Here is a 231815-nt window from a genome sequence, read left to right as displayed (position 1 = left end):
TGCACCCTCAGCAAGTTTGCAGATGACACTAAACTGGGAGGAGAGGTAAATACGCTGGAGGGTAGGGATAGGATACAGAGAGACCTAGACAAATTGGAGGATTGGGCCAAAAGAAATCTGAAGAAGTTCAACAAGGACAAGTGCAGAGTCCTGCACTTAGGACGGAAGAATCCAATGCACCGCTACAGACTAGGGACCGAAAGGCTCGGCAGCAGTTCTGCAGCAAAGGACCTAGAGGTTACAGTGGACGAGAAGCTGGATATGAGTCAACAGTGTGCCCTGTTGCCAAGAAGGCCAATGGCATTTTGGGATGTATAAGTAGGGGCATTGCCAGCAGATCGAGGGAAGTGATTCGACACTGGTGAGGCCTCATCTGGAGTACTGTGTCCAGTTTTGGGCCCCACACTACAAGAAGGATGTGGAAAAATTGGAAAGAGTCCAGCGGAGGACAACAAAAATGATTAGGGGACTGGAACACATGAGTTATGAGGAGAGGCTGAGGGAACTGGGGATGTTTAGTCTACGGAAGAGAAGAATGAGGGGGGATACGATAGCTGCTTTCAACTACCTGAAAGGGGGTTCCAAAGAGGATGGCTCTAGACTGTTCTCAGTGGTAGCAGATGACAGAACATGGAGTAATGGTCTCAAGTTGCAGTGGGGGAGATTTAGGTTGGATATTAGGAAAAACTTTTTCACTAGGAGGGTGGTGAAACACTGAAATGCGTTACCTAGGGAGGTGGTGGAATCTCCTTCCTTAGAAGTTTTTAAGGTCAGGCTTGACAAAGCCCTGGCTGGGATGATTTAATTGGGGATCGGTCCTGCTTTGAGCAGGGGGTTGGACTAGATGACCTCCTGAGGTCCCTTCCAACCCTGATATTCTATGATTAATAATTATAACTGTACTCATACTCACAGCCTCAATGATATTCTAGGGTCCGATGGACCTCTCAATAGTCAATCATCACTAGAGGGATGGTTCCTGCTGGGATTTCCTGTGGGGTCATCCCTTGGGTTTTCCCACTTTTACCAAACCATGGAACCCTCTTTTATATTGACCACACCTAACACCTAATGTATATGCATGAAAGTGTCAACCCTCTTTTCCTTATTTGTATTTCCACACCCCATGAATATTGGTTGCCCTATTTTTCATAGGTTGTTTGTACAGTCGTTCCTCTTATTCTCATTAGCATTTATGCCTGACATGTATCCTGTAGTCAAGACAGACATTCAAAGATGTTACAATCAAGTGTCTCATGGTCTTGGGAAATACACTGCAGTCTATCGCAATCACTTATTGGCACATCTTTACAGTCACCTTCTGACCTTATGGGCATAGGGTTATTCCTAGGTCACTCATTCATGTTAAGTATTCTTAAGCCTATGGCCTAGTATCACTAAGCTAAAATCTTACAGCTCTCAGGATGCAGACCATGCATTTCAGCCACGTTTTACTTGTATGCCTACTACACAGTCATCACTCCTAAATATTTATCAATTCTATACTTCTATAATCCTACAACTTAAATCGATTTAGCATACATTGATTATATATGAAATAGCATATAAATTGACCATAACTTCACGTAATACAATGATAGATGATAAAATGAACTAATTGGCTATGAGTCTGAGGATCTCAAAGCACATTACAAACTTAGGCCTCTGTCCTGCCAACATTTATTTACACATGTAACTTTATGAGTTCAGTGGGACTATGCACGTGAATAGAGTTACAGTTTTGTCCTTTGCTCTTAGCTCAACAAAAACAATATGAAGAAAACATACAGACACAGTTAACTTTCAGATAACGGTGTTTACTAAACAGCTGATTAGTTCTGCTAAAAAACTGGCAGCTTCTAAAACATAACACACACGAGTGCCAATAGAAGGCTCAAAAATTATTTAAAGGGATAGTGCACTCCTATAAACTAGTTACTCACATACATGCTTGTAAGATCAGGCCCTTAACTAGTCCCCACAACACTCCTATGAGACAAGTATTATTTTCCCTCCACTTTAGAGATAGGGAACAAACACAGAGGGTGAAATTCTGGCCCTAAGTCAGTTGGAGCTTTGCCATTGGCTTCAATAGAGCCTGGATTTCAAGTGACTTGTCCAAAGCCATGCTGCAAACCTGTGGCAGGGACAGTCAGGAAAGCTGGATTCTTTCCCTGGCTCTGCCACAGGTTTGCAGCATGGCTTCGGAGCCCTGGGCTCTACTCAATAGCCCATACTGCAGTGCCCCCTGCCTCTGGCTTGGTAGTAGGAACTTAACGATTTGTATGTGGCCAAACACAAGGTTGATCATTCGGAAAATGTTAATAAATGAACCAGCGAAACTCTCTGCACAGAATCCCTGCATCTTTCCCTGGAGGGCCACCTGGCAACCCTAAGAAGCTGTTAGAGGCTGAACATCAGAAATGCGGAGAGTGCCATCTAGCTGTGATAATGTACAACTACAACAGAAGAGGCAGAAACCTCTGGACCCTGAGGAGGGAAGGACGTCCACCGCAGCACTGACACAGGGCATTCTGCTCTGAGGAAAGTGCTCTTGAGTGACTTCCTCCAACCAGCCCAAATCTGGTGTTAAGAGGGGTCAGTAAATGTATCATAAACTAGGAGGCTGGGACTACTGGGGTTAATAAAGGAGAACAGTGGAAGGAGAGAAGGATTCCTACAACTTAAAGGGGTCCCTAAACTAGAATGTGCAAAGCAAAGGTTGTCTTTCCCTCCCCACACCTTCTGAGAGGGTCTCTTGGAAGACCCCTTGCTCTCCGCTATCTCCAGAAGATCACACCTAGCAATGAGATAATCTCTGAGGGGGGCTGGATGCAGCATCCCACAGAGGAGCTGAGCTGTGGTTGTGAGCTCCCATGCTCTGTGCCGTGACACAGCTGAGCTCCGGAGTCGGTCAGAAAATGGAAAAATAATTTCCTAAAATGTTTAATCTTTTGTTGACCTTTTGCAACCAGCTCTAGCGTGCCACTAGCCCACCCGGGGGGGAGGGGGGGGCTGAGGGACATTGGGTCATTTAATGATAGCGGTGCTCAGCTCTTTGTACCGTCCCTCATATACCTCACCAAGTTTCTGTCCACTCCACAGTTGTTTGGTGGGAGGGGAGGAGGAAAGGAGTTCCTGCACGGATCTCCTCTCAGAGGTCCTTTCACACTGTCATGTCAAGGGGAGTGGGTGGAGAGAAGTTTAACTCCAGCAAAAGATGGTCCAATGGCTGGAAGCTGAAGCTAGACAAATTCAGACTGGAAGGAAGGTGTCAATTTTTAACATGGAGAGTAATTCTCCACTGGAACAATTTACCCAGGGTTGTGCTGGATTCTCCATCACTGACCATTTTAAAATCAAGATTGGATGCTTTTCTAGATCTGCTCTAGGAATTATTTTGGGGAAGTTCTCTGGTCTGTGTCATACAGGAGGTCAGACTAGATCATCACAATGGCTCTTTCTGGCCTTGGAATCTGTGAATCTATAAAAAAAGGGCACAGGACCAATCCTCAAACCTAGGGACCCACGGGACACCAAGATCATCTGTGCAGAAACCCTTTGTCCCCACACTGTCTCTGCCCCTTGGAAAGTCTTCCTCCAGCTTCCTGATGGCAGTGCTCTATTGAAATCCCACTACACTGCACTTCCCCAGAGACTTCCCAGAGATTCAAGTGTAGGGGCCAAGGTAAGGAGCACTGGGAAGCACAGTCCCCAGAGCTCTGCTGAAGGCACAGGGAGAGCTCTCCCTCCTCTCCCTAGGTTGGGGGAGCTCACTTCCCAGAGCCAGTTCAACCCTCACTCTGGCCCATACAGGAGGACTCAGGCAGGAGAATCTGAAGTGGAAGCAGCAAGAAGAACTGCTGGCTCACTGGCTGTGTGTTTCTGGGGCTTCTAGAGTTTCTTGCCAATGGTCAGAGCAATCAGCAGCCTGACAGGTGCTGAGCCCTTCTGAAAATTCTGGTGAATAATTGATTTTTGTTTTGAAGGGGAACTGAAAAATAAAATTAAAAATGGGTCCATTTCAAATGGACTGATTTCCCCCCAGTTTTTCAATACAGAAATAAAAATATTTTGGGGGGGAGGGGGGTTGAACAAAATGTTTCAAATGACATTTTCAAAATGAACTGTCAATGTGAAACAAAATGTGGAAATGATTCCTTTCAAAATCATCTTGACATTTCCTAATTTTTTCCACCCACAACTATTCACCAAATTCAACCTGAATTTGAAAATAGTTTCAGTGCTTTAAAAAAATGCATTTTTCAACAAATTTACTATTTGCTGAAACAAATTGCTGAGATCTAGTGAGGATTAATTAATGTTTGTAAGGCTCACTGAAATTCTAACGCAACGCACCGAGAGAGCAGTCACGCGATAGTGGCTGGGCCACAGAACAAAAGACCTGCTGGCTAAAGCTCTAGGGTTTTGGAGCTGAGGGAGGAGGGTTTCTCCTCCAGCCTCTGCAGTACCAGGTGTGATTTATTTGATAGTGTGTCTGCCGCCCACAACTCATGGGTTTGCAATTTCAGGTGTGCTGAGCACCTGCAGCTCTCACTGATACCAGTGGATGTTTTTGGCTGGGAGCTAGCGCCTCTAAAAACTGAGACACTTCTATTTAGGTCCCTCGGTATGGATGTCGGTACCTAACTTCAGGCACTCACGTTTGAAAATGTTGGCCTTCCCTTCCCTTTGGTAAGGCAGAGAAACCCCAGTCCTGCTCTCTGTGGGTAATGATGTGTCAGGGGCAAGAGATTAAAAGCAAATAAATGAATCAGAAATGGGCCTGGAGACCACCAAGTTCAGACCCAGACAAGATTCCCAACTCCCTCCAATTGGGGGTGGGAGAGAAGGGCATTCAGTTTGAAGGGGTTTGGTTCCAGACCACAGTGAGCAGACAGGAACTGTGCACAGGATTGCAATATTACTGGGTTGGAGAGCTAAGTCAATACGCAGTTTTTTCAATCGTATGAGAGTAGCTGAGATCCCAAGCATTTTCCTGGAGAATTCCCCCAAAGGCTCAGTACAGCCCAGCTCACTAATATTTAATACACAGTTCTGCAACCGTTGAAAAAGGATACATTGTCCTGTACTTTACCAACCACAGAGACATACGACTTGTGGTTTTCTTCACGTCATTTTCTTTTCAATGCCTGGACCTTTTCCTATATTTATTAAACATAAGCCTAGACTCTCTTTCCTACATTAAACCAGAGGCATTTACACCAAAATGTGGAATCACTTGCTCCTGAGAGCAAACAGATTGGTGGATTCTCTGTAACGTGAAGTCTTTAAATCATGATTTGCAGACTTCAGTAACTCAGAGGTTATGGGCCTATTACAGGAGTGGGTGGGTGAGGTTCTGTGGCCTGCAATGTGCAGGAGGTCAGACTAGATGATCATGATGGTCCCTTCTGATCTTAAAGTCTATGAGTCCCTGTCCTGCTTTCATCTGAGCTATCCGTCTGCTTAACTGAAACAAAGCAAATGCTCCTGCACTTGTTACATTCACTCCAGAGCACCCCCGTATCACCACCAACACACACATATGTAAAACCTGTCTTGTCACTTAAATCAACTAACCTTCATGTCCATCCATAGCTCCCAGGCATTCCAAGTTATCTCCCTCTCTTTCAGTATTTTTCGGAACAGAATTAATTATCACAGTGTGTCTGTAATCACTCCAATCTATATTAGATTAGAGATTCCAACAGTGTGGTATTTCTGCTTCTTTATGAGGGTGGTGACTTTTTGTTTAAATAAACAAACATTAGATGATTTTAGCTTTTCTACCCATATGAAAAGCCTTGAGCTGTTGCGATCAGAGCTATAAGTACACAATACAATAACTTGTCTTTTAAAAGGAATAAATACTATGGCCAATGTCTTCCACCATTGCCAGTAACAATTCAGAATTTTATGAACAAGATCTCTCACCATATCCCCATGTATTATAAAGCTAGAGGCATGTTATCAATTCCTGGTTTGTTAATCAAAAAGACTGTTTCTTTCCTTGACATAAACCTCGATCAATCAGCTCTTTCATACTTGGGCATAGCAAAGAATAAATTCATGTAGAGTAGAGGTAGGTGAACCTTTTCAGCTGAAACTTTTTTTCAGAGAGAAATGCAGATTTGACAACACCCAAGCTATTCTGCTAATTCAAGCTGATTTTGCTGAATTGTTTGTTGTTAAAAAAATTCAGAAAAAAACTGAAATTTTGTTTTGAGATATTTTAAAAATGAAACATTTCAATTTTTGGTTTGAAATGATTTCAAAATTTCCTTTAGTTTTTTTTAAAGGTTTAAAATGGTTAGGATGAAAACAAAACATTTTGATTTTGTCTGAAGAAAATGTTTTCTTCAACCCCATCCCTTTTCAATTGACCAAAAATTCTAGAAAATTTTTGTTTTCAGTTCTAACCTCAAATAAAACTTTCCCCTGAATTTTCAGAATTGCAAAGGAACTACAAAATCTGTCATTTGCCCCACTCACATGTAGTTTCTCCCGCAGGGAAAGGAGCTACTGTGCTTTTACATATTCTCCCTCTAGTAACAAGATGAAAACAAACAAGAGAAATATCCCAAAAGTTAAAACAAGATTAAAGAACAAAATAAAATATCTAACTCAGAAGTCACAGAGCAGAGAATTAAAACCAAAATCTCAAGACTTAGACTAAAAATCAACTTAAAATATTATTTTCTGCTACTGGAAGGAGATGCTGGGAAAAGCCATAATTGTTTTTGCCTGCAAAACAGCCTTACTCTGACAGATGAGCTGTCTCTATCCCAAACTACGCGAGCCGTGGAAACGGACTAATTTCCCCCCCTGCCAGAGGCTCTACCTGCCGAAATTAACAAGGGATGGAAAATGTAATTTAGCAGGAAGTAGAACACCTTTCAGCGGACTCCCCAAACAGCCACCGAGCAGAACAAAAACATCATGTTAATAACTTCAGGGATTGACTCCATTGTACACGGCACAGGTTAAGTGCGACCTGGCCAGGAAAGTTAGGACCAAGTTATATTGATAATAATGGAGGGCCATAAGAGCTTGTAACGACTGAAACTTGAAACAAATATTGAAACCCAGTAGTAAACAACAATACAATGAATAGCAGGGCGGGAGATACAAATGTACGGCCCACCCCATGTCTAAGCAAGACTATGTCCTAAATGAAAAGGAGGACTTGTGGCACCTGAGAGACTAACCAATTTATTTGAGCATAAGCTTTGGTGAGCTACAGCCCCATAAGGCGCAGCAGGGACAGGCTCCCCTCCCGCGCTCTGCGCCGCAGCGCCAGTCGCTGTCTCTTTAAGGGGCGGGGCCATCGCGGCCCACGGAAGTCCGCGCGCTTGGAACGTGGTGTAGCCTGCTCGCTTGGCCCCCGTGCCGCGGCGTGGGGACAGGAGCGGATCGGCGCGCCCCGGGGGCTCTGCCGCGCCCACCAGCCCCCGCGTGGTTTGGCTCCGCGGCGGGGAATCGCCGCTGTTCGTCCCCCGGCTTTGCCCGTCGCTCCCCGGCGGGACGCTGAGTCTGAATGAACCGGGCGCTGGGGAGGCAGGGAAACCAGCCAGACGGGGAAGGTGAAGGGGCGAGCGGGCTGGCTGTGAAGGGGATGCAGAGGCTCGCCTCCAGCAGAGCCTGGCCGTGGCCCTCTGCCGCTGCTGCCGGGCCTGGCCTGGAGGAGGTTGCGCTCTGACGTAAGAACAGAGACTGTTGACCTGATTCTCGCGGGGGGGGACTCTGCTCACCCATGGAGGGGAGCAAGTCAGCCCAAACCCCAGCCTTTGGTCTCATGACAGCAGATTCTGGTGCTGACAGGTACAGACTCGCGGGTGTTTTTTTTTTTTTTTTGCACTTTGGTTTAACGAACAAAACCAAGCCTTGTAAATCCAGTTTTTGAGCATCACCCAGGGTGCTTTTTTTTTTCTCCCGTTTTTCACCAACACGGAAGCAAAACAAAAAATGACAAATGTTTGATTTAGCTGCTGCTGTTCTCCATTTGGGCTGAACTGTCCGCCAATAGGTACGCAACTTTCTCTGTCATTTTTGACCTCCAGGATTATGATTGCCTGGGGCTGCGCTGCTAGGATTTCCCTTTTCAGTTTAAGGCCCCTCAATGTAAGGAAAAACCTGGTTTGGATAAGATGGGGTAATAAATTTGGCAACTCCCCATCTAGTGATAAACACAGCTTGATCAAAACTCAAGCCTTGGCTAAGACCACCTTAGTGTGCTGGGGGATCACGAAGGTGTCTGTGGTGAGATGCCAGGAAGTATCAAACCAGTGTGCATCCTTATTCCCTGAACCTGCCAAAAATAAACCTTCAGCTGGATTCTTCTGGCATCTTGGCTTTGCCCTTCGCCTGGGACTCCGGGCTTGTGTTCTCTTGTTGAAGTTTGGCCCTTTGCTTCTGCTTTATCCCATGACCTACCTGTCTTCAGGTTTTTCAGCCCTCTGGCTCCATCTTCTGCTCAAGGCCACGGAGTCCTCGGGTCCCACTTATATCAAGCTGGGCCAGTGGGCGTGCACCAGGAGAGATCTCTTCTCTGAAGAGTTCTGTATTAAGTTTTCCAAGCTTCATGTCAAGGTGACCCCTCATCCCTGGGGTTACACCAAACACTTCCTCAGGAGAGCATTTGGGGAAGACTGGAAGAGAGTCCTCAAGTTTAAAAGCAAGGAACCCATTGGCTCGGGTTGTGTTGCCCAGGTATATAAAGCTTATGCTGATGCCACTACTATTGAGGACCCCCAGTTCGAGGAACGAGTGAAGAACTCTGAAACAGAATCTGCTTTTGAAGCCTGGGAGGTGTCTGGTCTTAGGGGCCTCTTCAGGTGGCCCTGGAAATGGAAGGCTGGAGAGATTTTGGAAGACGGCAGTGCAGACCATTCACTTCAGGAAGAACGTTCCAATGAAGGTATTAATAGAAATGCTGCCTCTGAGAAGCAGATGTCTGGATCTCAGCTAACTACAAACACATCATCTGTCGACGGTTTAGATGAGATGGACCATCTTATTCCTGTAGCCATTAAAGTAAGTAATATAGATTGTTGGCGGATGACTGGAATTAGAGATTGCTGAGTGAATCTGATGGAGAGTTTAGTTCTCATGAAAAATTAATAGATGTGGCGAGGACTAAATGCAGTGCAGGAGGGGTGCTGCTTAACCTTTCTGCCCCTGCAGTTTTTTCCCAGTATTCTTCAGTTGGAGCCTGTGGTACTGCTTGTCACAAAATGCCACTAATGATCCTCAAACCTGATCCTCAACAGCCCTTGCTGTTCCATGTCTGGGACTCTCCAAAATACAGACACTCCAGTCATGCCCTGTTGGCTGCCATGTGGGCACTAGACATGACCATTAAGGCCCCATTTATTTTAAAACTGTGTACTTAGCTAGACTTCACTTTTGGTCTTAAGTAAATTCTCCAGCTCTTCTCTGCTTCTTTTTAACCATGAAATAAATACCCTGTTCAGGCCCCCCCCCCCTCCTCCCCCCCGAATACCAATAGATAGTATGCTGCAGATGAAGGGAGGATGGGGAAAGCAGTTGTAAATTAGTTTTGGTGACATTGTAGGTTCTAAACTGAATAAATGTGAGCAGTTTAAAAAGTATTTTAAAGACTTCTTTTAGTCACATTTTGAAGCATGGATCCCTGGGAAATGTGCATTGTTGACAGAGCTAACAGCAGCTCCTTTTTAGTCGAAAGGGTATTTCCATTACAGCCTGGCGTGTGACTATTCAGGAGCTATCGTCTTAGCTTACTAAACTGAATGGACTGGCTTCCCTACAGTGTCGGCATCATGCCCATGGGAGATGATCTGCCTACTGTTGTTTCTCACACAGGTCCTGCATCCTGGACTAGTCCACCAGGTCCAGATAGATCTGCTTCTGATGAAGATGGGCAGCAAGATCATTGGGCTTTTCCCGGGGCTCAAGTGGCTCAGTCTGACTGAAATAGTGGAGGAGTTTGAGAAGCTCATGACTCAACAGGTGGGCATAATTCCATACTCTGCATATACTGAAGCACGGTTGCTTCCTCCCTTTGTCATACATCCACCTACCCATTATTACCAGAAATTAAGAAGAGAATCTGGCATCTTGTGCAGCATCACTGCATTCTGGTGCACAGTAGTGACATCAGTAATTACACTAGGGATGTCTTCAGCCCCAGGGTGTTTAGTACCTCCTTGGTCAGGCAGCCAGGCCTTTTGCCTAGGGTACAAACTGTGAGAAGAGTCAGGACAGGATCAGTATCTAAGAAGCCTGCCCTCGTTTCCTTTCATTTCTCTTTTAGGGGGATAATAATACTCACAGGATAGTCATCATTTCCAAATTATGGAGGGGCGGTCACCCTTCTGCTTCCTCAAACAGCCACTGAGAGCTAAGAAATATATTTTGGGGGTATGAAGGAGTGTGACTTAGAGAGGAAGCATGATCTTGTGCTTAAGGCACTGGATTGGAACTCCGGAATCCTGATTCGGTTCTGGACTCTGCTGCAGACTGCCTGGGTGACCTTGGGCAAGACACTTCTAATTTCTTCCTGCCTGAGTTCTCTGTCTGTAACATGAGGATAACACTTCCTTTCTCCCGCCCTTTGGCAGGTCTAGTTAGATTGTACACTCTTTTTGGGGCAAGGAATGTCGCTTATGTGTATGTACAGCACCTAACGCAATGGGTCCCCATCTTGGTTGTGACCCTGCACGACTGTAATACAGATAATAAATAGGAATATTTGTCACTTTTTTCTATCTAATTGAAGTAGTTCTAAGATGCCTACCCCTGGGGTGCCTCATTCTGTAATATTTCCACCAGGAAAGCTTAGCTAAGAAACACCATCTCTTTTTTTTTCTTTTTTTTTTTTCTTTTTTTCTTTTTTTTTCATTGAGGTTCTTGCTTTTTAACCAGTTTTCTGGTGGAGTTGGCTGAGCACCGTTGGGGTTGAATGTCAGGCAGTGCGGTGGTAGCTTAGGCAGGACCCTCCAGGCTTCCTGTTCTCCTAGTTCTGCACCCCTGTACCACTCAGTCTCCCCTTTCTCTTCATCCCTCTAGCTTGACCTACGCTATGAAGCCAGAAACCTGGAGCGCTTCCAGAAAAATTTCCTGGATGTGGATTTTGTTAAGTTCCCAACTCCACTTCATCCCTTTGTAACGAGAAATATCCTGGTGGAAACGTTTGAGGTAAGAGCTACAGCGGCCATGAGAAGAATGGTGGTGCTAGAGGTTTACACTCAATGGTTGATCTTAACCTCAACACAAAGCTCTTTCCTAGAGGTGGCCTAGGGAGGGAAAGATGAGTGGTAGGAGAGTGCGTCTCTCTGCTATTGGCTAAAATGTGTCTGGGTCCTTCCTTCACTCTTTCCTTTCTTGCTCTTCTTATTTCGGGGAAAGTGACCTTGAAAAGGGTGAGAAATGTAGTCTCAACTCTGCGTAGGAAAGGGCACAAGACCCTGGGTGCTAAAAGGAAACCAGAACTGTTCTCTAGCAATCTTGTGTTTCTATTTGTGTTTTCTGCCCATAAAACACACTCCAGTTCTCCTTTTCTGTGTTACGGTTGGGTGAATAGTTCAAGAATCTAACCTGATCTGGTCCAATAAAGGGATATAGTTGGGTTTGTTGGTTCATCTTCATCGTGGGCCAGCTTTGAATCCACTCCCAAAGCTGTTCTTTCAGCTCCACTCTGTGTGTCAATTCTACCTATATATTTTCTTTTGCCCCCAAAATCCCTCATAGCCTGTTTCACACCCACTTAGCCAATCACCTCCCAGTCCCAAACCTTTGCTTCTCTGGCTTAATCAGCCACAGCAAATTGAGCCTGTATTAACCTAGCCCCCTTTGCGGCATTTTAATTGTCCTGCCAAGGGCAGGAGAGACCATGACCCTGGAATGCGGATGGTGGGGGAGTAAGACATAGGGATCTATAGGATCTGTCTGACTCCCATTCTGTCCTTGTTTAAGGAGAGTCAGCCCATATCCCAGTATCTGCACATGGACATTTCCTCGGAGCTCAAGAAGAGACTAGCCAAGATGGGCATGGACATGCTCCTAAAGATGGTAAGAGTCTGGGCTGTGTTTAAGAGTTGAACTGAGGAGGAGGATGCCTTCCCATTGTTAAAATAATTCAATTAGCCTAATACGTGTGTGTGTGTACACACGCGCACACACACACACACACACACACACAGAGGTGTATTGCTTTGGGAAGCCATAGAACTGCATTTAATTTAATATTAAACACATAGCTTTGGAGACGTAAAGCACAATGTAAGTTTTAAGTATCATCTCAGCGGAGGCTACAGGACTTATAAAAGCCCCAGGGAAACAAGCTAACCTTCTAATTCCATTTGTCAAAGCATCTGCTGCTACCAATTTACAGGTAGGTGAAATATAATACTGAGCGTGGAACAAAGAAAATAAATCTGGCCAGCTCTTGTGAGCAATGCAACTTACCCTCATTTTTCTGTTGAGTTGAAGGTGGTTAGCCCAGCGCGGGCTTTGCAACCTGTAACTATTCAGTTACTCAGTCATGGCCAGAGTGAATGCTGGATTCTGAATGGGTACTGGCAATGAGAAGCCAGAGTTCTGTCCAGTTATGGCTATTTTGAGAGACTAATGCTGTTCCTGGTCTGTGATTCCCCAGAACTATCTTGGACTCATAGCAAATCTTCATTTTCGCTACATGCCAGGCCTTTGCCTGATTTTTGCCTACAGCGTCTCCTGCTGTTTCAGCATTGGGCCACTCCTGAGCAGAAGCTACTAACTGTATCCGTGTGTATTGGTTTTGTGATGTGGCAAAGAGATCATGGGGGGGCAGGACTGAAACCACCCCACTAATGCCATTTACCATCTACTCAGGTTTTGGATGCAGGTCTCACACCGTGGAAGATTTTATTCCAGTTACCTTTGTCCTTTTTATTATAAATATCACCCCCTCCAGGTGTTCGTTGATAATTTTGTCCACGCTGACCTGCACCCTGGGAACATCTTGGTCCAGGGCACCGCGCATTTCAGCGCTGGCCACAAGAATCAGACCGCCATTGTGGACATGTGTGACACGCTGATCGTGGAAGTGCAGCTGTCCCCCTGCCCGCTCCGTCTGATGCTGCTGGATGCAGGGATTGTGGCAGAGCTGCAGGGAGCTGACCTTCAGAACTTCAAGGCAGTCTTCACGGCTGTGGTACAGGGACAGGTGAGGCCTGCTCCAGATGGGTGCTGATGGCTCTGGATTTGGGGGAAGGGAGACATCTGGAATTCGTCAGTCATCTCAGTTGTCAGCAGTACATTATACAACCGTTCCCCAAGCGAGTGCCAGAACAGGTACAACCCACACATCAGCACTTCCACAACTCTCTTGCTGCATTTCATTCTTGAGCTGGAGGGTCCACCTCACTGCAAGAGGATGTAGTTTTATCTTCACACCCATTCAGTCCTTGGCCTCTCGTCTGAGACTGCCAGCATGCAGTAAATAGTTGTCTGTCAGGAACTGTTCTGAGACGAGACTCATCTCACACAGCCACTGAAGTGAAACTACTTCCAGTCTACTAGAAACACAAGCTGGCTTTGAACTAGCTCGGCTTACAGATGAATGGCTTTTACACGAGGTCCTGTCACTATTTCCATGGGCCAGCCAGCCCCCAGGGTATGTGTAGTAGGCTGCATCCCTGAGCTAGCATCTCCCAGCTGGCCCTCTAAATTAGTTCCTCCCACACTGGCTTGGAAGCCTCTCAAATAAACAAAACTTGAAAAACCCTTCACACCAAAATGTCCCTTTCTCGCCAGGCATCTCTGCTGGGGTGGGGATTCCCAGTGTTCCCTCCGTTTTTGGAGGCAGAGGGTTTTGTTTCAGTCACCCTGACATGGGAGCAGTTAGCTATCAGTGCTCTTCTTACCACTGTCTCCCCTATTATGAGGGAAGAGGCATATTATATGCAGCCCTCCTTCCCAGAACTTGTCCTGATTGGCTGAGAGAGCAGGGAGTTCTGCGCTGCCCAACACTAGAAGGCTTCTAGTCCCTGGCCCTAAAAGGAACAGGGGCTTTAGGTCTTCCCACATACTGACTGTCCACACAGCAGCACTTCCCCTCTCTCTGTCAGTCTCTGTCTGCCCTCAAACTCCTGAGGAGGGTAGGCTGGCCCCTGAGAGCTCCCCCTCTGGTCAAAAAGAAATTTAATTACTACAGGTGCCACTGGAAGCCTGAGAGTGAGGGTACTGTGCGCAGCTGCATTACAGATCTAGTGGTGTTACCATGGTCTGGGATTCTTATAAACACATCTCTTCCTACTTGTTTCACAGGGGGAGAGAGTGGCAGAATTGATCCTTCATCACGCCAGGGCTAACCAGTGCAAGGACATAGAGAGATTCAAAGTTGAAATGGCAGAGCTAGTGACCAAGGCCAGGACGAACACTGTAGCACTGGGAAAGGTGAGCAGACTAAATATGGTACCCAGCCCAGGACACTATCTCTTATTGAGTACACCCTGGCTTTTAAATGGGCCCAGATTGAAAGACCAGACGCTTACACATCAGCCATCTCTCGTCAGTGTTACCAATTCTTTACGATTCTTTATTCTCACAGCTGGAGAAAAACTCCATCAAGGCCCCTAACTCTTTTTTATTTCCTTCTAACTCAAAATAGTGTTGACTGTTTTTAATCCAAGGAGTTGTAGCCTGTATCCTTCTGGCTAAATCCTGCTGGGACTCTCTTTGAAACCAATAGTAGTGCTCCAGCAGTGAGGCTGCAGAGCAAAGCAGGGACCGATTGTTGTGTCTTCTCAACCCTCTTACCTCCTTCCTGGGCTGGAGGGTTGAGAGAGCCATAGATATTGGTGGAGTCTCAGCTGATGCCCTCTGAATATTTACCAACATCCTGATGGATAAGGCTGTCAATGGAGCATAGCAAATATTGTTGTCTGAGCAATATCTCTAATAATAAAATCTGACACTTAATATTCTTCGACTTTACATGGATCATACAATATGCCAATCGCTTACTCTGGTAAATCCCTCCCATTCCTGCTGGTAGTAGTATTCATGGTCTCCTGTTCAGCAGAGTTAACTTTTTTCTTTGTATCTTTACATCCCAGCTTCAAGTGGCGAATCTGCTCTCCAGTGTCTTTAAGTTACTGATGACGCACAAGGTGAGGTTCTCGGTGTTCATTTCATTCTCCTTAAAAGTTGTGCCAGGCTTTGCCATCTGAAAGATGGGTAGGGGGGAACCATTGGGATTGCATAGGTGAGGGAGAGTGTCTGAAATGTGCGGGGGGATCGTGCATGCCGTATTGCCTGCGATGCTTGGAAACGAGTGCCTTAAAGCCTTTGAGGCCAGTGGGGGTTTTTCCATCTATTTCAGGGGGCTTTGGATCTGGCCCTCAAGAACCTGCATTTCAGAACTGACGCCAGACCTTAAAAGGACAGTGTTGGTGTCTCCATTTATTTTTTCCTTGCTGTTACAAGTAAAATGAAAGCAATTTGGTTTTTTCCCTGCATGCATTGCTTACTTATTGTAGGGTTGCGTAGGTGCACTGGGCTCTACACGCTGGTTTGTGAGGGGGTTACCCAGGAGGTACTGGCGCTTACTTTAAAGCGGAAAAAAATCACTTTTGTTTAATTGAATTCAACTGAGCTATGACAATGCTTCTGTGAACTAGGGAGCATGCTCCATGGGGCTCCCTCCATGACAGTGTGGAGGGGGGGGGTGCACATTGCCCCTTTTCATGCGTGTGTACTTGCCAGGTCCATGGAAGCTCCTACAGCCGAGTTGGCACTGGGCAGCACTCCTAACTCCTGCTCCTCCATAGAGGGGAAAAATCCTCTCCTGTATGGAAGTGCAGAGTACTGTCTACTGGGCTGACTTAGGACGTCTCCTTTGACATGATCAGCTTCCCCTCCTCAGTTCTGCTGAATTGCAACGAGGCTGATTTGAAACTGAAGGGAAATGAGTGAGCTCCTGTGTCGCAGTCCAGCTGCCTACGCACACAGACGCCCTCCCAGCCCACACCCACCGCAGGCTGGCACCTCAGCGAAAGGGGCTTGGAAAGCACAAAGGCACCCAAGTCCATTACAACCTTTGCACTTATGCTTTCAGGTGAAGCTGGAGAGTAACTTTGCCTCAGTTGTCTTTGCCATCATGGTTTTGGAAGGGCTTGCCCGTTCGCTGGACCCCGAACTGGACATCTTGGAGGCAGCTAAACCACTTCTCATCAGAACCGCCGCTTCTCTCCTAGAGTAGCAGCAGCCACGGACATTTGTCTTGCATTGCTGGGCTCTTTGGCGAGGACTGTCTGTCTGTGCTCCTTGGCAGCCGATGGGGAAACAGCCTGAAGCTGGGGACAGGTCCTCACCTCTGAGAAGCAGTGGGCTATTCCCCATTAAACTGGGTATCAGCCATCACCACCCAGGCAGCATCCAGGTGCCAAAGACCTTTCCAGCTGACTTCATGGTCTCCCATCCTGCCTATGAGAGAGTGCTGTTCTACGACAATAAAGCCCTTTAATTTGTATCCAAGTTTGAGTAACACATATTGACGTTGAGCTATGGCTTGGTGAGACTTGTTAGGAATCAGGCCTCCTTATTGATTAGTCCTACTTTGCTGAAAGGCATTCAAACTGCAATGAGAAGGGGTCATACAAGTGGATAGATAGAAAAGCCTTGGAAATGCAATTGCAAACATCAGACATTTTGCAGCATGAAATGGTGGGTTCTGACTCCCTTCGAGAGAACTTCACTTTCAGCCTTATGGGCCTTTTAGAATTTTACACGTTCATACGATCTGGTGTTCTTTGTTAGTTGGGTTTGACAGGATGTTGGGTAGTCCTTCAGTCTGACTCAAGTGACACTGTCAAGTCATCTAGGTTCCCAAGATTGCTATAATCTAATGGGGGGAAGTAGTCTGGGTTTGAAACATCTTTTAAAAATGTTTAGATCTCACCGCTGTGATCAGGAGTTTAAAATTTTTTAAAAAAAAACACATCTCTCTTGTGGAACAAAACCATGTGTGAGTTCCCCCTGTAGGCTAGCTCCTAAGAGCTATAGTTGGATTGGGCTTTAAAGAGCCAGATCCATTTTAGTGTCATTTCAATCCCAGGGGAGGGGATCAGTCATAGTCAAATAGGGAAGGGGCGGGGGGGATATTATTTTCAGGCTTTGAAGAAATAGAAGCTATACATATTTTTTAAATAGTTGCTAAGCATCTCTTACTCTGGGGAGCTGGTGATCTCCATGTATTCTGTTGCTGGAAGAAGATTGCATCCTATTTAGTGTAGGGTTTGACACTGTGTATAAGCTCAGCATGGTTTTCCTCCAGCACCAGCAAATTAAAGATGGGTCTTAGCGTGCAAGGAGCAGAAATGTTTGCTGAAGTCTGAGGAGCAGGGGCTCAAGCCTGCCATTAACTTCAGTGGATGCAGGATCAGATCCTGTGCTGGTTAGTGTGAATAGCAGTGACACGAGAGTGCAGAGAAGACTGCTGTTAAGACTATTTGAACAGGCAATGGAGACCTGGTTCCACCTTCCTATATTGACAGCATTCATTTGTCTTTACACTACCCTTCCTAATGGCATTGGAATGTTACCCATAAGCCTTTCCACAGATTAAATGTTACAAAATGGATTTTGTTTTTGTTACTATTTTCTTGAAAGAGGAAGCACTCTGGGGAAAGATGTAATTTAAAACGCACCATTTATCAATCTCCTCTTGGCTGACACATTTTTGAGTTGTTGCTAGTGTAAGTACCTTTATAGGAAACATGATTTTACAAAAACTCTGTTGCTTATGAACGTCTGAGTGAAATAACTTCTGAATATCCACCTGTGAGAAGCTGATTTTTATAAGATTTAACCTGCTGAACAACTGCACCTAAGGACAAGATCAGACAGCTTGTTATAAATATAGTTTCAGAGGCCCGTGAGTCCATTTTTATATTGAAATGTTTGGGGTTTTTTTCCTTCTTCATTCTTTCCCCCTGTACATCAAAGTTACTAACTACATTAACTAAGTCATCATTTATACGAGGATATATATATCTGATTATTTTGCAGGAACAACAATATTCACTACATTGTTACTTTTCTGAGCCATCTGGCATGAGTGGTGATGCCTTGGTACTCAGTGTGACCACAGAGGCCTGGTGCCACCTACACAAGTGATTCAAAAGTTCTGGCTATTAAAATAATCTGAAAAAATCAAACATACTTTTCACTGTACTATGTTATCAATATCATTTCTATTTGTACTGCTGTACTGCCCTGAGATCCCAGTCAGGAGCAGGGTTCCTCTGTGGTGTTAAGTCATTTTAGACAAAATGGACTAGTCGGTTTTTTCACTCTCAGGTTCTCATGTGCTAGCCTAATGCTGTAGAAGTTTGGGTTATAAACAATAAAGGAGATTATTTGTTTTAAAGAAAAAGTTGGTTCCATAATTAAAATGCAATCACGGAAACATTTGTTAGTCATGGTTTGAGAGAGCTGTTCTACAAAACTCAAGTGAGGTATGCTGAGGTTAAAAACACCGTGACTACAAGGCACTTTAGACTCAGACTCAAAGGTCAGAAGGGACCATCATGGTCATCTAGTCTGAGCTACTTTTTCCGAGGTAAACGAGGCAAGGTCAGCCCCAGGCAGGTGTATAGTGCTGCGATTGCTTAGTTTGCCTTGTGGTAAACTAAGATGCCTGGTCTTCACTATGGTTTTACCTTGGCAGAGCTCATGCTAGGTACCAGGTGTGTAAAAAAAAAAAAAAAAAAAGCACCTTTTTAGCAGTCATGACAAGGCCCTTAGATTGCTTAGAAAGACTCTGGATCCATGACCTAGCTCTATGTAACTGGCATTCACTGAAAGATCTGAGGGCATGACCTTCAAGCCTTATCTATGGGAATATGTTCTAATGCTTGAAGAGCAGAAAGTGCAAGTGGTCAGCTACTCTGCATTAAAAAAAGTCATAAAAAGATCAGTGTCTATAAACAGCTGGTTCTGTGAAGACATGAATTGATATAATCCCTCATCGCTGTGGGTTTTGCATTGTACAATCAATGTTGTTCCAAGCAATTTGTTAGTTTCACAAAGTGCACAGAACATAATGTAGTAGTAGTTTTATCTATTTAATTAAATCTTGGTTCTGTTATATTATCATTTGAAACACAATATCTCAAGTGGGGATTATTCCTATCATACCATATAGGAAATCAGACCATTTAGAGTTGCAGTAAAAGGGATTCTTATCAAATGAAGTGTTCTAAATCTTGTGTCATTTGTGGTCAAAAGAGAGCACGTCATTAGTTGCATTTCTGGCTAATTAAAGCCAAGGCTAGGAGCTCTCTGCTGCTGAAGGAGAAGCTCAAAGTTGACACATACGGATACCTGATGATGCCAGGCAGTGGACTGGCATTCACAAAAGTGACAGTCATCACCCCTCACAGGAGTGGAAAGAAAAACACTTGGAAGTAGCAGTAGCCTGTATTAGTCTGGGTGTGATGCTTTAAAGATACTTGCGGTTTCCAAGCAAGGCTCTTGTGGCCTCCCATCCCCTTGCTGGGAAGGCTACATGCAGGGGAAAAATGTAGGAATGTACAGCAGAGCTGACAGCTTGTCTATGGCAGTGACCAGTGCTGAAAGCTTCTATATGGTATCACGGGCATCAGGAAGGAAATACTTCCTGTTCTCCAGCTGCTAATCTGTTTCTGCACGAAGCATGAGAAATGGCAGCTCTTGTAATTTCATCCTAGAGTTCCTGTTCCAACCCTCCCCTTCGGGGGGGGGGGGCGGTGGGGGTGGAGTAAGCTTTGCCTGGCCCTGCCCACTCAGGCTGAGAGAGTGGCTTTTTACCCCCTGGTTAGGAGGGAGGCCCCCCTGGCTCCCTACAGCTTCTTCATAGGAAAGTGGACATGTACTAGGCTTGGTAATCTGAGCTGAGACTTCCCAAGCACGTCCATCAAAACACACAGTTTTAGGTAAAATATAAAACAGATTTATTAACTACAGAAAGATAGATTTTAAGTGATTATAGGTGATAGGCATAAAGGTCAGAGAAAATAAAAATGCAAACATGCATTCAAAGTCCTGAACTTTTAGTCTAAGCAAGAGTTGAATCAAACAGCTTTTCTCACCCTAATAGATGGTCCAAGTATTTTACAGTTCCTCAGTACAGAGGCTGGGATTACCTTCCAACCTGGGACCAAACTTCCCCAGTTCAAAGTCTTTGTCCACCAGACATTCTTCCAGGTGTTGGGTTGGGTGGGAAGAAAGGCCAAGTGATGGTGATGTCACTGCCTCTCTTTTATGCTTTCTTCCAGCCTGCCGGAAAGATCTTTGCTGTGATGTGGGTTAGTCCACCCCCATGGTGTATGTGCCTTCTCCGAGAAGTCTCTGGGATAGTGACTTGTGTGTTGATGAGCTATTACTGCTGCCTGGCTATTGATGGCTTCTCCTTTGTTGTAACTGAAAGGCTGCTTGTGTGTGTGCGCCCAACCTCACAACATATAGCAATGCTGCATAACTTCCCATATAATGACAGCAAACACAATCCAACAGGAGATTAATGTTCAACAGATTAAAACTTTTAAAATGATACCTCACAAGGCATACTTTGTACGAAACACATCCTAATCATATCACAGTAGTGAATATGGGGGCTCCAGGGTGCTACTTTGAGGTACAGAGTGTCCAGTGCCAGTGCAAGGATGTTTCGCGCCCTAGGTGAAACTTCCACCTTGCGCCTGCCCCGTCGCCCTGAGGTGCCCCCCCTGCAGCAACTCCCCGCCGCCCCCTTTCTCCCTTCCTCCCCTCAGCCCAGGCAGCCGTGTGGCAGCTCCCTGCCGCCCCCTCCCTCAGCCCGGGGAGCCACGTGCAGCAATGCCCCACCCCAGCTCACCTCTGCTCCGCCTCCTCCCCAAGCATGCTGCCGCTTCTCCCACTCCCCAGGCTTGCGGCCCCAATCAGCTGTTTGGCACGCAAGCCTGGGAGGGAGAGAAGCAGAGCGGGGCGGTGCTCAGGGGAGGAGGCGGAGCAGAGGTGAACTGGGGCGGGGAGCAGTTCCCCTGTGCACCGCCCCCGCCATTACTTGCTGCAGGCGGCCCTCCCCACGCCCCCCTGCCCCAGCTCACCTCCGCTCCACGGCTGCGCCCAACCACTTCGTGCCCTAGGCAACTGCCTATTTCGCCTAGTGGTTGCACCGGCCCTGAGAGTGTCACACCTAGTCACATGGTTCACCCCCTTGCCAGTGCTGAATTGTTCACAACAATAGATTTGCTTTGGCTGTGCCCAAAGGCTAGTTTAAAATGGCTACAGGGATGGGGCTTCCACAATTCCTATGGGAAAGTAATCCACAGCTTAACAGACTGTGCTTTCAGGAAGCTTTTCCTGACATTCAAATGTTTCTTATTTTTATGTCCCTTCTCCTAAGCATACCTCTTGTAGAAGCCTAAATAATTATTCTCCTTCCTTGGTGTTTACAGCCTAATGTTCCTCTTCACTGGCTAAGTTATACAGTATTTTTATTTTGACTCTAATCATTATGATACTTCAGTCCTTCCAATTCAATGCCATCTTCCTTTCACTGAGGGGCTCAGAACTGAATGCAGTATTGCGGGGATGCTTTCATTGGAGTCCCACAGGCAGGGCCTCTCACCTTCTTGCTCCCTGGGATGCCTATGCCCGAAGCTCAACATTGCACTGTTTTTTTGTGGTAGCAAATCACACTGCAAATTCCTCTCTCGTTTGCTGTGCATTATCATCCCTAGCCCTGACCTGGGCTGTCTCCATCTGCTAGACTATCACACGTGTAGCACATAAGGCACAAGGAAGCCAGACAGCTGGGTCTCTTCACATTGGATAGATGGGTTAGACTCCCCAAAAAGAAAGGCATATAAGTGACAGATACCTGAAAAGGCCCTCTGGCTGTGATGAAGGGGAGCTATCAGATAGCTCTAATAATAATAATTCTGCTTGTTTCAATAGCATCATTTTCTAGGCCCCAGCACACAGACTCATACTTACAAGATTTACAATGCTCAGAGGCCTACTTGCCTACGCAAAAGGCTTTTTATGACAGCAGCGAGGCCCGGAGCATCAAAAGATTCTGCTCTCTGAGGTACTGCTGGAGGTGATGATGTTTTTGGCACTCCTTTTCCAGCTTCTGTTGGAAATGGTCCTGATTTTGGAATGCTCTCCATTTGGCATCCTCGCGCTTCCTCTGCTGGGTGTCTGGCTCCTGGATTTCTCGTTCTAGGGTCTCCTGCCGGGATTGCATTCTGCTCCTCAGCAAATCCTACAGCAAAGAGAGTGAAAGGATGTTTGAAATCCTATAACCAGCTCTCAGGCTCAGTCCCATCCAGTGCCTGTTACTGGTAGAAATAGGGAATGGGGTAGTTGTGAATTTGCCACAGCTCGCACCTTCTAAACAGTTCTCTACATGGACTCCTGCTACAGAAGGCTGGCATGCAGCATTTTGAAATAGTCCTTAGAGATATGGACATCTCCGTCTCTCCTTTCATCAGTTTGTATATGTTAAATTCACATTTCATATTTGTATCTCCAAATAATATCACTATTTTAGACAGTGCGTTGGTGCCAGTATAGGAGAAGGAAGAGTCCCAGAAAAGCAGTGAAATAGCCCTTACCTGCCTCTTTTTGTCTTGATCATAGTTCCTCTGGTTGTATTCTACCTGCAACTCCTCTCTCTGCAAGCGCTGTGCCTTTAAGAACTGCAGCCTTTGACTCTCCTTTCTCTTCTCCTCTTCCTGCAAGGAGGACTCCTTTCTGCTCCTCTCTGCCCTGGCAGTCTGGAGCTTTGCCATGTGCTGGCAGACCATGTTATTGTACTCCAGTTGCTTCTCCAAGCTTTGCAGTGTCCTCTGAAGAGACCGCTGTCTGTGTCCAAAACAGAATTTCCAGAAAGCTTGTCAGAAACCAAGAGAAACAAAGGGAAAATGTCAATGTCAATGAATAGGATGTAAACCAGAAGTCCTGACAATTTTTGGACATTGAAGCTACAATACCACTTTTTGCAAGGTTAAGGAGATTAACCCCAGTCTCCTGGACAAATTCCTGCTCAAATAATTACTAGAGATGGTGGGAAAATAGTAAAAAAATGTGAAATTTTGTTTTTGTCTAAAGTTTGCAACCATCGCTAGCTATTACATTCTGCATCCCTCTGTTCATCTTGCAATTTCAAGCCAACATGTATTTCTTTACTTCCTGTCTTATTGTGCCCAGTTTTGTTACTGTTAGAACAGGGGTGGCTAAACTGCAATTTGTTGCCAAATGCAAGCCTGCATTTACAGTCTACAATATAGCCCAAGACTATCTTAATCTTCAATAGAGATGCAGCCTGACTCCACAGGTCCCAACATACACTATTTTTTCTTCACCAGCATATGCTGAGATCAGATCAAGATGGGGCTTGTCTACACAGGAAAGTCAATTTGAATTAAGGTAGGGTGTGAATTCAGAGTGGAATATCTATTCCTGATTAATTTCCTGTGTAGATGCTGTTATTCCAGAGTAAGAGTGCCTTCTTCTGAATTAGCATAATCCACTTCTAAAGTGGATTACGCTAATTCAGAAGAAGGCACTCTTATTCCAGAATGAGAGCATCCATACAGGGAATTAATTAGGAATAACTCCTTGTGTAGGCAAGCCCAAAGATGAGGACAACTGTGGTCCTGCTCTATTGCATGCAATTAGGTGTTGCCCTCGCAGGAAAGTGACCAGTGCAGATTCCTCAGCTGGGCATAATTTTGACTCCTCTGACTCATAACAAAATATAAGAATGTTTTCATACTAAAAGATGTCTCTGATTTCATGAGTCATCACTGGAAATTCATCAGTTAATCAAACTGCAGGAAGAAGAGGGTAAACTCCAGCTGCTGGGGAGGGCAGAAGGAGTACATTTCATAACCATAACTAAACCAACTGTACTATTTAAGGGCCCAATCCTGCAAGGTGGTAAGTGCCCTCCCTTCCCTCAGAAGTGGATGGGAGTTGAGGGTGCTCAACCCCTCCAAGTCTTAGGCTCTAAATGGACAATTGTGACCACCATTCAGCCACTAGGGTGGGGGAACACTCTATAAACATTTAAAATAAATAGTACCAAAGGACTAGCTCAGGAAGCACGCACTACAGAATACCCGGTACTTATAAAGACATGGAGAACCCTCGGGAGTTGCTGAAATCTTTCTTCCACGCTCTGACCTGCCACCTGCACCCCACACCATTACCGCCTGCTGTCGCGCATCAACTGCCGTTTGAGGCCTTCTGCCTCTTGCTGTTGTTCCCTCTTCTGCTGTCTCTGCTCCGCTTGCTGCCTTCTGTGCTCAATCCTGGCTGTGTTGAAGTTCATCTTTCTCAGGCTCTCTTGAGTTGCACCTTTGGTGACTGATTTCTGAAAGAAAAAGTCCTTAATATCAGTAAAGGTTTGTTCCTAATGTAAACTGAAGTCCTGTATAATCAGTAAGGCTTAGTTTTCCAACGACATTCGTGAGCTCTGAGAGCAACTCTACGGACAGGTCAAGCATGGTCTATAACTAGCTGGGTGAAGGAAAATCCAGGTACTTCAAGAAATGGTATTCACAATTCAGTTGGCAGCACTGTTCCAGCTTAGTCAGCATTTACGCAATACACAGAACTGCCCTATGTTGTTGTTACAGCAACTTTTGGATTAGAACAGAGGTTCTGACCACTTGTGGTTATTAAAAATCCCACTTCGGATTTTACAAGAGTTTGGGGTATTAACCTACGTGTGCTAACAAATTCCAGTGGGGATAACTACATTCTGCCTACCTATGGCAAAGGAAATTTCTCCCTGTAGTTCTGAACAGATATTATATTTGTTACTTAGTGGGGTGTAATGTTGCTATCCAGAGGTGAGTAGTTGCCATGTTTAACATAAGAAGTGGCTGTATTTTAGTGCTGGAGAGTGTTTCTTATTTGCCGTTTGTAAAAGCATATCCTTAGGGATGAAAAGCACGAGCAATGAAGAATCCACTGAGTTTTTATCTCATTGTGCAGTGTTTACTTTGTCTCCTGAATATGCAGTGTACTCCTAACACAAGTGTACCTGAAGAGAGGCAAATCATCCTGTAATTAATCACTGAAGCTTCAGATCCAAGTTTTAATTTAAATAACAATAAGCTATAGTTCTGTTGCTTTAGGAACTTTAGGCTGCAATTGCCTTCCCTATTTTCCTGATTGTCCCTAGAAGGCTCATGTAGTGTTTCTGCTGTTTTTTAATTAAAAAGTCAGTGTCTGAAGCTGTAGGTATTTTTGCAAAATCTCTCAAGTGTTTTGCTATTCTTTGCTGTGTGGCATGTGTATTAATTTGCAAAACCTAGGCCCTGTAAGTGGTTCATGCTTAATGTGTTACAGTTGGAAAGATTTAAAACAAATAAAGTGAAACTTCAAAAAATTAAAAGGTGCTTTATAAATGGAAGATGAAAAAGCGGTGTTGTTCTAGTGCAGTGGCTCTCAACTTTTCCAGACTACTGTACCCCTTTCAGGAGTCTGATTTGTCTTGTGTACCCTCACATTTCACCTCACTTAAAAACTACTTGCTTACAAAATCAGACATAAAAATACAAAAGTGTCACAGTACACTATTATGAAAAAGTGCTTAGTTTCTTATTTTTACCACATAATTATAAAATAAATCAATATAATAAATATTGTACTTACATTTCAGTGTATAGTATATAGGGCAATATAAACAAGTCATTGTCTGGATGAAATTTTAGTTGGTACCAATTTCACTAGTGCTTTTTATGTAGCCTGTTGTAAAACTAGGCAAATAATTAGAGGAGTTAATGTACCCCCCTGGAAGACCACTGCATACCCCCAGGGGTACATGTACCCCTGATTGAGAACCACTGATCTAGTGGTTAGAACACAGTATTGAGGACTAATACACCCTCAATTTTCATCCCAGCTTTCACATGGACTCCCACTATGGCCTTGGGCTAGTCACTTAACTGCTCTGTTCCTTGGTTTCCTTATCTGTAAAAGAAGAATTATTCTCTATATCTTGCAAGGATGATTGAGAGGATTAGTCAGTATATGAAGACGAAAAGCTCCACAGAAGGGCTAAGTATTAATATCAGCATACAAGAAAATGTCCTGTTCCTGGACAATGACAGCATGTATTGATGGGGGTTTGATGTTTGTATGTATCTTCTGTTGCAGTACATGTCATCATAAAATGGACAAAAATGAGGCCATGCTAATTGATTTATACCATGCCATGTGAATAAATCCTGTGAACCTAATGGCCAGGAACTAATTGGGCCAGATTGGGCTAGCTGCTTTGAACCACATTCCCCACATAAGGCAGCCCTTAAAACTGCATAGTCTGCCCCGCAGGATTACACCATTGGAGGATTCCCCCACAATACGGTAGAGGTACCTACACCTCCAGCTGCCAACAAAGAGTGTGACTGGGGCATGGCCAGGTATCCCTGTCCTCTTGACAATCAACATAAATTAGAGCAGCCCTTAGGCTGTCTAATTTATGCTGGCACAGAGATGGCTAAGGATAATGGGAGTTGGCTGCACTGGAGAATTTGAGCCAGTGTCCAGTAGTCAACTCATTCTCCTGGCACTTAGCCAATCAGAGATCAGATTTCCTTACTTCTAATTAGGCTCTTATGGAAGTAACCTTTCAGGAAATTGACAAAAAGAACTTTGTGGCACAAGCCAATCATGAATCTGTTCAACTGATTTAAACAGACGTTGACCAGGCACTGGGTCAGCAATAACAAATATTGGCTTTATTTTTCCTAGAAAATCTTGTGCGCTCTTAACCTGTATACTCGGAGCGCTGTGGGGTCTCTGTATATGCAGAACTGATTCAATGGTCAAGCGGTCTTTTTTCAGTGATTGATCCACTCGGTCAAACAGAGCTTGGAGACTGGAAGTGCCGAAAGCATGTGCTTTCACGGGAGGGTTCCTTGGGTGATGCTGGGCTGGAGCTTCTGTCATGCTGGACTGAAAAAGAGCTTTCAGACAAATTAGAGATATAAAAGGTGATGGACACCTTACAAAATGGTGAACAGATAGACAGAAAAATGTGTTAAAGTAAAATGCATTTAAGCAAGACCTTTTTATTACCAGTAAGTACTAACATTTCTCCCCAAGGAAATGAGAGCTTTTTAGTGACCACAGGATGGTCACCACTTTCAAAAATAATCCTGCCAACATAGACAAGGAGGAGTTTTTACCCAGTAACTGGGATGAAGCATTGACTGCTCACATCTACTGAGCCTCTCTCAGTAGGAGTTACTGTAGGGAATGCTGTTGGAAATCCTGGCTGTGAGGAAATGTTCACCTCTGCTATACCAGCTTCAGCCTCTCCTCGTAGGAGGCAGGACAGGGAATGGAACAATGGCACTAAATAGGTGGTGTGGCTGGAGGAGGCTTTTGGCCTTTGGAATCCACTCCCAGTTGCCTGCACATCTCACAGATCTCTCTTAAGTGAGGAGGGCATTGGTTAAAGGGGACTTAATTAAAAGATATTTTAGACTATGAACCTTTTTTATAATACTAGAACAAGGGGTTACACAGTGCAATTAAAGAGCACTAATCTCTTCAATTAAAGTGGCAATTAAAAAGCAGAACAAAGAAGAGCATGTATTTCTTCACAAAGATTATAGTCAGCTTGTGAAATCCTTTGCCACAGGCAGTCCAGTCAAATACTACAGTCAGATTTTAAAAAGGGTAGGATAGCTTTAGGACTAATAAAATTTGTAGTGCATGCTAAAATGGGGCAATCAAAGCTCTTACTTCAGGGAAGGTGGCAGCTGCAGGAGCCGGAAAGGAACTGTTCAAGTCTCAGAGGAAGATAAGTAAATCACCATAGTGTACAACCACTAGCACCTAAGCATAGCAGAGCACGATTGACCAGATGCATTATGGTGTTTTTTCATCTTCCTTTAAGGCACCAGGAATGAAATACTGACAAAGACAAGAAACCAGACAGGAAGAACCAATGCTCTCATCTGATATGGCATGTCCTAGGCTTGTATGAAACAGCTAGTTGATACAATATCAATACCAGGTTCATTCTTCAGAAGAGACTCGGGATCAGCCCCATAGTGTTTGCTGTCTTCTTTGTCATTGTGCATTGACTCCATTAGGCAGGTGTTTGGGTGGATAGCAATATCAACCATGGCACGAGCATCTCCCATCAAACCTGTTGAAGCCATCTCCTTCTGAGGGCTCTGGAAACAACAGGAAACTATCAAAATGCTTAGCCAGTGGGGAATAGAATGTGTCAGTAACATGAATTTACAAAATAAGCTACCGTATGATCTTGTCATTACTGCACTAATCCCATGGTTAGTGTAAACTAACCCTGGCTGATACTACTTGAATGACTGGGGAGCCTTCAGCTGGAGAGAAATGTTGCTTGGAGAGGAGTCACCACTGCTGACACAGCGGTGACAAACTTTACTGTCATTTTGACATGGACACAAGCAAGCCAAACTTATTGAAACTGGGGTTTCAGAAGGAAAATAAAACTGGTTTCTTTACTCAAGGAATAACTGAAGTCTTTAAACATAGGTGTTTCTGCCCATTTCTTAGGTTTGTCTGTATCTAAAAGCTACCCCACAACTGGTAATGTTTCTGCATTAAAGGGATCCAAAATTGGAGTAGCAGGCCACGAATAAGGTGCATTGGCAGACACGCACTAGTAGGAGGTGAGGTAAGTCAGAATTGTGGTTCCCTGGAGAGCCACATGAAGAAGTTAATGCACAATACCTGCATGAACTAGGCCTCATTCTAGCTGATAGCCTGCCCTTCCATGAGCACTACATTAAACAGAAAAGGAAGAAATGCATTCATTATTAAATTGTAAAATCTCGGGGGGGATCCTCAGTTGTGTAAATTGTCATAACACCAGTGATTTCAAGTTACTGAGTGAGGTTCTCTGGCTTGTTTTATGAAGGAAGTTCAACTAGATGATCATAATGGTCCCTTCTGGACTTAAAATGTATTAATCTATGAATGGAACTCTGACAATTTATACTAACTGAGAATCGGCTTCTACCACTCAGCCCAAGGAATTATTTACATTACAAACAAAGCAAATAAAATGAAAACCCTGAATTCTGAAGGACTGTTTAGTATTACAAAGTGCTTGTGTATAAAAAAAAAATCTTCATTCTGCTTTTTGGTTTAAAAATCTTTGGTGGACCATATTTGTTAAAGCCAAAGAGACTGATTAGTGTGCACAAAAATGCCTATACTTGTACAAGCAATTACCATGATTTACACATGGGCAGTACGTATGCTGCCAGTTAATTGTACAGACATCTGATGCAATAAATGTTATCTTTGTATGTGCATTTAACACTGTATTATTTCATATATTAATGCAGAACAACAATAACCAAGCAATCAAATGTTAAGAGTGAAACATACAAGTTACCCTGGAACCAATAGTCAACATGTCCATGAAACAATAAACATACCAAAAACACCTGAGTGTGGAACCAATATAGTCTAGATCCTCACTCTTAGTCCTATCCCCTTTGTGTCATGGACGGAGCTGCCTTAACAGGGTGAGTAGGGATTCCTTCTGTAGGGGAATCACTGAGTGGTACAAAACCATCTTAGCAACAGCCTGTCCTGCCCATACCCACACTATAAAGGGGGCATGCCAAGGCAGGATGAGGTGTGGCTAGATTGTGTTGTGCTCCAGTGATCCTGAGCAGGTGGAGTAGCCACTAGGAGTCTATTCCAGCCAGTGCCAGAGAATGAATGAGAGCCCAGCTATTCCCTGGATCAAAGGCTCAGAAAGATGGTAGAAAGCCATCTATGATTTCCGCATCCTTAGCAAAGCTCAATTATACATGATAATCTAGTCCAGTATTTTTAATAAGTTTTTGCCACAGAAAACAGAATCACAGGATATTACTGCAACTATAGCAAAGGATGTTGTAATACCATAGTCAGTATGAAGCACTCTCTACCTTCTTAGGTTCTGTAACCTTGTTTCCCATCTTCACACAGGATCCTAAATCTTTAGGGGCATTTTCTTTCTTTAGTCTCTTCTTCTTTTCCTTTTTATCTTCCTCTCTGGAGACCCTTTCTGAAATGGGGACTCTCCCTTTAGACAGCTGCTCTTCTATCTTCCTGCTCAGCTCTTCTTTGGTCAGGCTTGTTCCTGGGATCAGGACATTTTCTGGTTGTGCTCTGTTCACTGTGGGCCTGATGGGCAACCAGGCTCTAAGGCAGCAATGGCAAAGTGAGGAACATCCAGAGCTGCAGTTAGGACATGACTGAACCTGTGTGGAACCCTGCCAGCAAACTAGATCCTGTCTGCAATGCCCTGAAGCTCTGTAACCAGGTGTCACAGTGTAGGGATAGTCTGAGCTTGAGTCCACCAACATTTGCCTGGCTACTAATGGCATCTGAAGTTCCAGGATGATGCGTTCACTCAGGGGCAGAGGAATCCGTACAGCTAAGTCAGAGGACACCTTCTTAGTCTGACCATTCCAGAAATTCACCAGCACTCTGCTGTTTCCACTGGCTGCAAATAGAAATAAATGACAAACAGCACTTTAGAAGCATGCCAAAAACATGCCTGACTGACCTCTTGGACACCTGGAGATGAAACACAATCTTGTACTATAGAAAGCAGGGAAAGATTTTGTAACCATTTAAAAGTGGCTTTGCTTTATATATTTAGGATTCACACTCCTCTCTTTCAAACTTACTGAGAAGACAATGGTAAAATCCTGTCTTCACTGAAGTCAATACAAAATTCCCACTGACTTCACTGATATTCACCCAATATGCATCTGGAGAGTAGCCTAAATCATCTGGGTATATGAGAGGCCCCAGAACCTTTTTTTTTCTCTTTATGTCAGAAGTGGTATCACCTGGCTCCACAACAGATTAAATGCTTTCAAAGTCCCCATTCACAAAGCAGCCCTACAGGTTGATTCATGAAGCAGCACAAAATTCTGGCATTGAACAGGAAAAGGTTACTTAGCAGCACTGAAAGGAAAAGAGAAGGAAAGAAGAGAGGAAGATATTACAGATTGTATGCTCCTTGTGGCAGACACTGTGCTTTTCTCTCTGTATAGTGTCTAGCACACTTCAAGGTGCTACTCCAATATAAATAATAATAGGAGAAAATGTACTGTACCTAACTGTGCTTCACAGCTCTCTGCAGCCTTTAGTACAGTGCCTGGGCCATATCGTTCACCTTTAGCCTCCCACGGTGCCAAGACTCTGTCTCCTGGAGCTAGTGGCTGTCGCCTGGCATCTTCATAGTGGATAATGTCATAGAGGGGTGTTTCTTGCATGCGAAACTGTACCTTGCCTTTCAGCAGCCGACTTCTCTCAAACTCGATTAAAAAACGTTCCCTGGAGCCCTGCAGGATTAAACCATGTGGTATGCAAGACAAACAGGTGCATCCCACAAATGGCCAAACACAGGGGCTAGGGGCTGCTAACACTAGGAAGAGGGAACTGGCAGAAATTCCAAAAAATAGCACATGGTCAGAGAACCCACTGAACCTAGAACACTACTTTTTTTTTACTCTGTTCTGTCCAAATCAGGCTTTAAGGGTAGTTAAAGAGCTTGAAGACCCCAGCGGATTACCAGGTAAAGCCCTCCCCTCCCTCCACTCTTGGATCTTGCCAGAATTGTGTTCACTGGGGATGAGCAGCACAACTGCCATGCTAAGGAAGACCTCTATCACCCCAGTCAGTTGAAAAAGGGTTGCCAAGACAGACTGCTTTTTGCTGCATGGTCATTTACATAGTAATAAAGGGGAAAATAAAATGGTAAAATGCTCCCAATGCCATAATTTTTACTGCTTTAATTTGAGCATCCACCCTAGGAGTGGGGAGTAATTCAGGCAATTCCTCTGCTCCACAACTGGCAAATTACTGGGAAAGCTCAGTGTTAAATTCTACAAGTGCCAAGAAGCCAACACCCTTTTCTTCTGTTTTTCCCAAAACAGTCTGCTTCCCTCCTGATTAAAACAACAGAGGGCATGGTCTTTTCCACTATTAGGGTAGGTCACAGAGTTAACAATGCTGATATAGAGCTGCTATTTCAGCCAGCCTGCCCCCTAGTATCCTCATCCTGAACTCAGTCACATCATCTTCCAAATGTTTGATGACCACTGGCCCAGATAAAATAACCTCTGAAAGGCTTTGATAGCATTTTCCTTTTCCCTCACAAAACAATGACTTATATGAACTGTATTGAGGATTTCATACGGGGAGTGACTCTGCACATTTGATAGTCACATTTGTTTAATTTAAGTGATCCTTAGCTCAAACCCTGGTTCTATACCCAGCTTTTCCTTGTATGGCTGTGAAATACTCAGTTGACCATAAAAGGTTGCTGATTGCACATTTCCAGTGAGAAGAAAGCAAAGGAGGCCTGAGATTATGTCATCTTAAAAACCAAACAGAATTCATACCAATGAAATTCTTCAGTGAGCACTCCCTTCTTCAGAAAACCGAAGTGGGTTTTAGCCCACGAAAGCTTATGCCCAAATAAATTTGTTAGTCTCTAAGGTGCCACAAGTACTCCTCGTTGTTTTTGCTGACACAGACTAACATGGCTACCACTCTGAAACCTGTCTTTAGTCGATAACTACAGAGATCGGCTCCAAAACAAAAGCATCTTTGTCCACTTGTTATACAAGGGCCATGCCCTCTGAACAAAGAGCACTGTACTGGCATATTCTGGCCCTTGTGGCACATTCCCCCAGAAAGGGAAGTCTTGGGGGCCAGGCCACCCGATGGCAGGAGTTCTGCTGCAGACAGAGACCCAGGGAACAACAGAGGCTGCCACTGGGAGAGGGGGGAGTCGAAAAAACCCACCCCAGCAGAGATGCCTGTAGAGAAAGGGATCCAGGAGAGGGGCATTTTAGTTTGTTCAATTTTTTTCCAAGCGTTGTTTAGCTGCTAGACTTTGCTTCCAGCTTGGGTGGAACTGGGTGAAGGCAATATAAAGAACTTGCTGGCTGTGACTGGCTCTGAGTGACAACTTACTGCATTCACCAAAAATGTGTCTCCTTCTGATTGCAGGACTCCTTGCTGTAAACAGCTAAGAGTCATTGAAAAGCAAAGAACAACATGATTATGAAACCCCAGATACCAGCTCATGCCAAGGACCTCAAGTCTCAGTGGAACACTGACAAATACACTGCTGGAACCATTCTGGCTCACCTGTGTGTAAACAGGCGTTAGAATTATAAAAATGTGCTTAGTGTTTAGACTTTATTGAATGCTTGTAAGATGCTGCATGTATTAATCTCACTTCTAACATCTGTATCCCATATTTTAAGGTAATATTTAAGCATTTGTATTATAAGTCTCTGTGACTGTGTAAGTCACCAGACAGGAGACATTAATTAGTGTAAAGTGCTGATCTCCAACAGAAGGTGTTATGTCCTGTCTCAAAAGAAAGGCCCAGGTGAACTATTGTGAAACATCAGAGAGGACAAAAGAGTTTGTTGATTGCTATCCTCCCCCTCATGAAAAGGAGTCATGCAAGTGATTTCCTTCCATCTGCTGAGTTTGCAGCTCAAAACACATGAAGGAGAAGCAAATAAAATCCCTAACAGGGAGGAACTGTATCTTTATGCTGCTTGGACTCTGAGTGGCAAGGATTACTAAGCATAAGCAAAAGATCCTCAGTGCTTAGCCTGGGTTATCCCTAAAGGACATATAGAGCTTGCTTATTATGGAAGCTTCTATTACTCTTTAAAGCATAAGATTGGAACTCATTTGAGTGTATATATGCTTACCTGCTTTAACCTTGTAAATAACTCTTGTTTCCTTTTCCTATATAATAAATCTTTAGATAGTTTGTTATAGGATTGACTGCAAATGTCGTCTTTGGTGTGAGATCTAAAGTGCAATTGGCCTAGGGTAAGTGACTGGTCCTTTGGGACTGAGAGTAACCTGAGGATTGCTGTGATCTTTGGTGTAAGGGACCATCAATCACAAAAATACGCTTACCTGGGTGGCAAGATACATCAGAGTACTCAAGGAGACTGTCTGCCTGAGGAGTTGACACTTGATAATTGATTAGTGACATCTACATATAGAAGTCACAACCAGTGTGGGGTTTGTGCCTTGTTTCCTAACAGTCTACCCTGAGGTTGATTCCCACAATTGTGAGCCACTGCAGGATAGCTTGATACCCATCCAGCAAGAGAGAGAGATATGGGATAGCCAAAGAAGACCCATCCTAGTGAAGCCCAAGGTGAGGGATAGGGAGAAACATCACATGTGACCCAAAGTGGAATCACTTACAACCATCATTTACATTAAAGACTTACCTTCACCTCTTGGGCAATGTGGCCCAGATAATAATATCCATCAGTCTCTCTTCTAGCAAGGACTTGGGCCCCCCTCAGCAAATGGGGAGACTCTAGGAACCAGTCCATTAAATCTTCCTTTGTCAAGGCTGTCAGAGGTATAGTAGGGGAATTTGCACAGACACATACAGGAAAGCTGTGGAAACAGAAAAGTGGTATGTTCTAAGAAGGGATTAAGATTCTCACAATAGATAATGCAGATTTCTGCAATTTATGAAAATTAAAGCCAAAGAAAACCCACCCAAACCTGGGGTGGTTTCCAAGTTGTTTCCTTCACTAGGTTATCAAATTGAGCTACTACTGTGATGGTTTTGGCAGTCCCATGCTCCACATTTTGAACTTACTATGCTTTGGGATGACTCATCAGCAGAGAACAAGAGGGGTATTTACTGATAGCATTGCAACAATGGATGCTTGAGGTGCACCCTGGGTTTACCTGGAAAACAGGAAGGAGAAGCAGAAAATTAAACTAATTTCTGAATGAAGCCATAAATCCTTAAACCAGTTATTTTATATTTAAAGCTTTAATTCATACTCAAACAAAATTCAGCAATCAATCTTGGTTCTTAACTACACCTCTCAATGTAGTATATGAGCTCTTATAAGTGTACTATAGTTGATTTCTCCCATTTCAAGCAATCTAAAGGTTTAAAAGGAAGAACATTAAGAGACTAGAATATAAATACAAAATAAATCAAAGATGTTAACATATGATAGCTAAATGATCGTCTGTTTCTTGTCAGTGTCCAAGTGCCCTGCATAACCCTTTTATTAAGATGTGATCCACACTGTGAAAAAAATCTGTGAACACCAATGCTAGACAAATGCCAAGTGTTATTAATATTTTGTTTACTAAATGCACTGCTTAACATTACTGTTATTTTTTTAGAAGGACAATATTCAATGTTACCTGCTGATGGTGACCCAAATACCAATGGATGTCTAAAAAGATATTTGGACCTACTGTAGCCAACACTGCTGCACAGACAGCTAGCATGGTAAATGTGAAATCAATTGGCAGGAGTAAGGTATACTTTCTTTGCAAGGGCTTTCTCCAGGATCTCCACCTCATTCCCCAACACTATAGTCTCTCTTTTCAAAAGCTGGAATCAGTTCATTTGAAAGCCTATCTGCACCACTTCACAGGCCAAATCCAGGTCTGGTGAAGTCAATGGGTTTGCACCTATATATATCTAAATTTGATCCCTAATACTGGTCTCAGGTATTGCTGTTCAAGAGCACTATGAGATGCTCCCCTCCCCCTGAGGTAGAGCATACTGCATGCACTACACTCCCAAATGTGAGTCTAAAGTTGTGAGCACTACAGAAAGGGAGAGAGTACTCATTAGAACAACTGTGTGTGTGGGCAATCTTGAAATTTCTGACATAATCTTTAACAGAAGAATAAATAACTGAATTTATTTCCTTTCTTCAGTCACAGGCAGCTCTGTTTGCAGGTAGCCAGACAAAATATGTAGTGGCCACCTTTCTAGAGAGAAATTTTCCTCTGCCCTAGCTCTGGTTTTGTGAAATTTTGTTTACGAGGACTGGGATTACCAAAAATTCATTTAATCTAAAACTGCTGTTATTGACTTACCTCTTCTGAAGTTCCAGGAGGGTGCGGGGTGATCACCTGAAAGGATCCTCCAGACTGTCTGGCTACTTTCTCCATTTCTTTTTGTGTGCTGCTTTCATAGTCACCTGCCTTTTCTACCAAGTACACAGTGTGCACTGGGCGTTCCTCTCCAGTCTCTGCAAGAAGGCTACAGATTTCCTCTGAAGCACTCTCAGAGAGTGCATCAGTGACCAAGTATACCACCTGGCAGGTGGGATCTTCAAATGCCATAGCCAAAGCACTCACAGCATCTGCACCATTCCCACACTGCAGAGCTCTAATCCAGGCGGTTGCTTCAATGATGTTACGGAGCGAACATTTGACCAAACTATTGCACCATTTTATCACCTGTACAAAAGCCAAAATTTTTAACCAAACACAATAAATATCTATTAAGCAAATATTTTATAACACATAATTGTTTTAAAACTCGTTAAAACTGAGAAATGAGTTAGCTAGTTGATATTTTGGTAAATGGTCTGACATATATGAGATCTGGGACTTGATTCTCAGCCTGCTCATCCTCTGGGGTGGAGAAGGGAGTTTCTTCCATCTTGCAATACAATTGCTCTAGTCAGCTAAGATCTGATGGGCTCTAAACTTTCTGGAGAAGAAACCAGGGTGCCATTCTATGGTCTTTAAGGGTGAGGGGAGTTTTGAGGCTCCCAACAGGGTTGTAGAGGATTTCCTTGGAGGAAGATGGAAGGAGAATAAGAGGAATTTACCACCCATCAAGGGCTGTGGTAGAAAGCCAGAAATTTCCCTGGTTAAAAATGAAAAGGAAATGTTAGTCTTATGATGGTGTCTTATGAGAGTCTCTGTGTAATCACAGATTCTAAAGGCCAGGTTCATTGCTATCTAACTCCACCTCATGTTTTTCTGTGTACCGTCTGTATAACTCAGTATGGTAACTGTGAGCTGACTGATTTTAGTCAATATGCTAGATTACTCTAACTTCCTCTGTTCTAGAGTTATTTCAGTCATGGACAGAGAGAAAAGACCAAATCTTAGTGAAGTTATGAAGGGAAAAACAGCAAGTTTTGGACATGTCCTGGATGTGTTGGGTTAGAGAGATGGAAGAGTCAAAGATAATATCACATTACGGGGCTGGAATGACAGGAAGGATGGTACCAGGGCTGGCTCCAGGCAACAGCTTTCCAAGCAGATGCTTGGGGCGGCATTCAGAATGGGGCTGCAGTCCGTGTCCCGTGGTGGCAATTCGGCGGCAGCTTGGCTGCTCTTCCCGCCGCGGCGGCTTTTGGGCGGCAGCTCTGCCACTCTTCTGGGAGTGGCGGCAATTCGGCGGCAGTTCCGCCACTGTTGTGGCAGTGGCAATTCAGCAGCAACTGCTTGGGGGCGGCAAAATTGGTAGAGCCGCCCCTGGATGGTACAGTTAACAATAGTGACAGGTAGTGGGAAGAAAGGTCAGAAGTTCAGTTTTGGCTATATTAAGCTTCAATTGTTGGTGAGACATACAAGAGAAGATGTCAGAGAGCTGGGTTCCATGTTCCCTCAACTAAAGGAAGATATGGTGATAGGGCAACAGGAAAGTCATCTTTCACTATTCTAGAAGAGGACCACATGGATGGGCAAAGTGCGAAAGGGATGATGAGAACCAGGCAATAAGGAAGCAAGTGTAAGGAAGCATGCATGAAAGATCCCAAGGCATCTACCAGCAAATCCCATCCCTTTCCATTTGTTCCCAGCGCTCAGAGGCCAACATTGCTACTGCATGAGAACGCTCTTCCAGATTTTGAAGTATTACCATGCAAATGAGTGGAACCACCATCACACTTGATGTTAGAATTCCGTTTTTTGACACTGCCACAACTGTCAGCTCTTAAACAGGAGCAGGATATTCCCAGGCCAGCTGTGGAACCAAGTACTCAGAACACAAGAAATTATACTATGAGGAATAATCCTATGCTGGCAGGGAGAGGGACAGGGTAATCCACTAGGCATTTTCCAACCCTATTTTATTATACTTATTTCACCCCACTAGGGACCATTAACTTGTTACAGCCACCTCACCTGGCAGAGATTACACTAGTTAATTACTATAATTCAAACACAGCAACAATTATAAGCATTGTTTCCATTGATGTCACCTTACTATGCTTTCTTATAAAACCTTAACCCTTTGCCCAGCAATGGCTGCATCGGCATTACCTTGCTGGCAAAGCTTATGATGTTGAATGTGGACTCTGTTGGACTGTTGGCCATCAAGAAGAGAGTCTTTATGAGATGCTCCTTCAGAAAATCCTGCTTGGAGGACATGCCTTCCAACATATTGACCACAAAGGTGACATTCCGGTCTTGGAGATCACCAACCAAAGGTAAGGTGGCACAGCAGGGATGAGAAAACACCGACATGGCCAAAGCACGAAGACAACCAGCTGCCAAAACAAACAGATCATTTATGAAAAGATCCTTAAAACTGACTTTCCAAAGGGCTTGGGGTACAAGGTGAATCCAATCTATTCCCAATACCTGTGCTAAATTAGCAGTCATATAACACTCAGTGTATTTACTTTCCCATAGTTCTCAACTGCTTTAAAAAAAACACACCCAAAGCATTCTCTGTACTACAGCATCTGATCACAGTAGCAGGATGCATCGTGTAGGCACTCAGATGAATGAGCTTGCATCAACTACAGCACCACCCTTAGAACTTGTAGGGAGTAATTTTCACACACTGTTAGCCAGCAGACATCAACTGTACCATCAATTTGTGTGTGCAAGCAATGTCATTTCCCATTAACTCAGGGACATTACAGTTAACTCATCACTCTCTCATGCAGATAAAGCCTCTTAAAAACAATTCCCATTGGTGCTATCACTAGTTTAGCTGCATGGGCTAGTAGAACCAGCAGGGAACTTAGTTTAGGGAAAGATATGCTGGTTTCCAGCATTTTGATACTTTGTTAATTGCAGAGTTGTTGCCAACTCTCATGATTTTATCATGAGTTTCACACTACCTGGTGTTTTTCTTAAAGTTCCAGTTCCTGGAATCATGTGATTCCAGGAGGCTCTCAGCTTTCATTTAAAAAATAAAACTAAGTTTCTAGCCCTCAGGTTCAAAATGTCACCTGAGTGTGACCTAGAGGTTCAAAAACCAAAAGGAAAATAAAAATGACCCAAAATGTATTATTTTTCTGTAAATCTCTTGATTTTTAAGTCAATCTCATGATTTTGGGGGGGCCTGAGTAATGATTTTTGAATACTTGGGGCTGGCAATCCAACCTTCTCCTCCATGCCTATGCTTGGTACTTTCGCCCCTAAAATTCCCTATCCCCCTCCGAGCCTTTTCTGTCTGGAAGGTGGCGGCCATCACTGCCCAGCCCTGCTTTGGGCTCCCTGACCAGCATGGACCCCGATGTATTTGTATTTGTGAGATGCAGAGAATGGAGGGCAGGGCACAGTGTTTGGGGAGGGGGGGGGATCTCTTCCCTCCGCCCCCAGGGCAGGGGCAGGTGTGTGTGTGGGTCTCTTCTGCCCCTCAGGGCAGGTGTCAGTGTGGGTGTGTATGCGTTTCCCTCTGGGCCCCCAGGGCAGGGCACAAATGTGTGGTGTGTGCCCCCCCCCCGGGCAGGGCAGTGTGTGGTGTGTGCCCCCGCCCCCCCGAGGCAGGGCAGTGTGTGGTGTGTGCCCCCCCCCCGAGGCAGGGCAGTGTGTGGTGCCCCGCCGAGCAGGGTAGGGGTGTCTGTGATGTGTCCCCCCCGGGGAAGGCCAGTGTGTGGTGTGTGCCCCCCCCCCCCCGGGCAGGGTAGGGGTGTCTGTGATGTGCCCCCCCCGGGCAGGGCAGTGTGTGGTGTGTGCCGCCGCCGCCCCCCCCCGGGCAGCGTGTGGTGTGATGTGGCCCCCCAAGGGCAGGGGTGTCTGGGGATGCTCCTCCCCCCGCCCCGGGCTCCCACTTACCCGGGCTCCCACTCGCTTGTCGGAATCTGCAGTTTAGGATCCCGTTGCCTGGTAACCAGGCGCCTTGGACGGAACCATCTCCGGAGCTGGGGGGGGAGCCTTTTTCTGCACGTCCGTTAATACAGACTAAGGTAAAAAACACACACACGCCTCTACGGGAGAACGCGCCGTGGATGGCTGTGGGGAGTTGCCATGTTTCTCTCGCTCCTCTTTATCCGCCTTAATGATGGGGTTCTGCTCACCGGATCCCCCTCCCGGGACTTGGTAGGGTCTGGATCTGTACCACTCCTGGAAAGGGGGGGGATAACAATTATTTACTTACCATAAGGATGGCGCTTCTCCGCATTACTGGGACCGGGAGGGCGTCACTTCGGGTAAGCGTCCCCGCCGCAGGGCCGAGGTGGTAGGGTTGTCCCTGTCTCTCTCTCTCTCTTCCCTCCCTCCGTGGTTACAGTTAGTATGTGCCCCCTGGGGCTCAGGCCAATCAGAGCGGCTCTTGTTGGGAGGCCACGTTCCCCCCCGCCCCCCAATACCGGAAGGTGACATTGGGGAACGGGCGGGCCGCTCGGCGGGTGGCGTCATGCTCGGGTCTCTGGGCCGCTCCGGGGGCGGCTTGGTCCGGATCCTCCGCGCCAGAGACGTGAGGGGAGCGGCCGGGCTGCGGCAGTGAGTAGGGACCGGGGGCCGGGCCGGGCCGGGCTGGGCTGGGGGAGCCTGGCGGGCGCTGACGGGCCCCTGTGTTTGCCTCCCTTGCAGCGCGGGGGGCGGGGTGCACATCGAGCCCCACTACCGGCAGTTCCCGCGGCTGACCCGCCGGCAGGTGATCCACGGCGAGCTCCTCAGCGGCTTCATGTGGTTCTGGATCCTGTGGCACTTCTGGCACAACCCGGAGGCGGTGCTGGTGAGAGGGGGCCGGGCCCGGTGGGGGAAGGGGCCCGTGAGCGGCGGGGGGGTTTCCAGTGCCGAGCGCTGCGGTGCCTAGAAAATCCTAGGAGCAGCCGGAGTTGAGCATCTCCGCCCCCAGTACAACGAGTGGGCGAGAGAAGGCACCTGTCTGCAAAAGTAACCGTGCTAGGTGCTGGGTTGTGTAAGTTAGCCAGTGGGAGATGGTGACTTGGGTGGGGGGTGGGGTATTAAGTCCTGTCTCTTTCTCAGGGGGACTGTGTTTGGTCTTGCTGCAGGGAGGCATCTATCCATGAATAGGAACCCCTCTTCTGGAGTCAAGGGGCTTAAGTGATTAAGCTGTTTCTTGTGAGCAGGATGCTCTTGAGGGAATTCTGTGCCACACAATTTAAAATTCTGCGCACCGTATTTTAAAATTCTGCATGTTTTATTTGTCCAAATAACACTATATAATTACACCAGTTTCAATTATTTTTGGTCATTTATTTCAAAATACCTGTCAGCAAGTATGTCTGGAACAATAGACAACAAAAAAGATTCAGGAAATGCTTTTTGACAAACCAATTCCTTACTAGGCATATTAACACGGAACTCTGAGTAATAATTCATTTAAACTACAGTACAGAACCGTATTTCCCACACCCCTGAGAAGCAGTGTAAAGGCTTTGGGGAGTCAGGGGGTAACAAAGGAGCTGAGCAAGAGGAAAGTAAATTCCTGGAAAGGAGCCTGGGTGTGAACTTGGAGGGTGTTGAGTATGGGTGGGAAAAGTATGGAACAGGTTTTTTGGTGGGGAGGTGATGGATTGTTAGGAAGCTTCCCCCTTGCCTCTCCCAATTAGTCAGGCACATCTGCTCCTGTCCACATGTGTCCCTCCACCCCCACTCAGGCACATCTCCCCCGTTCCCATGTGGCTCTGTACCCCCTGCCCCATCCCCATGTGTCTCTCTGCCGCCACCCAGCCATGGCCCTGTCCTCCCCCACTAGCCCTTCTGAGCCCCTGTCTGACCCCACCCCAGAATACCATGCTGTCTGTCTCCCCATAGCCTCTGTCTCCTGACCTGATCTGACAGGCGCTGCAAAGAAGGCAGGCTCTCTCTCTCCCCTCACTGGCTGGGAGCTGCTGCTGTGCTCTGTCGCTACAGTGTCCTCTGGTGGGCAAAAGGTGGAACTGCAGCAACATTTTGGCAGAAGCTTTTTTTTTTTTTTTTTCACAAAAAAATAAAAATATGCATGGCTCATTAATTATGCATGCACGCAGAAGCGCAGAATTCCCCCAGGAGTAGTATGAGTTAAGCATCTGCCTCACTCTACACAAGATGGCCTGAAGTAGGAGGTGGCAGCACTGGTAGTTGAGCCCAGTGGTTAGAGCACTCACTTGAGATGTGGAAGACCCAGTCTGAAGCTGTGCCACTGTGGATAAATGATGAGAGATTCATAGTCCTAGATTCCAAGGCCAGAAGGGACCACTGTGATCATCTAGTCTGACCTCCTGTATGACTTCCCTAGAATAATTCCTAGAGCAGATCTTTTAGAAAAACATCCAATCTTGATTTAAAAATGGTCAGTGATAAAGAATCCACCTTGACCCTTGATATTTTGTTCCCTTGGTTAAATATTTTTGACTGTTAAAAATTTAAGCCTTATTTCCAGTCATTGGAATAAGGGGGCTTGTCCTGCTGTCTCCCATTTCCCAGATGGGTGTCCTAACCACTGGACTGTAGAGTCATATTTACACTCTTGTTTTCTGGGCTACTGACTATTTAAATATTTATCTAAAGTGGAACCGTTACTGGGCCAGAGAGAATGACTGTAGTCCATTGGTTCTGACACTTGTCTGGGAGATGAGACCTCAGGCCCAGTCTTCCTGCTCCAGTCACTTTATTATTTCCCACAGTGATACAGCTTCAGCAGGAGCCATGGAGGGAGCCCCACATCAGAATATCCCTGAACTCAAATGGTTCAAGCACTCTCCTGAGAGGTGGGAGCCCCCCTGTTCAAATCCTTTCTCCCTGTCCAGGGGGGAGTGGGAGGAAGGAAGAATTGAACCTGGCTCGCCCACATCCTAGGCAACTGCTCTAACCTATAGTCTAAAAGTGGAGGTGTGCATCACCATCTTCAGCTCCTCCTCCAGCTGGAATTTGGCACCCTGTAGGGATCCCTACTAAATTGGGCCCCGCATGTCACTTAAGTGGCCAAATGCTTATCTTAACCCTGGTTTGCAAATTGCTTTGGGGATTAGGTGGGAGATAGGTATCCAGAGCCCTTGAGGGAGACAGCAGTGCACCTGCACAGAGGCAGAAACATAGAGGTTGTTTACCCAAAAACTTAGGTGCCAAGCAAGTTTAGGTGACCACAGGGTTTGGCAGCAGTTTTGTGGATCACAGTGAAGCCAAAACTGGGATTTAGGTGCCTAAGTACCATTCAAACCAACACCTTTGCCACACCAAACCACCCAGTGCAGGGGGAGATTGATGTTATAGCACCCAAATTTGTTGCATTTTTAGAAAGAATGTGCCTCTAGCATCCATTATAGTTATTAACCAAGTATTCAGGGTCTCTTCTTGTGGTAGTATATCAGAAGCTCCCAAACATTTTCCTTGCATGACCCCATTTTCTCGTATATTGCTTCCTGTGCTTTTCTCCTGAAATAGCCTCCTCCATGCAGCGTGACCTTGCACACATTGTACATGTAAGGTCATGCCATATGGATTTTGCTTTTCAAGATAGCGTCCTCCAGACAGCATGATCTGCACACACCGTGTGCGTGAGGTCACATTGGAGGGGTCACACCATTTTGTAGAGTAAAATTGCATCCTCCATGCAGCATGACCTTGCACTTGTGTGTAAAGGATGCCATTTAATGAAATGGTGTCATCCGTACACTCAGGATTGCCATGTCCCCTATAAGCTGATGGAGTGACCCCACTTGAAGTCATGACCACCCTCAGTTTGGGAACCTCTGTAGAAAATGAAATATTCACTAACTATTGTTTGAATGTTCTTCCTCTGCTACAAGGGTCACTTTCCTTACCCAGATGCTTCGAAATGGACAGATGAGGAATTGGGGATCCCTCCTGATGATGAAGAATAGATTTACAGCTCCAGCTACCAGTGTGTAGGTTGTCTTGAAACTTTCCCTTTTTCAGATGATCTTTAGAATGAGCTATACTTAAGGTCCAACCTCTGAGCCCCATAAATTGATGTAGATGTAGAGTGAACACTGAACAGGATTCTCCCATAGCACAGTTGATAGATGAGTCCTTAGGTGTTTATACTGTCCTATTTGTCATGCTCAGTGTATTCCTGAACATGAAGAGGGATATACTGGCAGACTTCAGGAGCCTTTTGCTTTCCTCTGTTAATGTACTGATTCACAGAATAGGGTGGTGGTTTTTTCTGAAATCTTTTCTTAGCTGTTTGCATTGTCCCCTATTGACTGGGACTTGCATGAGCTTAGAGTGCTTTGTGACTACGCTTATCTAGTTTTGAGGACATGCTACTTTGGCTGGGAATTTGAAGTGGTACTTCTGTCCAGTAAAGGAGTATTTTAACTTACCCTGCTACTAAGTCATTTAGTAATTTTGTGACACCCTTAATCTACTTCATGTAGTGGGATAAACCTTTTATCTTCTGCCACTGTTCAGCATGGTTTTTTATAAAAGTTCAAGAATAAACTAAAGCTTTTTTGCATCAAATTCTCCATGTCTATAACTGTTTCCTGATGCCATGACTTACTGTACCTAGTGAAGTAGAGTTGAAAGGCTTTAGATCCCATTCCTAATACTAGGTGTACAGAGGCCCCTAAAACTAGTTTTAATCCTAACAGGATTGTGCTTCAAAGTTTAGTTGTATTCCTTTTTAGGATTTGTCTGGGATGTAAACTGACGTCTGTTAAATCTTTGAGTGGGCGCTTGAGTTTCTACAAGCTAGTAGGAGGTACCATGCTCATCCAGCAACTGCCTTCTGCTGCCTCGACTAATGGTAGGAACTACTTACCCATTGAAGGAGGATGTTACTATCCCTTTTAAAAGTGTAATGGAGACATTGATTTAGTTCTTCCCACACACCCCTCCCCTCATTTGAAGCTCTCCAGTTAAAGGAATTGTCTTCCCTCCCTTCCCAAGTATCAAAAAGATGAAAGTATTTGCTGTCAAGCCCTTGTTTCCATCGAAGACTGGTTAAGACAAACTTTTTCCAATTGCAGTGGGAATTCAAACGACTGCATTTAAAGAGATCTTTAAAAACCATTGCCGCTGTTAATGTAGGTGTTTTTTGCACTAGAACATTATCCTGGGAAAACAAGTTCCTGCCAAAAAAGGCTTAAGTAGATGGTTTGGGTTTTATTGGCATATGTTTGTACTGATATGGGAGGGACTCTGACAACTTGAGTTTCTCAATTTTCTTCCCATTTGTCACTTGCAGGTCCTGTGGTGGGATCTCTGAAGAAGTTGAGGCTTTGGCTCTTGTACAACTGTGTTTCAGCAAATCCACACTGTAAATAAAAACTCAAGTTACAAGCTTGTGCTTTTTAAGATTCTTTTGTTGACTAAATCACTGTTCTATAGAAACTTTTTGCAAAAGAATCCTCTTTGTAGGGGGAGAGGAACGGGCAGTTGAATAAGTTCTCTTCTATATACTTTCCACGCTCCTGCCAAACATGTTCATGCAGTTGCTTCACAACTTTACTTTGAATTGGTCTGTGCTACACTAATGAGCTGTGGTGGTAGCTGAAGATGTGCTGAATAGTATTCAGCAGCAAGTGTAATCACAGACAAATCCAGGTTCAGAAAGTGACTTCATGTAGGGGAGGAAAAAGCTTTTAACTTACATTTTGTATAACTATTGCTATCTACTCATTTTGTTTAGGAAAGTTGCAAAGTGTGTGTGTGGGGCAAGAGGGGGGAATTGAAGTACAGAACAGCCTATTAAATGTCAATACTAACATTAATTCCTAACCTAAAAATAGCATCTAATGATATTTCAACACAGGAAGAACTTTCCACAATAAAGTGGGCTATTTTTAAAATAAAAACTGACAACTGCAGAAAAATGCAAAGAAGCCCATAGCAGCTTTCTGCTGCAGGCAGGAGGGGATACTGCTACCCCTCAGACACAAAGTATATGTCTAAATTCGAACTGGGCACTAGCCTAGGAAGTGTGAGACCCAGTTTCAATTTCCTGCTTCACTAGTGTTCCAGTGTGACTTTGATCAAATCATTTAGCCTCTGTGTGCCTCATTTCCCTAGCTTTAACATGTTAATACTTCACTACCCTGAGTGGTGGTGTGAGGATAAATTCATTAAAGATAGTAAAGCACTTTGCAAGCTATTGATGAAAAGTGAATATGTAAAAGCTAGCTAACTTGTTCTGAATCCTTGACATTACTTTCCTCAAAGGCAGTGTGGAAATTCTAATCCATTTCTTAAAGTGCAAATATCTACTCTAGCAGAGATCAACAAACAGACAAGAAAGACACAGCCCTTTAGCCCAAGATAAAGTTGGGTTCTGACTCCCACTCTTATGAGTTGATTATCAAACTTCAGAGCTGTCACAATAACAAAACTACTCTTGTTAAAATACATCTGGGACAATATCTTGTGGACCGGACCTTAAAAATAAATATCTCATCTCAGATGTTTCTCCATGCAGTCAATCTTTATTATAGCAGTAATCTCATATTCACATCAAGTACATAGAACTTTTTGCCTTTTATATAATACAGAGTTCTTTAAATAACTTTACACAGAAATAGTTTTCTTCAATCAATTTCAGCTATCAAATTTTTAATGTTTTCTTTAAGTCTCCATGCTCTCTAACCAAACTGGACAATATTTCCCATTGTACAAATTTACATGAGAAAAAACTTCAAAGTACAAATGAAGGGACTTGAGCAGGAAGGGGTAACAAAAGTAGAGGGGAAGGAAACAAGCAAGAAAAATAATTTTTATTAGCAATTACTGTGGACATTGGGAAGGGAAAGAAGGAGTTGCCATGGTCTGTGTAACAGAAAACTGAAAATATTTTCTTATGAATTAAAAAATAAATACAAGTTTTAAAACAATTACTCCACTGTAGTTTTTAAAAGCAGCTATAGAAATCTACTAACACAACTGTTTTCTTAAGTAACCAGATTGGACCTTCTACAGTGAAGACTCAGACCCTCACAAAACTTCTGGTGGTAAAAATACAGCTTAAAGGAATGTTGTTAGCACAGAGTTCAAACTGTGGGATGTACATTTCATTGCACTAAGTTAAAAAAAAAAATCAAATCTATATATTTCCCTTTCCTCTCCTTACTAGAGTATTCTGTTGCTCATAAACAAGGTATTATGAGGCAACATCTTTATAATATTTTTTAAAAAGCCATCCCCCTTGCTTTTCCCGAGTGCTATGCTTTCATGAACTTTTTAACGAAACATTGGTATTGAGTCCTTTGTGGAGAAAAGATCACCGCACCTTTCCTAACCTAGGGAGAGCGGCATGATCTTGAGCGAGGAAGGGACAGACTGTGCAACGACCGCACAAGTGATTAAAAATATGTATAACTATTCCTTCAAAACAAGGTGGAGTAATAGGAGAAAACAGGGGCCAGCCTGCATGCTTGTTTTGACAAAAGGAATATAGAGAACCCAAGCAGGAAGTTGCTTAGGAAAAAAAAACCTCTACCCAGCACTGGGGTCCATAGCCAGAGCAAGTGCCAGTCATATGCAGAGGAAGGAATCTTCCCACTCAGAGAGGCTACTCCAATGGCTGGAGTAGGTTCTGTATCCCTGTGAAGAGGAGCCACACAGCAGATCCTCAGGGCCCCCTGCCGGTGCTCCAGCCTCAAGGGCTGTTCACAGCCTGCCCTTTCAAGTGAAGCATAGCAGACTAGCACTAGTTCCAAAGGAGTCTCCAGCGGTGCAGAAGTAGGGGCAGGATTTGCCTTGTTAGTCCTACCACGAGGGATTCAGATTTTTTTTTTAATAGCATGATGTAGATAAGCACATATTAAATCACGATACTAGATAACACATGCAGGTTGGCCACTGCCAGGTTTCAGTCATTTGGGGGGGAAGGGAGGAAGAAACAAGGCTCAGGAAGGAATGATGTGCATGTCTTTTTTTAAACAGTTCACAGCTTTGAATAAAAAGCACATTTATTGCACTTACATTTTATTTTAGACAAAGTTATTTAAATTATGCCCACCCTCATAACCCCCACTATCCCCAAAATACCCACCATCCCAGTTTGGTCCATTTTACCCCTGTCTCCCCAACACAGATAGGGTTCATTGCTTGTCATGTCTTAACGTTTTACTGAACTCCCAAACACACAAAACAAACAAACTGAGTTCAAGCGGGGTGAGCACCCAAATGAAATGATATCTATCAAAACAAACTATTATTTAAAACTCAGACAACAGTTTTGGCTTTGTGTTTTACTAATTCAGAAGTAAATGTCATACAGGCTTATTCTAAACTACAATTGCTGCAGGTATGATAAGCCAGACAGAAAGACTGGATAGTACATATAGGCTGTTAGGGCATCTGGATGGGTTGAACATACTGTTGCTATGACACACTAAAACAAATGCTTAGGCAGTTTAAAAGTTCCCCAACATTACCACAAGCCCTCTCCCCTTCACAAAATAGGGAAATAGTTGTGTTTTTCATAGAAGTAGGGAGGATACTCTTTTCTTAAAGAGTATTTTCAGTGCATGGGTTGGAAGAGGAAGAAAAGTTCCAGATATTTCCTGGGCATTTAAGTAAAACATTTAAAAAACATTACACCCTGATTTATAAAAGGAACTAAAAAGGGGTTAATAGAAGTCTAATATTCTGTAATAATTGTGCATTTAATTGCACTGATTTACATAACACAGAATTATGTCCAAAGTCTTCCACCAACAACAAAGGCAGGGAAAGGACTTGAAAAAACATTAAGAACAAAGACCATTCTCTTTTCCTTATGGACATACAGATGAAATATGACACTAGTATTAAAGTACTGCTAGGAGCGAAGATAAGTTTGAAACATGAACATATCAAATCCAAACGTATATTTTGCCCCTCAACTGATAATATACTCATCATCTCCCAAGGTACACGTGATTACAGGATATACGATCATTTAAACAGTGGCTGGGGTTGTAGAGGTTTAGCAGTGTATCAATATGAGGCCTGAGGAAGATCTAAAGAAACCTGCCGATACTCCATTAAACAATGTAACCCCGGACCAGGAAATTAACGGTATACCATGATGTACATGGCTTATGGGTACTGACAGTCAACCGTCTATTCTAGAGCTCACTTTTCATACACTGCTCTGGATATTCTGACTTTCTCTCTCCTAAGAACTTTATATTACATTTCCCAAACAAGATGCTAGATTTTTGGAGGGGTCAAAAAGTCTTATTAATTTTTTAAAAAATGCAACTCATTTTATTTTCTGTAGAGTAGCTTCAAGTTGCAGATTTTCTCAGACATGTATATGTCTCATATAAACTTTATTTTGGATACAAACACCGGATATTTCTGTAAATTCTCCCCTCCCCATCTCCTCCATATATCTTTTGCTTACATTTACAAACTCAAAAACTGCTGACTTTTGTGAAAGGTCCATATTTGCATCTAAATATGAAGACACTGCATTGGAATTAAACCAAAGCCACTGCTCTAGTTACAAAGCACCTAATATATATGTATAGTTGTTTTAAGTCATGAAGGCACAAGATCATTTGGCAAATTGCAAAGGTAACTTTTGGGAAGCCTCATGTATACCATTTAAGAGAGTTTCTGGATATCTTTTCTATATAAATATTACTAGCTTTCACTTCCTCAGTTTGTTCACATCAGCATCCCCATCCTGCTATTTTTTAAAAACCGCCCCTTCATCCCACACACACACTGATGACTATTACTATTCACTGCTCTCATGGTGCTGACTAGCTTCTATATTAGCATCTTTAAAACCTAAAGACAAACAAGAAGTTTTTACTCCAACTGTCGCAACACCTGTTTTTGATGCATTGATTTACCAGATAAGAAATAATAAAGCAGCCAAGAAAGAGGTGTGTGAGTGTGAGTGTGTGTGAGATAAACTTGTATCTATAAAGAAAACGTGTGTATGTGAGATAAACTTGTATCTATAAAGAAAGTGTGTGATAAACTAGTCTCTATAAAGAAAATAAAAACCAAACCACTGAGACACAAAACACCCAGTATCTTCAAAGTGATGCCATGACAGTCCATTTATGCAACTGGCTTTCATCTGAATCTCGAAGGTACCTAAAAGGTTAGACTATCATATTACGTCCTCGTGACACTGTTTCAATGGACGGAAAGATACTTGTCTACAGTACTCTGAATAGTTTGTGCTACACATGCTGCACTCACAGTCAAGAAGGGAGTATATTCCATAAAAACCTGCCGGCTGGAAAGGTGTGAAATGTTTGCACGCTTCAGCTCTTAATTCGGCCCTCCACTACACAGATACCTTCAAGAACTACTGATGCCTCAACTGATATTAGATCATTGTGTCTTTGGGGCATGGACCTTGTCTTCAGAGTGTTCAGGAAAGCACCGTGTACATCGACAACACAATACAACTATAGAGGCAATTCTTCAGTATGTTTTTACCACTGGACATTTGCATAAAGATGTGATCTTTGTTAACAGTTCACACTTCTGTTTATTCACTTCATGTCATAGTAGGCCAAATGTTGTCCTCTAAAGAGCACATATAGCTCCAACTGACTTAAGTAGAAGCCACTAAAATATGATGGCAGAATTTGACCCAAAATAATCTGTATTATCAGTAATTGCCAAAGAACTCAATTATGAGAAAGGATGATTTCAGGTAAGGAATAAAGCAAGCAGGAACAGATTAACTCAGTGACATGCAAATGTTTTGTGAAAAATGAGAATAGCAGGACTCTGTCGAATATAGGGACATTCGGCATTTAACTGATGCTGATGCTTTAGAAGTAATTAGGCCCCTACATTCACTCCATTTGACTTCAATGCCACCACGATGCCCCAGACAATATACTGTAGGGAAGAATCCTGCATTGACAGGGAGATGGGACTAGATGATAAGAGCATGGAGTTGGACTACAGGTGCTCAAGTGGTGGTTTTGAAAAGGTTTATTAGCTGCTCAGATATGTTGGAGCTTAAAGCAGTATAAGTGCCTAGATAATTTTGTATCTCAACAGGCATAAAAATATTTAATAAAATTTCCAAACCCAGCATGTGGGTTTATGTCCTAGTGCACTGAGCTGGGGAATCACAGATGAGCTGAAGCTGTATTGTGTGAACAGAAAGCCTGAATGTATTTATTATTTTTTAAAAGAGTTAATTGTTTTCTTCACCCCATTATTATCTGGGGCTTTCAATACATGTCCCTGCTACTGTCTCACTGTTTACCAAACACCTGCAAGGCACCTTTAAAACTGATCCTATTTTCATGCAAAACGTCCTTAGTAATTTCTGAAGGAAAAGAAATGAAGAAAAACAATTATTTACAAATCAAATTTTCCCAAAGTTTTGCATGAGGATTAAGGTGGTCTTTGTACAGATACAAAGCTGGACACAAACAAAGCATTACAGCTACTTTAAGAGAAAAAACTTGGAAGGTAATAGAAATGAAACCTGAAAGACTTAACTAAACAGTCAAACAACATACATGTTTTTTGGAGGGCAGGGGAAATCAAAGACCATGTGTTACTTATAAAGTGCTTTGCATGGACAAGGATAGCAATTTTCCTTGTGCTTTTCCTGTGGGCTCAAGAAGCATATTGTAGACTAATAGGTAATGAAGCATTACAAAATAAATTCATTTAAAAAGAGGATAAAAATAATTCCTTACTGTTATATTTTAACAAATACTTCTCTGCCAGCATGAAAATATAGAAGGAAACTAGGATTTTTATCCAGTACGTTGAAATGATAATTCTTAACCCAACAACACATACTTAGACTATACCTTTCTTTAGGAGCATATGTAATTTTCAGTGTGCCCTACATTTACAAGCTATATCACAAGCCAAAAAAAAAAAAATGGCTGAGGGGAAAACTGATACAGTAATGACTTCACTCTCTTGGAGTTAATGTTGGTAAAAATTCTCAACTGTTGCTGACAACTTGGTTCCTAGCTTTCTCCACCTTGGTCTGTCAACTGCCTCAGATAGCACTGTATACTGCCATTACACTAACATGGCACATGGTGATTTCACCTGACTGTGCACTACTGCTCACTTTGCTTGCTTCTCCACACTGGAAAGTAGACACTGCTACTGATTATTTTAATTCCTGCCCATCTCGGGAAGGAAAAAACCTAATAGCATCTGAAGACCCACAGCAGAGAAGAAAAAAGTTGTGCTTGTTTGTTTGTTAAAATGCACCCTGTACACATAATCAATTCTATTCATGTAGCAACATGAATTGCTTCATCCTTGTAGTAACTTCACATCACTCTTTGTTGATGTCTGGCTAATGTTTGTGGAATTAACATGAATACACAGTATTTCAATTATATTTCTCACTTCAAATTAATCAGGACCCCTTAACCCCAGCAAATATTAATTGACAAACGTTAACAGGCTACCTATATCTCCAGGGGCACCCTTCTGTACACAGGAAAGGTCCCCACTCACCTAGTGAGGCAAAAGCCATGTGTTCAGCCAACGCCATGTGCATTTGTACAAATTTAACTCCTTTACATGTGTCTCATGATTTCATTCACCTAAGAAAAGCGCTGCCAATTAGAGGCGTCAATTCTCCTGCCTCATGTAGAATGGTATAGGGCAGATATTAACCAAACTCTGAAGACTTCCATGTGAGCTTGAATTTCTTTCTACTATGGTCTGACTTGCCTCTGTACAAATAATTTAAGTTTCATACCACACATCGGAGAATTCTGCAAACAGATCACATCACAAGATATTCTACTAGAGGTAAACAATGTGCTGAACTTTATGAATTTGTCTTCTGACTTGGTAACTTGTCAAAAAGCTACCAACCATTTGAGAACTGGGCTTGGAGGACAGGGAAACAAGGGAAACTAATTGGATACTGCCACCTTTATCCTAGTTTGCAAACTGTGGAAAAGGGAAAAATGGAGGGATGGAAACAAGAGAGTCAAACAGAGGGAACCAACAAGAGGAGAAAAGGTCAGCGTGGATCCAGCAAGTACCGTTTTTTGTAGTAGTAGTTTGTTTTTTTAATCTAACACCTTGCCACTGGGACAAGATGCTCCACATTTACACACACACTTATCAGAGAACACTGAGTTAACAGGATAAAAATCCTTTTAAAAAAGCTCTCTAAGTACCAAAACACAATTTGCAGAATGTCTAATTTGGGGGTAGGAGGGGGGGATTTTTTATATTTTTTTTTTTTCAGTTCAACCTGAGAACTATTTTTTCCTGTTTATGAAAACCTTATATATTGGTAAGGTACCTGGCATTAACCTGCACCCTCATTTAAAATAAAACTTTTAAAATAGGTACATACACCATTCCATAGTCTGTATTAGCAGTTTTACAGACTTCGGATGCCATTATCACATTTCTGAAAAATACACTGAATTAGATGATACAAAAAAATATTTTGAGAACTTGCTACATATATATATTTTTTTTTGGTTAACTTTAGTTTGTTGCTGGACCAACGAGAGGAGCTTCCCAACCCTTCTGAAAGATGCCCTGTCTGAGCACACCAGAAAGTATTAGAAACAAGAAAAGGGTAGGTTTTTTGGATAAGTGAAAAGTAAATTTGAATATGGTGCAGCATCCCCTTTTCCTCCAGATTAACTTCTCTCCAAGCCACCTCCCACCCCTCAAAGTATCAAATTTAACTAGGATAAAAGTCAATGATGTAGACTGATTGAAATGTTTGATATCTGCATTTAAATGAAAAGGGGATACTGCATTTTGACCCATAAATCAGTAAGCATGCCAGGAAAAAAATAAATCAGAACAGAAGATGATTCTTTTGATTAGCACTCTCATCAGACGTTCAGCCTCTGATGATTCGTTGTTAGAGGGAGAAAGCCAACTGGCAGACATCCAAAGCAAGTCTCCTAAGCTGCTGCAGCAGTTCCATCCCCTTATGCCTGAGCACCAAAGTCAAAACACGCGTGCCCTCTCCTCTCTCCTGGGAATGATGACAACGGTACAGGCAGCCACTGCGGTCTCTGAATACACGTGGTGTTTTGTGTTGAAGGAGAAACACTGGCAGCAGAGAATTCTGGTTCCTAAAAAGATTATTTCCCCCCCTTGTGTTGGACCAGCAGTTCCCTTCTGCTCTGCTCTAAGCTTACAGATATCTTTTCCTAAATTGCTTTAGGTTTTGAGGTGCAGAACAGAGTTTTGATGTTAAGAAACTGTAGGAACACAAGACTTAAATAATAGAGTGGGTGCTGCCATGGCGCTGTGGCTACTTGAACGCTGCAAATTCTCCTGTAGAGGGAGGACAAGAGGGAGGACAAGATCTTGGTTTAAAAAGGTGATCTCAATTATCAGCTGGACAGAGATTTCTGCAGTCTAGTTGAACACTAGGCTGAATATGTCAGATGTTAAAAAATGCAACAGTTAAAATTAAGGCACAGAAAGACCATACTTGTAGTGACAGAACATCAAGTGTACTCAGCATATTTTTTTGAAGTAAGATTTCTTAAAAGCAAGCCAGGCCCATTTTGCTCAGGGCAGAGGTCTGAACATTCACAGGAAGAAATCTTTTTCACCATGAGTTTTAAAATAAAATGCTAAATTAGAATTTCATTTTTAAGCTTCCTACTGTCAGATGTGTCCCACTTGCTGAAAAGTGACATTTGTAATAATGCAGTTTGTCAGCCTGTAAACCAGTTTTATCTTGCTTCAAAACTGGTTTAATCATCGAAAGAATTACTGTGCTTACACATGAATCTTTAAGTGTTACGCACTAAAGTCCTTTTGATTATTAAACCAATACTAAAGTACATTAGAAACTGGTTTATAGACCAATGCAGCAATCTAATGGGATGGGAACCTGAGATGTGAGCTCGTCCATTCACTCCTGGGCCAGAAAGCAGAGTGGTGGAAGTACATTCACTCACCAAGGACAGGAAGCACAAGGATAGGTGCCTAGCCTGGGTCTGAAACAACCCTAATGGCCATTTTAGAATTATTTAACAATAAATAATACTTCTATACAGTGCCTTCCCATACACATTTAATTAAGCCTCAACACCCTTTGCGGTCGATCCATATCCCCACGTCACAGAAATGAAGCCGTGGCACAGAGATTAAGATTGTTGCCCAAGGTCACACAAGAAGTCTGTAGCAAACCCTGGAATGAAACCAAAGCCTGTTGCCCCCAGATTCTGTACTTTAGATAAAAGACCTTTCTTTCCTCCCTATCAATAAATTGTACTTTGGCAGGCTTTTCATGGAGGATCTCTATATGTGCTTCACTAGAGGGGACTGAGTGTGAGGAAAAGAAACTGGCCTACAGTCTCCATTATTGGGTTCACGCACTGCTGGTAGAACAAGTTATGCCACTTTCCTGCAAGAGAATACCTGCCCATTCTGTACACTGTTACAATCAAACACTGCTCCCTATCTTGGTATCCACTGTTACAATCAAACAACTGCTCCCTACATTGGTATCCTTCCACCTTCTGAAAAACAGCCCAAATAGTCTAAAGAAAAATAAGTACAAGTATTGTCTTACATGTATAACCTGAATGGGGGGTGGGGGTGGAACGGACAGAAATATATTCACAAGTATTATTTAAAAAGAATTATGTTAGTTCAATTCAAAATGACACTCAGTTCCCCAAAACGTGTAGCACAGCCTGCTTTACAAAGGAAAGAACCAAGGAAAGTGAACAAGTCTCCATGTGAGGAGAACGTGTGCAGAGAGTACTCTTACGAATAACTCATACAGAAATGCATGCACTGAGGTACTCCCTAAAGGACACAGGAGCACATAAGGGAGTCAGAGTTGAGAAAATTAATCAAAGGTCTTGATTAGAAGGAGAGTGTCATGGGAAGTGAGTGAGGGGGTGCTTCCCAGATTTCTAAAAAAGGGGGACTGGGATAAAGAATGGGGCATATTGTAATCTATAGAACCATGTGTATCTTGTTTATTGGTGGGGTTATTTTTAAGTAGTAACAATGCAGAAAGCATTTCACAATGTTTAGCTTTTTCCAGACTACCCTTTTGCAAGTTCAAACATAATTCCTTCAGTAGCACTTTTGTCATCCTTCATTTGGCAAAAATTCAATATGACTTTTATTTGTTTATATCTTTCTGGGAATCAGCATTAAAGAGAACACCAGAATCGTGATAAGCTTGGAGGATGAAATTTATCCAGGAGCAGAAGGGCCAGCACAAGTTCAGTGCACTGCTTAAGCCACATTTTAAGCCTTATTTTGAAGGCTTAACTGGGATGTGAGCAATGCATAAGCCTTGCACTAGCCCTCTGCACAAGGATGAATTTCACCCTGAGAGCAGTAGTAGGGACATTATACCAAAGCAATGTTCATTTTCCTCACTTTAAATCTTCCAGCATCACGGTTGTTACTTTAAGGCATGGGGTGGAGGGAGCACAGGAAGAGAATTGTCAGGAGAACTTCTCACCATTTTAAAATTAGTCAAATTTGGGGCTTGAACAGGTTTAGCATCCTGTAATCTGTGGAAGTCACACACATGAAACTTGCAAGTAAAAATATGCCCTCTGACAGCTCCAGTACTCCATGAAGGCATGTAACTGAAAGATAATCCTGTTAAATGAAGTGTTTTTATCTATGGGCTCCGTTTACTGTGTTAATACTCTCTTAACCCTACCAAAAGACGAAACCCTTGCTCTCAAACACTCAATATACTTAATGTTATCCTCTCTCTGGCATATCTACAGCATCTTTTAGTAGAACTCATGGCCTCGTGTTTCAGTACTTTTTTTGAAAGGGAAAAAGGACAAAAGGTTACAATATTGCCTCTTTGAGGTTAACAGGCCAAACTGTCTAAACAGGTTCTATTTAATTTGCTTTTCAGTCTACTTTCCGAAACGGCTGATTAAAGATTAATTGATAAACAAGAGATTGCTCCCTCTTTACTCCTCTTGTGCCTGTTTCAGCTAATAGTTCAGTTTTTAGTTGTTGCTAAGAGACTTCAGAAGATGAAAGATGAACTACTAATATGAATGAGCTGGAGAACAGAGCGAGGGGGGTCAAAATATTTCATCTAGTGACTGACATAATGCATAGCAGATGCTAACAGGTCAATACTGTCAGTCATTTTTCAGTCTGTCTACATCTACATCTTAGTAAAGTGACATTTATAACAAGCTGATCTTAGTCTATACTTATTAACTTTCAGGTGCTAGCCTGATCTCAGATAACAAATCTTAACTGAATGGGTGACAAATTTAGTGCAGATAACATGCTGGCCCTGTAGTGGTAGATAATCAAGATAAATTTCTTCTAAAATCTGATAGACTCTCTCTCTCTCTCTAAAAAATCTACTTGCCAACAAAAGTTCTTGTTCTGCAAGTGCATTGGCTCCAAACAGCCACGCTGCAAGAGTCATGTATCCAGCCATGTGGCCACAGAACTCTGTTGAGCAGTAGTTGGCAGTTAAGAGCAAATTCCCTTATCCCAACATTTCATATAATGAGGATATAAAAACCTTGCCCCAGCTCCTCTTTACCCCTCACCTCACCCCAACCTCTATCTGTAGAAAGACTGACTTGACAAGCACAGACCTCTGGTTCTTGAAACCCACCAAACATGCTCATATGAAGTAACTTGAGATGTTCACTACCCGGCTGTTTTGCTGGGACAAGAGATCTTGTCTCTGAGGAAGACTGAATGGATGATCTTCAGACAGTGCCATGAGCTCTGAGAACAAGTCTGCTGTGCCCAGCCCAGCGTGAATAGGGTCACTCTGGTTCTGTCATGCCAAACCTTATGCAATGCTCTGGATGCGAGAGGAAACAAGAAAGAGCATTTTTCCCTCAGCATGTAAGAAAAATTTTTGATTGTGGATTTCTGCCTTCTCTCAATCAGAACATCTGACACTTGTTTTGACTTTCAGCAAACAACTCAATTTCCAAATGCCATAGATGATCTGAATGACCACTTATGATGGTCCCCGTTTGTCTCAAGTAGATGGCTAAGGCATTTTCATACTTGTTGGGTGCAGAGCAGATTTGTTTCAAATGCACAATTTCCAAAAACTACTGTAATAAGAGGAGACCAAGTTCTCCCATATATGTCCATATAATAAATCACATTCATATGGTCTGTACTAGCTGCCCCTCATCTCTGGGAGAAAGGATTTGTGATCCAACTCATGGATCTTCAGCTCTAGCAAATTTATGTGGACTCTTTTCCAAAGACTATTCACTGCTCCAAGATTCTCGATGTGCTCCTTAACCCAGATTTGATGCAACACTGTCTGAGAAGCAAGCTAAGAGAAGGGCATCCCCCGGCCTTTGAGATGCACACTGGCAGTATCCACAGCAGCAGTAAGTATCTGATCCACCGAGACGAAAATATTTCTACACCAGCTGCAGCTACCTCTACCTGGGTCATATTTGTATACTTACAAACGGGGCTGACACAAGTGCAGGTCTCCATCAGGCCTCACGCATGCAGATAAAATCTCACAGGACCATCTAGCATGGACATGGCTAGGCTCACTGTCTGGAACAGGTAAGCTAGAACTCTTGTAAAATTTAGGCTGGGCCTCTATGAAGATTAGAGCCTGCCCAGGGACCAAGTTTGATTTCACTTTGTTTACTCTCAGACCAAGAGATCTGAAGAAGGAGCATATCTCACCGGGAATAAACTATTTCACAGTAAGACTAGGCTCTAATGACCCAGTTACCCAGATCCAGATACGCCTGTAAATCTTGTCAACGCAGACAAGCTGTAGTCACTACTAGTTACTTGGTGAATACCCTGCAGGCTACTAAATTGTACAGGTTGTTTTCCCCCACAAACCTAAGGTAGTTTCGCCTTAAAAAGATACAGAAGTAGGCATCTTGAGAGGATAAGGACCCATAACCAAACCTGAGGATTGAGAATAGGGACTGGGTTTGCCCCAAAGAAACCATGCAAAATTAGATTTTAAAAAAGCTCCAGAAAGTCTGTCTCTCTTTGCATAGGTCCAGGATAGGTGATGGGAATCACACAAAGCCCTGATATTACTTGGAGGAGAGGAGGAAGCAGTTAAGATGGTCTCATCAGAGGATGAGGTAGACAGTTATACTTCTGAGGACTTGATGTCACATGAGGAAAATTAGTGAATTCAGGTGGAGACAGCAGAGGGATCCCTACTAAATCCTTCACCCGCTCAGGAGATTTTTTGGGAGAGTAGGAAATCATGGTATCTTGTTACCACTCTTCACTGAAGAGACCTCTGACACAGGTGGTGGAAGACCATAGGGTAAAAATCCCCGAAGAGTGTTCAGATGGAGGGAAGTCTGGGTAAGATTTAAACTTTGGAGCTTCCCAACCTGACACCTGAGGCTCCAAGGATGTTCCTGTGCCCAAACAGGGCTCCCCTTGAGTGGAGCTGCAGCAGAATGGCAAGTAACCCTTTTTTTTTTTTTTTTGGTTCCAAGAAGTCCAATGCACTCAGCTTAGATATAGCAGGAAAAGTGGGCCCCATATATCTGAGTATGACATTCGGTTTTTCCAGAACTGTGGTTCCCATGGCATCAAGGGCTCATCAGCACAGCACTGATGGGAAAATCTTGAACAGATCTGACAGACTGTAAGAGGGAGTAAGCTGGGGCTGGGCAGTGATGATGGCTCTGTGTTTTCTGACAGCCCCACCACTGGAGCCTTTAAAGGTTATTGGCTCCTGGTACTTAGATGACATGGAACGGTGCCCCGATGTGTATGACTGATCTAGCTGGCCCAGATCCAAACAAGTTCTACTCTTCTCCGAGATCCACGGAAGCAGACATAAATCTGACTGTGGGATCCTTGTCAGAACACCGTTTTTGTTTTTTTTTAAACCAAGATGCCTCTGGGTTCTGCTGGAGTCATAGCTGCTTACTCTGTACCCTTAGCCGAGGGAAACCATTCTGACAGTTCCTTGCAGGATGATTTTACAAGAGGAAGAGCCCTTTCTGCCTGGGATTCTACACCGTATCTTGTTTTGACAGCAAGGGAGGCATAGCAGCCATACTACTTGCACCTGAGGAGGCATCATAACCTTCAGCTGAGTGCCCTTCCCCAAAGCATAAGAGGCACTTTTCTTGACTATCTGAAGTAGGGAATTTCATGGGAAAGAGAAAAAAAACCTTTAAAACTCTGGTTTTAAGATAGGTCTGCCATGGTGAAATAAAAATACCCAAACATTGACAAAATGGTCAAAAATGTTAAAAAAAAAAATAAAAGCTTTTAATCCTAAACCTAACTCTAATAAAACCACAATTTACAATTGGAGTTCCTTATCTTACGAAATGGAAAAAGAAACAGGTTTGTTCTGTTACTATTCCAGCGGGTGGATAGAAAGGAAGTAGGGAAACTATTAGAAGGGCTAGGCGATTATTGTCAGCCTATGGAATGTAGGAATTGCTCACATCTCTCCAAGCCCTCAGCTACCAACTACTGCATTACAAGGATCTGTGACCACACGGCTAGGCACTCTACTCCTACAGCAGGGTCTGGTATGCAGGAAAGCTTTTTGCTGTTCACCCCCATCTAATGGTAAGACATCCTGGCAGCACCACTGCAAACTTATCTACAAATTATAAACCAGAAGCCATTAGGAAATATTTTCCTTGCCTTGAAGGCCCAACCACAATAGCAAAATCTTGTTTCTGGTGGAGAGAAACTGTTCACAGTAAATAGCTTAATATTTAAAAGAACTGTAAAATATTTAAGAACACAGTTCAAATAGGACAGGAATATGACAATGCGGACATTGAAAATGTTACTGTTTTAATGTCTGCCACCAGAGGTCAGTGTAACATGAAACAGATAGGACTACTCTGCCATTTACCTGTTCAAGTTGAATAATCCAAAAAAAAAGAAGAAAAATAGGGTGTGAGTTGACATTATGATCTTAGCAGGGTTTCTAGTTTGCTTTGCTAGGTACTTGCAGTCAACCCAATAACTTCTATACAAAAGCAAAACATTCTCCCCACAGAAAAGAGACTTCTTCAGCAACATTACTAACTAAAATAAAGTAGTGAAATAATAGCAAACCATTTTTTAAAACATAAAATTCATTGTACAATATTGATTTCCCACTGAAAACAACTTTTCAAGTTTACTGCTTTGTTTCTACAAAATAGGTTTTTCCTATTGTGGGTGTTAACATATTATTGGCTAGCAGACACACATTTGATTATGTTCTCAGAGTCGTCAAGTTTCTTAAAATAAGGCTCCTTCTAATTTGCAGGATACGGGGATGATTATTCATGATATGTGTGCTGTTCAGAAGCAACACCAGACATCTGAAGTTTGTTCTACATTGCAGAGATATTAGAGATTTGTAAAAGGTTTTAAAGTAGAACTGGTCAGACCATTTAGACAAAAAACAGATACCTTCTCTAGTAAAAGATATTTCCCAACCATAAATTTAAAAATAAAAGTCACACATTGCCAAAGCCTTCCTTTGCAATCTGTGTTGTGTTTGCTCACCTTTGCTGACTACACCCAGTTTTGGCTGTGCTCAGCCTTGCAGCTAAGGTCTTTTTGCCATCTTCACATATCACCAGCAACACAACTTATCTGAGAAGCTAAAACCTGTTGCTCATGGATACGGACAATTCAATTGAAAAAAATATATAGTTTGATTATTTAAACATAAAGACACCACCCACAGAGCAACTAACCCAACCATCAAAGTAAGGAAAGAAGGCATAGAAAGCAAAGGAAATGCAAGGTATGACCCAGAAACCAAAACAGGTTTTTTTGTTTTGTCTGAAGTGACTTTTCCCTTAGATGACCTTTTAATCCTTTTGTGCTGGCAATTCCCAGGGCATCCATATCTAGCAACAGTCTCCATGCCAGCAACATACAAAGCCCACACTCCTAACATGTAAGTGTTTACTCCCTCAGTGCACCTTTAAAGAGAACAGCATGTAGGAATTCAGAACATACGCACACTTGTGCATGCACACACGGGAACAGAACAGCACTCACACAGGCACATGCTTTCAACGCCTTTTCAGTGTACTGGAAACCCACCGTATCCCCCTGCCTGGATGGGTGTTTTTGGAGAAGCACAAGTATACAGACTAAAATCCTCCGTCTGGAAGCCAGCCCGGTTTAATGAGGGCTCAGATGCACTGCGGTGAATTTTTGGCAATGACCGAGCCAGAAGCTCAATGGAGGCAAGAATCTAAAACAAGCAGAAAACAAGAGAAGATCAAAACTGGTGCTGTAGAGTGGCAACAGCACCCACAAAGCCAAAGGCAGAACACTGAGTTACGAACAATGAGCGACTCTAGGTCAATTAAGCCATCACTTTTTAAACAGTTTAACATTTTGCACTCAAGTTTTTGTTCTACTTCCTGAGAAGGCTGAAAAAAACATCTATGGAGAAATTGCATCACTTTTTCCCTTAAGGAATACACTGCCTCGTCTTCAGTGAGTCTGATGAAGGTGACAATTTTTTTTGTTTACCTCCTTGTTCATGCATCAGTGATGTCACCAGGAACGAACATAGCTTTTGTTTGTTTCAAACCATTACTGTAAAGCCTGCAGAGGGAACTCATCTTTTTATATTTTTTAAGTGTTGAACTCATGTACTTAAAAAAAAAAATACAGCAAAAAATGTTTAGAATCCAAAGATATTTTCCCTGATAGAGGGATTGGCAGGTCAAGTTTTGCAACAAAACTACTTGACAATTCCCCTTTATAGTGTTTTGGGGGTATAAAAATTTCAGAGAATATATAGTAAGTACTCAAATGGAGAAGTTAATGCAGCGTCCCCTTGCTGTGTGAATGTGTCTTCTTTGTACTAAAAATGCACTTTGCTAACTACACACGCCATCTATGTGCTAAACTTTACAATCGTACTAAGTCCGGTCTTCAGCTGGAACTCAGGTCCCAGTTCAAAGGGAGAACCTTGAAACAGCCAATAAGTACATACCATAGCTGGTTTCTTAGACCAGGATTTCTTAACCCGTGAATTGTTACTCAAAACTGGGTTGCCAGAATGTATCAAAGGGTCATGTGGGAGGCCAGAGGGAAGGGAGGATGTTACAGAGCCCACCCCACACTCAACCCATAGCAGTGGCTCCTGTGGCTCTGGTCCTGTGGGGTGACTAGAGTTGGCTCCTCATTCTGGGCTTTGTGAGCTCGAGCACGGAGTCACAGTGATGATCAGGTTTAGCCCAGCCACCCTTCCAACATGACGACAGGGAAAGAGCCAGGCCAAATTTGAGTGAGTGGTTCTGCGTCCCTATGTATCAAGTCACAGTGCCACTCTCACAAATTCAGCCTGGCCAGACCCCCATCAGGGCTGCAACCCTGGAGATTGCAATGCCTGGAGCAGGGAGCCGTGCCCAATCAGCTTGTGAGACAGGAGTCATCACTACGGTATACCCAATGCATTTATTTAGCACTTAGGATGTTAATGTGTATGTTATATTACTCCTGTGGGATTCTGCGCCAAAAAATTAAAAATTCTGCACACAATATTTTAAAATTCTGTATATTTTATTTGTCAAAATAACACAATATAATCCCACCAGTTTCAATTATATTTGGTCATTTATTTCAAAATACCTGTCAGCAAGTATGTCTGTAATAATACAGACAACAAAAAAGATTCAGGAAATGTTTTTTGACAAACAGATTCCTTACTAGGCATATTAATACAGAACTCTGAGTAATAATTCATTTAATCTACAGTACAGAACCGTATTTCCCACACCCCTCAGAAGCAGTGCAAAGGCTTGGGGGAGTCAGGGGTAACAGAGGAGCTGAGGGAGAGAGAAGTAGTTGCTGGGAAGAAGTCTGGGTATGAACTTGAAGGGTTATTGGGTATGGGAGGGAAAAGTATGGAACAGGTTTTTTGTGGGGGCAGGGAGGGATTGTTAGGGAGCGTCCCCATACAGACCCTCGCTCAGGGGTCAGCAACCTTTCAAAGAAGAAGAGCCATTTTTTTGTTTTTGCCTTTGCCCAAAATATTTCGATAGCTGCATCACACGCAAGGCTACTTGTAGAGTTGGAATTTGTCAACTAATAATAACTGAACATATTAAAGTTACTACTACTCACCAATACTTTTAATGCGACTAGAATCTAGGTGCTTCAGCGAGGAATGTACCAGACTGCCCACAGCCTGGGTATGCAGCTGTGGTGTTAAACCATGCTGGGTCCATGCCATTGCATATTCACTTATATCTTTAGCCAGGGTGGCTAGATTAAAGCTAGCAGAGCTGCAATCACGCTTTTGATTGCAATGTAGGCACACCCCCTGCGTCTGTACAGCACCCCTAGAACAACGGGGACCTGATCTCAGTTGGGGCCTACTGATGTTATTGACATACAAATAAGTTTGGACCCATCTCTTCTGCAAATACTTGCATTTAGATTTGGGTTTGTTAAAACGCATTTGCTACAGGGCCTGCAGTGACGTGACAGTCCCTCAAGTGAGGCTCTGAATAAGGCCATTATCCTGGCAGGGGGTCACAGTAATGCGATGTCACTGTACAATATGTGTGCTCCCTGGGGGCTGAGTGGTCTCTGCCTTTCTGAATCACGGGGTGCCAGGAGCATTGCGTACCTGAGGTGATACAATAACTACACCTGTGCTGTGGTGGATTATGTGTTTATGAGAACCTCACGCTGGCTTTGTATCAGACTCCGAATCCCCTGCATACAAACCTCCCACCTCTTCTGCTGGATGCCAGTCTTCCTTGATAACAAAGCAGGGGGTTGGGGTGCAGTAGGAGGTGCAGGGTCTGGGAGGGAGTTTGGGTGCAGGAGGGGGTTCTGACCTGGGGCAGGGGTGTGGAAGGGGGTGCAAGGTGCAGGCTCTGGCCGGGTGGCGCTTACCACAGGCGGCTGGCTCCCAGCTGGCAGCGCAGCAGGGCTCAGCAGGCTGCCTGCCTGCCCTGGCCCCACACCACTCCTGGAAGCAGCTGGCACGTCTCTGCGCACCCCTGGCAGCGGTGGGGGGGGGGAGGGGGTCGGAGGCAGGGGGAAGGGAGCAGCTTCACATGCTGCCCCCGCCCCCAGCACTGTCCTCACAGCTCCCATTGGCCAGGAACCGGCCAATGGGAGCTGCAGGGGTGGTGCTAGCATGAGCGGGCAGCCCATAGAGACCTGCTGCCCCCTCCCCGCAAGGGGTACGCAGAGATGTGCCAGCGGCGTGGGGTCAGGACAGGCAGGCAGCCAGCTTGCTGAACCCTGCTGCACTGCTAGCCCGGAGCTGCCTGTGGTAAGTACCACCTGACCAGAGCCTGCACCTCGCCCCCCTCAAAAAACGGCTGCCAGCAAGGGGGCATCCAAAGAGCCTCATGTGGCTCCACAGCCGCAGGTTGCCGACCCCTGCCCTAGCCTCTCCCATACAGTCAGGCATATCTGCCCGTCCCCATGTGTCTCTGTCCCACCACCACTCAGACATACCCCTCACCCCCAGCTCTGCACCCCCTCCCCTCCTGCCCATGTGTCCTTGCACCCCTTCAGCCAGTCCCCTCCCCGCATCTCCATGTGTCCCTGCACCCCCTGTCCCCATGTGGCCCTGCACCTCCCTTCCTCCTGTGGCCCTGTGCCTCCACTCCCATTCAGCCCCTTCCCCAATCTGTCCTCCCCACACTAGCTCTGATGAGCACCTGTCTGTGACCCCCCCCAGCAACCCCACACTGTCTGTCATCCCATATCTCCTGTCTCCTGACCTGGCCTGACAGGCGCTGTGAAGAAGACAATGCAGGCTTTTTCTCTTCCCTATCATAGCTAGGGCTTGCCAAGAGCAGCTGCTGTGTTCTAGTGCCACAGCACCCTCTGGTGAGCAGAAGGCGGAACTGCATCAACTTTTCAGCAGAAGCTGTTTTTTGCACACACACACAAATGTGCATGGCACATGAAATATGCACACGCGCAATGGCGCAGAATTCCTTCAGGAGTAATATATTGTGAGTAAGAAATATTTCATAAGCCAAATGTTTTTAGCACTAATGCTATTTACTGGGTCACGGCAGGCCATCCAAGTTTACAAATGGGTCCTGAGCCCAATATGGATGAGAACCACTAGACTACTTTTTACCTCTCACCTCAATCCAAAATGGGGAAATTTTTTACCTGTGGAAAGAGGGGTCGCTCATCTCTTTTCTTCTTCAAGCACTCTGCCATTAGCCTCTTCATGGCTTTTGGACAGTTACTTCGCACTTTACTGAGATCTGGAGACAGGTATCCTCGTCCCACCATAAAAATGATCTTTTTAAAGAAAAAGGGAAAGGAAAAATTCATAAAACAAAACCATATAACAAATCAGAAAGAATTACGTATATTTAACTGTCAATATTCCAGCAGTAGTTCTCTACACATATGCAGAAGTATCTGGTATAGTACATTCCACACAATTTGAGATTAATGACTTTGCTGATATACTTCGTAAATCATTTCAGTAGAAAAGGAGTTATGCTCTTCTTTTCTTTCCCCCTTTAAAAAGGAACTAAGGGGGAATCATAAATGCTAGTAGACAATACTATTTGCAGGAATGTATATAAGGAACAATTCTTGAACACCAAAAGAGGTTATAATAAAAAGACTAAATGGCTCTGTTGCAGGACTAAAGGATAAATATTCTGTGCCATTTAATTATTTTGCGTGATTTTATCCAGAAGTCAGTGGCAAATTCACACCTTAGGACAATTAAAGAAACATATGGCACTGTACTTTTCCATCATAAATTCTCCTAATTCTCTTCTGACTAATTTTTCGTAACATATTGGGAAAGGAGAGATTGCCTCTCTTCTACAGAACCAGAATGCTATAGGTCTGCTTTGTTTGGAAATAGATCTTGCATTTTCAATACCAATATACTGAACAGGGAAGATCTGTATTTCAGAAAGGACTAAAACTGAAGCACACAACTCTAACTCAACAAATATCTAGTGAGAAGGCAAAGTAAACTGTGATGCATATTCTTTTAGAAATATGAAGCAGACACTATTCTGTCAAGTCAAGGTCAAATATTCTGTCAAGTCAAGGTCAAATATAAATATATAAGGAGCTTAAACATTGCGTTGATACTAAAAAAACCTCTTCAAACTAGTCAAAGATCTATTCATGCTGTAACAGACAATCACTACCTTCGCTGAATAACTATCCAGCTGGATCCAGCAGGCGTGTTGTGACTTTACATTTAAAGAAATGTAATTATTTTATGTCGTGTATGGGAGGCAAAACAGTTACACGTCAAGTTACATATGGAGGCTGCTTAAGTTAACATATTTTACTGCTCCTTATTTAAACTTTGGACCCAAAGAGCTTCTGCCCTCCCTTTAGGAGATAGCCTGAAGCTCCCCCACAACATCTTTAGAAACTTGCAAGCACCAACTATGTATCCTATGTAAAGACTTGTCTAGTCTACCCCTTGCTTCTGCTCCAAAGAGACAGACTTTTCGCCATCCAGGAGACAGCATTCTTTCGACTACAGTAAATATTTAACACTGAAATTATTGATAATTTCTTTTTGTTTGCTGATTTCAATATTACGGGTTTAATTAACATTAAGGACTTTTTTTTTTAAAACTTTACGAGTAGGGGAACAACACAAGAACAGTAGTCCTAATCTAAGGCCTGCATAATGTATAAACAGGCATTCTAGGGTTCAATTACATCACAGAGCCAATAAGCAGGAGTGACACAGATTTTGCCCACTGTCAAACTTGGACTTAACTTTTCATGGCATAGCTAAACTGTTTGTTTTCTTCGTGGCCTAGATCTGTCAAAACATACAGTGCCCTGTTTACTTCCTTTTCAGTCAATGTACCGAGGAAGATAAACTCAAGGCATTTCACTGCATTTTACACATCAGCTGCACCTGTGGTTTAAAATTTGTTTCATCTACCACCAAGTAGACAAAACTGATTCATGAGTCAGAGCTGTCAAAAAATTAAAATGAAACAGGGCCAAGTACAACTTGTAAGTGGTTACAGGCAGCTGGCTGGGAATGTGGGCATTTCCCCCTCCTTTAAAAGATGTAAAATGCAGAAACGAGAAAGCAAATGAGTCACTCAAGATCTGATGAACTGTGAAGCATTCTGACATATATGGAAGCAGCCTGTCACAGGGCACCTCTGTCACTACCTGGTGAACCTCACTACCTGGCCAGTTCAGCTGGTTTCTCAGTCACAAACACACACCGGGCTGTTTATCTTTCACCAAAGTGTGTATTCATTCCCCTCTTACATAACAAGAGCATGCAACACCGGCTTATAGCAAGGGTAGACTTCCCTGCAGCCCTCACTCCCCAGCCCAGGCTCACCCTCTGAGCCCCTCCCAGGCTGCCTCTTACTGTCTGTTTCCTCCCCTTATATTCTCCCCATTTACCTTGTTAACCCAGTGATTGTCACCCAGATGCTCACAGCCCCCCATCAGAAAGTGTGTAATTGCCCTCAGCTGGGCCTTCAGCCTTCTCCAGGCTGCAGCAATGTCAGTGATCAGGGTGCTGCTGATAGCACCCTGTCACACAGCCATATAAAATTAAGTTCTGTGGATGAACATTGCTATGGCTGCATTTCTCAAGTATTGACACTAGAAAAACAGGGATGGAGACACAAACAATGTAACAAATGGCATCACCCAGACCTTAGACAGTTTCCACTAAAGGCCATGACACACACACATACATCCAATTTCTACATTAAACTGGAAAATTATGAAGCAAGTAAGGCCTCTGAACATTGTTACATGGAGGCATATTATGTTCCCTCAACACTGTGCGACTTACTGATTACTTGTTTTCTTATCTTATTAGTTGTCTTATCTTCCAGGATATGCACACTTTAGAAAGCCATGTGTTTCACTAAGCAGACCCTGGGAGCGGCTTGAAATCCTGAATTTCAATTAACTAATGTATGTGCTTTTCGATGTATGAGATGAATATAGGACACAATCTGTTGGCCTCCTCAGTTCTTTTCCTGGACTATTTTTCAAAGCTATGTTAATTTGAAGTAATCAGGAAGGAGGAAGGTGGATAAACGTGAATATACGGAAGATCACCTGCTTTTTGCAGATCATTAAAACTAAATTAGATTACCACAAATAACAAGTTCTCTCTTTAAGCAGATTCCTGCCACATAGTTTTCAGAATCTGAAAACCCACACTTGTAGTAAGAAAAACAGAAAAGGATTAAAAGAGACGAAAGTGGATCTACACTGAGCAGAAGGGACAGCTGACAAACATTAGCTCATTCATTTCACTAGCCTAAATTATTCTACATTGCAGCTAACATCTACAACAGACAAGTGAGAAAGTACAATCAAAACCTCCCCAAACCCATACTCTCTTTACCTGGTCCCTGTTATTGATGTTCGAGTATGGTAACTGCCCAGTCATCAGCTCATAAAGAACAATCCCAAATGCATATACATCTGATTGAAAGCTATAAGGGTTTTTATCTTGCATCCTGATTACTTCTGGTGCCTGTAAAAGGAAAGAGAATTATTCTGCATTTTACCATGTCAGGCTGCCATCTCACACACCAAATATGAAACTTTTGCATTAAAAAAGAACAAACAAGCAGTGAAACAACACCAAGTGAGGTGCCATGCAAACGCAGTCTTTCAGTTTTAGGCTCCGACTGCTCAACAGGAAAACACACAGGCTTCCATGCATGCTCTCTCTCTCTCTCCTCAGTGCTGATTACCCAATTTCTCTCAGTTAGTTACTGTCCCAGAGGTATTTGTTAAAATCTTGTAACTTTGGAAACATGTAATTGGATTTGTTCAGGTCCACTGCTGGAAACAGATGTTCCAGAACCAGGGTCGTCCCTAAGGGGCTGCGGGGCTCGGGACAAATCAGCCTCAATGGCCCCCCCTTAACATTTTTTATACAGGTGAAATCTGGTGTGGGGAGGAGACACAAGTGCTGGGGGGTGAGAGAAGATGGAGAGTCACAGGGTGGCACCTGTGCTAGGGGCTCCCAGAAAAGGGAGGGGTCCAGGGCAGAAGGGCAGTGGATGGAGTCAGCCTGGCGCTGTCGTGTTCTGGCAGCCCTAGGATGCCGGCGGCCAGTGCAGCAGTGGGCAAGCAAGAAAAAGAAATACAACGCACGCTTCCCACCAGTGAGTGCAGGCCCAACCCCTGCTACCGGCAACAGGCCCCCCTGGTCCCCTAAACCTGTAACCCCAACCTCTGAGCTGGCCTGGAGCCCCAGGCACCCTTACCTCCCCCCCCCCCCACCCCCGACCCAGGCCAGCCTGGTGCCTTCCCCTGCCCTGCATGACACCCACACTGAAGCATGGGGCCCGGAGCGGTTGCCCTGATTCGCCATACCCAAGGGATGGCTCTGTCCAGAACTGCTGGGCCCACAGCATTAATGTGGTGGATCTGAACATGAATTTCTAAATCCACTGGCTATCAAACTGGGTGAGTTCATTACTGTACTATGAGAGGCAAACTGACATTTTACAGACTGAGAAGCAATTTTGAAACTGGAATTACAACAGTGCTAAAACAACCCGGACCACCATCAAAGTTTTAAGGTGGGGGGGAGGGTGGAGATGAAGCTGAGCTAAACAGAAGTCCTTAAATAAGTTTCTTCTGAAGAGGTAATCAATCTGGATAATCTTTATGACAGTTTCTTCACAACAGCTACACTTGAATATATCAAACTTAAAAGCAAATTATTTTTAAACAAACATGAGAACATTTCAGATTTTGCTGATTTTTTAAAAATGTATTTAAAGAAGAGTTACAAGTATTAATTTAGTTGATCTTGACCATGTCTTCTTAAGTCAGATTCTATATGTCTGCACGCTTGAGGGGTGGTGTTTAGAGACCTTTGGTCAAAATGGAAACCTTTTGAAAGAACAGGAGCTGACACTCCAAAGGCCATCTACAGTCAAATAATTTGAAAGGAATACACCATTCCCCTTTACTTACCATCCATAGAATGGACCCAGACAATTGTTCAAACTGATGGGACCCACTCCATCGTGATTTCACTGTGGCTAGACCAAAATCACCTATTTTTACAGTAAGGTCTTCATGAAGAAATATATCTATGGAGGAGATGTAAAGGAAAAGAAGCACTGACCCTACAGTTTCCTATCAAGCACGAACACATTAAATGACCCTCTACCTGCAGTGTTAGGTGTACCAGTTTGTAGCATCCATACACAGTATAATTTTCAAGTTATCAGTTCTTTCATAGGCCTAGATTCCAAATAGCCAGCACCTGTGAAGTTCTATCCTCTAAAGCAGGGGTTCCCAAACTTGGTTCGCGGCTTGTTCAGGGTAAGCCACTGGCGGGCCGCGAGACTCTTTGTTTACCTGAGCGTCCGCAGGTACGCCCGCTCGCAGCTCCCAGTGGCCATGGTTTGCCATTCCCGGCCAGTGGCAGTTGTGGGAAGCAGTGGCCCGGCCCGCACTACTTCCCACAGCTCCCATTGGCTGGGAACGGCGAACTAGGGCTGCTGGGAGCTGCAACCGGGCGCACCTGTGGACGCTCAGGTAAACAAAGCGTCTCGCGGCCTGCCAGAGGCTTACCCTGAACAAGCCACAAACCAAGTTTGGGAACCCCTGCTCTAAAGATAGCTATAATGGTTAGATTAGTACTAAGCAGACTATTGACCAGATGATCACACTACAATGTCAAATTCTTAAAGGGCTGCTGGAAACTGCAGATATAGTGGAAGTCTGTGAGTGAGTTGTCAGATCCTTCCCATGTTCATAAGATGAATGGTTATCTCAAGTGAATGCTGATATTTCAAGAAATCTTGTTTTCCCTTTGTGAACACATTATAAGGTGCAATGAGTATATCTTATTTTGCTCTTGGTACTATTACCCCATTCCCACCCAAATGTCAACTCTCCTCTAACATTTCTGAAAAGAGTCACTTGTGATCTGCTTTTTACTTTGGGAAGTTCATTTCTGGCAGAAGAAAGAGGCTTGATGTCATGTTCCGAGGTCACATCTGTAGGAAAGGATACTATTACTCTTGAGGTCTCTGTGGATGATTGACTTGGCGTGCAAGTAACTGAAAAGAAACAAAGAATGTTTTGGGATGGGTGGGCTAAGGGATGTTTCATTCATCAATTGCTCAATGTACACTCTCTAGTCTAGTGAAGCAACAAACAGTTTACATATTAAATATGCATAGAGTCAAAATAGTAAATCTTCAGTTACCCTTGATAGTCATATCAAACCAGGAGCAGTTTTGCAGAAAGTATTAGATTTCCAGTGTCAAATCTGGCATTGCTGAAGAACAACATAACCAGCCGCGTTGCAGAAACCTTGTTTTTTATTTGTTTTTTGAATGTTTAACTCAACATTCGAAGCCAGCATCGGGGAATTTCAACCAAAGCTTTTGAAATGACTTTCTGTGTTGAATGGCTCCAGCTTTCAGCCTTCTTTATGGTGACCCCCAAACACCAAGTCTTGACTGAAAATACCACTGTATTCAGCATAGCATCTTATCTACTGGTCCTATTAACTTTAGTTACTTTGATATTTTTTCAGTCAGAGGGTGAATCCTGACCTTACTAGTATTTTAATTTGTTGAAGTACAGAATATGGGTCCAATAAACACTTATTTACAAAAATAGTCCTATTGACTTCAGTGGGATTATTCATGTGAGTTAGGATTACTCACACAGTCCTTGCAGAATCAGGTCCTGAGCTCTTTAAGGTTGATATGAATAGCTGTATTATTAAAATACTGAATTATATTATTTAAATTAGAAACTCAAATATCTGTATCAGAATTGGAGGTTGACGTGTTTAAGTTAACTGTAAAGAAATTGATCCTGAATGCTAATGAGGTAATCTGCCTTCTCTGGTATATTGCAAAGTTCTGTCTCATTGCGCATTTGCAGTGATTGTTTTATTTCTATTTTATTTTTTACTGTAAGGTGCTAGATGCCCTGGGATGGGGATCCTACAATGTGTAAAATTGTATAAATTACTAGAAGGCAAGTAGAGTTTGCAAAATCCCACATTTACAACTGTTGTACATAATTCAACCCGAGTTTTTCACTGAATGCATGAAATATGATTGTATTCTAAACTACAAACAGCACACATATGAATTCTCAAAGTAATCAACAGATTACAGCCCCAAAGTTATTGTTTTACTGCTATTTTAGGATTTTTAGGTAAAATCTCAGTGTTAATAAGCCTCAGATTAAAGATCATGATGACTGCTGACTTGCTCCTTTGCTTTAAACCTAACACTATATCTCAGAGCTCACAATTAAACCTTGGCATCCCATCTTTTTGATAAATATTCTTCCTTCAGTCCTGAAACTCTATGTTTTATATTAGAATTGATCGTCCACTATAATAAAGTGTTGGCAATAGCTAAAGGGTTTGCAGGATTTGGTTTTTAATCAAATACTCTGGATACAGATTTTCAGATTTCTGCTCATTTACTGTTTCACTCTTCTTAGTACGAGAACTACAGGGGCTTTGATAAATAGACTGACTAGACTAAAGTTAGACATATTAGAAAGTTATCTAACTACCTTTCATTGTTGTTGTCAAGTACCTTTATTTCCTGCTGACATATTATTTCTTGGAACAATATTCCTTGTTGAGTAACATATCTCCATGCTTCTAACAATAGTACATTAGAAGGCCTATTTTACTCTTTTCCTCAGCAGCAATAACTCAGTACTGTAATAAACTGATGTGACACATCAAGATAGGACTCTGGCCATGGTACATAGATATTAACTTCATTTTGCACTTAAAGTGCAGAGCAAAAGAAAAAGAAGAATTCAATATTATCTCAAAGTTCATTTGCAAACAAGTGATGCAATACTTACTCCATGCCTTGTGCGGTCTGCCGTGCAATATCAATGAGTTTGATCATCTCAAATTTGGTCTCAATGATATGCAAATGGTGATACAAACTGGAGCCCTCACACCACTGTGTAACAATAGCCAACTGTGGCTTCGTTGAATAACCCATGAAAAGTAGGATATTCACATGTCGTGTTTTCCTGTATAAGAAAATTTTTACTGGAAATCAATTAAAGCACTAATAGAAATTTCACAATCCAGATGATGTGGCTGCCTTTAGACATAATAATATACAGATGCAGGTTTCATCAAGGAAATATCACAGCCTGGGTGTGTGCAATATTCTAAACTTCTTTCACTATATGGAAGGATTTAAACACTTCTGATGACAGTTCAAGAATTGCTCACTGTTCAAATTTATCTTTAGAAAGGAAAAACTAGGAATAGGTCCAAAATATTTCTGAAAAATTCTAGTTATTTTGCCTTCTGAATATTATGATAATGGGAATAAGTGCGGTGTTCTGAATAGAATACACAAGAGTTATGACTCCTGAAGCTATGTAAATGCATATTGATTATCTAATGCCATCAAAAAGATAATTTACACATTCTTACCTGAGCACTCCTACTTCATTTTTGAAGGCCTGTAATTGCTGAGGCGTGGGTGCTGTAACATTCAACATTTTCACGGCCACGTCACCTTAAAAATAGCCATTTAATAAAAAAAATTAAGATGTATATAGTATACACAGATGACTCAATGACGAAATGCAACATAGATCATAACACACATACACATACTTTTGGAAATCTTTATTCAATAAGAGACGGAACTTCAGGCTCATGAGTAATTAGGATTAATCTTTAGTGTGATCATTACTTTACTCACTAAAATTAGCAAGAGATCTGTTTCTTAACTTGTTGAAGTTCCAGTATCACACATTTGATCTAATGCTTTTTTTAAATGAAAAATTAAATAAAAAGCACCCAGACAACTTCCTCTATGAAGCTTGGTAACAGTACTTTGCCACAATGATTACATACCATGCCACTTTCCCTTGTAGACTGTTCCAAATGATCCAGATCCTATCCTCTGTCCGACTGTAATCTGCCCATCTGGTATCTCCCAATCATCACTTGAGTCCCGTCGACCAAGGGTTTTCTTTTAAAAGAAATGCAACTGTAGTAATCTTCATTAAAACAGGTTTCTTCACAGCTAAAGGCTACTTGGGTATCTTTCTAAACCTGCAGCCTTAATAGGTCATTTATCATCATGCAAAATTTATTTTCATTTGATTTCCAGAGTAAATACTTAGTAATATTTTATTTATAATTTAATCTTTACTCTTAAGTGGTTTTGATTTTTTTCAAGATGAGCACATACTGTACCTCTTTGTACTCTGGCACAGAGGTGCACTAAATAATTTCCTATCATGGAGGCATTCATCACTGAGTCAGATTTTTGGAAGTTATTACAAGTAAAATTGAGATATTAATAAACCAAAAAAACTCATGACTAGGTTGGAATTTGAAAGACAAATAATGGTTAAATTGCTAATTTTAAAAACCCAGTAACTTTCAGGGGATTAGGCTAAATCTAGAATCAGGAAGCTAACATTTGTGAGATGTAAGAAAATTTTAGAAGTTTTTCTCTCAGGGAGATCAGCACCACACTATGAAGCATATAGAATCTTTTGGATGCCACCTAGAAAATCTGTATATACTCAGTGATTTACAACTAATTCATACATCAGTCCAAGTAGCCTCGTGTTGTCCTGTTATCTTATTTATTGGCTTAATGTATATGATAGCAAATATCAGTTTCTCCAGAATAATTCTAGATGGCTTTGATGAAGGAATAAGGATGCCTAATACAAAAGCAGTAAAACATAGTTGATCTGCTCCTTACCATTCTATTCCTGTCTTCTGAGGATGAGGATGACTTCCTCTCTCGTTGTGGTCCAGGGGACTTCTGTAAAGCTTTCACACTGGTAAGGGACCCAGGCAAAGAGGCAGGTGGGGTGGCAGACAAACCGGTGGTTGAACCTAAATTGGAGATTAGATAAATGGAAGAATTTTTATGTAAACTTTTTTATAAAGATAGTTTATATATTAATCTATTGTAAAAAATATTAAGTGCAGGAATTGTGTTTAAGATGCAGTATCTCCAAACTCAAATGTAAATGTTAAGAGTACGGAAACGTGCACTTAGGAATACTGTATTAATATCTGATTAGTATTGAAGTCTTACTCAGAAAGCAGGAAAGACCAAAATTTAATCTACAGCAAACATTCCTGTATGCCAAAGAGTCTTCAATGTCTTATTACTGATTTATTAAAAGGACAGTCTCTTTGAACAACAAAAGCACCACTATACATTATTTTTGATATATCCAGATTCTTTGATAACAAAAATAAAAATGTAATACTTTAGTTAACAGAGCCAGCTTCCCAGACTTGTTGTTGCCAACTTTTTAGGGCCCTGACAATTGCAGGGATGCAACAAATTGGGATTAAAATGGATGGACTATAAAAGCTGGCGATGTTTTCCAGTTGAGTCCTCAAGTGCCATCTCAAAAACATTTGGCTGTTTCAAAGCTAGCTGCTAGCAGAGGGCACTTATTTCAAAGTAGCATACTAGAGTGCATTGGGGATTCAATAGAACAAGTACTTTAGTTAGCTACTTGAGTTTTATTCCATTAAATACAAAAAGAGCAGTCCATCTGCCTAGCATACAGTGTATGTAAATAAAGCTACACAGAAAAATGTCACTAGTAACAGGATTGCATTTCAGAGCTTCAATGCCTGTTTATACAGAACACTTCAAACTAGATACTAATTTCTAAAATATCCTATAATTATTAGTAGCAAGGTTAAAGTGACACTCCCAACACAAGGGACATAAAACAGGGCCACTTATTAGTTAAGTTTGTGCTGCTCTGCTAATCATTACAGGTCACCATGCAAAACCTCCAGTATTTCACAGATGTTTTCTATTACAGTGGTGCTTGAGGAACTGGTACTAGCCACTTATTTTTCCTTCCTCTGATTCATGCAGCCGCTCCATTCTTGTTAGAAAGGAGACTTCTACTGATGCAGTATTAAAATTCCAATTCATAACTGCTGAACTAGCTCAATGGTTCCTATTTTACAGGATATACCTGTCTGCTAGACTGAGACTTTGGCTGCTACTGCCCTTTCAATTAGGTTTGATCTCATTGCTCCAAAACCCAGCGTTGAAAAGAGGAGACAGACAAAAGGGATACACAGGCCATCATGAAAACTCATCATAAAGGTTGGGAAGGAGTAGCTAGAATATTATCACAAGGGTGTGAAGCACCAGTACTGATAAATGTGCCAGGTGTCTTACCTAAGCAGACATGTACCAATAGTTGGAAACCACTGATTTTGCAAGGGTGGGTTTTTTTTTTTTTAATTCTAATACTTTAATAGTTCCTCCTTTTTATACTAATATTGTAGTAGCTAGGCTTTGTGTGTTAATTTTCCCGAATTACAAATATTTCAATGCAACTATCTGACATTTAAAGTACAGATGCAATTTTTCTACCTTCTTATAGATTTTAGCTGTAATGTCAAAGTTCAAAGAGAATGGTTTCCTCCTTAGAGGTAGGTTCTTGTACTCAACTTTAAACACAAGATTCAGAGATAGCAACACAATACTCATCCTTCCATGAGAATATGATTACAGCACAAAGTTAGAACTGCTTTAGTTAATCTATTTGTAAGTAATCTAGAAGCCTTGTTTTTCCAGTAATTATAGTTTGACTACTTCAGCTTCTCTTGGACTGAAACTTGTACACCAAGCCATCAGCCTGCAATCTGAGGATATATTTTATGCACTATATTTAATTAATTCTGATTTGTTTAGTCACGTCTGTTAGACGAAAATCGAATTGCAAATGCCTCTCTTCTAAAAGATCATGGGAACAATGTTCCAAGAGTTTAGTCCATAAAGTGAATTGCTCTTAGTATTCTGAAACACAAATATTTGAAACAGCCAGGATAGTAGTATTTGAAAAACATATACAAGATGCACTGGACTATCCATTACTATCTATCTATATACACATATACATTAATATTGTAGGCTATTGTTTAATACTTGGTATCTTTAGTATATGAAATCTCACTGAGTACTCTGGGATTTTGTACAATACAACAACAAATCTATTGACAGCCTCATGCCTGAGAGATCCTTAGGCCTGATAAGAAGTCAAAATGATGGTCTTATTTAGTAATTTTAGTACACAAACAAGAATTGACTTTAATGGGACTATGCGGAGAACTGCAATAACTGCACTAGTGTCTGATCTGATCCAACTTATCTAGATCCCCAACTTGATGTCAGTGCTACTCTCTGAAAACATATGAATCATAGCAAGTTGACACTTACGTGATCTCCAAAAGCCTAAGACCTAACAAAATATCAAGGGAAATGTTTGCAATTTGCATTTCATTTCTTATAGTACTTTAAAAAAACAGAGAATGTTAAAATATAGAAAACTCTTAGAACGTTAAATTGACAGTCAAGAAAATTCAAAGTTAAGGATGTCACTATGTCCTTGGCCTCATTCCACTGCAATCTGAGATCCCTGCAATAAACAAGCTATATTAGGGACAGTATGGAAACCTTAACTCTGAAATTCCTTGCTTTAGAACCTTTAAGTCAGATTTAACATACAGTAGTTGCATATGTATAGAGGTTGAAGTGAGTATGTGTGAAAAGCACATTCAAAGCATTCCAGCCAGGCCAAGCAAAAAACTGATGTGTTTTGGTAAACTCACACACTTACATACACACGGTGTGAGGGTGAGGCACAAACAGCATCTGTGGTGTTACTTATTTTGTTTGGGGTGAAAACGAGAAAGAAGAGCCCAACTACCTCTGAACACTGGGCCAGGCTCAAAATCAAACACTATTTCACTGGGGACAGAATGTAGGAGGGGACTGGGAGTCCGGGATTGGTATTTCCGAAGACAGCGCATCAGCTGGTTCAAAGGGGCTGTTAGAGAGAAAGAGACGGGCAGGCAGAGACAGGAAGACAGACACACAGAAGAAATGAAAGAAGTCATGGGAAATAACTAGGAGGCTTTGACTCCTATTCATAGATTACTTCTGGATTTTGAGGGAAAAAAACATCTCCAATTATTAAAAACATGCTTTCAAGAATGGGAATAGCCAATTGTTCTCAGATGCCAAGCAGACAGCTTATGACCAAAGTTAAAACTGACATGATAGCATGACATTTAAATGCTAGACATAATGGGCAAAACTTGTTGAAAGCCACAGCTACCAAGACATACAAGATAGCTAAAATGGGCAACTTCTTTATCAGTAGGTTCACGGATTTAAGGAGGAAAAAAGGGGGCTGGTACTATAGCCAGTATAAGGAATCATAGCTCCTGAAAACACAAAGCAGTAGCCAGCTACCACCTTACTAGTTAACAGATACAGATGGCAAAACCAAAGTCAGCTGTAGCTTAAGGTGTAAGATCCTAGCCACTGAGCTAGAGAGATCAGGCTAACTCAAGACTTTGCTGAGGGGTGAAGCAAGTCACAGTTAATAGGAAATATCAGGCCTGTTCATTATTTGGAGCTGGGTGAGTGGTCACACGCATCTCCTCTTTATTATGAGTCACCTATGTCATCTCAAGTGACTAAGTACAGCAAAGGACATATTTTCACAAGACCTTGACAGCCAGTGCTTAGGGTTTTTCCTGGGGAAAACAGACTTCACAGTAGTGAGTGTGACACATGAAGAAAAATGATAATTGTGTCTTTTTTCACTAATTTTGCCTTCGCTAAGAGTTAAGGCTGTCTACAATAGTGCTGTTGAAAGGCACACAAGAGATCAGGCTTTAATAGTCATAATTATTTGTTTCCCAGGTTAACAAAGGCATGCAGTACAGCAAAGCAGCAGCTTCAGCTGGGGAGAGGGGAAGAAGGAGCTCAAGTATCTCATGCCATTTAGGAGACACACCAGTTTATATGGCCAGGTTCACAAAACATGTTGACAGACTTCAAAGGAAGTCCCTGATGACTCTTTAGGTGGAAGGGTAGTGGCTGGCATAAAGGGCTTTGAGAATGGGACTGGAGATTTAAGTATATGTTGGGGGGAATCCTCAAGGCTCCATCAGGAACAGAGGGGATTCCCCTTCTCTAGAAATAAAATTATTTTAAAATTAAAACACTGGCTAGCATTTCACAGCCTTTCCTCCTTCCCTCTCCCCCACTCCTAAAATGACTGGTGAATGACTGAAATCCTTATCAGACAGATGCTAAACATCATGGACAAACAAATGTAAATAAATTTCATTGCTCTCTTCACATTTCTCTCTGTGTCTGTGTTTGGAGGAATGAAGTACTACAAAGGGGAGGGGCTAAGGCAATCGCGTAATTACATTTAGTAAGAGAAAATAGTTCTAAGACTACTTACCTCCCTCTCCTCGTAACCCCTGGTCTCTAATCAAGTCCTACAAACAAAAGCACAAGTATATATATCTGGTTCATATATTATTATTTGTATCATTGTATTGCCTAAAAGCCCCCATCAGGATTGAAGTTCCATCACACTAAGAATTGTCCAAAGAGTAAAAGCCAGCCTCTGCCCTAAAGAGCTTACAATCTAATAATTACAGTAGCACACAAAATATATAGAATAATGTATGAAACTTTAAGAAATATCTTAATTTCAAATAGTGTAACCTAGTGTAATCTAGTTAAAATAGATGCATACTTGTAGGTATTGATTTAGGCCTGCAATTAGTCAACCAAATTGAACCAAATCAGGAATCATCTTTCCAGTTATGTTGTTTGAGACACAAAATGCTCTTGAATGTCACATTAGAAGCTGGGACACCAATTTCTTACGTGGACGATACCGATTCACAAAACTTTGCTTAATCTTTTCCTGTAACAAGGTACCTGATTTCTACACCAAATGCACTCAAGTTCTTTTCAAAGATGTTAATTAATTTTATCAGGTTCTTTTAGGTTGCGATGTAGTATGCACTGATTGCATTTGCTACAAAATATCCAGGGATCATAACAATAACTGAGCAATTTTACAAGTAGTAGTAAACAGCAATTTTTGAACAGAGAAAAGTTATGCAAATTCCCTTCGTGCACCACTTTTCATCAATGAGCCTTAAGTGTTTGAATCTGATGGCCTGGTGACCCAGTAGGTTAATGTACTAACCTTTTGCTCATACTTAGATAACAGGTTCAAGGAGTTTGTTCATCTTTATGTTTTGGTAGCTTTGCTGCTAAATCAAAACCACTCAACTGCTAACTCAGTGATTTTCAGAGGGCAGGCTAACGGACAGGTAAGGGTACTAAAAGCCAGGATTCAGGTTTCAGAACCCCAATCACATCGCCAAACTCAGCCATTTTATTCTCACCCATAACAATTTTACATTGAAGAACACTTTGTCCAAACCATGGGAATAACCATGGATACTGGGATGACTCCCAAACATGCCAACTTCTTCATGGGCCACCTTGAGGAAGGATTTCTGGACAAATGCACCATGAAACCAATGATATACCTGGGATACACTGATGATATTTTCATCCTCTGGACAGACAACATAAACTCCCTTACAGATTTCCTCCATAACTTCAATAACTACTACCCACCCATTAAACCTTCTCTAGAACACTCCCACACTAACATCAACTTCCTGGACACCACAATCAGCTTCAACAATGGAATCCTACAGACAACTATATACATAAACCCACAGATCACCATACCTACTTTCACAGATCCAGTAACCACCGCAAACACACCAAGAAATCTGTTGTCTACAGCCAGGCACTCAGATACCACAGAACATGTTTTGAGGAGAAATTCCAGGATATGCACCTTAACACACTTAAAACCTCCTTCACCAAACAAGGACACTCCACCAGAGAAGTAGATCACGTCATGGAATGGGTCACTCAGATACCCCGAGAAAACCTGCTTCACTATAGAAATAAAACCCCCTTCAACTGTACATCCCCAGTTGTCATCTATCACCCAACATTGGAACCCATATGGAGTATCATTAAACAGTTAAAACCCATACTCAATAGAGACCACATCCTGAAAGAAATCTTTCCTGAACCCTGTCTTATGGCCTTCAAACACAGCCCCAATCTCTCCAAGCTCATCATCAGAAGCAAGCTCCCCAGAGACCAGGATACACCAACTCAAAGCAGCACCAGACCCTGCCAGAACAGATACAAAACCAGTAGACATATCTCTCCATGATCAAAACTCTCCACAACACACCTTTCAAGATCCTACATATGCCTATCACAACGTGAAGTGTACCTCATCCTGTGCACTAAATGCCCCAATATCAACTACATAGGTGACATAAGACAATCACTACATTCTTGAATGAACTCACACAGAAAAATGCTAAAAGACAAAAATACCGTATCACATGTGGGTGAACACTTTTCACAAAAAGATCATTTTATATCTGACCTCTCAGTCCTCATCCTCAAAGGAAACCTGCACACCTTCAAAAGATGAGCCTGGGAGCTTAAATTCATGACTTTGCTAGAAACTAAAAAATCATGGACTGAATAGAGACATTGGGTTTATGGCTTCTTACAACAATCTATAATCCATTAAATCTCTCACCCTTTCCCTCCCCCTCCTCCCCCATCTTTCACCCCCTCCTTTGCCTCCTATGACTGGGGAGGTGTTAACAGGCCACTTCCCCAAATGGTCCCTTGAAAATGTGTGTTAACTACTTATGCTAAACAATCTGTTCCACCTTGTATCTAGCTGTGACACTCCTGAGTGCATTTCCCAGACCTGAAGAAGAGCTCTGTGTAAGCTCGAAAGCTTGTCTCTCTCATCAACAGAAGTTGATCCAATAAAAGATATTACCTTACTCACCTTGTCTCGCTAGGATACAGGTATGTGTTAGAAAAACTGGGAAGATATTGATGTTAGTAGTAGTTTGCATAGTGCTGGATAGCATTATGCCTAGTTCGAAACAATGTATTTGTCCTTCATTTTCATACATGTTAAAATTCAGCCTCCAAAATGTCAAAGGATACAGACAAAAAAATTCAAGACAATCATATTGTAGAAAATTATTGGAGGTTCAAGGAGAATAGTAAGGGTGTTACATGTGGAACAATAAACCATTTCTGAGATTCAAAGCAGCATCTGGTAATTTCAAATTCAAGTTTATTGCAAGAACCACATCCTCCAATGCCAGAAACATTATTCCCATTGTAAGTGATACAAGAAATCAAACATTTAAAACAACATTTCCAGTATTTGGGATGTCTTGCAAGAGTTGTTACTGGCTTTTCAGGATCATCACTGTGGGGTGTTGCTAGCAATAACAAGTTCAGGAATTTATCTTAAAACTAATTGTTTGTGGGAGTGTGCTTGTGTAGAGAAATGGAGATATGATTGTCAAGAGAGATTCAATATTATCTGTGAAGCGATTGCCTGATTTTTTCCCAGCTCTGACTGGTAAAAATTCTTCTCTTGTTAGTTAGGATTTACGAAGATTTAAGCAGTTGAACAAGGATTTATTTAGAACAATAACAGTTGTGAGTTTTACGAGCTCAGCAGCACGTATTAAGAAAGCTGATCAACTCCACTGTTACGGTTATTGATACTTACATCAATATTGACAGGCTCTATTGTATTGATGTGCACATTGGGTGCTGAAGACGAGCGGTCTCGTTGCCCAAATTGATTCCGATGGTCTTCATCTGCTGGTCGGAAGGGCTGTGGGATTGGAATGGATTTTGAAGGAGAAGGACTAGGGAGAATTGGTGGTCTGAGAAACAAAGTCAAGGAAAAAGAAGATTTAGGGGTACAAAGATCATTTCACTAGTAGGCCAGTATAAAGACCCAATCAGAACCAATTTATATTTAACTGTCTATACTCCCCTAGAATTAATTGTAACTAATCCCTGCTCTGTGAGCTCTCCCTAATTACAAAACGGTGAAACAGAATGTTCTGGGGTTAAAGCATAAACAATCTTTAGTGCATCTAGCTACCCATGTTAATCCCTTTATGCTGGGAATCCATGAGGCCAGATGCGCATTGCAGAGAATGGGCTGCTCCACAGCTTCTTATACTAAGGAGCAAATGTGGTTCCCCTTTCTGAACGGTAACCCAATGAGAATTAAAGGTGATGTACTCCATCAGTGTCCTGCGTTTGAATGATCTCGCAGAATAAAGTGTATATAAGAATAGGATTGCTGCGCAGTAGAGATGGACTGAAAACTATAAGTTAGCAAAGGTAACAATGTTACAGCTGTCATTGTAATTGGAATTATTAGTATCAAATTAAAAACAAAAATACTAACTTTTAACCTTTGTCTTCAGCAAATCACTTAGAACAATTAAATATTTTAAAACATTACTTATAAATATTACGATCACTGAATTGTAGAGTTTTGACCTGAAACCTACAGTTCAGAATATTTAGACCAGTTTTTGAGGAAAAGTAGCTGTTACAGGTCATTAAACTGTCACTAAAACCTTAACCTTTGATATGTGGAGTCCTGTGTCATTTACTTAACAGAGAAAGTATCCACATGTGCCTATCTTTTTATTAATAAAAAGGCAAGATGTCACTTATCTTGCTACTCTGGATAAGGGTAGTAAATCAATATTTGACTATTATTCAATTAAAGGTCAATCATTGCTGGGTCTGTTGGTAAGATTTAATAGATTTAGGCAAAAAGTCAATGACAAATGCTTGCTTTTCTTCTTCAAAGGTAACTTTACACTTACAGCACACTCGATAGCAGGTAACAGTCAATTTGAACTAATTGCAAATATATCTTCTCATAACAGCAGTCCTCTAGTCTGGAGACTGATAGATGAGTTAACCACATCCACAAAGGCTAGGATAGGGAAGGGCTTTAGAAGTGGAGGCAAAGGACAAAGCAGCATGCAGCACCAACAAGGTTCTATCACCGTCCCCTTTAAATAAATTCTTTCTAATCTTTTATTCACTGATCTTTAGGGGAAACATCACCTTCAACAGAGACAGGGTCTTTTTTTATTTTTAACCCAAGGAGGATATCTTGACGTCTACCTTATGGGCAGAGCCATATTTATCCCATTTTTCATTAGGGATTATATACAGTTTAGCATAGGCCCTAGAAATAGATGGCTTCTTTCAACTAAATTATTGCACTCACTACCCTTCTCCAAAAAGCTAAGCATCAGGGAAGCAAGATCTGTCCTGATTTTCTTTTCCTTCTGGGGAACATTCGCAAGGGAATAAGGGACCCTGAGTTTTCCCATCTAGGATAGCCTGCATCATTTACTTTAAGACAATGGTACTCAGACCGCAGTGGTTCAGGAGTCAAATTAGAAATCAACATTAGCCAAAAGAGCCACAGAGAGGGTGTGCTTGCGTCCCTGAGCTGCTGATTTAGAGAACTTTGGTAGCAGAGTCCATTCAGCCTGCACGTGCACTGTGACCCCCACTGTGCTCTGCCACGAGGCTAACCAGTGCTGCTTGGGCAAACCCCCCTTAGTTCCTTCTCTATTGCAGTCCCTGACAAGAACTCCGAAGTAGAGGGGAGGATGGTGGGTCATGGAACACCCGTAGGTACATGCATCTCAAAGAACACTTCGTTACTGCACAAGGTGAGTAACTTCCTCTTCTTCTTCAAGTAGTATCCCTATGGGTGCTCTACTGTGACTCATGAGCAGTATCCCAGTGGAGGGCTGGGGCTTTGGAAGTGCATCTATTATGGATGATAATACTGCAGTGCCAAAGTTGGCATTAGAAGCGGAGTCACCTGTAACTGCATAATGTTCTGCCAAGGTACGTACAAACACGCAGGTGGCTGCTCTGCAGATTTCCAAAATAGGGACATTCTTGAGGAAGGCAACTGAGGTGGAAATTGACCTGGTGGAATGTGTACAGATTTCAGATGGATGAATGATCTTGAAGATCTCATAACACTGTTTAATGCAGTTCGAGACCCGTTTTGATAGTCTCTGTATAGATATTGCTGTACCTTTTGATGAGTCTGCAATGGAAAGGAAGAGCTTAGGAGATTTCCTAAAGGTCTTTGTCCTGTCCAGGTAACAGGCCAGAGTCCTTCTAACCATGTGTAATACAGCCTCCCTGCTATCCCAGTGAGACTTAGGGTAAAAAGTTGGGAGACGAATCAGTTGATTCATGTGAAAAACCAAAGTCACCTTGGGAATGAACTTCGGGTGTGGTCTGAGAAAGAATACTGTATAAGGGGGGTGAGCCATCAGTGCAGATATCTCCCCTATTCTCCTCGCCAAGGTGATTGCCACCAGGAATGCTGTCTTCATTGACAGGTATGTGAGCAAACAAGTGGCCGTGGGTTCAAAGGGTGGCCTAATCAGGCTCTTAAGTACTCTAAGTTCTAGGTCCCACATTGGGGTGGGACGTCTGAGTTAGGGAAAAAGATTTACTATCCCCTTGAGGAATCATTTTGCAGTTGGATGCAAGAACACTGAGTATCCCTCTATTTGTTGATGAAAGGCCACAAGGTGTACTTTCAGTGAACTAAGAGAGAGCCCTGATTTCCGTCTGGAGAGCAGCAGATGTTGGGAAAATTTGCTTGGAATTATACCAAATCTGAAAGGCAGTCCACTTTTACAGGTACTTATGAGGAGTAGCTGATTTCCTACTGTGTAGTAACACTTTCTGTACCTTCTCAGAGCAGGATCTTTCTATGTGCTGAACTATGAAGGAGCCAGGCCTTGAGCCGGAGTATCCGCAGGTTGGGGTGGAGAGTGTGTCTTTCGTTCTGCAAGAGAAGGTATGGACTGCGTTGAAAAGGTGTTGGCAAACACATTGCCAGCTGTGACAGGTAAGGGTACCACAGCTGTCTCGGCCAGGTGGAAGCAATCAGTATGACATTTGCTCTCTCTCTTTATTTTTTAACAGGAATTTTAATAATAGAGGGATGTATGAAGGCCCTTATCCCACAAGAGAAGGAGAGTGTCCCCTGAGGAGTGTTGTCCAAGGCCTGCCCTGGAGCAGTAGCATGGACATTTCTTGTTCAGGTAAGTGGTGATTAAGTCTATAGTATGTGTCCCCCACTGTCTGAATATGTCGTGTAGTACTTCTGAGTTCATCTCCCATTTGTGCTCGTGTGGGAAGCCGTGGCTGAGACTGTCTGCTGTCGTGTTCTGCACTTCTGGAAGGTATGCCGCTGATATTGTGACACTGTGGGAAAGGCACCACGTTCCATAGCTTTAGTGGTTCTGTGCAAAGGGAGGGTAATCTGCTGCCCCCCTTGTTCATGTAATGTAGTACATGCACGCTACGTTGTCTGTCATGTGTACCTCTGACCAGCAGAAGGAAGTGAGTGCATCTGACCGCTCTGAGTTCAAAGTGGTTGATGTGAAGAGATGTCTCCATGGATAACCACTTGCCCTGTGTCATGAGGTTGTTGACATGTGCGCCCTACCCTATGAGGGATGCATCAGTGGTGAGTAGTAATGATGGGAAAGTCTGCGAGAAGGGGGATTCCTGTGCTGACATTTCTTGGGTCCTACCACTAGTCCAGGGAGTGTTTGACTTTGGATGACAGTGACAGAGGTTTGTCTAGCCTGTCTCTGTTCAGCCTGTAAACGGAGCAAAACCACACCTGGAGACACCTCATGTGAAGCCTGGCATGAGTTATCAGGGATCTGCCTGCAGCCAGATGCCCCAGAAGTTGAAGGCAGTGTCTAGCTGATATTTGAGCGCTGGTTTGCACTGAATCTATGAGTGTGGACAAGTTGTGGACCTGTGCTGTGGAAGGAGCGTCCTCGTCTGTGATGAGTTGAGATTGGCTCCTATAAATTCTAAGCACTGTACCAGGGCTAACATCGATTTTTGGACATTGATCTGTAAGGCCCAAATCCCTGAACAACTCCACAGTTGTTTGGGTGATCTGAAGAGGCTCGTCGAAGGAGATGATTCTGAGGAGACAATAGTCCAGGTAGGGGTAAATCATGATCCCCTCCCCACTATGGAGAGGATCTTGGAAAATACTCTCGGAACTGATGAGCAACCAAAGGGTAATACTCTGTACTGGTGATGATCCTGGTCCAGGGTAAATCTGAAGAATCATCTGTCAGAAGGTAAGATTGATATGTGGAAATAGGCATTCTGTAGGTTGAGGGCTGAGAACCAATCTCCCTGTTCCAAAGATGGAATAATCACTGCTAGTGTGACCATCTTGAATTTTTGAGCCTTGACAAACTTGTTCAGTGCTCTGAGGTCCAGTATGGGGTCTCCAACCTCCCTTCTTTTTGGTATCAGGAAATAAAAAGAGTAAAAACCTTTGCATCATAGGTGCTGAGACACAGCTCCTACGTGGCTCCTACGTGGAGGAGGTGATCTATTTCTTGTTGAAACAGACTCTCATGAGAAGGGTCCCTGAAGAGGGATGGGGAAGGGTGTTGGGGGAGGAGAGAGGAAGGTAAAATAGATTGTACACCCATTGTGGATGATTTCCAGAACCCATTTGTCAGATGTTATTTGTTCCCAGTTGTGGTACGGAGCATGGCGGCACCCAAATGAAAGCGACAGGTTGGCTAGCTGAAGTTGGTGTTGAGGAGAGTGGTCTCTCGGCGCCCTGATCAAGGCATCAAAACTGATGTTTTGAGGCGGATGGTTGTGAAGAGGAAGACTGAGGGTCTGACGGTTTGCATTTCGAAAATCTGGATTTTTTCCTTTGAGGCTCATAGTAGCACTGAGTTGGAAAGTGTGCTGTGCAGGATTTATGTTGAGGTTCTTTTTTGTCAGGTATATAAATCCCTAATGACCAAGGAGTAGCCCGGGAATCTTTGAGAGTATGGAGGGACACGTCAGTCTTCTCAGTAAAAAATCTGTTGCCCTCAAAGGGAAGCTGGACAAGTGCAACCGTGATGCTCGCCACATAACAACAGCTGTAGAAATGGACTGGGCTGCTGTCTCAGTTGCAGCAAGCACTGACTGCAGTGCTGTCTTGGCCACCAGTTGTCCTTTGTTAACAATGGCATGAAACTGTTCCTGGTGTGATCCCGGGAGTTGATCAATAAATGTGTTGAGCTTGGAGTAACTGATGAAATTGTATTTTGTTGTCAGGGCCTGATAATTTGCCATTTTAAATTACAGTGTGGTGGACAAATAGGCCTTTCTCCCAAATAGGTCGAGACGCTTCCTGTCACTGTCATAAGGGGTGGACTTAACCTGGTGTTGAGGACCTAGGGAGTTCACTGCATCCACAACAATCGAATTAGGGAGGGGATGGGAAAAAAGAAATTCCGTATCCTTAGCCACGACATAATATTCCTTATCGGCCCATTTGCAGGTATGCGTGACCAATGATGGAGTTTGCCATATAAGCTTGGATGGGTCCAGAAGGACCTTGTTAATGGGGAGGGTTATTCTGGAGGAAGAGGAGGAGTGCAAGATGACCAGCAATTTATGATGGGTGTCTTTAACCTCTTCAAAAGGTATCTGCAAAGCATCTGCCACCCGTTTTGCCACATCTTGAAATAGCCTGAAGTCGTCTGCTAGAAACCGCAGAGGAGGCATCACTACCATGGCTAGAGAGGAGGAAGATATGTAGTGTGACCTCCTCCTCAAATCTGACCTGCTCTTCTTTCATGATCCCTTCAGGAGGTTCAGAGGCTCTGGATACTGTGGCTGAGGGAGAGCGCCTCAAAGGTTCATGAAGTGTCACACTAGATGTTCTGGAGACATGGCGTTTGTATGCCGTCCAGGGACCCCATTAGGGCCACTAGGGCGGTGGAAAGGGTCGCGGTGGTTAGGCCCATGGTTTGCCATACCATAGGGGTTGAGGAGCAGATGAAGGGTATGAGTGAGGGGGCCAAGGTTGGTAACGGACACTATAAGGAGCGTGGTTCTCCTCGCTATCCGATTCTCCACTAGAGAATGAAAGTGCATGACATGGTACTGGTGGAGACTCCCATGTTCAAAGTAAACTCAGTACTGGGGCCCTGGTTACCAAGCAGGGGAGATTCTGGTACCTCAGATATCCGTGAGGTCCTCTAAGTGTCTGTACTCTTATGGTGCTGTGATTCTTGGTACCAACGGTGGTTGTCAGTGCTGGGTCCATGGCACGGAGGCAGTTGGCAATCTGGGCTCCGAGTGCTCCGAGGCTGGATGGCATGTCATTGACGGTGCCAATAGTAATGCCCATACCAGCAGCATTTTCCCGGAGGTGGTATGGTCACTGTCCTTACCTTTCCTTGTCACTATTGTTGCTTCGGTGCCTATGCCCCTCAGGTGCATCAACAGTATTTGCTGCACCAGACCCTCATGAGCTAGGAGTACCATGTTCAGATGGCCTCAGTGCAGTTGGTACCAATGATACCAAACGTGACAGAGATCATTTTCTGCTAACCCGAGACTCACTCTGGGTTCCCATAGCTCGCTTTTTTGAAACCTTACGTGAGGGGTCCATGGCTGTTTTCTTTTACTCAGAGTCCTTAGATGTCGAGGGCTGTGTGGAAGATTCACGCTATGTGGGTGAATCCTGGCACAGGTCTGCGGAAGGCTGGAGGGCTGCCTCCATGAGGAGTTTTAGTCTCAGTTCTCAGTCTTTCTGAGATTTGGACTTTAATTGTTGGCAGAGACCACACTTTTGGGAAATGTGTCTTTCCTCGAGGCAACGGAAATGTCTATCTGCTACTGGGATGGTCTCTTTGCACAAGAGGTGCCTCTTAAACCCCAGGGAATTGGGCATACCCTGAACTGGGGAAGTCTCCAGACAAAGGGAAAAAAGGTTTCTTTTCTTTTTTTAGAGAAAAAGAAAAAAAACTAGAAGAACTCTACAACTAAGAATGGGATTAATTATTTGAATTCTAATAGAGATAACGATCCAATGAACGGTCTGCCAATGGCTCCATCTCTAGCTGGGGCAGTTGAGAAGGAACGGAGGGGGGTTCACCCGTGCAGCGCTGGTTAGCCTTGTGGCAGAGCATAATGGGGAACAGCACATGTGTGGGCCTAATGCACACTGCTACCAAAGTTCTCTGATCAGTAGCGCAGGGATGAGATCACACCTACAGCGCAGCACCCATAGAGACACTACTTGAAGAAGAAGGGATAGTCCATTGTCCTTTGGGGTGTGACCTTATGTGTGTGTGGGGTTCAGCTGCAGCTCTAAACCCCAACCTACAATATGGGTACAGACTGCCGATAGGAAGGGGAGGAGAGAAGCAGCAGCAGGTGGGAGAGAGGGGAGAACTACTAACAAAATCCAAGGAGCAGTAGCCTAAATCAGAGAACAAATAAAAGGAAGTATTTCTTCACATAACGCACAGTCAACCTGTGGAACTCCTTACCAGAGGATGTTGTGAAGACCAAGACCATAACAGAGTACAAAAAAGAACTAGATAAATTCATGGAGGATAGGTCCATCAATGGCTATTAGCCAGGATGGGCAGGAATGGTGTCCCTATCCTCTGTTTGTCAGAAGCTGGGAATGAGAGACAGGGGATGGATCACTTGATGATTACCTGTTCTGTTCATTCCCTCTGGGGCACCTGGCACTGACCACTGTCAGAAGACAGGATACTGGGCTAGATGGACCTTTGATCTGACCCAGTAGGGCCATTCTTACGTTCTTATGAGAAGCGCTGTTTACAGTGGCACAGATGCAGCAAACTGGTGCTGTGATGCACTTCCAGGACTCATAAAAAATGGCAGTACTTTATGTGCCAAATTCTGGAAGTCTGCTGCTTCTCTGATGTTTGTGGCTGTGGTTAACTCCCAGTTTCCAGGCTATATGAGAAGAGAGTTCTTTCTGGGCATACTGGGAGGTTTGCCACATTATTCAGCACAGTGTCTTCCCAGGCCCATATACATATATTCCAGTCTTCCACTGTGGAGGCCTTTAAATCAGTCATACATAAAATATTAATGGCCTGCATGGCAAATGCCTGGCACCTCCTTACCCCCTAAAAGACATTACTGTAACTCCTATAAAAATAAAAACCAGGCACTGTATTTCTACAGTGTGTTTGTGCTAGAAGGGAGGATGAAGTCCTGTTTTGATTCCTATTTTACTGACATCAACTTGCAGGAATTTCTGTTAGAGAGAAAAGTAAGGTTCCATCTCCCAAGAAAGGAGAGCATGCCTAAGCTATTGCACTAGTGAGACAGTCTAAGATTTAATCTTTTGCCCACTGTCACAAATAGCAACATTCCCATTGACTTCAAGTGATGCAAGTTCGAGGCCACTGAGAATAGGAATGCAGCTTGGATATATGCCTGCAAATGACAATTGATATTTCACAGATATTACAGAACAACTCCCCCCCCTCCTCACACAATGTTCTCAAAAGATCTAGATGCTGGAAACATTTTAAAAAATATATAATTGTCTTTTAAAAGTCTATTCCCCTTACAAATACCAAAGGGATTCAAGTCTTAATATGAATTGTCTGTTTCCTTACACCCACCAGCGTGACTTCATGTGCTTAAGGCTTTGTCTATCCAGGAAAGCTTTTCTGACATAGTTTTTCCCTCACTATAGTTATACAGATATAATAAAAGTGAAAGAGTGTATCCAACATTGCTTTGTCTAAAGTGGCTTAGCCCACTTCGCCTGTGAGAAACAGCATCCACACAGAACTATGATTTTTCAAAATAACCACCGTTTTCTGGGCTGGTATCTCAGGGTACAATTTTCTGGTGTGAGGCTCAATGCATTGTAAGTTATTTGTCATGGTAGACTGTGAGACACCTACTGGAATTCTGGGACTTGGGTCCAACTCCCGTGATTCCTTTTACTGTATCTCATAATTTGCCTGTTTTTTTACAAGCCAGCACCATTTTTTCAAAGTTTCAAACAAATTTTCAAACTACAACCAGCCAGGATGCTGAGCACCTTGCTCCTGACCATTATTAGGGTTGCCAAGTGTCTGGTTTTCTGGTTGAAAAGGGGACCTGGCAGCATCTGGTCAAATGTACTGACCAGACTCCAAAAGTCCTGTTACTGTGGAGGGGGAGCTGGGCAGAGGCACCAGGTCATCAACCTGCTTGCCAGCCCCTGTCCAGCCGGGCCACCCCGTACCTGCATCTTGTGGGCAGGCAAGCAGCAGGCTCTGCATCAGGCTGAAATTCCCATCCAAGCCCTGGAACAGAGGGAGGTGGACAGGACCAAACAACGAGGAAGAAGGGGGAGGGGGGGGAGAATGGGGGCAGGGCCTCAGGGGCAGAGGAGGGGCCTCAGGGGGTCTGGTTTTTAGAAATAAGTTGGCAACCCTAATTAACACAAACAGGACACTCCAGATGTATTGGCAATTAAGCAGGTGGCTTTGAAGGAGATGGAAGATCGCCCCTGTGTTTTTCACAAATATGAAATAACACGAAATAAAACAAATAATATATGAAAGAAAAGAAAATGAAAAAACCCCATTCTAGGCACATGGTCGCATCACCCAGAGTAGGGAGCCAAGCTCAGACCCTGTAAGGCAAGAGCTGCTGCTGTGGGATGAGTGCAGGGCAGACTTGCCCAGGGCCTCCCACTGCTGAGGGCAAGACGCCCCCCTCCCCTTAAGCCAGACTTGACCCCTTCTCCCTCCACGTGGATAAAATGGATACCACAAACAATGGTGTGCGGATACTACTGGAGAATGAACAGCTACTTCTGCAGCTATTTCTTCATGACATTTTCTGGGACAGGCTTTACTCGGTGCAGCATTTCTTGTGGCCCCAGCCAGTCACTGGTGGGGTGGGACAGTGCTGCAAACTTTCAGGATGAAGAAGGGCACTTTCCTAGAAATCTGTGCAGAACTCAACCTGGAGTTGCAATGCTGGATCACAATGAGAGTCTCCCCTTAACATGGAGAAGTATGCAGCCACCGCCATATGGAAGGTCACCAACTCCAATTGTACCAGTCAGTAGCTAACCAGTTTGGTGTGGCTAAATTGGCAGTAGAGAGACTTTTGGAACATTATGAACAGCCGGAAAGGACACCTCAACCAAATGTTCCTGTGGTCCAGGGAACTAGGTCACAGGTGCAATGTGCTATTTGAGAACACGGTGCAAGTAAGGAAAATACATGTAATGTACTGAATGAAATGAATACAATGTAATGTATACAGTTTGTGAATTAATTTTATTAGGAATGCATATGGGTAGGAAGGGCTGGCTTAAAAATGTCATTGATACACGTGCAATGGTAAACAAAACTATTGATTTAACACATAACAAGAAAGAGCAAACTTAAAAAGCATTAAAATAGTACAGAAGTAACCAAGGTATAGAGTGAATATATGTTTATTAAGACAGGGACTCAAAAACGTGTAGGTGGGGATCGTAGGTGTTCTCTCCTTGTCTTGGGGGTTGAATGGTGAGGGAACTGTCTCTCTCTTGCAGTTGGGGAATGCAAGGGGGCTCCCAGTACACTGTGATCTTAATAGGCGGCAGCACAGGATTAGGTTAGAGAGTTACACATGAATACAGCGTAATATTGTTCTCCAGCAAACTTGTCTCCTTCTGCATCATGTCCAACATTCTTTCCTGCATGTCCCTTTCTCTGGTCAGTCAGTCCATGTGATCTCTTGACAGCTCCTCAGCATATGCCCTATTGTCCTTTCTCTCATTCCTGTCCTGCAGCACAAATCTTTCGCTCCGTTCCCGAGGGTTTTTTGCCCTCTGCTGGGACTCATTCACGAGGTCACCAAATATCTTCTTTGTCTTCTCTCTCTTCCCTCAGAGGATTGCCAGGAACTCAGCTACTGGTAACACCCCATTCGATGTGGGCTGTGCCATGCCACAGGCTAGGAGAACAGAGAAACCATACCAGTAGTTACTATACCAATAGAATAGCCACCATGCCGAAAATGACAAAATGTTACTTCTCTCCAAATTTTCTCAATTTTGGAATTCCATTTCCTTGAGTTCATCCCAACATGGGGTACGCTTGGATATAATACTTTTTTGAAGTTATTTTCCCTCTAGTGGGGTCCCCTGCAATATGGTGCAGCAGCACCCTTTAAATTAAAATTATCCTTACATTTTGTATATGTGTGTTTGCTTGTTTGGGGATAGGGGAATGGAAGGCATGTGTGTTCCCATGGGACAGGCTAATTGTTTTGTACAACCCTGCAGCCTGCCCTTAAGTTGATGAGTATTACTCTGAGCATGTTCAGAAAGCAAAGGACAACCAGGAAGATATATAGCATTGTTATTTGTTATTGGTCACTGAGCTGTTGCTGGAGTGAAGCATTACCTACATGAGTGTCTCTGGGCGGGCAGCAATGTCTTGTAGTGTGTGTGTCAAACTATCTCACTATCTTTGCTTAAAAGTCTTATTTCTAATTCTAAACCATCTGATCAGCATAAAGCACACTACAAAATAAAGAGAATTTTGCAGCTGTGATGCATGTCCTGTACTGGCTTTACCAATGCAATGTACTGCAATAAATGAGTGCTTTGTGAAAAGCTTACATGCCTTTTATAATGCCTACCACCACAAATGCCTTCAAGTCTATGTAATATGAAATGCCTAAAAGAACCTCTAGTGGCCAATTTATCTTGTTTACCTTCACATATATGAAAAAGCTCAAGGCCATGACTAAACTGTGGTCTTACATGAATTTTCTACTACTTCTTGCTTTTTCTTTCCCTACATTAAAACTGCCTTGGATGCAATTTGTTTTTACATTTTTCTCTCTGCCATCTAGCCACCACCTTGTGTGGTGCCACATGGGTGGTAGTGGATGGGGGCAGAGGTGGTTGAGGGATAGAGAAATTTAACATCAAGCAGCATGGGGAAGAGGTGGTGTGGTATGTTTTGGTCTATGGGAATAGGATTAAATATTTTGCCTGGGGAGAAAAGCTACTTTTAACTATTTGTATTTTCAGCTTGTATTTCCAGCTTCCATGCTGTTGGGGCCAGAAAAAAAACTGAGTAAGCCAAGGAGTAAGGGTGCTGCAAAGCGATGGACACGTCTGCCATCATTGTAGCAGCATCCACTAGACATGGCGTCGCACATCCAGCACCCAGAAGAAAGGTTTCCAAATCCCCCTAAGCAGGCACTAATGGGATGGATAATAGTAATACAGCACTTAATACTTACTGGATGAGATCCCCTCTGCAGCATTCTCACCCTAGCTCTCTGGCACGGCCCCTGGGGGTGTATCAAGCTGGGTCTCTGTTAAAGAGATCTTGGCTGCACAGGGGAAATTCCTCCTGGTCAGGTGTCCATCGTTGCCTGTGTAGTTTCCGAAGGTGTGTCTGTTTTATTACAGACCATGGCTCGGATGTCGACATATACCGGAGTTCTGTGGTGGCCTCTTTCAAAAGGCAAAAATTCAGTCCAGCTCTTCATAGCACACACATGTGATGGGAGCATTAAGGGAGGTCTTGTTTTTACCTTTAGCATTTTTAGTAATTCTGAATCAGCTGCTTGCTTTGGCACAGCACTGGCTAATGTCCCAGGAGTACCCCTTCTCCTGCATTTGCTGTGCTAGCTGCTGGTAGATCTTGGCATTCCGGTGACTACTGGACAGATGAAAGTAAACATATTCTTCTCTCCACAGGGCAAGGCAATACAGCATTCCCTGATGGGAACATGCAGAAGTACAGAGCGTGATGGCTTGAAAGGATTTGGTGTCTGTGAATTTATCACAACAGATGGCTATGGGTATATGCCAGTGTTTAAACAGAGGGGGGACATCCAGTCAAGAAGACCCCAAAACACCAGTAACCAGGCAGGCCAATGTAGATGTGTAGTAATGTGCAGGTAGGGATGGTAGTGGGAAGACTACCTGAAGCAGTGTTGTTCATCTGAAATGGAGATGTGTCCATACAAACCTTACACTTCTATAACTCATTCTGAAATAAAGTTATGTTGCTTCAAAGTGGATTAGTTATAGCTGGATAAGATGCAAAATAAAGCAAAAAGAGAGAATTTGTGTGTGGATGCAAAGCAATTTATACTGAAAAAAACTAAAGATATATCAAAAAACTTTCCAGTTTAGACCAGGCCTACGTTACTATGGGCAAACAAGCACAACAACTAAGGTCCCTATCCTGCAAACATTTATGCACATGCTTCACTTTAAGCATGTGACTAGTTCCCATTGAAATCAGTGGTACTACTGGTGAACTTAAAGTTGAGCACATGTGCGAGTATTAGAAGGATGGGGACCTAATTACACAGGTTAGCGAAGAGGCTCTGAAGCAGTATTCTGAATACGTCAAGGCAAACAGTACTAAAATGTCAAGTCATTAAGCAGCACGAGTAAAGTCCTACCCAATAGAATCTGAGGGGGGCACTGAAGAGTACGATCCAGATGCTTGGGTGGTCTCTCCTAAGGAGGCCTCCTCCTGCGATATTGGGTGGTGTTCAAAGAACTTGGAGACAAACAGCAAACTGTGAGGCAAGAACAAAAACAAAACAAAAACAAACCTAACTTGTGCAAAACCCAGAAGGTTCACAGCATAATATGCACAGAAGAAAAAAAGTTATGTATCAAATTCTAAATTTTAGAATAGAGAATGCACTGGCAGACTACCCTGTGCATTTTCACAAGTTGTTAGTTAACTGCAAGGGAGCAAGAGTTAGTGCCTTGAACACCTTTTTGCCTAAATTATTTTGAACTCTGAGTGCGAGAAATTGTAAAAACCTAGTTTCTAAGCAGTGTAAAAGCAGGCAACTTATATCTTCGTGTTAAATCACAGTAATTTACAAAGAAGATTGTGATCTAACCTTATATGGAAGGTGGTGCCATAATATTAAAAAGGGACTTTCAAATGGGGCCATGACTAGGATAAAACAACTGCATCCACAACTCTTAGTTCATTATCTAGAAGTGGCCAGGGGAATTGTGATGAATGCAAGCTGGAAGTAAAACTTTATTTGAAAAACATTTGGAAGCTTTCCCCAATGGGGAAGTCTTTTTAAATGGTTTTACTTGGCTCTGTTGAAACTGATCGGTACTAAGATCACTACAGATTGAGCAGATACCTTGGTTAGGAGTCCTGGTACAGAACAAATTAAGTATAAAAATTCAAGAACAAATGCATATTTAAATATTCTGCACTTTTCTTGACTCTGCTTGGTACTTTTTACCTAGGCATACAAAAACCACCAGTGGGTTTTATTTTTCAACCAAGCCTGCAGTAAAACAAATGTCAACTTCATCTAATTGATCAAGAAAGTCCAATGTTATCTGAGACCAAATTAACTGTAGCTGGTCAAAGATAATACACCTGCATCTAAACACATTTAAGTGAGGCACTATCATTCCCCTGATAAGGAATTTTTTTGACCGGATAATAACATATGTGACCAAGGCAAAGTTTGTTTTGCTGAATCAAGATTTCAGCCCTCCTATTCATCTTCTAAGAAAGAGTTTCTCAGCACAAACAAAAAACTTGAACTGATTATTTGAACCAGCACTGAGAAAAAAAGAACTATATACTCTCACCACAAGAGCTTCACTATTTTATATTCTCAGACACTTCTTTTGACTTTTTCAATTACATCTGCCAACTAGTTCTTGTGTCATAAAGAAACTCAACAAAAGTCTGAATTAAAGAACACAGGAGTTTTGATTACTTACTCAAGCTGGTCATAATTAACACACATCAGTGGCACCTCTGTACTACAGCGCTGGTGAAATTTATAACCGCAAGTCTGGCATCGGAATCCCTGGAAAAGCAGCTTTCGACAAAAGTCACAGAATGCTAAAGTGAAGAACGTCTTTCGTACCTGTAATGTCGAAAACAAACAGTTAGATAGTTAGATACTTTCGTAATATGACAGGGCTCTATGTTTCCACTAAGATACTACTGGTTTCAGAGTAGCAGCCGTGTTAGTCTGTATCCGCAAAAAGAACAGGAGTACTTGTGGCATCTTAGAGACTAACAAATTTATTAGAGCATAAGCTTTCGTGAGCTACAGCCCACTTCATCCACAACTATTTCACATTTGGGGACAATATATACCTTCAAGTCAGCAGCACTGCTATGGGTACCTCCATGGCCCCACAGTATGCTAACATTTTTATGGCTGACTTAGAACAACGTTTCCTTAGCTCTCGTCCCCTAACACTCCTATTCTACTTGTGCTACACTGATGACATCTTCATCATCTGGACCCATGGAAAAGAAGTCCTTGAAGAATTTCACCATGATTTCAACAATTTCCATCCCAACATCAACCTCAGCCTAAATCAATCCACACAAGCGGTCCATTTCCTGGACACTACTGTGCTAATAAGCGATGGTCACATAAACACCACCCTATACCGGAAACCTACTGACCACTATACTTACTTACATGCCTCCAGCTTCCATCCAGGACACACCACACAATCCATTGTCTACAGCCAAGCTCTAAGTTACAACCACATTTGCTCCAATCCCTCAGACAGAGACAAACACCAACAAGATCTCTATCAAGCATTCTTAAAACTACAATACCCACCTGCTGAAGTGAAAAAACAGATCGACAGAGCCAGAAGAGTACCCAGAAGTCACCTACTACAAGGACAGGCCCAACAAAGAAAATAACAGAATGCCACTAGCTGTCACCTTCAGCCCCCAACTAAAACCTCTCCAGAGTATCATCAAAGATTTACAACCTATCCTGAAAAATGATCCCTCACTCTCACAGATCTTGGGAGACAGACCAGTCCTCGCTTACAGACAGCCCCCCAACCTGAAGCAAATACTCACCAGCAACCACACACCAAACAACAGAACCACTAACCCAGGAAACTATCCTTGCAACAAAGCCCGATGCCAACTCTGTCCACATGTTTATTCAAGTGACACCATCATAGGACCTAATCACATTAGCCACGTCATCAGGGGCTCGTTCACCTGCACATCTACCAATGTGATATATGCCATCATGTGCCAGCAATGCCCCTCTGCCATGTATGTTGGCCAAACCGGACAGTCTCTACGCAAAAGAATAAATGGACACAAATCTGACATCAGGAATCATAACATTCAAAAGCCAGTAGGAGAACACTTCAACCTCTCTGGCCACTCAGTAAAAGATTTAAGGGTGGCAATTTTGCAACAGAAAAGCTCCAAAAACAGACTCCAACGAGAAACTGCTGAGCTTGAATTAATATGCAAACTACATACCATTAACTTGGATTTGAATAGAGACTGGGAGTGGCTGGGTCATTACACATATTGAATCTATTTCCCTAAGTTAAGTATCCTCACACCTTCTTGTCAACTGTCTAAATGGACCATCTTGATTATCACTACAAAAGTTTTTTTTCTCCTGCTGATAATAGCTCATCTTAACTAATTAGCCTCTCACAGTTTGTATGGTAACTTCCAACTTATCTGTAGGTATATATATCTCTTACTATATGTTCCATTCTATGCATCCGATGAAGTCAGCTGTAGCTCACGAAAGCTTATGCTCTAATAAATTTGTTAGTCTCTAAGGTGCCACAAGTACTCCTGTTCTTTTTAAGATATTACTGTCATCTTGCCCTGGAAGATATACCTACAACTCTGTTTTTTGATCTTGGAAATATACTTTTATATACAATAACCAATATTATTTTAAACTCATAAAGATCTTATACTTGAAGTAATCTTAGCTTTAAAGAATTATGGCATCTTCTCAACATCTTATCAGACTAATATAGACACTAATATAGACACTAGACGAAGTACCCTGGGTAATAAAAATGGAAGAATTTAGGACAAAGTTTTCAAAATTTGGTGCCTAGTTAGTCAGCTAAATCCATACTTAAGCATCTAGATAGAAGTAGGTAGATTTTCAGAGGTGCGCATAACCATACTTCAGTAGGAGTGTAGAAGCATTTGGCACCTTTGGCAATCAGATTGCTTTATTTAGCTGCCTAAATATGGATTTAAAGTGGCTAACTTTTAACATCCAAGTTTGAACATTTTGATCTTTAGCCTCTAAGTGCCTACAAGACTCCCACCATCAGAATTAATGTGCATCACTCCATGAGCAGTGAAGACAATGGCCACAGGACTATGAAGCAAAGTCAAAAGTATTCCTGTGTCAGAACTATAAAAGAAGCACCCCTATTTCAAAGATATGACTATTGCAGGCATTTAACCTAAGAAAAATTTTAAAATATATATAGTTGAAGGAGAAAACAACTCAAAGATATATAAACAGGATGTCCCAAAACACCTTGTAAATAGTGGATTTGAGAGAAGGCCTCTTTTAGAGGGTTTTGTTTGTTTATCTTTATCAGATAACCCCCTTGCTCAAAAATCAGAGGATTGGGAACATTCAAATGGTTTATAATTAGACGTGGAGGGTTTAGATTTTTATCGGTAAATGTCAGTAAACGTTAATGTCACCACACACATAAAACCAATAAAAAAATATTTTCATTAATAATTATTTCAATTTACTGACAGGCAAAGTAAGAAAAATGCTGCTTGAGAACTCATTAGAGTTTGATTTAAGGATATTTACCTTGTATATTTTGACATGTGATGTTGACAAAAGTGTTTTAACAGTCATAAAGCTTTAACTTTTTGAATCTCAACATCTATGACCATTAAATAATTATTGTCTGACCGACCCCACTCATGAAAGCTCCCATAATTTCCCACAACTTCAATATTTATCAATGTAAATTTTCACAAAAATAAACATTGATATTATCCATCAAAATTATTTTTTTTTTTTAAATCAAATTCTGCCCAAGTTATTTATAATTTTGTTTAGTAAAACCTGGAAATGTTTGTAATTGTAAAAAAGAAAACGCTACACTACAGAGCCACACTACAAGGCACAAAAGTTGTGTTCTATTTTGGTTCCCCACCTTAAAAGCACAACTAGTCTAAAAGTAACACAAGCAAGATTTCTGACCGGTAACAATCAAAAGTTTTAAAGGATGCTGTCAGAATTTTTATAATAGCTTTTATGCATTCATTTAATGGTCCATTGTTTATATAATCCACCCTAAGCCTAAAAATAAAACAGCTTTCATTTAGATTTTGCCCTTTTCCGTGTGGTAAATGTTATTTCCAGATCTGTGTATGGACCTAGAATGATCCAGAGGGCTTCTGTGTAACAGCTTCCACTCATGTAGCACCTCATCGGGTCAAAACATATTTGTGCACCGGCATCACTGATGATGTCAGCATAGCCCTGGGAATAAGGTTCATTAGTTAATTGCTGCTGCAGAGTCAGCAGGGAAGCACAGAACACATTTTATAGATACAGCTATACAAAAATAGTGGATTATTATTACTACTCTGCAATGCAGTGGTGATTTAAAAACCCTAGATACATAGATTTCGGAGGTTGTCTCCTACTAAGATACGAAAATATTAAGGAAAGTCAAGTTGGGTTTATTTTAATGTCAATTATCTCAACTGCAATAAGATTTAGTTCATTTGAGTCTGTTGGATTAAAACCTCTTATGCAACAACCATCCCCACCAACAGATAAAAATGTTTGTTCAAAAACAAAGTTATTTTGATTTAAAATGTTCAAAAGTAGATTTAACTCTAGTGAACGTTTTAGACAGTTCATAATGCAAAGTACATACAAAATTGTGTGTGGTAAGCGGCACATTCTCCAAGACTTCCACGTGCAACTCCTCTCCTGTAAGCCAGGAAATGTCAGTGTCCCAGCCAATGGGCTTCTTCTCTCTGAAGTGTAAACAAGTCATTTATGGTTACCAACCTGCAAGCCCTTGCAAACATTATGCTAAAGATGTGAAAAGTTATTATTGAGAGGTAGTGGTATTGTGGGAGGTTTCCTATCCAGTCTTTCACTGTTAGAAATGTAAATGGCAAGAAATTAATCTGAGTTTACCCCAAAATAAATTGCATCACTCTTGGACAAACAGCAGAGTAAAGAGATGCACTCTTTTCTTCAAACCAGCTTCAGCAAAGATCTACAATGCAGAGAATGGCTGGTCCTTTAAGTCCAAAACTGACAGATACTTTTCTATCCATTCAAAGAAAAAAAGAGTGTTTGTGTGACAATTTGTCCCCATGTTGTATACAGTATTGTTGTAGCCGTGTCAGTCCCAAGATATTAGAGAGACAAGGGGGGTGAGGTAATATCTTTTACTGGACCAGCTTCTGTTGGTGAGAGAGAAAAGTTTTCGAGCCACAGAGAGCTCTTCTTCAGGTCTGGGAAAGGTACTCAGAGGTCACAACTAAATACAAGGTCGAACAGATAGTTTAGCATAAGTAGTTAGCACATATTCACCTTGAATGTTCCCTTAGAATAACTACTTATGCTAAACTATGTGTTCAACCTTGTATTTAGCTGTGACACCCTGAGTACCTTTCCCAGACCTGAGGAAGAGCTCTGTGTAACTTGAAAGCTTGTCTCTCTCTCCAACAGAAGTTGGCCCAATAAAAAATTTTAAAATGTTATTAAAGCAAATGTTAAAAAAAATTATATAATACATAGATTGCGAAAAGAGTGTTTGTACATCTGGGTATAGTCCTTAGATTATTCACAAATACAAAGTTTGTTTTTAAAGTCATATGATACTTAGTACATGGCTACACTTGCAGATGTAGAGCACTTTGAGTTTAAATCAGCCTTCATAGAGCACAGTAGGGAAAGCGCTGCAGTCTGTCCACACTGACAGCTTCAAGCACACTGGTGTGGCCACATTTGCAGCACTTGCAGCGGCATTGAGAGTGGTGCATTATGGGCAGCTATCCCAGCATGCAAGTGACTGCAACGTGCTTTTCAAATTGGATGGGGTAGGGTGGAGTGTGACAGGGAGTGTGTTGTGTGTATATAGAGAGAGTGGGTTTTGGGGGGGTGAGAGCGTGTGAGCATGCTGTCTTGTAAGTTCAGACAGCAGCAGACCCCCCCTTCCTCCCCCGCCTCTCTCTCTCACACACAGCATTCCACACTAATGGTTGCTTTGTCTCGGAGCAGATAAGCAGCCAGCTGTCAGAAACGGAGCTTTGAAAGGCATATCCACATTCCTGCAGCGATTCCAAAAAAGTGACAAGAGTGGCCACTTGACTTAAGGGGATTATGGGACGTTTCCGAAGGCCGATCAGAGCGCAGTAATGCAACACCTCATTCACACTGACGCCCAGGGGTTATAGCCAAGGCGCAGCAAACGTTATTCCACTCGCCGCGGTGGAGTTCCAGGAGCTCTCTAGCCATGGAGTCAGAGCGCTCTACGTGCCTTGCCAGTGTGGACGGGTAGTGAGCTAGGGCGCCTGGGGCTGCTTTAATGTGCACTAACTTGCAAGTGTAGCCAAGCCCATAGAGTACATAATCAGCAATAACCCAAATTTAGGTGAATAGATTTATATCACTTCCCCTACTTTGTCTTTCTCATTTGTCCCCATAACAGACTTTCAGAGGGTTTACTAATTTGGAAGAATGGTAGGATTTTAATTAGAAGTTTAAGGATGGAAATTCATATTAAGAGCTATTTAGTTTGAAACCCAGTTCAAGTAAAACCAAATAAAAGTTAAAAATTCAAAACAACCCTACTTCATAGTTTAAAATAAGATGTTTTCTCATAGTTTTTCAGCTAAAATAGACCTCAGGAATAACAGCCTGTTGCATTCTGTGAAGTGCATCCAAGAAGGGGTGGAGGTTAAACATTTTCCCATAAACTTTTCATATGTCATAGCCTTCTTCTAGGCACAGTTTTGTGGCTATCACCCCATATTTTGTTTTGGCCCAAACCATCTTAGCACAAACTAAATAGTTCATTCTGAATTTAGTGAGATTGATCTTTACCTTCACAATGTTGGATGGAATTGGCCCATGCTGCTTTACTCCTAGAAAGAACCCTGACAGCGTAAAAAAAACCATACCCCATATAAACCATACCCATCTTGTATTCTGTAAACAGCACAGCATTCTGGGATAAGACCCCTCATCATCAGAGCTTTCTTTAGACTGTCCCGGACTGTCACCCCACATCTTGCTGGAACCTGCAAGGTCAAATATAAGACATAAGCATTAGAGAAAGAGATTACAATTCATTCTCATGGTTGAAGCAAACTAATGTTCCACTCCCTAAAAAGTACACAAAATGTTCAAAGCACCACAATTTTCATTTTTACAGCACTTCATAGAATCCTAAATAATAATTTCTCAAAGTACTTTGCACATTGTGGACATTGTGTAAACTGCCTACAAACCACACCATTATGAATTTCATATCAAACCAAGCTCAGCTGGACATGAGTGCCACCTTAAATTTCTAATGACATTTGAGAGAGAAAACTTGACTTGACCCTGGGTGACCTTCTATCTTTCCCATTTTGCAACAGAGATGGCAAAAAGATAGGTAACTAAAAGCTATTTATACATATGATAATTTTGAAGAGCTTGTACTGCAATTAAGTGGAGTGATGTGTCATTTGGAACTAAAAATAAACAGGCAATAGCCTTGGATGAACTAGCTTGAACTGGACTACTTGCCATAAGTTTATAAAATAAAATTTGAAATAAAATACAGATATCTTAAATGGAAAATACCAACTTCAAATCTAGTCCATTTAAAAAGAGGAAAAAAAGAACTAATAGTGCTGTCAGGTAACACATCTGTCCTTGAGGCCCCAGCCAATATTTGTGATTCTACAGACACATTTTCCTATTTGTAAAGAATATTTTTCTTTCCCCTTTTGCTATTTGACCCACATGAGCAGAGAGGAGTAGATGAATACAAAGGAAACAGATTAAAATTGACCAAACACAAAGTATTGTGAAATGCACAAACTATACAATTCTCTAACATAATTTTTCCTCTAATCTCTTCCAGGTACGGTGATCTTAGGTGTTTCTTGTAACAGTAGTTAAGCTTTTTAAGAACGAACTGTGATTTTTAATTGACAGTGTTCCTTAAGCAATCAAGAAAGGACAAGATATATTAGGGTGTCTAAACATATCTAACACTACCATTTCACTACTTCTGGTGCTATTTACTGAACAGGGTTTCATTTGCTGATATATACACCAGTACTTTCCCTTCTGCTCATCCCTGGTATTTTATTTTTTCTGTAATGAGCCAGTTCTATGCTAGGAAACTCCTTAGCCTTAACTAACCAAAAAGCCAGTCAGACCACATGAAATGTAATTATTTACAGCTTACTAGGGGCCCGATCCAAAGCCCACTGAAGTGAACAGAAGTCTTTCCATTAACTTTAAAGGATTTTGGATCAGGGCTCAGTTGAGCAGCTAATATTTAAAAATTCTAAAGGTAGATAGAAGCTTGTGTCTCCTACTTAAAGATAACAATGACAATCCTGTTTCAAGTGTCCTGGTGAATGCTACTTTACTGAGGTTACACTACTTATTGCACTTCTATCCTCTACATGTATGCTCTCCTAGAAGAAAGAAATGGAAGTGACCTTCTTGGTCATGGTCCTTCTCCCTGTCAATGTAGAAACTATTTTACAGACAAATGTGTGTCAAAGTTTCTCTTGCTAAACAGCCTAGACCTTCGCTTCCATAAATCCACCCCATTATTCCAAAATACACCATTTCACCAACTTCCCCCTTTATAGTATTTACACCCCACCCTTCAATTATTTGTAGAATTATGTTCTCCCCCCTTCTGCCCCCATGTACTTGTTATTTAGCCAAACTGTTACAGGTGGGGCTTGTAGCAAAGCCTATTATTAAGGTTGTCCAACATTTCCCATTATAAGACCCTGAGTTCAAATGCTTATAATATTGCTAAACTTTAACGGTTTGGGTTGAAATTTTCCTTGCTAGGTGTCTGCCTCACACTGATTTCGACTGGAAAATTTCAACCAAAATGGTTTAACCATTTCCAACAGGGCAGCTAGGGAAAAATACATTATGCCTATGTTAACAATTTTTTGAGACCTTTTCTTTGAAATGCTCTAGCGTTGGCCAGGGACTTGAAATTTGGCAGGGGGTGGCCTTTATGTCAGGGCTGTGCCTTTTGCCATCCCTGTGAAAACTCACCCAAATTTGGCCAGGTTATAAGCCTTTGAAAAAAATCACAGTTTGCACATGCTCACTAGAGATTTACTAGAGCTTAACACCTAAAACCTCCAAAAATTCTATCCTCACTGAGCATGCTCCATCCCCTTCCAGCTTCTCATGCTGACCAGACTGTGCATACACCATCCCCACAGAGCAAATGAGCATGCTTCCACCCAGGGGGTTCAAAAGGCTTTACCCATAATGGCTGTTCTGGTCTGGAAACAGGGAGCCTGTCTATCCTGTGCTCTCAGTGATCCCCCTGGTGGCGATCTAGACAGTGTGGAGAAGGACGAAAGCCAGACGAGGGAAGGAGTAGATTGGGACAAGGAGTCTAGTGAGACTGGGGGGATGGAGGGTGGGAGAGAAACTGTGACTGGGATTTGAAGGAGGGAGACTGAGTCTGGTCTGGCAAGGATACTGGGAGAGAATAGGGCAGGCTAGGACTGGTTGGGTGAGGAGGTAGGGGAGGCTGGGACTGGGAGCTGTAGGGGTAGAGACTAGGACTGGGAGCCAATGAGGAAAGAGAGGTGTGGGAGAACAGGACTTGGAGCCAGCTGGGGCAAACCTAGCTGGTTTCCATTAAAATTTTTGAATGAATTGGCATGTTCCCACAGAATGTTTCAATTCCATCAAATCAAACCTTTCTGACAGCAAACTGCTCACTGGAAAGTTTCAGACCAGCTCTAATCGATACCTTTATATTCCTATCCAAGATAGGCTGAACTAAATTTTGACTTTGGTTTCAGTGAGACTACATACAATGCTTTATTAAAATTCACTTATCTATCACTTTCCCGTCTTATCCATTTATTCTGTAATTATATAAAAAAATTAACTAAGTTAGTTTGGCAATATTTATTGCTTATAAACTCAGGCTGCGCATTGCTCATGTTTGTATTATTTCCAAAGTCTAGTGATTTACTTTTTCTGAATCTAAGTTACTTATATGCACTCTTCCCAACGTGCAGTTTGAGACAATCTCAAGTAAAACCAGAAGAGAAATTTAACAGGCCAGTTCTCCTTCTGAGCCTCAGCTAATATTTTTTAATCAAGGATAAATAGAATTGTTGCTGGGACAAATTATTTTCTTACATCAGCAGGAGAGGGTATTGAATATATATTATAAGGGATAAGGCAGGGATAAGGCAGTGTAGATTGTGAGCTGCATTAAGTACTTAAAAAAAAAAAGTAAGTTCCATCATTTTTAACAAATGACTCAGTTTAACCCATTTGACGCACCTTTCATCAAACATTCAGGAAAGTATTTAGCCATGTGCCTAGCTTTATAGGTGTAACTAGTCCCAATGAAATGAACAGGATTACTTGTGCTTAAAAACCTTCCTGAATCAGGGCTGTAGCTCAAATTAATCTATTTAGACAATCAATTGTTCCATTTCTCAGTTCTTATGTTCTTATCAAATATTTGCAAAGTGGGTATGTGTATTTGCAACCATATGGCTGAAATACATTTATTAACCGCAGTTGTAAGGATCTAGGCAGGTGTCTAGAAATGCTTTATTTCAGTAAATCTGTGTTAAATTCCTGTAACACTGTAATAAGAGGATATGGGGCTATACCCCTGAAGTAACTCTTGCATCCATTTCCTAACATCAGATCTTTCACTTTGGGACATTCCCAGGAGATAGAAAGCTGGTTCCATGCTGTTAAGCGAAACTATATGATGGGTTATTTTGCTGGATGAAGGCAAAAAGCACATATGCTACTGAGTGCACAGAGACATGGACTCCTGGATGGACGCTTCATCCAAACTGCTCATTTGATACTTCGGGGCTTTGAATTTGAAGGGTCTTTGGTTGGCTCCTGAGGAGAGGAAACAGGACCAGAGAGGAGATCAGACAAATAGGCAGCAAACAGGAAGGGAAGCACTGCAGGGCTCTTATAAGATTAGGTTTTCCCTCTGGGAGTAAGAAACAAAAGGGTTACTGAAAGCTATTGGTATGTTTCTTTTATGTTTAATCAGGTTAAATAAAAGTTGAGTGGTTTTTCAAACCCAGAAGTCAGAGATGTAATAGTTTTGAAGAAATCTACATGGCCCTGGAAGTAGAGTTAGGAGAAGCAGCCAGGATTGTCCAATATTCACAGGCAAGCGTCTTGAGAGGAAGCTGAGGGATAGTCCCCTAGAGCCACTAGTGTTGAACAAGGCATGGCCCCAGGAAGGGGCAGGTCATGACACACACCATGGTATCCTTTTTAGTATTTTACTATGAACTGTGTCAATTTTGTTTGCAAGACTGGCATGCCAAAAGTAAAATGAGGTTACTTACCTGTAACGGGAGGTTCTTTGAGATACATGGTCCCGATCTGTATTCTACTGAGGGTTATGCGCATGTGCCACATGCCTAGAGACAAAGCTTTTGAAAGCAGTACTGTTTGGTGGTCTGCGCATGCACCCTGTGCCACCTTGTGGTCTCCCCTGAGGCAATAAAGGATGCAGTGGGCCACGAGCATGTCCAGATCCTTCTCTACTGCAAAGCTGTTGAATCCGGAGCAGAGGGGAAGGAGGATGAATTTGGAATACAGATCAGGACCACACATCTTCAGTTACAGGTAAGTAACTTTGTTTTCTTCGAGTGATGGTCCCTATTGAATTCCAGAGAGGCTGATTAACAAACAGTGCCTATGTGGGAGGATGGTGCGAGGAGACTGTGGAATGGAGGACTTCTCCTCTGAACGAAGCGTCCAATGCAGAACCATACATTACAGCGTAGTGTACGGAAAAGGTGCGTACCAAACTCCACGTGGATGCCTTGCATATGTCTGCGAAGGGCACGTTGTGGAGTGCAGCTATAGTTAATGCCTGCACTCTCATGGAATAACCCTGAATCCTTTCAGGCGTAGATCGTCCCGATAATTGATAGCAGCACATAATGCATCCTGAGACCCACTTGGAGATTCTCTGGGTGGAAATGACTTTCCCTTTCATTCTCTCTGCTATGGCAATGAAAAGCCGAGGAGATTTCTGAAAGGGCTTTGTCTGATCAAGATAAAAAGCCAATGCCCTTCGAACAACTATCGAGTGAACCATCTTTCCTCATTTAAGGCATAAGGCTTGGGGAAGAAGGTAGGTAAATGTATGGGTTTATTGAGGTTGAACTGGAAAACCATCTTGGATAGGAACTTGGGGTGAAATTGTAAAGAGACCTGGTCTATATGGAAAGTGGTGAAGGGGGGGTTAACCATCATGGCTCCCAGTTCACCATCCCTCCTTGCTGATGTAATGGCGACGAGCAAAATTACTTTCATCGAAAGGAGAGATAGTGAGCATGAGGTCATAGATTTGAAGGGGGCGGACATCAACAAGGTGAGGACTAGGTTAAGATCCCATTGGGGGAGCGATAGGCTGAATGAGAGGGTATTTTCGCAGAAGGCCCTTCCAGCACCATACAGTTAATGGGTGGGTAAAGATTGAATGGCCATCCACTGGTGGGTGAAAAGCACTAAGGGTAGCTGTGTGCACCTTAATGGATCTGAGAGCCAGTCCCGAGTCCCTGAGATTAAGGAAATATCCAAGAGTAGTGGGATGTCCACCACTTCAGGGACAAGGCCCTTCTGGGTAGCCTAGGCAGTGAAACACATCCATTTGGCCTGATACGAGCGTCTTGTGGACTTCTTCCTGCTGCTTCAGAGGACATCTTGCACTGCCAGTGAGCATTCCTGTGCTAGTGGAGGTGTCCATCCAAAAACCAAGCCATCAGATGAAGAGTGTGCGGGTTGGGGTGTGCGGGCTGAGTCTATTGTTATGTTGGGTCAGTAGCTCCAGGAATGTCCAAAGTGTGAGTGGGGGGTTGTTCGACATGCAGAGGAGAACCGGGAGCCAAAATTGGCGAGGCCATTAGGGGGCAGTAAGGATGGCTTTTGCTTTCTCCCATCTGATCTTGTGGATCACTTGTGATACGAGGAGTGCCGGGGGGGGGGGGAGGCAAAATCTGTCAGATATGACCAATCGAGGACTAGGGCATCCGCTGTGATTGAGTTCCAACTCCTCCCCTTGAACAATATTGGGTGCATTTGGTATTGCTATGGGATGCGAAAAGATCTCTCACTGGGGTTCCCCCGCGATTACAGAGTCATGCAACTCTCATTCATGGTCAGTTGTACAGTTTCTGCTGAGGACATTGGCAATCATGTTTTGGGTGCCCAGTAGGTAAGCTGCTATCAAAAGAGTATGGTGTGTGATGCACCATTCTCAAAGGTGTATAGCTTATACACACACAGTATACTCGGGATCTTTCCCCCCCTTTAGCAGATTCATTTACCATTAGAGAGAGAAGAGAACTTCTGGTGGCATGTGGAGCAGAGTGTGCATGGGTTGATGCATGGAGGAGTACACCCTTTGTAGCCAGAGTTGAAGGCACCGCAGATGTAGGCGAGTGAAGGCCATGACGTATGTACTGGCTATTCTCCACAGCAATTCCTGGAACTGGCTATAGTTGTCCGGGTGGGGAGGAGGGGACTGAAGAGGCGGCTCTGTCTGGAGACGATGAGGGATGTCTCTCCAGATCCATTGGTACCGTCAGAATCGGGCTAATCGGTGTGTCATCCAACACTATGTTGGAGTGCCTACCTAACAAGGTTGCGGTGATGAAGTGGGGGAGTTCTCCCAATCCAAGTGGGATCATTTGGAGGTTGATTATGGGGGCCACAAGCTGCAGTATGGCCAGCTCGGTTTACCCTGTTGTTGTATAGCCTCTGACCATGGTACCGGATACCAACTCTGCGGGTAAGGCAAGGTGGGGAACTGCTACAGTGCTGTCAGAGCCTTCTGGCACTTGTGCTTCCAGAATGGGAGTGGTGGATCATGTCAGACAGCAGTATCGTCTGAATCAGAGGAGTCAGAACCTCAACAAATGGCTGTGCGGTCGGAACCACCAGAAAGGGATGCAGCAGGAACATAGTGGGGGAAGGGTCCCTTCGACCTGTTGATCGGATTGAGAGTCATGGAGACTGTAGTCCCTCTAGAGTGAATAACTCGTGGGAACCTGAGGTATTTCCAAGTCTCCCAGGGGTCAATGGCATCTGTTCTGCTGGAGAAGTCAGTATCGGGAACTGCAACTGTCTGGAGACAGATGGTTCTCGGAATGCTGGTGGAGTTGCCAGGCCCATAGTCGGTACTGGCAGATGTGGCAATCGGTACAGCCATTTCTCGGTCTTGTGAGACTTGGAGTGCGTGGTTCCTTCATGGACAGAACCCAAGGGTGATGCAGAGTCCTTCTTAGACTTGGAGGAAGACTTACTGCCATGCTTATGGGCATGCTTCCTTGGTTTGGCCCCAATGCAGGGTCCTTAGCACTGGTACTTGCGGAGCCTGATGGAGGATCCGTGGCTGGGTGGTGCTCTTCACCTGTTCAGGCCAATGTACAGGGGGCTTCACTGACCAGGATCCAATGCCAGTCCCATGACAGCTTCCATAAAGTGTTTCCTGAGGTGGAGAGTCCAGTTCTGCCGAGTACAGGCAGGAAAGGAAAGGCAGATGCTGCACCCAGACACGATATGGGCTTCCCCCACATAGTACAAACAGCGTTGGTGCTCGTCATTGATGGAAAACAAGCAAGGGCAGTACGCACAGGTTTTGAGCCCCTGCATCTTCGGCATAATCCAGTACCCAGGCCCAGCGGGGGCAAACACCACCAAAGCCAAGTCCTAAATCAGGTACAAAAGGAAGAATCGAACAGAAAACAAACAAACAAAAAATGCAGAACAAATAAATCTAAACTACTAACAGTACTAAGGATAGTTTTGAAAAGTGTATTACAAGGACAAGAGAAATAGAAGCTCCAACTCTGACCATGTGGTGGTGAAAAGGAACTGGAGATGCCGGCAGCCCGCTGTGCCCTTTATTGCCTTGGATGAGAACACGAGGTGGCACAGGACACGTGTGCAGACCGCCGAACAGTACTACTTTTAAAAGCTCCAGCTCCGGGCACATAGTGCACGCACATAACCCTCAGTGGAATACAATAAGGACCAAGGCTCCAAAAAGAATCAGAATTTCTACTGGTTTTCTCTCCACGAGAGAGAAGTTATAATGCTAGCCACTGTCAGCCACATTCTTCCTCCAGTCCTCAGGAGTGAGCTGCTGGCTCATTTCTTTTTCCCAATTTAACTTTATGTTGTCAATGTTGACCTGAAGTTCTGTAGAAAAAAAGTGCACACAGTTTGGCTATTTATTTTTACCAGAGATCTAACAATCTTGTCATTTCAAACTGTTTCTAAATCTGATGAGGTTCAACAAGGACAAGTGCTTAATAGAGTCCTGCACTTAGGACGGAAGAATCCCAGGCACTGCTACAGGCTGGGGACCGACTGGCTAAGCGGCAGTTCTGCAGAAAAGGACCTGGGGATTACAGTGGGTGAGAAGGTGGATATGAGTCAACAGTATGCCCTTCTTGCCAAGAAGGTTAATGGCACATTGGGCTGCATTAGTGAGAGCATTGACAGGAGATCGAGGCACTGGCGACGCCACATCTGGAGTACAGCATCCAGTTTTGAGCCCCCCACTACAGAAAGGATGTGGACAAATTGGAAAGAGTCCAGCGGAGGGCAACAAAAATTATTAGGGGGTTGGGGCACATGACTTATGAGGAGAAGATGAGGGAACTGGGCTTAGTCAGTCTGCAGAAGAGAAAAGTGAGGGGGGATTTGATAGTAGCCTTCAACTACCTGAAGGAGGGTTTCAAAGAGGATGAAGGTAGGCTGTTCTCAGTGGTGGCAGATGACAGAACAAGGAGCAATGGTCTCCAGTTACAGTGGGGGAGGTCTAGGTTGGATATTAGGAAACACTATTTCACTAGGAGGGTGGTGAAGCACTGGACTGGGTTACCTAGGGAGGTGGTGGAATCTCCATCCTTAGAGGTTTTTAAGGCCTGGCTTGACAAAGCCCTGGCTGGGATGACTTAGTTGTGGTTCGTCCTGCTTTGAGCAGGGGGTTGGACTAGATGACCTCCTAAGGTCTCTTCCAACCCTAATCATCTATGATTCTATGATATTTTTAAATACAAGGCCTGATTTTCTAAATTTATTTTTCTCATGCAATTGTATGAAAAATGTTAGCTCAGTTTTGTCTAATTTCATATATTTTAGTACTGTACATCATGTGGAATTAGTTATAATATGTGGGATATTATACCTGATGGAGTCTATTTTGAAATATCACTAGGAAGTACTAGTTAGACAGTCATATCTTGTCACATTTTCAGCACACTGGAAAGCCATGGATTCTTTCTTGTAAAATGGTGTGTGACTACCATTTATTAGTCATACAAAATTCAGTTCATATTAGACCAGGTGTTTGTCTTTGGGGAAGGTGGGGGGAGAGAAAAAGGTGTTGCTTAAAGTAACTACTTCTGCCTTCAAAACTTTCAGCTGTTTTCTTGCTAAAACATCTGAGATCCAGGCTACCATTGGGCATTTATTTCTTACCCAGAGCTGTTCACAGGACATTTAGCAAGTCATCTGTTAACAGCAGTGCACGGTAAAATTAACTGCTCCCTGTGAAAATAAAAAGTAAGGGTTTTGGACAATATGTGAAACATAGGTAACATACAGAAATGTCCTCCATAAAATTAGAAGGAAGGTGGTTTTTCCCAATTGGATCTTGAGGTCAGCCTTTATGTTCTAACCTCCAGCAAAAGCGGTAGTTTAAAAAAATAAATTCTTAAAACAGCATCAATATTCACAAAAAGGGCATGGGGGCATTGTTCCATTGCAGTGACACAAACCCCCTTCCAAAGCAAAGCTGAACAGAATTGATCTGCTTTGCAAGATTTAACATTCCATTAATCATGCTTCTAGAGCTATTTATAGATAGTGGCATCAATTACTAGTGACTGTTCTTTCACATGGTCATCATGAAGCAGTAATTTGTTTAATAGACGGGAATAATTTATGCTGCCAAAGGTGTAGGAAAAACCAGAAGTAGTTTAATACAATAGAATGATGTTAGAATCCTATAAGATCAAAGCACACGACAGATCCCACATGTCCGGAACTGACTGCTGACAATTGCCATGTCTTCATGTCATTCATTCATTCTGCAACCTAACATGCTATGTTTTGAGGGTTTTTTATTTTTTTAAACCACAGCTGCACACAATACAGATCTTCATTCAGCTGTCTGAATGATACTCAGGTCCATTTTGTGAGCCAATACCATCAATAAAGATCCCAGTATGATAGGAGTAATTCAAATTTTTCCCTTCAGTGTGCATTACTGTGGATTTATCAACACTGAATTTCAGTGGCCATTCACATTACCCATTCACATAGCTCAGTTAGGCCCCTCTCAAGGTGCTTTCCTCACAGTCTTCCCCAGATTTGAAGTACCTACATTTTGTGGCAACTATAAATTTCACTTCACTCCTCAGCTCCTTTTGAGAAATTAATAAATATGTTAAATAAGTCTTATTGCTGAAGTGAGGCACCGCACAGTTAACCTTTTGCCGTGTTGAAAAATGACCATTTATTCCTACCCTGAGATATCTGAGTTTAGTCATCCAGCAATCTCATAATATTCCATCCACTGCCTTCTTCATTCTATTCAGCTTAATGGTAGCCAACACTTTACCCAGGGTTGAGAGAAGTACCTCTCCAGTTCGTGCATGAAGATCACCCTTTTTGGCAATGCCTCGCTGATACCATCTTTCCAGTCTTTTGGCACTTGTGCTTTCACCCATATTTCATTTAAGAGTTTTGCTAGCTGCTCACTCAGAATTTTGCCTGCTACCTTTAGTACTTCTGCTTGAATTCTATCAACCCCAAGAGCTTTCCCCTGTTTGTAGCCTGATAGTTGTTTTAATTTCATCAGCTATTAATGGTGCCTCTTCTATTTCGAACTTAGCATTGGCATTACTCTCAAAGCTGTGCAGCAATTATCCAGATAGATCAGGCTGTGAACAAATATTCAATCTTTGACAGATAATCAAAAATGCTACTGCTTGGCAAAAGCCCATCTTAATCAACTTTAAGAAAGCATTCAATAGTGTCCACAGAGAGACCCTGTGAAACATGGCGGATACCAGGCAAGCTGATCAACATGATAAGGAGTTTATATGATGGAAGCAGACGTGCAATCAGATCGGATACAGGCCTAGCTGAGTGGTTCAATATTGTGAGTGGAATTAGACAAGAGCACATGTTAATACCAATCCTCTGTGTTTGCAATAGACGGGGTGATAAAGCGGGCAACAAAAAGCATGTTGGTGGTGTACAACGGGTGTGCAGAGATGAGTTACACAACCTTGAGTTTGCCACCGACATTACTGTACTAAGTATAATGTGGAAAGAAATGACTGTACTTACATCAGAGGCAGAACAGGAAACAGCAAAAATTGGATTGCAAATAAATACAGAGAAAACCAAGATTATGAAGGTAAGAAACTGCACAATAGATGCAAGAGTGTACACAGAAAAGAATCAAAGAGATAGAAGAGTTCTATTATCTGGGGAGTGTGATGAAATTCGAAGGTGGCTACGATAAAGATATTCATATGAAATTAGGAAAAGCAAACACTACTTTTAGAAGGATGAACAACATCTGTTCATACAGACGTCTCCACACTAAACTAAAGGCCAGATTATACAATGTGATTATACTTAGCATGCTACTGTATGGAGAAGAGAGGTAGTTAACAAAAAAAGAGATATTGGAGGCTGCCCATCACAGATGGCTGAGGAAGATATTACACATTTTATGGAAATAAAATATCAAAGAAAAGTCTCAAGTGGATGGGAAATTTACATGATATGGAAAATGGGAAACATGTTAAGCAAGCATTGAATTGGGTACTCCAGAGAGGAAAGAAAAAGGGAGGAAGGCCAAGGAAGAACTGCCAGAAGTCAGTGACAGAGGATATTGAATGAACTGGCGTCACCTGGGAAGAATTACTTCAACTAGTGGGTGACTGCTATCAATGGAAGAACTGGACTGCCCGGGTGTAAGCAGCACAGGAACCCCTAAGGGACTAAGGAGAAGCCTGGATAGATTGACAGCATAAGATCTACTGAAGGATTAGTGGGGTAAAATCAATAAGTTTACCTGGAAGTTACTGGTGCATTATACCCAATATATTCACATTATACATATCAGGTAAATTATAACCGAGAGTATTCAGATCCATTTTGTAAGTCTTCATTGCCACAGACTGCACAAGAACTCCATTTTCAATATTTGATTGATAAATGTGTGGGTAGCTGTAATTGGAGTAATCCGATTAGGTTCTGCCAATCAAAAAGAAGGTGAGTAGTGGTAAGAAACTAATTTATTCAACTGTCTGAAATTTCCAAGAAGGAAGAGTTCCTCACACTTGACAGGTGAAACCAGTAGGACTACTTGAATGCCTGTAGAAACTCAATGGTTACAGTTTGCAAACTTTGAGGCATATCAAACTTAGAACATAAATTGCAGAAAGCAATATGCAAATCTAGAGTCAAAATAGGACAAATATATTATGGATAACTTAATTACCTAAAGCTTGCTCAAAGAAATTTAGGAACACAATAGCAGAAAGGATCCAACTATGTACTGCATAAAATTAGCCTATGTCAATCACATAGGTAGTAGCAAAAAGTAAGATCTGGTTCTCCCACTGTTCACACACCTAGGGAAGAGGAGCAAATCAAATGGTTCTTTTACTGTAATTAGAAGGTTGGTGTTCTAATTTAGAGAAAGGTGTGACAAAAGTCAGAACTCCGAGTAACAAGCACTGTTGTCCCTATGCAGAACAGTGCTCAAACTCCTATTTAGTTTCTGGAATTCCTAAATGCCTTGGGGATAAAAGAAAAGTCTAGGAAACAGTCCCATGTTGCCTGGTATTTTGTAAATACTGCATTGCCTTTGTTGTTGTGATTAACTTGTGATATTTTAAATACAGAAACCCATATTTATATACATACAAAATGGTGGTGTGTTAAAGGTTTTATGGGCATAAGTGTGCAATGATTACTATGCAGCTCATCTTCAACAAGTACCATAACATCTTTACACGCACAGCGTGAGAAACCACAGTAACCTGTGATGAACAGAAAGCTTTTCTGTATCATTATAAAAAAATTTCTATTCCTTACAGTTGAAGAAAATCATCCAAACATTCAGTTTATGTAAATGGCTGTAGTTGTGTCCTAAATCTGCAGATAGACAGTCCAAGTGACTGATTCTCATAAGCTTTCCCCAAGTAGAAAAGAGTGAAAACTATGGGCAGCAGCAAGGGCAGGAGGCACTGGAGCTGCTTGTTAGAGAGAACCATGTAGCAACGTAGGAAAGGTAGAACTTAGACATCCGACTACCCTTGTAGAAGCCAAGAGACTAAAAGGGGAAATAAAAGGGGGAAATGGAGTGAAAGAAAAAAATTGTTCCTCCCCCCTTCCAGTAGCCAAAGGAGGGTGGGGCAAAGGAGACAGACTTCAAATTCAGACTAAAAGCAACAGATAATACAAAAAAAAAAAATTGAAGTCTCAAGTAAGTTTCAGAGACACCACTGCTGGTTTGAAATGTAGCAGCCTCACCCATTTCCAGCATCTTGAGATTGGCAGGAAGAGGGGGAAGCCGTTGGCTTTGACAATAGGGCCTTATGTCTTTCATCTCATTCTGAGGCTAGGAATGTTGATGTCCCTAAGTGTCCACCTCTGAAGTCAATGGGAGTTCTTCCACTGTCTTCACTGACTAATGGATCAGGCTCAAGTTGTCTGGTAAAGTTTCCAGGCCCCAGGAATGGATCCCTCAAGGGCTATAGGTGTTAGAATGGAGGTGGACAGAGTTGGAAGAGATTGATGGAATGAATTAGAAGAGGCACAGTGTATATTCCATAAACAAAATCTATTTGAAAGGGATTACATTTAGTTAAGCGCAAAATCCCCCTAATGCAAAATGATAAAAACAAAAATCCACTAAATTACAGGACCTCTCTTAACCATACAGCATATTTCCACCGATGGTGACTGACTCCTTTTTTTAAAACAAGGAACCTTCTTCATCCTCCAGCCCAACACACCTTAATCTTCCCGGCAGTATAATACAAAATTTCAGAAAGCAAATATTCAGCTTTAACACGTGCACACATTAACCATCTGATGGGTCACTAAAGGTATGTCTAGGCTCAAGTGAAGGTGCACACACAGGCATACCCATTCTACCTTTAATCTGGCTAGTGTGGGTATGGCCCAGCAACCCACGTACATACTCTGGCTCCCCAGACAGCTTAAACTCCGGTCACTAGTCCATGCCACCCTGCCTATGCTATAGTATTGTTACCTGGGCAAGTTAGATCAAAACTAGCAGGGATATGCCTACCCATGCTATAATTATACTTTAAAGTGGTGTGGAAACATACCCAAGAATTCTAGAAGAAGTATAAGGTCATCACTAAAGTTTTGTGTTAGGTGATGTCATAAAAATAAAGGGAAGGATAACCACCTTTCTGTATACCATGCTATAAAATGCCTCCTGGCCAGAGGCAAAACCCTTTCACCTGTAAAGGGTTAAGAAGCTAAGATAACCTCGCTGGCACCTGACCAAAATGACCAACAAGGAGACAAGATACTTTCAAGTCGGGAAGGGGTGGGAAACAAAGGGTTCGTCCGTCTGTGTGATGCTTTTGCAGGGAACAGATCAGGAATGCAGTCTCAGAACTTCTGTTAGTAAGTAATCTAACTAGAAATGCGTTAGATTTCCTTTTGTTTAATGGCTGGTAAAATAGTTGTGCTGGATGGAATGTATATTCCTGTTTTTGTCACTTTTTGTAACTTAAGGTTTTGCCGAGAGGGATTCTCTATGTTTTGAACCTGATTACCCTGTAAGGTATTTACCATCCTGATTTTACAGAGGTGATTCTTTTACCTTTTCTTTAATTAAAATTCTTCTTTTAAGAACCTGATTGCTTTTTCATTGTTCTTAAGAACCAAGGGTTTAGGTCTGTGTTCACCTGTACAAATCTGTGAGGATTTTTATCAAGCCTTCCCCAGGAAAGGGGGTGTAGGGGTTGGGGGGATATTTTGGGGGAAGACATCTCCAAGTGGGCTCTTTCCCTGTTCTTTGTTTAACACTCTTGGTGGTGGCAGCATACGGTTCAAGAACAAGGCAAAGTTTGTATCTTGGGGAAGTTTTTAACCTAAGCTGGTAAAAATAAACTTAGGGGGTCTTTCATGCAAGTCCCCACATCTGTACCCTAGAGTTCAGAGTGGGGAAGGAACCTTGACAGGTGAGGAGACTAATATTAATATGTAGCATTACCTTATCTGCTGGAGAATGAATCATAGAATCATACAATTGTAGGAATGGTGGCGCAGCGGGACTAAGGCTCCCTACCTGCCCTGGCTCCGCGCCGCTCCTGGAAGTGACTGACACGTCCCTGGGGGAGAGGAGCGGTCCAGGGGGTCTCTGCATGCTGCCCCCACCCCGAGCACTGACTCCACAGCTCCCATTGGCCAGGAACTGCAGCGGCGGTGCCTGCAGGCAGGGGCAGCGTGCAGAGACCACTTCCCCCCCACCCAAGAGCCACTGCTAGAGGAATGTCCAGGTCTCTTTCAGGGCTGCCCAAGGTAAGCGCTGCCTAACCGGAGCCCTCACCCTGCACCCAAACTCCCTCCCAGAGCCTGCACCCCAACCCCACCTACCCCAGCCTGGTGAAAGTGAGTGAGGGTTGGGGAGAGCCAGTGATGGAGGGAGGGGGTATGGACTGAGCGGGAGGACGGGGCCTCGGTGAAGGGGGCTGGGCAAGGGCTAAGCGGGGCAGGGGAGGAGATGGGGGTCCCCAAAATTTTTTAAATCAAAATGGGGGTCCTCGGGTTGCTAAAGTTTAAAAACCACTGATCTAGACCATCCCTGACAGATGTTTGTCTTATCTGTTCTTAAAGATCTTCATTGATGGAGATTCCACAACCTCCCTAGGCAATTTATTCCACCCTGACAGTTAGAAAGTTTTTCCTAATGTCTAACCTAAACTACCCTTGCTGCAATTTAAGCCCATTGCCTCTTGTCCTATCCACGGAAGTTAAGGAGAACAATTTTTCTCCCACTTCCTTGTAACAACCTTTTATGTACTTGATAACTGTTATGTCCCCATGCAGTCGTCTCTTCTCCAGATTAAACAAAACCAATTTTTTCAATCTTCCCTCACGGGTCATGTTTTCTAGACCTTTAAATCATTTTTATTGCTCTTCTATGGACTTTCTCCAATTTCTCCACATATTTCCTGAAATGTGGTGCCCAGAACTGGACACAATACTCCAGTTAAGGCCTAATCAGTATGGAAGAATTAATTCTTCTGTCTCGTTTACAATACACCTGCTAATACATCCCAGAATGGTGTTTACTTTTTTTGACAACAGTGTTACTCTGTTCACTCATATTTAGCTTGTGATATACTATGACCCCCAGAGTCCTTTCTGCAGTACTCCTTCCTAGGCAGTAATTTCACATTTTGTATGTGTGCAACTGACTGTTCCGTCCTAAGTGGAGTACTTTGCATTTGTCCTTATTGAATTTCATCCTATTTACTTCAGACCTATTTCTCCAGTTTGTCCAGATCATTTTGAATTTTAATCCTATCCTCCAAAGCACTTACAACCCCTCCCAACTTGGTATCATCCACTAACTTTGGAAATGTACTCTCTGTGCCATTATCTAATCAGGGGTCGGCAACCTTTTAGAAGTGGTGTGCCGAGACTTTATTTATTGACTTAAATTTAAGGTTTTGTGTGCCAATAATACATTTGAACGTTTTTTAGAAGGTCTCTATGAGTCTATATATTATATAACTGAACTACTGTCATATGTAAACAAGGTTTTCAAAATGTTTAAGAAGCTTCATTTAAAATTAAATTAAAATGCTGATCTTACACCGCCAGCCCGCTCAGCCCGCTGCCGGCTTGAGGTTCCGTTCACCTAGGCCGGCAGCGGGCTGAGAGGGGCCTGCGGCCGGGACCCCGGCTGGCAAGGGGCCGGCAGCCAAAACCCCAGACCGGCAGTGGGCTGAGCAGGGCCGGCGGCCAGGACCCCAGACCAATGGTGGGCTGAGCGGCTCAGCCCGCTGCCGGTCTGGGGTTCCGTCCGCCGGCTCCTGCCAGCCAGGGTCCTGGCTGCCGGCCCCTCTCAGCCCGCTGCTGGTCCGGGATCCCGGCCCTGTCCACATAGAGTAGGTACCTACCTTCTCCCTGGTTCTAGGCCATTCTCTTCCTCTCTCTGCACTGAGCTGAGGGTGGGAGTGCGCTGAGCACAGGGCTGGGGGTGAAGGAGCAGGCTGGGGTTTGGGGTGTAGGGTCTGGCCAGGAGCTAGAATGAGGGAGGGGGCTCAGGGTTGGGGCAGGAGGTTTGGGTGTGGAGTGCTTACCTGGGCAGCTCTTATTTGGTGCAAGGGGTGCAGGTGGGAATGTGGGGGGGGGAAGGAGCTCCCGTTTGGTGCTCAGGGTGGGGGTGGGGATGTGAGGGGTGCAAGAGTCAGGGCATGGGGCTGGGTATGTGTGGGGGGTGCCGAAGTCAGGGCTGGGGTTGTGCGGGGTTGGGGGGGTGGAGGGGGCCAGGGTCATGGCAGTGCTCCCAGCCCCCTGCCCTGAGCGGTTCACGGCAGGAGGCTGGAGGGGATATGCCGATTCCACCCCCTTCCCCAAGGTCCCCGGAGCAGTGAGTGCGCTGTGGCTCCGCTTCTCCCTCTCCCTCTCCTTGGCAAGGGCCATCAGCTGATGGGCGACAGGGAAAGAGAGAAAGAGAGGCAGGAACCCCGCACGCTGGGGGAAGAGGCGGGGGAAGAGGGAGCTCGCCTGCCCTGCAAGGAGAGAGCGGGGGGCGGAGAAGAACGGGCCGGGCCGGATTTTTAATGGCACGCTGCTGTCTTTGGCATGTGTGCCATAGGTTGCCAACCCCAGATCTAAATCATTGATGAAGCTATTGAACAGAACCTGATCCAGAACTGATCCCTGCAGGACCCCATTCAATATGCCCTTCCAGCATGACCGTGAACCACTGATAATTACTCTCTGGAAATAGTTTTCAAACCAGTTATGCACCCACCTTACAGTAGAGTGACTGGATGTCTGATTTTATAGGGACAGTCCCGATATTTGGGGCTCTCTCTTATGTAGGCGCCTATTACCCCCCACACTCTGTCCTGATTTTTCATATTTGCTATCTGGGCACCCTACCTTATAGTAGCTCCATCTAGATTGTATTTCCCTAGTTTGCTTATGAGAGTCATGTGACAGTATCAAAAGCCTTAATAAAGTCAAGATATATCACATCTACCACTTCCCCCTCATCCATAAGGTTTATAACACTGTCAAAGAAAGTTATAAGGAAACTTATTTTCTAGGTGTTTGCTGATTGTTTAATTATTTGCTCCATTTTTTTTCCAGATACTGAAGTTAAGCTGACTGGTCTGTAATTCCCCAGTCATTTGCCTTTTTTAGATTGGCACTATATTTTCCCTTTTCCAGTCCTCTGGAATCTCTCCCGTTTTCCATAACTTTTCGAAGATAATTGTTAATGGCTCAGATATCTCCTAGCTCAGCTCCTTGAGTATTCTAGGATGTATTTCATCAGGCCTTGGTCACTTGAAGGCATCTAACTTGTCTAAGTAATTCTTAACTTGTTCTTTCCCTATTTTAGCCTCTGATCCTACCTCATTTTCACTGGCATTCACTATGATAGATGTCCAAATGCTACTAACCTTTTGTTGAAAACTGAAACAAAGTCATTTAGCACTTCCGCCATTTCCACATTTTCTGCTATTGTTTTTTCCCCCCTCATTGACTAACGGGCCTACCCTGTCCTTCGTTTTCCTCTTGCTTCTAAATGTATTTGTAGAATGTTCTTTTGTTACCCTTCATGGCTCTAACTAGTTTAATCTCATTTTGTGCCTTGCCCTTTCTAATTCTGTGCCTACATACCTGTGTTATTTGTGAATAGGATGGAAGAGACAGGAGAGAACAACTGTTAATAACTTCAACTGCAACCTAACTTCTTCAAACGTCCATTCATCATTACCCAGCAACGAAGTTTAACTATAAAGTCTAAACAAGCCAGTCTTTTATTAGCAACAGGGTGGATTGCTTTAAATCAAGTGATTTAAATCACCAATTTTAATTATGAATTAAACCATTAGTTTTAATTGTGTTTTGCATTTGTACTTTAGTTATTTCCCTACCATTGGTGAATAACCCTTAAAACATGTTGACTTGCAACTGAGTATACCCTTTACATTAAATTTGGTGCTTCTTTTTGTTAAACAGGAGGATACAATATATTTACTTAAGCCAATGTATAGTTTAAACTTATTTTTATTCAGACTCTTAATTTTTACATTTTTTATTGCTAGAAAATGATGGATGCATTTCTTATTTACATCATGATTAATTATTTTACTTCTGATTTGTGTCAAGTTCTATTTGCACAAAACATTTTCGTTTTTATTAAAACAAACTACTTTACCTGTGCTGGATACATAGGGGAAAAAATTTATCAAAATGTGTTTTTCATTTAAAACTGACTTATTAAAAAAAAAAGTACACCAGACCCTTGCTAGAACACGGGATTTGAGATCCATGCACGGTACTGTGTTAACGCGGCAACCGCGTTAAAATTAATTGCAATTAAAGTAATTAAATTGGGATCCATGGCCACGACCACATTATATGCGAATTCACACTATATAGACACGTTCTAGCAATGGTCCAGTATATTATCTGTAGTTAGTGAACTGAACTGATTGTTTCTGGTCCCCATGTCCTTCAAGATTTTAGAACTAGATGATCTCATCTTCTCACACCTAGTTTTTATTCACAGATGGGAAGCAGAAAACAAGCTTTCCTTCTTTTTCAATTCCCAACTGGTTTCTTAACTTTGAAAGAACTAGCTGAACACTCTGAAACGAAAAATATTCGCAAAAAGAAAAGGAGTACTTGTGGCACCTTAGAGACTAACCAATTTATCTGAGCATAAGCTTTCGTGAGCTACAGCTCACTTCATCGGATGCATACTGTAGAAAGTGTAGAAGATCTTTTTATATACACACAAAGCATGAAAAAATATCACACACATTGTAAGGAGAGTGATCACTTTAGATAAGCTATTACCAGCAGGAGAGTGGGGTGAGAGGAGGTATTTTTTCATGCTGTGTGTGTATATAAAAAGATCTTCTACACTTTCCACAGTATGCATCCGATGAAGTGAGCTGTAGCTCACGAAAGCTTATGCTCAAATAAATTGGTTAGTCTCTAAGGTGCCACAAGTACTCCTTTTCTTTTTGAGAATACAGACTAACACGGCTGTTACTCTGAAACCTAAAAATATTCTCTACACTTGCAGAAAAGGCTATTGCTATCAAAAGGTGGTTTAGGACTTCAACAAACTCTGGTTCCAAGTGCTTAGCCACGGTCTTCCAACAGCTCAGTGGTTTGACTTTCTTTAAAACTTGGCCACAAATGTTGACTCCTTATTTCTGTATTTAATGTAAATGATTTTAATAGATTGTAAGTTTTGGCTTTAACATAGGTTGTGTCACAACTAGGACATGGACAGTCAGACCTAGTGATCAGACCAGGAGTCAGGTACTGGGAAGTCAGAGTGGAAGATGGGCCAGAGGGCAAACAGAGTGTCAGGCAGGCTCAAGTTACCAGGAGACTGTGGTGGGGTACCAGGTTACAGGCAGCAATCAAATAGCTAAGCTGAGGACAAACCACAGTTGGCAGCTGGAGTCTAGTGTTTATTGAAAGTGGAGTCTGGAGCAGAAACGGGCAGACAGTCTGCGTTGCTGCTCAGAGAGCTCCCCTTCAGGGCTTCCTGGTTTATATACTGGTATTTGCCAATCAGGGGGTTGCAAAAAGGACTGCCACTCCAGCCCTGCTGTACTTCCTGCTGAGCCCAGCTTCACAGGGTCCTCCCACAGAAGCCCAGCCTAAGCCTCCTGTGGCTGTGTAGAAGTCAGCAGCCTAGAACCCTCAAGGTCCCAGGTTCCAACCCTGTAGGTTCCAACAGGTTGCCACAAGTTTAAAATTAAATAGATTTAAAAATTTAAATAAAAACATCCTTTTAAAAAAAGTCATTGTTTTTTATGCACCTTAGTTAGCAAGACATCTGAGATAGATCAGAGAGGAAACTTTTCCTGTAGGTCCTATTTTAAATTAATTTGAACTCCAACGAACAGATATACTCTTAAAACCCCACAAAGTTCAGTCTTTACTCACAGACAATGTGTTGTAAGTTTGGAGAATATACACTGTATTCTTCATGCAAAACAAAGAGGCTGGGGCCCTGCGCTTTAAGGGCTAAAGAGCCTTAACAAAGGCATTACCATGCCTGTAGTAAGATTTTTGGGGGGAGAGGGTGGGAGGCAATAGCAACATAGGGGAAAATGATAATAGGGACAGAGAAGGAACAGTGAGAACAATGTAGGACGTGATACTCGCTTTCCTATAAGGGATCACGGTGTAAAGAGTAAAGGCCAGTAGGGACCGATGGTATAAACAAAAAAAATAGTAAGGAGGTCGATAACATTCCATGGACTATTTTGACAGATTTCACACGTACTTATTGAATAGTTTATTTAACAGACCACACGAAGTGCACTACTATTTTATTCCTTCAAACTGCAAGGGGAACTGCTGTAGAGAGGAAGTGGCATCAGACAGTCACAGTTTGTGTATGTGCCAAATCATTTTTTCAAGCTTTTGTTTCTGTCAAACATTGAAGAGAAAAAGACACTGGATTTCCCAATCCCCTTTAAAAAAAAAGGTAGATAACTGCACAAAAACTAATACAGATGGAAAGTTGTGAAGACAAGTTGATTTCATTTACAATGTGCATTTGTTGGAGTGACAACAGTACTAATATACATTTAAGAACTAAATAGTTCCCTAAATAGTTTTTCTATCATGTAATTATTTAAGGTCCACTTTCTCAATACACTTCTCTAGGAACAAATGCTTTACATCAACAGAAAGTTGTGAATCCCTGCTCTTCAAGTTAAGTAAAGGACTTGGTTCTAGCTTTGGCACATTGCAAAAAACAGGTCCTTAAAACTGTCACTGGTCCAAATCTGAAGAGGTGAAGCTAAATTCTAAATCCTTGCTTTTACCAGATACGCATTTGAGGGATAGCATGATATTTTTGTGACAGCTTCTTTTTAATAAAATGACAGTCATTTGAAATTACTGAGAGGTTTGGAACATAAACTACTGTAAAATGTGTAAGTAGAGAAGCATATAGATGACAAGGCCACAGCTGAAAAAAAAAAAAAGTGTTTATTCCAGGGGTGCATTAATAAAAGGGATTTATTCCATGACAGAACTTGCTTTAGCTCTAAGTTTTGTGTACTCAAACACAGCATTAATTCCTAATAGCAGTGTATGGGGGAAAAGGAAGAATTGAAAAAGGCTATGAGAAAGTCTAATGCAGTCCTAGGATGCATCAGGCGAGGTATTTCCAGTAGACAGGGAAGTGTTAGTACTGTTATACAAGGCACTGGTGAGACCTCATCTGGAATATTGTGTGCAATTCTGGTCTCCCATGTTTAAGAAAGATGAATTCAAAGTGCAACAGGTACAGAGAAGGGCTACTAGGATGATCCAAGGAATGGAAAACCTACCTTATGAGAGGAGACTCAAAGAGCTTGGCTTGTTTAGCCTAACCACAAGAAGGCTGAGGGGAGATAGTTATTTATAGAGAAATCCTAACTCCTCTCCCTCCGTGGTAAGTGCCAATGTGGACACAAGAACAAATGGATATAAGCTGGCTATCAATAAGTTTAGGCTTGAAATTAAGTGAAAATTTCCAACCATCAGGGGAGTGAAGTTCTTGAACAGCCTTCCAAGGGGAGCTGTGGGGACAAAAAAACCTAACTGGCTTCAAGACTGAGCTTGAAACGTTTATGGAGAGGATGGTATGATGAGACTGCCTGCAATGACATGTAGTTGATCTGCGACTGCTAGCAGCAAATATCTCCAACAGCCAGTGATGCGACACTAGATGGGGGAGAGCTCTCAGTTACTAAAGAGAATTCTTTCTGAGGCATCTGGCTGATAGGTCTTGGCCACATGGCTCAGGGTCTAACTGATCACCGTATTTGGGGTCAGGAAGGAATTTTCCCCCAGGTCAGAGTGGCAGAGATCCTGGCGGGGTTTGCCTTCCTCTGCAGCATGGGGCATGGTCACTTGCAGATTTAAAGCAGTGTAAATGATGGATTCTCCGTAACTCTCAAATCAGGATAGACTTCAGGAACTCAGCCAGAGGTTAGGGGTCAATTACAGGAGTGGGTGCGTAAGGTTCTGTGGCCTGCAATGTGCAGGTCAGACTACATGATCATGCTTGTCCCTTCTGACCTTAAAGTCTATGAGACTGGATCAGGATTTTGGATAACAATATATAAAGTCTTTTGCTTTTAAGTCACTGGTTGTATTCTGGGTCATGTTTGCTGACGTGGCTAAAAGGCTTACTATCTAATAGGTGTTCGGTGATTTAAAAGATGAACTTTTGGTGTCTATCCTAATCCCAATGAACAAATATGTAAGTCACAAAAATCATATTCATAACTGACATCAATTGGCATCTTGTTGCTGTTTTCAGCTGATGCATGCAGGACTGAACAGGCATAAAGGCTGAACTACCTTCACCTTTCAAAAAGGACTGAGGTGGGTGAAGCTTATATTACAACTCTTTCGTATGTTCTGTAGATAAGAACTTAATTCACCAGAGTGATCAGTCCAGCAGCTCTCATGAACAGTAAACTCATTTTTATTGAAATCTCAAAGTACAGAAATACATCTGTAAGTGCAACTGCTAAGTTGCCTAGAAAGCATTGCTGAGCTGCATGGGTAACTGTAGGCTAAGAGAGTTGGGAATGAGGGCAAGAATGGACACAATGGACAAATAAAATGTGATCAGCTGTTTACAACAGTACACAAATCAGCTTAGTTCAATGAGGTCTTGGTAACAGATTTAGGACTCATCCCTCATTGATCAATATTTCCCATTTTCACTTTTGGCCAAAGAAAGCGTACTCATCCAGTAAGGATGGTTATACTATGGTATCATGAATAGTGGTCAACAGCACTATTTGGGCTCTTTTTCAAAGTTTTCAAATACCAAATGCACAGTTCCAGAGGTCCTCAAACTCCTTCATAGTATGGACTAGATCTTGGATACATTTTCTCATGAACCGCCTTCCAGCCATTACTCACCATCCTTAAGGCAACTACAGCAACTGAAGTAAATATTTTTAAAAAATACTACCCGCAGAATATCTTTTTTAGCTCTTTAAGCATTAAACAGTCAATTAAAAAAAGTTAACAGTAGTTTCAGGTACAAAAGTGGTTTAAGTCCCCATGCCATTTTTTATGGCTTCACAATTATGTTTTCCTATTTTTAAAGTGTTCCTCGACCAGTGATGTGCAAAAGTCCCACAAAAGCAGGAAAACTGACTACACACAAAACACTGTCAAAAGCACAACAGTTCAAAAAGTACAGAAAATATTTCTCTAATCTTGCAGTGTTTCCCAAATAGTAGGCCCCTGACCTACCACAGGTATCCACCCCCCACACTGGCTCTCACTTCCCCTGGGTAGCAGGCAGCAGTCCGAGGACTGGGATCTGGACAGCAGCAGCGCAGAAGCAGCGGCCTGAGACAGTGAGCAGTCAGCCAGCAGTCTGGAAGAGATGGTGGCCATGGTCGGTCATGGGGAGAGAGAGTGGCCAGCTGGGGCTGTAGGAGGGGGGCAGAACTGGGAAAGTGAGGGCAAGGGGGTTGGAGGGAGTCAACTGGGGTAATGGTGGGTCTCCAAAAGAGACAAAATGCATTTGGGTGTGTCACCTTTGTAAAAAAGGTTTGATAACCGCTGATTTAGGTGATATTTTTAACTATTAGAGAGACAAGCTGGGTGAGGTAGTATTTTTTATTGGACCAACTTCTGCTGGTGAAAGAGACAAGCTTTTGAGCTACACAGAACTTGAAAGCTTGTCTCTTTCACCAACAGAAGTTGGTCCAGCAAAAAAGATATTGCCTCACCCAGCTTGTCTCTCTAATATCCTGGGACTGACAGAGCTTCAACACTGCATACAACCTCTAACTATTTTAAGTTTAAAATTTTAAAAAAATCAAACTTCTACCTGAAATTTAAGTTGACAAATTGCCCCTTAATGAACTGTGTACATTTGTTCTATATTTATTTATTTATACATTTGTTTTATATTTTGTTCCTCTGTACCCCAAACACATGCTTCCCTGATGTCTGGCCCACCTCCTCCTTGCAGATACAACCCAGATACTGGTTTTCCACACCCCATGACATTTCTCTACCATGAGCGATACTAGATACATTACCAGGTCCAAGCACCTACAGTCTCAGGATAGCCAGTTCCTCACCTACTACTTCTATGTAGCAATAGCCCCAAGTGGATGCAAAAAAGGCTGGCTCCACTATCTTGTTTCCTTCCTGCTTTCACTGGTGCCAAGGCTGCTCTTGGTAATGAAGAGCCTGAAATGCCTTACAGAAGTAACTGGAGGCAAAGGAGAACCAGCACTATGACCTCCATCTGTTTGTAAACCACCAGTAGTTCGGAGACCACAGTTTGGAAACCAATGTGTTACCTGCAATACACATTACATGGAAACACAACACTAATCTTCCACACCCAGAATATATATACAGTGAAACAATACTACTCAAAACTAAGTCTGGGAAATAGCTATGCTGACTACGTTTGTTTCATTGACCTAAATTTAAATTTTTGAAAAGTATTCTAAACATCCATTTTTTTATCCCACTTGAAGAAGTTTTGCCTCTTTTGTTGTACGTAAGAGAATCAATCTCCTCAGTGTTAACAGTGTACAAAGCAGCATGTGCAGCAAAGTTGAAATAACCAACAGACTTTGGCAGAATACAAGAATTACACCACACTTTTTGCTTTCATATGTCTACAGATACATTTTTTGGCTTTCAGGTTTGATTCAAACATGGAAAGAGGGGGACAGATGCACAAAAAAATTAAGGTTATGAGCACGTATGCAGGGCTGACTCACCACTGTCCTCTGTTTGTTGGGTAGGAAGACTCTAACAATAGGTTTTTGTGGAGACTTGGGGTTATTCCGTGACATATCTGTGGGGTTCTGATAAACCGAAAGAGATGAAGGTGCTACAGAGAGGCTAGAGGAGGAAGATGATGTAACTGTGTCTGTTGAAGCAGAGCTGGAGACAGAGAAATCAGTTCCATTCCCCATGGATTCCAATAACTGCTGTTCTCTTTGTTGAAGAGCATCTAACTTGCTGGTGTACTCTTCATAGGCCTGTAGAGGAGAAAAAAGTTATTTAAAATCAGTTTGGCATCTTGGATGCATAAGCTGCATTGAGTGTGAATTTGTAGCCATAACACCTTAGGCTGTAATTACAGAAGATTCAAGTTACGCAAAATTAGGCCTGATCAGTTCTATTGACGTTGCTATTGATGTGTTAAGCCAAGTGGATACTGAACCAATAGCTCATCTTTTGATGGAACAGAAAAGCTATCATGACTATCAACTCCAAAGTAAATGCTCCAAAGATACTGTTGTACTTAAAAGAGGTAACTTAAATAATGAGCTTTAACAAAGTTTGCCAGTTACTTCGCTGAACTATGCTAAAACTGATTACTCCCTTGGAACCAAAACCAAACATATGCAGTGTAAGAATGAAGGGGGAAACAAAAGTTTGCATCTCTAGTATACACATTTTAGTATATCATCATGGAGAAATTATAACTTGAAAAGTTGCTAATAACTACAGAATATAAGTGTGGAGCCCAGTCCCAAAGACGAGTTGTGCACTAAACTAAACATGGTTCTCTCTTTTTAAAGTGTCAAGCAATTTAAAAAAAAAGTTCTTATTTTCACTACATTGTTATGCCCCTTCAGGAGTTCATGAATAGCATTTCTTTGCCTCCTGTTTTGATCTCACATTTTTCACCATTGCTGGCTGACAAACTACCCGTTTACTCCTCATCATCCCTCCCCACTCACATTATCAAGGATGCCAGTACAGCTCTTAAAACACAGTTTAGTTAGAAAGTGCACTCAAGTTGGAGGGCTTTTTTCAGCAGGACAAGCAATTGCTGGGTTGGAAAATATTTTTAAAAAGACAGTATTTGGTAACTGTGTGATGAGTTAAATATTTTGAATTCAGTGCATTTCCATCAGATAATTAAAGCTGGCTCAAAATTTTAATCCAAAATTATTTGACAGCGTCCCTTAGTTGAAAAACAGAACACTATCCTTTGAATAGAACAGTTTTTAAGTCTGGCTATAAAAAATTTTTTAATGCACAGACACAAGACAGGAAAAATCACTCATTGTGCTATGGATTTTCCAGCCAGCTGAAGACAAGAAACCCTCAGAACAAATATGACGACACCTGCAATCAGACTCATTTCCAACCAAAAAATATATTATAAATAGCCTAGCTGTATTTTCATCTAGAATGTTGAACTCTGCAGCCACCTCATCAGAAGTGTTTCTGTTGGTTGTATTATTTAATACTAACATTAAACTTTCAGATTAGTTGCAATGATTCTCCGAGTTTGGAGGTTTAAAAAGGTATACACAAGTGCATGCTCTGCATTTTACAGACAAACTAAGATAGATCTCTGCCCCCAAGAGCTTGCCATCTAAATAGCTGAAGAGGATAGATGTTTTTTCCCCTTTATCCTCCACACAAGAAATCAAGACTGATATCAAGGTGCATACTGCCTGCTTTGCTATTAGAGGGGCTTCCTTGTTATAGAAACAAAAAAAAGTCCCACTTAAATCCATTTGTCTCTCTCATGCTTTTCATATGCAATGTTTTCTAGCTATAAACTTCCTCCAATTGATTTTATAGTAAGCTAGATGTGCTGAACTTGTCTTAATTTTTTTATTAGAAATGTTTTACAACTGAACTAACAGAACATCTTAAAGATTTTGGAGTCCAATGCCTATGTGTGGAGAAGCCATTAGTATTCACTGGAGAGAAAAACGAACACTTTTGAAGAGTTTATCATAAGCACTGTATTTCGTCATTTTCGTATTTTTCCTTCACAGCTGCATTTGCAGGTTCAGCTAACCACTCTGCCTTTATTGAGCAAACAGTCTCTCTCTTCCTCATTATCAGCCTTTACCAACTGTTCAGAATGGAGATGTGCTCTGAATTTGTGCCATCATTTCTATGCCAATAGGCTGACAAAGAATTATGACTTCACTGTGGAATTAAGAAAAATTCAGAGATAAACAATCAAATTCAAATACTAAATCTCAAAGAGAACCCAGAAAAACTGAAAAAGAAATTATATAACCTTTATACACCAGAAATGGGTCTAGCGCCTCACAGACACCAAATTCTGCCCTAAATTATACTCCATTGTCAAACACCATTATTCCAGATTTACTCAGGTGTAATTGAGGGCAGAATTTGGCTCTATCTATAGAAGATCAGGTTTTAATACAAGTTTCTCTCCTACTTCCAGGAAAGTGGAATGTTTTTCCATATACGTATAATTCCAGTAAGAGTTATACGCAGAGAATTATCTTAAGATAAACAAATGTTAAAAGTCACAAGCTTCTACTACAGTTTTGCCAATATACTTTTCCAAATCTATTCTTACTTCCTTTTTTCATAAACATTAGCTCAAATAATGTTTTGAAACACACACAGTATCACACTGCTGCAAGATATTTGTGGGTTTAACTTAGTTCCTGGACAAAATTACACATACTTTTCAAAATACGCAGACTGTTTATTTTGGCAACTTAAGATATTACTTTTGCAAACTCAAGTTATACTTCATAGATAAGTCACTTGAATGTAAGCGACAGACACTGGTAAACTAACTTTGGGCTCCTTCCCACCAAAGTCAATGGAAAAAAAAAACCTCATTAACTTTAATGGGTAAAGGAACAGGGCCTGTTAGACTTTAAACAGTTAGTCACAGAGTAATAGAAGAAACAGCAAAAACATGTCGCACAACTAGATATCCATGACTGGATTTTAGCAGTTTGTTTAAAAGTCAATCCCTTTTATAAGCAAAAAGCAATAACAGAACGGAGAGCTGGTCAGAACATTTTCGATTTAATTTCATTTTGTCAAAGCCAAAATGTTTGAGACACACATAGGTTCTGACTGACTGCTTAGTACATGTAACAGTCAGCTGCACAATTGCACCATACTGGAAAAAAACACAAATAATCCTCCTACTATACTTCATTTGGGTACAGATATACAACTATTACACAGAAAGGTTGACTGACCTATGTAAAATGTCAGTTAGAAGACGAGATTCACTTCTATTGAAAGTTGACACAACTTTCACAAATAGAAACTTTGCCTGTCTGTACCACAGAGTTGCACTGGTGCAGCTACACAAATGGCCCTAAAAAAAACCAAATCTAAACAGTCTAGACAAAGCCTTAATAGTCAAAATTAATTTCTGCTCCTTCTTTTGCTTATAATGGTTGATTTAGCTGATAAAAAAACTAATGCTTTAAATAAATGGAGTCTTAGATCATATCTCCACTGTATTGTAAGGAAGGCCAAGTTAGCTGAATATTCTGTCAACATAATGAACAGTTAAAATTGTAATAGGGTTTTATAAAATATCAAAAAAAATTAGGTTGAAATCTGTTACGTGTTTGCTTTTCCAGTGGAAGCAAGCAGTATTCAGCTACAAGACAAGTTTTATAGTTGCTTTTAGCTCCATATACAGCCAAGAAAATAAACACAGAACAGTGGAATGTACACGACTGAGGACATGTAGTACTTGAAGATTAAAAACTGCAGTTTTTAAAGCCTCTATGCTTATCCAGCAACTAAAGGTGGTGAAGTGTGTTCTGATCACCCCCTTTTCACAAGGAACCTGGCACCTGTGTTCTGCACCAGCTGGAGTTTGTGAAAAACCTTATTACGCAAGCCAATCTACAGGGAATTTCACTAATCTAATCTTGTTACAACAGAAATGTGGATAACCATTTCAGAGTCTGACGCGTTACAGAAATGGATGCAAGCTGTCTATTCTCTGACTGGTAAAAACTAGCAACAGAACTTAAATATCTCAGAAAAGAAGAATCTGAAAGACACTCAACCTTTTACTGAAGCACAACGTAGAAACCCTCCCCAAGCATGACCACCTTGGATTTTCTCTGACAGCAGAATTTTCAATACAGCATGACACTACTTGTATCCAAATTCACAGCTATGTGAGTAATTGCATAACCGCCATTGGCTTAAGTTTCCTCCATCAGTAAGAGAGGTAATACTTCCCCCGAACCCTTCTGGGGTATTGGAAATATATTTGTGCTTGTAGAGTGCTTTAGGCTGCTAGATGGAAGGTGCTATGTAAGTGCAAAATATTTCTAAAACTACATTTTTTCTACTCCAATGTTCTACCATATTTTCACTACATTTACTAGTATATCATGAAGGTCACAGAACAGAAATTCAAGCTAGCAGGAACATACAGAAGAAGCAGCCCCAGCAGGTACTGCAGGAGGGACTGTTGAACACTAAAGATATCACTGAAAACTGGACACTGTCCCCTTTGCTAACTGGCTATTTACTCCAGCCCTCTCCCTCACTAAACTTAGACAGATTCATAGATACTAAGGTCAGAAGGGACCATCACCTAGTCTGACCTCCTGCACAACGCAGGTCACAGAATCTCACCCACCCACTCCTGTGAAAAACCTCTCACCTACGTCTGAGCTACTGAAGTCCTCAAATCGTGGTTTAACGATTTCAAGGAGCAGAGAATCCTCCAGCAAGTGACCCATGCCCCATGCTACGGAGGAAGGCGAAAAACCTCCAGGGCCTCTTCCAATCTGCCTTGGAGGAAAATTCCTTCCCGACCCCAAATATGGCGATCAGCTGAACCCTGAGCATATGGGCAAGATTCACGAGCCAGATATTACAGAAAATTCTTTCCTGGGTAACTCAGATCCCACCCCATCTAACACCCCATCACAGGCCATTGCGCCTATTTACCATGAATATTTAATTACCAAAACCATGTTATCCCATCATACCATCTCCTCCATAAACTTATCGAGTTTAATCTTAAAGTCAGATAGATCTTTTGCCCCCACTGCTTCCCTTGGAAGGCTATTCCAAAACTTCACTCCTCTGATGGTTAGAAACCTTCATCTAATTTCAAGTCTAAACTTCCTGGTAGCCAGTTTATATCCATTTGTTCTTGTGTCCACATTGGTACTGAGCTTAAATAATTCCTCTCCCTCTCCGGTATTTATCTCTCTGATATATTTATAGAGAGCAATCATATCTCCCCTCAACCTTCTTTTAGTTAGGTTAAACAAGCCAAGCTCCTTGAGTCTTTTCATAAGACAAGTTTTCCATTCCTCGGATCATCCTAGTAGCCCTTCTCTGTACCTGTTCCGGTTTGAATTCATCCTTCTTAAACATGGGAGACCAAAACTGCACACAGTATTCCAGGTGAGGTCTCACCAGTGCCTTGTATAATGGTACTAAAACCTCCTTATCCCTACTGGAAATACCTCTCCTGGTGCATCCCAAGACCGCATTAGCTTTTTTCACAGCCACATCACATTGGTGGCTCATAGTCATCCTATGATCAACCAATACTCCAAGGTCCTTCTCCTCCTCCGTTACTTCTAATTGATGTGTCCCCAGCTTATAACTAAAATTCTTGTTATTAATCCCTAAATGCATAACGAAAAGGAGTACTTGTGGCACCTTAGAGACTAACCAATTTATTTGAGCATGAGCTTTCGTGAGCTACAGCTCACTTCATCGATGCATACTGTGGAAACTGCAGAAGACATTTTTGTAAATGCATAACCTTACACTTCTCACTATTAAATTTCATCCTATTACTATTATTCCAGTTTACAAGGTCATCCAGATCCTCCTGTATGGTATCCCAGTCCTTTTCTAAATTGGCAATACCTCCCAGCTTTGTATCATCCGCAAACTTTATTAGCACACTCCCACTTTTTGTGCCGAGGTCAATAATAAAAAGATTAAATAAGATTGGTCCCAACACTGATCCTTGAGGAACTCCACTGGTAACCTCCCTCTAGCCTGAGAGTTCACCTTTCAGGATGACCCATCATAGTCTCCCCTTTAACCAGTTCCTTAGCCACCTTTCAATTCTCATATTAATCCCCATCTTCTCCAATTTAACTAATAATTTCCGAAGTGGAACTGGATAATAGACCACTTTAGTTGAACTGTCTCAACCCCCCCACTTGGTAAGGCAATTCCCATCTTTTCATGTACTGTTATATATATCCACCCCATTCATCTGATGAATTGGGTTTTAGCTCACGAAAGCTTATGCCCAAATAAATTTGTTAGTCTCTAAGGTGCCACTAGTACTCCTCATTTTTGTTTTTGCTGATACAGACTAACACAGCTACCACTCTGAAACCTAAATCAAATGCCTTACTGAAATCCAAGTAGATTAGATCTACTGCATTTCCTTTGTCTACAAAATCAGTTATCTTCTCAATGAAGGAGATCAGGTTGGTCTGGCACAATCTACCTTTTGTAAAATCATGTTGTATTTTATGCCAATTACCATTTACCTCTATGTCCTTAACTACATTCTCTTTCAAAATTTGTTCCAAGACCTTGCATACAATTAAGGTCAAACAGGCCTGTAATTTCCTGGATCAGTTTTTCTCCCCTTTCTTAAAAATAGGTACTATATAAGCAATTCTCCAGTCATGGGGTATGACCTCCAAGTTTACAAATTCATTAAAAAAGCTTGCTAATGAGCCGGCAATTTCATGTGCCAATTCCTTTATTTTCTTGGATGGTGATTATCCGGGGCCCCCGATTTAGTCCCTGTCAGAGTTCCCTCCCCACTCTGAACTCTAGAGTACAGATGTGGGGACCCGCATGAAAGACCCCCTAAGCTTATTTCTACCAGCTTAGATTAAAACTTCTCCAAGGCACAAATTCTTTGCTCTTAGAGGGTACACTGCCACCACCAAGTGATTTAACAAAGAATCAGGGAAAGGACCACTTGGAGTTCCTATTTCCCCAAAATATCCCCCCAAGCCTTTACACCCCCTTTCCTGGGGAGGCTTGAGAATAATATCCTAACCAATTGATTACAAAGTGATCACAGACCCAAGCCCCTGGGTCTTAGGACAATAGAGAAATCAGTCAGGTTCTTAAAAAAAGGATTTTTATTAAAAAAAAGTAAAAATCACCTCTGTAAAAATCAGGATGGAAAATAACTTTACAGGGTAATAAAAGATTCAGAAACACAGCAGAACTTCCGCTAGGCTTAGTTTCAAAGTTACAAAAACAGGAATAAACCTCCCTCCAGCAGAGGAAAAATTCACAAGCAGAATAAAAGATAATCTAGCTTTTACTTACAATTTTTGTAATATGAGAGACTTTTAGGATGGTTTATAGGAGAGTTTTCTGACCTGATGCTTCTCTGCTTCCCAAGAGAGCACACAAAAACAAAGCCTCTCCCCTCCCCGATTTGAAATTATCTTCTTTCCCCTTTGGTCCTTTTGGTCAGGTGCCAACCAGGTTATTTGAGCTTTTTAACCCCTTACAGTAAAGGAGGAATTCTAGGCTACCCTTAGCTGTATGGTTATGACAGTCCCACTAAGCTGTTTGAGTCTGACTTCCATCTCGGATGTGGTCATTTCTACTTGCATATCCTCATTCGCATTAGCCACCCAGCCACTGCCCCTAAACTCTTCATTTAAAGGGCTAATCCCTTACTTTGAAGTTTCCACATATTAACTGCATCAGAGAGAATGCTATGGTTATCTGAGACACTACAGCAAATTCATTTATATAAACAAAAGATATAATGGAAGTGAGAATACTAATGAAGCTGCAACAGCTTTAAATGCATGTACTATACCTTTTAAACAGGCTAATTAGAGAGCATATCCAAAATGTTACACACAGTTGTTGTGTTTATATATGGTGTGTATACATTCACATACCATAATATAGCTACCTACCCCATCCCCTCCCACAATCAATACAAGTGAAAAAGTAAAACCTCTTAAAAACTTAAACATAGTTACCTATTGACACAATAAATTTACTAATGAGAGAGTCCACGAGAATCAATATAGCCACAAAAAAGCAAACTGCAGTAGATTCTGCAGAAGTGCCAGCAAAATTCTGCTTCCAGAATCATTGCTGTTGGTGATAATTTGAGAAGTTTTATAAAGAACATCTTGATTTGTGGTGGTCTTAATTCAGCTTACAAATGAAGTAAGCATTTTCTAACTTTACACAGAAGTGAATGCCAACAAATAAAAGAAATCTAATGTACATTTTTTTAGAGTCACTTTCCTAGGCCATAACCAGACTTTACTCATTCTATTAGTACTCTAAGGAACAAGAAATGTCAAGAAGGGAAAAGGTTTCAAAAAAAATATCAAGTGGAAAAAGGTGGGTTTTGCCTATCAGGAGTAGTGACTTTTGGTGAGAAACTAAGTCTTATCTCAAGTAGGTAGAGACCAGATCAGAGCCCTGAAGTGTGTGAACGTTCAGAGTTTATGTCATGGTTTCCAGATCTGGGATCTTCAAGCTGGGCTTCTAAACAAATATGGCCTGATTTTAGAAGCACTGAGAACCCCCAAATGCCACCAAACTATGTGGGAGCTGAAGGGGTCAAGCACTATTGATAGCCAGGATATTTTTATTTAACTAAATATGGATTTAGGAGCCTAACTTTAGGCACTCAGATTTTGTCCTAACCTATTTTACCAGTTGAGTATGTGTCAGGGGCATAGGTTTAAGTTAGGTGCAGATTTATACAAGTCTTGTATTTATTCCTACATTCACCCAAAGGGGAGAATACCACACAATAACTCAGTATCACTGTGCCCCTGCATAGTAGCACTTTCTTGGTAGTCCAAGGAGCAATATGAAACGATCTGGGATCCAGCAATTCCAGTTCTTTTCAACCTTACCCTCTGTATCTACAATTTACATGCTGTATCTACAGCAGAGAAAAGTTATCTTGTTAAGTAAATCTATGGATTGCTGAAGACAGTGAGTTATGTAGAAACCTGAAATTTCATCCTAGCCCTATTTAAGTCAATGGCAAAATTCCCTAATACAGAAAAGCAAAAGTTTAGAGAGACCCAGAAAAGGAGATGAGAAATTATGCTAGCTGAAAACACAACCCCACCTCCATCCTTGTAATTCTTGACTGTCTCTCAACAGAAGGAATTGGGAAGGAAGAAGATTCCCACAAACAAAAATAAAAGCCATAAAACCATTTAGTCCTCATCCTATATTTTGATTAGCTCTCTTTTTCATACTGTGTGTACATTTGCAAACTAAGTTTTCTGTAGCAATTAATGCAGGGTGTTAGTGTAATAGTTTGAAAGAGCAGGCGTAGATGTGACCCCTGAAAAACCCTTAGCAACACCCTCCAATCCAGTGGTTCTCAAACTTTTGTACTGGTGACCCCTTTCACATAGCAAGCCTCTGAACGCGACCCCCCCTTATAAATTAAACACACTTTTTTATATATTTAATACCATTACAAATGCTGGAGGCAAAGCGAGGCTTGGGGTGGAGGCTGACAGCTTGCAAATCCCCCCCTCCCCCCCCGTGTAATAACCTCGTGACCCTCAGGGGTCCCGACCCCCAGTTTAAGAACCCCTGCTCCAACCTAATCTGTACCCATTTACAGAATTACTCTACTCTGGCATGTTACTACTGCTATATCACTTCTTTAAACTTCCAAAAGCCTTTCTCTGCCATCGTTGCATACTGTCACTTATACAGTACTGTAAATGTGGGTTCATAGAAACATTAAGTGGATAAACAGAATAGGTCTGCTACGTCACTATCGTTGGCTCTCATTATCACTTGCTTAAATTAACTGGATTTTTAAGCATGGCCTCTCCTTTATAAATCCGAGCTGACTGCTTTTGACCTCTCTGTACCTGTATACATGTTGAGCTTCTCCATAATCAAAAACTAAAATATGTTTCTAATACCAAATTTGAACTTATAGATCTGTAGTTTAATCTATTTCCTCCGTGAAGTCTCCTTTTGCATCAATGTCACATTACCTCTTCAGACGCTGTAGAGTATCAGTCTTGTTGCTAGTGTCAAAAGTGACACTAGTTCTTATTTTGAGGATTCTAAAAAATAAAAATTTAAGTCCTAAAAGTGCATATATCAATTTTCCTTTAGGGTGCTTGCAATATGATCAGCCACCTTTTAAGAAAAGGGACTTTTCTCACAGCTAGTCATACACTGCAGATTTGGGGAAACAGCACTTCAGCAATTGTCCTTCCACCACTTTAAGAACAGATAACTAATTCCAGAGGGCAGTTTTTTAGTGGCTGAGATACAGAATGCTATCAAAGTGTGCTACAGAATCTCGAAATGCGCTTGCAGCTTCTCCAAAGCAAAACTATACAATGTTTATTCATCTTTTCTTTCTGTATTAACCAATCCAAAAGTAAATTGAAAACCTGACACTTCCATCCAAATTAAAAAACATAGTAAGACCACCAAAAAAAAGTGTCACCATGGCTAAATAAGGTAAAAGAAGCAGTAAGAGACACTAAAGCAACCTTTAAAAAGTGGAAGTTAAATCCTGTTGAGGAAAATAGAAAGGAGCATAAACTCTGGCAATTGAAGTATAAAAATATAATTAGGAAGGCCTAAAAAGAATTTGAAGAAAAACCTAGCCAAAGACTCAAAAAGTAACAGCAAAAAAAATTTAAGTACATCAGAAGCAAGAAGCCTGCTAAACCAGTGGGGCCACTGGACAATCAAGATGCTAAAGGAGCACTCAAGGAAGATAAGGCCATTCCAGAGAAACTAAATGAATTCTTTGCATCGGTCTTCATGGCTGAGAATTTGAGGGAGATTCACAAACCTAAGCCATTCTTTTTAGGTCACTAATCTTAAGAACTGGCCCAGACTGAGGTGTCATTAGAGGAGGTATTGGAATAAATTGATAAAATAAAAAAAAGTAATAAGCCACCAGGACCAGATGGTATTCACCCAAGAGTTTTAAAGGAACTCAAATATGAAATTGCAGAACTACTAACTGTGGTATGTAACCTATCATTTAAATTAGCTCCTGCACCAAATGACTCAAGGATAACTAACTTGACACCAATTTTTAAAAAGGGCTCCAGAGGTGATCCCAGCAATTACAGGCCGATGAGCCTAACTTCAGTACCAGGCAAACTAGTTGAAACTATAATTAAGGACAGAACTATCAGACACATAGATGAACACGATTTGTTGGGGAAGAGCCAACATGTTTTTTGTTAAGGGAAATCATGCCTCGCTAATCTACGAGAATTCCTGGAGGCGGTCAACAAGCATGTGGACAAGGGTGATCCAGTGGATATAGTGTACTTAGATTTTCAGAAAACCTTTGACAAGATCCCTCACTAAAGGCTCTTAAGCAAAGTAAGCTGACATGGGATAAGAGGGAAGGTCCTCTCCTGGATCAGTAACTGATTAAAAGATCGAACTAAATGGTCAGTTTTCAGAATGCAGAGAAGTAAATAGTGATGTCCTCCAGGGGTCTGTACTGGGACCAGTCCTATTCATAAATGATCTGGAAAAGGGGGTAAACAGTGAGGTGGCAAAATTTTCAAATGATACAAAACTACTCAAGATAGCAGTCTGCTTTGATTCATAGATATTTAGGTCAGAAGGGACCATTATGATCATCTAGTCTGATCTCCTGCACAACGCAGGCCACAGAATTTCACCCACCACTCCTGCGAAAAATCTCTCACCTATGTCTGAGCTACTGAAGTCCTCAAATCGTGGTTTAAAGACTTCAAGGAGCAGAGAATCCTCCAGCAAGTGACACATGCCCCGTGACTTACCTAAGAGTTACAAGGGGATCTCACTAAACTGGGTGAATGGGTAACAAAATGGCAGATGAAATTCAATGTTGATAAATGCCAAGTAATGCACATTAGAAAATATAATCCCAAATATACATATAAAATGATGGGGGGGTCTAAATTAGCTGTTACCATGTGAGAAAGAGATTTAGGAGTTAACATGGATAATTATCTGAAAGCATCCACTCAGTGTGCAGTGGCAGTCAAAAAAAGCTAATAGAATGTTGTGACTCATTAGGAAAGGGAGAGAAGAGAGACAATATCATATTGCCTCTATATAAATCCATAGTACACCCACATCTTGAATACTGCATGCAGATCTGGTTGTTCCCTCTCAAAAAATGACATATTGGAATTGGAAAAGTTTCAGAAAAGGGCAACAAAAATGATTAGGGGTATGGAACAGCTTTCATATAAGGAGAGGTTAATAAGACTGGGACTTTTCAACTTAGAAAAGAGACGACTAAGGGGGGATGTGATAGAGGTCTATAAAATCATGACTGGTAAATAAGGAAGTGTTATTTACTCCTTCTCATAACACAAGAACTAGGAGTCAAATGAAATTAATAGGCTGCAGGTTTAAAAACAAACAAAAGGAAGTATTTCTTCACACAATGAACAATCAACCTGTGGAATTCTTTGCCAGATGATGTTGTGAAGGCCAAAACTATAACAGGATTCAAAAAAGAACTAGATAAGTTACTGGAGATAGGTCCATCAATGGCTATTAGCCAGGATGGGCAGGGATACAAAACTATGCTCTGAAGTGTCCCTAGCCTCTGTTTGCCAGAAGTTGAAAATGGTAGACACAGGATGGAGTACTTAATGATTATCTGGTCTGTTTATTCCCTCTGAAGCACCTGGCATTGGCCACTGTCGGAAGACAGGATACTGATCTGACCCAGTATGGCCATTCTTATGTAGAGTACCTGCTGAATCTGGGAAAAACTGTGCCCTAATATGAGGAGTTATGGAAAGAGAATTTGAGAAAAACCTGAGATGGTGTGAAATGATTTTTGTAACGTAGATGAGGGTTAATTTTATGTTTAAACATGGTTGTACCCAAAACTGGTTTTTTCCATGTAGGTTGTATGGACAGAAGAGCCCCGTTACAACCATGTTAGAGAACATAGGGTGATACTTAAGTTGATAGATTAAATACAGCAATCATTTATACAGAAGACTTATTAGAAGTATTTAATGTTGTTTTGGCTTTCAAACAAGACACGTGTTTTATTTTTGGACAGTGTGACAGGGTCGGGCCAGATGGCTACAGGAGAGCGATCCTTATTGGGATCCAGGAAGTGGGCGGGCAAAGCCCGCCCACTGCTAAAGGATCCCCCCCCAGCCTAAGGGGGGGGTCCACAGGACCTGGAAAACCAAACAATTACGGGGGACAACTAATGAACAACAGGGACAGGAGTGCGCTACAGGAGGGTGATAGAAGGCAGATATATTAGCCCCAGGTTAAGTAGCCCCAGGTTAAGGTAACAGGGAAGGTTCCAGAACAATCAGGAACCTTCTGGAAACAATTAAGACAGGCTGATTAGAACACCTGTAGCCAATCAAGAAACTGCTAGAATCAATTAAGGCAGGCTAATCAGGGCACCTGGGTTTAAAAAGGAGCTCATTTCAGTTTATGGTTCGCATGTGAGGAGCTGGGAGCAAGAGGCACTAGGAGCTGAGAGTGAGAACGTGTGCTGTTGGAGGACTGAGGAGTACAAGCATCATCAGACACCAGGAGGAAGGTCCTATGGTGAGGATAAAGAAGGTGTTAGGAGGAGGCCATGGGGAAGTAGCCCAGGGAGTTGTAGCTGTCGCACAGCTGTTCCAGGAGGCACTCTAGACAGCTGCATTCCACAGGGCCCTGGGCTGAAACCCGGAGTAGAGGGCGGGCCCAGATTCCCCCCAAATCCTCCCAACTCATGGTCAGACACAGGAGGAGTTGACCTGAACCGTGGGTTCACAAAAACGGCCAAACAGAGCTGCCGTGAAGCTCCGAGGTGAGCAAATCTGCCAATAAGTGCAAGACCCACCAAGGCAGAGGAGGAACTTTGTCACAACAGTTAATCATGTTGTATTTTTTGTTCTTCATTTCACCTCTCCCTCTTCTGCCTTCCCCACTCCCCTGCAAGTTTCTCTGCAGCTATGTTCCTTTTTGCCCCCAACACATGTTCCTGTCACTTACGGTATATCCACACAGCCCATGGGAGTGAGCCTCTGAGCCCAGGACAAAAGACTTGGGTTCGCAAGGCTGCCACTAGAGCTCTAAATATAGTTCTGTAGACAGCACTTTGAAACTGCAGCTCAGATTGAAGCTCCAGCACTAAAACCTAGAGAGAAGGGTGGGCTGTCAACCCAGGTTGAGAGGCTTGCTCTTGTAGGTTGCGTAGACATTTTCTTAGCTCCCTTCTCCCCTTGACATGCTGCCCCAACACTTCACTACATTATCATCTCAACATTCTTCTCCTGCAAACTGCGCTAGTACTTGGCAGCGTCTCCAGTTTCCTCTCTTCCTCCAAGTAGCAGTGGACTCCAGCAGAGGGACAGATGCTGCTTCCTATTTGTTTCCAGCTGCTTTTACAGGCATCTATACTCTTTGCAATGAAGAGCTTTGGCCCCGCCCAGGAGCAGCTGGAAACAAAAACAGCCACCACCGCTCTCTGTAGACTCACTGCAAGTGTTCTGAGGAGCATATCTGGAAACATTTGAGGAGGGTTAAGGGTTGTCTCCCTGCCTGAGTTTTCATTCCTGAGCACGTTACACACAAAACATATGTGCTTGGTGGCAACAATTGAATTTTTGTTTTGTTTTTGTGTAAGTAGCCACCATTCCCTTTTTTACAGTCACTTGTTGGATCAAAAGGAGCCAGCAGCAACTGCCAGTTGTATCACTTTTTAAAAACAGTTTTGTTTTTTTTTTAAGTAAGTTGTGTTTTAGTCCCCAGAAAGATGTTTTGCATGTTTCCACATCTTTCACTGCTCAACACTGAAGCAGTTTTTCCCTAGCAGTGCTCAACAATTGTAACTAAGTTCACAGCATCCCAACAAAGGGCACACTAAGCATCAGACAAGAGACAATGATACAGATACAGTCCGATGGAAAGTACAAAGAAATAGAGTTTTAAGGAGGGTTTTGAAGGAAGACAGTAAGTTAGTTTTGCAGATGTTCATGGAGAGTTCCTCCCATGCATGAGGGGCTGCATGTGAGGAAGCATGTATGACAGGTGCTTGTATGAAAATTTAACATGTGGGTTATGGAGGCTGGCATCATGGGTCAATCTAAGGCAAAGTACACATCTTGATAGTGAATGAGAAGACAAGAAAGGTGAGGGCAGGCCACGAAGGGCCTTGAAAGCAAAGACATGTATCTTAGGTTTGATTCAATAGAAAAAGATATGCAAAGAAAGGGTTGACATGGTCAAAGTGATGGGCTAAGAAAAGTAATTTGCAGGAGCATTCCGAATAGATAGGAATGAGGCAAGATTGCATTTGTCAAGGACAGAAAAGGATGTTGCAGTAATTTACACATTATAGGATCAACACCTGGACAAGAGTTTTAGCTGTGCAGATGGATAGGAAGGGCATATTTTAGGTATGTCACGCAAAAAGAATCTGCAAGATTTAGACAGTCTGGTCGTGAAAACCAAAGGAGGTCTGATTTGAAGATGGCAGCCTGGTAAGGGCCTGAGCAACAGGCAAGATAGTGGTGCACAGGTTATCCACATTGTTTTTCCATTTTTATTAGATTTCTCAACGGTATGCACATCTGTGGAGCTGCTTGTAATTTACTTACCAGTATTCCCTTATCTCCCTTCTAAAGTCTATCTTATATGTAGAGAATTTCCTGCTGAATTGGCTCATATGCACTTGCTGAAACTTAACGTTTGTCTTCCATACTTTGGCAACCATACTGGTTTCTAATCAGACAGTGGAACATATTTCCTACATTTTTGTACTTTCAATCCTGCAATCAACATCAAGATGTGTTTTTGTTAGTTGTGTGTCAGGCTGCTTTATATCCAGCACTGTGATACACTAGAGTCTCAGACCAATTGCGTCACCGCAACTTCTAACAAGCTAGTAAGGGCCAACCACTACTCTTGCACCAACCTAAAACAAACAAGTTGATCAAAGAAATCTTAACATGTTTAGATATAGAAATGCAGTCAAGGCAACCAAACAACTTTATTTCTGCCTGCAGTGATGTTATGCAAGGAATATAGGATTCTGATTAAAGTATTTTAGTGTTTCTGGTCCCAGATTAGATATTTCTTTCATACGTTTAAATATCAGTTTTAATCCTGTGTCTTCATCCCTTAGAGGTATCTGGGTGGATTAAATATGCATTTTCATACCTTAACAAATTTGGATTTCTTTTAAGTGTAACCTTATATCTGAATTTCCTGGCGGAATTACAACATCCCTGTAATATTTTTATCCTTAAACTTACTGATGTGATGGAGTTTAGGTTAAGAGAATGTAACAGCTTTTTGGTTTGAGAATTCTCTTCATTTAAAAAAAAAAAAAAAAAGTCATATGAACACCAAGCAAGAAACACAGAGAATGCTATCACATGATATTTATAATAATTTGTTAAAATAACAATTTTTTATTGTTTTAACTTTTAAGAGTAGTACACCAAAGCAGAGCAAAGCAACCTAAGTGTAACAGTGAATCCGGCCCTTAAACTGCAATGGATTTATCAGAGTGCTGCATTAGTAAAATCAGTGCTATGTGAATAAAGGTAATGAGAACTCAATCCCAGAGTCTCAGTGTCCATGCTCTAAGGGCTCCCTCTGTGCTTGGGCACCCAGCAGTTTTGCCTTAACATGCAAAGGAGCAAAGGCAAATAACTAGCTCACTAGTCTGCACTACAGACTCTTTAAAGAGCAAGGACAGTTGGGGCAAATAATCTAACCAAGAACTCCTCACTGCATGTCCAGTCTCCCTCATACAACTGAGCCATTACAACTAATAAAATTGTTGCATGCAAGTTAGATATACAGGAAGGGTGAGGACTGGTTGCATTGATGTCACAATGGTCCCATTTGAGAGTTACCTCAGCTGTTGAACTGATCCCATCTAGCCATGAAAAATTAGACACAACAACAACATAGCTTAATTACAACTAGTTGCCTCGAACAGTTTAAAGATCTCAATTAATTTAAACTATCATGGTAAGTTTCAAGTATGTTATTCCAATAAGATTAGGAGCAAAAAACAGATACTAAATTTCTTAAAGCAATAATTTGATTAATTTTAATGCAAACAAATTAACATATTTACTTATACATTCTCAGAAAATTCACTGTGCTCAAAGAGTAAGTGTTCTAAATTTGGGGAATTTGTTTTAAGTTTGTATTTCTCCCTAGACAAAATAAAGGTTGACTCTCCTACTTTCAACGCACAACACAACTCTTACCTATGGAGTAGCAACCAGCTGCTCCATAATACCATTGAGTTCTTTCCCTCATACTTTCTTCCAATTCTACTTCAGTAAGTCTAGAACTCCTACTTTTGTTCTCCCCATGTGAATGGCCTTACATTTAGCAGCTATAGATTCCATTTGCCAAATATCAGCCCATCTCAATTCTTCCAATTCTGTACTGACCTTAACTGCAACATTCAGCAAGTTTACTTACCAGGCATCTTGTACTATAATATTGAGACCATCTATTTTGATTACTCTTGGCTTTTCTAGCATCATGCATTTTCTGCCCTAAATACCTCTCTCCCTGCTGTTAGAGATAAAAAATTGGACACTGACTTTTGTGAACTACTGAACACTTCAAATAATATTCTTTTAATGTAGTGTTTTATGTAATATTTATGTATTTATTTTTACGTAATTTAGAGTTGCACATGAATGTAATGAATTAACCCATTTCACCACTGGAAACTTATGCTTGTTACTGCTTATCATATTACTTTTACATGCGACTTAATCAGAGCAAAACCACTACACAATTGTCAGTATCTGCTTATGAGTGGAACAAGCTGTTTCACATCAGGATTGAAGTGCCCTGATCTAGCACAGGAAGGTTAACACAGTGACTTGTATTTCGTCCATTATATCCATTTCACACTCCCACAGAATAACCATGTTCTAAACAGGGAAGACATTATTTATATTTAACAGTTAAGGACATTGTGCGAATATCTGCATAACTAGCACGTGACCTGATCCTACGAAAGAAAAAGCTGGAAGCACCTCAAACAGGATCTTTATTTTTAATTACACAATGCCAAAAGGCAACAACTATCGTTTACAATTAAAAGGCTTCTCGTTAGCCCATGATGGTTTTAATACCTACCAAAGGGCAGAAACTGAATGAGTGGTACCAGTGCACCTCTCTTTATACAGATGCAGCTGGTATATGAGGCTCTTTAGTATGGCTTCAAATGGTTCTGTGCCCATGAAACTTCAAGAGCGAAGACCTGTGGAGGTGTACTTACAGAAAACCAAGAGATTGAGAGCTTAAACTATTTTGGTACTATCTTTCCATTTAAATGTGGTCTAAAAATATTACAAACATTCAGGAAACAGGGGGGATAAATTAAACAGGTCCTTTCCAACCCTAACAATTTTTTGATTCTACTTGAGTCTGTGAAGGAAAGCTATAAGTAAAAAAAAATTTAAAAAACCCCCCATACCTGAATGGCTCTTAGGTTTTGAGAGTGGTGATATATACATATGCACACCTCCACATACTTAGAATACAGAATGGAAAGCTGCCGTTAGGCTTTTACGTTTTACGCTAGTTGTAACAGCGCACCTACTTCAATAGTTTTCTGCCTTTCCCTCAGTGGTACACACATTACTCAGGAGGAACCCTACAGCTTGTCACGAAAGAGGGACAGACTCACTAATATCTCTTTTCCATGTTTAAGTATTAAAAGCATAATTTGTTTTTATATAGTCAAGGAGGAAACAGTTCTCTATTGCAAGTATTACGATCAGTCTTCTACTGGACAGTTACTTTATACTTGAAAAATATACAGCATATTACACTAACTCAACGGAGTTCATTTGATACTCAAAGCTTACCTCCAAGTATATTGATGGTGGGTTATGCTCTCCTCCAAACTTGTCCAGCAGCGCCTCTATGTGTTCTTGTGTTAATTTAATCATCTGTTTGATATTCCATACCTAAAAGATAAAAATATATTTTTTATAAATCAAAAGAGGCAAGTCTGGGACAGATTTTAAAAAATGTAAAACCATGAACTCACATTTTAGTAGCTAAAAACTAAGTTAATCTTTAAGGCTGAAAAAAGTGAGACTCCATATTGTACTGAAATGACTGTAAAATGTGTCCTAGACCCAAATTAATCATTTTTTCCAGAGCTTTCTTGACAGAAGTCATTAATGAAAATAGTGTTTCAAAGTATCAGTAATGTCAATCAAAAACAGCAAATTGTGGTGATTATGATCACCTGCTATCTGTATCAATACAGTCTCAGTTCTGTTCCACTCAAACTAAACTGAGCAAAGACCCTTTCATTTTGAAATGCAGGAACCGCGAAAAACAAACATCTCTCTCATATTACTTTTCATATGGAGACCTCAAAACACTTTACAAAGTCTTATCACCATTTTATAGATGTGGAAACTGAGGCAAAGTAGTGCAGTGACTTGTCTAAGGTTATATATGATACAGTACAAAACGGAAATCTGATTAGAGGAGAAAATTAATCTGTAATATTCAAAGTTTCAGGATTTTATTAATCTGTTCAAGTTGCTATAATGACACTTGCAAACCAACACATGTTAAACATTCAGTGGTAAACTGGTAACCACTGTAATCACATGATCTAGATACTTCTAATGTACCTATCACCGCAGTATTTAAATGCCCTGATCTTAAACACATTGTACACTTGGGGCTCTATACTTCCTCAGTTTGCAAGTTTTTCCCACTGACTCTGCAACTTCTTGAAAGAGCCAATAATAACCACTGTTAGTATTATGAGATGACTATGAGTGCTACCTTGCACTGTAAGTCATCACTAAGCAATGTTCGGTTGTTGAAGCTGAATCAATAAAATAGTAAGTTCACTTACAGGAAACAAGGTATTTTGATCCAGTAGAAGTCAGAATTTTTTCACTTGTCGGACCAATAGACTCTGGCCTCCAGAAAAGAGATATTTTTATTGTTCTTAAAATTACATTTGCTATCAACTTAATGTGATGAAAACTGAGGAAGATTTGATTTCTACAAGTCAGAGAAAAAATAATTATCTGTTCTCTGAAGATACCATTTATAAAAGTATCACTATTCAAAATTGATACTATTACTTAGAGACTAGTGAGAAAGTAATATAGCTCAAAATTCAAAAGCCATCAGCTCCAGAATGGAGAACTGCATACTGCTTCTTCCAGTGGAACCTCAGAGATTCCTGTGACCTGTCAGTGAAAGAAAATACAAATCCCTCAGTCTCTAAGGAGAGAGAGGTGGGATGGTGGTGATTGTTAGAATTTATACCTTTCCAGAAAAAGAATTGCAGGGAATTAGCTTTATGTTCTATTAAAAGATACCAGTAACAGAACCCCAACTCCAAGGATGTCCGAAACATTATACTAGAAGGTAAGTAAAGAGGAAATCTTTCTGCAACACAGAATGAACATGTTAGAAGTTCAAAATACACCTAATTCATATTTCAATAAAGATCTCAGTTATTCAGCAGTAGCTATTAAAGATGGGGACACCACGAAAATAAAACGAGCTGGAAAGACAGTTGGGTAACCTCTAACCCAGTACAAGTTTGGAGCACTGATGATAAATCTTGATTCTTCTCATGAGGCCAAGTTCAAGCAATAATAGTTTGTAAAAAGATGTACAGAACTCTGTGGCAGTCTTCCAAATCTTACATATGTCAACTCGGTGGAGGCTGGCTGTAAAGACCAACTTTTTCTCTGAATTCACAAACAGACGTCTGTTAATGTGACCATTAAGTTGTATGCCTGCCAAGAAGCACCAATGAGAGAGCTGTGCAATGTATACACATATCAAAAGAATCAGAAAGCTTTTTCTGTCATCTAATCTGTTCCAGATAAGAGAGTAGGGAGTTTTACTTGGTAAAGTGATGGAGACACCCAGTCCCAAAACTGCTGGAGACCCACGGGCCACATTGGGGAGGTTTGTGGGCCGCAGATGGCCCGTGGGCCATGAGTTTGAGACTCCTGGCTTAGAACTTATTGTGTGCTCTTTCCCAACTTCTTTGAGTACATTCGGCAGCTATTTGGGCTTTTCCACGGCTTTAACTCCAGTTTTTGTCTCTGAAAAGCTGCTATCTATCTGCCTATCAGCTGCTGAATAGAGCGGCCCTCCTTTCCTCGTGGTGCTGCTGCTTCTGTTATCATAATAGTGCTAGAGCAGTAGAACTGGAGGAAGAGAGAAAAAGCAGCTCAAAATAGTAACTGCTGGATGCAAAGTAGAAAACATCCTTGCAGGGATGGAGGAAGTCATTCACCCTCCAGCCACCACAGAGAGGAAATGGGGAAGCTTCTGGTAGTACAGGGACAGCCAGATGAGACCACCTTGCCCACTGATGATTCCTTCCTCAACCACCTATGTATGTGATGCTGTTAGTGTAGGAGAGGGATGTTGAGTCCTAAGCCCCACCATGAGGTGGTTGTCCATGGTGGGATTTTCAAAAGTGCCTAAATGACTTAAAAGTGAAAATTGCACTGAAAGCCAGTGAGACTTGATTCCTAAGTCACTTAAGTGCTCTTGAAAATTGCCAACCATATCAAGAGCTGAGTGGAGATACAGTTTAGTAGGGACTCCAGCCATAGTGGTAGAGTGGATTTCTCATGCTCACAGAAAGTGTGGTGTGGGCTGGGAACTCTGATCACTGCTTAGTTTTAAGATACCTAAAGCCCTATTTAACACTGGAGGTAGATACGTTTTTTTATATTGTGTATACTACATTTATAAGCTCAGGTGCCCATGTTCGATGTCAATGTGGTGATTAAACTTTAGTGTAACAGCCTTCTTTATAACTATTTGATATGTGAGCAGACTTATTAAATGAAGGCTCTCCTTTGGTACTGGTGACTTCAGCTTGTGTCTTGAGTGAGCTTTAGTGCTCCCCTCCCCCAGGCAATTTAAAAGGGCCTGGGCCCCGGCTGCCAGGCGGAGCTGAGCAGTGTCTGCCTGCTCACTCCACACGTCTGCCAGCCCCTCTCTGCGGCCCAGGGGTGGGGCTGTGCCTCCGCACGCTGCCACCGCCCCGAGCACCCCTGCGGCCAATGGGAAGCTGCAGGGGCTGTGCCTGGGGGCAGCAGCAGCGCGTGGCGGCCCCTCGGCCCAGCCCGCCTTGCAGCCCCAGGTAAGTGCCACACATCCCAAACCCCTCCCAGAGCCTACACCCCCACCCCACACACGCCCTCCCCCCTCCAAACTCCCTCCCAGAGCCTGCACCCCTCCTAGAGCCTGCAATCCCACCCCCTTCTCCTGCACTACCAGCCCAGAGCCTGCACCCAGCACCCAAACTCCCTCCCAGAGCCTTAGGCAGGTGGGGGGCAGAGTTTTGGGGGGGACAGAGTGACATTATTAGTCGGCTGGGAGGATTTGAGGACTGACAGTGGCCCTAAGGTAAATTGAGTTTGAGACCCCTGTTCTAAACTACGCCTTTTCATACTGAATCATGGATGTTTTCTATTGGAATTGGTGAATTTTCCTAAATGGTTGGAAGGAGTCTACCAGAAAAATTAACCTCTTGATCTCTACCCACTTAGGTGCATTACTTACAGGGGGAAAGGTACATGAACTCCCATCCAGTAAGTAAAGAAAACATCCCTCAAAAGTGGATCATTAGACAAGTTATGCAGAACTCCAATAGTGTGTTGCTCGCAGACCCCACAAACAGATCTCTGTGGTGTGCCCCACTCATGAAAGAGCTAGCTTCAATCTGAGACAACTCACATGGCTCTCACATTGATTGTAGACAGTATTTCAATCAAGATTATCTTTCCTGCCAAGTAACCGGTAATTAGACATATTGTGGTACACTGCCCAACCCCATCCTTGAAGAATTGCCTAGCACAGGAGACAACACCCATTCTACCTTGCACATAGAGAGGATCCTATCTGTTTGAATCAACCATTTCCGGGAATACAAGGTCAGTGAAAGGTCTGAAATTCACCTCATGGATCTTATCTCAAAAGAGGTGCATCTAGAGCAGTGGTCACCAACCAGTCGATTATACTCTCCGGTGCCACAGCATGGCTGCCGCTAAGGCAGGTTCCCTGCCTGCCCTGGCCCCATGCCGCTCCCGGAAGAGCCCATCACAGCGCTACGGGCGGAGGGGGCAGGTCTCCCTCTGCACAGTACTCCTGCCTGGAAGCACTGCCCGTGCAGCTCCCATTGGCCGGGAACGGGGAGCTGTGGGGGCGGTGTTTGCAGAGAGGGGTGACGCGCAGAGCCCTGTGCACCTCTCCCCAGGGGCCACAGGGGCATGTTGGCCCCTTCCAAGAGCAGTGTGGGGCCAGGGCAGGCAGGGAGCCTGCCTTAGCCTTGCTGCGCTGCCAACCGGGAGCCACCCAAGGTAAGTGCTGCCTGGCAGGAGGCTGCACCCCAACCCCCTCCCAGAGCCAGAACCCCATACCCCCTCCTGTACTCCAAACCCCTTCTTGCACCCTGTCCCCCAGCCCTGAGCCCCCTCCTGCACCCCAAGCCCCTACCCCCCCTTAGAACCAGCACCCTGTACCCCCTCCAGCACCCCAACACTCTGCCCCAGCCCAGAGCCCCCTCCTGTACCCAAACTCCTTCCCAGAGCTCCTTCCCCATCCTGCACCCCAATCCCCTGCCCCAGGGTCAGCCCGGAGAGCCCTCCCATGCTGCGAACCCCTTGGAGCCAGCCCGGAGCCTGCACCCCAACCCCCTACTCCAGCCCAGTGAAAGTGAGGGTGAGTGGGGGAGAGCGAGGAATGGGGGCGGGGGGAAGTGAGCGGGCAGGGCAGATCCTGGGTTGCTCTTAAATTCAAAAATCTTGGGCATAAAAAGGTTGGAGACCACTGATCTAGAGATTGTCCTAGAGAGAAAAGCTCCTTAAGAATGAAGCGCCATGTATGTACAACCCATTTCAAGCAGAAAGCATGTGATTACTTCAGTCTGATTGAGGGAATCTGGAAGCCCCTGCCTAACTGCAGCTAGAGCCTGAACAAGCCACTACTTCATGGAGGCAGTCAATCACATGTAGCAAAAAACACTTGACTTTAACACTACAGCATCCGTAGCTGTCACCTCGTATAGAGGTCTCCTATGCCATGCCATTACAGCAACTGTTATGGCTATCAGGACCTAAATCTGTAACTTAATCCATTTTGAAGCACGATGGCTCCAATATCTCTTCTCCTAGGTCCACACCATTGATACTGTACCAGTGCAGAAGGCCTTGAATCCAGCTGGGCTTCCACACAAGGTACCCCAATCATCTATGTGGGAAAAGCTGGAATGTTGGGTCTTTAAGAAGGAAGCCCATTGCCTCCGGCAGCACAAACAGATGTTTGGACAATTGGAAGGAACCCACACTGCAAGCAAGTGCATATGAGCTTCTTATGGCTCTAGCTACACAAGAGATCACCACATCTCATTCTCCCTTACAGCTATCTTCTGCCACAACAATGAAACTATTGACCAATATGGGCAACTCAGCCATGGGAGACAGAATCTTCGCAAGAACCAGCCCAAGACTATAGAACTCACTGCTGGATAGCATAAGAATAAGCACTAACTATGTGACTTTGCAGGATAAATGCAATACACCCCTCTGTTCTCAAGCTCTCTTCTAACCGCACCCTTACCCACACCCACCACACTTTTTCCAGGGGCTTGTCTACAGAGATTTAGTCACACCAGAGGGGTGTAAATTTTAGTCCTCACTAGCATATCATGCACTACTGGCTCCTGTGGAGCCTGATGGCATGCACTAAAAGTATGTTAACGTACTCTATATTAACACGCACTAAGGAACTTTTAGTGCTCCCCAACTGGGTCAGGTTAGTGTGCAACACATGAGGATTAAAATTTACATCCCTTTGCTGTGCACTAAAGTACCATGTTGACAAGCCTTAGGATAATAAATACAACATGCAAGCACACACAAGCCTACTTTTGCTAGAAGGTGGGGGAAGGTGGCGGGAGGGGGGAGAGAGAGAGAGGGGGGTTCTTACTCTTGGAAGGCTGTGACAGTTCTTTGGATAGCCAAGTCTGAGAGTCACCTTGTTACCCCCTGCTTTCTGCAAAAAGAGTCTTTATTGAGGTAGCTGGGCATCAGCTCCCTGACACCACCAGCCTTTCAACCACTCAAGCACTCTCCTCTGGGCTATGGCAGCCCTAAGTTTGCCTCACAGGTTAACAATAGATGCGCCTCAATCCTCAAGTCCCTTTGAATCATTCCCCTGTGATATCCAGCCCCCAACACCGGCTACTCACAGAAACTCCAGATTCTCTGCACCCAAAGGTTCAGCATACCCCAATTTACCAATTTTACCTTAAACCACCACTCCTGTGCAACACACGGCACTTGTGAGCACTTAAGCTTATTTTTGTTTTACTGCAAGAATGAAGATTTAACTAGAAACAAGAGTGGTGGAAACAAAAGGGTTACAATATAAAACAAAATCATAAAATGCAAATTTGAGTCTACACTTATCAACAGTTACCCATCCTATTTAATAAAGTAGATTTTCCCCCAAAAGGTCAGTCTGTTGCAGGGATAGCTGGTTTCTTAGGAACCGTAATCTGAAAGTTCAGGAAAACATCCCCGCTCCACACAGGGTTATCCTCAGTAAATGGATAGGATGCTTCTCCCTCCATGTTGTACCAAAAACAGCCTTCAGTTGCTATTCATAGACAGGGTGAATATCTGCTTGTTGTAATGTTTTCTTTTTTGTTTTTACCTTTAAGTGGTTTCATTTGTTTGTTGCTGCCTCTGATGGCTTCCCATTCAAAGTCTTAGTATTGTTCAAGGCTAAACAACTGAGCTTGCATAGCATCACCAGCCAAACAGGATGAGGTGGCAACTCCCCCTTGCCCAAATGGGCCATTACAAGAATAAATTATCTCCAGGTGACTAATTTCTACTCTAAGAGCATAAAGCATATTTTCAATACAAATACATTGTTTTTTAAAAATACCTGTACATACACCTTGCAATGATTATGAATCTTAACAAGTTGCAAGATAGCTACACAAAGCTCATATGTTACTGTTCACAGATAAATGTTGTGTAAGACGTGTTTAGTGTAGTTAGTCTGTCAACTCTCGGTAAGAGATGTTTGAGAACAGGGGATCTATTGCCAAGGGGTCTCTGTCCCAGAGGCACCCAAATATTATGGTATTAGGCTATGGCTGCCAAAGTATTTTACAGAAATGCATAACTGATGCCAGACCAAAAGGCTACATCCAGAATTATTAGTGTTGTTCTCTTATAAGAAACCTGTGATACTTCCAATGGTTGCACTGCATTCCCCGCTCCCCACCCCCAAACACACTTAAGTGTTTGCAAAAGTCTGGAGAGCACAGCCAGTCACTTTCCTTAGGAAGCTACAAAAATTGCAGACACATTATTTTCTACCTTTTCCTACCAGAAATACTAGATGGGGGTCGGCAACCTTTCAGAAGTGGTGTGCTGAGTCTTCATTTATTCACTTCAATTTAAGGTTTTGCGTGCAAGTAATACATTTTAACGTTTTTTAGGTCTCTCTCTAGAAGTCTATATATTATATAACTAAATTATTGTCATATGTAAAGTAAACAAGGTTTTCAAAATGTTTAAGAAGCTTCATTTAAAATTAAATTTAAATGCTGATCTTACACCACTGGCCCGCTCAGCCCACTGCCAGCCTGGGGTTCTGTTCATCTAGGCCAGCAGCAGGCTGAGCGAGGCCTGTGGCCAGGACCCCAGCTGGCAACGGGCCGGCAGCCAGAACCCCAAACAGGCAGTGGGCTGAGTGGCTCAGCCCACTGCCACTCAGCCCGCTGCCCGTCTGGGGTTCCGTCCGCTGGCTCCTGCCAGCCAAGGTCCTGGCTGCCGGCCCCTCTCAGCCCGCTGCCGGTCTGGGATCCCAGCCCTGCCCACATAGAATGGGTACCTACCTTCTCCTGGTTCTAGCCCATTCTCTTCCTCTCTCTCTGCACTGAGCTGAGGGTGGGAGTACACTGAGCACAGGGCTGGGGGTGACGGAGCAGGCTGGGGGTTGGGGTGTAGGGTCTGGCCAGGAACTAGAATGAGGGAGGGGGCTCAGGGTTGGGGCAGGAGGTTTGGGTGTAGAGTGCTTACCTGGGCAGCTCCCATTCGGTGTGAGGGGTGCAGGTGGGAATGTGGCGGGGGTGTGTGCAGGAGCTCCTGTTTGGTGCTCAGGGTGGGGGTGGGAATGTGGGGGGTGCAAGAGTCAGGGCATGGGGGGTGCTGGAGTCATGGGGGGGGTGCAGGGGTCAGGGCAGAGGGCTGGGGGTGCGGGCTAGGGTTGTGGGGGTGCTCCCAGCCCCCTGCCTAGAGTGGCTCACGGCAGGGGACTGGAGGGGATATGCCCTGATTCCAACCCCCTTCCCCAAGGCCCCGTCCCCACCTCGTCTCCGCCTCCTCCCCGGAGTAGCGAGCATGCTGCAGCTCCGCTTCTCCCCCTCCCTCGCAAGGGCCATCAGCTGATCGGCGGCAGGGAGAGAGAGGAGGAGGGGCAGGAACCCAGGACGCTGGGGAAAGAGGCGGGGCGGTGGGGGGGCTTGCCTGCCTTGCAGCAGTAGGCGGCAGGACCAAGCTTCTTCACCCTGCCCCCACCGGGGGAAGGGAGGAGAGCGAGGGGGGACGGCAGAGAAGAGCAGGCGGGGGCAGGTAGGATTTTTAATGGCACGCTGCTGCCTGCCGGGATCCCGGCCACTGGCCCAGCTCAGCCTGCTGCCGACCTGGGTTCGGCAGCGGGCTGAGCGGGGCCAGCAGCTGGGACCCAGCAGGCAGCAGTGTGCCATTAAAAATCAGCTCGCAAGCCATAGGTTGCCGACCCTGTACTAGATCCTTCATATTCAGAATGCCCTTTCCTTTTATTCAGAAATACCTGAAATAAAGAATCTGTTTCTTCTTTCACCTAGTGGCATGAGCTGAATGGTATTCTTTGCCAGGAGAAATTAAACTTCTGGTAGCCTTCAGAAAATTATTTAAGATCAATTCAGTAGCCCCACTTAATGCTGGAGACCCAGAGCCTTCAGTGATAAATGTCCTTTAAGTCTCTCCCCTCCCCCTTTCCCAAAGGGAGGTATACTAGCTAACCCAGAGAAGCCAAAGGATTCCAGGCCAACAGCTCATTGACGCTGGTACTAGAGCTTTGCACCAAAAAGGTCTCTTGTGCGCTTCATGCTGAAAAAGGTGACAACCCCAAAGGGATTCACTGCAACAAATAAGAATGCTTAAACAAGTCTTTCAGAATGCCCTTCAGATCACAAATTTTTGTAAGTGTTCCACAAAGCTATGCTAGCACTATGAGACAGTTAAGTCCCAAAATGCCATGATACAGGACCAGCTGAAAGAACTACATATGAACATGATAAAAGTGTTTTTTCAAACTGATCTGCAGTGTGGACATGCTGAACCAATGCAAAGACAATCCATGCAAATAACTCTTATATGCAGCCCATGTCCCTATAATGGCATACTTGCTTAGTACAGATGGAACCAAAGAATTCCAAAGAGATGGGCCATAACATGATTTTGACATGCTACAAGAAAGCCCAACAGCCTTATGTATCTGGAAGTTTGGGATGGAGGAAGACTAAAAACAACATTTATCTATGTTGTAGGTAATACTTCATGTTTGTAATCCAAACTTCGTGTCAAACTATCAACACTTATAATATCCTAGTAGACAAAATAAACCATTGTAAATAAATGTGAGGTTTTCCTGCATTATGTCAGATAAGACACGTGGAACTGGATTTGGTGACTGCAACTGGAGTAACTGACTTTGGCCCATAAGGGAAGCAGAAACAGAAATGTGGTAATAGTGTAGTCACTCTGTCAAGGCTGAATCTGGTTTTGATTCCTCTTCCCAGCTAGTGCAGCTGGCATAGGCCAAGATGAACATAAGGAGAGCCAGAAGACCCAAGGGATTCCAAACCTGGTCATTCTTATCCACAGTGAATGGGTGTGTTATTTTTAAATTTTGTAAATAAGCACCTAGGTGCTAGATAATAAAAAACAACCAATAAAAGGAATGGCCTTCTTTTCCTGAGTCAGAGCAATTAGGACACTGAAAGATCTTATAGTAACTGCAGCAAAGACTGTATGCTCTTTTCAGAAATGTCTGGAATAGAAAATTTTATGGCATACCCTTCCAGCTTGGTCTGCTGGATGTATATTTGTGGAAGCATCAGCTACCTGTTTCCTTTCCCTTGACTAGAATATTTAAATCATGGAGAATACTTCAATAAACTAAAAAAGTTATTGTGTCCAGGACATCTGGATGAAGGGGAAGAGATAGAAGAAACTTTTATTCCATTAAATTAATCAAAAAAATCCTGCCCAGGCTGACGTTTACAAGTCAAAGATGATCCTTGTGAAAGGTGTTAAGGGATTGCCAAAAAAAAATTTCCAAAGAGAACAATCTTGCTCGCAATGCTTTGCAAAAAAATGAAATTCCTTATTTTAATTTATGAAATGTCTGAACTTGTCAAATAAGGAAAACATTTTACATCAAGGAAAGTTACAGACAACTTTAAGTAAAATACATGAAAAATTCAGACTACATGCTCTATAGCACTCTCATGCAACAGTTCAAATACTGTTTTAAAAACCAAAATTACCATTTTCAGCAAGTTTAACTGTTTCAATTTACCTTACTAATAACACTGTTTCAAAGGCTTAAATATGCTATACGCTTAAATATACTGTAGAAATTACTGCTAGTATCCCTCTATATAACAGAATTCTTATTTTTAATAAACTCACTGACAACTGAGCTATGCAACATATTTTGATGGTAAATACATTTTAGTGTATTAATTAGTACATTTATTTGCTTGCTGTTGGGTATTTTGGAGAAAATTATAGTGCTTCTATAATAAAAGGGTATTAACTACATTTCATTTTGCCAGGAAAGATGTCACAAAGATACTCTGTTTCATCAACAACCTGTAACTGACTGCAATCATTTTTTCAAACCCAAAGCAACTGATTTCTAAGATTCAGCTTTCAGCAAAAGGAGTGAATGTTGATACATGGACCCTTTCAATGCTAGCACCTTGTGTCTTGTAATGAGGAAAATACCATGGATGGCATCACCACAGTAGAGTACTTCCATTGGGAATGCATATTGCATTAACTTTCATCATAAGAGAAAATTCATTCAATCCCCAAACATCTGTTACGTAAAGTTACATTTGGCAGGAAAATACTTCAAAAGGAGAAAAAAAAATTTTCCAGACTAAAGTAGTATGAACTGAAGTACCACTCAATTAAAGGTGGATTCTCATTAGGGCTGGGTGGAAACTGGATTTTTTGTTTTATGGGAAATGCTGCGAGTTTGAAAAATAAACTGTTCCAAAAGAGAACAAAGGCAAAAAGTTTCAAAATTTCCAGCAAAACAAAATTTGTGGGAAATGCTGTTTCGGGTCAACAGAAAAATTGTATTATGGAATAGTAAAAAAATTAAAATAATTTCAAAACTGAAAATAACGACATTTTCCAAAAAGGTTGAAGCAGAACTTATTTTCCCCAGCCATTAAAGTGGCATCAGGAGTCCAATAAGTCTGGGTGTCTCCCCAGGGACTTCCTGATTCATCTATTTTGAATTTCTTCCTCTGAAAGAACCGAATCTAATTGGAATGATTTAATAATTCTGGAAATACTCCCCAGTGACAAGAATGTAGTCTCTCCTCCTAGCTGCTAAACACTTCCAATCATCCTGCAAACCCATGATGCTCCCCATCTGGGCTCTGAGAATCCATCCTGGGGTGAACCAGCCTGGATGTCTAATCTCCCCAAAGCTCACCTGAGAGTAGACAGACAGCTGGAGTCTGGGCAACTGGATTGGCCACTGGGAGCAGAAGAGGATGCCTCAGTCTCCATGCACCAAGAGACAGGAAAGAAGGCAAGACTCATAGAGGGAGCCCTGGAGGGCCGGTTCCCCACCTTGAAATCTCCCCCTTGCCCCCTCTTAGAAGTTGGGTATAATACTTGGATTGTTCCCCTAGGCTCATCTCTGGTTCTCACCAGGTCCTGAAAACCCTGTCCTCATCTGAGAGTACAGGTTATAAGAAAACAACTGATGGGAATGGAGTAGGGGGTGTAAAAGACAAATATCCCTTAAATGCACATACCTCCAGTGTCTACAGGTCCCGGTGCCTCTAGAAAGTATGCATTTCTTACTCCTGGGGGAAATCTGCACCACTGCGCGTGTGCAGAATTCATGTTTCCCGCTAATGTCTTTGCTTCCCCGCAGAAAATCACTTTTTTTGTTGCAAGAGCAGTCACACACCACTCCCTAGCTGCGCAGGTACATCACTGCAGGTACCCAGAGCAGTCGGCGGAGAGGTAAACCACTGCAGGGCTAGGGACACCTGAACCGGGATCAGCTACTAATTCTGGCTGGTCTGGAGGCAGGAGAGAACTGGACTTCCTCTTCGCCTGCAAGGAGTGGCTGGGGCTGTGTCAGAACCACACCCAGAAACCTCTCCCAGCTGCAGGAAGCTCAGCATCCTCCCCTGCTTCCTGCCCCCATTGCTCCTCAGCTCTGGGGGGGATGAGGGGGTGTCACTGTACGGGAAGCTGCTCCCCCATTTGCCCAACCCCTTTGCATCTGGACCTCCCATATCCAGACACCCTCACCAAGTCTCACCCCATACACCCAGGACTCCCCCTAGCCTTCCATACTCAAATCCCACCCCACTGAACCTCAACCTCTGCATCTGGAGACCCTCTGCACCCACACCCCCTGCCTCTGGACCCCCATCCCTGCACTCAAACCCCCATGCTGATGAGCCTCACCCCCTGCACTACCCTGAGCCCCCACATCCAGACCCCCACACTGACCCCCAACTAGCTGCACCCAGACCTCCACCCCAACAAGCCCCACTCCCACAGCACCCAGACCCCCCTGCTGAAACCTCCACACCCAGATCCCTCTGCTGAGCCTGAACCACTTTCACCTGGAAGCCCCTGCAGAGTCCCATTGCCCCTGCATCTGGAACGCACCCCCCCCCCCCCAACCTCACCCCCCCCCCAGCCTCCGTGCATCCAGATCCCTTCACACGCAGACCCCCCACTGAGCTGCCTGCACCCAGACTGTCCCACACAAAATCCTCTCACCCCACACCTAGATCCCCCCACACTGAGCCCCTCCACACTCTGATCCTGCCTGTCCCATGCCTGGTGTGCTTGGTGCAGAAGGGCAGGGCCCCAGGGTGTTTCTGGGGCAGGCCCATGCCTTGTGCTGTGTAAGGGTCAGGCATAGCCTCAGCACTGAGTCCATGTCCTAGCAGTGGGGAGGCTACAGGTGACCTCTCACCTTCGTACACCCAGCGGCCTGCGCTCCCCACTGCCATACTAAAAATTCTGCAAGATTTATTTATCAATAAATAAATGCAGAGGCTTAAAATATTGTGAGCAGAATTTTTAATTTTTTGGCACAGAATGCCCTCAGGAATAATTTCCTAAATGGACCACACTTTTGTAAGCACATGTGTGGTTCCAAGTCCTACTTATGAATCCTGCATGATTTTTCAGATGAGATGTGCTCTTGCAACTACAACATTCTGGCACAGTGAATTCTTCCCCCCACATCACCAGCTATAAGCTTTTAGTTTTACACATGTATTCAACTTTGTTTTCTTTACCAGAGCAAGTATTAAAGATGAATACACTTTATTATTACAGACTTTTATCTCAGTGGTTAGGGCTACAGAGATAACATTTGAGGTAAGAAGTTCAAGATTTAATAAAAAATTTTTATAAAGACTTAACATTGCCTAAAAGTTGGGGTTGGTTTTTTTTGTTTAAATCCTAAATCTTGAACGTGTAAGGTATTACACTTCAGCTCTGGCCATTAGCCACATAACCTCATAGTAAGGCATATGGTTTCAGTATAAATTACCTACTCAACTAAAATACAAGTATTTCAAAACACAAATTTACTAAGTAAGTCTTTTTCAAAATTTCCCAAACACTTTCGCCCCCCTTTTTTAACATTTAAAAAAAACCACAACAACCTATGGAATAGCCCAAAAAAGAACATTACAAAGAAAACTAAATTTCCTGTAATGTGTCAGTAAATTCAGCTTAGGTTTTCACATGGGCTCAAGACAACATTCACTCTGACCCTGAAGCCATTCTAGGTATTGACTCAAAGCAACTGAAGCTGAGCTTTTTGATGAGACTCTATAGTAGGTACTTAAGAACTTTAGAATTCCATTGTCTTTAAGAAAAAAAGATAATTCTTCTCTACAAATCTGTGATTGGGAACTTGACAGAAGCATAAAGGAGGGTGTTCGCATTTAAGTAGCTATCCTTTTCGAGAACAAAGTCACCCCTCACAAGATGGTTTGATAGGTCTCCTGTTTGATAGCTAACCAGACCTCCTCAAAACGTGAGAGAGCTGAATAAGTATAGACCATACATATACATTTTTGCAACTGAACATCAGGGCTGAATTAAAAAGTGTATTCATAATAGCAACTTAATGTAGTTGAACTATGGTGCTTTATCTGCTACAAGTTTACTCTGTTTAAAGTCTATGTATGAAATATTTACATTTGTAGATGAGCACATTACACGAATAAATCTCGTTCCTACTGTTCTATTCAGGTTTTTACTTAAAACAAACACATTTTTGGTCCAAGAGCAGTAGCCACTTAACAATAACAAAATATGATCGTTCTCACTACATACACATCACTTTCTCTTCCTACATTTGTGTAAAATATAGAGAGTGTGCACATACACACTCATGTTATGGCATTTACATCTTTAAACTGTGAACTCCTTTTTTGTATCAGGAATAAAATTCTCAGTTTTAACTATGTATTAGCAAAGTTTTGACTGCTGACATTACCATTCTTGTCTGCTACAGAAGCAAAGCTATTAGACCTAGAGTTAGAAACAAATGATGATGATTATTACTTACATAAAAGAAGAATTATCTCACTGACAGAAGCCTGAGTTGTGGAATCAAGAGTCTAATCCCAGCCATGCCACAGACCTATTCCCTGTCTGAGTTTTCCCATCTGTAAAGTGTACTGGAGTCAAACAAAAAATATTTCCCAGGGATTATGCAATGCATAATTCATTTGTGTTTGTGAAATACTAAAAATTTGGTTAGTGTGTGCTATAAATAAATACGAAAACACTTTTACCACTAAGGTAGGAATATGGCAATTGTTTAGCAACTGGTGTAGCTAAAAGTAGAGGGCCTAGAAGTAGAGTCTAATGACCCACAGCACTTGGATGCCCAGGCTCCCAAATCACTCACCTGCTTTTGAAAGTTTTACTGTCAGTGACTGATGCAAGAGACCGGGAGTCAGGGTTTCTGGGTTCTAAACCTAGCTCTAGAACCAATCTGATATGTGACATTGCCCAAGTCACTTCATCTTTGTGCCTAAATCTCCCAAAACCTCAAAATACTTTGTATATCCAAGTGCTGAACTCATTCTGCAAACAGCGATTTAAACCTCAAAACCCCAGTAAGAGGAGTATTACCTCCTTTTACAGATTGGGAAACACACAGAGGCTAGTTAAGGGATAAGCCCAAAAGTCTCACCATGTCTGTGATGACAGCCACAAATTAGAGCCCAGGTATCCTGAACCCCAACCCGGTGCCCAATCCACAGCAGCAGACCTCATGCTGCAATAGCGATTAAGGGAACAATCCCGCAAACACACAGGAGTGGTCCCACTGAGATTCGTCAATATCCGACAAGCGCTTTGAGATCCTCAAACACAAAATAAACTGATTGCAAAAGCGTACTACAGCTTCTCAGATGCACACCACAAAGGAGCCGTGGGGGCGGCGGGACGGCCTGAAGACCCCCGACTTCCGGTTTTGACCCAGAGACAGACCCCTTGACGTTGCACCTGTCACCACCACGACGGCCCTACATTAAAGCGAGGCGCGCACTCGCGTCTCCACCTCTCCGGGCAAAGGGAGGCCGGGAGCCCCGCACCACGAGCGGGGACCGGGCCGAGGCTTCCCCGCGCTGCAGATACACTGCCGTAGCCCGGCCCGCCGCTGCCCCTGCGCCTCGCCCCCGCCCCAGGCCGCCCGCCGGAGCCACCTGCGCCGCCTGCACTTGTTGAGCAGGAGGAGCGTGCGCGCCGGGGCCCCCCCGCCTTAACCCTTACGAGCCAGGCGCTGTCGCCACGGCCGGGGGGACCCGGGCGAGCGGCGGCGCAGCTGAGCGGAGCAGCCCCCTCCCAAGCCGCTGCATCGGAGCAATGAGGAGCGGCCCCGACTGGGCCTGCCGGCGGCCAGAGATCCCCCCCCCGCCGCGGCCTCCCGCGCCCGTCATCCCCTGCCCAGGAAGGCACCGCCGCCCCCCGGCCCCTCCCGCTACGCGGGGGAGGGGAGACACCCCGTCCCGCCGCCCCCTTCACCTGGGCCCCCAGGCAGCCCCGGCCCCGCCGTGCGCACCCCGCTCCCGGGCCACACGGCTGGGAGCCTCGTCCCTGGCGGGGGGGGGGGCGGCGCAGCGCGCACCTCCGCCTCCGCCTGCGCGGCGGCTCTCAGGCCGCACAGAGCCCAGGGGCCGGGGAAGCCCCAGGCAGCGGCTCCGGGGGTGGGCTCCAGTACACCCCGCTCGGCGGCCCCTCTCCCCGCCCGGGCCTCACCTCTTCTGGGATGGCCGGCTCGCCGCCGCCGCTGCCCCCCGGGAACGAGGCCCCAGCTCCGGGCGGCGGCTCAGGCTCCATATCCCCGTTGAAGAGCGAGGCCCCCTCGGAGCTACTGCCGCTGCTCAGCGCCGCCATCTTGGGTCGAAGCGCTGGAGGAAGGGGAGGGGTGGGAGGGGGAAGCCGCGTCCCCGCTGCCGGGCCGCCCCCAGCCGCGACCCGTAGTGGGAGGGGGGGAAGACCACACAACCCGGAGAGCTCCAGCGGCCCGCGCCACTATACGTCACACGCGGCCCGTGACGTCACCTATAATAGCCGCTGTCACTGCGCATGGGCCGTCTGATGTCACGGGGAAACACCTTGACGTCACGGCGGGACTAAACGTCACCCAGGGAACTCAGAGGGCGCGGGGTGTAACCCCGCCCCTTTCCTGTAAGCCCCTCCCCCGACCCCCTCAGAAACAGACTCAAAGCCGCTTTCTAGCCTCGCTCAGTTCCCGTCCATTTTTGCCTCCCCCAATGCCATCTGCACAGCACCCCCACCTCAGCCCTAAAGCCCGTTCCATGCACACCCTCCCTCCCTGCTCCCCACAGGCTTTCCCCTCTCTACACATACCTCCCTCTCCATAGACCCCTCCTTCCAGCCAGCCTCTTTTTGCCACTAACAGCCTTCTCCACCTAGCATCTTCCCAGGGCCTGGGCTCTTCTCTCTGACCCAATGCTCCAGCCTTTCCTGAGGCTCTCTCCCCTCATACAGAGATGCCCTCTCTCCCCCTCAGAACTGCTTGTCCCTTAGCTCCCCTCACACAACCCCCATCTTCCTTCACCCAGAGACTAATCACACTGCACTCCTGCTCCCCCGTAGCCACACAGCCATCCTCCACTGTCCTCTTACCCTAGTTAGGGCAGAAAATCCCTTTGGTATGGTATTAGCCTGTTGACCCCTCATTCTTCCAATTTAGCAATTAGTAGTAGTATGAAGCACTGAACTAGCATATTTTCAACCTAAAAATACACCATGAGCAAATCAGGCAAGGGTAGGAAGCACAATAACAAGTCACTGGTTGGAGGTAGGGTACTAACTTCTTCTAGGGTGGGGTTTCTACTAGGAGAGTGGGCTCAGAAGGTTAAATTCCGGCTCTCTACTATAGGAAGACAGTCTTCCAACAAGTGTGGGGGGGCGTCAAAAGCAACAACAATACGTCAGAACGTGCTGCTCGTCTATTAAACTGGCATGCCACAAAGCAACTAAAAGAACAAACAAAAAACCCAAACTTAAAAAAAAAGAAAAAAACACCTTTGTACTGAGAAAATATTACATAAAAAGAAAAGTCATTTGTAAAGAGGAAAAGTGCTTTCCTAGGAGTATTTAGTTCAGATTTTTCAACTGTGTCCACTGATTCTAGGATGACCAACCTGAAGAGCTTAGGATCTGATTTTCAGAGGTGTTGGGTGCCTGCAGCCCCCCGGCTTTATTTGGAAACTCAGGCCCTAGATGTCTCAAATTGAACACCGAGGTAAAATCCTGGCCCAAGAGAAGTCAATGGGAGTTTTGCCGGTGATTTCAGTGGGACCATGACTTCACTTCTGAAATTAGTAGGCGAAATGTGTATATAAAAAAGGAGGGTGGGAGAAAGCTGAATGTAAACTTAAAGGGGCCCACAATCACAATTCTGTATATTTTCATGGGTAAAATATTCTTTTCAAAACTACAGTATGTTATAGAACCTTAAGGCTTTGATCCTGCAGAAGAAACCGTAGACACAAGGGTTTGCCTGCGCAGATCCAGTTGAATGACTGGGGTTTAAGGGTGCATATTTAAATACTGAATATCTGAAGAGTCCAAAGTTAAGACTGTACAGGAAAAATTATCTTTAACCCCTTTACAATACTGTCCCTAATTATATAACATACTATTTCCCAAACTGCAGTTGGAAAAAAAATGCATAGTACGAGTGCTGACATTATTATTAAAATACATTTCCAAGAGAGATAATACCTTACAGTATAAGTTAACAATATACCAGAATATTATGACAATAAAAATTATTATACAATAATGGGAAAATATTGCAAGATGCTACAACTGTTTAAATGTGTTAAAAAACTATGATGTAACATTTGAGAAATGTTATGTAAGACATCTTTATAGATATGCACAAAAGGAACAGCTAAAGGGACTCTGCCAGCTTGAAAAATCTATTTTCAGACATAATTGTGATTAGAGTAGATATATTTAACACTTAAGATTATTAAAACAGAGAGGAGTTAAAAACAAAACACCTCTAATATTTTCAGTTTGTTTATTGACAGCCTGAGCCTCCAAACATTTATGCCCATGCTTAATTTTATTTATGTATGTAAGTGTTTGCAGGATCAGGCTTTTAGTTGCTCTCTTGCTGAAACTATCATCATGATATCCTCAAGAAAGCAACAGAAAAACCTCATGCGTATTTTTTAAAAGATTACCAAAACTACATCAAAACAAACAAACAAACGAAGCCACACTATTTAAAGGATGTTCTGTCACAACCTGGAATATTTTAAATTAGTCAGTTAAACAGATTCAAGTTGACAGCGTCCCTTTGAGATGGCACAAGCATCCTTAACTTTTGCATTTCGTGACATTTGACATGCAGCCTTCTCATTCTATTAATGTAGTTTTGGGATGCTGAATACTCTATAAATATATATACAATAACTTTTGGTTTTATATGGCACCTTTCACACTCAAGTTAGTGCTTTGTAAAAGCACTTGGAAATGAGTTAGGTGCTGGTAGTACTTTCCATGTTAAGTAAATATAACAGTTATTTATTGTATGAACTCAGCAATAACTCCCATACAGACTGGAACATTAGATCCTGTTTTATTAGGAGGAGGAAAGTTGGCCACAAGTCTGCTCAAAATTATTCCCTGCTCTGTTCAAAAGGCCACACAATATTTAACTCCCACCTGGACAGCCATCAGAGATATGCAGAAGGGATTTGTTTAACAAGTCATCTGACACACTACACCTTAACAACACAGCACCTCCCTTCTAGGGCAGTACAGTATCATCACTGAATAGAAGCCAAAAAGAAAAGGAGTACTAGTGGCACTTTAGAGACTAATCAATTTATTTGAGCATAAGCTTTCGTGAGCTACAGCTCACTTCATCGGATGAAGCTCACGAAAGCTTACGCTCAAATAAATTGGTTAGTCTCTAAGGTGCCACTAGTACTCCTTTTCTTTTTGCGAATACAGACTAACACGGCTGCTACTCTGAATAGAAGCCCAAATTCTTGTGTCACAGATGGCTCGGAGTACTACCACCACTAGCCAACACTATGTATGTGAACCAAACATAAAAACTAAGTTACTTGCCAAGTTTGTAACTTTATGGTTTACAAATCTGTGTTCTAAACATACTGTTGAAAAGATAATAGTCAACAATGCCCTCTGTGGGATAAGAATCTGAAGTGTTGGGAAAATGTGTGCACAGCCTGTAAACAAAACTCAGATTAGGAAATAAATGTAACAATGAAGATTAGAATGTTGAGAGAGATTTCCCTGTACTTGTGAGGAAATGAAAAGAAGTGTAGTATTAAGTACTTATCTGGGCGCATTCCTTAGGTAGCTGATGTTAATGGAAAAGTCACTGGGTGAAATTCATCCCTGGTGTAACCCCTTTTACTTCAATAGAATTTACCACAGTGATGAATTTGGCCTTACTGTGCAAATCTTAGTCATAATCCATGTTTTATTCTCCAAACAATTTACAGTCAGGGTGTAAGTCTAACATCAGCAACCAGTGGCCTACCATCAATCTACATTTTTTTAGTACTTTTTCCTACTGCCTTTAATAATCCCACGTTGCTTTGTTCTTGTGCATTTGATTTTATCAGGAGGTTTGCATTCACATGGAGAGTGTTAGTCATACTATGTTGTTATTATTTATACTGTGTAACACATTAAGGGCTTCAAGTAGGAACCTTAATGCTGCCAACTGAGAACAAGAACTAGAATTAGAGCCAAGAGTTACCACCTAATACACATGGTATGGGTGGGGTTTTTTTTTGTTTGCTTGTTTTGTTTTTAAATAAAAGAGAGAATGCAATGCTGGTAAGAGATAATGGATTGGGAGGAATAGAGGAGAAACCTACTATTCACACTGTACCTCCTTGCTCTTTGGGAGGGTCCACATCCATTGATGAATGTAATTCATATTTTGTGGTCCTGCACCATCTTTGGTTTCTCTGCTTAGCCCATCAGAAAGGAGGCTAATCAGTGTTAAATGTAACAGTGCTTTTGATATAGAATTCTGTTCACTAAGGATCGATACCACTATTCCATTTTGCAGAGGCTACCAGACAGCCTTTAGGTGGTACTTCCAGTCACTATCAACAAAAGTCCAAGTCAAATTAGTGACCTTGATGTGAAGGGCTCTGTTTTTTCATTGACCAACCCTTAAACCATCCAGACCTCTGGGTGGGTCATTCCTGTAGTACAGACAGTCTAACTAAATTTGTATTTGTAAATACAAAAAAAACCTGCCCCTTTCCAAGGAATGTGTACTTATGCCATTTTTTGCACCAACTTTTGTGTTTGTTTTTTTTTTCAGAAAAAGCATAGGTGTTTTGATTCTTTCTGTTATTGTTTCTCTGTTGATCTTGTTGATTTTTTTTTAGCAGAATATGATGATAGTTCTTCACATCGTTTGAAGCTTCCATCTGAAGAATCCTGAAGTTCTGCAATGCTGTTGAGCCTCAGACCTTTGATGCTGTATGCCCTCTGTATGGAAATGAACTAATATTTGGCAGGGGATAAGTAACTGGCAGCTGAACAGTTCTCACTAAAAGTCATCTTCTCAGTTCATGCTTTCTCTTTCCCCCTCAAAAGGCACAAAAATGCTATCTAGTTTGCATATGCTTGTTATATAAAAACTGGATACTGCTTCCATTCAAGCCAATTGAAAAATTCCCATTAACTTTCACTGTATAGGTTCAAGCCCCTAATGCTTAGACAGAGAACTAAAGAACTATAACCCAGACAACTTAACAATATAAAACAATTATATCACAAATAAAATGACCTTAAATCATTACAAAAGTTACATTTTCCTCAAACCAAAGTACAATTTCTCTACTGCCCAGTGACTTTGAAAGGCTGCACATTAGATCTAAGCTTTCAGAGATTTGACACTAGTAAAAGATTTAAGTTAAAAACTAAATGTTACAAATGACACATATGTGTTTTATAGTTTAAATATATCATATATAATATTTGTTCTAAATATTTATGTAGAACATTCTATTTTTTAAAAAATACTTTGCAATATTAATTTAAGAAACATCATAACTTTTCCTCTTTAATAAATTTTGTATTTATTTAAAAGAAAGAAAAGTCCACAAAGTTTTTAACTCAGATACCATTCTTATATTTTAAGGAATGATGTTCTAAATAACCCCCTTTTAAAAATAACTTTTTACTTCTCATTTTGGGAGTGGTAAGAGGCATATTTACTGAGCCACAAGCTTTTCACTGGACCCAGGTTGAAAATAACTTTGCAGGATCATTTCTAATAAAACATTACTCTGAAATACAACTCACACATTCAAAGTGACCTTTGGAAAGCAAAAACCAAAACATTTCCCTTTCGATGGACTATGCACATCAGGGAGGGTCTTGGCAGTTGGGAAGGCGGTCAGATTGGGCCATATGTCACATAAAGGGGATGGGCCTGGAGCACATATCACTAGCTAAATAAGAATTAATTTCTCTTCTTTCCATGCCCTGCATGTCTTTCAGCACCCTCACAACAAAACAAAAATCACACACACCAATCCACTTCCTCTCCTATCTTAATGGCGACTTTAAGATCCAACTGTCTATGTGCTGAGCCCCAACCTACTGTCTCCTGCTCCTGCAATCACCTGTGCAGTAGAAATATGAGATACTGAAAGGTCCAAACACTTGTGCAGTAGTACAGGTGACCTCAAAAGGCTGATGGAGGTGGCACATCAGGATTCACTAATAGAAACCGGTGAGTCCTGAAGTGAAGTCATCATTAAGATAAGAAAGGGAGCAGGCAGGAGGCAGCTATGGGAGAAGGAGATAGAGAGGCAGGGGTTGGACAGAATATTAGCTGGAGAGAGAATGAAGCAGGGTCAGAAGCCACCAGCGAAGGGGGAAGAGAGGCAATGTGCATGGGGAATGGGAGGCTGTGGAAAATGGGAAGGGGAGGGAGGAGAGAGAAGTAGCTGCATTGCCTGATTTGTTTTGCTGAAACAGGGATCAAATACCATACTTGATCGAATCAGCCAAGACATTTCTGTTAACTTCGGTTTCTACTTATGCGTCTCATAGCTTTGATTAATGCAGTCATGCAAATATCTGGTTTCTAAAAAAAAAGTCTGTCATTAACAATTCAGATGGATCAGCCTTTAAGTGCTAAATGGTTGTAGATTTCTTGTATTATACTTCCACTTGATGGTCACATTTCATATTCTACAACTGCTTAACTGGGTACAAAACACAGCTTAGAGAACTTACTGGGGCTGAAGGAAGGGGAATTTCAAGGATTCCACATAAAACAGTTTAATCTGGTGTCCAGACAGTTATACAGCCTGGTTTTAGAACTTTCTTCCACAACTCCCAGGCTTGCATTTTCTGTCTTTGTTTCCTTGAGCTTTTCCTCTGACCCCAGCACCTGCTGCAATTTGATTTTTCCCCCCACCACTTTCAAGGAAGTGAGGTTCTCCTTGCATCTCTGATCTAATGTTAACAGATTAGCAAGTGAATGCATCCGCTCTCTCAGGGTTTTTTTTTTTCCTTCAGTTTTTACTTCCTTCACGGAACAGCAAAAGTCATTAGGGATTATATGGGTCTGGAGTAGGAAAGCTATAAGACAAAGAAGATGCTAAAGCAATATAGGGACTCAAATACAGAAACTGCAGCTTTGGAATGGGACAGTGAAATAATGTTGCCCAATCAATGGTCATTGCTGTAAGAGATGTTGGTTGTATTGATTTTATGACTATTTCTGCTATTTCAGCTGGGAATTCTTTGCAACCATTCTATGGTTGTTAAAGTAGCTGATTGGAAACAATCCTTGTAGCTTCTGTGAAGGAGACTGGACATTTCCTCTCCACTTAATCATCTTCAAGGGGGCTGGCCTGCTAGCCAGCCCAGCCTCCCCATCTTCACTGTTTCTTTTCACAGTCGTCTGGGGTAACAGAGTATCAAGTGATAAGAGTAAAGAACAACAATTTGTCACTGTGATGGGGCAGTCTGCTTCCTTAAGGGTAGTGATGCCCCTTTCCTGATGTACAGGTTTTCCCTGAGCTGGAGAATCCCCAGAAAGAAAGAAAAAGGCAGGAGTTCCTCAGCACAGGAGAAAACCTGTCTAGGAGAGGGGGAGGCTTCTTTAGCATAAGCAGGGATTGCGTAAGCACATGGAATTCACATGCACTGGAGGAGTGGAGCTTACCTGTTATATGCTCCATGCCCTCTACCACCTATGCTGCTCCCCCTACCTGCCTGATGCCCCTCCAAGGTCCACCAACATCCCATGCTTTTCCCTGTTATTCCACTCCAGATATTCCCCAACACTCAGCCTACCTGTCCAGACAGAAATTTTCAGTTGATGGCTATGTGTCAATTCATGTTGAGAAAATTGTTTGTCAGAATTGTGTGTTAAATTTTAGCCGGGGATTTCATTTGTTTTTAATATATGTTCTTCAGTGATGCATTGAATGCTGTTTGGTTTTTAATGGAAGTTTTATACTGTAATATATAGATACGAAGGTTGAGTACTGATGGGGTTAACACCACAATTAATAGTCTGTCAGTGGTAAAAAAAGACTTGCTTACATTTGGTTTCCTCTAAGATGCAATCTGCTTGTCTAGCATGTAGGAATCAGGCAACTCACTGAAATACTCTATGGTTATCATTTCTGTGAGTATCTGAGAATGTTTAAGATGCAATAGACCACAGACAAAATTTCTGGTGCAATGTTCAATGATCTCTCAAAGGCTTTTGATGCTGTGGATTGCTTGAAGCCGTCAGTTACACTAAAGGCTTCTGGACATGGGTATTCCTGTTCTATTTGATATGACGACTTCTCCCTACAAAAGACAACAATTTGTTTCAGCAAATGAATACAACTCCCAGATACTCCCTAATGGGGAAGTTCTGCAGGGCTCCATCTCAGATCCATTTTTTATTTCTGTTTTTATAAATGAATTGTATGTTTTGTAAATATTCTAATATTCATCTATACTCAGAAGTCATTATTATTTATTATAAAGAGAGCTTTTATTTCATGGCATGTTGGACTTAACTAGCAGTTTGATTTTGACAGGATACAGAGAGAATTTATACCTGGGCCTTGGTCAATACCAGGCAATAGAGCAGTGTCTTGAAAAATGACACACTGTATAAGCAGGGTGGCTAAGAGTAGAAACAAGCCAAGAGGCTATGGAGTGCTACTTTCCAGCAGTCAATAATGACTGCAAGATTCTCATGCTTTTGGTTGATATTTTGTATTTTATTTGTTAAAGTGTGAATTTAGTGTTTGTGAACAGTGCTAGACTGAAAGTCCATCCATTGCCTTTTGTCTGAGTATTATTATCATAGTGCCTATTTTGATTGTAAGCACTTTCAAGCAGGGCTGGGGAAGAGACTGTTTTTTTCTTCTGTGTTTGCAGAGTGCCTAGCACAGTGGGGTCCTGCTCCATAACTGGAGCTCCTCAGTGCTATGATAAGATCAATAGTAATAAAAACAGACACAGAACAGCCCAGCAGCAGCAACATGAGCTTCCCCATGCTGCACCATCTTTTGGGTAATAGGATAGATCAGTCTCCACTTGGATTCAGCCTTTGGTCTTTCTCCTACGCCAGTTGCGATCATGGTTATTGACATGAACACGAGCCTGCAGAGAATATCAACTCACTTCATGCAGATTGCTGAACAGCCCTCAGATGCTAATAGCTTTTGGTCACTATTGACCCAAGCTAGATTTGTCGTGGCAACAGAAAAGGTTCTATGGCCCATTACCAATCTCTCTGAACCATCCCATGTCCCTGTTTCATTTAGGGAACTATGGCAGCCTTACTGTTGAATTTCTTGGCAGTTGGTTTGTGTGCCATTGATTATTTAAGCAGTCTTCAGTATGATGTTAACTTTTTCAGTTCACATTAGCTACATGTAATTCAACTACTGCCCTTAAAGAATTGAGACTTATTTCCAGAGACCGCTTCTGCATTTTTTGGTAAGTGGTGCACTTAGGTGAAGAAATATCCATTCAGGCACATCCCATCTTTGTTTATACATGTTCTTGGTAATGCTTTTAAAAATGTAACCTATGATTCAATCTGCTGAAAACAAAATAAGTCCTCAGGTCAGCAGTGTACTTAAATACATTTTTAAGTTGATCCCTTTTCACTAAATGCTTAAAATTAAGCACTTGGTTAATGCTTTGCTGAACTGGGGCCTAATATGCATTAGCCTATGCTGAATCAGGTATACAAAGATTCTCCAGGGACTAAAACCTAAGGTCCTCACTAAGTATTTACTTAGACCCAGCTTCACAAAGGGATTTAGGAGTCACAACACCTAACTTTTAGGTGCCTAGAAAAATCGCTGGAACAATAATGGAATCCACAAAACCTGATTTAGTTGCCTAGGCTCCCTATACAAGGAATAGGGAGATAGACACATTAAAATATAATCCACAAAAGCCAGCATACTAGGTGGGGAGCTGCCTAAACTAGCCAATGGGAGATGCCAACAAGAGGGTTGTGTCCTTAGCCCCACCCCTCTCAGTGTTAAGTACCTAAGTCAGGGCTGCAGGGAGACAGATATCTACCTCAGTGCTATGAGCTGGGTTAAACTTTGTTATGGGTTGAGCTAAAACATGGTTGAAACTCATGTGTGAATGTGCCCTTCACTTAAGATAGCAGTAGAGTGCAGTTAAGGGGCCACATCTAAAACAAGGCATAATGGAGTCTGCCCAGAAACTAGCACCATTTGGGCAGAGGGTTTCTCTGTGGGTTGTTCTGACCAGTTGGGTGTCTGCAGGTATGGGGAAAAAAGTACAGGTGGGCAAACAGACAAGAAACTGGCAGAGACTTAGAGGCAATGAAAAAAAAAAAAAACAAGCAGGAGCCTATAAACACAGCATGACCTTGGGAGAAGCCCAGACAGAGCTCTGGGGTCTGGTGCTGGCTAAAGAGGCTTGGGGCTGTAAGCAAAGCAGCTATCCCTTGTTCTTGGTTTCTCCTGCATTTGGACAAGCAGGACTTTAAATAAACAATAGCATCAAAAAATACCAGACTTCATCAATTTCTACTCCCATGTGGAGCACCCCAAGAGCCCCTAACTCTGATTAGCTGTTTGGGTTGAAAAAGGACAACATGTGCTTGTGATCTACAGCTGAGAACCCTCTCATGGAGTCAGGTGTCTAAGCCATTTTTTGTGAGAATAGGTGATATAGTTGGAGCTGGAAGCGGTGCCTCCCTTATAACTTGGTAGTCCAGTGGTTAGAGATCTCACCTGTGTTAGGGCAGACCCAGGTTCTAGTCCCCCTGTGCCGGATGGGAAGAAAGGATTTAAACAGGGGTCTTCCACCTCTCAGGAGGCTGCTTTAACTACTGGGGTCTGGGTGATTCTGATAGGGGTTGAGAAGAATCTCTCCTGTTGATGCTCCTCCGCTTTGGAGAAATACCTAAATAGTCATGGGGCCAGAGAGTGAAAGAATGACTCTATAGTCTGTGATTGGGGAACAGAGGGGGGAAGTAGGAGACCCAGGATCCAGCCCCCCTGCTCCAATGAGTCTGTACTTCATTATGTACAGTGGAACAGCTTCAAGAGGCAAGACAGAGGGAGAATTCTACGCCCACATCATAATATCCAGTAGCTCAGTGGTTAGGGCACTCATGAGAGGTGTGAGACCCCTGTTCTCTCCCCAGCAGCCAGAGGGAGGAATTGAACTTCGGTCTCCCACATCTTGGTTGAGTGCTGTAACCAGTGGGCTAAAAGTTATAGGGGATACACCTCCTCCTCAATTCTGAATGGGGCTCAAGCCAGTAGGCAGCCTCCGAGCACACCTACCAGCTCAGGCCCCACAGGAAAGATAGTTCATGGATCACACTGGGACTTAGGTGGGACAGGAGACAAGCATCCAGATGCCTAGATTTCAGAGTAGCAGCCATGTTAGTCTGCATCCGCAAAAAGAACAGGAGTACTTGTGGCACCTTAGAGACTAAAATTTATTTGAGCATAAGCTTTTGTGGGCTACAGCCCACTTCATCGGATGCATAGAATGGAACATATAGTAAGAAGATATATATATACACATACAGAGAACATGAAAAGGTAGAAGTAGCCATACCAACTGTAAAAGGCTAATTAATTAAGATGAGCGATTATCAGCAGGAGAAAAAAACATTTGTAGTGATAATCAAGATGGCCCATTTAGACAGTTGGCAAGAAGGTGTCAGGATACTTAACATGGGGAAATAGAGTCAATATGTGTAATGCCTAGAGTGAGGCACTCTACACATGGCTGGAGGCAGAAAAGTAGGCACCTAGGGAACTTTTAGTGAATGTTTAGGGGCCACACGAATTTGGGCACCTACAGAGTTAGGCAGCAGCTGAAAGTGAGTTTTGTGGATCACAGTCACACCTAAAGCTGGGGTTTAGGTCCCTGCATCCCTTTATGAATCTGGACCTCAGTTCTTATGCAGGTATTAGTCTAAATTAAATCAGTGGGTCAGCATTTAAAAAATAAAATAAAAAAATCAGGCCACTTCTTTAATTGCTTGAATATAAAGCCTAACTTAAGTCACCCACTTCTGAAATCTTGGCCTGAGCAACCCTATCAATCTGTATCCAGGCAAGAATTGTAACGAAACACTAGGTTCCTTATATGTTTACTTTTACCTTTGCTGCAAAAGAAGTGTTGCAGCTGTGTCAAGTTTCTTCGTTTTTTCCAGACTGAATACATTCTGCTTCTGATACTGCTAAAAGGTCTATGTACTGAAAAAGCCCAGAAGACAAGCAACATAGGAGAATGGGGCATACCCACTGAACTCCATCAAATATTTACAAATGGGTTTAAGAGCAGTGGGATGAAGTAAAGAACTTTCAGATTTAGACAAAACACCATAATGGATATAAGGTCCTCCCCCATTTCTTATCCCTTGGAGAGGTTTGTTTTCATAGACTCATAGCAGCTAGAGATGCTAGCACATCTCCCCTCCCCCACAGCATAGACTTGCTCCCTACACTGTATTTTACAAAGCTTTGTCCAGTCTAGCTTTGAATGAATGGCTCAAGCCAAGGAGGTGTAATCTACTTCTTTTAGGAGCCCAATCCACAGTCCACTACATAACCACCTTGGAAAGTTTCCCCCACTATTCAGCCTAAATTATCCTTCTCAATTTCATTAAACAGTTAATACTTGTAGAGTACTAAGATTCAGCAGTGGCAGCAGAATCAGCAACCCGTTAGTCCTATTTATATCCCCTTAGACAATTCTAAACAATCCCTCAGCTGCATTGATGTTTAGAAGCTTCAAATATTTATAAACAATTATGTCTCTATTTAGTTAGCATTTAACCACATGGCTCGTTTTATTCTATGATCATAAATTAATCCTTTTGGGACTAATAATTTTTAGTCCTCTCCCCCCCCCCCCCCCCCCCCCCCCCCCCGAGTATTCCCCAACACAGATTGGTTTTGAAGGAGGCAAGAAAGTGCACAGGGAGCAGGAAATGAGATATATGGCTGTGCAACCTTTACACGTCCTCTTCCACCAAGCTGATCTGTCCCCGAAAGATCAGTCTTAAGGCTCTGGCCCAAGATGTACCTACCTAGTCTAATTCTGGCCTAATATAAAAACTACAAAGGTTATGTAAACCATTTGTTTTAATTTACTCCTCCATTCTTACTAAGTCTTGTTTTTAATTAGACCCTTGAGTCTAAGGCTGTTATAAACGAATTTCATGCAAGTAGTTTTGGAGACATGAAACAGCCTCCAACCCCTAGAAGATGTTGCACAGGAAGAGTGCCTGCCCTTACACTTGGGATTCTCAGTCAAGAGGGCACAGGCCAAACCTTCTCTTTACTGCCTAAAAAGAAGGGCGTATTTTTTACCTCAGGGTAACTAACACACAAGCTAGCCTGAGGTACAAACACAGTGAAGACAAGGCTTTAATTTACCACAAGGTAAACTACGTGAGGTCAACCCTCTACCCGTGCCTGGGTTTGATCTTGCCTAATTTATCTCATGGTAAAAAAGTGCTTTGTTTTCACGGTGTTTTCATGTTGGGATTGCTCACAAGTAATAGCTGCCTGGAGGAGGACTTTTTTTTTTTTAAGACCTTTTTTTAGTAGGGAAGACAAGGCTTCAGAGATGTTCTCTGATAAGCTGTGTTGCTTGGAGGGCTCCAATCCAAGAGCTGTACAAGAAGTGTCCAATGACCACACACGGGAATAGAATTCTGAGGCTAACGTGACATTCCCTCCACATTTTGTGTTTAAAAAAAAAAGTATGCAAAACTGTCTTAACTCAAATCACTAAGGGAATGTGTGTTTACACTTAAAAGTTGCAGATACATTTACCATTTAAAACAAAATGTTTGAAAATCACCTCCCTCCGTCCCCACTTACCAATTAAGTCCAGAGTGAGCAGCTACTGGAAGGGAACATCTCGAACACCTAAAGCAGAACAGTGAATGCAGAGTGCCATACAGCTTGTTTCAGGTGTTACTGGTGTCATCAACTCTTGTGTGAAAAGAATTACTCTGAAATCAGGTTTTGAAGTATATTTTCCATTGTACGTTGTGGATTTGCTCCCATTACAGCCACCATAGCCAGCCATTGGCAGAGGTGCACAAGTGCAGGCCCTAGTGTAGACAGGCAAAGCTGCTATTTGCACAAGTAGGAGCTTACCTCTGCTTTGAGTGGGACATACTCTACCAGTGCAGGTAGCATCTTAACTTCAAAACACTTCTATGGGGTAGGTAAACATTCCAATTTATAGATGGGAAAACTGACGCACAATGACACAGAATAAACAGCAACTCACTGGCGGAACTAGGGACATATTCCAGATCTCCAGCTACCCAATTCTGCACTCAAACTAGTAGAACAGAATACACTCCCCCCCCCCACCCCCCGCAGCCAGGTGAATTATTTTAAATTTAACATTTATCATGAATGATGCACACATGCCTAGGGTGTGAAAAAAGTTATACTTGTTCTTTTCCCCCCTCTACTATCACTGTCATAGTAATATACAAGTTATTAATAATCAATTTGCACCACATTTTCAGTAAGTGGTGCTAGTCATGGCTACACTCACAATAGTATTTAACTTCTTCACTGTTTCCAAAAGAAACCTGCATTTATTAAACTATAATAGGAGGCTGCATGATACGTAAAGATAGACAACACTGGATCCCATAAGGTAGGGCTGTGCCAGGTCAATTATTTTGCTCAAAGAAAGTCCTCAGTGTATCTCTGTCAAAGGGGATACTTGCCCTGTTGTGCCGTCTTCTAGCCAAATATGGTTCGACAGCACCCTGCCTCAATTTCTCCTTCACTCAGGGCCCCTTAAAAAGTCCACATAGGCCGGATATTCAAAACATTCCCCCCCTCTGATTTGTTAAGTCCTACATGAAGTCTTTCAAAAGAAAGCTCAAACATACAAAGTCTTCACCCTGATTTCAGCTGGGCTCTGTCCCTCCTCCCTGAGGATCTTTCCTTCCTTTAAGTTCATTTCATTCACTCCCATCTAAAGCTAGACACTGCTCTTCCTCCCTGAGGGTCTGTGTCTCAGCACCTCTTAACTAGTTTGGCCTTCCCTACAAGCTCTCCCAGCTGGTGCTTTTCCCCTGCTGACTCAGCAGCCTTCTTACTAGCTGCAGTTTCAACAGGCATCTGCCAGCCACCTGCAGCTGTCTCCCGCCTCCCAAGGCCCAGTTGCTTTCCCGTAAACACTATTGAGCAGCAGGTAATCAGTCCAGGTGCACTGGATCCTGCTCCCTTTTAGAGGGGCAAGTCACCCTGTTACTTGTTTGTATCCTAATGAGAGAGTAAGTTTTAAAGAGCCTCATGAATCCTATTTTAGAACATTGCTACCCTTAAAAATACAGTATTAACTCAAGGTTGCTGTTACTGTCATAATATACAAATGCATTCAAAAGATCAAGGCTGGATTTTCAGATATAGAGAAACATATTTCTTTATACTTTGTAATGTTTTGCTAGATATCAATTTCACACTTCCTCTGACAGTCATGCCTCACTTGTAATAAACCGTGACACTGACCCTCTTACCTTGTGATATAAATTGCCCAAGATACCTCGATAAACCTGTTCAGGATACAGATGAAAGCTGACATTGGCTTGCAGGTCCTTATTTAAAGGTCAATGAACTGAGTTTGTCACCATCAAGAGTTGGAGCATAGGTGTAACATTATTTCAGGTGCACTCAGCCTCCATGTCATCTAAATATCAAAGTAAGGTAATTCCACTGTAAAAACAACTGTAGATCTAAAGTCTAAGGTTATACAAGGGGGAAGCACATTGTAATAAAAAAACCTGCAGCATCCAGTCGCATACCCTGCCTCAGCTGACTCCGCCTCACAGGGTGGCTGCAGGCCTAAAAAATGCAAAGTAGACATTCTGGCTCAGGCTGGAGCCCAGTTTTTGAGACCCACTCCCTCACAGGGTTTTAGAGGCCAGGCACCTGAGTCCAAACATCTCCACTGCAATTTTTAGCCCCAAAAGCGCTTGTCAGCTGATCTGGGCCAGCTGTGGCCAAGTCACAGTTCTTATATTGCAGTGTAGAGAATCTTAGAATCTCTCTTTCTCAGCTCTCCATCTGTAAAATGAGGATAGTTACACTTCCCTACCGAACGGGGGCACTGTGAGGATAAATGTATTAATCATTATGAGGTACTCTGATACTACAGTAAAGAGGACCATATAAATATTTCAGATAGATAAAGCCCCTTTACAATAAGAGAGATGGGGCTGCTGGGAGGTGATTTCTGGGGGAAATCTATGCCTTTGAAATTCACTGCCCTGCAGTTTCAGTTCATAGCCTAAGTTTATTATTCAGGGCATGTTGCAAGAACCATCTCTTCTCTCTGCCCTGCAAGGAGTTGGGAATCGGGGTGATTGAGAGGAGGGTAGTGGTTGTTTGCGTGTAAGTGCTGGAGTTGGTTTATTATTTTTTAGACATTTGCCAAAGGTGGCCAGAATTTGTGATGGGTGCTCATTTGCATACTGAAGTATGAATTGGAAAAAATATTACATAATTTATTAGTGGAGATTTTTAAATGCTCAAAAGTCTAGAAACGAAGTTAAAGTCTCCTCTCCAACTGTATCTCAGCACTCTAAACACACATACAGTGAGTGAGTGAGTGAGAGAGAGAGAGAAAACCTAGTTGATTACTGTTTGCCAGGGAAGACACCATAAAATAAGGATTAACTAACATAAGATACATAGAAAATCTCATGTACTGGAATACTAAACACTAGAGCTGCATAAGGAGTGGATGGTAAGCTCCAGAAGCCATATTTTTGATTGTCTATATAAAACCTCATCCCTAACATGACCATGAATGCATAGACCCACACACGAATTTCTACTGGGTATCTCCAGTTGGAGCATACCTATCAAGTTACCCCCATTCTCAAGTTCATGTGGTATAGATACACAGGGAAGAGTACACCCCCCTGATGATTTTTACATTCAGCGTGTCTGTATGTTCCAGGGTATGCAGAAGATGTTTATTTCAGTAGGTGCCTCTGGAGTCTGAAGGCTTGCTACGTACTACATTCTCCCCCATCATGCACACAAGCCTTTTAACTTGGCCCTCTCCTGCTAATTCACTTGCCACATCCAGGAAGGCAGCCAAGGGAGTACTGTTAGCAGTACATTGTGCAAGTGGGGAAAGAGCTGTGCCTATAGGCTTGGAAGAGAGGGCATCAGCATTAAAGTGGGAAGAGGGCCAGAAAGGTACACCTAAAACACAGGGAGCAGGAGGAACAGATGTGGATGTATCTTCTGTTGCTGCACCCACGTAAAGGGAACAAATAGACAGGAAGACAGACAAAAGAAGGGTAAGGAGACACATAGTTGTGAATATGGATAACGCTGCAGGAGCCTAGATATAAAGGTACCCCCAATATCAATGAACTTGAGTTAATTTCCTTCTGGAATAATACATACATGTCCTTACAGACAAACAAACATCCTTGTCTGATCTCCTTTTGGAGTAATACATATTTAACAATAATTCATTTGGTAGGGACCAGAACTTGGAAGCAATTTAGAATCCTCACACCACAACTTCTATCATCTGTAGATCTAATTACACACAGTACAATGAGAGTGCTGTGGGCAGGGAGGAGACCAGGAAGTGCCCTCCAGTGCATAATGCAAATGAACTGTTTCTAGAATTAAATAAAAGCAACCACCAAGGTAAAGGGTAGGGTGGGTAAAGCTGCATGCATTATAAATTGATGTTCCAGGCTACACAGTAGCAGAAGGCATCATTCTTACTGAGTCTGAACCAAACAGCACTGGGATCAATACAAAGAAGTAAAACATACTTAATGAATAAAAAGATAGAACATGTAGTATTTTGGCGAAAGTGAAAAGCCAAAGAAATAAGGACTGAAAGCAGCAGATGTGAATACCAAAAATGTAGACTGGTTTTTTATTGCTGACTCAGGTAGAAAAGGGCTCCAATAGCAATTGAAACCCAAATAATCATCATCATGGGTGCTGGAACATACTGAATGATTCCCATACATACAGTCACTGGTGGAAAAAAAAAATCATCCCCCAAAAACCTGAGTGCTCAAGGACGCCTAGTAAAAACAGAGTTCAATTCAGAGTTTAATATCTGACAGACTGCTTACACCCCTTCCCCACTGCAGCCAGGAACTCAGCTGCATGCAAAGCCACCTCTGGCTGGGAAGAAAGGGATAGGGTTGCTTTTACTCTGACATTTCCAAAGTAGTCTGTTGCATTTCCAAAGTAGCTCTATTTCTTCTTGGTAGCTCTCTTTCCTTCTCCTTTCTTGGGTTTTCCTTTACCACGGAGCTTTTTCAGCCGTCTCATCTCTTCCTTAAAATCTTGATGTTCATCTCTGGATGGAGGAAAGAGAGGGAAGAGGGTTAAATTTAACTTCTTCCAAAAGAACAAGAGTGCAGTGGGTTCTGGCGGCCAATACTTCCCACTCAGAATGGTAGATTCCCACCTCGAAGAATGGAGAGATGTACATTAAACAAGATGAGAACTAAACTAAATATTATACAATATGTACACTATCCTAGTGTGTTTTACATCAAGAGGAAAACAAAACAATAACATCATGATATTTTGCATTACAGCAGCACCTTCCATTCAAGAATCTCAAAGTACTTAACAGAAATTAAGGAATGAAGCCTATCACCAACATGTGAGATAGTGTTATTCTATTTTAGCTTCTGTTCTGCAGACAGACATCACACTCATCATTCATCAGATTTGCAAAGCACTGTTTTCTTAATGGATAAGGCCCCTGCCCCAAACAGCTAGAACAAGGGTTCTCAAACTTTTATTGCACCACGACCCCCTTCTGATAACAAAAATTATCACACAAACCTGGGGGAAGGGAGACTACGACAAAGCCTGAGCCCACGTGAGCCCTGCCGCCTCTGGGCGGGGGTGGGGGGGGGACAAAGCCAAAAGCCCAGGCTGAAACCTGTGCTCAGGTTTCAGTTTTGGGCCCGGGCCGCCCCAGCAAGTCTAATGTCAGCCCTGGCAACCCCATTAAAACAGGGTCGTGATCCACTTTGGAGTCCCGACCCACAGTTTGAGAACCGCTGAGCTAGAAAAAGCAAGTCCCACATTGACATGTGATTGCTTAACTACACCCATTGGTCTATGAACTCTTGCCCACAAAAAAGGTTCAGTGCATCCAAATAGGAAAAACTACATGAATAACCAGCTCACATTTTACTCTATTCTTCCCACACCAAGCACAGCAAAAAAGTGCACAGCAAAAAAGTGCTTCTTCTATTCGGACTGTCTGTCTTCTGATCTGCACCATTTTAATAGTGCTGCTGCTGCTTTAACACAACCCTAATAAAATCCACAACTCCTTGTTGCCCAGTCCATTCCCCCACCCCCCACATTACACACATGGATCACCTGTAGAGGCCAAAGAAGCGGAGTTTCTTCATGAGGGCGAAGTAGGTGTTGTGAGGGGGATAGTAATCGTAGACCTCCTTCTGTTTGGCAAGGGGCTGCTCGCTGAACAGCTTCACTACTTTCATGGACTTATTGTCTGTTGGCCTGACAACTTCTCCAAATATCCGGGCACTCAGGCGGGCCATCCGCAAGGCATAATTGGAAAGAGCAGACATCTCTGGGCAAAGAATGGACACGCACACATATACACACTTCCCTACAGAAGGAAGAGGAAAAACTGCAGCTCTTTGAGATGTTCCAGGATCCCAAGCATTTGCCAGTATGATCCTTCTTCCACCCTCAAATCACACTTGTAATTCACACAGGATGAGGGCATCATGCTTGAGGCTGCATTTCTCACTGCAACACAGCTAATGCCAATGTCATTGGCATAACCGTAAAACACATTAGGTATCACTTTTAGCACATCTGAGGTTTGTCATCCCAGCTCTATGTAAAATTAGTCTAATTCCTAATACTGTACACAGTTCTCCATATAGAGACATCACTTAATTTGGTAGTTTCTGCAGAGAAGCCAGGGATTAAATGGCATGAAGACTCAGGCCAAGATCCTCAAAAGGTTTTTAGGCACCCAGTTCCCATTGATGGATTCATACCTCCATTTCTTTTTCCCATTCCTCATTTCTTTGCATTTCATGCACGTCCTCCACCATGATGTTGTTTTCTGTCCGTTTTCTCGCATATCTGTCCTTTTGTTTAAAGCACCTCCCCACCTCTCTCCTCCAACTATTTCTTTTGGAAGCAAAGGAAAAGGAAAATCCAAATTTTCCACTTTTGCCTTCTCTTTTCCAAGAGAGCCAACATGTCAGCAAACTTCCCTCCGACCAAGGAGACTCCCTCCAGAGTCCCTCACTTCTGCTCCTTCACACAGCCAAATGGAATCTCTAGAATATAAGATGCTCTCAGAGTGATACTCCAAACTTTTAGCCATTACTGCTAGACCACAAGAGCAATTCTCTCTCCCCACCCTAATGATCCCTTTGATGTTTTTCTTCAGTTCTCTTCCTCTCTTCACATTTCTCCTTCCCCATTTCTTTCCTCATCTTCCTCTCTATTTAAATTTGTTCTTCCCCACAGAATAGCTCTCAAGCTGCTACTGTCCACTTAATGAACCTGACAAACCTTGTTAGTTTCACTCTACTTGCTGGGATCAATGGGGAAGCAGCTACACAAGATGAGACAAATGAAAGAGGGAGAGAAGGAAAAGATGAACCCTTTTGTCTTGCCTTCAGCAGCAGACTGCCCTCTGATACTCCTGTTTATAGCTGTCAAACCTACGGAAATAGGAATAGCACATACATAGAAGAGGATTAAATCCGCTTTTCTCTATTATTGCAGTCAGCTCCACTGGGGACACATTGTATATGAGGCACAGAGGTACAATCCTCTGCTTGGGATATTCCTGGCAATGGAGTTTCAAGCAATTTATGTCATATAGGGTTAGTGAACAAGATCATACGGGATTCCTATGACTCTGTAATGACTTCAAACCCCTTGTGCTGCCCATATCATGCCTGTCTGGTGAATGGGTGATGGTTTAAATCTCTAGAGCTGTCCACCTTCTTTCATGAGCACTAGATTGACTTTAAAGTTTAAAGTGCTTGTTTTCTTTTAAAAAGCATTTCACAACTGCATCCAGAAACCAACAACAGAATCAAGATGAGCATAAAATATTCAAGAGATGGATAAAGGCAACAGGGAAGACAATGTGTAGGACAGAGCCAAGCAGATTTAGCTAAATTAATAGGGAACATTTTGTTTAATAACATTATCTTGAAGTAAATATTACCCCACGTGGGCTTCTACATAGCGGACGAGATGGTGCACAATCGCCTCCTTAGATTTGCTCCCACTGGTGCTCAATAGCGAGACGAAACAGGGGGAGGAAGTGAATTCAGCACCCAAAGAATAATGAAGAGTTCTGGGTCAAAAGAAAATATGAGAAGAACTACAATGGGAGGGCAAGCAAAGGGTCAGAGGCTTTAAGGCAAAGCAGTGTCCTAATGTGAAAAGAGAACAGCTTTGGAACGGCTGCAGTCCAGCATCTCAGTTTATCAAAACCATGGGCTACACATGGTAGAGTTCTTAAACCTCTCCTGTGCTACTGTGGCTCTCGTTCTCCAGCAGCTAGAGAACATCACACAGCCATGCTGAATCACAGCACTGGCCCTTTCTAAACAGATATCCTGAAGTCCTGCATTTGTAGGCCAGACCTAAAAAGGAGTGTGGGATTGATTATTATTTTGCATTGGCCACCACCTTCACAGATACCAATGCATTCTGCTGTGCCACAACCAACCCTCTCCAGTCTCCCTTTTCCACTGTGCCAGGAGAGATGAAACCACTCTTAGCTCCTAGATGATGAAAGACAGCAGAATGGTGATGGGCTTTTAATTTAATAGTCCCTGTTGGGATCTTCTAAATAGCCTAATCCAAGGTTGGAGTCCGTAGCTAATCCTATCTAATCTAAGAATACCACAGAGATTAATCGAGTAAAAGTTGAAAACTCCCACAAGTGTCTGAAGAGCTAACCAAACTGGTCTCCTTGGTGACCTGAGTTTCTGTGAGAAGCAGATGGAAAGTCTGAGCCCTAGAAGGTGAAAGACTACTGATACCGCACGATGCCCCCGCCCCAAGCAGTTCTGTGCCCTGCCCTGTCTGCAGATGCTGCCCCTGCAACTCCCATTGGCCGCAGTTCCTGACCAATGGGAGCTCCGGGGGCAGCATGAGGAGCCCCCAGGCTGCCCTTATGCATAGGAGCCAGAGGAGGGACATGCCACTGCCTCCAGGAGCTGCTGCTTCCAGGAGCTGTGCGAAGCGGCCCCTGACCCAGCTCCCCAGAGGGAGCTCGAGGGCTGGATTAAATTGGCTGGCGAGCCAGCCCGCTGGCCATAGTTCGCCCACCTGTGAGCTAGTAGCACTAGGGGCTGGGCCACACTTCTGCATGACAGTGATGTTATCAAACTGACTGTTAGCAGTTTAACACTGAATGCTGTTTTCTGACAGGTTGTTTGCCCTGACCTTATCCCACTCCTTCACTGTCCTTCCCACTCCTTTTCCTCATGACTGCCACTCTTTCCATCTCCTTTGCTCCTATTAACTCCTCCCCCATATTGCCTCTCCCCCTTCCTCCACTCTGGCCCCCGCATAGTACGGTCTTTAAAAAGACCTGCAGACCACAGGATTAGTTCTCTCTTATTAATAAAATTTTTAACCTGACAGTGTGTTTAGAGATAGGCAACAATGCAAAGAGAAGGTCAGAAGAGAGCGATCCCCATCAACAATAGCTACCTGTCTCCTTCCAACAGCTTCTGATAAAATGTGAACAAATTCTTAATGTTACATTGCTGTCCATTCGAAGGGCCCTACATTATTTTCAAGTGCTTTCCATGAAGAGGAAGGACACTAGCATTCTAGGTAGGAGGCACAGTTTAGATTTTGACAAGCAAAAATAAAGGGGTTGGGTTACAGTACCAAATTAAAACAAAAATGTTCCCATTAGTTTTATTTTTAAAAAGTCAACGAAATTATATTTATTTAAATTTAAACAGTGAAACATTTCATCTCATTGCCGCATCCAGAACTCACAAGACCCTGATGGATGCCATGGCGGAGCATCAATTGCAAAAGCCTACAGTACCCATGGTGGGGACATCGCAACACGCCTCTGTGTCAACACGCCCCTGGTACAGTTCAGGGCCAATACATTCACCCCCTACACTAAGCTGTTCGTTATAGCGAGGTACAGCTGCTATCCCTCACACCACACAGACAAGCTTCTCCTCCATCCCACCCAACAGGCACAGAAACCCCCTGCACAGCAGCACTCCTCCTTCCCACATCAGAGCACACAGGAGCCCCCTCCCACAATATACACACACACAAGCCCCTCCCATCGACCACCCCTCCCCCCCAGGTACCCCTCCCGCAATATATACACGCACGAGCCCCTCCCCCCAGTACCCCCCCCCCCCCCTTGCGCACAGTCTCCTGGGCTCCCCGCTTTCCCCTTAACCAGGCCTCACAGACACCCGCCCCCACCACCACTCTGGCCTCACCTCTCCGCCCTGCCCGTCATGCAGCCGCCACTCCACCGGAAGCGTCCCTCCCGCTCAACTCTCCGGGCTGCAACGGGGAAGCCATCGAGCGGCGGTTCCCTGTAACCACCCCAACGCAAGCGGACTGAGTGAGCCGTGCGCATGCGCGCTATGAACGCCGCCCGCACGAAGCCCTTCTTCTTTGTGTGGGTGACGTCAGGGTAGGGTGGTTGTTGCCCTGCCGAGGGCGGGGGCGGGGCGCTCCGTCCCCGCGCGTGCGCGCCTGCTGCTGGATCACCTCCTCTTCTTGGGCGGGCGGCGGCTGGTTCTCACCGTCTGAGGGGGGTGTCCGGCACGGGGTTCCCTGGGAGAGGGGCGGCGGGCAGGGGGCACGCGCCCGGGGAGAGCTCTGCTAGGCAGCCGCTGCCTGCTCCTTAGGGCAGGCAGGGGGTGTTCAGTCAGCCCCCCAGGGGCTAAGGGGACGGATGCCGCGCCCCGTCTGCAGCGCCCTCGAGGCATTCATTTAGAAGGGGGCTCTTTGCACGCTGCTCAGCAGCCCTTCCCCCCGCAGGGAGCTTAGCCCCACGGCATCTACCTGCCACCCTAAGAGCTGATTCCTGAATGTCAGTAGATGCCGCGTATCTTCTGCCACTATTTTAAATAAGTGAATTACCTGCTTGGAACAACCACCTTATTAAAAGGGATAATGAATGAGCAAATGTATGGCACAGAAAAATCCGACGCTGGCAAGGCACAGACTAGATGGCCTAACAGATGCTTTCCATTTCCAGTTTCCCTTTCAGTGTTAGTTGGCCTAAAAATGTGCCTATTGTAAAGGTTCTATTTCCATTTAAGTTTGTATGTAGCGTAATCACTGTGGTGTCTGATTCCCTAAAATAATCCTGCTTGGTTTCAAGCTAAGGGACATCTAATGCCTTAGGCTAACGTTAGATCTGCTACACTATAAAAGCTGCAGTAACTCATGACTCAGGCAAGATTCAAACCTACTGGGTTCTGATCTATCGTTATTCATTGTGCCACTGGCTCCATCATGAAGCAGTCCTGCTAGAAAGATCTTCCCCTTCATCTCAATGTTGCATCTGCCCTGCAAGCATGCACATGCTTAAATTTGTGGACATGAGTGTTCCCATTGTAGGAATAAATTTAAGCATGTACATAAGTGCAGAATCAGGGCGTATATTTCTGTTTGCAAATCAATCGTTCCTTCTGTCAACAAAACAATAACCAAATGTTATTTAGTCTTAGACCAATACTGTAGTAAAGTAAAAAATTGTTTTCTCATCAGTTTCTTATCCATTACTACTATATGTATTCATATTAGTTATTATGGTAGCATGCAAAGAGCTGTCAGGATTATAGCCCCATTCAGCTAGGAACTGTACAAACTTACAGGAAAACAAAGTCACAATAGTCAACAAAGCACAAATGTAAGTTTCCACTTAGTGCCTGTTACATTGCACCTAGAAAGTAAGGTACTTTTTACAATCTGTGAAGCTGTAAACGGTCTGAGAGATTGCCTTTCTCTCTCTAGTGCCCATCAAGAAGTTTAAGGTCTGCTAGTTCCTAGACTTATGGGACTAGTGGAGGGAATCATTTGTAGAGTACTTCTGACTGCAAAACTTGTTCTTCCTGAGGTCTTGCCTGTGTTAAGTACAGTAGTACTTACAGTAGGTAAGAAGTGCAATAATAATTGCCTATTACAGGTTTCAGAGTAACAGCCGTGTTAGTCTGTATTCGCAAAAAGAAAAGGAGTACTAGTGGCACCTTAGAGACTAACCAATTTATTTGAGCATAAGCTTTCGTGAGCAATAAATTGGTTAGTCTCTAAGGTGCCACTAGTACCCCTTTTCTTTTTATTAATTGCCTATGGTAGTGCTAAGCACTGTTCTGACAGCCCTACAGTTCTGTAGCACACTACTCATTCATATACAGAATTGTTCCCAATGATCCACAAGTGATCATGCTCCTGTTTCTATGGTCCTAGTTGAATTCCAAGACCATTAATCATTCGCTAAGGTGAATGGGCTGGAATGGAAGATTCCCACCATCTGGGACCATTGTTAATGATATAGTGCATGGGTGATCACTTGGCTGGTACTTTATTATGAGCTCCTCTAGTCACAGAGCGGGGCTCTTTGCTGTCCAAGGTGGAAGGAGACTTGGGTGGTGGTGGTAAAGACATAAGCATTTCTGTGTCCCTGTTTCCATGGCATTCTCTTCTATATTCCTTATCGACCTCCATTCCAGCACAGGATGGTGAACACAGGAAGATACAGGATGAAGAAACAGAGTGGGTTCACAAGGCTTTCACTTCACCCTGTTCCCTGAAGTTGATGCTGTTCAGAGCACAAAGAAGAGCTACTTGTTTTTAATCAGTCTTTTATTTTTATTATTTATGCAATAGTAAGTAAGTAAACAGTGATGCACAAAGTAGGCAACCTCTATACTTTGGTGGTTGAGTGGTTGAACAATTGAATAGGTTCCCCTATTTAAGGGATCTAACAACATCAGACAGGAGATGTGATAAAGAAATCAAGAGAGGGATACAGCTTGTAAAAGATATATTCAACAACTTCCAAAGACTTCTGTGTTGTCAAAATTTAAAACTGCACATCTGCACTAGAATGCTGAAGTGCTACATATGGACAGCCTATGTCAGCATAACTTATGTCGCTCAGGGGTATGAATAAACCACCCTCTTGAGCGACATAAGTTACACCAACATAAGCTCTTGTGTGCACAGCGCTATGTCAGTGGGAGAGCTTCTGCTGCTCTCTGGGGTGATTTTTTTATGTTGATGGGAGAGCTCTCTCCCGCCAGCATGGAGTGTCTTCACCAGACGTGCTGTAGCAGCATAGCTGTATTGGTATAGTTGTGTCACTGCAGCCCTGTATGTGTAGACATATGAATGAAGAAATGATGGGAAGGATTAATTTAAAAAGAGTAAAATTACTTGAGACCCTAGGTAAAAGACTAACATCTTTTTATGGACATTTCAGCACTCATACTATCAGATAAGATCATAGGAAAACCAGGAAGAGAAAGAAAGAGGGTCAGTTACATTGGAAATGTCATCAGGTGGATTGGTATCCAAAAAAGAGTGGAAGTTTTACAACTTTGTTGTGACTGCAAAAGATGGAAGTTGGTGGTCAACAGCCTCTACATTGGAGACATCACTTGAAGAAGATGCAGTACTGTAGGTGTGCATACTGCTTTACTGGCAAATAAAGTGATGTATTGCTCTGAGCAGTTTATAATCTAAATTAGACTGACACAATGAGGGAAAAGAAGAGCAAAGGGAGGGGGAATGGGAGGTATTGGAGGGTGGCAACAAAGAAAGATTGAAAGATAAGCTGAGTGTTATGAACATGTCTTGTTAGAGCTTTCTTGGCTTTTGGTTCTTAATAAAGTAATATTTTGGCTTGGACAATGTCTAGGATGAGGGTACTAAGCTGACCAAAAGAGGTGAGTCTTGAAGAGGGGTTTGAAGGAGTATTACATGGGGTACAAAACCAGGGTGGATATTCTAGGCGTGGGAACTTGAGATGAAGGAAGTATCGAGACAAGGAATGGCAGAGTGGAGTCTAGGAAGGAGTGGTTAATCAGACATCATGGTAAAAGTGCAGGGCAAACCCTGGGTGTAGATTACGGGGCAATAACGTTAATTATATGAAGTCACCGATTTGGTTGATTCATATTTTTTGTACATTTTAGTTTAAAATTGAACATAAAGAGGGCCTGGACAGTACGATTCTGGACACAATATGCATGCTGGAGCCTGTCTCAGTCTATCCATTAGACGGCAGTAGTACATCCACCAGTAAGTACAATAGATCTGTGCACCAGTTAGTTTGTGACTCACAGAGAGTCTTAATTTATTAATTTTTATTTATGTTTGGAAATGTGTAATACATGGTAATAAATCCTAGTCCACTGTGGATGGGATAAATATCCCTTACCCTATCAATTTGCTTATAGCAGGTAGTTAATGCTGTAGAAGGAACACCTTTTAGACTGCTCTATTTTAAATATTGAAGTTAGAAGAGGTATTTTGACTCAAGTAGAGAACTCCTTAGGAAACGGTGTTAATTTACATTGAGTATCAAGTGCTGTCTTTTTTTAAAAAATACATTATTTCTAATTTTTTTTTTGTGGTTAATGATTAATGTGATTAATTTGTGAACTTGAACTGGGCTGTCTTCTCCAGTGATTCACACTAAGCCCAGAGAACAACTAGTAATGCAAATCCCACTATGGTGAATGAGTTGTACTAGGAGGATGTCAGTCTTTGGGTGAGGTAATATCTTTTATTAGACCAATAGTCTTTGGGTGGGTGTTTGCAACATATTGTGGCTTTAAGATAACTCACTGAAGTCAGTGCTTCAGAAGGAAATCTGCAAGGAAGCTGCTATTAAATGCTGCCACTTTGGCCCCACTAGAAACACTGTGGTGTAGGAGATTTCAAGACTGGCATCAATTTAAAGGAAAAGTCTAAATTATTTTTTTAAAGCCTGTTTGAGTCTCAAGCTCATTGCTTTCTGGGGCCAGGGGGGCTGTGGAGGCAGCATTCTCACCTCCTGGGGAAAGAGAGCAAGCACTCTTCATGTCTCTAGTGCTCCCTCTGACTGATGCTTGAAATGGTATTGACCCTACGTGAGGGAAGTGCATCAAGTCTATTTTGAATGGATTAGTTCATCAGCACAGTATGGGGTAGACGAGAGATGAATGGGGACAAATAAAGGGGAATACAGAAAATCCTCAGTCCTTCAAATGCATGTCATCTAGACTGAATGATTCATAGTTCAAATGTATGTCCTAATGTATGGCTAACATTAGATGGAATATTTAAAATTTAAGAGAGGGAATGTTTCTTTGTGGTTAGATCAAGGGCCTGGGAAGAGGAGGTTACTTATTGTTCCTGGACATTCTTCAAGATGTGTGGTTACTGTCTGTATTCCACATGTGGGTATGCATGCACGCCATGTGCCTGAGTCTGGAAGTTTTTCCAAGCAGTGTCTGTTGACCCGCACTTGCGCAGTATCTTCCCTCATGCTCCTGACCGATGGTATAAGGGATGGTGTGGGTCGACGCCTCTCTAGTTCCTCCTCTTATTGCAATGCAATAGGATTCCGAACCAGAGGGGAAGGAGGGCGGGTAGTGGAATACAGATTGGGACAATACATCTCGAAGACTCTCCAGTTACAGTAAGTAACCTCGTCCTCTTGTCGTGCTGGTCGCTATGTATATTCCACACGTGGGTGATTTGCAAGCAGCGATAGGGGTGGAGGTGGGTGCGAGGAAGCTGGTAGCAGAGCTGCCCGTAATCTAGCCATTCCTACTGCTGCATGAGCAGCCGCTGCTTGAGTCATGGTGTAGTGTGCCATAAATGTGTGGACAGATTGCCACGTTGTGGCTTTGCAAATGTTCTGCAATAGGATGTCTGATAAGGATGTTGTAGAAACTGCTTGTGCTCACGTGGAGTGAGCTGTAACACCCCCAGGGGGTGGGGGGGGGGAAGCTTTGCTATTTGATAGTATTAAAATATGTATTCCAAGAAGCACTTAGAAATTCTCTATGAGGATATGGCTGGGCCCCTTGACCTTTCTGCTATAGCGACAAAGAGTCTCGAAGATTTCTAAACTACAAGACAACTATTTACATCAAATATTGACAGTAAATTTTTTAGTGATTGCAAGAGCGAAGAAGGACAGGATTGCGGCTCAAGCCATGTGGAAGTAAGAAGGAACTGGAGAGGCATAGACCCACACCACCCCTTATGCCCTTGGTCAGGAGCATGAGGGAAGATACTGCGCATGTATGGGTCAATGGACACTGCTTGGAAAAACTTCTGGACTCAGGCGCATGGCATGTATGTGTATCCACATGTGGAATTCACATAGGGACCAGAACTTGAAGAAGAATTAGGATTGCTGAATTCTGTTCCTAGCTCTGCTACTGACTCCCTGTGTGACCTTTGGCAAGTGAATTAACCTGTTTGACAACTTATGCTTCTGTAAACTAGAGATAATAATATACTTCACAGACGGAGTGGTGTCCAGGAGCTTCTGGCCTGCTTCCTGATTAACTTTGCTTCTAGGTAACCCATGAGCGCAGCTGCACTGCTTTGGAACTGACAGAGTGGCCACAGCCCCTGATTGGATGCTGGTTTAGCAGCCCTGCTGATAAGCCTACCTGGCCCCCCACAGCAGATCAGCAGTTGCTCAATGTGTACCATGTCTTCAGCTGTGCTTGCCCTTGTTCCAGTCCCTGCTCCTGCATTGTTCCAGCCTTTGTTACAGTCCCTGCTCCCCACCGGCTTCAGTCTTCTGGTTTAGATCTTCAGCTTTGCCTCTGGCTTATGGCTCTGGTTGATCATCTAGTTCTGGTATACAGCTTCTGTCTCTCAGGAACTGATCCCTGGCTCCATCTCTGGTTTACCTCCTGCCTCTGGCATTTGGCTTCTGACCCTCTGGTATTGACCCTTGGCTCATTTCCAGACCCAGTTCTAACAGGTAGCCTGAAGTCTTGCTTCCACCTGCACATGGCCTTGTCGGCTACAAGTGGTGAGCCATAATTGAGGCTTGTAAAATGCTTTGACATATGCAGATGAAAGGAGCTTTTACCTATGTAGAGTATTATTGTTACTTTACCAGCATTTTATATTATATGTAACAAAACTTTTTAAAAGTAGCAGCAACAAAAAAGCCTGTCATTTTGACAAGAACAAAATATTGCAATGGAAAAGAAAGGAAAAATTAAAATGACAGAATCCACTGAAAGGAAAAAGACATAATGGAGACATCTGGCTCTGTGCTGATAAAAGCTCTCACAGCTCCTATCCCATCATCCCTTGCAGAGCTCATCTGAAAGCATATCTATCAAGGGTTTCCAAAATGAAGAAAAACATCTGTCCATGTCTAACTGTGTTTGACAAACTGTTTTAAAAAAAGTGTTCCAGTAATAAAATCCTCAGGAAGATAACCATTTCTCAAACAAAAAGTCCGAGAGCGTTCATCAGCCCGTTTGAGTAATAAACCCGTTTGAGTGTGCCATCAGCCCGTTTGAGTGTGCCATCATCAGTCTCAGGGGTGACCTGCCAATACATATTAAACTCTCCATTCTCCCTGCTGTATTACATAATATTCTCTTCTTTTTTATAGCACAGACTGCCTGAGAATTTACTCCCCTGAGAAGTTAATATCCCTCCTGGAACCTTTAGACACTTACAAAAGCTGTCTGTATAGCTCTGTTGGCAGCATCTTGCCTCTTACTCAGAAGGCATTGGGCTCAATCCCACACTAGGCTTGGCTTCATTATTTTTAGTGCTGACACTGCAGTGTGGTATCTGGAGTGGGGTGTGGATTGCTGCTGCTGAGCAGATATTAAACCGAACTCCCTTTGTCTTGAGTTGCTATGGCAGATCCTCTGGAATATTTCAAGGAGAACCAGGGGTAGGGCATATTGACTAGGACATGGGGTTTTCTCAGTTAAACAGATTCCCAGTACCAAGATCTGTGTCAACTGTTGTGGAGCTCCAAATCCTGCTTCTTCCTCCATGGGTGTAGAGGGTCCTGCCTGAAGCAGTAGTGGGTCAGTGCCGTTGAGGATGGAGGAAACAGAATTTTTAGAGACTGCCGCGAGGGGTTATGCACACACCCAGCATCCCTGTAGAACTCAGCTCCATAAGGGTTCCCACACAACCATATGCTGTGACTGTTTGGATGTAACACAGTAACAATTGATCTGCTGTTGCACAGAATCTCCAACATTGACCCAACATATGGAGGGGTACCGAGGCTACTGTAGTAGCACCAAGATAGACATGGAGGTGTGGGGAGTCGGGGGAAAATCTCCTCCCTCAGGTCCCATGGAAAACACCAGTAGCCATCCCAGTTATCCAGGCTGGGCACTGAGAACAGATATTTCCCCACTGTGCCTGGTGACTGCTGATTTTGCTTTCACAGTCACTGCACTATGAGTAGCTAATGTATTGTAGAACACTTGGGTATCTCAAAAGACTGGCCATACTGCGTCAGTAGTCCAGTATTCTCTCTTCTGACAGTGGCCAGTGCCAGATGCTTCAAAGGGAATGAACAGAACAGGGCAATCAAATGATCCATCCTTTCAAAAGTCTGAAAGGTGCCGTAGGAAAATGCTAATCTAAGAGAGAGACGTCTTGCTGTAGGTTATTATAATGCCTCATTTCCCATGTCAGCTTTAGAACTATAATGTATCAGATTGCAATTTTCAATGGGAAATAACTATGGTGTCTAAGAAATTAACCACTGTTGCGATCTCAGTTCATTGTTGGTTTAGGAAGTAGAGCTGCTGACACCACTTGGAAAGCCATCCTAGGTAGCAATTCTGTTGAAATACATATTTTCTTTCCTTAGTAATAATACAGAGTGAGAGAAAGAGAAGGAAGCAATGACAATTGCATAGAAACTAGGTCTCCTTGCGTGAGAGTTCATCTCTTCCTGCTGCATATTCCCTACCTAAAATTATAATTCTCTCTTTCTGATCTAATCATTTCCACAGCAACCAATTGTGATATCACAACCACTTCATGTGGGGGAAAAAAGCTGCAGGAATAGATGAACTTTGAAGAGCCAAAGAGTGCATTTTTATGCAAATACCTTTATTAATAAAGAAAAAGGAGCAAAATACAGAAGCATAGGAGATAGCAGCAGACTTGTTTCTAAACAGAATGTTTTTCATCCTAGATGTCACCTGCTCTTATAGAAATTGTTTTCACTTTTGAAAGAACCTGCTCAGCTGGGACTCCACTGCCAACAAAGATACATGAGGATTGTTGACTGGTGGCCCCAAACTGACCTTGGACGGCATATGGTTTTGGGTAAAATAAAATCTATTTGCTAACCATCCATAGAGAAATAATAATATGTTATTGAAGCTACAACAGCAACTAGAAAAATTCAAATATATGTTTTAAAAATAGGCTTGGCTATAGGTTTTTAGTATTAAAGGCTTAGAGAGGTCCAAAAGAAGTTGGAACTGGCATAAGCTAACATGAGTATTCTGTGTTAGCAAAATGTATCTTGTGATAGTTTAGAAATACACTATATGATAAATAGGTAAATTGCAAACGAACATATGGTTGCACCTTAGGGTACTTTTGCAATAAGGTAGCCATGCAGCTAACTGCATTCACATATCAAAACAATTGGTACATTAACACAAACGGGTTGCGCCAATGGTCGGAAGTTTAACTATGGTTAGCTGGAATAGCACACATGGGCAGGGGCCGAAACCTTATCATATATTGTCCTGGACATGCATGGATGAAATAAGAAGAGGTGTATAAAAGATTTAGTTATGCAACCTATTGTTGGGGCACCAGGGGAAGCCTGACCCAGTGCCTTCCTGTGATCTCCACTTACAACTTTATGAAGACCCTTAGAAACAAAGATGAAAGGAAAATAAGTATGCACAGTGAAAAACTAAGTATGAACAATGCAGGAAACCACTTTAGTGTACATCTTATTCTTATATATATTGATTTTTCCTATGATTTCAATTATTTGTATTAAGTAAAGCTCATAACATCTGTGTATGCTTCACCAATTTCATCTTCATAATTAACTAAGAAGCCACCTGAAAAAGAACCGGGTACTCAAGACAAGTGCCTGTTGCACCGCTATACATTTTATAATTGTAATAATTGATCAGGCTACAGGATCAAGGCCTCTCTTCTAAGTCCTGCTTCAGAATTAAGGAACTTTTTAGAGAACATGCTTTTCTGGCCAGGTGCTAGTTTTTGGTTTTGTTAACTGGCTTTTCTTCCAGTCCCTCCTGTGATTTTTTCCATGATCCTCTGTGAATTACATTTAAAAACAAACAAGAAAACCTTGCCTTTCTTTTGTTGCCAACAGCAGCAGCAAATTGAATTGGCAGCTTGGAGTTGGCATAGGCATGATGCAGATGTGATACGCTCATCCCTAGGAGAAAAGGTGAAGCTTAGGCCATGGCTCCATTTCTCCGTGGACTAATGCATGAAATATCGTTGATATGATCTGTGGCCAAGAGTCCCTTTGGAAAAAAAAAAATAGTGTCACGGTAGCCATCAGTAACAACCACTCATCTATGGGGAGGTACAGAATGACCTTTCACCAGATGCAGACGAAGTATAAGACCAGATATATGAACCAAATATTGATGCGCTACAGCAAGGTATGAATTATTCAGTGGGAATTGCTAACAGGCTGTCATAAATATAAAGGGAAGGGTAAACCCCTGTAAAATCCCTCCTGGCCAGAGGAAATCTCCTCTCACCTGTAAAGGGTTAAGAAGCTAAAGGTGACCTCGCTGGCACCTGACCAAAATGACCAATGAGGAGACAAGATAATTTCAAAAGCTGGGAGGAGGGAGAGAAACAAAGGGTATGTGTGTCTGTCTATATTTTGTCTTTGCCGGGGATAGACCAGGAATGAAGCCTTAGAACTTTTAGTAAGTAATCTAGCTAGGTACGTGTTAGATTATGATTTCTTTAAATGGCTGAGAAAAGAATTGTGCTGAATAGAATAACTATTTCTGTCTGTGTATCTTTTTTGTAACTTAAGGTTTTGCCTAGAGGGGTTCTCTATGTTTTGAATCTAATTACCCTGTAAAGTATTTACCATCCTGATTTTACAGGGGGGATTTTTTTTTATTTCTATTTACTTCTATTTCTATTAAAAGTCTTCTTGTAAGAAAACTGAATGCTTTTTCATTGTTCTCAGAGCCAAGGGTTTGGGTCTGTGGTCACCTATGCAAATTGGTGAGGCTTTTTATCCAACATTTCCCTGGAAAGGGGGGGTGCAAGTGTTGGGAGGATTGTTCATTGTTCTTAAGATCCAAGGGTCTGGGTCTGTAGTCACCTAGGCAAATTGGTGAGGCTTTTTACCAAACCTTGTCCAGGAAGTGGGGTGCAAGGTTTTGGGAAGTATTTTGGGGGGAAAGACGTGTCCAAACAGCTCTTCCCCAGTAACCAGTAATTGTTTGGTGGTGGTAGCGGCCAATCCAAGGACAAAAGGGTGGAATATTTTGTACCTTGGGGAAGTTTTGACCTAAGCTGGTAAAGATAAGCTTAGGAGGTTTTTTTCATGCAGGTCCCCACATCTGTACCCTAGAGTTCAGAGTGGGGGAGGAACCTTGACATGGTGGCAGAGTGGTGGGATTAACCTGAAATCATTTTGAGATCCAGTTGAGATTTTTTTTTTGAACTAGAAATACAGATTTTTAAAAAGGAGATTTTTTTTTTTTCTTTCCTTTGGAAAGGAAGTCCAGAAGCAGCTGAAACTGAAAGCAGCTTGTTTTTTTCTCTGCTTTGTGGCCAAGCAGAGACAAAAGGGGATTATCTTTGTGAATTGCAGGTTTTCTTTGCCTGGAGGCAGGGTACTTAACTCCTGCAGGGAAATTCACAGTCTTCCAACCCAGAGTTTTTTTTTTTTTTCCCTAAAAGTAAATAGAAGGGGGGGTGTTCTACCCATTTGCCTGGAGACAAAAGTGGCAAGGGTTTTTTTTTTTTTGATTTTGATTTTTTACAAGGAGCACAAGTTTAAAAAGGAAACTTGGTTTTTCTTTGGGCTGGGTAAACAGGTTTCAAAGTAGCTGGAAGTTTTTGCTTTGATTTGGGCCCAGAGCAGAGACAAGGGAATTGTCTTTTTTTTTTTTGTAGGCTGACAATCACTATCAGAGAATAGGTATTCTATTCCAGCACAGCAAAATTTTACAGCCAAGTTTTTTTTGTTTATTTCTAAACCTCGGGTGTAAAGTTAGTTAAAAACAGAGAGGTTAGAATGACAAAATCTGCGGCTCGACTACGGCTGGAATTAGCCAGATTTCAGGCTGAGGAAAGACAAAGGGAACATGAAAGACAGATAGAACTCATGCGGCTGAAGAAGGAGGAGAAGGAACAAGAAAGGGAGGCAGCGAAAGAGGCAGCGAAAGAGGCAGAACAACACCAAGCGGCTGCTCACAGGAGAGCTATGGAAGCAAGGGACAAAGAACTGGAGGAGAAGGAAAAAGAGAGGAAGTATGTGGAGGAGATAGAGAAGATAAAGGCTCAGGAGAATATCCCAACAAACCCTAGCTATCCTTCTCCAAGTACCACTTCCCATCCCAGAAAGTTCCCCACCTACAAAGCAGGCGATGATACTGAGGCCTTCCTAGAAAACTTCGAAAGGGCCTGCCTTGGGTACAACATCTCTACTGACCAATACATGGTAGAGCTGAGGCCGCAGCTCAGTGGACCCTTAGCTGAGGTGGCAGCTGAAATGCCTAAAGAACACATGAACAAGTATGAACTGTTTAAATCCAAGGCGAGAGTCAGAATGGGGATAACACCCGAGCAGTCTCGTCGGAGGTTCAGAGCCCTAAGGTGGAAACCAGATGTGTCATTTACCCGACATGCCTACCACATTGTGAAGCATTGGGAGGCCTGGATATCCGGAGCAAGTGTTGAATCTCCAGTAAATTTGCCCTTCCTAATGCAAATGGAACAATTCTTAGAGGGTGTTCCTGAGGAAATAGAAAGATACATCCTAGATGGGAAGCCCAAAACTGTAATCGAGGCAGGAGAGATTGGAGCCAGATGGGTGGAGGTGGCAGAGAAGAAGAAAACTGGTCGCAGTTGGAGCGGAGACCAGAAGGGACAACCCCAGACCACACCCTATTACCGGGGGCCGCCCAAAGCCCCACCTACCTCCCAAAGAACCCTCCAGACCCCTTATCGTCCCTCCACCCCGTTCTCCAGCAACCCTCCTCGCCCCAGTGACCAGTCAGCTGGACGATGTTTTAAATGTAACGAGCTGGGGCATGTAAAGGCCAACTGCCCCAAGAACCCCAACAGATTACAGTTCATTGCACCGGAATCGCACCAGAGGTCCACAGGCCCAGATACCTCCCAGATACCCTTGGAGCGGAGGGAAACTGTGAGTGTGGGCGGGAAGAAGGTCACCGCGTGGAGGGACACCGGAGCACAAGTGTCAGCTATCCATGCTTCCTTAGTGGACCCCAATTTAATCAACCCAGAGATCCAAGTGACGATTCAACCCTTCAAGTCCAACTCTTTCGATTTGCCTACAGCCAAGTTGCCTGTCCAGTACAAGGGCTGGTCCGGAACGTGGACTTTTGCAGTCTATGATGATTATCCCATCCCCATGCTGTTGGGGGAAGACTTGGCCAATCATGTGAAGCAGGCCAAGAGGGTGGGAACGGTCACCCGCAGCCAGGCTAACCAAGCCGTGAGGCCTAGCTCTGTTCCGGAAACTTCTATCAGGACCCGGTCAGAGGTGATGGATCCGGACCCCAGACCAATGTCTGCAACAGCAGTAGTGGATCCAGTCCCAGAGACCCAGACGGAACCAGTCCCAGAACCGGAACCAGCCGAACAACCAACACCAGACCTATTGCCAGCACTGAATCCAGTACTTGCAACCTCAACACCAGAGGGCCACTCCTTACCACCATCAAACAAATGGCATGGTGGAGAAGTTTAATGGAACTTTGGGGGCCATGATACGTAAATTCGTAAATGAGCACTCCAATGATTGGGACCTAGTGTTGCAGCAGTTGCTCTTTGCCTACAGAGCTGTACCACACCCCAGTTTAGGGTTTTCCCCATTTGAACTTGTATATGGCCGTGAGGTTAAGGGGCCATTGCAGTTGGTGAAGCAGCAATGGGAGGGATTTACACCTTCTCCAGGAACTAACATTCTGGACTTTGTAACCAACCTACAAAACACCCTCCGAACCTCTTTAGCCCTTGCTAAAGAAAACTTACAGGATGCTCAAAAAGAGCAAAAAGCCTGGTATGATAAACATGCCAGAGAGCGTTCCTTCAAAGTAGGGGACCAGGTCATGGTCTTAAAGGCGCTCCAGGCCCATAAAATGGAAGCATCGTGGGAAGGGCCATTCACGGTCCAGGAGCGCCTGGGAGCTGTTAATTATCTCATAGCATTCCCCACCTCCAACCGAAAGCCTAAGGTGTACCATATTAATTCTCTAAAGCCCTTTTATTCCAGAGAATTAAAGGTTTGTCAGTTTACAGCCCAGGGAGGAGACGACGCTGAGTGGCCTGAAGGTGTCTACTACGAAGGGAAATGTGCTGGTGGTGTGGAAGAGGTGAACCTCTCCATGACCCTTGGGCGTATGCAGCGACAGCAGATCCAGGAGCTGTGCACTAGCTACGCGCCAACGTTCTCAGCCACCCCAGGACTGACTGAACGGGCATACCACTCCATTGACACAGGTAATGCTCGCCCAATTAGAGTCCAACCTTACCGGGTGTCTCCTCAAGCTAAAACTGCTATAGAACGGGAGATCCGGGATATGTTACAGATGGGTGTAATCCGCCCCTCTGAAAGTGCATGGGCATCTCCAGTGGTTCTAGTTCCCAAACCAGATGGGGAAATACGTTTTTGCGTGGACTACCGTAAGCTAAATGCTGTAACTCGCCCAGACAACTATCCAATGCCACGCACAGATGAACTATTAGAGAAACTGGGACGGGCCCAGTTCATCTCTACCTTGGACTTAACCAAGGGGTACTGGCAGGTACCGCTAGATGAATCTGCCAAGGAAAGGTCAGCCTTCACCACACATCTCGGGCTGTATGAATTTAATGTACTCCCTTTCGGGCTGCGAAATGCACCCGCCACCTTCCAAAGACTTGTAGATGGTCTCCTAGCAGGATTAGGAGAATATGCAGTCGCCTACCTTGACGATGTGGCCATATTTTCGGATTCCTGGGCAGACCACCTGGAACATCTACAAAAAGTCCTTGAGCGCATAAGGGAGGCAGGACTAACTGTTAAGGCTAAGAAGTGTCAAATAGGCCTAAACAGAGTGACTTACCTTGGACACCAGGTGGGTCAAGGAACTATCAGCCCCCTACAGGCCAAAGTGGATGCTATCCAAAAGTGGCCTGTCCCAAAGTCAAAGAAACAGGTTCAATCCTTCTTAGGCTTGGCCGGTTATTACCGACGATTTGTACCGCACTACAGCCAAATCGCCGCCCCACTGACAGACCTAACCAAAAAGAAACAGCCAAATGCTGTTCAGTGGACCGAAAAGTGTCAGAAGGCCTTTAACAAGCTAAAAGCGACACTCATCTCTGACCCTGTACTAAGGGCCCCAGACTTTGACAAACCGTTCCTAGTAACCACAGATGCGTCCGAGCGTGGTGTGGGAGCAGTTTTAATGCAGAAAGGACCTGATCAAGAATTCCACCCTGTAGTGTTCCTCAGCAAAAAACTGTCTGAGAGGGAAAGCAACTGGTCAATCACTGAAAAAGAATGTTACGCCATTGTCTACGCTCTGGAAAAGCTACGCCCATATGTTTGGGGACGGCGTTTCCACCTGCAAACCGACCATGCTGCACTGAAGTGGCTTCACACCGTCAAAGAAAATAACAAAAAACTTCTTCGGTGGAGTTTAGCTCTCCAAGATTTTGATTTCGACATCCAACACATCTCAGGAGCTTCTAACAAAGTGGCTGATGCACTCTCACGTGAAAGTTTCCCAGAATCAACTGGTTAAAATCGTCCTTGAGATGTAGAAAATATTGTTAGTCTTTATGTACTTGGTAGTATATTTAGAGATGCATGTGTCTTATTAACTCTGTTTTTCCTAGAGCTCCAGGAAGAAATCCCAGCCAGTGTTTCACCCTAGCTGAGATTTGGGGGGCGTGTCATAAATATAAAGGGAAGGGTAAACCCCTGTAAAATCCCTCCTGGCCAGAGGAAATCTCCTCTCACCTGTAAAGGGTTAAGAAGCTAAAGGTGACCTCGCTGGCACCTGACCAAAATGACCAATGAGGAGACAAGATAATTTCAAAAGCTGGGAGGAGGGAGAGAAACAAAGGGTATGTGTGTCTGTCTATATTTTGTCTTTGCCGGGGATAGACCAGGAATGAAGCCTTAGAACTTTTAGTAAGTAATCTAGCTAGGTACGTGTTAGATTATGATTTCTTTAAATGGCTGAGAAAAGAATTGTGCTGAATAGAATAACTATTTCTGTCTGTGTATCTTTTTTGTAACTTAAGGTTTTGCCTAGAGGGGTTCTCTATGTTTTGAATCTAATTACCCTGTAAAGTATTTACCATCCTGATTTTACAGGGGGGATTTTTTTTTATTTCTATTTACTTCTATTTCTATTAAAAGTCTTCTTGTAAGAAAACTGAATGCTTTTTCATTGTTCTCAGAGCCAAGGGTTTGGGTCTGTGGTCACCTATGCAAATTGGTGAGGCTTTTTATCCAACATTTCCCTGGAAAGGGGGGGTGCAAGTGTTGGGAGGATTGTTCATTGTTCTTAAGATCCAAGGGTCTGGGTCTGTAGTCACCTAGGCAAATTGGTGAGGCTTTTTACCAAACCTTGTCCAGGAAGTGGGGTGCAAGGTTTTGGGAAGTATTTTGGGGGGAAAGACGTGTCCAAACAGCTCTTCCCCAGTAACCAGTAATTGTTTGGTGGTGGTAGCGGCCAATCCAAGGACAAAAGGGTGGAATATTTTGTACCTTGGGGAAGTTTTGACCTAAGCTGGTAAAGATAAGCTTAGGAGGTTTTTTTCATGCAGGTCCCCACATCTGTACCCTAGAGTTCAGAGTGGGGGAGGAACCTTGACACAGGCTTTAATAGCTGTGTGTTAGGCCCAACTTTAAGAGTAGGAATCCCTTCTCACCATACATGCTGTTGTCTGTAGGACCCTGATTCATTGGTTGCTGAAGTTGGAAGGTGTGTAGGGAACGTGGCAGAGAACTGCAGGAAGAGAAAGGATGGTTGCATGGTTAAGACAATTGAATGCTGCCCCAGAGAACTGGATTCTATCCCTGCCTCTGCCACAGAGTTCCTGTGAGAGGCTGGGCAAGTCACATGAACCAACGTTTTCATATGTGGCCTCTGTGTGTTCCTCATTTTCTTGGCACCCAGCTTGAGGCACATGGGGTCTGATGTGCAGAAGTGCTGAGCACTCACAACTGCAACTGAGGTCAATGAAAGCTGTGCTCTGAAAATAGAAAATGCTAGTACTCTGAAAAGTGTAGCCCTAGACTTCTCAAACTTAACACTCAGAATATGTTGTCACTTGAGAATTTTGGCTTTAATCTCTGTGTCTCAATTCCCAATGTGTAAAATGGGGATAGTACCACCTCAGCGTAACATACGGGTGTTGATGTTAGTTCTTTACAAACATTAATGAATTTAAGACACTACACTGACAGGACCACAGAAAAGCCCACGAGGAAATTAATAATTCTGTATTCAGTGCCGGGTTTTGACAGTGCATTAAACAATGCATAGGACCACACAACGAATGATAAGGATAAAAAGAAGTGGTGAATAGCTGTTCATTAAGTGAGTGCCATCTATCCTGTTCATTGAAAAAGGCAAGAATCCTGTAGAAAAAAATTGTATGTGATCATGTAGTTAAAAGCTATCATAATGTGCAGACATACACATGAGGGGTAAATTACTGTAGCACAGGTAGCATTAATTCTGGCATTTCCTAATTTGGGTGTTTAATTTTGTAACCCTTAACATAGGGGTTTTTTTATGTAATATATCTACAGATGTAGAGAAACAGTGTGGGTGTGTATAGATAGGTTTCTAATTTGTGCAATATGATATATCTATCGCCTGGGAACATCAGTCAAATTTTGCTCATCTACATTGGTGAAAATCTGGAGTAATTTCTTTACCACTAGTAGAATTTATCTGGATTAGATGAGTTTACTAGAGCAAAATTTGATCTACAGTAAAAGCTTTGCAATCCAGCATGTTGTGGGGATGAGGGAGATGGGGTGCCAGTTAGTCAAAAATTTCGGTTAACTAAGAGTTATACTTACCAATGGAATACCAATTTTCAAAGAATAAGGATACAATAAAATGAATAAAGTGTAAAATAGTATACAAGTACTCAACAATCCAGTAGGATTACCGCACTGCAGGGTGGCTGGGGTTTCTTGAAGCAGATAGGTATATACAGGTAAAGTTTTCTATATAGTAGGTTATCTTATAACACTACATATCGCTATGGGCAGCGCATGGCATACACACAGATCACTAAAAAGACACAACGCTAAAACTATATTGTACATAATTTAATCTTTGATGATTCGGAAGGCACTTCAGGATCTTGCAGTGCCTCAGGGTCATCATTATCAACACCAATTATCATTGTAGATGTGGAAGGTGTAGGAGATTGGGCTGAATCTGTAATGACCCTATGACATACTCTGGATGCTGCTTTTTGAATAAATCCCTAATATCAGCTTGCTTACTTGTCTTCTGCCTCTTTTGCATAAAAGTAGAGTGCAGAATGTGCAATTGCATAACCTCCTGGACAGTATTCTAGTCCCGGTTACTAGATTGACGATTTGTATTGGGAGATAGGAACTAGCAGCAGGAGGGGCCTCGGGGTGGAGCATGGGCGGGGCCACATGGGGCTGTTTGGGGAGGCACTGCTTTCCCCAGCCTATTATACGTGCTGCCACAAAGAATTGTCAAAGGGAGAAGGGAACTACTAAGGCTTAGCTCTCTCCACTGAATAAATTGAGTTAGCAGCACAGATATCTGTGAACAGGAACATGTACTGAGCTGTTTGATCCCCTCCCCCACTAGATGGCACTGAACTCTCTTTCTTAAAAAAGAGAGAAGAAAGATGAGGAAAAAATATGGTGGAGGTCATTTTGATTTTAAAATATGAAGCAAAGCAAATTGCAATTGATTCTCCAAGCAACCCTGCCCTTCCCCCACCCTGACCCCAAAATGCCTGAATGCACCTCAGTAGGGCCTCTCCTTGTACTGACGTTTTCTTGAAAGGCATTAGGCTGCCGTGGCTAAAGGATGCTAAGGAGAACTGAAACAGTCCTGCAAGGAGAGGGAGAATGGACTGTCATTATCTGTAAGATAACATCTGTGGTGAGGTCTAACCAGTAATACAGGCAGCTTGTCACAACGAATTTGCTCTGAATGGAATCTTTGGGCTGTTCCTTCAGACATGGTTTTTAGTGCACCAGTGCCTTATCTTGTTTATCTTTCATAGATATAGTAATCTACACAAACAAATCCCTCAATTTTCATTTTAATAATTTCTTCAAATTACATCTTTATATCCAAAATGATTTCAAATCATTGTATTAATCCCCTTCCCTGAGACACCCCTAATTCACTATAGAGAAACATTTGAATATAGCATCCAAAAGAGTCTGTGTACTCTTCTATTCTTCTTTAAGATTGGTTTCAGAGTAACAGCCGTGTTAGTCTGTATTCACAAAAAGAAAAGGAGTACTTGTGGCACCTTAGAGACTAACCAATTTATTTGAGCCTAAGCTTTCATGAGCTACAGCTCACTTCATCGGATGCATACTGTGGAAAGTACAGAAGATGTTTTTATACACACAAACCATGAAAAAATGAGTGTTTACCACTACAAAAGGTTTTCTCTCCCCCCACCACACTCTCCTGCTGGTAATATCTTATCTAAAGTGATCACTCTCCTTACAATGTGTATGATAATCAAGGTGGGCCATCTCCAGCACAAATCCAGGGTTTAACAAGAATGTCTGGGGGGGGATAGGAAAAAACAAGGGGAAATAGGTTACCTTGCATAATGACTTAGCCACTCCCAGTCTCTATTCAAGCCTAAGTTAATAGTATCCAATTTGCAAATGAATTCCAATTCAACAGTTTCTTGCTGGAGTCTGGTTTTGAAGTTTTTCTGTTGTAATATCGCAACTTTCATGTCTGTAATCGCGTGACCAGAGAGATTGAAGTGTTCTCCGACTGGTTTATGAATGTTATAATTCTTGACATCTGATTTGTGTCCATTTATTCTTTTACGTAGAGACTGTCCAGTTTGCCCAATGTACATGGCAGAGGGGCATTGCTGGCACATGATGGCATATATCACATTGGTGGATGTGCAGGTGAACGAGCCTCTGATAGTGTGGCTGATGTTGTTAGGCCCTGTGATGGTGTCCCCTGAATAGATATGTGGGCACAGTTGGCAACGGGCTTTGTTGCAAGGATAGGTTCCTGGGTTAGTGGTTCTGTTGTGTGGTATGTGGTTGCTGGTGAGTATTTTCTTCAGGATGGGGGGCTGTCTGTAGGCAAGGACTGGCCTGTCTCCCAATATTTGTGAGAGTGTTGGGTCATCCTTCAGGATAGGTTGTAGATCCTTAATGATGTGTTGGAAGGGTTTTAGTTGGGGGCTGAAGGTGACGGCTAGTGGCATTCTGTTATTTTCTTTGTTAGGCCTGTCCTGTAGTAGGTGACTTCTGGGAACTCTTCTGGCTCTATCAATCTGTTTCTTCACTTCCGCAGGTGGGTATTGTAGTTGTAAGAATGCATGATAGAGATCTTGTAGGTGTTTGTCTCTGTCTGAGGGGTTGGAGCAAATGCCGTTGTATCGCAGAGCTTGGCTGTAGACAATGGACCGTGTGGTGCGGTCAGGGTGAAAGCTGGAGGCATGTAGGTAGGAATAGCGGTCAGTAGGTTTCCGGTATAGGGTGGTGTTTATGTGACCATCGTTTATTAGCACTGTAGTGTCCAGGAAGCGGATCTCTTGTGTGGACTGGACCAGGCTGAGGTTGATGGTGGGATGGAAATTGTTGAAATCATGGTGGAATTCCTCAAGGGCTTCTTTTCCATGGGTCCAGATGATGAAGATGTCATCAGTATAGCGCAAGTAGAGTAGGGGCGTTAGGGGACGAGAGCTGAGGAAGCGTTGTTCTAAGTCAGCCATAAAAATGTTGGCATACTGTGGGGCCATGCGGGTACCCATAGCAGTGCAGCTGATTTGAAGGTATACATTGTCCCCAAATGTAAAATAGTTATGGGTAGGGACAAAGTCACAAAGTTCAGCCACCAGGTTAGCCGTGACATTATCGGGGATAGTGTTCTTGACGGCTTGTAGTCCATCTTTGTGTGGAATGTTGGTGTAGAGGGCTTCTACATCCATAGTGGCCAGGATGGTGTTATCAGGAAGATCACCGAGGAGAGTGGGGTGGGGGGAGAGAAAACCTTTTGTAGTGGTAAACACCCATTTTTTCATGGTTTGTGTGTATAAAAAGATCTTCTATACTTTCCACAGTATGCATCTGATGAAGTGAGCTGTAGCTCACGAAAGTTTATGCTCAAATAAATTGGTTAGTCTCTAAGGTGCCACAAGTACTCCTTTTCTTTCTTTAAGATTGTTCTCCCAGTTTACATTGATCAGAGGATCCACAATAATTGTTTTTCCCCTGGTCATGTGGGGGCAGGTGAGAGGGAGAGAATTTAAAAATGAACTCTTTCTGCTGAGATGAGGCTGCCGATAATAATCTTGAGAGGAGTCAAAGAAAATGTTTGTAAGGTCTGCATTGAGCAGTACTCTACCCCTTTTGAGAAGAATGAGACTATGGGGGAAAAAAATCTTAATTCTCAGAGTTAAATTGAAGTTACTCTGAAACCCTACACTTTTTTGAATATTTATATATTGAAAGTGTCTTGAGGGAGGATGTAGATTGCTGCCTGAGAGTGCTACAAATACAAGCAAAAAAATTGCACATAGAGTGCCACCAGTTTGCCTTTGAAAGGAAAAAATTGAAACACAGATCTAGATAGATCCTGCTAGTTTTTGGCCTCAAGTCCCCAGACTGTAGGTGATCAAAATAGAGAACAAGTCTAGCCTCTCCAACTGCAAATTTTTTTTTTTTTAAATCCAGCCCCTGATGCATCCAAGAGCAAGAGTGTCACAAAAACCAAAGTCTGGCACATGGATCCTTCTGGGCCCGGCCAAAGTTTGGCCCCTTGCCCCAAATTCTAATGTCTAAATAGAAAACGTGTAGATGTTCCTATTTTAGATTATTCCTGTGGCCCCTGATGCATCTTGGCTCCATATCACTGGAAAAAATCCAGAGATCGAGTAACCGGACAATGGATTTTTAACCCTGATCCTCCAATTCCACAGTCTCAATAGGCAAAAAATAGCTCCCAACGCACCACAAAATCCAGACCTTGTGTCACAGAGTCCACTCACCACTAGGGCACCTCCTTCTGGCTGTTTCAATGCCCCTTTCCTCACACCATGCCCCCTGTCCCCCTGGGACTTGAGGTACTCCTTTGTGACTAGGCTCTCCAGCCCGGTCACTACAGTTCTGTCCTTCCAGGATATCAAAGTCCCAATGGATGACTATCCAAGGCAGTCTTTAGCTCCACTGCCTGATCTGTGCCACTTCCCCTGTGGGTGGTATGGGATCCCAGACACACTTTCTACTGCAAGGACCCTACATCTAGCAACTGCAGTCTGCTCTCAGACCCTGTTGCTCTTTCCCTGGAATCCTTCCTACAGCTTCTGGCTCCCCCTCTCCAGGCTTACCAACTCAAACTCCTTCCTCCAGCGACAGCCCTCTTAACTCCGTAGCCCCAAACACACCTCCCTTCTAGGAAGAGACTGCAGGCTACTTTCATTGCAGCCCCTTTCTGCTGCCAACTTCCTGGCTTTATGGCAGCCCCATACTTCCTGTTCTTTCTCAGTTGAGCTGCCAAGCTCAGTCAAGCCCTGACTCTCCCCCAGGTGGAGCTGGTCAAGTTAACTAACCTAATTTAATCTGCTCTACCTTGTGTGGGGTGAACCACCTAGTTTCAAAGTGGTGCAACAGCACCATAAAACATGCATTTAGGACTTGGCTTCTGCTAGGTTGGTTGTTTTAGCCCAAACCCCAAAATTCTAACAGTAGCAGGAGTATAGCTGCTCTAACTGCACTGTAAAAATCCAGATGTCCATGTATCGCTGCTCAATAATACTGTAAAAGACACTTGTCTTACACCCAGCACCTGCTGGATCCTATTATTTGTGGCCCCATGCCAACACATTGTCCCATCAAAATAGACAACACATGTTGCTCCTCTTTTTTGACCAGCGAATTCCAGGTTCTTACACATCCCCATGCAAAAGCAACCTAAAAAGACATAGCTGACATCTGAATCATTCATGATCCAGCAAATGTTTGGCCATAACCCTCTAAACTCTACTGCCTAAGTGGAGACCAAAAGTGTAGCTGCTCCTAATCCATTATGAAATTTGGATCCCTGTGTGACATTACCCTGGGTGCAATCTGAACTGATGGACAGCTGTGTCCCCTCAATTCTCCAACTTGGTGCCAGCCTCCAGCACCCCAAGTTACTTCCAGTTGTATTTTATGAGTGTGTGCCCGCAAGGGTGGGGGAGATACCAGAGAAAGGATGACACTCAGGCCTGAGAATAGCAAGCTACGCTTTATTGAAGGAAGAACGTACTCTCCAATCTGCGCGGGGAGTCCCTAGGGCGTGGGGAGGGCTGCAGGGGACTCTGGCCGTTCAGAACAGCTGACCAGGCAGGACTCTGCTGGGGGGGAGTCCTCTGTGGTGTTATATTCTCCGCTCTTATCTCGAGGTTACATGGGGTCAACAGCTGGTTACATTCGTACATTCATGATTTACGCTTGTTATATAAACTGACTTGTTTACAGGCAAAAAATATGCTGAACTATGCTAAGATATATTTTGGCAGGGTTTGTCAGACAAAGTTAATTGAACTGCCTGCATCCTCCGCTTACATTCAGTCACATACCTGGTCCGCCACTTAGCTCCTCGCCAATCTTCCGCAACCTTGCCCCTACAGAGTGCTATAGCGAGCCACCCTTGAATTATACTACAGAGTAACACCAGCAAATTCCCAGTCCCAGACTTTTCCCCCAGAAATGTATGTCATGTGCTGCCCAGCTCTCTCCTGGAAAATACAAGTTCATATAAAGTCTGTCATGTTATTAATAGAAAATAATATGCACAGATCCTGTTATCCCAAATGGAGCTTCCCAAATGCTTGAATCCAAACACAATGGTTTAGGTAAAACAATAAAACAAATTTCTTATCTACAGAAAGATAAATGTTAAGTGACTACAAGTAATGAGGCATAAGAGTCAGAATTGGTTACAAAAAATAAAACTAAATTGCAACTAATTTCTAACTTAACAAGCTAAGTAGATTCAAAGAAAAAGCCTCTCTCACCACATGTCTTAGCAATCTTACTGCCTGAATTCTTTAGGTCAGGAACTTTCTCCCAGTCCAATGCTGCTTCCGTTGTTCTTCAAGTGTTGTCAATGCTGTGAGTAGAGAGAAAGGGAAAGATAATTTGGGGCATCTCTCTTCTTATAGTTCTTTCTCATCTTTGAGAATCATCTCCATCTGACGTTCAGGAGACAAAGTCTGTGTAGACGGGAACCCCCAGCTGTTTCTTGTCGATTTTTGCCCACATCCACTTCCTGACAAAGAAGGGCCACTTAACTAGGTGATGGTCCATTTGATTTTGTTGACACCTGGCTGAAGCGTTGGCTAGCCTTTTGTCTCTGAGGAACTGGTTTGTGACTACTCCCCAGATTTGGAACATGTTTTAGTAATATCATACAGTGGAATCTTATAACTTTATACACAATGTTGCCATACATATTTTACCAGGACAATAATGGTCAGCCAGTTATGAGTTTTCAAATGATACCTCACAAGGCATACTTTGAACAAAATTTATCATAGTCTTGTAAAAGGAGTAAACATAAGAGCACAGACTGTTACACCTTGATATATCCTGGAACACGATCACGTGAAAGATCCAAATATGGATGTGGATCCCACATGGTCTATCCCATTTTTCACCTAGATAAACAGTGAAGGGAGCCATATTTCTACATCTGATAAATCTTTATCTAATGTGTTGTTTCACTGAAACCACAACAAACTTAATCTGACATCGGGATCTTTCTAGACACCATCCAACAACCAGTCATACCATAACATTGAAATTTGGCAATGGAACTGGTCTAGCAGATGTGGATGATCACATTATATGTAGGTTTAAATGACCATCTTTCCATTGTGATTTCCCAAACACCCCATGTGATTTAAACACATATTTTATTAATTTTAAGCATAAATTAATGTAAAATGTGTATCTAAATCCACTAGGCTGCTTTGAAAGTCTCAGTGGATTGGAATCTGGATTTTTCTGGTTAAACAGGAGATGCTACATGTGTTGTCTCTTTTGCTGGTACAATTTGTTTTGGCTTAAGGCCACATTTGGTAGAATCGAGCTGGATTCAGATGCTTGATCAACATTTTTGTGATGTGGCTGCATCACTTTGCAATAGGATCTGAATTTTTTTGGTGCACTAGGAGCTGCTACATTTCTTTTTCTATTTAGACAGTAGAATTTGAGGGGTTGCTGTTAAAAATTGGCAGGATCCAGGTGCCAGATCTATGCTTTCCAGTGCTGGTGGGGCCATGATGCAGAAGAATCTTGATTATTCCTGTAAAGTGGGAAAGGCTGCACTTTCTGTCTCTTTTGATTGTACAATTTGGGTATTGGAGCCAAAAATTGCAAGGATCCATCTGAATCCAGGATTTTGCAATATTTCTGCTCTGGGGTGGATCATGGTCTGGGTTTTTTGAGGCAGGTGTGCCTGTACTTGTTTTCTGTTGGGGGGCATAAAATTGGATGGATCCATGCATAGGTGCTAGACCTAGGGGTGCTACTGCACCCCCTGATTTAAAGTGGTTTCCAGTATATAGAGGGTTTACAGTTTGGTTCAATGGCTCTCAGCATCCCCACTATACAAATTGTTCCAAAGCCCCTGGATCCATGTGCCAGGTTTGGGATTTTGCAGTGTGCTTGCTCCAGGATGTGCCAGGGTCCAGAATTTTTTGATGTAGTAGGAACCACTGTACTTGTATTCCATTTCAACATTATAACTGGGACTGGGGCCAAAATTTGTCTGGAGCCAGTAGAATCCAGATGTTGGATCCGGATTTTTGGTGAGCTCATGCCATGGGATATTTTCGGGGGGTTGATTTTGTTGGTTCAGTAAGAAAGGGCTACACTTGTGTATTTTGGTGGCACCATTTGAGGGCTTGTGGTTAAAAATCAGCAGGCTCCGGCAGGGTACAGGTAGATCCAGGTTTTACCCCCCCCCCCCGTAACAGAGCAAGACTTAGGTGTTTCCTGTCTATGAAGTGGTGCAGTTTATCTTTAAGGAGGCTAGAGAAATAAGAAATGAGTCTCACGTTGCATGGGTGACATCACTGGCTTTTGGCTCAGTGCTCTGTATTCTCTGTCTGTAGGCTTTAGCCAAGGCTGCAGGGCTCAGTGTTTGAACAAGGAATGATTCCCAGGTGTACAGAAGATTGGATTCGCTCTTATTTGGGTTGAAAACGGTGAAATGAGATTTCTAAAGCTCGCCGACTCCAGCTCGCCTTCTGTTGCTCCCGATCTCGGCGAGATGGGTGAGTTACTCCCGTTAGAAAAGAAGGGAATGGAATTTTAAGGAAAAAAAATGTCTGAATATCTAACTGCTGATGCTGGGGATAGGAATCGCATGAAGCTGCTGAGCTAGAGATCTTGGCTCCTGTGTGGAGATCAGGCCATATGTCAGAGAAATGGTGCAGATCGAAAGCTGTTGACAACTGTTAGAGGCTGTTTTCCTTCCCACCCCTTTAGGTTGGTTGTTTTTCCCCTACCATCCTTTTAATCAGCTGTAGCCCTGCCTGCCTGCCTGCATTTTGCAGATGGGAAACGTGCCTGTGTATTAGGAAAACCTAGCCCAGCGAATTGAAGCCCCGGTGGAAAAGGGCGCTTTGCAACAACAGGAGGGGAACGCGGGCGGGAAAAGGCTGGGGGTCTAGGACTGGTTTCATGGCTGCCTGAAGGAAGCTGGCACGGTCCATGGTGCTGAATCCGGCATCCTCTTCCAGCCCCCACCCTCCAGCCGCCTCACGCTGAGTCCCGGGCACCGGCGGGGCGGCTGCGCTACTGTAGATGAGCAAGCAGAAGCCCGGTGCGGTGGGTGAGTCGCTGCTCTCCAGCTTCAGCCAGCCAAGGGAAGAAACTGATCCATTACGTTGCCTTGATGACAGCACCACCGACAACAAAACAAACCCAGTGAATGGCGAGGCTGGGACAGAGGCGGAGGTGGTTTTGAAACAAAGATGTCCCTGGCTGCACACCTCCATGGAGTCTGCTAATGGAAAGACGCCTGCGAGCGTGGATCGCTAATTAGGAGTGGAGGGATCCCCCACCTTCCCCGACCAGGGATTGAAATTAAAACAACACATTTCTTTTCCATCCCCCCTTCCCGACCCTAACCATCCAGCCAACCAGCTGATGTGCTTGTCGGGCTACTGACAAAGAAAAGCCAAGTCATTGATTCTTGCAACCAGGATAGCTGTGGCTGCTGCTTGACATCCGAAGATTTCCAGCCGTTGAACTTTTCTCTTCTGCCCTGTGCTCTTGGGATGTTGCAGGTCACACGCTGCTATTAAAGGGACCCTTCTGTCTTCGTCAGCTGGCCAGAGCGAAGGAGCTTGGTGGACTGATCTTACGGCTAGAGCAGGACACTGCAAGGGAAGAGTCCTTGCCCTGACCCACAGACCGCGGGGGGCACACACCTCTGTACAGGCACTCTTCTGTTTTTAAGTGGGAGGCTCAGATTTCCTCGCCGGGTCTGCACTTGGCATGCTCTGCGCTGGCAGAGGGGGGCCATAAGAGAAGCGGGTGAGCGGCCAGGATTGCCTGCAGGGCCGGCCAGAACTTCGCAGAGCTTTTCCAGGCTCCAGCGGCTTGGATGGGAACCCGCCCGAGTTGTTGACATTGAAGGCAGACGCGCTGTCAAGGGACTCCCAGCGGCTGCTCCTGGAGGTTTCCGCTGGGTCTCGCGTGGAAGGGCTTTGCCTGTTGTGAAGATGTCCATGGTGTTGCTGTGAAGCTGAGGCATGGCTGCGGGAAGGTTACTGCTCTATGCTGGCCTCTCTCTAGCTTTGTGTGCCCTGGGCATGCTGGCTGTGGCGATCTGCTCCGACCACTGGTATGAAACGGACGCCAGGAAGCACAGAGAGAGGTGCAAAAGCTTCACCACCAGGAGAAACGACCCCGGCTTCATTTACAACTCCAACAACAACCTGCCTCTGCGGGCCAGCAGATCTAGGTTGGACCGCTGGGAAGGGAAACTCCTCTTGGCAAGGAACAGGAGGCAGCTCTTTGCTATGAGCGCCGCCGATGAGTGCAACAGACAGTACAACTCCACCAACATGGGGCTCTGGAGGAAATGCCACAGACTGGGCTTCGACCAAGAGCTGGAGGAGCTGATCGCCAAAGGTAAGGGGCCGCTTTGCAAAATGAACGAGCTGAGCTGGGCGGGGGCAGCTGGAATAATTTGTTTCGAGGGGGTCCCCAGAGCCATTGAACCAAACTGTAAACCATGTGTATAATGGAAACCACTTCAAGCCAGTGGGTGCGGCAGCCCCCCTAGTTCCAGCACCTATGCTGGCAGCGCCCCACTATCTAACATAGGGGAGCGAACATTCCCAGCCATGTACTCCTCCTTGCAATGGGGGTTCTGGAGTTTGAGGTTCTGAGGAGTGTAATCTCACAAACCATTCCTTAACCGTTTGGTACAAGGTGCCCAGTTCTCCGTTACTGAGACTTGAAGGGGAGGGAGTCTAGAATGGCACGATGACATATTTGCAGGGAGGGTAATCTGTCTGTCTGTCTAAGGTTTTCAGAAGGCTGCCCTCTGAGCACCTGCCTGGACAAGTAAACAATATTACTAATTCGCAGATTAGAAAAGTCTTCATGTGGCCCTGCTGGCCCAGCCCAGTTTGTTAGTTTGTTTTGTTACCCTAGGCTCTACATGTGTGTATTTTGCTATTCCTGATTGCCACATCAAATTTCAACATCAGCTCCCAATTACACAATTTGCCTTAAACACACAGGCTTCCTCTAACATTGAAAAGGGGAATAAAGAAAGGGAAATGCCAGAGGGCAAGAGAGAGAATACAGCCTGCTTGCTGCTTTATTCCAACCCAGATTTTGGAATATGTTCAATGTGCCAAAAACTGATGCACCAAGAAGGGTCTGAAGAGGAATAGTTTTCTCCCAAGAAGGAGACACAGATGTTTGCCAATAGCATCGCTGTGCTGTTCTTGTTTTATTTTTCCTGAGGAATGGGTGAGGATGATGGTCAATTTGCCTTGAACGGTTCTTTGATACAGAGCGCAGCACAAACAGCTGTGTACAAACACCAACTAAGTTAAACATTCCTTCAAAAAAGATGGATGTTTTTGCAAGATGATTAGGGTTCCAGTTGAGGGTTATAGCATCCTTACTGCCCCCATCATGCTATTCCCCACAAAAAAACATCCTTTCTCTCCATAGTCCTTATGCTGAATTCAGAGGATTACCTATCAGTATATTTTCCCCAAAATGAATTGATTGCTTCTTATACTATATAATCTTTAAAAGCACTTGTGTTTTAAATATATTAGCTATCCAGAATTCTCGTGATTCTCTTTGCCTGTCCTACTCCCCTTTACAAATACTACATGCAGCAATATCGAAGGAGCTAATCACATTTATGAATATAGAGTTTAGTTCTGTTTATTTTAAAAGTGAACCGCAAAAGGTTAATAACACCACATAGGCACACAAAGTACAAATGCGTAATGAAATATGGAGCCTTTCCCCTCTAGATTGCTAGTTCAAATCTAGCCCAGGCTGTTAGTGAGCAAGTCATTACTATGTGGTGGCTGTTCAGTCATTTATGTGAAATAGATTGGAGGCTTCAGTCCATTTTGTAATGGACAAATGACCACATCCAAAACCTGTCATCACATTTGGCACCCTGATTGGCAGTCACAGCTGCGAAGCCAAGGATTCCTTTAATCCCTCTAGGTCAGGATTGAGACATAATGGTTTGGCAGTGCAGGGGTTGCTTGCACTACAGTGTGTGCTCTGCCTGGCATAAGGATAAATAGTGAATTTCAGCCTGCAGGGCTGATGCTCCAGCAAATTTCACAAATACTAAGTCTATTGAAAATGTAGTTTAAAAGATTATAAATGCATTTCATTTTAAAACAAAATATATGAAACTCAATCCTTCTTTCACCTGCCTGCTATGTCCTGAGTTCAGGAATCCGTGTTTCCCCTAATAGAGCTGTTGAAATCACTTAACATCTGAACCAGTGTAAGGACCACTGTTTTAGGTGTTAGTGATGGCAGAACACACAACCATACACTCAGGCAGATAAATATTTGCAGAAAGAGTTGATTTTTGGAAGATCTAGTTTTAATTTTTCGTGTGTTGTCAGTTTAGCCTAAACATATTGAGGCAGATAGTCAAACAGAGGCAGGTGCCTAATTTATGGACTCAGGTACCCAATGCATGCCTGCAGATTGGATATATGATTATGCCAGAGCCAGTCAGGCCAGTGGTTTGTGCACAAATATCAGGTTTGTGTTTGCATTTTGGGTAGGTTGCACAATTATATGCATGCAATTGGTTGCCATTTGGTTTGAAAATCCGGTGTATATTGTTGCACGATTTGTGAGCTTAAACAATATTTTGTCTTTATCTTTTAAAGCTTTGCAGTACACCTTCAGCTTTTTCTGTGTGGGTGAAGAGGGAGAGGTAAAAGGAGGGAGGTTCTTTTACGGCATGTGTCAATATTACAGTGAAATAGGGGATTATTTTGATTGAGGCTACATCTATATAACAACTCTGAGTCATTATGCGGCGTAATACTTGCTCATTATCTTTAAAAATAGGGGTTGCATTGCCTTACAACTTTTAGAATTAAAACACAGAAAAGTAAAGTTTACAATAAGTTAGCAATGTGAAGCTTTACCTTTCTCAAAAATAAATTCTCAACCATCGTACTACAGTATAGCTATCTTTATTTGATATCTATATATGATACAAAAATATCAAAGAACTAAAGGATTTTACTCATTACCATAAAGTAATTTTTAAAAAATCCATTAGAATCTTTGCATCCAGCTATCACTGCAAAAGGTATTCAGTATATATGTGTATAAGCCACCCTTATATGGGCAACCAAATAGCGTCCAAGTTCCATGTCCTGAGGGCAGATATTTCTGCATTTCTCTAGGTTTTATAGTAATATTGTGAATGTGGTGTAAGCATATTTTCCACTGCTGTCAGGTGTAGAGAACAGTGTTGGGTCCAAAATGAGGCACTCTGACATATTCATGATCCTTGGATGATTAAGCTCCCAGCACAGAGGCTCCTCCTGTAGTAGAAACTGAGTGTGTAGGAGCTGGGTTCAGCATGCCATGTGCGAACATGAAGGATTCTGAATGACCTTACCATGCCTGCAGTAGTCAAATACCACAAGTGGACTGCATATGCGCTACTGGTGAAATTCCCGCTTGGGCAGAGGGCCAGCACCACGTAAAACCATTTGGAGCATTTAAGTGGTGCACCAACCTTGTGCTGCTCCTCTGCACAAATGTCATTTTCAGCCAGGGTGCCTGTTTATGAATTGTATAAACCAATGCAGGTTCCGGCTCTGAATATTGCATCTAGTACTGTACATAGCCAAATATAAATGCTGTTAAGAGTTCTTTTCAAAGGTGGATAGGATCTTAATAATCTACTTAGCTTGGGCCAAGTCCTGCATCTTTCCCCAGGCAAAACTTCCACTACTGTCAATGGTAATGTTGCCTAAGAAAGGACTGCTGGATATGGGCCATATTAATGGTCTGCTCACTATCTTTGCAAATATCCTGCAAGTGTTCCAGCTGTGGAATTACCATTGATGTTGATGAGAGTTGTAAGTGCAGATCAGATGCATGACTGGGCCCCATGAAAGACTTTGGAATATTCAGACATCAGTGCCTTTAAAAACAATCCTATTTCTGGAATTCTAGATCAATTCCCTAATTCTTTTCTTTCTTTATTATTTTTCATTTTTTGAAATATATCAAAATCTTACGTGTGGCTTTGGTGCAACTGAAAATGTGCTACTTGAGATTTCTTTTAGTACATAGTAGTAAATAATAATGCACATAAACAGCTCCTCATATTTATATTTTTCCCATTTATTTTTATATCTTCCCATAGAATCCAGCTGGAAGATTTCTAAACAGAACAATTGGATTAGCATGCAATGAATTAAAACATATTTCCACAATTAAGCCCACACACAAAGGAGCTGACAAATGTGGCAGATCAAAGGAATAAGAACATTTTACGACTGCTACAAAATGGGGCAATTAATTTATACTCTTTATTTATATAAATAAAAAGAATAATGAAGACAACAGAAAATATAGCCAATAAAAAGAGTATTGCATTCAAGCATACAAACCTGGGACCCAATTTGCTAACTTTTACTCACATGAGTCACCTTTATTCACATGAATAGTCCCATTGGATTAAATAGGACCACTCCTTGGAGTAAGGCCCACTTATGGGAGTAAGCCTTCAGGCCTCCGATTCTGTTCTGTCTTGGGGTGTAATCTTTCTCATTGACTTTAGTGAGGCCAGGATTTTACCATTGATCTTTAAAGCCTTTTCAGTGTCTAAGTAGCAGGAAATTAACTTCATTTTAATTCAGCTAAACAATCTAGGTTTCTTCCAGGAAGAATGAATTTTACAGCGCTGTTGCTGCACTCACTTTAGATTTAGGAGTGACTATACCATCTTGGACCAGTGGTCCATCCTTCAGTAATGATTCTCTAGTGGAAAGCAAAAAACAAGCTAGCAAGTTGTCCTTAATGCACAGAACTGTCAGTTCAGTGTGGTACATGGTTGGGAGAGGGAGGAGTTTATTTCTTGCCTTTGCAGTGATCAGATTACATCCTATTGTGTTTGACTCATAATAACCCAAAAGGAAAACAGAGCCTCTTGAGTCTGTATCAGATGGCAACTTTGGAAGCTCCCTCTGTATTGAGCAGTAAGGGAAACAAGAACGGGGGGAAAAAGATTAAATCATTTCATAATAAAGCTACAATACCACATATGAAGAAGTTACACAATAACCTGAGACCATTCCACTTAGACAATTACTATTCAGAGGACCTTTCATTGTGTTTGGAAGACTGCCAATTAAAACCGTCTGGTTTGGTCTCCGCTTGCTGCCACTGGAATCCAGTTATAGAAAAATATGGCAATAACCTTAATTTTTTTGCCCCCAAAGATACACAGCAGTCATATTAAGTCCTATTTTTTAAACACTTTATTGTGACTATTTTTATCCCATGTCAACATAGAAACAAAAAGAAAATCTAATTCCCATGCAGGCTAACTCCACAGCAAATAATGTGCAAGGATTCTGGGATGAAAGTACTCTGTGTTTCGATTTGTCAGATGCATGCCACAACTGAATGACAAAAGCATAACAAGACCATTCCAGCGGTCACTAGGGATTATTTATAGGCAGTTGAAAAAGTCTGACGAGCAGCTACTGCAGGTATGTATAGGAGTAGAAAGATTTATGTCCGTTAAAAAAATTGCAGTATCCTGCAGTTATTTGAAATTGACTATTTTTTTTTTAAATCAGTGTTTTGCCTGGTGAATAAGGACATTCGTTTTTCATGGATTCTTCATAAATTTAAAGCAATCTAATGATATTCTATTTAAAAACAACCAAAACAATTTTCCTATTACTCCATCTTTATGAAGCGGCCCTCACTGAGGGCTTGATCCTGCTCCTGTTGAAGTCAGTGGCAAAAGTTCCATTGACTTCAGGACTGAAATCACCTTCAAGTCTCCTCCAAGGTTAAAGTTGCCCTTGTGCACATGTCCAGTACAAGGCCCATGCACTGCTTAAGTACTACTTAAGGCTATGTCTACACTGCACACCACTGGCGGAGGCATACAGTGTATGTGTAGCTACACACTGTGGTGAAAGGCAGGCTGGGTCCATGCTGCGGTCTGTAGCTTACACACAGCAGTGATAGGCTTTGGCAGGGTGAGGCAGTGGGGAAAGGCTCCAGCAGTGGAAAGCTGCTGGAGCCTTTCCCAACTGCTTTCCTCTGCCAAAGCCTTTTTCCATTGCTGGGGTCTTTCCCTGTGGTGGGGAAAGTCTCCAGCAGCAGGGAGCTGCTGGACCTTTTCCCTGCTGCTGGAGCCTTTTCCTATTGCGGGGAAAGGCTCTGGCAGTGGGGAGACAGCGAGACACTATAGTGATAAAAACAGCAGTGTAGACGGGTGGCACTGCTTGGGCATGTAGAGAGCCGTGTAGGGTACATACCCACAGGGTTCAGCTGTAACTTTACTCAAAGCAATGCCTCACCATAAGTAATGCCCAGGCCTTGTGCTGGGTCTCTGCAGGGGAGTGAATTTCACCCTAGAGCACCACAATTCCCATTGCAGTCATCAGCATAGAGATGGTAGCTGAATTTGTGTTTGCAGGTGAGATTGCCCATAGATAAGGTGTAGAGGGAGAAGAAAAAGGGACAAAGGACCGCCCTGTGGAACTTCCGTAGAAAGTTGGAGGGGAAGGAGGAAGAGGAGGATCTTCCGAAGGACAGGCTGAAGGAATGATTAGAGAGGTAGGAGGAGAACCAGGAGAGGACATGGAAGGTAAGATGGAAGCCAAGGGAAGATAAGATTTCAAAAAGAAGAGCACTGTTGATGGTGTTCAAAGGTGGGTTATCAGGTCAAGGAGGATGAGGATGGAGTAGTGGATCTGGCTTTGACTTGGAAGAAGTCATCAGAGACTTTGGTGAGAGTGGGTTCAGTGGAGTGCAAAGGGCAGAAGCCAAACTAAGGAGAGTCTAGGAGGAATTGGAGGTGAGGAACTCCAGACAGCAATTGTAAACAGTGTGTTCAATGAGTTTAGAGACAGAAGGGAGAAGGGAAATGGGTCAGTATTAGTTAGAGAGGCAAGTGGGGTCAAGGGGTGGATTTTTTTAGATAGGAAAGACAAAAGCATGCTTGTATGAAGAGCAAAGAACCAGAATATAAGAACATAAGAACAGCTATACTGGGTCAGACCAATGGTCCATTTAATCCAGTATCCTGTCTTCTGACACTGACCAGTGCCAAATGCTTCAGAGGGAATTAATAGATCGGGGAAATTTCAAGTGTTGTCCAATCCTAGCTTCTGGCAGTCAGATGTTTAGGGACATCTGAAGCCTGGGGTTGCGTCCCTGACCATCTTGACTAATGGCCATTGATGGACCTATCCTCCATGAACTCATCTAATTCTTTTTCTAACCCAGTTATACTTTTGGCCTTCACAATATCCCCTGGCAACGAGTTCCACAGATTGACCCTGCATTATGTGAAAGAAGTACTTCCTTTTATTAGTTTTAAACCTTTATTTCATTGAGTGACCTCTGGTTCTCGTGTTATATGTTCCCTATTCACTTTCTCCACACAACTCATGATTTTATAGACTTCTATCATACCCGCACGCCCCCCCAGTCATCCCTTTTCTAAGATGAACAGTCCCAATCTTTTTCATCTCTCCTCGTACGGAAGCTGTTCCATACCCCTCATCATTTTTGTTGCCGTTTTCTGTACCTTTTCCAATTCCAATATATCTTTTTTGACATGGGGCCTGCGTGCAGTATTTTATGACATTGTCTGTTTTGATGAGGGACCTTGTCAAAGTTTTTCTGAAAGTCCACGTACAATATATCAGCTGGATCACCCTTGTCCACATGCTTGTTGATACCCGCAGAGAATTCTAATAGAATGGCTAGGCATGATTTCTCTTTACAGAAGCTGTGCTGACTCTTTCCCAACATATCATATTTATCTATGTGTCTGATAAATTGTGTTCTTGACTATCGTTAAAACCAATTTGCCTGGTACTGAAGTTAGGTTCACTGGCTTGTAATTGCCAGTATAGCATCTGGAGCCTTTTTAAAAAGTCAGTGTTATGTTAGCTGTCCTCCAGTCATCTGGTACAGAGGTTGATTTAAGCAATAAGTTACATGCCATAATTAGTAGTTCTGTAATTTCATATTGGAATTCCTTCAGAACTCTTGGGTGAATACCATCTGGTCCTGGTGACTTATTACTATTTAATTTTATCAATTTGTTCCAAAACCTCCTGTTTTGACACCTCAATCTGGGAGAGTTCCTTAGATCTGTCACCGAAAAAGAATGGCTCAGGTACGGGGATCTCCCCCATATCCTCTGCAATGGAGACCAATGCAAAGAATTCACTTCTCTGCAATGGCTTTGTGTTCCTTGAGTGCTTGTTTAACACCTTGTTCACCCAGTGGTCCCCCCGACTGTTTGTTGGGCTTCCTGCTTCTGATGTACTTAAAAAATGTTTGCTGTTAGTTTTTGTGTCTTTAGTTAGTTGCTCTTCGAATTCTTTCTTGGCCTGCATTATAATACTGTTATACTTGACTTGCCAGAGTTTATGCTCCTTTCTATTTTCCTCATTAGTAGCTGACTTCAAATTTTTATAGGATGATTTTTTGCCTGTAACCTCCTCTTTTACTCTGTTTAGCCACGGTGGCATTTTTTTGACCTTTTTTTTAAAAAAAAAAATTGGGGGAATACAGGATGTGAGAGGTTAAGGAGATGAATAAGGTAGGGGAATGAAAGTGGGCATAAGGGAGATCAGGAGATAGGATGGAGTCACAGAGGCAAATGGAGGGGTGAGAGGAGGACAGCAAATGAAAAACTTCTGCATCTGTGACTGAGAAGGAGAAGAGAGTTCTAGAGGGAGGGGAGAAAGGAGAGTAGACGGTGTTGTCAGTAGCTACCGGTGTAGTGCTCTGCTCTTGCTCGATGTTGATATCAGGCGGCTGCATGCGTGCGTGTGTTCCCTCTGTGTGATGCCCCAGCTCTGCAGATTGCTGGCACAGCAGACCCCGAGAGAACCCCCAATGACCACAGACTCCAGTAAGGTACGAAGGCATGTCGGCCAGGCTTATTGTCGAAGAGAAACACAATCTCTAGCTCCTCGGATTATATATCTACGGTTTGTTGCTAGTCAACTATGTGCTCCCTGACAATGGACTCAGCTCAGTCAGTGGCGGGACTTTCCACTGCCCCCTAGGCCAGACAAAAGACACCGCCCCAGGGATGTATTCTTATATACAGGTACATACAAACAAGTTACATAACACTCCTGACGTATTGAGGTGCAATCCCTTTACGTAACAATGCACCACCCTTCTATGCACCTCACCTTATACATGTTGGTTCAAACAAAACAAGTCTATCCATCATACTAGCCTTTTGCCCCTGTCCTCGTTATCTATGTGGATGGTATAAGAATGTTCTTGTACCATTTGTGTATGGCTCTGGTACCCAATACACTTTAGATATGTTTGTGCAACAGCATACATTTATGCAACATCAGCCCTTTCCTTGCCAGCTTCTGTGAGCAGGGCCTGCCTCTGGCGTGCAGCTTAACTTTGCTTTATGTCAGCAAAGTCTTGACCATTACTTTAGCTCAGGCCTTAGGTCTCATACCGGGCCTCTGATACCAAAGGTTTATGTTTCAGGGCCTCATCTTACGACAGACGGGAGGGGAAGGTTACATTGTATTTTGTCCATTTTCTCTTGAAAGAAATTCATGGGATCTTGTGTGGAGACAGAAGTCAAGGCAGCAAGGGAGAAGGATTTGAAGAAAGAGTCAAAGGTCTCAAAAAGGCACTAAGATTGCAGGTGTGGGTTTCAATTAAGTTGGAGACTTTAGCTAGGCAGAACTGAAAAAAGAGAATGAGTTTGTAATGGAAGAAATTATCCTCATCACAGGATTTCTGCCAAGGACATGTAGGAGCACAGGAAGTGAATACTGGGGGTAATCTAGGGCTAGGGGATGGCAGGACAGGCCTCGCGATAGAAGAGAGGGGAGAAGTCAAGGGTTGAGGACAGTGAAGCATACAGACACTCAATGACCATATCCATGGGAGAAAGGAAAGAGAGGGCAGGAAGGAGAAGGCTGAGAACAGCTGAGATATCATCAGCAGTGATGGTCCAGAAGTCAAGGAATGGCCAAGGACCGGGTGTGTGGGGGGGTAAGGGGGTGGGGGTTGCTGGGTGATGCTGAAGAACCAAGTGATCATTAGACAGAGAAATGGAGAGACCAGAGAAATAATGAAAGTAATGCTTGGTGAAGACCAAATCAAGTGTATGGCCCTTTTGGTGAATGGGAGAGTTGAACCAGGGTTACAGGTCGAAAACATGTGAAGGTGAGGAAATGTGCAGCTAAGGATCATCAACATGGAGTTGTCTGTCTGGTCTATTTGGAATGAAAATCTGTACACCCCCCCACTGAAGTCAAGAGGGGTTTTGCCATTGACTTTAATGCAGTCAGAATTTCACCTTTAGCTCGTAAGGGACCGTCTCTCACTATGTGTTTGTACAGTGCCTAGCACAACCAGGCCTTGACCTCAATTGGAGCCTTTACGTGCTATCAGAATAATAAAGATGATGATAATAATAAATGAGCTTTTCAGCTTGTCTTACAGATGAACAAATTCAGGCTATTTTCGACTAAGGGGTTGAGAGGCCAGGCCAACAACTTCTTCTCTCATATACCAATGCTCCTCTAGCTCAGGTACCTCTGCTGATCACAGTGTCTCAGGTAGGCTGGTTCTGAGCCACTGAGGACTTGATAGGCCAGAACCAGCATCTTAAACTCCACCCAGAAACTGCCAGCCAACCAGAGCAGATTCTGGAATGCTGCCATTGTGAGTTCATGATGAGACTCATTGCTTAACAAGTGGGCTGCTGTGTTAGGAGACAGGCTGTAGGGGTCTGATCTACTGGTTGGAGCAGTGGCGGTCATGCCCAGTGGTCATGGCACTGGCACTCAGAGGCCAGGAACAGCGCCAAAAGCAAGAGCCAGCATCAGGAACCAGGAGTCCGAGCCACAGTCAAGAGTCAAGCCAAGGGTCAAAGCCAGAATTGGTAGCCAATAGTCAGGAGTGAGGCATAGGGGCAGAAACCAGAGACGAGGCAAGGGGCAGGAACGGAGCAGGGAAGGAATTGGGAATGAGGGCAGGAGGAAGGCAGGAACCAGGAACAGAATTGGATGCAGATTGCAGGAGTCAGTCAAAGAGCAGGGTCGATGTGGCAGCAACAAGGAGTCTGCACAGTTGCTTGGACATCCCACCTGGGTCACTTCCTGGTGTAAGTAGTAGGTGCAAGCCAATCAGGTGACCCCAAGCCTTGGGAGCCCTAATAGGACTTCCTGAGCGGCCTGACCTTCCAGGATTCATGAGGTGCTGCTTTGTCTGTCTCCCCTGCTGGCGACAACAGTTGTGTCAGAGACCCAGGGCCCCACAGCCGAAACTGGGGGCCCTCACTCACAGATCCTTACATGTTGTCTTCTGTACCCACTTCAGTCTCTGAATTGATTTAAGGTGTACCCCCGTGTAGAGCGCATTGCGGTAATGCCTTCAAGTTACAAAGGCCTGGGTGCTTATAGCAAGGTTCACATCAGGGAGAAAGGGCGCTGAGAATTTAACATGACTGAAAACTGGCAGCCACCCACCTTCGGTCAGAGGGGCTGACAGAATCTTTACAATCTCCTCCAGTTGCTTCTCCCAACAACATCACCTGAGTCTTCCCTAGACTGGGTCTTAGCTAGCTCCTTTACCTCTGTGTCCGCACTACCATACACTGAGAAGGAAACTCAGCCACATCCATTGGGTTGGACAAAATGAAGAGAGCAGAGTTATTAGCATCTGGAGGATTTCCCAGATCTGATAACAGTAGCTGGTGTCAAGTTAGGACCCATCAGCCAATTGATTACTGAAGTCTATTGTGCAAACAACATTAAAGATAAATACAAATCCAGCCTACATTTTCAAAAGTGACTAGTGATTTGGGGTGTTTCAATTTTTGGGTGCCCAACATGAGATGCTTTAAAGGGGCCTGGTTTTCAGAAAGTCCTGAGAACCTTCTGGAAATCAGGTCCTTTTAAGGTGCCTCAAATTACCACCCAAAAATCAGTGCACCCAAAATCGTTATTCATTGTGAAAATGCAAGCCGGCCATATTTAACAGCGAGAGGATCTGCAGTTTATTGGATCTTTAATTAAACATCTTTAAAAAAAAACACCTTAACACAGTTTGACAGTATCTGATGGAGCAGAATGGCTCCTTCTCGTTCTATCATGCAAACAGAGATATTTGAACAAAATCCTTCAGCCTAAATATAAATGATGTTGACTCAATTGCTTCAATAATGAATACATGCTTTTGAATGTATGAAGGCTTCTTTTTAAATAAAGAAATTCCATAAAAACTCATCTGAGATGCCACCACTTTCTGCCTTGGAGCAGTTTAATAACGTAAAGGTTGTAACAGAAACTGACAAAAAAAAAATTTAGAAAATTAGAAGTTAAAGGCCATATGGTGCAAATTAGGGTTGCTGCACTGATTTCAGTGGAGCGCACTGATCCACGGTAGCTGGTGATCCAGCCCAAATGATCTATTTTAGGTACTTATATAGCTCTCATTACCATAATCTGAACACTGTGCAATCTTTAATGTATTTATCCTCACAACGCCCTGCAGAGGTAAGGATTACCCCATTTTATAGTTTGGGAACCTAAGCCCAGAGAAACTAAGGCCTGGTCTACGTTAGCATTTTATATTGGTATAACTACATCTCTCAGGGGTGTGAAATGTAGAGATGTAGCTATACTGACCCACCCCCAGTGTAGACAGCATTAGGTCAATGGAAGAATTCTTCTGTCGACCTAGTTACCACCTCGCGGGGAGGTGGATTAACTGTGCCAATAGGAGAACCCCTCCCATCGGCATAAGAAGTGTCTACACTGAAGCGCTGCAGTGGCACAGATGTGCCGCTGTAGCATTTTAAGTGTAGACAAGCCCTAAGTCTGCATGATTCAGCTAAGTTGCAGGTGTGGGATGGTTGTAGCAGAGCAGGGACTTGAATCTACATCTCCCAAATCCTACATTAGCCCTAATCACTGGACTGGCATTCCTCACTATTTTAAAATTTGAGAATTCATGCACACCTGTGATGCCTTTTTTTTTTTTTTTTGCAATGATGCAAACTCAGGAAGCAGCTTAAGAGCTGACTTCATTGGCTTTGCATCCAAAATGTAATGTTGGTTAAAGGAACGGTAGTGGAGATAGGTTATATTTAATAATGCTCCTTGCTTGTAATGAGACAGTGAAGAATGCACAACTTTAGTGAGTCTCACTCTGTGCATCTGACACTCTAATCCCATTAGAAAGACTCATTTGTTTAAAAGGGTTCTCAAGGTGGTTAGGCCTGAAGGAGGCAACTCAGGGCAAACTTTGAAATACAAATCTATCGAGGGATAGTTTTATATGTAGATGACCTCCACGGAGCACCATTCAGTGTGCTTGGCAAGGTGTGGTGGTGATTCACTTTTCCCCCTGAGGCAGCACTGAACCACTGCCCCTGCATAGGGTCAGAGGCACTGTGCTACTGAAAGTGCCATCCAGTGTATGAAATGTAAGTCTAAATATCTGGCCACCTGTGGTCATGCAGGATCTGATGGCACTTTTGTAAGAGAAGGGATATAAGCCCTGTGTACAAATTCCTACTCAACTAATTATAATCCCCTAAGACATTTGCCCTGCCGTTTCAATGAGATACAATGGTCTTCTTCACTTCTAATCAACTCATGCAATGTTGCATTAGATTGTTAAATAGCTATCCCATTTCACCCCTGTCATAAATATAAAGGGAAGGGTAACCACCTTTCTGTATACAGAACTATAAAATCCCTCCTGGCCAGAGGAAAAACCCTCTCACCTGTAAAGGGATAAGAAGCTAAGATAACCTTGCTGGCACCTGACCAAAATGACCGATGAGGAGACAAGATACTTTCAAAGCTGGAGCGGGGGGACAAAGGGTCTGGCTGTCTGTGTGATGCTTTTGCTGGGAACAGATCAGGAATGCTCTTCAGAACTCCTGTAAAAAGTTAGTAAGCAATCTAGCTAGAAATGCGTTAGATTTTCTTTTGTTTAAATGGCTGGTAAATAAGCTGTGCTGAATGGAATGTATATTCCTGTTTTTGTGTCTTTTTGTAACTTAAGGTTTTGCCTAGAGGGAATCTCTATGTTTTGAATCTGATTACCCTGTAAGGTATTTACCACCTGATTTTACAGAGGTGATTCTTTTACTTTTTCTTTAATTAAAATTCTTCTTTTAAGAATCTGAATGCTTTTTCATTGTTCTTAAGATCCAAGGGTTTGGGTCTGTGTTCACCTATGCAAATTGGTGTGGATTTTTATCAAGCCTTCCCCAGGAAAGGGGGTGTAGGGCTTGGGGGGATATTTTGGGGGGAAGATGTCTCCAAGTGGGCTCTTTCCCTGTTCTTTGTTTAACATGCTTGGTGGTGGCAGCATAGGGTTCAAGGACAAGGCAAAGTTTGTACCTTGAGGAAGT

General features: G+C 43.0%; 6 protein-coding genes and 1 long non-coding RNA gene across 21 annotated transcripts in view; 3 read left to right on the top strand and 4 right to left on the bottom strand.

Annotated features, from left to right (window-relative positions):
* Positions 1–7295: 7295 nt before the first annotated feature.
* Positions 7296–16951, top strand: ADCK2 (aarF domain containing kinase 2). 2 transcript variants are annotated; one of them, XM_007072294.4, is made up of 8 exons: positions 7296–9036; positions 9847–9993; positions 11053–11181; positions 11959–12054; positions 12938–13189; positions 14293–14421; positions 15084–15137; positions 16085–16951. In XM_007072294.4, the coding sequence occupies exons 1-8, from the start codon at positions 8068–8070 to the stop codon at positions 16226–16228; spliced, it is 1920 nt and encodes a 639-aa protein (XP_007072356.2). In that variant the 5' UTR covers positions 7296–8067; the 3' UTR covers positions 16229–16951. The 2 variants fall into 2 exon arrangements, with proteins under 2 accessions (XP_007072356.2, XP_037735053.1); XM_037879125.2 differs by having other exon boundaries at positions 7348–9036; positions 15350–16951.
* A 2986-nt stretch (positions 16952–19937) lies between these two features.
* LOC102943243 lies at positions 19938–40332 on the bottom strand. Of its 4 annotated transcripts, XM_037879035.2 has the most exons (13): positions 40193–40332; positions 38122–38348; positions 35935–36300; positions 34682–34773; positions 34299–34473; positions 31136–31364; positions 29955–30514; positions 28034–28199; positions 26785–26978; positions 24210–24373; positions 22611–22860; positions 21988–22258; positions 19938–20286 (listed from the first exon to the last, which is right to left on the bottom strand). In XM_037879035.2, exons 2-12 carry the CDS (start codon positions 38323–38325, stop codon positions 22034–22036), a joined length of 2625 nt encoding a protein of 874 aa, XP_037734963.1. In that variant the 5' UTR covers positions 38326–38348; positions 40193–40332; the 3' UTR covers positions 19938–20286; positions 21988–22033. The 4 variants fall into 4 exon arrangements, with proteins under 4 accessions (XP_037734963.1, XP_027690242.2, XP_037734973.1 ...); XM_027834441.3 differs by lacking the exons at positions 19938–20286; positions 40193–40332 and adding an exon at positions 39871–40132 and having other exon boundaries at positions 21060–22258; XM_037879045.2 differs by lacking the exon at positions 19938–20286 and having other exon boundaries at positions 22116–22258; positions 22615–22860.
* Positions 40333–40361: 29 nt separating this feature from the next.
* Positions 40362–45291, top strand: NDUFB2 (NADH:ubiquinone oxidoreductase subunit B2). 2 transcript variants are annotated; one of them, XR_006289081.1, is made up of 5 exons: positions 40362–40536; positions 40627–40771; positions 43791–43889; positions 44637–44755; positions 45197–45291. XR_006289081.1 is itself a non-coding variant. In XM_037879096.2 (4 exons), exons 1-3 carry the CDS (start codon positions 40451–40453, stop codon positions 43863–43865), a joined length of 306 nt encoding a protein of 101 aa, XP_037735024.1. In that variant the 5' UTR covers positions 40404–40450; the 3' UTR covers positions 43866–43889; positions 45197–45291. The 2 variants fall into 2 exon arrangements, 1 of the variants encoding a protein (XP_037735024.1); XM_037879096.2 differs by lacking the exon at positions 44637–44755 and having other exon boundaries at positions 40404–40536.
* A 1117-nt stretch (positions 45292–46408) lies between these two features.
* Positions 46409–181825, bottom strand: BRAF (B-Raf proto-oncogene, serine/threonine kinase). 6 transcript variants are annotated; one of them, XM_037879076.2, is made up of 20 exons: positions 181644–181825; positions 179974–180021; positions 149546–149647; positions 130655–130918; positions 104508–104611; positions 102229–102331; positions 98275–98423; positions 96963–97082; positions 83359–83518; positions 80152–80188; positions 75603–75739; positions 74738–74855; positions 74309–74393; positions 73717–73893; positions 71881–71927; positions 70831–70949; positions 69239–69370; positions 66019–66153; positions 61954–62107; positions 46409–54216 (listed from the first exon to the last, which is right to left on the bottom strand). In XM_037879076.2, the coding sequence occupies exons 3-20, from the start codon at positions 149627–149629 to the stop codon at positions 54194–54196; spliced, it is 2148 nt and encodes a 715-aa protein (XP_037735004.1). In that variant the 5' UTR covers positions 149630–149647; positions 179974–180021; positions 181644–181825; the 3' UTR covers positions 46409–54193. The 6 variants fall into 6 exon arrangements, 5 of the variants coding, with proteins under 5 accessions (XP_037735004.1, XP_037735013.1, XP_043397276.1 ...); XM_037879085.2 differs by lacking the exons at positions 179974–180021; positions 181644–181825 and adding exons at positions 78598–78717; positions 166319–166622; XM_043541341.1 differs by lacking the exons at positions 179974–180021; positions 181644–181825 and adding exons at positions 164964–165027; positions 166319–166454.
* On the bottom strand, positions 93799–96955 carry LOC122464754. The gene is made up of 2 exons (XR_006289082.1): positions 95784–96955; positions 93799–94481 (listed from the first exon to the last, which is right to left on the bottom strand). It is a non-coding gene; the product is annotated as an uncharacterized LOC122464754 (long non-coding RNA).
* Positions 181826–184007: 2182 nt separating the features above from the next.
* On the bottom strand, positions 184008–189898 carry MRPS33 (mitochondrial ribosomal protein S33). Of its 5 annotated transcripts, none has more exons than XM_037878995.2 (3): positions 189636–189795; positions 185518–185773; positions 184008–184471 (listed from the first exon to the last, which is right to left on the bottom strand). In XM_037878995.2, exons 2-3 carry the CDS (start codon positions 185730–185732, stop codon positions 184366–184368), a joined length of 321 nt encoding a protein of 106 aa, XP_037734923.1. In that variant the 5' UTR covers positions 185733–185773; positions 189636–189795; the 3' UTR covers positions 184008–184365. The 5 variants fall into 5 exon arrangements, with proteins under 5 accessions (XP_037734923.1, XP_037734935.1, XP_007072359.1 ...); XM_037879007.2 differs by having other exon boundaries at positions 185518–185734; positions 189636–189791; XM_007072297.3 differs by lacking the exon at positions 189636–189795 and adding an exon at positions 187367–187498.
* A 25722-nt stretch (positions 189899–215620) lies between these two features.
* TMEM178B (transmembrane protein 178B) overlaps positions 215621–231815 on the top strand; it is a 328885-nt gene continuing 312690 nt past the window's right edge. The window contains exon 1 of the mRNA XM_007072298.4: positions 215621–217792. Within this exon, the coding sequence (XP_007072360.1) occupies positions 217411–217792 (382 nt within the window). The 5' untranslated portion in view covers positions 215621–217410. The remainder of the gene's footprint in view (positions 217793–231815) is intronic.

Source organism: Chelonia mydas, chromosome 1 (genome assembly GCF_015237465.2).
Source record: "Chelonia mydas isolate rCheMyd1 chromosome 1, rCheMyd1.pri.v2, whole genome shotgun sequence".
Classification (NCBI taxonomy): domain Eukaryota; kingdom Metazoa; phylum Chordata; order Testudines; family Cheloniidae; genus Chelonia; species Chelonia mydas.
This window is presented reverse-complemented; position numbering and strand designations above follow the sequence as displayed.

What these genes read in the sequence shown, in the direction of transcription:
- ADCK2 (XM_007072294.4), top strand. Translation starts at nt 8,068, where the DNA reads ATGATTGCCTGGGGCTGCGCTGCTAGGATTTCCCTTTTCAGTTTAAGG. An exon ending in TGGACATGCTCCTAAAGATG is followed by an intron (nt 12,055 to 12,937) that starts GTAAGAGTCTGG and finishes CACCCCCTCCAG; the next exon opens with GTGTTCGTTGATAATTTTGT. An exon ending in ACACTGTAGCACTGGGAAAG is followed by an intron (nt 14,422 to 15,083) that starts GTGAGCAGACTA and finishes TTTACATCCCAG; the next exon opens with CTTCAAGTGGCGAATCTGCT.
- LOC102943243 (XM_037879035.2), bottom strand. Translation starts at nt 38,325, where the DNA reads ATGTCGGTGTTTTCTCATCCCTGCTGTGCCACCTTACCTTTGGTTGGT. An exon ending in ATGAGTCATCCCAAAGCATA is followed by an intron (nt 34,474 to 34,681) that starts GTAAGTTCAAAA and finishes CTGTTTCCACAG; the next exon opens with CTTTCCTGTATGTGTCTGTG. An exon ending in TTGATGCGCGACAGCAGGCG is followed by an intron (nt 22,861 to 24,209) that starts GTAATGGTGTGG and finishes TTTTGGACACAG; the next exon opens with ACAGCGGTCTCTTCAGAGGA.
- NDUFB2 (XM_037879096.2), top strand. Translation starts at nt 40,451, where the DNA reads ATGCTCGGGTCTCTGGGCCGCTCCGGGGGCGGCTTGGTCCGGATCCTC. An exon ending in GGAGCGGCCGGGCTGCGGCA is followed by an intron (nt 40,537 to 40,626) that starts GTGAGTAGGGAC and finishes CCTCCCTTGCAG; the next exon opens with CGCGGGGGGCGGGGTGCACA. An exon ending in ACAACCCGGAGGCGGTGCTG is followed by an intron (nt 40,772 to 43,790) that starts GTGAGAGGGGGC and finishes CTCTGCTACAAG; the next exon opens with GGTCACTTTCCTTACCCAGA.
- BRAF (XM_037879085.2), bottom strand. Translation starts at nt 166,456, where the DNA reads ATGGCGGCGCTGAGCAGCGGCAGTAGCTCCGAGGGGGCCTCGCTCTTC. An exon ending in CCAACAAACAGAGGACAGTG is followed by an intron (nt 104,612 to 130,654) that starts GTGAGTCAGCCC and finishes TTGACCTTGCAG; the next exon opens with GTTCCAGCAAGATGTGGGGT. An exon ending in ACATCAATAACAGGGACCAG is followed by an intron (nt 66,154 to 69,238) that starts GTAAAGAGAGTA and finishes TTCTTTAAAAAG; the next exon opens with ATCATTTTTATGGTGGGACG.
- MRPS33 (XM_043541284.1), bottom strand. An exon ending in CGCTTCTTTGGCCTCTACAG is followed by an intron (nt 184,472 to 185,517) that starts GTGATCCATGTG and finishes TCCTCCATCCAG; the next exon opens with AGATGAACATCAAGATTTTA.